Source organism: Nomascus leucogenys, chromosome 8 (genome assembly GCF_006542625.1).
Source record: "Nomascus leucogenys isolate Asia chromosome 8, Asia_NLE_v1, whole genome shotgun sequence".
Taxonomy (NCBI): Eukaryota; Metazoa; Chordata; class Mammalia; order Primates; family Hylobatidae; genus Nomascus; species Nomascus leucogenys.
This window is the reverse complement of record NC_044388.1, coordinates 107,629,411-107,912,686: the sequence shown is the minus strand read 5'-3', so window position 1 is coordinate 107,912,686 and position 283,276 is coordinate 107,629,411. Positions and strand designations below refer to the sequence as shown.

Sequence of the window (283,276 nt, the reverse complement as noted above, 5' to 3'; positions counted from 1 at the left end):
AGGCTCCACCCTTTCCTGGCTGTGTGACCTCGAGTAAGGCACTAAACATCTCTGAAGTTCACTTTCTCCTCAGGAAATGGTAAGTACAAGGCCTGCCTCGCACCCAACACCGCGAGGATGCTGTCTCCGTGTCTGCCTGATCCCAAGTCCCTCCCCAAGGTCTGGCACAAGTAGGATGCTTGCTACAGACTTGGTAAAGAGTGAAAGACAGTCCCAGCCAGACCATCCTCTTCACTGACAAGGAGGGTGGGGAAACTGAGGCACAGAAGGGTTGCTTAGGGTGACTTTGGTCATAAGAGGAGCACAGAGATGTAATGTCAGATTTTAGCCAGATGTTTGGGACAAGGTCCCCGTGGGGGCCTTGTTTTCACTCCCTTTTGACCCTCCAAAGCCCCCATATGTGCAGATTTCCCTACTTAAGAATGACACCAGAAATGCTGGCGTCAAAAATGAGAAACTGTAGGAAAGTACAAAGAAGGAAGAAAAATCACCTGAATCCCACCATCCCAAGGCACCTGCTGGTGATATTCCAGAGCACGCCTTCCCGCCGTCCTTCCAGGCACCTGTTCATGAATGGCTTTGTGGGTACAGTTTTACCTACACAAGATCACGCTCCGCATTGGGTTTTGGCCCAGTGTTGTTCAATGACAATGTGACTATGTGTTGGGAATGTTTTGTTTTTTGTTTTTCATCAATAAAAATGCACCTGCAGCCGGGCACAGTGGCTCACACCTGTAATCCCAGCACTTTGGGAGGCCAAGGTGGGTGGACTTGAGCCCAGGAGTTTGAGACCAGCCTGAGCAACATGATGAAACCCCATCTCCACAAAAAATTAGCTAGGCATGGTGATGTGTGCCTGTAGTCCCAGCTATTCAGGAGGCTGAGGTGGGAGGAACACCTGGGCCAGGAGGTTGAGGCTGCAGTGAGCCAAGATTGTGCCATTGCACTCCAGCCTTGGTGACAGAGTGAGACCTTGTCTCTAAATAAATACATTTTTGTAAATGCACCTCCAACATCATTTTTACTGGCTATGGAAGAATCCATTGTATGGGTGGATTCTAACGGAATCAATCAATCTCCAGTTGGGGTAGAGAGCTCACGACTGATGTTTTCTTCACTGGAAACAAGTGACTGGACAGGCAGACATCCAACTTCTCTGAACCATCCCTGGTGACAGGGGCTTGCTCTTCACAAAAGAGTCACATTCCAACTGCAGGCAGCTCCAGGGTTAGGAAATCCTTCCTGAGGTCGAGGCTGAATCTGCCTCCCAAGCCCTTCCTCACACTCGTGTTAATTCAATTCTGCACTGGGGGTGACGCACACTGTCTGTCCCTCAGCCTCGGTCTCCTGGTCTCCACCCCAAAACCAACCCTCACACCCATCTTATTTTTTTTTTTTGAGACAGAGTCTCACTCTGTCACGCAGGCTGGAGTGCAGTGACACAATCACAGCTCATTGCAGCCTCGACTTCCTGGGCTCAGGCAATTCTGCCAGCTTTGTCTCCCAAGTAGCTGGGACTACAGGTGCACATGCCACCACACCTGGCTAATTTTTTGTATTTTCGTTGTTGTTGTAAAGAGAGAGGGTTTCACCATGTTGCCCAGGCTGGTCTTGAACTCCTGGGCTCGAGTGTTCCTCCCACTTTGGCCTCCCAAAGTGCTAGTATTACAGGCATGAGCCACTGCACCCAGCCCGCACACCCTCCTTTTTGATCTCTTGGTTGGAGAGAGAGGTGCCTTCCCCACTGGCACAGGCAAGGCTCCCAGGGCCACAGCGGGGTAAGAGATTTGCAGATTTAGAAAGAAAGAACTTTGGCTTTAGAGCCAGACATTCCTAGGTTCAAAGTCCGGCTTCACCATTTCCTGGCTATGTGACCTGGGGAAGCCATTTGACCTCTCTGAGCCTCAGTTTCCTCATCTGTAAAATAGGTTTAATCACCAACCTCATGTCACAAAAATGTCAGGGGGGCTTCTTTGTAAACCACTTAGTTTAGGACAAGCTGATGATAAAGACTTAAATGGTAGAAAATGATACTCCAGACAGCAGGGAGATGCTCTCCATGAGGATCCAGGGGACAGGCCCAGTGAGGATCTGGGAGCCTCATGGAGACGAGATGTCCCAGCCCTGCCCCCTCTGCCCCCTGTCAAAGGCCTGTGACAAGCTCATCCCTCATGGAGGGGAGGGCTCCAGGACCAGGAGGGGCGGCTTGGCAAGGAGGGAGGGCTAAAGACTTAGAGAGCGATCAATACATTATTTAACAGCAAGAATGCAAATGAGGAAAAATTAATGAATGCGCTGTCTCAGCCCCTGCCTCCCCATCCCCCACTGTTCTTGACTTCGGATTGCTGACAAATTCTCTAGAAAATATCAAAACAGCCTCCGGCTGGAACCTGCCACAGTGATGCACCATTATCTATTATTGATGCAAACCTTGACAAGTTCTCTTTTTAAGGAAGGCAAGCATGAGAGAGAGCTGCTAATCTGTGTTTAAAGGGATAGACTGTCATTTCCCCTCCCCGGGGCTGCCGGGCCACTGGAGCGCCTGCAAACTGTAGCCCCTCTGCCTGCCCTGTCATTGTCGGTAGCAGGAGGGACCCAGTACTAACCATAACAGGGAGGGAGACTTGGAAAAAGCAACGGGAGGTCGGGGCCAGGGGAGTGGGGTGGTATTTTGTGCCTCTCACCAGCTTTCCCTTGAATGTGCTTCAGTTTCCCTCTTTGTGCTGTTTCCAAAGCCAGCTATTTTATGGCATAACCTGGGGGCAAGGTAGGAGTCATGTCCTGAAACCAAAGAGCTCTGACCCCTGCCTCAGTCATCTGAAGGGTTTTTAGGCCAGTGAAACTCTGTATGATGCTACAGTGGTGGATCTGTGTCATTAGACATCTGTCCAGATGCACAGGGTGCCCAACATCAGGAGAGAACGCTATGTAAACTGCAGACGCCAGGTGGCAACAATGTGTCAACAGAGGTTCATCCATTGTAACTGATGTCCCACTCTGATGGGGGATGTTGATAGAGGGGAGGCTGTGCAGGTGCAGGGGTATATGAGAAATCTCTGTACCTCTCACTCAGTTTTGCTGTGAACCTAGAACTGCTCTAAAAAATAAGGTCTGTTTTTCTAAAAATCCTTGAGGCCGGGCACAGCGGCTCATGCCTGTAATCCTAGCACTTTGGGAAACCAAGGCAGAAGCATAACTTGAGCCCAGGAGTTCAAGACCAGCCTGGGCAACATAGGGAGACCCACATCTCTACAAAAAAAATCCGAAAATTAGCCAGGCTTGGTGGCACACAGTTATGCTTCCAGATACTCGGGAGGCTGAGGTAGGAGGGGCATTTGAACCCAGGAGATCAAAGCTTCAGTGAGCTATGATTGCATCACTGCATCCCCAACCTGGGCAACAGAGTAAGATCCTGTCTCAAAAAAAAAAAAAAACTGCCCCAAAGTTCCTTCAGCTGATGCACGACTTCAGCAGTTTCAGGATACAAAGTCAGTGTACAAAAATCACCAGCATTCCTATATACCAGCGATAGCCAAGCCAAGAACCAAATCAGGCAGGCAATCCCATTCACAATCGCCACAAAAAGAATAAAATACTTAGGAATACAGCTAACCTGGGAGGTAAAAGATCTCTACAATGAGAATTACAAAACTCTGCTCCAAGAAATCATAGAAGACACAAGCAAATGGGAAAACAGCCTATGCTCCTGGGTAGGAAATAAATATTAAAATGGCCATACTGCCCAAAGCAATTTACAGATTCAATGCTATTCCTATCAAACTACCAATGACAGCATTCACAGAACTAGAAAAAAAACTACTTTAAAATTCATATGGAAGCAAAAAAGAGCCTGAACAGCCAAAGAAATCCTAAGCAAAAAGAGCAAAGCTGGAGGCAACACATTACCCAACTTCAAAGTATACTACGGAGCTACACTAACCAAACCAGCATGGTACCAATACAAAATCAGGCACATAGACCAATGGAGCAGAATAGAGAGCCCAGAAATAAGGCTGTACACTTAGGACTATCTGATCTTTGACAAAGCTGACAAAAACAAGCAATGGGGAAAAGACTCCCTATTCAATAAATGGTGCTTGGATAACTGGGTAGCCATATGCAGAAGATTGAAACTGGACCCCTTCCTTACACCATATACAAAAATCAAATCAAGTTGGAATAACCACTTAAATGTAAAACCCAAAACCGTGCAAACCCTGGAAGACAACCTAGGCAATACCATCCTGGACATAGGAATGAGCAAAGATTTCATGGCAAAGACATCAAAAGCAATCGCCACAAAAGCAAAAATTGGCAAGTAGGATCTAATTAAGCTTAAGAGCTTCTGCACAACAAAAGAAACGATCAACAGAGTAAACAGGCAACTCACAGAATGGGAAAAACTATTTGCCAACTATGTATCTGACAAAGGTCTGATATCCAACATCTATAAGGAACTTAAACAAATTTACAAGAGAAAAGAAACCCCACTAAAAAGTGGGCAAAGTAAGGTGTTTGGGAAACAGGGATACTTATTTCCTCGGCCTTCCTTGGCTGCCTACATGGATACCTAAGTCTCTTCCCTTTGGGATAGATCTCAAGCACATGCTGAAGAGCTGTCTTTCTTGACGTAGGCCAGAGGCATCGATGTGCAGCAGGTTTCTTTAGTCAACTATGACCTTCCCACCAACAGGGAAAACATATCCACAGAATCAGTCGAGGTGGATGGTTTGGCCATAAGGGTGTGGCTATTAACATGGTGACAGAAGAAAACAAGAGGACTCTTCAAAACATCGAGACTTTCTACAACACCTCCATTGAGGAAATTCCCCTCAATGTTCCTGACCTCATCTGAGGGGCTGTCCTGCTCCCTAACCCCAGCCAGGGTTCAATCTTGGAGGGCTGAGGAGCAGCAGGAGAGGGGAGGGAAAGGAGCCAAGGGATGGACGTCTCGTCATTTTTTTCTTTGAATAAATATCATTTTTTGAGGCAAAAGAAAAAAAAAAGTAGGCAAAGGACATGAACAGACACTTTCCAAAAGAAGACATACATGCAGCCAACAAGCATATGAAAAAAAGGCTCAGTATCACTGATCATTAGAAAAACGCAAATCAAAACCACTGAGATACCATCTCACACCGCTCAGAATGGCTATGATTAAAAAGTCAAAAAATAACAGACGCTGGTGAGGTTGTGGAGAAAAGGGAATCTTTATACACTGTTGGTGCTAATTAGTTCAACCCTTGTGGAAAACAGTGTGGCAATTCCTCAAAGAGCTAAAAACAGAACTACCATTCAACTCAGCAATCCTACTGCTGGATATATACCCAAAGGAATATAAGTCATTCTACCATAAAGACACATGCATGCAAACGTTCATTTCAGCAGTCTTCACAATAGCAAAGACATGGAACCAACTTGAATGCTTATCAGTGACAAACTGGATCAAGAAAATGTGGTACGTGGTTGGGCATGGTGACTCACACCTGTAATCTCAGCACTTTGGGAGGCTGAGGCAGGCGGATCACTTGAGGCCAGGAGTTCGAGACCAGCCTGGCCAACATGGTGAAACCCCGTCTCTACTAAAAAAAAAAAAAATACAAAAACGTAGCCAGGCATGGTTAGCGGGCACCTGTAATCCCAGCTACTTGGGAGGCTGAGGCAGGAGAATTCTTTGAACCCGGGAGGCGGAGGCTGCAGTGAGCCGAGATTGCGCTATTGTGACACTCCCTATTACCACACCCTCTTGTTTCTCTGCTTTACATGACCTGTCCACCCCCATAAAGGCATTCATGCTTGTGACCCCCGGGTTATATGCTCTCAAAAATTTCAGTTATGTGCACTGTGATCATCAGCTATAAACCAGCAATGAATCTGTGGTCTCTCATTTCTCAATGATGCCGTTTCTCTGAAGCACTTTTCATAACGGCTTTAAATTTAAGCAAGTTAGATTTGCTTAATGTCTAATTCCTTTGTCAAGGCAGGAGTCCCATGAGGGTGTGTGCCCCACACTAGATGGCCCAAGCTGGTTCTGCTGCTGCAGTTCTCACAGCCGCTTCTTATACACCCTGTATCCTGCTTCTGATCTCGCTGGCTCTGGTCAAGTTGTGCTGTTTACAAAGTCTCCTCTCACGGCTGGGTGCGGTGGCTCACACCTGTAATCCCAGCACTTTGGGAGGCCGAGGCGGGCGGATCACGAGGTCAGGAGATCGAGACTATCCTGGCTAACACAGTGAAACCCCGTCTCTACTAAAAATACAAAAAATTAGCCGGGCAAGGTGGTGGGCACCTGTAGTCCCAGCTACTCGGGAGGCTGAGGCAGGAGAATGGCGTGAACCCCGGGGGGTGGAGCCTGCAGTGAGCCAAGATCGCGCCACTGCACTCCAGCCTGGGCGACAGTGAGACTCTGTCTGAAAAAAAAAAAAAAAAAAAAAAAAAACAAAGTCTCCTCTCCACAAAGTCCCTCTTCACTGCTTCCAGCCTTCCAGGGGAGAAAAAAAGAAAACCCATGCTTCTTAGAAATGAGTCTCAAATGAGACTCAATGACTCATAGGGAGCTCTCCTATGGATCAAGTTCATGAACTTTCATGCAGGAGTTTCAAAACCTTGAAAGGCCTCCTTCCAAGAGTTGGGTTTTTTTTTTCTTTTGATTTGCCTGATGTGTTTTAGTTAGTTGCATTTCTTCTTTTTTTTTTTTAACTTTTATTTTAGGTTTGGGGGTACATATGAAGGTTTGTTACATAGGTAAACTCGTGTCACAGGGGTTTGTTGTACAAATTACTAAATCAACCAGATATGAAGCCCAGCACCCAACAATTATCTTTTCTGCTTCTCTCCCTCCGCCCACCCTCTACCCTCCAGTAGACCTCAGTGTCTGTTGTTCCCTTCTTTGTGTTCATGAGTTCTCATCATTTAACTCCCACTTATAAGTGAGAACATGTGGTATTTGGTTATCCTTAGTTTGCTAAGGATAGTAGCCTCCAGCTCCACCCATGTTCCCACAAAAGACATGTTCTTTTTTAATGGCTGCATCATATTCCGTGGTGTATATGTGCCATATTTTCTTTTTCTTTTCTTTTTTTTTTTTTTTTGGGCGGGGGCGCGGCGGAGTTTTGCTCTTGTCGCCCAGGCTGGAGTGGCACTATCACGGCTCACTGCAGCCTTGACCTCCCAGGCACTCAAGTGATCCTCTCACCTCAGCCTCCCAAGTAGCTGGGACTACAGGTGCGCACCACCATGCCCAGCTAATTTTTGCATTTCTCATAGAGACAGGGCTTCACCATGTTGCCCAGACTGCCCAGGTGCTGAGATCACAGCCATGAGCCACCACGCTCAGCTGATATTTCCCAATTTTCAAACACTATTAACTAATTCTTACTTTCTAAAACCGTGGCACAGGCCAAACTGTCTTCAGGCTGACTGCAACCTGAGAACCACAGTATGCAACCTCTCATCTTTGCTGATGAGGAAACTGAGGCCTGGAGAAGTTTGCCAATGTGTGTGATCAGCTGCCCAGCTCTGCGGCCTTTAAACAGTTTAGTACTTTTTCCAGATCAAGCAACAGGAGTTTGGGTCTGGGACGCATCATAAGAACATCAACCTGGGCTGGGCGCAGTGGCACACACCTGTAATCCCAGCACTTTGGGAGGCCAAGAGGGGGCTGATCACTTGAGGTCAGGAGTTCGAGGCCAGCCTGGCCAACATGTCGAAACCTGTCTCCACCAAAAATACAAAAATTAGCCGGGCATGGTGGCAAACGCCTGTAATCCCAGCTACTCGGGAGGCTGAAGCAGGAGAATCACTTGAACCTGGGATGGGGAGGTTGCAGTGAGCCGAGATTGTGCCATTGCACTCCAGCCTGGGCGACAGAGTGAGACTCCATCTCGGGAAAAAAAAAAAAAAAGAACACCAACCAGGTATGGGTCCTCACAACACATCTGGTTTATTCTCAGTCCTCTGCACACTCTGTCTTATGAGACTTTCACAAGAGTGCAACGGGGTGAGGATTGCTCTTCCCCTTTTATCAGTGAGGAAATGGAGGCTCAGAGGGGTCAAGCAGTTTCTCAGGGTCACACATCTGCAAAAGCAGCAGAGCCAGACTGAGGGCACCTATGAAGCCACGGGGTCCCATATCAGGATCCTACAGTGTATCACCTCACTATAAAATGGAAACCAAGGCCAGGCACAATGGCTCACGCCTGTAATACTAACACTGTGAGAGGCCAAGATGAGAGGATCCCTTAAACCTAGGAGTTCGGGACTAGCCTGGACAATGTAGCAAGACCTCATCTCTACAGAAAATTTAAAAATTAGCCAGGCATGGTGGTGCATGCCTGTGGTCCCAGCTCCTCAGGAGGTTGAGGTGGGAGGATTGCTTGAGCCCAGGAAGGTGTGACTGCAGTGAGTCATGATCGTGCCACTGCACTCCTGCCTGGGCAACAGAGTGAGACCCTGTCTCAAAAAAAAAAAAAAAAAAAGGAAAAGAAAGAGTGAGAGGCAAATCCAAAGTTGCATAGTTGTTCTATTTGTTTCCCATTGCTTCCCTAACAAATTCCCACAAACTCAGTAGCTTAAAATAACACAAATGTGTTACAGTTCTGGAGGTCAAAAGTCCTAAAATCGAGGTGTCGGCAAGACTGCATTCCTTCTGGAGCCTCTAGGGAGGAATCTGTTCCTTGCCTTCTACCACTTCTACAGGCCGCCTGCATTCCTTGTCTTGTGCCCCCTTCTTCCATCTCTGAAGCCAGCAGCATAGCCTCTTCCTGTCTCTCTCTTTCTAACCTCTGCTTCCATTGTCACACCTCCTTCTCTGGCTCTGACCTTTGTGATTCCATCGGGCTCACTCAGATAATCCAGGATCATCTCCCCACCTCAAAACCCTTGATTTAATCACATTCGCAAAGTCTCTTTTGCCACGTCAGGGAACACATTCGAAGATTCCAGGGATCAGGACAGGAACATCTTGGTGGGGAGCGTTGTTTTGTCTCCCACAACTGTCTTCCCTGCAAAGACTGTGCTTGTCACCAGTGAGTGTAGAGGGACAGGGAAAAGACCAATGACAGAAGGTTCCATAAGAAAGCTCAGACTTCACTGAGAGGATATGAGAAGCCCATGAAGGAAGCAAATTCCCCCTTTCACTCCCCAGGAACAGCTCAGAGAAAGCTGGGGGCAGAGGTACTGACACCCAATCAGACTGACCTCATGCCAGTGTCAGGGTGAGGCCCTTTTTTTTTTTTTTTTTTTTTTTCTGAGACAGAGTCTTATTCTGTCACCCAGGCTGGAGTGCAGTGGTGTAATCTGAGCTCACTGAAACCTCTGCCTTCCAGGTTCAAGCGACCCTCCTGCCTCAGCCTCCCAAGTAGCTGGGATTAGAGGCATGCACTACCACACCAGGCTAATTTTTGTATTTTTAGCAGAGATGGGGTTTCTGTATGTTAGCTAGGCTGGTCTTGACCTCCTGACCTCAAGTGAGCTACCTGCCTCAGCCACCCAAAGTGCTGGGATTACAGGCATGTGCCACCTTGCCTGGCTCCTTTGTCAACTTTTATCCCCTGCCAGCCTAATAAGGTCACTCCCTGGGAAGGAGTGCTGGGATCTAGAAACCAGCATTCCCTATTCGAACAGGCATCCCTGCATGAGGTCTAGGGAGCTGACACACCGCATCTATGTCTAGCTCCATGGCCCTGGAGAACTGCAAGAACTCCAGGGGCAGCAGGCACCCAAGACAAGTAGATCAGGCAACTACTCTGGGGCAGGCCCTGTGCCAGGCACCCAGATGCAGCTGGAAAAGAGGCAGATGGGGCCCATGCCCTTGTAGGACTGGCAGTTTGACAAGAGTTAGGTGTTAAGCACGTAATCATTTAATTGCAGGTATGAAAAGTGTTTGGAGGACATGGCATCTTTGAGAAAAGAGAGGCCTCATATGGTGCATTTTCTTTCCTTTTCTTGACACACGGTCTTGTTTTTTTATTCAAGCTGGAGTGCAGTGGCACGAACACAGCTCACAGCAGCCTCAACCTCCAGGGTGCAAGTGATCCTCTGGCTTCAGCCCCCACAAGTAGCTGGCACCATCACACTCCACTAATTTTTGTATTTTTTGTAGAGATGAGGTTTTGCCATGTTGCCCAGGCTGGTCTCAAACTTCTGGGCTCGAGCAATTCTCCTGCCTTGGCCTCCCAAAATGCTGGGAATACAGGCATGAGCCACTGTGCCCTGCCATATGGTGCATTTTCTAGATAACTGAAAGTACCTCCTTGAAGGAATGAAATATAAGTGGCTGGAAGAGGAAGAAGAGGGCGAAAAGTCAGGTCTCTCTGAAATGCACCTCTTGTGTTCTCAGTTATCAGTTTCATGGTGTAGCCTTTGACCTGATGCATTCCTGTTCTGGGCTGTGAGGTGCTTCTACTGCTTTGGGCTTTCTCTGTTTTTTTGCATGTATGTTGTTGTTGTTGTTTTCTTTTTTCTTCTTCTTTCTTTTTTTTTTTTTTTTTTTGAGACATAGTCTCTCTGTCTCCCAGGCTGGAGTGCAGTGGCACAATCTCAGCTCACTGCAACTACCGCCTCCCAGGTTCAAGCAATTTCCCTGCCTCAGCCTCCCAAGTAGCTGGGATTACAGGTGCACATCACCACGCCTGGCTAAGTTTTGTATTTTTAGTAGAGACAGGGTTTCACCATGTTGGACAGGCCGGTCTCGAACTCCTGACCTCAGTTGACTCACCCGCCTCAGCCTCCCAAAGTACTGTGATTATAGGCATGAGCCACTTCGCCTGACCTCTCTGTTTTTTGGTGTCACATCTCTTTCCTCACAGTCTGACCATTGGTACCACTTCTCCTGGGGGAAGGGACTTGGCTCTCAGAGTGTCACCTCTGCTGTTCCGCTACTGCACATCCTATGACTGGTCACCAGAAGGCCAGGTGGGAAACGTGTACAATCCCTCCCCGCTGGGGTGGATCAGGCCCAAGCTTCACCATGAACCCAGGCCTGGAGTCCCCGAGAGCCTGGGAGCTGTCCAGGGTCCTGCACCGCTTGAGGCCTGAGGTTCACATCCCGGCCTGTCCAATGGTGGATTGTGGGGCCCTGGGCAAGTCCTACCCTATTTCCGAGCCCCAGGCTCCCCATCTGAAAGATGGGCAGGACAGACCAGATGGTCTCCAGGGCTCCTGCTGGCTGCCTTCTTAGATCCTTTATATCCCAAAAGGATTGTCATGGGTCTTGGGCTCTTTTCTGGACTGGACAGACGACACTTGAAGGACAGGGGGTCAGCACCAAGTACAGATCTGGGCAGAGTGGATGTCCCACAAAAATATTGGCGTAAAGAGCCAGCAAGCCTGCTGCAGGGAGTGAGGGCCTCGCTGACATTCTCAAATGATGCCTGTGGTAAGGCTGGCACAGACCCAGTGGCTGAGGCCCAAGGCTGCAGGCACCCCACAGGGATGTGCCATCCTACCACTCCGTGGGGAACTGCAGGCATTCTGTCCTTGTTCAGGGCGGGGAGGGAGCTGGGGCTGGCTTGGGACACCAGGAATGGCTCCTTTGCTGAATTCTTATGAGGCCCCCATGGCTGAATGTTCTCATCTCTCAGGAGGTGGGCTGGGTGGGGCAGCCTTCAGGCTTGCATTTGGGAATCTACCATCCCTGGGTTCAAGTTCCACTCTCTCTCTTGCTAACCAGAGATTATGCCTTGGGAAAGTGGCATAGCCTCCTGTAGCCTCCACTTTCTCAACTGCACAAAGGGGCACCCACTTCGTGGGCTCATTGTGGTGCTAACAGATAATAGGACCCAGTGAAGTGCATACCATGCAGTAAGTATCCAACATGTAAGTGGTGGGTGTTAAAATTATTCAACTGATCAGTTAGTCTACTGGTTTCAAGGCTTGTCTTGGGGAAATCCCTTCTGAGAAGCAGGGAAGGGGCAGTGGTCCTAATGGTCTCTCAAGTCCCTTTCAAGCTCACACTCTGTGACCTACATGAGCTGTTGCCCTCCTGTCACTCCTCCTTCTAGCCCTAGGCTGTGGCCCTCCAGAAGGCCAGAGTCACTCTGCCTCTGGTTGCCCAGCAAACAGAAAGTCCTCTGTCAGAACAGACCAGCCAAGTGGGCAGAGTTCCTTACCGGGGCAGAGCTGCACTGGGGGCAGGTGTGCAATCTGGGGCAGGTGGGAAGATGGCAAGGACAGGTGATGCCACCCACACAGAAGGAGGAAGTGGCAGGGAGGCATCCACAGCCCCAAAAGTAGAGGTCATTCTTCCCCCCAGGCCAGAGGTCATCCCTCCCTCAAGGTCAGGGATGGGGCCCAACTTTCAGATGAGCCGGGAAAGCTCGCTGGATGGAAGAGCTCATGGAGAGTTTAAATTGAAGAGCCTGGCGTTTCTTCTGGAAAAAAAAAAACCCTCTCTCTGCATTGATTCCCTTTGAAAGGTATTTGGTTCAACACAGAGGAGGAGAAGGTTGGAGGAAACAGAAGCTGGGAAGGAGGAGTCACAGATGGGCTGTGACATGACATGCATGGGCAAGAGGCCTGGCTCCCGAAGTCTGCAGTGCCAGTGACCTGGCCCTGCCTTGGGTGGGGTTTGCCTCCTAAAAGGTAGCTGCATTCAAACAGAGCTGAGACCTCCCAGCCCACCCCAGGGTCTGGCCGGCCAGCCTGCCTTCTCCTGGCTGCCGTTCTGTCTGTCCTCTCTCCCCAGGAGAAGCCAGAGTGGTTGCAGTGACACAGCAAACAGCCTGGGCCCCAGGCAAGGAGCTTAGGGGCAGCCAGCTCTCTGCTGCCGGGAGTCTCCTGAGACCTCACAAACTGCCCCAGCTTCCCTCAGGCTCGGCCGGAGTGCTGGCTCAGCAAGGCTGGTGAGACCTGAGCTGTTGGGCAGGGTGCAGCTGCCAGCTCCCAGCCACTGCCCGACTCCTTTTCCAGTGCCCCTTCCACAACTGCCACCCCAGCTGCCCTGGGGCCCCCAAACCCTGGGGGAGGCAGCTTAATCTCTCTGTGTCTCAGGCCATCTGTAAAATGAGGGCTTTCATGAAGCCGCAGGGGTGGGAGTGGGGCCCTGGGGTGCTGCAGAGGAGGCTGTGCAGGCAAAGAGCCAGAGCCCTTGAGCAGGGGGACTTTGTAAGTTACCAGAGTGTCTTCCATTACCCAGGATCAAGAGGCAGCCAGGCCTCTGGACAGAGCAGAATCTGAGGCCTAGACATCAAACCCCTATGCTCCTGGCTTCTTCTTTTGCTGAACCCCCCTTGGAGGGGTTGCCCCATTCCCCTCTGTATTCTCCAAACCACGGGGAGAAGAATGGCCACTCACCAACCCCAGTTGGACCTACAGACCCTTCCTGGCCCCACCTGCAAGTACCTGGGAGAGTGAATGGATTGGTCCTCCTTGGTCATGTGCTCACCTCATCCAATCAGCTATGGGCACAGTCTGAACTCTTAGCTGAGAACCCCCACCCTCCGAGTGAGGAGAGGGGCGTTCCCAACACCCTTCATCCTGAGTAGGAAGTCACTCCCGCAGGTGTCCCAATAAGGGCCTGTGGCTATGGTCCGGGAGTCAGCAAGAACTGAGTGGGAGAGGGTGGGTGGACTAGCCCGGTTCAGCACCTTGGACAGGTCACTCCGATTTCTGATGTAGCAAAGGGACTCGTAGCCCCTGCCCGAGTGCCTTGCCTCACAGTGAGGCTGGCGAGGGGGCACCAAACAGCCAACCGTGGGACTCAAATCCTCAGACACCTAGACTTCATCCAGGGCTCCCTCCACTACATCAACGCCCCAGGAGCAGGCTCTTCTCCCAGGCTATCCAAGGAGGGACGGACGCGGGCATTCATATTATGAAGGCGTTCTAAAGTGTAGGTTTTATTATTATTCAGGTATGGTGAGGCTGACAGATCAAGGGACTGCCATTAGAAAGAAGGTTTGTTGGCCAGGCACGGTGGCTCAAGCCTGTAATCCCAGCACTTTGGGAGGCCGAGGCAGGCCGATCACGAGGTCAGGAGATCGAGACCATCCTGGCTAACAAGGTGAAACCCCATCTCTACTAAAAATACAAAAAAAAAAAAAAAATAGCTGGGCGTGGTGGTGGGTGCCTGTAGTCCCAGCTACTTGGGAGGCTGAGGCAGGAGAATGGTGTGAACCCAGGAGACGGAGCTTGCAGTAAGCCAAAATCAAGCCACTGCACTCCATTCTGGGTGACAGAGCAAGACTCTGTGAAAAAAAAAAAAAAAAAAAGGTTTGTTATACCCACGGATCCCAAGAGGAGGGGGCTCACCGTATCACACAGGGCCACACAGGGAAACACCGAGGTCAGTCAGGAGGCAGAGGGAGCCGGGGGAAAGGGTGGCCAAGAGCCTTTATTGTGGCTCCCATGGGAATGAGCAGGGTCGGAGTCGGCTCACTTGAATAATTTCAGGTTCTCTGGGGCATAGGGGGCCGTCCCTCGTTGTCTGGTAACTGGCCCTGGGGTGATTGGGGCAGGTAGGCAGTGGCCCAGAGTGTCAGAGTGAGGAAAAGGGGACCATTGGGGTGTGATCACCAGACTGCATGGTTTTCATATGAAAGGCGTGCTCCTAAGTGAGCCCTTTACTACCCCTGGGACTTGGCCCTGGGTGGGGGCAGTCCCTCCAGAGTCAGCAAGGCCCCAAGATGTCAAAGCAATGGAAATGCAGAATATAAAAGGCAGGATTCATACAGAGAGTGGATGTCTCAGCCAAACCCCTGGGCAGCAACTGACCCTCAGAGGCTCCCACTTGCCCAGCTGAGGAAGGGCGGTCCCCCAAGGAAGGGTGCTGGCATAGTGGTGAGTCAGCCCCAGGACCCACTCTGTCCCCCCAACAGGCTCTCCTCCAACTCTCCACCTGCAGAGAGCCTCCAGCCATGCCTTGTCTTCCTCATCAGAGAGACCTGGTCCAGCCAGTGCTGGGCGGGGCTCTGAGCACAGCCCACATGTCGGGGGCGGCTGCTGACATGGCACCATCTAGCCTGACCGTGGACTGCTGGCATGGGCCCAGGAGTCAGACTTGAGTTTGAGAACAGTCTCTGCTTCACAGTTGGGGGACCTCGGGAAATACCTAATCTCTTCAGACCCCAGAAAGAGCATTTATTCAACCTCTTCATTTTTCTCCTCTTTTGAAGCCCAGAGAGATGGAGACGTGCCCAAGGCTGCAGAGTTAATTTGTACTCAGTGTACAGAGAACGGGTTTCTGATTCCAGGGCCCCATGTCAGCTCCACCAGCCCAACCATTTTACCATCCGCCTTTGCCACTCCCCTCCCTAGCACCACTGGGCCCTAGCAACAGAGCAGGAGTGAGCAGAACCTTCCACAAGCCCTCACCCTGGCTTCCCAGCCGCTGCTGGCTTCGAAGCCGGTTTTTGTGACTTTGGAATATTGATTGTATTCCCTGCTGGCATGGCTGTTTGTTGGTCAGGCTTTTGTTTGGAAGAGTCCTCTTGCAGGCAGCCTGGGGTCACCTTCACATCCCGTCGGCCCTACCAGAGGATCTCCTGGCCACGGAGAAAGGCAGGGAAGAAAGGCAGGACCCTGGGGAGACCCCAATCGATGGGGGTTATTCTTCCAGTGCAGCGGCAGCCCTGCTTCCAGGCAGAGGTGGGGGAGGGCCTCCAAGTGCCTTTGTGCAGCTGTGATTCTGCTGGCCAGAAAAGAAGAGCTGGACCCCACAGAGGGCCGGAAGCCATTGCAGAGTTGAGCTGCAGCTTGGGCGGAGCTCAGAGATGCCGCAGGAGTTTCAGCACAAGCCAAGTTGGAGGAACAGAACAGGCGTGGGCCAGGGGTCTGCAGGCTGGGCATGCCGGCCTCATGGCTACACATCTGCTGTACATTGCCTCAGGATGACGCCAGGGCCTGCCACAGGGCCAAGTGGAGACTGCAAGCTCTGGAGCCAAGCACACCTGGGTTAAATCCTCAGGCAGGCTACTCCACCTCATGGTCTCAGTTATCATATCCATAAAGTGGGGATAATGAAAGTGCTGCCTCATAGGCAGACAGGAAGAAGCAATGAGATGATGAGTGTACCTGACTCACTGGAAGGGCCCACTGATCCATCGTCAGTGAGTCTTTTTTTTTTTTTTTTTTTTTTTGAGATAGGGTCTCACTCTGTCTTCCAAGCCAGGGTGCAGTTGGTGCAATCTCGGCTCACTACAACCTCCTTCTCCCAGGTTCAAGTGATTCTCCTATCTCACCCTCCCGAGTAGCTGGGACTACAGACACGCACCACCACATCCGGCTGATTTTCGTATTTTTTGGTAGAGACGGGGTTTCACCATGTTGTCCAGGCTGGTCTCAAACTCCTAACCTCAAGTGATCCACCCGCCTTGGCCTCCCAAAGTGCTGGGATTACAGGCGTGAGCCATGCCCCGCAAGTGATTACTCTTAAAGTAACACCTCCAGCCTTGTTTCCTGTTACCCTCTCACTTGCACTCTACATTCTAGCCTCCCTGAACTTCCCTCTGCTTCTGGAAGCTTCCATGCTCTTTCACTCCTCCAGGCTTGTGCACATGCTGTGGAATACTCCCCCAGCTCCTCTTTCCCCAGCTAAGTCTTCCCCAGCTTCTAGGTCTCAGTCTCAATGTCACCTCCTCCAGGAAGCACTCTCGGGTTAAGCGCTCTTGCTGCTTGCCCTGCAGCACCTGTGCTTTTTGCATCCCAGCAGTGCTCACAGGTGATTCTCCGTTTAACTATCTGTCCCTCCCACTGGGATATAGGCTTCCTGGGGTTGGGGCCCACATCTGTCTTGTGCACCCCTATATGTCTGGTATCCAATGCCTGAATGAATGAAGTTGCACATCATAAAGGAGTTAGCTTGGCCAGCAAGGAGGCTCCATCTCAGGCGTTAGGGGTTATTATTATCAAGTAGGGGCTAGTAGGTGATGAAATAATGAGGCTAAAAGTCCTCAGTGCCTGAGAGGCGGCAATGATGATTTGCCTGCTTGGAGTTTCGGGGGCAGGTGAGATATTCCCTGGGAAATATGGTCTTTCCCACGAGGCTCAAGAGGTTGTGTTGTGCATGGAAAAGATCACGCTTTTGAGCCTGGCAAACCAGATTCAAATTCTCACTCACTCACTTCCTCCTCCAAGCCTGATGGGCTCCCTTTGATAAAAAATACATACCACAGATGACTTTTAAGAGAATTAAATGTGATGCTCCAGTACCTAGCACAGGGTCTGGCACAGAGCAGGTGATCAATTTTTTAAAAGCAACAAATGTTAATTTTTAAAAACATACTACAAATCAAAAACATGCCTTACATCTTCTCCCTGACTGTTTTGGTCAATCTCCCACATGCAGTTCATAATTCCTTCCCCGTGACATTATCCTCAAAATAATATTTTCAATTTATAATTGATTGGATTTTTTTCCCCTTAGACAGACATCTTCAAGTTTGGGTCTAAAGGATACGATCAACTAAATTAACACTTAAATATAGATCAATCTAAATCTGGTGACTGATCACAGGGATTTAAGGTAATAAGATTTTTAGACTTTCCAGGCTCTGAAGAGGGCACTGCATTTTATAGCATTCTTCTGGGCTAAAAGGGATGGGAAAACTGCCTTGCTGCCAACCTCGAAGCCAGAGTCTCAACAAGGAAAAGGGTGCTGTTAGTGACCACACTGAGATGACAGCCATAAAGATAGTCCTGGCTAAAGGGGGCCCTCCTGGCAGCCAGTCTCAACTTGTCTTCCAGACCAGCTAGCCGAGAAACTCACACAGTCAGTGACTTTGTCCATTTCGTTCATAGCCTAAAATGGTGGCTGGGTCCACAGTAGGTGTTTCATAAACACTTGTTGAAGAAGTGAATGAGCTAGAGTTGGAATGCAAGATGAAACATTTTGCCAGTCCTGCTACAAGCAGTGGTGAGTTTTTCTTTAAAGTCATCATCACCTCTAATAAGCTCTATATTTCTTCACTTTGAGTTTCTCTATGTGTGCCTTTAAATATATTTATGGAAATGGGTGTTTTAAAAAGTTCTTCTTATTCTTGTTCTTCTAGCCAAAATGGGAGTGAGAGTAAGAACCCTTAAGGCATTTGTGGTATCTGAAAGAATTACCTAATTCTCCTGGCATTTTGGGAAACCTCCACCCCCTGCCCAGGATGCCCTCAGGCTGCCCCCTCTTCCCTATGAAGTGCTTCTCATCATTCAAAATATGAAACAGGCTGGGCTGCCTTTAATCCCAGCAGTTCGGGAGGCTGAGGCAGGCAGATCACTTGAGGTTAGGAGTTCAAGACCAGTCTGGCCAACATGATAAAACCCTGTCCCTACTAAAAAAATAAAAAATAAAATACAAAAATTAGCCAGATGTTGTAGCGTGCCCCTATAGTCCCAGCAACTCGGGAGGCTGAAGCATGAGAATCACTTGAACCCAGGAAGCAGAGGTTGCAATGAGCTGTGATCATGCCACTGCACTCCAACCCGGGTGACAGAGTGAGACTCTGTCTCAAAAAAAAAAAAAAAAAAAGAAACTGTGGATAGAAAATGAATCTCCAATGTCTATCTCCAGTTCTGACCTTCCCGGAAGACCCCACTGCTCCTGTCCATGTGACTTCTCTGGGTTTCCTTCCATTCTTGAATGAGCCCTGTGGCTCCCACCTTGAGGCCTTCCCTCCTGCCGTTCCCTTTCAGGCAATGCTCCGCCTCTTCCCCATCTGAGAAAGACGGAGCCTCCCACCAGCCCTCTCCAACACTGGAAGCCCTCTCCCTTCATAGGGAGCATCGCATCATGGGTGATATGTTCATTGACTTGTATTCCTAGCAGCTTTATTGAGGCGTAATTGACATCACATGTTTAAAGTGCACTATTTGATACTTTGGGACATATGTAGATACCCGTCAAACTATCACTAGGGTCAAGATAGTGAATATGCCTGTTAGGCAGTGAAATGAGATCTTCTGAACATTTATTTGTTGAGGCCCTGACCCCCAGTACCTCAGAATATGAGTGTATTTAGAGACAAGTTCTTTACAGAGGTAATTCATTTAAAATGAGGTAATTGGGTGGGCCTAGTCCAATAAGAACTGGTATCCTCATAAGAAGAGAAGATTTGGCTGGGTGCGGTGGCTCACCCCTGTAATTCCAGCACTCTGGGAGGCCGAGGCGGGTGGATCACCTGAGGTCAGGAGTTCGAGACCAGCCTGGCCAACATGGTGAAACCCCGCCTCTATTAAAAATACAAAACAATTAGCCGGGCATGGTGGCAGGTGCCTGTAATCCCAGCTACTTGGGAGGATGAGGCAGGAGAATCACTTGAACCCAGGAAGCAGAGGTTGCAGTGAGCCGAGATCACACCATTGCACTCTAACCTGGGCAACAAGAGAGAAAATCCATCTCAAAATAAATAAATAAATAAGTAAAAATTAAAAAATAAGAGAAGATTTGGACGCAGACACACAGAGGGAAGACGAGGGGAGGACGGCTGTCTACCAGCTGGGAGAGGCCTGGACAGAGCCTTCCCTCACGACCCTTGAAGGGAACCCATCCTGCCGCCGTCTCGGACTTCTGGCCTCCAGAACCGTGAGAAGGTGAATTTGTGTTGTTTGAGCCCCCAGTCTGTGGTCCTTTGTTATGGCAGACCTAGCAAACTAATACAACACCCATTTTCCCCCCAAATTTCCTCACGCCCTGTAGTACCCTGGAGGTTCTAACGTCTAGCCCCCAGTGTCCCCAGGCAACCACAGAGCCACTTTTCATCACTGTAGTTTAGTTCACATTTACTAGAATTTTATGTAATGAAACTCTCCAGGCCAGGCGTGGTGGCTCACACCTGTAATCCCAGCACTTTGGGAGGCCGAGGTGGGTCGATCATGAGGTCAGGAGATCGAGACCATCCTGGCTAACATGGTGAAACCCCATCTCTACTAAAAATACAAAAAAAAAAAAAAAATTAGCCAGACATGGTAGCATGCGCCTGTATTCCCAGCTACTCGGGAGGCTGAGGCAGGAGAATCACTTGAACCCGGGAGGCAGAAGTTGAAGTGGGCTGAGATCTCACCACCGCACTCTAGCCTGGGTGATAGAGTGAGACTCCATCTTGGAAAAAAAAAAAATTCTCCAATATGTACTATTTTTTTTTTTTCTTTTCTCAGCTCACTGCATCCTCTGCCTTCCTGGTTCAAGCAATTCTCCTGCCTCAGCCTCCCGAGTAGCTGGGATTACAGGTGCCCCCCACCACACCCAGCTAATTTTTGTACTTTTAGTAGAGACAGGGTTTCACCGTGTTGGCCATGGTTGGCCAGGCTGGTCTCGACCTCCTAACCTCAAGTGATCTGTCCTCATTCCAAAGTGCTGGAGATGTGAGCCACTGCACCCTGTCTACTCTTTTTTTTTTTTTTTTGGTCTGGCTTCTTTCACTGAACATAACATCATTATTCTGAGATTCCTCCATGTTATGTGTACCTGTTCAGTCCTTTTTTTTTTTTTTTTTTTTTTTTGCTAAGCGCTCTGCTAGGAAATAGATAAACCACAGGTTTTTTAATTGGGCATAGCCAAAAGCTGGGGAAAAAAATCCCCAAATATTCATCAACAGAGATAAATGGATATTTCCTTGCATGTAATCTTTCCTGCCTGGAATGAATACTCCATGAAAGCAGGGACTTTGCCTACAGCTGTATCCACGCATCCAGAGCCTGTGCCTGGCGCGTAGTAGGCACTCAGTAACATCAACTGGATTAATTATTTGATGCCCCTGCTGTGGAGAGGAACTGCCCCTAAGCCTGAAGCTGGACTGATCTCTTTCTCCCTGGCACACAGCCGCAGTTGGCACACCTGCAATGGCTCCATCTCCTTCTCAGGCCTTCACTACCCCCGCCATGGTTTGTCTTATTCTCCTCCTGTCCACCATTGTTCCCTCTCCCCCACATCCCTGCGGGGCCAATTCCTGTGCTGGACACAGGATTTATCCCTCGGGATAATTGCCTGGCAGTTCGTGCCCAGGAGGACTGATCACTGCACCCACGCTCTGCCCCTGTGGCTGCTCATCAAACCTTAGTGCACACTCTCATTTATTCAGCACTCACAGGACACCGGTGCGGACACGTTGCTGGACGTTGAGGATACCATGACACAGACAGACACAGAACTCACAGTCCAGCCAGGGAGGCCAAAATTAAATGAACATGATGTAATCACAGCCGGTTGCGGTGGCTCTCGCCTGTAATCCTAGCACTTTGGGAGGCCGAGGTGAGTAGATCATCTGAGGTCAGGAGTTCGAGACCAGCCTGGCCAACATGGTGAAACCCCATCTCTACTAAAAATACAAAAATTAGCTGGGCATGGTGTCATGCATCTATAGTCTCAGCTACTCAGGAGGCTGAGGCAGAATCACTTGAACTTGAGAGGTGGAGTTTGCAGTGAGCTGAGATCAAACCACTGTACTCCAGCCTGGGTGCTAGAGTGAGACTCTGTCTCAAAAAAAAAAAAAAAAAAAAAAGATGTAATCACCCACTTGGATCAAAGGTGCTGAAAAAGGGAATTAATGCCGGAACCTGGTTTCCTTTGGGGAATCTCTGAGGGATCCCAATAAGCAGAGACAGGGGTTGAAGAGGAGCTGAAAGGTGGGGGCTCCACATGTGAAGGGCTGGGGGCAGGAGGTCGGCCCAGCAGGAGCTGAAGGAGGGCTATGTGGCCAGAGTGTGGGGAGCATAGGTGGAGACACCCAGGAGGAAGGGGGGCTAGGCACAGCTGTGGGGGCCAGGGCAAGGGTACAGATTTTATTCTAAACTCTCTTCTCTCATTGTTCATGCTGCATTTCATGGCAGCACCCAAAGCTGAAGCTGATGTTGCTGTCAAGACACAATGTGTTTCTGAGCACTGGGAGCAGGAGTTACGGGGGGATGCTTAGTTTCCTTATCCCCTGCCCCTCCCCGATGTTGGCAATGTTACGAGGTCCATGTTAGGCAGAGAAGGAACATTCCTGGATTGATTGATTGATTAGCTGATGCTGATTGATCATCTCATTCTTATGCAGCAGAAGGGGATACATCATCCTCAAGGACACTGAGTCCTCTGGAAGATGTGGACATCTCCACCGGTGTTGTGTAGAAAGTGTTAGGCTCTCCTTCAGAGCAGGGCTGCAGATTAGGATGGAAGGTAGTTTATTTACAGGGAAAGTAGTGTCTCTTGCCGTACTACTTGATTCCCCAGCAGAATAGATGCTATTAAAAATGCTTTCAGATATGCTAGCACCAAAATTCACCCTATTTCCAATACACCTTGAAAACTGCATAAAATGTGGAGTTTATTAAAATAGAGTGGATTTGTCTCTACATTCAAAAGAAAAGGCTGGAAGCAGAGACCAGAAGATGGTGATGAAAAAGCGTGCATTTATACTTGATGCTCTTTTTCCTTGTTGTCACGGGAACAGCTCTTTTCTCTCTCACTTGTTAATAACAAATTCATTCCTCCCAGACCTGGGTGACCCATTCCCAGAATGCCACATGGTCTCCTAGTTGCCGTCTTCTTTGAGAAATGCCACAGATCTTGTCTAGGGAAGGACCAGATAGATAGTGGTAAAGGGTAGTCGCATGGAAAACTCCAGAGGGAAAAGCTAGAATGCTGATCCAGAAAGGCAACTGAGAGGGAAGGACAGGCACGAGTGAGGCCACAGAAACAGAGCTAAGCAGGGTAGGACGGAGACTTAGCAAAAAACCTGGGAATGCCAAAACTGGGATTGGAATGGCGAGTGCCTAAAACTTGAGAAAGATAATCTTTCAGATAGAAGAAGAGAAGGAGGAGGAAGGGGTAGGAGGAGAAGGAGGAAGAGGAGGGAAAAGAAGAGGAGGACAAGGAGGAGGAGGACGAGGAGGAGGAAGTCTGGACCCAGTAAGGTAAAGGTAAATTGAACTTACCAGCCAAAAATAAAAATAGGTTCAAGAAAGGTTTCATAAAATATTTAGAACTAGGAAGGGCCTCAGGAATTATCTAGTCTGGTGGTGTTAAACATTATTTCTGGTTAATTTCAGCATCAGAGCCAGGCATGGTGGCTCATGCCTGTGGTCCCAGCTACTTGGGAAGCTGAGGTGGGAGGAATGCTTGGGTCCGGGAGGTCGAGGTTACAGTGAGGTGTGATTGCACCACTGCACTCCAGCCTGGGCAACAGAGTGAGACCCTGTCTCAAAAAAATTAATTAAAAATAAAAATAAAATGTCACCATCAGGACTGTTTTCTTCAAAAGGAAATTGCAGACTGGGCACGGTGGCTCATGCCTGTGATCCCAACACTTTGGGAGGCCGAGGCGGGCAGATTACTTGAGGTCAGGAGTTTGAGACCAGCCTGGCCAACATGGTGAAACCCCGTCTCTACTAAAAATACAAAAGAAATTTTTTTTTTTTTTTTTGAGACAGAATTTCACTTTTGTTGCCCAGGCTGGAGTGCAATGGCGCGATCTTGGCTCACTGCAACCTCCGCCTACCAGGTTGAAGCGATTCTCCTGTCTCAGCCTCCTGAGTAGCTGGGATTACAGATGTGCACCACCACACCTGGCTAATTTTTGTATTTTTAGTAGAGATGGGGTTTCATCATATTGGTCAGGCTGGTCTCAAACTCCTGACCTCAGGTGATCCATCCAGCTCAGCCTCCCAAAGTGCTGGGATTACAGGCGTGAGCCACCGCGCCTGGCTGCAAAGCACTGATTTCTACCCCTCACACTACAGAGGAAGCAGCAGAGGCTGAGGGGGAGGAATGGAGCCCCAGGCCGGCCAACTCCATGCTCACTTCTCCTGGGGAGATGACAGCCACATATCTGCATGGTGCCTCAGGCCTTACCAATGGCCACTGACTGTTGTCAGGCGACTCTGTCCAGGTGCTCTGGCCAGACGGTGTGGGGATGGAGTCGGGGAGCCCCAGCCTGTCTGCCCATCTGTCTGGTGGGGATAATCACAGTACCCTCTGGGGTGGGCTGTGATCTGAAGACAGGAGAGAAGGACACACCCAGGGAGGGCAGGACAGTTGGGGACATACTTGGGGTGGAGACAGCACTGGATGCTGAAGCTCTCCCATCCCACCTGCCTTCACATCTTCAGAGGGTGGCTGTGAGAATTAAATGAGTGAAGGCTTTGGAAGCACCAGCCCAGCATCCGGCATGGAGTAAGTGCCCAATTGACCACAGTTATTATTATTATCACCATCATCATCATTATTATTTTATTATTTCAAGACAGGGTCTCGCTCTGTCGCCCAGGCTGGAGTGCAGTGGCATGATCACAGCTCACTGCAGCCTCGACCTCCCAGGCTCAAGGAATCCTCCAACCCCCTGTTGAGTAACTGGGATTACAGGCCCGAGCCACCACATCTGGCTGATTTTTGTATTTTTTGAGGAGATGGGGTCTGGTCTTGTTGCCCGGGCTGGTTTGAAACTCCTGGCTTCAAGTGATCCTCCCACCTCGGTCTCCCAAAGTTCTGGGATCACAGGCGTGGACCAGGAGACCTGGCCATCATTATTATTTTATTTTTTATTTTTATTTCTATTTTAGTTTTTAGCTCTGCAATGTTCTCAGCAATGGCCATCATCATTACTCTAACACTGTTATCGGTACTGAGCCTCGGGATAGGACCCCAGGGGGGTGGGGCATTATCATTACGGTGTTGCCATTTTACAGGTGCAGAAACTGAGGCACAGAGAGGCCGAATCATTTTCCCAACGTCCCAGAGCTCGTGAGTGACAGAAGCCAAGTGGTCTTTGGATTTCCTTCCGCGGGCTCAGCCCACCACAGCAGGGTGTGAGGCGAGGGGAACGTGGGCTCCCCACCACCCAGTTCGCAGCGGGGTCCGCCGCTGGCTCTCAGGTCCTCCCGGGTGGCTCCTGGGAGGCGCCGGGCAAGGCTGTCTTCTGTGGGACTGTGCCGCCCTCTGGTGGCGACACGGCAGGACTCCGCCGGCAGCCAGGCCCGCCAGAGGGCCGCGTGCCCGTGGACGCCACTGTCCCGTCTGAGCCCCTCCTCACCCTAGAGCTGCGGACACCCCACGTCGTCCACACGATAGCCCCTGCCCCGCCTGGAACAGATGGCAGCCACTGCTGGGGCAGCCTACAGGCCTAGCCAGGCACCGGGGCCAGGGTGAAACCTGTGCCGCCCTCCCAGTGGCTGGGTCAAGGGGCAACGCGGAATCCCCACTTAGGTGCCTTGGCCCAAGTGTGCAAGTGTGCGTGCGTGTGTGTGAGTGCGTGTGTGTGTGTGTGTGCGCGCGCTCCTGTGTCAGGATCATGTGAAGGCAGCATAAATAGGTGAGAAGGAAAACAGCAAGGCAGGATTCCAGTGCAAACTGTGTACCCTGTCACCTGCAAACTCAATGCTCCACTGAGCGGGGATTTAGGGAAATATTGGGACTCTTTCCTGGTGTATGTTTTGCAGCTACCAACATCATCATTGCACGTTTTTAAAGCCAAGGAAACACGCAGGAGTGTAAATTGGTACGACGACTCGGGAAATGTTTGGCTGCTGAAGTGAAATATACATGTGCCCTGAGACCCAGCTGCTCCATGCCTGGGTGTGCACACGGAAATCTGGACATACACACACACACACACACACACACACACTTTAAAAAGACAGGCACAGGGATGTTTATGGTTGCTGTATTAGTAATGACCCAAACCTGGAAGCAACCCAAATGCTCATCAATAGCAGAATGGGCCAGGCATAGTGGCTCATGCATGTAATCCCAGCCCTTCAGAAGGCCTAGGCGGGAGGATCACTTGAACCCAGGAGGTGGAGGCCGTACTGAAACTGAACCGAGATCACACCACTGCACTCCAGCCTGGATGACAGAGAAAGACCCTGTCTCCAAAAAAAAAAAAAAAAAAAAAAAAAAAAAAAAAGAGTAGATTGGATGAACAAATTGTGGTAGTCATATATAGTTCATATAATGAAATATTATACTGCAGTGAAAAAGAACTACATGTTGGCCAGGCACAGTGGCTCATTCCTGTAATCCCAGCACTTTTGGAGACCAAGGTAGGAGAATCACTTGAGGCCAGGAGTTTGAGACCTGCCTGCAACCTAGTGACAGCCTGTCTCTACAAAAAAATAAAAATAAAAAAATTTTAATTAGCCAGATGTGATGGCATGCACCTGTGGTCCCAGCTAGTCAGGAGGCCGAGGTGGGAGGATTGCTGGAGCCCAGGAGATCAAGGCTGCAGTGAGCTATGATTGCACCACTGCACTCCAACCTGGGCAACAGAACGAGATCCTGTCTCAAAAAAAAAAAAAAAAACAAAAAAACTACGGCAATAGCATAAGCAGATGTCAGACATAATATGGAGCAAAAGATGCTAGACCCAAACTTCCCACTTACATGAAGTTCAAAACCAGGTCTAAGGGCCAGATGTGGCTCACATCTGTAAGCCCAGCATCTTGGGAGGCCAAAGCAGGCAGATTACCTGAGGTTGGGAATTTGAGACCATCCTGGCTAACATGGTGAAACCGCGTCTCTACTAAAAATACAAAAAATTAGCCGGGCTTGGTGGCAGGTGCCTGTAGGCCCAGCTACTCGGGAGGCTGAGGCAGGAGAATGGCATGAACCCGGGAGGCAGAGCTTGCAGCGAGCCGAGATTGCACCACTGCACTCCAGCCTGGGCGACAGAGCAAGACTCTGTCTCAAAAAAAAAAAAAAAAATCAAAGAAAAACTTTAAAAACAACCTAGAAATAAAAACCCAGAGACAATGAAGGAAGGGGAGGGGTGCCAGGCTCATTGCTGGCGGCAGCTCTGAGCGGAGGGGACTTAGGGCTGTGATCAGGTGGACTTAGATTGCTTAGGGTCTCACTGAGATAATGCTGGTGAAGTACAGGCACAGAGAAGTCCCAGGCATACTGGCTTCTGCTCATTGTTTTCAAAACCCCAGAGGGTCCTCCTAGACATCTTCCTTTTATGAAACATACTTAATTTCCTAGTTCAAAGCTAAAGAATAAGATTGTAGCTTCCCCCTCCTCCCTTCTTTTTCCTTGTCTGTATTTTTGCATTTTTCTACAATAAATGTGTTATAACTTCTGTGATATGAAAAAAAGCAATAAGAGCTATTTTAATTAAAGGAAAAAAGCTGTGTGTGCAGATTCTGATTTGTGGAGTTTGCAGAAAGGCAGACTCTAAGACCATTAAGGTTATTTGAGTCAGGGAAAGGGTGGGGGGTTTGGAGTCTTTTGGCCAAAACTGCCTCTGCCTGCTTCTCCCGTCTAGGAGGTAGCAGCCTTTTTATTGATACAAATGCAAGAGCAGCTGCCTCCATGAATCATCAGATTGCGCCCTCCCTTAATTGCTTACTCAACTAAGTGCTTTGCAGACTTTCCCTTCTCAGCTTCGTAACAAGTTAGAAGGCAGGTACTACTATCAATTTCATTTAGAAGAGGAAGCAACTGAAGCATGGCGTGGTCCACGCCACACAGCTAGTAAATGTCTGGCTTATAGTGGCTTTGGTGACAGTGGCTTAAATGGCTGGCCCTGGGTGGCAGTCAGGAGCTCCACTGTCCAGTCCTGACCCTTCTCTTGCCTGGATGTTCTGCAGACCCCCACCTCCACCTGGCTCATCCTTCCTGGAAGCTGTAGTAGAAGCATGTATTCCCTGTCTTACAAGGTCAATCACCATTATTATCCCCATTTTACTCTCAAAAGCACAGGTTTAAGAGCATTTAAATAACTTGCCCCAAATCCCCTAACCCATAAGGGACAGTGCAGCAAGTTACAACCAGAACTTTCTGGCCCAGAACACAGCTCCCCACCATGGAGCTCGTGCTCCATCTGGCATTGACTGTTCAATTTTTTTCGTTCTAAGCTGGGCATGTTCGACTGTGAAAATCAACTTTTTTCCTCCCTAGGAAATAAGAGGTTACAGAGTTCATTTTTCAGAGCAGTGGAAGTGAAGATAGAAAGGATTTAAAGAAGGCTTCTTTTAGGTGAAGATTAAAGGAAATATAGCAAAACTAGGCATGGTTGATCTTTTAAAGTGTATGGCGTTGTCCTTTCACTGTTTAAAAAAAAATAGTCTGTGCGATGAGGTGACGTATTTGCCTTTTAGAAATTCAGTAAATAAGGAAGCTATGCCTTTGTTTGCCATTCTGACTCCCTGGTTTGTGTGTAATACTACAGAGAAAGGTTTCTCCAGGATTTTTATTGGTGGTACCCTTTCTTAATTTAAAGTCTGGATTCGTGGGGAAGAAAAGTATTAATAGCTTGTTAGAGTCAGAAGATAAATCGCTCAGGTGAAGTGTAAATTGATACAATCTTTTTTTTTTTTTTTGAGACTGAGTCTCGCTCTGTCACCCAGGCTGGAGTGCAGTGGCACAATCTCGGCTCACTGCAAGCTCCGCCTCCCGGGTTCACGCCATTCTCCTGCCTCAGCCTCTCGGAGTAGCTGGGACTACAGGCGCCCAGCCACCACGCCAGGCTAATTTTTTGTATTTTTAGTAGAGACGGGGTTTCACCGTGGTCTCGATCTCCTGACCTCGTGATCCGCCCGCCTCGGCCTCCCAAAGTGCTGGGATTTCACATGTGAGCCACCGCGCCCGGCCAAATTGATACAATCTTTATAGAGGACAATATGGCCACATGTATCAACATATCAGCATTTCACACATACATATTTCTCCACCCAGAAATCTCACTTCTAGCGAAGATATATACAAGGATGCTCATAATAACACAGTTTGTAATGGTGAAAATTAGGAACAACCTAAACATCTAACAATATGGAATTGATCCAATAAAATATGGCACAGCCACCCAGAAAAATATAGCACAGCTTTTAGAAGCAAGGATGGAGAGACTGAGCACAGTGGTTGCTCCCAGGGAGGGGAAGAAATGTACTTTTCGTCATCTAAATTGTTTTGTGATTTTTTTAAAATAAGTTTTACTTTGAGATAATTGTAGATTCACATGCAATTGTAAGAAATAATACAGAGAGATCTCTGGTACCTTTTACCCAATGATGACAGCTTGCAAGACAATCGAAAGCTATCTCCACCAGGCTATTGACATTGATAGTCAAGATCCAAAACATTCGATCACCACAACTATCCTCCCTGGTTTCCTTTTCTAGCCACCCCACTTCTCTCCCACTCCCGCCCCCTCTTTAGCTGCTGGCAACCACAATCTGTTTCCCGTTTCTACAATTTTGTCATTTCAAGAATTATATATAAATGGAAAAATACAATATATTACCTTTACGGGATGACTCTTTTCACTCAGTATAATTCTCTGAAGATTCATCAGATTGTTTCATGTATCAATAGATCATAGTTCGTTCCTTTTTATTGCCTTTTTTTTTTTTTTTTTTTTTGAGACAGGATCTCACTCTGTCACCTAGGCTGGAGTGCAGTGGCAAGATCTCGGCTCACTGCAACCTCCGCCTCCTGGGCTCAGGTGATCCTCCCACCTCAGCGTCCCGAGAGCTGGGACTCCAGATGCATGCCACCACACCTGGCTAATTTTTTCTTTTCTTTTTTTTTTTTTTTTTTTTTTTAGTAGAGACAGGATTTTGCCATGTTGTCTAGGCTGGTCTTGAACTCTCCTGGGCTCAAGTGATCCACCTGCCTCGGCCTTCAGAGTGCTGGGATTACACACATGAGCCACTTTATTGCATTCTTTTTGCATCATTGTCAACAAATTAGCTGGGCATACTCATAGAGCTCTCTTTCTGGTTCTCTATTCATGTGCATGTACTATCTATCAAAAATTAATTTAAAAACTATATTGATGATATACAGCTATACTTATTCATATGAAAAAATGCCAACATATTGAGTAGAAAAAATATTACAAGAGGGATATTTGGTATATTCTAATTTTTATAAAACTTTTTTTTTTTTTTGAGATGGAGTCTCGCTCTGTCATCTAGGCTGGAGTGCAGTGGCGCCATCTCCACTCACTAGAACCCCCACTTCCTGGGTTCAAGCAATTCTCCTGCCTCAGCCTCTCAAGTAGCTGGGATTACAGGTGTGTGCCATCATGCCTGGCTAATTTTGTTTTTTGTATTTTTAGTAGAGATGGGGTTTCACCATGTTGGCCAGGCTGGTCTCGATCTCCTGACCTCAGGTGATCCGCCCTCCTCGGGCTCCCAAAGTGCTGGGATTACAGGTGTGAGCCCACCGCGCCTGGCCAAACCCTTTTTTTTTTTTTTTTTTTAAGAATGTGCTTTGTGTATATACATGGGGTCCACTCATAGCAAAGAACTTGAAATAGCATTTTACAAGCTGCAACCCCAGCGGTTCCCCTGGAAGATTCCGAGGGGCTCACTATTTGGACAAAGCTGAACTCTGTGCCTTTACTTTGCTGATGTGTGATGCTCAATGAGAAGAATGCGGCTCTTCCCGGGATCTTTTGACTAAGGGATTCCCCCTGTTTTCCCCCTAAGGAGCATTTCTCAGGGCTAGTGTTCCAGGGAGAGTACTCTGGGAAACTGGTCGGAAAGCCTCTCTGCCAAAATGTTAACAGTGGTTATCACAGAACTGTGGGATTCGGAGTGGTTTTTACTTTCTCCTTCTAACATTTTCTGTTAACCAAAAAAAATCAATAACAATATTATTCAGTACAAAAACTAAAAAGGACCAGGTGCGATGGCCCATGCCTGTAATCCCAGCACTTTGGGAGGCCAACCCAGGTGGATGGCTTGAATCCAGGAGTTCGAGACCAGCCTGGGCAACATGGTGAAACCTTGTCTCTACAAAAAATACAAAAATTAGCCAGGCGTGGCGACTTGCACCTGTAGACAGGAGGATCACTTGAGCCCCAGAGTTCAAGTCCAGCCTGGGCAATATAGCAAGACCCCATCTCTAAAAAACAAACAAACAAAGAACTAACACAGTAACAAGTATTACTGTGACAAGGTGAGGGTGGTGCGGGGGGGGCAGCAGCCACAAGGTGCCAGTGGCATAGGAGCAGGAAAAAAAAGCCCAAGAAAGAATCTCCAGGAGGAAGGGAGAAGCAGAAAACACACAGCACCTGCAGTTCATTCACAGGAGGGGGAGCGAGGAGGTGGGGAACCGGAAGCCACGCAGAGCCACCAGGTGATAGCAAAGGCTGACATCACAGCACTCAGTAAGACCTCACTGTACTGCAGCAGGGCCCTGGGGAGGAAGAGCCGGTCCTAATGCCACTCACATTGGGGCTGGTGGGTGAGGAAGAGGGGATGTGAAGTCACCTGTAAGGCTGGTGGTGGTTATATCCTGGAGACTTTGAAGAGTCGATTTTTTATTAAGTCAGCGTGTAGAAGAGACCTTGCTAGTTATATCCACGACCACTCTTTTTTTTTTTTTTTTTTTTTTTTTTGAGACAGGGTCTTGCTGTCTCCCAGGCTGGAGTACAGTGGCGCAATCATGGCTCATTGCAGCCTCGACTTCCTGGGCTCAGATGATCCTCCCACCACAGCTTCCCAAGTAGCTGGGACTACAGGCACACGCCACCACATCTGGCTAGTTTTTTGTATTTTTAGTAGAGATGGGGTTTCACCATGTTGCCCAGGCTGGTCTCGAACTCCTGGGCTCAAGCAATCCTCCTGCCTTGGCCTCCCAAAGTGCTGGGATTACAGGCGTGAGCCACTGTGCCCAGTCCACTCTTTTGTGAATTTCTCATTTATTTATTTATACCCTCCTTGTTCTGGGAGAAGAAAAACAATTAAGCATGTCTCACAAGTGCTCATAAAAATACGACAAGAGAGTATAAAATTAAAAGCAGTTGGCAGAAGAGAGGAGAACAAGGCTGGGTGCCAACCGGAGCCAGCAACCAGGCGTCTTCTCCGCCCCTCCTCGCTATCCAGGTGAGCAAGAGGCCTTGTTGTTCTGGAATTCCCAGTGGCGGGGGCAGGGGGAGGAACAAAGCAGCAGCTGGAGTCAGCAGGCAGCCCCCCACCCCCACCCCCCTGGGCCAGGTGCGTCCAGAGCAGGCTCCCACAAGCATGGAGTGAATGCATATTTAACACTGAAAAGTCCAGACGGCCCCAGGCTTCCATTGATGGCTCTCAGGCTGAGGAATCGCTGTTGAGACAAAGCTGAGATTTCCCAGCATTGAGATTTGTGTGATTTAAGGGACCAGGGTTCTGGGGGGAGGAGACATTGCAGAGGTAAAAAGCCAGTCCTCGGCCAGGTGCGGTGGCTCACGCCTGTTATCCCAGCACTTTGGGAGGCCGAGGTGGGAGGATCATGAGGTCAGGAGTTTGAGACCAGCCTGGCCAACATGGTGAAACCCCATCTCTACTAAAAATACAAAAAATTAGCCAGGCGTGATGGCCGTTGCCTGTAATCCCAGCTACTTGGGAGGCTGAGGCAGGAGAATCACTTGAACCCAGGAGGCGGAGGTTGCAGTGAGCCGAGATCGCACCACTGCACTCCAGCCTGGGCGACAGTGTGAGACTCTATCTCAAAAAACAAAACAAAACAAAAGCCAGTCCTCAGAAGTCGGCTTTCCCTCACATCCATTAGGATGGCTATTATAAAACAGCATAAAATAGGCTGGGTGCAGTGGCTCACGCCTGTAACCCCAGCACTTCGGGAGGCTGAGGTGGGTAGATCACTGGAGGTCAGGAGTTTGAGACCAGTCTGGCCAACATGGTGAAACCCCGTCTCTACTAAAAATACAAAAAATAGCTGGGCATGGTGGCACATGCCTGTAGTCCCAGCTACTCAGGAGGCTGAAGCAGGAGAATCATTTGAACCTAGGAGGCGAAGGTTGTAGTGAGCTGAGATCGCGCCACTGCACTCCAGCCTGGGCAACAGGGCAAGACTCCGTCTCAGAAAAAAAAAAAAAAAAAAAAGCAGAAAATAAAGTGTTGATGAAGATGTGGAGAAAATGAAATACTGATGCACTGTTGATGGAAATGTAAATTGATGCAGCCACTGAGAAAACAGTACTGTGGTTTCTCAAATAATTTAAAATAGAATAATCTGCCAGATTTGGTGGCTCATGCCTGTAATCTCATCACTTTGGGAGGCCGAGGTGGAAGGATCACCTGAGCCCAGGAGGCTGAGACCCAGCCTGGGCAATATACTCTAGCCTGGGCAACATAGTGAAATTTTTAAATTTAAAAAATTTTAAAGTTAGCTGGGTATAGTGGCATGTGCCTATAGTCAGTCCTAGCTACTCAGGAGGCTGAGACAGGAGGATCACTTGAGCCTAGGAGGCTGAGGTTACAGTGAGCCAGGATCATGCCACTGCATTCCAGCCTGAGCAACAGAGTGAGACCCTGCCTCGATACATTAATTAATTAAGGTCGGGCACAGTGGCTCACACCTGTAATCCCAGCACTTTGGGAGGCCAAGATGGGTGGACCACCTGAGGTCAGGAGTTCAAGACCAGCCTGACCAACATGGCGAAACCCCATCTCCACTAAATACAAAAAATTAGCCAGACGTGGTGGTGCCTGTAATCCCAGCTACTTGGGAGGCTGAGGCAGCAGAATCACTTGAACCTGGTAAGCGGAGGTTGTGGTGAGCTGAGATCGTGCCATTGCACTCCAGTCTGGGCAACAAGAGTGAAACTCCGTCTCAAAAAACAAATTAATTAATTAAAAATAGAATTATCGGCCGGGCGCGGTGGCTCACGCTTGTAATCCCAGCACTTTGGGAGGCCGAAGCGGGCGGATCATGAGGTCAGGAGATCGAGACCACGGCGAGACCCTGTCTCTACTAAAAATACAAAAAATTAGCCGGGCGTGGTGGCGGGCGCCTGTAGTCCCAGCTACTCGAGAGGCTGAGGCAGGAGAATGGCGTGAACCCGGGAGGCAGAGCTTGCAGTGAGCCGAGATTGCGCCACTGCATTCCAGCCTGAGTGACAGAGCAAGACTCCATCTCAAAAAAAAAAAAAAAAAATAGAATTATCATATGTTCCAGTAATTCTACTTCTGTGTATATACCCAAAAGAATTGAAAGTAAAGTTTCAAAGAAATATTTATACACCCATATTCATAACAGCATTATTTACAGTAGCCAAAAGCTGAGTGTCCACTGATGGACAAATAGATAAACAAAATGTGGTCCATTCATCCATACAAAGGAATATTATTCAGCCTTGAAAAGGGAGTGACATTGTGACCCATACTGCAACACAGGAGAACCTTGAGGATGTGTGTTAAGTGAAATAAGCCAGTCACGAAAGGACAAATACTGGATGATTCCACTGATACAAGGTGCCAGAATAGTCAAATTGGTAGACACAGGATATAGAATGTAGGTTGCCAGGAGCTGGGGAAGGGGAAAATGGGGAGTCAGTGTTTCATGGGGACAGAGTTGCAGTTTAAGATGATGAAAACATTCTGGAGATGGATGATGGTGATAGTTGCGTAACGATGTGAGTGTGCGTAATGCCACTGGACTGCACACTTAAAAATGGCTAAGATAGCCGGGCCCAGTGGCACGTGCCTGTAATCCCAGCTATTCTGGAGGCTGAGCCGGGAGGATCACTTGAGCCCACGAGTTTGAGGCTGCAGTGAGCCATGATCACACCACTGGGTAATAGAGGGAGACCCTACCTCTTCAAAAAAACAAAGTGTTAAGGTAGTAAATTTTACGTTATGTGTATTTTACCACAATGTAAATTTTTTATTATTAAAAAAAGTAGTTGATTTTCAAAAGGACACCTCAGCCGGGCACGGTGTCTCACGCCTGTAATCCCAGCACTTTGGGAGGCCGAGGCGGGCGGATCACGAGGTCAGGAGATCGAGACCATCCTGGCTAACACGGTGAAACCCCATTTCTACTAAAAATACAAAAAATTAGCTGGGCGTGGTGGCAGGTGCCTGTAGTCCCAGCTACTCGGGAGGCTGAGGCAGAAGAATGGCGTGAACCCGGGAGGCGGAGGTTACAGTGAGCCGAGACTGCACCACTGCACTCCAGCCTGGGCAACAGAGCGAGACTCCATCTCAAGTAAACAAACAAACAAACAAACAAAAAAAAAAAAAACGATGCCTCAGGCTGAGAACTGTGGGCCTAGCAGCTGTCACAGGGAGTGTGAGTGGGAGGGGAAGCCTGGGCTTCCAGGAATACTACACCCCTGAAACAGGGATGTCCAAGAAGACACTTGTTTTGTTTTGTTTTGTTTCTGAGACAGGGTCTTGCTCTGTCACCCAGGCTGGAGTGCAGTGGCATGATCAGCGCTTACTGCAGCCTTGACCTTCTGTGCTCATGTGACCCTCCTGCCTCAGCTTCCCAAGTAGCTAGGACTACAGGTATATGCCACTACACTTAGCTAATTTTTAAACTTTGCTGTAGGACGAGATCTCTCCATGTTGCCCAGGTTGGTCTCAAACTCCCAGGCTGAAATGACCCTCTCACTTCAGCCTCCCAAAGTGCTGGGTTTCCATGGTGAGCCACACCCCCCAGCCAGAAGGCACTTTTCTGCTAGCAAGCGCCTTGTCTCTCAGCTTGCTAAAAAGACTCAAGATCTTCCTGATCCAAATAGCTCCTGCCCCTGATAAACAAAGAGTGGAGAATTTACGGATTCACTCAACTTGTATTCACTGAGCACCTACTATGTACCAGGCCCTGTGCACAAATGTGCATAAGACGGACACTGTCCTTGTGTATCTTATGCTATGCTGGGGGAGATGCTCAACCCAAGAAATTCTAGGCCAGGCTCAGTGGATCACGCCTGTAATCCCAGCACTTTGGGAAGCCGAGGCAGGTGGGTCACCTGAGGTCAGGAGTTCGAGACACGCCTGGCCAACATGGTGAAACCCCGCCTCTACTAAAAATACAAAAATTAGCCAGGCATGGTGGCGCTTACCTGTGGTCCCAGCTACCCAAAAGCCTGAGGCAGGAGAATTGCTTGAACCAGGGAGGCGGAGGTTGCAGCGAGCCAAGATTGCACCACTGCACTCCAGCCTGGGCGACAGCGAGACTCTGTCTCAAAAAAAAAAAAAGAAAAGAAAAGAAATTATAAAATTGACATATGACCAAAAAAGGACACACCTGAATGATTCCATTATGTCACATTCTAAAAGATGCAAACTCATCTACAGTGACAGAAAACGCTGCTGTGGTTGTCTGGGGCTGGTGGTGGAAGAAGGTTTAGGGACCCAGGGGCACAAGGAGAGCCTTGGAGGAATGAAAATGTTCTGCATCTTGACTGACAGCGGCGATTTCATGGGTGTAGATGTCCGTCAAAATGCATCACGTTGTATACTTTCAATGGATGCCGTTTATTGGGCATGAATTAGACTCTGCTTGATAAAATATTGTTTTGGTCGAGTGATGAGCTAAAGTGATAGGTTTCTCATTCTTTCTTTTTTCCTCCAATGCTGCTCCTTCTGCATAAAGTGATAGGACTCTCAAAGGTTACCTTTAAAGTGAGCCCTACAGGAGGGACCATCTGGACAATGATGGAAGATGGGAAGGTGGTGGGGGTGGGCCCAGCACAGAGAGCTCTACTGGTTAAGCACGACCAGGGGGAAGAGCGTGAACCTCGTGAGATTGGTGGGAAAGAGGAGACTGAAGACCACCATAGGACTGGGCTCTGTGCTGTGAAGATGGGGAGTATCTGAAAGGTTTCTTTGTTTTTTTTCCCCGAGATGGACTGTCGCCCAGGCTGGAATGCAGTGGCACGATCTCGGCTCACTACAACCTCTGCCTCCCAGGTTCAAGCAATTCTCCTGCCTCAGCCTTCCGAGTAGCTGGGATTACAGGCGCCCGCCACCACACCAGGCTAATTTTTTTTGTTTTTAGTAAAGATGGGATTTGACTGTATTGGTCAGGCTGGTCTTGAACTCCTGACCTTATGATCCACCCGCCTCGGCCTCCCAAAGTGCTGGGATTACAGGCGGGAGCCACCGTGCCCGGCCCTGAAGGCATTTTAACCTGGAGAGTGATACCACTGCTGGTTTAGCATGAAGACTCCTCTGGCCACAATTTGGAGAAGAAATTGTGAGAAGAAGGGAGGTGGAGCCCCATTAGGAGCGACTCAGGCGGAAGATCACGAGGACTGACACGCAAGGAGAGTGGAGGTGGGGCTGGAGGGCAGACCAACGGTTTGAGCTGTTGGTGACAGTGGATCCCAAGCCCAGGCTTCTGAATTGAGTAACCTGTGGAAGGGGGTGACATTTCCTGAGAGAAAACCCTGGAGGAGAACCCTTCCCAGGTTTGAACGATTCTTGTGCCTCAGACTCCCAAGTAGCTGGGATTACAGGCATGAGACACCACACCTGGCTAATTTTTGTATTAAATATTTTTAGTAGAGATGGGGTTTCGTCATGTTGGCTAAGCTGGTCTCGAACTCCTGACCTGAAGTGATCTGCCTGCCTCAGCCTCCCAAAGTGCTGGGACTACAGGAGTAAGCCACCACCCCCAGCCCCAAAAAAAACTTTTTAAAAAATTAACTGGGTGCAATGGCACACTCAGCTACTCCGGAGGCTGAGATGGGAGGATTGCTTGGGCCCAGGAGTTTAATATAAGTATCCATCAAGAAGAGAATGAGAGGCTGGTGGCAGTGGCTCATGCCTGTAATCCCAGCACTTTGGGAGGCCAAGCCAGGCAGATCGCTTGAGGTCAGGAGTTCGAGACCAGCCTGGCCAACATGGTGAAACCCCGTCTCTACTAAAAATACAAAAATTAGCTGGGCGTGCACGCCAGTAATCCCAACTACTGGGGAGACTGAGGCAGGAGAACCGCTTGAACCTGGGAGGCAGAGGTTGCAGTGAGCTCAGATCACACCACTGCACTCCAGCCTGGGCTCTAGAGTGAGACTTAGTCTCAAAAAAAAAAAAAAAAAAAAAAAAAAAGAGAGAATGATTAAATACATTTTTATGCATTCATACACTTGAATGACTTAAAATATCCAACAGGCTTATACGTACTAGTATGAAAGATGTTCAATATATTAATATACTTAATGAAAAATGCAAGTCGTAGATTGCATTGGCAGGATAGGTGAACTGCTATACCAAATCCAGTAAAGCTACATTTCTTTCTGATGTCACAGCCCAAAGCAGGTCCACTGGGAGGGGGCGGCTCTACTCCAGACAGTCATTCAGGGACTTAGGCTCCTTCTATCTCCACACATCATCAAAGCCGAAAGAGAAAGGAAAATGTCAACCATCAGGTGCTGGAGAATTATGGGTGGGGCACGGAAGTGGCAATCATTATTTTACCCTCATCTATTGTTCAGAGCACCTGGCCACACCTAACTGGGAGACGAGTCCAGCTGTGTGCCCCAAAAATAGGTTTGGTGAGCATTTAGCCAGCCTCTGTCTCGCTAACTGATGTATACCATTTAAACTCACTCATACAAAACACCGTAAATGTGTGCATGGGGTTGGGGACAGCGGCTGACACCTGTAATCCCAGCACTTTGGAAGGCTGAGGAAAGAAGATCACCTTGAGCCCAGGAGTTTGAGACCAGCCTAGTCAACATCGTGAGACCCCCTCTCTGCAAAAAATTTACAAATCAGCCAGGCATGGTGGCGCACACCTGTAACCCCAGCTACTCAAGAGGCTGAGGTAGGAGGATCGCTTGAGCCTAGAAGGTCAAGGCTGTGGTGAGCCAAGATCACACCACTGCACTCCAGCCTGGGAGACAGAGTAAGACCCTGTCTCAAAGGAAAAAAAAAAGCGTACATGGATATATTTTTAATAGAGAAAAATCTGGAAAGGTGTACATTAAACTGTTAACTCTTATGAGTGAAAGTGGGACTTCCAGTTTTTATTTTATATATGTGTTTGATTTTATTTTTAATTTTTATTTTATTTATTTATTTTTTGAGACAAAGTCTTGCTCTGTTGCCCAGGCTGGAGTGCAGTGGCGCAATCTCGACTCACTGCAAGCTCCACCTCCCAGGTTCACGCCATTCTCCTGCCTCAGCCTCTCGAGTAGCTGGGACTACAGGCGCCCGCCACCACGCCCGGCTAATTTTTTGTATTTTTAGTAGAGACGGGGTTTCACCGTGTTAGCCAGGATGGTCTCAATCTCCTGACCTCGTGATCCGCCCGCCTCAGCCTCCCAAAATGCTGGGATTACAGACATGAGCCACCGCGCCCGGCCTGATTTTATTTTTTAAATAATGAGCACATATTTCCTGTGAGATTTAACAATTTAAAGAATTATAAAATGATAGTACATTGCTCTTTAGATTTTAAGCAAATGGAGTTTACAATTCTAGACGTTCACTAGGGGGCAGAAGAGATGTGTGTGCGTGTGTGAGCTCTCTGTTTGCTTGTCACTGTTTACCAGGTTTACCAGGTTACTGGCACAATTTCCCCATTCATCAGGTCATCTGTAAGGTTTACAGACTTGTTTAAGGAAATGACAGCAGCCAGGCCTCTCACACTAGTAGACATCAGCTGTGGGCCCAATAATCTCATATTTTCACCAATTTTTGATTACTGTGGTAAAATACACATTACATAAAATTTGCCATCTGAGTCTTTTTTTTTGGTAGAGATGGGATCCCACTATATTGCCCAGGCTGGTCTCGAACTTCTGGGCTCAAAGGATCCTCTTGCCTCAGCCTCCTAAGTAGCTGGGACTACAGGTATGCCATGCCCAGGTTACCTTAGTCTTTTTTTTTTTTTTTTTTTTTTTTGAGACAGAGTCTTGCTCTGTCACCAGGCTGGAGTGCAGTGGCACGATCTCAGCTCACTGCAACCTCCAACTCTTGGGTTCAAGCAATTCTCCTGCCTCAGCCTCCGAGTAGCTGGGACTACAGGTGCACACCACCATGCTCAGCTAATTTTTGTATTTTTAGCAGAGACAGGTTTTCACCTTGTTGGCCAGGATGGTCTCGATCTGACCTCGTGATCTGCCCGCCTTGGCCTCCCAAAGTGCTGGGATTACAGGCGTGAGCCACCGCGTCCGGCCCACCTTAGTCATTTTTAAGTGTATAGTTCTGTAGTATTAAGTGCACTCATGTTGTGCAATCATTACCACCATCCATCTCTAGAACTCTTCATATCTTGTAAGATTGAAAGTCTGTACCTATTAACCAGTCACTCACCATACTCGCATACCCCCAGCCTTGGACAACTACCGTGTTACTTTCTGTCTCTATGAATTTGACTATTCCATTTTAACCTGATCCTCAAGGCTATGTGGTTGCCTTATGGGTCATTATCAAAAGTGTGTCTGTTTCATACCAGCCTTTGAGTACACAGAGATCTAAGAGGTCTTCTAATTGGCCTGAATCCCTACTTGTGAGAAAAAAGGCCAAAACTACCATGCAGCTCATCTGCTGCCTGTTCTGATGGAGTCAGCCTGAAAGATCCCACATTTAGATAGTGGAGTGGTGACCCAGACATCTGTCCTGGCCTTTCTAAGGATCTCTGTGGACATCTCTTCAATTTCATGGACATGGACACCAGAACAGGATTCAGCTGTTTGGAGGCTCAAGGCATGGGGGAATGTGGGAGCCTCATAATCTCCGTAACAAATAATGAGCAAAATCTCCATAGAAACATAGCATCGTCTGGGCGCAGTGGCTCACGCCTGTAATCCCAGCACCCTGGAAGGCCGAGGTGGGTGGATCACCTGACGTCAGGAGTTTGAGACCAACCTGGCCAACATGGCGAAACCCCATCTCTACTAAAAATACAAAAATTAGCCAGGCACAGTGGCACACCTGTAATCTCAGCCACTTGGAAGGCTGAGGCAGGAGAATCACTTGAACCCGGGAGGCAGAGGTTGCAGTGAGTTGAGATTGCACCACTGCACTCCAGCCTGGGCGACAGAATTAGACTTTGTCTCAAACAAACAAACAAATAAACCAAAAAATGACGTCATTGACCCTATTTAAAGCCACTGAAACATTTGCCTTCTGTTTGGACTCGCCTGATGCTCCAAATTGAAATGAATACCTGCACACTCAGAAAGCATGTTAGGCACCCCCGGCTGGAGCATTCCTCATAGCTGGTTTCCTGGAAGAGTTGGTTGAGACTTGAAAGCTCTGCCCCAAACACCCCTGAAGCTCTTGGAGACCAGTATGTAGGTCTCCAAGACCTTATTTATCTTTGTTTTTCTCATAAGGCCCAGTTCTCTAAAGATATACAATCTATGTGGATTGAATTGAATTGAACCCAAGATCAAGCATATATGTAAAACACTGTGGGGAGGAGGTATAAAGAGAAGTTTGAGTAGAGAATTTGTAGCACAGGGGTTAAAACATGAGCTCTGAGCAGGCTGACCTGTGTGAGTTCCTGCCCCACCACTTACTAGAAATGTGTCTTCGTGTCTCCCACTAAGCCACGAGCCATAGAGGATGCAGGCGTACGCCCACGCTAAGCCATCCTTTGCTGAGAACTGGACCCACAAGTGTAGACTCTAGCAGTTGTGTTTGTACCATGTAACCCTGTTGTGAGCCCGATTCTGTCACTGTTCGGGGCGCCACTATGTAACCCGCACGGACCTAGGGGGACTGAACAAAGGGGGCGAACGCGGGAATAAAAGACAAGAGACAAAAGAGTATATTTGGAAGAAGGGGTCAGGGAGCACCTTGCCTCTAGTGGACAAGGGCTCTGAGCTTTACACAGCCCTCTGTATTTATCAGGCAAAAGAGGTAGTGAGAAGGGGGGTGGAAGAAGGGGTCAGCTGCTCGGTCCCGAGTAGGCTTGTAAGACTGCATTCCTCCAACAACAGGCTCTAGATGTCACAGGAGATAGCCTTGGCTCCAGGCAGTGATTGCCTCCAGCAAACCTTCTGTCGGCAGGAGCAGTCACGAGCTTGTTCACATCTTGCATTCATGATAAACAGTTTGCTGTTTGACCATATAGACTCCAGTGGAATACTGAGTTGGTCACATCCCTCAGGCCTTCAGCTCCCTGCATAACCCCACCCCCCTGGCCAGACCCAATTGGGCCAGGGGTGGACCACTGACCCCAGCCGGGCCAATCAGCTCCTTTCTCCTGGAACTTGGGTTTGGATTGAGCATCCTTAGCGGGTCTGGTCTCATGGCTGAGCTGGGGGAGGAAGCGGCCTCAGGGTGTGTGGGAAAGTGAGTGATTGTTATGTGCAGTTCAGTTGCTGGCGAGGTGTTGAATTTCCTACCCTTTGGTTCTACCTATGAGACATTCATTTTTTTTCCAATAAATTCCCCTTTACCAACATTAAGTAGGTATCTACAACACGTGACCAAACACTCTCTTATCTAGACCCCGCCCTCCTAGGATTCGTGTAAGGATTGAGGCAGTGACTGAGCAGGGCCCAGCCACAGGCAGCCCTCAGGAAGCATCAGCCCTCATTCCCATTACTCCTGTTAGTAATGGTTTCACCTCCTCCTCTGATCTACAATGGTGATGTAATGAAGCCATACTCTCTGTCCACAGGGAACGGACAGTGGTGTCTGGGAGTTCAGGCAGGTGCATGCTAACAGATCCCACCAATCCAAGCTGAGGTGGGCCCCTGGCCACCAGCCTCACTCTGGCTGTTTTCTACCCAAGTCTCGTGGAATTCTTGTTGTCTGAATACCTGAGCGTTGTCTACAAACGCAAGAAGAGGATGTGGCACTTTTGCAAGGGGCCCGTCTAAAATAGTCTCTGTGTGCAGGCTCAGAGCCACCTATTTCTTCCATCTTCCACCATGGAGTCTGGAGAGCTGCTAGGGTAGAGTGGTCACCTGTCTCACCCCATCCTTCCCTGGAATGTTGGGAGAAGGCCTGACAGCACCCATCCGAGTGTTGACTGAGCCCCTTCCCTCGGCTGGAGTTGGTGCTGCCACAGTACAAGAGCCCGGCATGACCCCTTGTATTAATAGGGCTTTATTTTCTGTTATCTTACAATTGATTTTGTTTTCAGACACAGGTCTCACTCTATTGCCCAGGCTGGAATGCAGTAGCTATTCGTAGGTGTGATCATAGCACCCGACAGGCTTGAACTCCTAGGCTCAAGTGATTCTCTTGCTTCAGCTTCCTGAGATGCTAGGCTATTCCACAGCCTCTGCTCCCAAGCCTTCTCACAATTGGCACAATTCCTAGGCTGGCCAAGTCACATATTCTACCCCATTCCTGCAGTCATTGGATTGGGGATAGACATGTGGCTCCAACTGAGCTAATCAGACTCTGCCATGGGGCTCTCTTTGAAACAATGAGGAAAGAGATCCTCTTTGTCCATTGGGGTTGTTAAGCAGGCAAGTGATAGGCCCAGGACTGCTGGTGCCCAGCTTCACCCTTTGCTACCTTGTAGAGAGAGATGGCCTGAGAAGGGAACCAACATAGAAGACCAATGGCCTTGTTCCAGAGCCTGGGTTAGCTGTGTTTGGACCTAATTGTATACCCGGTTTACTAATTATGATCTTCAAAAAATGCCCTTCTTGCTCTAACCAAAAGCAAAGCTAGGTTTCTGAGAGTGAAATCAAGTTTCCTAACCAGTACAGGAGGATGGCCCTGTTAGGGCGTGTCAGGGAAGCATTCTCCGTAGAAGTGACAGTGAAACTGAGAAGCAAAAGATGACTGGGACCAGCCACATGGAGAGGAGGGGAGAGAACATTCTAGACAGCAGGGGCAGCTCATGAGAAGGTTCCAAGTCAGCAAGAACTGGGCTTTGGGAATCCGTTTGCTTCATTACCTTGTGTGTGTTCTACTACAGCTATAAACATCTTTGATGAATAGCCTTTATTAAATAAGTTCTGTGACCCTGATTTACCATAATGTCCATTTGCAAAGTACTTTGTTGTTTGCAAATCTCTTGTCATTGGATATGTCATAATTCATTAAATATATTTGTGTTCTCACAAACCCCTGACTGCACCTAGTATTCATGCAGTCTAATTTTCTACTTTTCAACCAGGATTTTGGATTTAAAATATTGGCTCTTCTCAGGTCAGAAGCCTAGAAAGGTTGGGGGCAGCATTGAGAGTGTTTTGGAGGTGGGCCTGGGGCCAGGGGCCAGTTTTGCCTGGTGAGGCATCTGCCAAGAGGGCTGAACAGGGCCACCCTGGATCAGAGCATCCATTCATCAGCTGGAAGAGGGAAATGAATTTGTCAATCTTTGGATTTGCCTTTGACCCCTAGAGGGCTGCAACTGATGAAATGATGACGGGAAATTTGGCTGCCATCTATGAAACCAGCTCCTTTTTTTTTTTTTTTTTTTTAAAGACAGAGTCTCACTCTGTCACCCAGGCTGGAGTGCAGTGGCGCGATCTTGGCTCCCTGCAACCTCCGCCTCCCAGGTTCAAGTGATTCTCGTGCTTCAGCCTCCTGAGTAGCTGGGACTACCAGCACGCACCACCATGCCTGGCTATTTTTTGTATTTTTAGTAGCGACGGGGTTTCACCATGTTGGCCAGGCTGGTCTCGAACTCCTGAACTCAGGTGATCCACCCGCCTCGGCCTCCCAAAGTGCTGAGATTACAGGTGTGAGCCACCACACCTGGCCTGACCAGCTCTTAGTTGTGGAATCGGTGACCCTTTAGACTGTCCAGGGAGATGGGAATAAGAATCTCTCACAACATTAACTCTTTTTTCCTCCTCCCTGCACCTCCCCCAAATCCTGTCCCCATCACTAGGTTATTTAATTTACTTATTTTTGGGGAAACAGAAGGGAAAAGTAGCCCAGGTGGTGTGTGCTACTTCTTTGTATTCCATCTTGGACCAACAACAGCAAGCAGGCAGCAGATTGCCCCACATGGGAACATCAGTTGTGTTACTAATTTGTTGTTATTTACTACTTGTATTATAGGATTTAACTTTGACTTCCCGGCTAAGTTGTGAACTCTTTGGAGGGAAGCACCAATCATGCCCATTTTTGTAGGGCTCATAGCACCCAAAATAGTGCTTAGCCTTAGTAGATCCTTTGATTCTTAAATGACTTTTCTTTTTTTCCTATTTTTTTTTTTTTTTTAGCCAGGGCCTTTCTCTGTCACTCAGGCTGGAGTGCAGTGGTGTGAACGTGACTCCCTGAAACCTCTGCCTCCAGGGCTCAAGTGATTCTCCCACATCAGCCTCTCAAGTAACTGGGACTACAGGCAGGTGCCACCGTGCCTGGCTAATTTTTGTATTTTTAGTAGAGGCAGAGTTTCACACACTGCCCAGGCTGGTCTCGAACTCCTGGGCTCAAGTCATCCACGAACCTCAGCCTCCCAAAGTGCTGTGATTACAGCCGTGAGCCACTGTGCCCAACCACGACTTTTTTTTTTTTTTTTTTTTTTTTGAGACGGAGTCTGGCTCTGACGCCACCAGGCTGGAGTGCAGTGGCATGATCTTGGCTCACTGCAACCTCCGCGTCCTGGGTGCAAGCGATTCTCCTGCCTCAGCCTCCCAAGTAGCTGGGACTACAGGCGCGTGCCACCACACCCACCTAATTTTTGTATTTTTAGTAGAGATGGGGTTTCACCATGTTGGCCAGGATGGTCTCGATCTCTTGACCTTGTGATCCACCTGCCTCGGCCTCCCAAAGTGCTGGGATTACAGGCGTGAGCCACCACACCCGGCCAAGACTTTTAATGAACTCATTTCCACACTAGAAAAGTTCCACAGCTGAGCCCCAGGGTGCCCTTCTGGGTGTCAAATAAGCAGGGCAGGCAGGGTGTGCTGTGTCCCTGCGGGAGTTGGGCCCAGGCCAGCATGGAGGCTCTAGGCCTCAGGGGACATTTAGGCCTGAGTAGGGCCAACCCCAGCCCGGGACAGGTGGCTCTCGCTGGCAGGGTGACAGAGTCCCACATGCGGGGCTGGGATGGGGAATGAATCCTCCGCCTTGGCATGGACCTTGGGCCAGCAGAGGGCTTTCATGCCAGAGTGGAGTCATTCCCGGGCTGGAGCCTCTGGGCTGGCAGGAGGTGCTATGAGGCCACTCCCAGGCCCTGGCGTGGGGTCTCCAATTGAGAAGGGGGTGCGGGCAGGGTGCAGTGGCTCACACCTGTAATCCCAGCACTTTGGGAGGCCAAGGTGGGTGGATCATGAGGTCAGAAGATCGAGACCAGGCTGGCCAACATGGCGAAACCCCGTTTCTACTAAAAATACAAAAATTAGCTGGGCATGGTGGCATGTGCCTGTAATCCCAGCTACTCAGGAGGCTGAGGCAGGAGAATTGCTTGAACCCGGGAGGCAGAGGTTGCAGTGAGTCGAGATCGTGCCACTGCTCTCCAGCCTGGCGACAGAGTGAGACTCGGTCTCAAAAACAAAAAACAAAACAAAAAAAGGGGGGTGCTGCATCTCTGGTTTGGGGGGGGTCAGGACAGGCTCCCAGCCAGCAGAGCTTGTTGACTCCTGGTGAGAGTGAGTTCTAGGCCCTGGTGTGGAGCCTCTGGCCCACAGGGGATGCTGGGTCCGGGATGATACTAGGGTGGGGTGGGCGTCAGTTCCACGACCTGGGGTGGAAAATCTGACCCAGGAGGGTTCTCTGTGTCTCCGGTGAGGGGGCAGGCCAGGCTCTTGGGCAACCGAGGACCCTGGGTTGGAGCTGTCAGTCCCAGGTCTGGACCCGGTGACTCTGGTCCCACAGCAGAGGAATGCGGAGTCGGCCCCAGGCCCCAGGCCCCAGGCCCCAGACCCCAGACCCCAGGCCCCAGGCCCCGGCGTGGAGACTCCGGCTCGGCAGGGGGCGCTGCGTCTCGCGCGTCGCGCGGGAGGCTCGGGCGGCTCCGGGCCCACAGGGGGCGCTGTGGCGGCGCGGCGGGCGCCCGGCAGGTGGCGCTGTGGCCGTGGCCGCGGCCGAGGCCCGGCGGGCGGGCGGGCGGGCGGCGGCGCTGCGCTGCGGCCGGCTCGCGGGCCGGGGGAGCGGCGGCGGGCGCGCGGGAGGCGGAGCGGCGGCGGCGGCGGGCGCGGCGGGAGCGGCTGGGCCCGGGCGGGCTGGAGCGCGGTCGCCGAGCGCAGGGCCGCGGCCGCGCAGAGCCCGCCATGCCGGCGCGGGTCTGAGGCGTGGCGAGCCAGGGCCGAGGCGAGCGGCGGGCGCGCCGCCCTTGTCGCCCCGCGGCGGCCCGGCCCGGGCCCGATGAGCGGCGGCCTCGGCCTCCGGCGCAGCCCGGAAATGTCCGGCAAGATAGAGAAAGCAGGTGAGGCGCGGGCGTGGGGCGGCTCCCTCCGGCCGGGCCCGGCCCGGCGGCTCCGCCGCTACCCGGGCCGAGCGCGGGTCGCCCGGGATGTGCGGCCCTGCGTGCGCCGGGGCGGGGTGAAGCCACCGAGGCCTCGCCGGGGCGCCTGGCAGCCTCTTCTCCAGGCCCATTCCCTGCCGGGTGCGGGGGGAAGCGGCCGCTGCGCGGGCGCCAGGGGCCGGGCCGGGCGGGGCCCCTGCAACCCGGGGTCGGGCGCGCTAGCCGCTCCGCGGTCCCCGGGAACTTCCGAAAATGGCTTGAGCCCCAGGCAGGGGAAGAACAGCCCGGGCCGCGTGCTGCTGCGGCTGCAGCGCTCGGTGCCCGGCCTGGGCTCGGCGCTGTGAAGGTGAACCGAGCTGAGCTGTAAAATGTGTCATTTCTAACGAGCTTCGAGTTTAAATTTAACCAGGAGCGTCCACTTCGGTTGCTTCAAAGGAAGCAGGCTGGATGAGTGGGGGCATTTTGAGGAGGCAGTCAAGTTTCCCCTCCCCACCCCGATCAAGCTCAGCCCTGCAAGGAGGGCAGGTGGGGGGCCGGTGGGTTGGCGTAGATGATAAATCTTGGTGCAGACCTCGTCTCTTTGTGTGTTCCTAGAAATCTGGGGGAGTTACCTTCCGAGTCCCTGGGTTTGCCTGTCCTGGAAATAGAGTCTCCAAAGATTCAATGACTGTCGAGCCTGTGGGGCCCCGGGCTTCATTAGCCTGCAGCACCTTGCAGGGCAAATGCTAATCCTTGGGTCTAAGGTGAAGTGGGTGGCTGTTCCTGGGCTCCTGTACTGGGAGTATGCCCTGTGGTCATAACCCAGGTACCAGGTTAGCTTGGCGGCTGAATTAAGGAAAGCAGATTTTTAGGGAGCTGCAAAGGAGGGCTGTGGCTTTGATTGTGGAAGTTGCTTATGTTTCCTGGGTTGAATCTGGGATATTTCTGTGGGGTGCACCCCTGCAGCGGACCTACAAGGCAATATGACTTTTGCAGGCTGTGGTTGAAGCACAGAAGGACATTTTTGTAGGCTTTATTGAGGGCTTACTATCTATCTAACTCTTAGCACCTAAAATGCATTGCTTCTTACATTTTTGAAGCTAGTCTGTGAGAAAGAATATGGTCCCAGTTTTACAGGCTCAGAGAGGTTCAGTGAGTTCCGGCTGTCCAGCCAGCAAGAGGGGGGCAGGCCCCTAGGATATTCATACCCGGCGCTCTGACCAGAAGCCAGGGTGCTTTTCTCAGGGGCAGGGCGCTGGGTTTCAGGTGCCATTTCTTGAGTATTTTTCTCACTGAATTTGAGCCCCCACAGCCTTGCCCAGTGACCATGAGTCGCCATCCTGTACACCTGCTGCTCCAGAAATAACTTGGGTTCATCTGCGCAGCATTTCTCAGGAACTTCTTGTATAGTGTCTTGTCAGAATGGTACTGTTGGGAAACTTGGATAATTTATTTTAAAAAGAACAGTCACTGAGTTCTTTGATTATAAGAATATTCTATGTTTATTGTCAAAACTTGGAAATCACAGAAAAGTAAAATGAACCGGATTGAAAATCATCTGTCAGCCAGGTACAGTGGCTCACGCTTGTAATCCCTGCATTTTGGGAGGCCAAGGCAGGAGGATCACTTGACCCCAGGAGTTTGAAACAAGCCCGGGCAAAATGGCGAGACGTCATCGCTACTTTAAAAAAAAAATTTTTTTTTTTTTTTTTTTTGAGATGGAGTCTCGCTCTGTCGCCCAGGTTGGAGTGCAGTGGTGCGATCTCGGCTCACTGCAAGCTCCGCCTCCTGGGTTCACGCCATTCTCCTGCCTCAGCCTCCCAAGTAGCTGGGACTACAGGCGCCTGCCACCACGCCCGGCTAATTTTTTTGTATTTTTAACAGAGACAGGGTTTCACCGTGTTAGCCAGGATGGTCTTGATCTCCTGACCTCGTGATCTGCCCACCTTGGCCTCCCAAAGTGTTGGGATTACATGCATGAGCCACCGCGCTGGGCCTCTTTTTTTAAAAAAAGGAAAAAGTTACCTGTCATCCCATGAGCTGCTTTCCACAGCCCAAACCGCTGGGAATGAAATGACTCTTCATTTGACTTCTCTGCTATTTGGGAGAAAGACCTGAGGCCAGTTCATTTCAGCATAGGTTGTCCTTGGGCCTTTTCTGGGCACTGCCTTCTGCTAGGGGGTTGTAGATGCAAGTGCCCGCTCCCAGAGAAGCTTGTCTGACCTAGCACGGTTCCTAAGCTACCCAGGCTGCCAGACTGAGCGACCGTGCTGCCATGGGCACAGGTGAGAGAGGGGCGTCATGAGTGCGGGAATGAGGAAGACTTTGGAGGGGACAGTGTTTGTGCTAGGCTCTGAAGAGAGGGCTGAGATATACACCTGGTAGAGACAGGGAGAAAGAGGAGAGAGGGGAAGGGGCGGACCAGGAGATGCGGAAAGTGTGGGAGGAAGATGCATTTTGTGAGAAGCAGAAAAAGTAAGAGAGTTCTGAGATTGGCAAGACCGGGGTCAGGACCTCGCCTGCAGATTGGGGATCACAGACGTGGAGCTGGCTGGAGGTCCAGCCTCCTTGCAGAAGGTCTTTTGCTGCGGTTCGTAGGAATCATAGCGAAAGATTACAACAACTGCCAAGGAAGACTGGGATGCTCCTGGAGTGAGGATGACCTATTCTGGTGGTCTCTGCTGGTTATTCTCAGTGAACTTCCCTTTGCATTTAGACGAGATTTTGTTAGATTTCTGTTGGAGTTTTTTTAATGGACTTCCCACTATTCAGTTTCCAGAGGAGTATTTGATTCAGAGGGGAGGCCCTTAGGTGAAGTGGCGGCAGAGCTTGACACCCGGCAAACAATTGTTGTAATTGGAGTTTTGCTGTTTTCTGTTATCTCAAAGCAACAGAAATGTTACTTAAGTATGTTCATAATCTCCTCTCCCTGAAAGTAGAAGAACCAGCGTTTTTAGTTCTCAGTGCTTAAGGCATCCAAGGTTTTTTGGGTAAACAGGAAACCCCTTCACATCCCGTATAGTGTGCAGCGCTGGCCTGTTCCTCATCCCACCCCCTTGCCTTGCCTGATAGCTCCTTGGTGTGCAGGACTCTCCTTAACCCCTGGGGGAGATCTTTTGAGTCATTGCTGCTCTTTGGGACATTTTCTTTCTCATGCAGCAGTGCCTGGCTGGGGCAGGGCCTTGAGGGGTTTACCCATACCTATGTATATCCTCAGAGGACACACAAGGTCATAGGCCTCACCTTTGGGGGTCCCAAGTGCCATGGGGAATCAAGACAGTCTGGGCCAGAGGGTGGCACAGGGACAACTTGCTGGGCTGGTGGGGCCTGTCAAGTGAGGCCTGGTGGAGAAGGGTTGAATTTGGAGGGCCAGGAACAAGCTGGGATGCAGGGGAGGCTTTCTAAACTCTACAGTGCTTCCAGAGATGACGAGGAGGTGGGGAGTAGAAGAGAGCCGAACAGATTAGGGAGCTCCCAGGGTGAGCTTGTGGGCAGGCCTGCAGAGGAGAAGAGGCTCTTTCCTAGGAGCTCAGAGGGACTTGTTCTGGAAGACTGATGGGAGATGTATGCAACTGTTTAGAGGCTGCTTTGGAGAACAAATGAACATGGTTCTGGTTGTGCAAGCAGTTACTGTGGTTCTGTTTGCTCATGTGTCTTCCAATAAAGACACTGAGCGAGGAGAGTTGATACCCTCGTGTTTCTGGAGCTTAAGCGCAGACTGGCAGCTGCGGGCTGGATTCAGTCCACAGGTATGCTGGACTGGATCCGCACGTGTTCTTGAGGAAAAAAACAAAAGAATTGATGGTCAATATTGAAAAATCAGGAAGTCACTCAAAAATCTCAAAAGCCTGGTTCCTGATTCCCTTGAAAAATGAGAATCTCTGGTAACTCTGAGCCCTTGTTCCTGCCTACAAGGCAGCTGTGGGCGGGAGTCAGGTGGCGGCCACTCCCACGGAACCCCTCACCACTCCCACAGCCAGCCACACCTCCGACAGCCCACTTGGACTTTTGACAATTGCGTTTGCATCCCCTCCTTGGGGAAATGATTCACGTTTGTTTTTATCTGGACTTTGAAACCTTTGCCCCATCCCTTCATTGACTCATTACTCCATCCCTCATTCATCAGGGATTGAGCACCGGCTCCATCAGGCTCTGTACCAGGCTCTGGGGACTTAGTGGTGAACTCAGCAGATGTCGTGCTGCCTGCCCTGAATACAGGCATCCTCTGTGTGTCACAGGGTGAGCAGGAAGGTGGCAAGAGATCAGACTTGTAGTGGGGAGGGATGGTCAGGAAACTCCTGTGCTCCTGTGACAAAATGGGACTTAAGGTGAGAGGCAGAGGATGGGTCCACTTAGCTGGGCACAGGCAGTGGGGTAGGGGACCAGTCTCCTGGGATGGGAGCAGACCAAGGCCTCCTCAGCTGGAGGGAAGAAGGTCCTTGGACTGCATGTGTTAGTTTCAGTCACTCATTCCTTCCTTCCGTCCTTCAGTGGCTTCACTCATCGCCTACCTCACGGAGCAACCTCCTGAGGGCCTGGAGTTGTTCTAGTTCTAGGGACACAGCAAAGATCCCGGCCTCCTAGGCCATACCTTCTAACTGGGCCGGCCATAAGTTAAGCAGTTTTGTACATATGTTTTTAAAGTCCCTTTCCTTCCTCTCTGTGCTCCCAGCTAACCACAGGCTGGCTGGGAATTTCATCATTTACCAGACCCTCCTGCCAGCGCTGTAGCTCCCGTCACCTTGGAGCAGTTCACTGGGCCTGATAAAGTGGCCGCAGGCTTGCCCAGCACGCTTCCTGAAGACGGAATAAATAGGTGTCTCAACGCTCAGTGTGCTATGGTTTCAAATGTGCGAAGATGCTTTCATTGTAAATCGAAAAGAAATTTATAATGACTGCATTCATGGTCACATTTTTGTCATGATGTATTTTCTCAGAACAGATACTAAGAGTACAAGCCCTATGTTGTGGGGCTGCACATTTTTGTGGCCTGAGAAAGAGGTCCTCTTAGATTGGCAGTCATTGTATTTCGATCAATTTTAAACTCCTCAAATTTGTACTTCCTTTTTCCCCCATAGTTAGGAATTTTTGTGGTCAAAGTGTACTCAGTCAAGCAATGAGACATTTTGATGGCACCTGCTCTGCCTCCTTTCGCTCACCCGTTTTAACACTTACTGAGTGCCTCCTCGTTGGCAAACACCAAGTGATGCCTCGTGGCAGGGAGCCAGCAGGAACCTGTCCCTGGAGGCCACAGTCCACGGGTAGAATCAGAATGATCTTGAACATTTCTGCAATTTCCTATGGTTTTCAGAATGCATTTATAGACTACCTCATTTCATTCCATCCTCACAACAGCTCAGGGGGTGAGGGCAGGGCTGAGTATCCCTCTTTTGCCCCTAAGGGCGGCTAAGGCCCAGGGAAATTTGGTTGCTTGCCCAAGGTCATGCCCTAGAGAAGTGGAATGGGGAACCGGCCCCCTTTCTTGCCTTTACAGAGCACTGGTTAGAGCCTCCCTGGTCGCTGGGGACACAGTAGCTTTCTGTCTTAATTCTTCAGGCTTCTCAATCTCTTTTCTCATCTTTGAAAAAAAACCAGTGAAATTAAGGGAGGCTCACTACAGTCTTTAGACTGCGTCTGATACTCACAATACTAATCATACTAACAATGCTATAGACAGATAAGAAATAGCACTAACGCCAGCTAAATGTGTTTTCAGAAAAAATCAACCACAGCAACCCCAAATGTTTCCTGGTCTCCAGAGCAGCTGTTGGCAGAGGCGGTTTGAATGGGATTCCTTGTAGCCAAGAGACCTTATAGGAGGTCTGTAGAGATGAGTCATGTGTGAGCTTGCAGAAAAATATCTCCCAGAGTAGCCCGGATTGGAGATTGCCTTGAGTGCCAGGCTGGGTCTTACCTCAGGCCAGCTGAGCGTGTTCCCCATGGCCAGGATAAGATCACCCTCTGGAAAGAGGAGAGGCCTGACAACCCGCCGCCTGCCGCACCCCTCGGCCACCTCGCTGCCGGGACAGGTGTTCCTCTGACTCGTCACCCTTCTTGCCCCAAAGGCTGTTTTATGAGTAAATAGATAAAACTCCCCATTTGTGAATTATTAAGGGATCTGTCATCCAACAGGCCAGTCATCTTAGTTTCTGGTCATCTGTTTAAGAACGTCTGAGTTGTGTCCTTGGGTGATTCGTACCCTTTCCTGGGGCTTATTTTCCCCATCAGTGCCAGGAAGGAGCAGGACTCAGAAGGAGTGCTCCTCTGTTTGTGTTTTTAAGCTGCAGCCGCCACTGCCCCCGCTCCCCCACCGCCCCGCTTTTTAAAATTTTAAGTTCTGGAATACATACGCTGAACGTGCAGGTTTGTTACGTAGGTATACATGTGCCGTGGCGGTTTGCTGCACCTATCAACCCGTCATCTAGGTTTGAAGCCCCACATGCGTGACTGCAGGCCCTTTTTTGTACATAAGAAGGCCATTAGGTAACCACTAATGGGGAAGCCTCTTTGAATGCAGTCCTTCCTGCTTAGCCATGGCCGAGGCTCCTCCTTGGACCCTCCACCCCAAACACAATGTGAAAACCCACTTCCTGGATGCTCTCACAGCCGCTTCTACCAAAATCAACTTCCTCTGGGCTCTTTGTGCCTTCTCTTCCTCTAACAGATAGTAAATTCCATGGAAATGCCCTAGATCAATGCTTGAGTAGAATGATGTTTAACTCATTTAAAATCAGAGCCCCAGTTCCCTTTCTGCAAGTTAAAAAATCAACAAGTGAAATGTTAAACAGATGATTAGCTCCGCGAGGGAGTGTGCCTGTCTACCACTGCGGTGCCATTTCGGTGCCTCGAATGCAATAGGTGCTCAATAAATATTTACTAAAAGAGTGAGTGAATTTAGTTAATATTATCATAGAATGAATTTCAGTTTCTGGTTCCAAGTCTCAAATTATCTTTAGACGTAGCTTATTGTGGTTTCAAATAGCCAATTAGGATGTTTCTTGGTACATTAGTAGGACCAATATCTGATCAGTGATGTGCAGTTAGTTGGGGGTTCTGTGTTTTCCTGTAGTCCTCTGAACACTAATGATGTGGTTAGGATCAAATTCCCAGAACACTGTTGGGAGAACGCCAGGACACCATGAAGGCTGAGCCGCCACTCGGCTGTGATGCCGCATCCGTTGGTCATTGCACGTTCTTTGAGCTTCCACTTGTGGTGACTGCCTGGTTCTCTGGGATGTGCAGGAGCAAAGCGCTCTTAGGCAATGCTCGTTCTGCCCTGTGTTTACAAACCAAGGCATGTGCCAGCTCTGCTCAGCCTGACACCCATAATGAGCACCATCCCAGGAATCCCTGTCCCTACTTGTTATTTTTTTTTTTCAGTTGGCCTTTGAACGTGATTTAGGACTAGCTTCCTGCAGCATTACTCTCTTTTCCCAGGATGACTGTGCGGTGTGTGCTGTCTAGGGCTGGGGTGCAGGCTGTTGGTGAGCCTCTGGCACCCCCTTCCTTCTTTGTCAAGGGGCATGGGCAGTCTTTTCTTGCTACTTCCCCCTCCTCCGTGAGCTAAGGTATAGGGGGGAGGCTCATCTAAGTGTATTAGAAGTCTGCTGTCTGCTGGTCACAATTCCTCCTTCTCTCACTTTCTTCTCCCAGGCCATAGTTTGAAAGACAGGTGACAATTCTCTGAACCCACATCCCACCCTGCCGTCTGGGCTGCTGCTTCCCGGAACACCACGACTCCTGTAACAGCTTAGACCTCTGTCCCCATCAGTCCCTTAGCAGCAGCTTTCTCTTTGCTTTTCACTGGCTTGCTGGAACCACACAGTGACTTTACTGCATATTAAGTTTTGTGATCAGGTGATTCTGCAGTGCTTTTAAAGCGTAGAAATGGAGCACTGAGCACAGGATGCTGTGTGGTTTGCCCAGGGCTGGGTTCAGAGGGGCGGATTTCAGGCATTTACTCTATATAGCTTTTTAAAATTTGTGCCATTGGTGTGGACCTGACAGATGCGATTCCCAGCCACACACTGTATTGTTAAAAACGGAGCAGGAGTGTGACACTGACAGTAACTGAGAGAAGGAAGGACATAGAATGAGAAGAGAGGACAGCCGACATCCAGTGGAATGTGACCGTGTTAAATAGCCACTTAGCTGACCCCAAATGAGCAAAGAAACGAAACCCCTGGTTGGAAACAGTGGTTGTATTTATTTGCTGGTTATCACATGCGTCCATCCTCCTTCAAGTGATGGTTCTGAATAAATAGATGGATGATTGTTCATGAGTCATGGAATTGGCTACTCTCAACCCCTCCTTTCAATAATGAATACAAATAATAGTAGTAGCTGATGTTCATTAGGCCCTTACCATGTGCTGTACCAGGCTCGCCTCCGTGTATTTTACACTTGTGGTTGCATTTAATCCTTACAATAGGAGAAAGGTACTGTTAACTGTTCTCATTCTACAGAGGAGGAAACTAAGACACAGAGCTTTTCTTTGAGAGCTAAAAGAGTTAACATTTGCACATAGTCATATACTGAGTTGGGGCAAAGTTAGGACTAAAGCCCATCTGACTATTCCCCATGCATCTATATTTTCATTGATTCTGATATTATTCTCTTGGCTATGTGACTTGGGTGAAAATGAGCCATCACGTTTCCAGGGACCCCTCTGCCACAGAGGCAGCTGCTGCACTAACAGGACACCCCATCCTCCTGAGGGTTCCTTCGGAAGACAGCTCTCCTCCTGACTGTCCTGCTGGAGCTCACAGGGGGCTGCAGAAGCCTTGCTTCTGGCTGAGTGACCGTGGGCAAATTGCTTAATCTCTCTGAGCCTCAGGTGCCTTTGTTGTAATTTGGGAGGGTGGGTAAACCCACCCCAGAGCCCTTTCTAATGCTGATTCTTCTTCTTTTTTTTTTTTGAGATGGAGTCTCACTCTGCTGTTGCCCAGGCTGGAGTGCAGTGGGGTGATCTCAGCTCACTGCAACCTCCCCCTCCTAGTTTCAAGCAATTCTCCTGCCTCAGCCTCCCGAGTAGCTGGGATGACAGGCGCCTGCCATCACGCCTGGCTAATTTTTGTATTTTTAGTAGAGATGGGGTTTCACCATGTTGGCGAGGATGGTCTTGAACTCCTGACCTTGTGATCCGCCCGCCTCAGCCTCCAAAAGTGCTGGGATTACAGGCGTGAGCCACCGCCTGGCCCTAAGGCTGGTTCTTTGTGAGTCTAGACTGCAGTATGCGGGGTGGACTTATTGAGGGTTTTTTGTTGATGATTTTTAATGGCAGTAAATGTTGGACAGCACTTAACTAATAATCATCAAAATAGCTTTTGAAACATTTTTGTACACATTAGTTTCTTTGTTGTTTTGGGCTTTGTTAATTTGTTTCTTTCTTTTTTTTTTTTTTTTGAGCGGGAGTCTCACTCTTGCCCAGGCTGGAGTGCAGTGGTGCAGTCTCTGCTCACTGCAAGCTCCGCCTCCCGAGTTCACGCCATTCTCTTGCCGCAGCCTCCCGAGTAGCTGGGACTATAGGCGCCTGCCACCTCACCCAGCTAATTTTTTGTATTTTTAGTAGAGACGGGGTTTCACCATGTTAGCCAGGACGGTCTCGATCTCCTGACCTCGTGATCTGCCCGCCTCGGCCTCCCAAAGTGCTGGGATTACAGGCGTGAGCCACCGCGCCCGGCCAATTTGTTTCTTATCATAAGATATTGGAGTTGCCCAAGATTTTTCCCGGATGAGGATGATGGCAGCTCACATTTATTATTTCCTGTATGCCAGGAACGATGCTAGGAGCTTTAACCTTCAGATATGTGTGTGTGATTTAATTAATTCTGTTCTTATAAAGAGTCAGCAATGGCAGGTATTGTGACCATTTGACAGTTGAGGAAAGGGAGGCAGCAAGAGGGAAGTGACTCTCCAGGGGTGGGTTGTGTATTGCTGAGAACTGGAGTTTCACTTCTCTCCCCTTCCTGGGGTTTAGGGCTGACTTGGCGGCACCACCACTGCCTTGGGTTGGAATGTACTCTGGGGTTCCCCCTGGGGCTTTCCAGCCTCTCTGTAGGACTGTTAAGGTGGCACCACATCTGCCTACAGATTTATGAAGAAGCCCCTGGTTTCTCCATTATTGAAGTGGCTTAAAAAGTACATTTGCTGAAAATATTGCATGAGAATCTGCTTTGGAGAAACCTTTCACAGATGGCACAACAGTAGGAAGTGGCCCTTACGAGTTAAAGTAGTTCCATCCACCCACCCACCCAACACTGGCTGTCACTGAGTGTCAAGCAGCCTGCCAGGGGAGGAGAGGGTACTGAGAGGGCTGAGGCGTCAGTGTCCTTGGAGAACTGACAATCAGCCACCACCTGCATTGTGTACAGGAGACTTGATCGTGGCTCTCACACCCTCATCCATGTTAGAGGCAGCATGAGCCTGAGCTGAGAAGTGGGAGACCTGCCTCATGGCCCCTGGGCCTGCACCGATGCACTGGATCAGTGCCCCTCCCCAACCCTGTCTTTCCATCTGTGCAGTGAGCCAGTACAGAACAGTGTCTGAGAGCATGTGCTTCAGGTCCTCTAGCTGTGGCTGTAGATACTAGCCCTCCTGTGTCATTGTTGTGGGATCTTGGGCATGTCACTCTGTCTTGTCTAACTCTCAGTTCCTTATCTGTAAAATGGAGAAAATCCTAACAGTACCTACCTTACGGTATCGAGAGAGAATTAAACGAAATGATGTACATAAAGCGTTTAATCAGAGTCTGGACACATAAGAAGTGCTCGATAAACCTTAGCTTTTGTTCTTACTTCAGGTTGCCTTCTACTCTAAAGTGACCATTTCTTTAAAAATGGTAATCTGGTAACTAAAATTCAAACCTCAGCACTCACAGAGAAGGGGAGGTCCCTGGCTATTGAGGTATTTCCTTTTAGGCTGGTTTGTTCTTTCTCTTTCTCTCTCTAAGAAAGCTGAAGTCCAGGGAGTAGGTTTTTACAATTAAGTAATAAACTTTTGAAGTGATCACTCATAGGAAGAGTAGAGGGCAATTCATTTCAGCTACACGTATCCCAGTGCATGCAGGCAGACCTGGAGGCCCTGATGGTAATTTGAGTCTCTCTGGAAGGAATGGGCCTGTGCTTGCAGGCTGTGGTATATGTCACAGCCACAGCAGGGCTGATACACCAACAGATATATTTTTTTGCCCTGTCTCAAGGGACACCTCCCCAGTTTCTCCTTGCGGGGTGACTTTCGGGGATTAATTAAATCATCTTCGTTCAGCTCTGGAGGTGAAATGATCACAGTGTTGCGTTTGTGACAGTTAAAAACCACAAAGACATTCAAGGTCCTCGTGTACAAAGTAACTTACAAATTGCATTGAGCACTGCAAGAAGGGGGATTTCATACCCTTTATTCTTCTTTCTTGATTAACTTCACAGTAAAGATAAATTCAGAAATGCTGTTGTGGTGTTCTGAGTCTTCCTTAACCCCTGCTCCACTGGGAATTTCGGGTATGTGAAAGTAAATGTGTGTAGTCTCCTTGCAAATTTGTCAGTGTAGCTGGCATGAAGCACAGTGCTATTTGCAGAGAGACCAAAGCCCAGTCAACCCTTTTCACTTTCTGTAATCATTTGGTCCTGGAGCTACAGAACCTGTCAATTAGCATAACCACACTAATTTGTGCTTCTGCCTCAGCTTGTCAAGAGTGCCTTACAAATATTAATTCTCTGAGCTCATCGGAAAACCAAAGGCATAGATCAAAGCATGCTTTTCTGCACGATCTGTCCTTGTTTTTTTCTGTTCATGAGGAGCTTTCTCTATTAATTACCCTAAATATGCAAGGTTGTAGAATGAAGCTTTTATATTTGACAAGTAAGAATTGGGCTAGGGACCTGGATTACAGGGACTCGGGCTAGGGACTGCCCGTGCTGCAGGGGTGCCGAGTTTTCTGGCCTCAGCTTGGCAGGAGAAATGCACATACTGCTGAGGAAATTCTGTAGGTTAAAGTTATGGGGAGCGTGTGAGTCATGATCGCCAGAAATGCTTGGACCTGTGGCATCTTTGGGCGATGAAGAGGGAACCAGCTTAGCACTGCCACAGACACACCGTGTCCTCTGGAGCAAGCCAGGATTCCTTCCTGGGCCTCTGAACCCCACTCTATAATTTGAGGGCCTTGAACTGGAACAGAGGTTCCTGAGCTTTTTAAGATCATAGGTCTCCCAAGAGTCTGATGGAAAGTCTGTGGACCTTGTCCCCAGGGAGAAAGATTCATTATGTGTGGACATGTTTCTGCCAAGCTGTAAATTCCCACTACTATATAAGTGAGAATTTGCAAATACCCAGGGTCTTGGAAAGATCAAATAGAATTTTTGTTGTCTGAAACAACCAGGACTTAGTTCAGTCAGATCTGAGCCCTAGTAACAGTAATTATGCATTCCCAGAATTTGGTAAGGGTTCTGTGAAATGGGGCTTGTAAGCTGCTGGGTGGAATGCCTGCATGGATAAAAGGGGGAACTTTCCCCTTATGGGTGAGGTTTAAAATTTATGTGTAGTAAAATTGATGTTTTGGGGATATACAGTTGTATTTTTTGTTTTTCATTTGTGATGGGGTCACACTGTCACCCAGGCTAGAGTGCAGTGGTACCATCATGGCTCACAGCAGCCTCGACCTCCTGAACTCAAGGAGTCTCCATTTCAGCCTCTTGAGTAGCTGGGACTACAGGTGCATACCACCACACCCTTTTCATTTCAAAAAATTTTTTTTGTAGAGACAGGTCTCCCTATGTTTGCCAGGCTAGTGGGGTATAAAGTTTTGTGCGTTTTATAACACGTGTAGATTTGCATAACCACTACCATATTCAGAATACAGGCCAATTCCATCACCCTGGGTGAAAAAGCCTTCTTGCCGCCCCTTTGCAGTCATACCCTTCTCCCACCCTGGCAGCAAGGATCTGCTTTCTTTCTTTTTTTTTTTTTTTCTTGAGACTGAGTCTCGCTCTGTCCCCCAGGCTGGAGTACAGCAGTGCCGTCTCGGCTCACTGCAACCTCTGCCTCCTGGGCTCAGGTGATTCTCCTGCTTCAGCCTCTCGAGTAGCTGGGATTATAGGCATCCACCACCGCGTCTGGCTAATTTTTGTATTTTTAGTAGGGACGGGTTTCACCAGGCTGGCCAGGCTGTTCTCGAATGCGTGGCCTCAAGTGACCTGCCCGCCTCAGCCTCCCAAAGTGGTGGGATTACAGGTGTGAGCCACTGTGCCTGGCCAGCATTGATCTGCTTTTTATCTATATCTATAGATTTGCATTTTCCAGAATACTATGTAAATACAACCATAAAGTGTGTGATCGGCCTTTTACTCTGTACTGACTTTGAGACACATCAAGTTGTCCTTTTTATCACTGGTTCATTCCTTTTTATTGCTGAATAGTATTCTATTGCATTAACATAATAACTGCTTATCTGCATGAGAATTTGACCTTGGCTAACTGTCTGTTTGCTAAAAATAGACAAAGATGGCACAGGACCAACAAAAAACAACCCAATTTTGGCCAGGCGCGGTGGCTCACGCCTGTAATCCCAGCACTTTGGGAGGCCGAGGCGAGTGGATCATGAGGTCAGGAGATCGAGACCATCCTGGCTAACGTGGTGAAACCCCGTCTCTACTAAAGAATACAAAAAATTAGCCAGGCGTGGTGGCACGCGCCTGTAGTCCCAGCTACTCGGGAGGCTGAGGCAGGAGAATGGCAAGAATCCGGGAAGTGGAGCTTGCAGTGAGCCGAGATCGCGCCACTGCACTCCAGCCTGGGTGACAGAGTGAGACTCCGTCTCAAAAAAAAAAAACAAAAAACAACAACAACAAAAAATCCAATTTTTAAATGGGCAAAGGACTTGAGTAGGCATTTCTCCAAAGGAGATATACAAATGGCTAATAAACACGTCAAAATGTGCTCGACATCACTGATCGTTAGGGAAGTGCAAATCAAAATTACTGACAGAGCTGGGTGCAGTGGTGCGTGCCTGTAGCCCCAGCTACTCAGAAGGCTGAAGTGGGAGCATTGCTTTAGCCCACAAGGTCAAGACTACAGTGAGCTCTGAAGCGCTGCTGCACTCTGGCCTGGGTGACAGAGTGAGACCCCAAAAAAGAAAATTAGCCAGGCACGGTGGTGCAAGCCTGTAGTCCCAGCTACTTAGGAGGCTGAAGCAGGGGGATTGCTTGAGCCCAGGAGTTCTGGGCTGTAGTGCACCATGCCTACCTGGTGTCTGTACTAAGTTCAGCATCAATATGGTAACCTCTGGGACTACCATGTTGCTTAACGAGGGATGAACTGGCACAGAGTAGAAGTGGAGCAGGTCAAAACTCCTGTGCTTATCAGCACTGGGATCACACCTGTGAACAGCCACTGCACTACAGCCTGGGTAAAATAGTGAGACCCCCATCTCATTCATTCATACATACATATATATATATGTACATACATACATACCTAAGTACATACCTACCTACCACAGGGAGATACCAGCTCACACCCATGAGGATGGCTGTTTTCAAAAACACAGAAAATAGAGCTTGCAGATAGCTGAACAGGTGGCACACCTGGGGAGGGTGTGGAGGCTCTGTGCCCCTTCTCACAGGCCCTGCCCAGTGCGGCTCTTCATCTCTGTCCTTTGTAATACCCTTTATGATAAATGGGTAAGCACAAGGCAGATGGAATTAACAGACTGTGGCTGTTGTTTTTAAACAGGGTTTGCCAATATCTGTGTGTCTCTCTGCAACAAGGGAGAGCAGAGTCACAAGATCTTTAGGAGGGCCCTTGACATTGCCTGTGGCACATTTCGTATTGCCTGAAGTCAGAACTCACTTCATCCATCAGAGTTGCTATCGGTTTTCTTTCTAAGTCCCTTAATCATCTTTAGCCTTCCTTGGATTTACCAGGCCGTGGATGCTGAAAATAACAATCCTGGTGTTTTAGGACAGGAGTGGACTTTTTTTTTTTTTTTTTTTTGAGACAGAGTCTTGCTCAGTTGCCCAGGCTGGAGGGCAGTGGCGTGACCTCGGCTCACTGCAAGCTCCGCCCCCCAGGATTCACGCCATTCTGCCTCAGCCTCCCGAGTAGCTGGGACTACAGGCGCCCGCCACCACACCTGGCTAATTTTTTGTATTTTTACTAGAGACGGGGTTACACTGTGTTAGCCAGGATGGTCTCTATCTCTTGACCTCGTGATCCACCTGCCTCGGCCTCCCGAAGTGCTAGGATTACAGGCGTGAGCCACCGCGCCCTGCTGAGTGGACTTTTTTCCCATGAACCCTATGGGCAGTCTGCTATTTCGTATGTGTATATGGCCTTCCTGAAAGCATGTCTGAAAATTGAATGTCAAACCTGTGTCCTAACAATACACTGTCAGCCAGACACTCACACAGTCCGATGAGTTACCTGAGTAAGGACGAAAATCTACAGCTTTGGCATGGCCACTCAACCTCTGTCTTCTCTCGGCAGTAGTATTTTATGAAACCTGTGTTTTTCACTGGTATCAACTATTCCATTTTCTCGTTTTCACTACTTTTTATAAAATTTGATGGCAAAATATAATAAAGCAGTCAAACTCTTTCCACAGCAACAATCACTGCCACCACAACTAAAACACCCCACAGAAAATAAGTGTTGTGGAGGATGTGGGGGAATCTGAACACTTGTGCACTGTTGGCAGGACTGTAAAATGGTGCAGCCACTGTGGAAAACAGTATGGCAGCTCACCAAAAAACTAAAAATAGAATTACCACATGATCCAGCAAAGTATATACCTATGGGTGTATACGCAAAAGAAGGGAAAGCAGGGACTCGAGACATTTGTGCACCATCTCTGTAGCAGCATCATTCACAACAGCCAAAAGACGGAAGTGACCCAGGTGTCCATTGATGGGTGAATGGATAAAGAAAACGTGGGCTATTCATACATGGAATATTATTCAGCCTTAAAAAGGAAGGACGTTCTGACATATGTTCCAATGTGGATGAACCTTGAGGACATTATGCTAAGTAAAATAAGCTAGTCACAAAAAGACAAGTACCATATGATTCCACTAGACCGTGAGGTGCCTACACTAGACAAAATTATAGCAACCGAAAGGCCTGAGGTGGCTGCCAGGAGCTGGATGGAGGGAGGAATGGAGACTGTTTCAGTTTTGCAAGGTAGAAAAGTTCTGGAGATGGCTGCTGGTGGTGGTGGCATATTATGAATGTTACCTATTACCACTGAAGTGTACACTTTAAAATGATTAAGATGGCAAATGTTATGTGTACTTTACCACAGTTTTTTCAATGTTTATATAATTACATAATTTAATCTTAAATATCTTTTTAAATTATTTATTTATTTATTTATTTGAGACAGAGTCTCTGTCACCCAGGCTGAAGTGCAATGGTGTGATCTCGGCTCACTGCAGCCTCCGTCTGCTGGGTTCAAGTGATTCTCCTGCCTCAGCCTCCTGAGTAGCTGGGGCTACAGGCATGTACCACCACACCTGGCTAATTGTTATATTTTTAGTAGAGACGGGGTTTCACTATGTTGGCCAGGCTGGTCTCAAACTCCTGACGTCAAGTGATCTGCCAGCCTCAGCCTCGCAAAGTGCTGAGATTACAGGCGTGAGCCACTATGCCTGCCCCCCACCCTGTTGTTTTTGTTTGTTTGTTTGTTTGTTTGATTTGTTTTTTAAATAGAGATAGGGTTTTGCTCTATTACCCAGGCTGGAGTGCAGTGGTGTGATCATGGCTCACTGCAGCCTCAAACTCCTGGGCTCAAGGAATCCTCCCGCCTCAGCCTCCCAAAGTGTTGGGGTTACAGGTGGGAGCCTCCGCGCCCAGCCCATGAAGCTTTTAATCCAGGGCAGATCCTGCACCTCTGGATGGGGACCCAGTCATCTTGGACCTGTGCCTTTCAGCTGTACTGGGCCCCTGCTGTCCCCTGGCAAACTCCCATTCCCATCAGGGGCCGATGGAAGTCCCTGGGAGCCTAAATGTCTAGTTGAGTTCTAGCCCCTGGTGGTGATGTAGCTTGGCGTGTAGTTAGTGCTTGGCTCATGTCGGCTGTTAGTAAGGACTCTCAAGCTCTGCAGTGGCTTCCCTCCGAGGCCTCTGCCTGGATCCATCAGCGGCACTTACTCTCTCTGAGTTGACAACACAGATGGCACTTACTCCAGAGCTGTTTGGCAGGATTCCAGGCTATCGCCACATTCTTGAGAAGGTATCACTGGCTTGGGGGAGGGGAAAAGAGAGGATGATCTAGGCAAAAGCAAGATCAAGGCCCTCTCCAAGAATTTTCCAGCCTGGCAGGCCCTGTTAGGTGGCATGGTGCCGCTGTGTGAGTGGGAGCGCCACCTGGAGATGGCCACAATGGGGTCTCTGTTCCCACGAGTATCATTAACACGTCTCTCTATGAATCTGGGTGATAACCAATTACCTTGGGGTTTTTTTTGACACTGAGACACCAACACATGTAAGACATGTAAGACGTTATCGATTTAATGTTTCTCAGGAAACAAAGGAGAAAATACATTAGCAGATGGATTATAAAACGCACCTTGATTTCAAAAGTGAAGCTGTGAAAAACTACAGTATCCAAGGGAGATTGATTTTGGGACCCCCAGCGGATACCAAAATCCACAGATGCTCAAGTCCCTGATACAAAATGGAATAGTACTTGCAGATAACCTGTGCACATCCTCCCGTGTGCTTTAAATTATCTCTAGATTACTTACAATACCTAATACAGTGGAAATGCTATATAAACAGGTGCTATACCATCTTACTTAGGGAATATTGACAAGAAAAAAGTCTGTACGTGTTTCAGTTACAGACACAACCATCCATTTTTTTTTTCCTGAGTATTTTCAATCCTTGGTTGGTTGAATCCACAGATGCAGAACCCATGGCTACTGAGGGCCAACTGTGTATGACTTAGAATCAGGGAGATACAGTATAAGCCACTGACCCATCTTCGAGCTGATTTCTTCGGCGCCTGTTCCGTACAGTTGGTGGCAATAGATGCCTGGAACACCGATAAAGAAGTCAGGTCTCATGCCCTCGTGGAGCTTGCTGTGACTGGGTCCAAGTGCACCCCTCCAAACGAGACTTCGCCTTAGACTGAAGGGTTGGACTCTGGATTTTTGCTTGTCAGTGCACCTCTCTTCTAGCCTCTCAGTTAGATATCCGGACACCAGAGGAAAACTACCCTGAGGATCACCGTGCTGACAGAGCGCGTGACAGATGGAGGGATGATCACACTTCCTGGCTTCTGCCTGCTGTCCTGGCATCGTTATTAACAGAGCCCTCCCTACCCCCTTCGAAGTGTCCTGATTTGGATGAGAAAACACTGAGGGAGTAATCATTGACATCTATCGCGTTTCAGAAATTCGCACTGGAGAGGGTCTGAGTTTGCAGTGAGAGAACTGCTTCAGGTCCACAGCCTGTTCTAACGCAGGTCAAGTCCATGGAGTCTGTGGGAGGGTCGGTGGGATTGTCTGGGGCTCCGTTCTCCCATGGGCATCCGCTACTTGGCATGTTCCAGTCACTCCTAGAAGCATCAAAATCTGGGATGGTTTGGTTCAAGAAACATAAACATGTACATATAACAACCAGAGCGCATTATCTGAAGGTAAAAATCACATCAAATCTCAAATTATTATTCTTTGGAATGGATAAAAAGGATATTATTATTTTTGTCAATTTAAGTTTTATAGAGAAAGTTGGAAAAATAATTATATAGGGACACTAGTCTTGGTTAACTTGGACAGAGATTTTTTTTTCTGTTGCTATGGAAAAGGTACAGGCATAGGATTTTTCTAAGAAGTTTCATTTTTTATGCAAGTGATATACTGTGGGAGGAGGTTAAAGGAAACAGCCAGAAAGACAGGTAAGAAGCTTGTTGTTTGTGACAAATTGATAACTTGCAGCCTGTGATGTTGGCAGGTGTTGCTGACAGGGTCACCTGGGGCCAGGTGGTCACTGTCCTGAGGACCTGCCGGGTACCCAGAATGCTGCCTGCCTGTTCGTTGGCTCTCAAACATTAGCACCTGGAGGTTTCTGGGCTCTGGCGCCTGGTTTCTGATTCAGTAGGTCTGTGGTTGGGCTGAGAATGGGCATTTCTAGCAAGTTCCCTGGGTGACACTGCTGGTGGAGGTGGGGGGTATCTTTGGAACCACCACTCAAAGTCTGGAGAGGAATTGGAAGGGTCATAGGGACTTACCTATAAGATAGAAGGTTGCCCTTTTAATAATAATGATGATGATGAAATAACAAAGAATTTCTGTGCAGTAATGCCAGGAGCTGTGCTACGTGTATTTAATCCTCCCAAAAGCACTGGAAGGAGGTGACAGTGGCCTTATTTTACAGATGAGAAAACTGAGGCCCAAGTCTGGGCACGGTGGCTCACGCCTGTAATCCCAGCACTTTCGGAGGCCGAGGTGGGCGGATCACCTGAGGTCAGGAGTTTGAAACCAGCCTGGCCAACATGATGAAACCCTGTCTCTACTAAAAATACAAAAATTAGCTGGGTGTGGCGGCCCATCCCTGTAGGCCCAGCTAATCGGGAGGCTCAGGCAGGAGAATCACTTGAACCCGGAAGGGGGAGGTTGCAGTGAGCTGAGATCGTGCCACTGTACTTCAGCCTGGGTGACAGTGAGACTCTTGTCTCAAAAAAAGAAGAAAAAAGAAAAGAAGAAACTATAGCTGTGTGGGCAATAGTCAGATGAACTATTCCCCTAATTTTGCCCCAACTCAGTGTATGACTATGTACAAATCTTAACTCTTTCAGATCTCAAAGAAAAGCTCTGTGTCTTAGTTTCATCCTCTGTAGAATGAGAACAGTCACGGTATCTTTCTCTTATCATGAGGATTTAATGCAACCACAAGAGTAAAATACACAGAAAGGAACCTGGTACTGCATGGGCTAAGTGCCTAATGAACATCAGCTACTACTGTCTCTCTCTGGGCGACAGGGCGAGACTGTCTCAAAAAAAAAAAGAGCCCCAAAGGGTTTATGTGACTTGTCCAGCTGGGTTGAAGAGCTAGGTTGAAGCTGCTGCCCAGTTTTGAAACAAACCCTTATAAAATGGAGAAGTAGCTTAATAATAGCCCCAAAAAGACATCACAGACTGAAGACTTTTCTAGTAGTATAAGTACACATGAACAAGAAAATGGTGACACTTCTGCTTCCAGTTCATGCTTCTTGTCAGCAGTATTGCGAGGGAAAAACAAGTGATCTAATGAGCCCTGAAAGAGATGGCCAGAAGCTGAGCAGTTGGGAAGAAAACTCTTTGGTGAATCTCACTCTGAATGTATATTGTGCCTTGGGATATTAGCTGATTAATCTGGATGACACATTAGTCATGATAAGCAAGACATTTACAAACTAAGCATCCAGAATGTGAAAACTAAAATTCTGCCAAGCACTGTGGCATGTGCCTGTAGTTCCAGCTACTCTGGTGGCTGAGGTGGGAGGATCACTTGAACCCAGGAGTTCAAGTCCAGCCTAGGCAACACGGTGAGACCCTGTCTCACACACACACAAAAAAGCCACAATCTCTAAAATTTAAATTATATCTGAAGTCACGCAGTACTCACGTGAGTAATTTTACAGCATCAAGTCTACGTGCTCTGTAAAGGGTTTCATCTCAGCCTTCTGTTTTGGGCTCTTCTCTCTCCTGCATTCTCTATTTGGGAACAGGCAGCCTAGTCCCATGGCACTAAGCCAGCTAGCTAAACACTGGTCCTTCTCAAACACATGTTTCCAGCCCCTCTTTAGGACATTATGCACCTGAACCAGAACTCTTGGTTCTCCCCTTCACTCTCTGCCTGGTGACTCACCTTGGGTTCCCCTATCACAGTAAATAATGCCATTTTTGACCTGATTGTTCAGGCTTAGAAATCTTGGTTTGGTTGAGGAAACAATGAGGGTGTCCTTGCCTCCTCTCTCCCGGCGCACATCCAGTCCCTCAGTAAGCCCCTGCAATTTACTCCAATAAATCCTGACTGGTCCCTCTTAGTACCTCCTCTGCTGATCCCTTACTCCAGGCCACCGCCGTTTCTCCCTGGACTGCCCCATGCCTTCCTAACTGGCTTCTTGGTTTCTTCTCTTAACTCACAGCCATTCATTCTGCATTCCACAGCCAGAGTGTGAACTGGGTCACATAGATCCTCTTTATGATTGCCTGGGGCTTCCCCACACATGTGAAGGGATCCGAGGTCCTCGATGTGGCCTGTGTGCACCCTGGACTCTGGCCCTTAACTCACTCCCTGACACGCCTCTCCCTGTCGCTGTGTCCCGGCCACACTGGCTTGTGCTCTTCTTCCAGGTGTTCCTTTCCCTCAGAGCCTTGGCACTTGCCGTTCTCTTACTGGAACGTTCATTCCTCAGATATTGTAGGGCACCTGCTGAGAAGCCATGGACAAGAGCCGCAGTTTAAAGTCTGCTGGTGCCACTATTTGCTGATCGTGTGATCTTGGGAAAAGTTGCTCACCCATCTCCTTTTAAAAATCAGTTTCTCATTGATAAGATGGATCCTATGGTAGGGTTGTGGTGAGTTCATGCTGGGGAGTACTGGATTGGAAGAACTGGGCAAACATGAGTTCCTCTTCCTGTGTCCTTTGCTCCCTAGCTCCCTCACATCTTTGTTCAGATGCCACCCAGAGAGGTCAGCCCTAACCACTGGGCCCAGAATAGCAGATAGGGTGCCCATCACTTTCTGTCCCTCACTCTCTGCTCTTTTTCCCCTTTAAATGTAGCCTTTTTTTTTTTTTTTTTTTTTTTTTGAGACAGTCTCACTCTGTTGCCCAGGCTGGAGTGCAGTGGTGCAGTCTTGGCTCACTGCAACCTCCTGGGTTCAAGCGATTCTCCTGCCTCAGCCTCTGCAGTAGCTGGGATTACAGGCATGCATCACCATGCCTGGCTAATATCTTGTGTTTTTAATAGAGACAGGGACCACGTTGCCAAGACTGATCTTGAACTCCTGAGCTCAGGCAGTCTGCCTGCCTTGGCCTCCCAGAGTGCTAGGATTACAGGCGTGAGCTACCGCACCTGGCCTATTTGCTTCTTTTTTATGATTTTTTCCCGCATTGGGAGGTAAGCTCCCTGTCGGCTACTATTTCACCAGAGCTCAGAATGGTGCCTGGCACATAGCTGACGCTCACTAATTTTTGTTCAATGGATAGTGAGTACCCATTGTGTATGGACTCCAGACCTCTTAAGGGAGACGGGTGCGTTTTTACAAGCTTAAGCACAGCCAGAGTGCAGGCTGTGACTGTGTTCACACTCATGCAGCTCAGTGCAGAGGGCCATCAGCAGTGAGTGGCTCTGTCAAGTTTATCTGGAGGCGGGGAGTTGTAAAGGGCAGAGGCACCACAGCCTAGAGGCTGAGGTCAGCGGGCTGGCCGGGAGAGGGGCCGGAGTCTTCCCCAGCGTGGGCATTATCTCTTCCAATACTGCCGTGGTCCAAGTGAAGCAGAGGCTGTGGGACCCTCAACACTGGTCTTTGAGAGTCCACTGGATGTTGGCTGTGAGGTTTCTTTTGACTCGCTGGAGAGGAAGGACAGGAGCTACAGTGCAAGCAGGCAGGTGCAGGGCTATGCACAGTGTCCAGTCTCCGTGTGAGGAAGTGGGAGATGAAGGTGGGAAAGGTAATTTGGGGCCAGACTCCAAAAGGCCTTGAATGCCAATCCATGTGCTTAGGACTTCTACCTTTAGTATTACAGGAAGCATCAAGGGGTTTTTATTTTTTATTTTATCTTTTTGAGACAGGGTCTGCCTCTGTCACCCAGGCTGGAGTGCAATGGTGTGATCTTGGCTCACTGCAACCTCTGCCTCACAGGCTCAAGCCATTCTCTCACCTTAGCCCCCCAAGTAGCTGTGACTACAGACACACATACCACCATACTTAGCTAATTATGTTTTCCCTCTTTTTGTAGAGACAGGGTTTTGCCATGTTGCCCAGGCAGGTCTCAAACTCCTGGGCTCAAGTGATCTACCCACCTCTGCCTCCCAAAGTGCTGGGATTACAGGCATGAGCCATAGTGCCTGGCCACATCAGGGGTTTAAGAAGCGTTCTCCTTACATATTTAGACTTTCCCCCAAGTCTTCCAAATTTCTCCCTTTCCCGTACTGAGGGCTACGTTTAGTTCCTGGCCAAGTCCTGACTTTGTAAAGAACAACAAGTAAACAGCTTCTTCAGAAGGCCGGATGCTGAGCCCTGATTGCCCTTCAGTGAACCAGCCTCATCCATGAAGCTCCTTTAAAAGCCAGAAACTGTCACATTGCTGGGGTCCTTGAAATCCGAAGCAAGGGACAGGTTCTGAGCCCCTGTGTTTTGCAGATTAGGTTGCACAAGGATGGGCTGGTGACTTTGCAGTTCGTTTCTGTAGAGTGTCCTTCTAGGCCTGCCTGGATAGAGAAACAAAGCAGCCTCGTGTGGGATCCAGCAGCAGTGGCCAGTGGGATGGGAGCCAGCATATGTAGTTGTTGACACATCCCCTGCAGAAGTGGGTCGGTGGGCTAGCTGTGGGAGAGCACTGCAATGGGAGTCGGTGACTTGGGGCCTCTGGCCTCCTGTGAAAGGCCTTTTTTCTCTGGACCTCAGTTTCTCCATTTTATTGTAATGAGTTGGGCTAGATCAGTAGTTCTTAACCTCTTTTTTTTTTTTGAGAGGGAGTCTCACTGTGTCACCAGGCTGGAGTGCAGTGGTGCAATCTCCGCTCACTGCAACCTCCACCTCCTGGGTTCAAGTGATTCTTCTGCCTCAGCCTCCTGAGTAGCTTGGGAGTACAGGTGCTCACCACCATGCTCAGCTAATTTTTGTATTTTCAGTCGAGACGGGGTTTCACCATCTTGGCCAGGATGGTCTCTATCTCCTGACCTTGTGATCCGCCCGCCTTGGCCTCCCAAAGTGCTGGGATCCTAAGTACAGACGTGAGCCACCGTGCCCGGCCATTCTTAACCTCTTGAAACTCCTTAAGACTTTGGTGAAAGCCATAGACCTCTCTTCCCAGAAAAATGAACACGTGGTTTGCCAACACCTTAGGAACCCTCAAAGCCCATGAGACAAAGCCCTGGATCTATAAGGCCCTGTCCCATCTGACCCCCGGCCTTCCCCTGGGCGCATACCTCCAGCTACACAGGGCTTTCATACATGCTGCCCCTTTGCCTGGTCCAGCTCTGCTCATGGTTCAAGTCTCACCTTTCCCTGACTTCCAGATTAGATTAGGTCGCCCTGCTAGACATGCGTCCCCACCCTGAATTTAGCACTGATCACCGGGATAACTAAGTGATTCTTCGTGCATGTTATCTGACCCTCCCCAAGCTCCGTGTTGGTATTTGTTGAGTAAATCTCTGAGGCCCCTCCAGCTATGACATTCTGAGACTGATCTATAAGTTCGCAGATGTGTCATAAGAGAGTCCCTGAGCTTGTATTTCCTATGACATTCGACACGTGGTGGCCTTTGCCTTCGATGATTTCCTCCAGGCCTGGACAGGAAAGTTACTTCAAAGCAGTCTAGGCCAGACTCGGTGGCTCATGCCTATAATCCCAGCACTTTGGGAGGCCGAGGCTTGAGGATCACCTGAGGCCATGAGTTTGAGACCAGCCTGGCAACCAAGCAAGATGCTATCTCTATAAAAAATAATTTTAATAATTAGCCAGCCATGGTGGCAAGTGCGTGTAGTCCCAGCTAGTCAGGAGGCTGAGACAGGAGGATTGCTTGAGCCCAGCAGTTGGAGGCTGCAGTGAGCTATGATTGCACCACTGCACTCCAACCTGGACGACAGAGGGAGACTCTGTCTCAAAAAAAAAAAAAAAAATGGCCGAGTCTAGAGGACCCCAGAAGACAGAAGAGTGGCTCCCAGACTTTCTGCCTCAGTGCTCTGCTGGGCCTGACCTCCAGGCTGGTCATCGCCTTTGTTTATATTCTGGGCTGAGCTGGAACTCGCACTTGGAACATTCCCACAGTGCTTGGCGCTTCCTCGTATTGTTGTATTTTTCTCCAGGAGGGAAGTGACCAACATCAGACTTTCCTCCCAGCAGACAAATTCCATACACAAAGCTTTGTGTCAGCTACCGGGTACCCGCCTGAGAGCCCAGCCTCTGTTTCTTTGGTTCTAGGGGCGGTGAATGTGCACATTACAGGGATCCACAAGCCCTTCGCTTCTGAGCCATTTCTATCTTAAAAAAAAAAAAAATCTCCTTCAAGAAGTGAGCACCGCCTTGCAGGATCCTGACTCAGAGTTTGTCTGGAGCCAACAGCGTCTTGCGTGTAGGGACAGGCACTCCTTAAAATGTTTCCTACTTCAGAGGCCACAATATTACCCCTCTGGCTTATGTCATGTTCCACAATCAAAATATCATTCCTCCTGGAGTCCAGCTACTCGGGAGGCTGAGGCAGGAGGATCACTTGAGCCCAGGAGTTCGAGGCCACCTGGGCAATATAGGGAGACCCTGTCTCTTAAAAAAAAAAAAATTCCTGAGGTACAGATGTTTGTAAGATAAATTTTATTTTAATTATACTAAGAGAACGAATTATTTACTAGAATATTGCAGTGGATCTTACTCTGATATGGGGGAGAAAATCCCTAGTGAGGGTAAATAATCTTTTTCAATGTATCTAAAGCTTGGAGATTTATAGGTAATAATAATAAAAACTGACAGTAGCTATTCTCATTGTCTGCTGTGTACCAACAAATTTTAAACATCTTTATTTTAGTCTAGTTTTTTAGAGATGGGGTCTCGCTCTGTGGCCCAGACTGGAGTGCAGTGGTGTGATCACAAATCACTGCAGTCTTGACCTCCTGGGCTCAAATGATTCTCCTGCCTCAACCTCCCACCTCAGCCTCCCAAGTCTAAATTCTTATTTAACCTTTAAACCACCCATGAAGTAGATAGCATAATGGTACACATGAACGTATGGGAAAATACAAGGTGTGGAGAGGTTTAGTTTCTATCCCAAAGTTGCTCAGCTAGGAAGTGCCCACATAGATTCAAACCAGGCCCGCTGGCCTTCAAAGCCAATTCCTTCACACTGGCCTCCTGCCTCCTCTGGTCATGAGGAAATGGGTAGCAGAGGTTTTCCTAGCCAAGGATAGATTTGGGGGCTGGATCCAGCCCTCCAACTAAATGCCTAGCCTTGATCCCTGCCCCTCTCTGAGGAATCTGTGAAATGGGGAAGGGACTCACTGGAGCAGATGATCTTGTGGATCTCCTTGGGTTTTACAGAGATTTGGGGCTTGGAGTAGTCATACCTGAAGGAGTGACCTTGATAACACATGGCCAGGTCGAGTCTGACTGAAGGCAGTTCGTACAACCACAGCGTTCTCGGCGTATTTGTGCAAGGCTTGGAAACTCATCACAGTGGCTGTGCAGTCAGCCTTCTGCTTCTGGTAACAGTTCACTTTTGATTCTTCCCATTTGTGAAGAATCAAAAAAATTTTGTGTTGTCTCCCTGAAATGTGGACTGGAGATGGGTCGCTTGCCCATCTTGGATTGCAAGCATATTGGTCTTTGGGGATGGCTGTATGTTTTTTTTGTTTGTTTGTTTGCTTAGTCTGGGACACTGCAGAGGGGACAACTGTAAAAGATGCTTTCTGAGCTGGGGATTAGAGAGGAATTCTTAAGATCGGGTTATTCTGTTGCTCTCCCCCTCCCCCTACCCCTGAACAGTTCACATTGGAGTTATTTTGGGGGAGCCATGATTGAGAAGTGGTTGGACCACAGGGTCCTCATTTCAAAGCTGTTCTCTCAGGGAAATGTCCAGTTTATTCTAAAGGTTCATCAGTAAATTAGTTGTTTGGAACCTAGGATGCGTTTTTTCATGGAAACACCATTACGAATATGTTGGCCCCCAGCTGAGAAACGAGAGAGAGCACACCTGAGCCCAGGTTCTGCAACTGTGACCCATTGTTGTCTGTGTGCACAGGCGCCAGGAGGAGCTGCCCCAGACGCGGCTCCTGACTTCAGGGGCTTCGCACTCCTGATAGGGAAGAAATTCCAGGGCCGGGAGTGGCCTGAGCTAAGGAGTGGGGAAGTGGAGGAAACAGCGTCCCAACCACCCACACTCTCTGATTCTTGCTAGGAGAGGAGAGTTTGTTTATGGATTAGAAACTCTGGTTAACGCATTCCAGGGGGTGGGGACAATCAGTGTGTGTATGTTGGGGATAATTCTCATTGGTTTATTCTGTCACCTATCCACCCATTTATTCAACAGAGAGTTATTAAGCACCTACTGTGTGCCAGGTATTCTGCTGTGCAACTGTTAGGTTTCACTGGACCCCTCTCGTGTGGTGGGGGTTCCCTGTGCTTTATTCCAGTTTGTGGCTGCAGTTTATTCTGGGGAGGAGCGTGCGGGCTCTGTGAGGGAAACGGGGAGCCTCTGCACACATGCTCTTTCCTGCCACCTCATTGGAGAGGGTGCGACAGACACATGCCATTTGCTTTGCCAAGTTTGGACTCTCAGGCCGTGATTTTGCAAAAATCATCTCTGTATTGGTAGATCAATTATGAGGCCTTAAGATCTTGTAGAGATTTGGATTTTGGTTTTTGTCTGTTTTGCATAAATTGGAAAGATTATTTCCCCTTCCTTCAGAAAGGAAGGGCCTGGTGTAACACAGTGGCCCACTGTGCCCAGAAACTAACAGATCATTAAGTGCCTCTTAAACTTGGTCTCTCTGGTTCTGTGGGTCTTTTTTGGAATGTTGTCTCTAATTTTACTCCAGTTCTATACTTGCTCCCATTTTGTACCATCCAACTCTGTAAAATAAATTTATTTTGGTGCTTTTGACTAAATTGACCGAAGCCAGACCTCTGCCACCTAAGCTAATATATTTTCAGTCTACAATTATAAAAGTGATGAAGGGCCGGGCGTGGTGTTCACGCCTGTGATCCCAGCACTTTGGGAGGCCGACGTAGGCAGATCACTTGAGGTGAGGAGTTTGAGACCAGCCTGGCCAACGTGGCAAACCCCCCATCTCGACTAAAAATACACAAATTAGCTGGGCGTGGTGGCGTACACCTGAAATCCAGCTATTCAGGAGGCTGAGGCAAGAAAATCACTTGGGCTCAGGAAGCAGAGGTTGCAGTGAGCTGAGATTGCGCCACTGCACTCCTGCCTGGGTGACAGAGTGATACTCTGTCTCAAAAAAAAAAAGTGATAATAGGCAGAGTGCAGTGGCTCACACCTGTAATCCCAGGACTTTGGGAGGCTGAGGCAGGAGGTTCACTTGAGGCCAGGAGTTTGAGACCAACCTGAGCAACATAGGGAGACCCTGTCTCTACAAAAAAATTTAGAAATTAGCCAGGCGAGGTGGCATGCACCTGTAGTCCTAGCTTCTTTGGAGGCTGAGGCAGGAGGATTGCTTGGGCCGGGGAGGTTGAGGTTGCAGTGAGCCATGATTGCGCCACTCAGCCTGGGTGACAGAGCAAGACCCTGACTCCAAAAAAAAAAACACGTTAAATATTCACCAAGGACTTCCTGAGTGTCAGGCAGCATGCTAGGTACTTCACAAATGTTCTCTTTTATTTGATTCTTATTACAGCTGAGGAGGTGAGACTGGAATTATGCCCAGTTAACAGATAAGGAAACTGAGGCTGCTGTGCTCAATTGGCAAAGCCAAGGGGAAGAGCTAGGATTTGCACCCAGGCTGGAGTGCAGTGGCGTGATCTCGGCTTACTGCAGCCTCCACCTCCCAGGTTCAAGTGATTCTTCTGCCTCAGCCTCCTAAGTAGCTGGGATTACAGCTTCGTGCCACCATGCCCGGCTGATTTTTATATTGTTAGTAGTGACAGGGTTTCACCATGTTGGCCAGTCTGGTTTTGAACTCCTGGCCTGAAGTGATCCACACACCTCAGCCTCCCAAAGTGCTGGGATTACAGGCGTGAGCCACCTCGCCCGGCTCAGAGCCTGCATTCTTACCCATATTATGCTGTGGGGATTCTTCAGGAGCTTTTATAACCTCAAACTCTGGGACTGAAATAAGTGAAATCTTTTCATCCACCTCGACATTGTCTTCCTTTTTACCAAGAATATGCGATTGATTTCATTCCCTTCTTTTCTTCTAGAAAACCCTTTGTTCAGAATTGAGGTAGTGTAGCACTTTCTCCAGCAAAATTGTTCCCAAAGTGCAGTGGAAGTTTGGAGCTTGGGGTTATAAATTCTTAGCTGTGTTTGTCCCCAAGGTGTTTCCTTCTTTGGAGACTGAGGTGTAGCAGTGTTTTGATGTTTTGTTTCGTTTTGTGTTTCCCTTGGAAACACAGCATTAGTGAAATCAGCTTGTTTTCTCTGACAGTACTTGTCATGTGGTGCACACTGGTCTGAGCGTGGGACTCTGAAATACAAGGCGTGGCATAAGGGTCTGTATGAAAATGTTTCTCCTGGCATGCCCCAGAATGGTTCATTTATGACTTTCAGCATTTTGATCACCTGATTCCCCCTTTCTCCTGCAGAGAAAAGTGGTATTAAAAGTATTTGGACATAAAATTCATCTTTCGAGTCACTGTTGTGCTGATGAGTAATAAAGTGTCAAAAGGATGCCAAGGAAAGAGCTTCTTAATATAGACCATGCCTGAGAGGCACCGGTAGGGCGATAACAAGCCCTTTCTTCTGATTTCCTCCCTGGGGCCAAGGGGATTTTGAAAGGCAGAAGGCAAAGACTGTTCAGAATGAGATTCCTCAGGCTTCCCTTGTGAGGCTGCCTGGGCTCTGCCGCTGGGTGGTTTGGGATGTCCAAGAGATGATCCCCTTTCAGCCAGTGACTTGGTCCTCAGTTGCTGCTCCGGAAAGACGCCGGGGCTGGGAAGGGCCCTGTGTCCTCTGGCTTCAAAATGGGCAATGCTGTTGAAAAACAGAAGTCCTTGAAACGAAGTCATCTGTACCCCTGGAAACAAGGTAAGAAAGCCCTGGGCTTCCTTTCCAGGAAGAAGCAAGGAGGCAGTTTTCTCCAAGAGACTGGCCCAGCAGCAGAGCTGAAGTGCCTGGGGAATCGCCTTCCAGAGCAGAAAGCACAGGTAGTCCAACATGGTTTCAAGAAAATTCACAATTCTCCTGCGGAGTAAGATGTTCCTCTCTCAATATGATGGCTTGGTTTGGCTCAAGATGTTTCATTCGGTGCAGTATGTGTCTGTTGAAAATTTTTTATTTTTTTTTTGAGATGGAGTCTCGCGGTGTCGCCCAGGCTGGAGTGCAGTGGCACGATCTCAGCTCGCTGCAACCTCCGCCTCCCAGGTTCAAGCAGTTCTCTGCCTCAGCCTCCTGAGTTGCTGGGATTACAGGCACCCGCCACCACGCCCGGCTGATTTTTGTATTTTTAGTACAGATGGAGTTTCACCATCTTGGCCAGGCTGGTCTTGAACTCCTGACCTCATGACCCACCTGTCTCAGCTTCCCAATGTGCTGGGATTACAGGTGTGAGCCACTGCGCCTGGCCGAACATTTTTACTTTTTTAGAAATGTTCCAAGTCAGCCAGGCGCAGGGGCTCATGCCTGTAATCTCAGCACTTTGGGAGGCCAAGGCGGGCAGATCACTTGAGGTCAAGAGTTCGAGTCCAGCCTGGCCAACCTGGCGAAACCCCGTCTCTACTAATAATACAAAAATTAGCCAGGCGTGGTGGTGGGCACCTGTATTTCCAGCTACAGGCATAAGGCTGAGACAGGAGAATCGCTTAAACCCAGAATGTGGAGGTTACAATAGCCGAGATTACGCCACTGCACTCCAGCCTGGGTGACAGAGTGAAACTGTCTCAAAAAAAAAAAAAGAAGAAAGAAAGAAAAAGAAATATCCCGAGTCAAAGCTTTGATATCTAGGAGTTTGAGGCTTTTGTGATATTTTTGATTTAGAGAATGTTATTAACAGCTTTTAAATATATAGCACTTCCAAAAGTTCCAAAGTACTTTCAAGGTACTTTCTGTAAAATCTTACATTTATCCATCCTGGACACCCAGGAAGTGGGACAACAGCCTCTCCTAACACCTACTCTGTCTCTCTAGGGTTTGGGGTCATGTCAGCTGGAGGAGGAGGAAGTTGGCAGGGCCACAGAGCTGTGCAGTGGTACATTTGGAGCTCAAGGACCTTTAATAGTGTCTCAGTGCAGGACAGTCTGTTGACGCACTCAGCGGACTTTTATCATAGTTATTGACCCAGGAGGCCGGCCGGCTGGCAGGCATGCCAGAGATGACATATGCGAGACTTCACCAGGTCTTTGCCTCCTCTTGCCAGAAGAAGTTGCAGTAGCATTTGATCAGTAGCAAGACAGTTTGTTCACAACTGCATATATGGGTTTGTTTATGAAAAGAAAACAAATAACTGGAAGAAAATGCATGGAAATATTAAGAACAGTTGCTGTTTGTCAAATGATAGATCATTTTCTCTTAAAAAGAAAGTAGGTGGGATGCTAATTTACTGTCAGCCCTTCTGACTTTCCGTGAGTCATTCTTTTGTCTAACATGTTACTTTGGAAAGGGTACTCCTTAGCAATCCTTGATTGGATCCTGGTTTGAACAAAACAGCTATTAAAGACATTGGGGAACAGTTCGGGAAATTTAAATATGAACTCCATGGTGGATTATAATGAGGAACTGTTGCTCATGTGATTATATGTGAAACAGTGCTGAGTCATGTAGGAGTATGTGCTGTTTTGAATAGTCATGCTGAAGTTTTTAGGGGTGAAGAGTTATGCTGTCTATAATTTACTCTCTCAAATCATAATCACTCTGTGGTTTTTCCCTGTATACACGTTAATAAATATGTATGCCTTTTCTCCAGTTAAAAACAATACTGTAATCCCAGCACTTTGGGAGGCCGAGGCAGGCAGATCACATGAGGCCAGGAGTTCAAGACCAGCCTGGCCAACATGATAAAACCCCGTCTCTACTAAAAATACAAAAATTAGCCGGGTGTAGTGGTGCACATCTGTAATCCCAGCTACTCGGGAGGCTGAGGCTCAAGAACTGCTTGAGCCCAGGAGGCGGAGGTTGTAGTGAGCTGAGGTCGTGCCACTGCACTCCAGCCTGGGCAACAGAGAGAGACTCTGTCTCAAAAAAGAAAAAATCAAAATAAAAAAATAAACTGGTTCAGCAAAATATACTGTATAAATAAATGGGGATCTAAGATAAGCAAAATGGGATAAGCTTAACAAGTGTTAGAGTCCAGGTCATCGATATATGAGGTTTGTTACACTTTCTTTCATGTATTTCTACACATTAAAATAAAGAACCAGTTCTGACTGTGTCATAGTACAGTGTCTTCAGAATGGGCCTTAGCAGACACGGGTATTTACTGAAGCAGACCAAGATGCGGTACTCTTCTGAATCTGATCAGCACTGTGTGGGTTGGTGTCTCAAGCCAGCCAGGAGAAAATCAGCATTGATCCAACTACTTAAAAGCACCACTTTTAGAATAGAAATTGAATATATTTACTTACGTTTGGATTGTCTCTAGTTCTCCTTAGAAAACCATGAGTTAAAATGTCTGAAGATTTTCATTGGAAGCAGCTGGGTATACAGACAGAAAGGTTTGATGTTTTATTTTGTGGTTTTGTTTAGTTGTGTTCAGTAATTTAAATGAGAAGAGTGGTAGGACCACTGTTGGTAGTAGGGATTTCAAGATCCACAGTGAATTGGAGATTAAAGAAAAGAAGAGAGCAATTCATGGTTTTAAAGCCTTCACAGGTCCCATTGACCAGGAACACATCTTTGGCGCATAGGGTTTTGTTTGTTTGGGCTGATAGACCCAGGGACTGCAGTCCAAAGTCCATCTCAGAAGGAAAAGCCATTTTTCATATCGCATCATGTCCTGCTGAGGAGCCGAAGTAACAGGGATAGGGAGTGGTCCTTCACAGTTTGTTTGTCTTGAGAGGTTGCTTACGTTTTGGAAATGGGATTATAAAACAGTGTTTACGAACTGGAATTAAAGATTCCCAGGCATACTGGGTGCGGTGGCTCACACTTGTAATCCCAGCACTTTGGGAGGCCAAGGCAGGCCGATCACTTGAGTTCAGGAGTTCGAAACCAAGACCAGCCTGGGCAGCATGGCGAAACCCCATCTCTACCAAAAATACAAAAAATTAACCAGGCATGGTGGCGCGCGCAAGTAGTCGCAGCTACTCAGGAGGCTGAGGTGGGAGGATTGCTTGAACCTAGGAGGCGGAGGTTGCAGTGAGTCGAGATTGCACCATTGCACTCCAGCCTGGGTGACAGAGCAAAACCCCTGTTTCAAAAAAAAAGAAGAATGTCAGGGCACCACCATGACCCTGATCTGCAGCCCACATTCAATGTGGTTGTGAAATCTTGGTGGGTGGATGATGGCCCCAGGTTCCAGGGCAAAGTGGTCTGTGTCTAGTTTAGGAACAAGTGAATGGGAATCCCGGGCATATCGTTATGTGGATTTGCTACAGGCAGTTGGGACAGACCAGGTGGCCCCTGATTTCTGCCTGGATTCCCCTGTGTTAGGAGCTCCGGAGAATAAGACTTTAACCAGAGCCAAAGATGATCATGATTAGGAAGGGCAGGCCCAGAGTGCATTCCAAAGGCAAATTTAAAGGAAACTGTTATCTGCTCTTTAGATCATTTACGTGTGTTTCCATGTCCTACACCTGGGGAGTTGAAAAGCCGCAGAGGCAGAACACCAGTGTGAAAGACATGAGTCTCACAGCCTCCACCTGCTGTCACCCTACAGAACATTTGATGCCGCTAGAGAAGCTTCTCTAGTGATTTGAGACAAGGTGGGACACATACCCGATGAGGGGACCATTATACTGTCTGACTTACGGTTCTGGTTTTTATTTTTTGATGGCTCTCAGGACCAACCCCAAACAAGAAAATGTTTTTTACATGGCCAGGCGCGGTGGCTCACGCTTGTAATCCCAGCACTTTGGGAGGCCAAGGCGGGCGGATCACGAGGTCAGGAGATCGAGACCACGGTGAAACCCCGTCTCTACTAAAAAAATACAAAAAATTAGCCGGGCGTGGTGGCGGGCGCCTGTAGTCCCAGCTACTTGGAGAGGCTGAGGCAGGAGAATGGCGTGAACCCGGGAGGCAGAGCTTGCAGTGAGCCGAGATTGCACCACTGCACTCCAGCCTGGGCGACAGAGCGAGACTCCGTCTCAAAAAAAAAAAAAAAAAGAAAATGTTTTTTATAATAATGGATGCTTCTCGTGGTCGAGAAATCTGACTCATTTGTATTACCGCAGTGAGTTCCTGCATGCCCCAAACAGAAAAAAATAAGATGGGAAGTGGGACGAGGCAGTGGCTCAAGTGTGATCCTGAGAGTTCCAGCCAGAGCTGTGGCCCAGCCTGCTCTCTGACCTTGAACAGATGCATTTTCTAATGCCAAATGCCCTCGCTTTCCTTGTCTACAGTGGCCTGTTCCAAATGACTGTATCTTACTGTGTTATTTAATTTACATCCATGGTTTTTTTTTATTATTATTGATCTGTTTACCACTTGATTGTAAACCACCTGAGGGTGGACAGTCGCAGGGTTCATTGTTTTGTCCCCAGCACTTGCACGATGCCTGGCGCATGTGCCCTCCGTGAATGCTCCCTGGCTGCAGTTTCCCTGCTGGTATAAAGAAGGGTAGGCTTATGCAGGGCAGGGTTTTTCCTGGTGCACGGTGCACAGTGGACGTGCAATAAATAGTAGTTACCAGTGTCAGCAGGTGTATTTGGGACTTGGAAGGTGGCAGGTGGTTATTTGGGACCTGGAAATGTTCATTCTTAGCCTTTAACTGCCCAAAGTAGTAACATTGGAGAATGAAAATAGGTACACCTTCCTCTATCCCACAGCAATTCTGAGTTTACAAACAGTAAATGTATTGATTGTTCAATTGCAAATATTACTTCACAAAAGCCCCTCTTAAAGAGTCAACATTTAGTTGTTGATTCATACAGCTGGAGGAAACTGAAATTTAGAGCTAAATTGAACTTCTCTGAAATAGGCTTGTAATCCTGCCCTCCCAGAGGTAGGCAGGCAGGCAGGCACCCTGCCTGACTGGCTCCTTTCCTTCTTTCCTTTCCCTTCATTCCTTCCTTTCCTCTCTTTTTTTTCCCTCTCTTTCGAAATAATTTGAAGAGTTGCTTACAGTGTTCATTTTGGCTCTTGGGAGTATAGCACTGACAGAAGTTTCCTTGGGAATTAAAAATTGCAGCAGTAATTGCAAATTGAATTGTTATCTCCTTCAAAAATCCCAGCAGCTCCAGGCCATACCAGCCTGGTAAATGGAAATGTTAATGATTTGCATGTTTGTACACAGTGTGGGTGTGAGCGAATGAAATTAACACCCTTAGTAGAAGAGCTGAGTATAAAAAGCTTCAGCCCACAGGCCTTGGCAGATTGTGGGATTTGCTGTGCTGGAAGCAGATTGGCAGGCCCAGGTGGGGCTGGGGGTGGCAGGGGGTGAGTTAAGGATTTGCCTCAGTTTTGAATGCCAGTGGTTGCTCTGCCACAGGGGCAAATTTAGAAATGTTTGGATTCCAGCCAGCAAAGGTGTTTAGACTTGCCTCTGCACACTAGATAGCAAAGTAGCATCTGGGGCAGCTGGATGCCCGTTTGCCAGCTAATTAATATTGATCCGGAATGCACAAGGGCTGGGTGCTGCAATAACCACTGGCTCAGTGCCTTCTAGCTAATAAGTAAGGCAAGACAAATTACTTCACATTTCCAGGCCTATTTCTTGATCTCTAAATGAGATTAATAATAATGCATACTTTGAAGGACTACCGTGAGCACTAAATGAGATAATTCGCATAAAGGGGTTATAGCCCTTAGCATACAGTGAGCATTTAATGAATAATAGTGATTCTTGTTATGCATTGCCTAGTAAAGAGAAGCCCTGGATTTACCAGATCCATGGACATGGGTTATCTGCCTGGCTTCATCCCAATCCCAGTGGCTGTGAGTTTGGGTAATTCTCCACCTGTTTCCGTCTCTCAGCTTAAGGTATCACATGGCTGATGGTCTTGAAGGACCCCTTGCAGGCTGTGCATCAATGACCATCAGCAGTGGTCACTGCCCTTCATATGTGCCAGCTCCTGGAGCGTTCAGTACCTGCTTAGACAGCATCGGTTTGGCTGAGCTGAGGGATCACAGGAGTGCTTTTTATGGTGTTGAATTTCTTTGAAAATTTCTTTAGAACTCTGGAGCCCAGGTGCCAGGATAGAGTCTTTGTTCTCCCACTTTCTAGTTGGCTGACCTTCAGCAAGTTACTTAATGTCTGGGCCTCAATTTCCTCATCTGCAAATAGTCCCCACTTCATAGGGTGTTGTGAGGATGAAGGAGTCTGTCCATGCAAAGTGCTTAGGACAGTGCCTGGCGTGCAGTCAGTATCCAGTCAGTTTATTGTTGTTATTACTTTTAGCTCACATACAGAGAAGTTGCATTTAATTTTGGTTGAAATGATGTTACATTATTAAAGAAAAACATTGGGACAAACGGACAAAATGCAAACAAGAAAATGCATGTTGAGTGGCTAAGCCTAAAAGACATAAAAGACCGGGCATTATGGCTCACACCCATGATCCCTGCACTTTGGAAGGCTGAGGTAGGAGGATCACTTGAGCTCAGGAGTTCAAGACCAGCCTGGACAACACAGTGAGACCCTGTCTACAAAAAATTTTAAAAAATAAAATTAACTGGGCACGGTGGCACGCATGCAGTGGCATGATCATGACTCACTACAGCCTCTGCCTCCTGGGCTCAGGTGATCCTCCTTGCACTTCAGCCTGGGTGAACTGAGACCCTGTCTTAAAATGAATGAATGAGTGAATGACCTAAAACATAGTGAGGCGGCAAAAGTGTTAGTCGGTGCCATTATTCTTTTTCAGAGCGGCTGCACATGATGCATATTTTTCATAGAATTGTCATCATGTGCAAATAATTTTGCTTTTTTTCTTTTAATTTTATGCTTCTATGTGGTCTTAATAACTGCTATGACTGTGACATTCCATCATGTTACTGTTCCATAACTTAAGAAATCATTCACCTGCTGTTGAATATCGAAATTATTTCCACTTTTTACAGGTCAGGCAGCAGTAAGTAGCTTCATTAATATAGTTTTGTGATTCTGTTGGATGATGTCCTTAGGATAAGTTCCCAGTGTAAAGTTCCCAAGCCAGGAACATAGAAATAGCTTTAAGGATCTTGCCTTGTTTTCCAAAAGTGATGCATTTTCATGAGTGATGTATAAATTTACCAGTTACTCACAAGCACATCAGCATTGAATATTATTTTGAAATCATTCCTCTTGTAAAACTTAAACTACACTTACAAACGCCATTTTGATGAATTATCTGATGGCACGGGACTCAGAGAAAGGGTATGGGAAGTTCAAAAGCCATTATCAGTGTTAAGAATCCATTTTGTTATAAAATTCTAATTTCCAACAGTCATTTGCTTTGGGCTTGACTCAATCTCATTCAAGTGCTGAGTTTCATAGAAAAGAGACATGAGGCTTTATTTAAGCGTACCCAATTACCATCACAACTTTTTGTCTTCTGCCTCCCAGAGAGCAATGATTATTAAATACTTGAGTTTCTTCACATGAAAGAGACAGAGTGAGCCCAGAAGTGTTATTAACATTGTTAATGTAATGCTTACTGTTAGGCAGCGTGACTAATGACCCAGCAATCCCTCTTCGCTGCTTCTGTAGAGAGCTAACCATTTCCCTAACTGCATATGGATGACAAGAGCATCAATTCAGTTGTTAGGAAAATAGATACATTAAACAGTTTGCTGGGAGGGCAGTTTGAATCAACTAGTGCAGAGTGTCAGGGTGTTGGAGTGAATAGAATGGACAAGACCATTGGTTCATCAGTGAGGTTAGAGGCCATATTGGGATACAGTCATAAACTGGTTCAGGGTAGGAGAGAAAGGTAAACAAAAGATTATTTAACATGACTTTGGAATCACAGACGTCTTGAGCTAGAAGAGAAGAGTAAAAAATCTCAAATTATTCCCTAATTTTGCCAATGAAGAAATTGAGGCTTCTGGAAGTGAAGTAACTTGTCTGACGCCCTGCAGCTAGAGTGTGGCTTTGTGTCTCCTAAGTTAGGATAGCAATATAACAGTGATATAATAAGGCATGTGATAATATAAAACCATACAACATATTGTGTATGTTATGATTTTATATTTACATGTTACAGAATATTCAATACATTGTATATGCAATCCATTATGTATTGTATCGTATATAACATGATGCAATAATATATGTAACAATAATACAATTATAACATATTGGGATACAGTATTACAATAATGCCAGTGTCTTCCTATTTGCCAGGCATGGCACTGAAAGGTCTGTGTATATTAGGAGCTTCCATTTGGGATAGGTTGACATGTAGCTAAAGTGTCCTAGAAATCAGTTTTTTCTTAAGTGAAAGATCAGATGTTGGAAAGGGAAACCCTAAGTGTGACAGAATTTTTCTCATGAGAAGTGTGGGTGTAGTTTTGGGTGTGGGTAAGAAAAGGGAAGGAAACTTCATTCTGTCATCAGATACCTCCAAATTTAGAATAATATCTATCCGTAGCCATTGGTTTTCGGATATGCTTTACCCTGGGAACGTGTGTAAAATACATTTCCGTGTTTGGCTATTTCTTTCCCAGTTGCATAGAGGGTGTCACCATTATTTTAGATAATAGCCATGGCCAGTGGCCACTTTAATCACTTTTCCAGTCACTTTTTGCTGATTGCTTCTAAGGCACTTGATTTCAGATATCACTTTTTGCTGAAATACCTGGGTAACTGTTTCAGGGGGCCTTGTGGACTACCGAGGAGTTTGCCCCCAGGGGTTGGTAAACTTCTAAAAGTGCCAAGTCGTGAATATTTTATGCTTTGCAGGCCCAAGAAGCAAAATTAAGACTATTATGTAGATAGCCATAAAACCATTTAAAGTGAAATCATTTAAAAATATGAAAACCATTCTTCACTCGCAGGCTACAAACAAGCAGCCTCCTGTTTGACTGGGGTTGCTCAGCGAGCCTTCTGGCTTCTCCTGCACACACACATTCAGGTCTCCATCTATGCAAATGGAGACGACCTTCTTCTTCTCACCACTGTAATAAGGAGAAAACAGACAGTGGAAGGTTTGTAGAACCTCATGATTGACTATAGAGGCTTTCAGCATTTTTCCTTTACCATTAAATGGGACACTGTACTAAAAAAAATTCTATTGTTTCTATATTTGTTCATTTATTGATTGGATGTTCATTCATCCAACAAATGTTTATTGAACAGGTCCTATGTCTCCACTGTTCCAGGCACGGGGGATACCTAATGAGGAAAATAAGACATCTCTGCCCTCTGGAGTTTTTAGTTTACATATGAACAAGTATAATATGTAGGCTTTTGGATGACAGGTATCACATAGAGGAGCCAGGGAAGGAGACAGGATGGCCAGGGGGAAGAGGGTTGTTAGTTTTACATGTGATGGAAAGGGAGAGTGATCAGAAATAAGGAGCAGAAGCCTGTGTGTTGCAGATGTCTGGGCAGGCGTGCTCCGGAAAAGGAAGAGGTGGCGCAGAGGTCCTGACCTGGGAATGTGTGACTAGGGCGGAGGCTGGAGACCCATGGCAGATGAAGCCAGGCCTTGAGATGACCGTAAGGACTTGGAAGGGAGAGCCAGTGGGATTTACTGAGGGGCTGACTATGGGGTGCAAGAGAGAAAGAGGAGTCTAGGACGACCCCAGTGGTTTTGGCCTGAGCATCGGAAGGTTGACTTTCGAAGCAGGAGACACAGATTGTGGGGGACGATTGGGACTGTGTGGGTACAGAGTGAGTTTGAGGTGCCTGTCAGAGATCTTCAAGGAGGTGGCCATTAGGCCATTAAAATCTGGAGTATAAAAATCTGGAGTTCAGAAAAGAAGTGTAGGCTTTTTTGAGAGTTGTTGACATAAAGATGGTGTTTAAAGCTATAAGACTGGGTGAGATACCAGCAAGTAAGTCAGAGAAGAGCAGGGGCCAAAGCCTGAGCCCCAGAGCACTCCAGCATTAGGAGGTGGAGGAGATGAGGGAGCACCAGCAGAAACCTCGAAAGACCTTCCAGGAAGGTAGGGGGAAAGCAGGAAACTGGTGTTCAGAAGCCAACTGCAGAAAGTATTCCTGAGGAGGAGGCAGAGAGGGGGCTGCGGTGACACATGATGCTGACTGGGTCAAGTCACGTGAGGACCAAGACTTGGCCTTGGCATTCAGTAACGTATGGTCACTGGAGACCTTGACAAGAGGCATCAGTGGAGCCAGGCGTGGTGCCTCACGCCTGTAATCCCAGCACTTTGGGAGGCCGAGGCGGGCAGATCACCTGAGGTCGGGAGTTTGAGACCAGCTTGACCAACATGGAGAAACCCCGTCTTTAGTAAAGATACAAAATTAGCCAGGCGTGGTGGCGCATGCCTGTAATCCCAGCTATTCGGGAGGCTGAGGCAGGAGAATCACTTGAACCTGGGAGGCAGAGGTTGCAGTGAGCCAAGATCACGCCATTGCACTCCAGCCTGGGCAACAAGAGTGAAACTCCACCTCAAAAAAAAAAAAGTGTCAGTGGAGTGTTGAGTGTGCAAGTGTCAAAGAACGAGCAGAGGAGAATTGGCCACAGGGAGCATGGGCGTTCTTGGAGTTTTGCTGAAAGCGGGAGTGAAGACACAAGGTGGTAGTTGTTAAGGGTATTGGGGTCAAAGGAAAGTTTTTTCATAAAGGGTGAAATAATGGCAAGGTTGAATGCTGATGAGAATGACCTGGTAGAGATGGAAACATCGCTCAAGACCAGGAGAATTGCCGGACAAGAGAGAAGTCCTGATTATCAGCTGTGGTGCATTGAGTATTACGGTCACTGCTGACAAATCACCCCGCTATTTAGGGAGCTTAAATAACAACTGGGCACCTAGTTTACACTTCTGCAGCTGGCATTTCAGGCTGGACTGCTGGGCTCCTGGTCTTGCCTAGGGTTCCTCAAGTGTCTACAATCAGCTACTGGGAGGGCTTATCCCTGGGCCTCCAGCAGGCTAGCCCAGGGTCCCTCCCCTGGTGGGGTTGCTCACCTGGTCAGGGACGGGGGGCAGCCCTGAGGCCCCAGGTCAGAAGCCGCAGTTACCTCCACTTTATTTCATTGGCTAGAGCAGGCCACAGGCCAGCCCAGATTCAAGGGGAAGGGAGAGAGAGACCTGCCCCCTCCCTCTACCCGCCCTTCTAACAGGAGAGTGCAAAGTCATCTTGCCAAGCTGTGGGTATGAGGAGCAGGGAATCGTTTGGCCATTACTGCAAACAATTTGTCACAGCCGTCTGTGAGCTAAGCATGTTGCTTTCAATCGTCACAAGAGTTCTTTGGGGTAGGTAGTATGATTTTGATTTTACAGATGAGAAAACCAGGTCACTGAGCATCCAGTAACTTGCTCAAGATCATGCAGCTAGTAAGTGGCAGAATTGGGACCTAAACTGGTCTTTGACGTCAAAGCCTGTTTCTTCCGTAGTCTTCCTTCCTCCAGGTGTCTGTTTGCAAGGGCAGACTAGAGGGCCCCTCCTCCCTTTGCTTGTTAGGCATGGGAATAATATTTTTGTGGATGGTGATTATCTCATAATCAGGGTGGACTGAGGGAGGTGATCATCTTGTTGTGGCTTGCATGTTTACTGTGCGGGGATTGGACAGCTGTATTTATGAGGATCCCATTGAGGTCACAGTGTGTGTTATTGACACAGATTCATGTCTCTGCTCTCAGCTGGTCCCTCAGTGCCCTTTGACAGTCTTTGCCCTTGTCCTTGGTCAGCTGACTCTCCTGTCCAGATAGTCACACATGTTCCCCTTCACGCCCCACTTTGTTCCAGGCCTCTGACTTCCTCTGTCTGCCTTTACCCTGGCCCCTCTCTTTCTGGCCCTGACACAGTTACACTCAGCCTCTAGTCCAGGTTCCCTCTGCCCAGGTCCTCTTCCCTCCAGAACTTGTCATAATCGACTGTCTTTTCAACCAACTGGACTTCAGACTTTCCAAGAGCAGAATCCAAAATGTGGGAACATTTGAATTCGCATCAGATAACTTTGTCTCTGCCACTGGTTGTATAGTCTTGAGCAAGTCCCGTACCCTCAGGTGCACAAATCTGGGAAGAGTGGACACTTTGAGCCATCTCCAAGGCCATTCAGGGAGAGTGAGATCTCTTTATGTCCGCCAAGGAAACCCTTGGCCTAGAGCTCAGTTCTGTTGCAGTGGCTGCAGTGTGTCCTGGGTGTATACCTGATAGCCCTGCATTTTGCTGCAGGAGCTGCAGCCTTCTCTCTGCCCTCTCCTAATTCAAGTGTCAAAACCTTGTTGGCCCCAGAGCTAGAGCAGCTGCCAGCCACTTTGCTCATTTAGGAAAGCAGGAGGCAGGTCCTGTGCTGAGTCCACAATCTCAGCAAAGACCTCAGTCAAAATGTTTTCAAGCTCTCTTTGGATAGAGGGAGCAGAGCAATGAGTAATTAGGTTCAATCACCCATTTCAAGTCTCTGTGATCTTGCTTACATAGGGAGGCCGGAGCTGGGCCCTTCTTGGAGTCCCTGGGTTGGGATCCCAGCCAGCTGAGTGTGAGGAAGGGAGGGAGGGAGCGAGAAGGGATGGAGGAGAAGCCTGGGCCAGCAGAGGGCTGCTGTCTCTGCTGCGCTTTCAGCAAGCTGATCTCAGGCATGACATTCAGGATACAGAGTTGCTCTTTATTTTTTTATGTAGTTTGCTAAGAGAAAATAGCCCCGCTACTTATGTATCAGTGTAATCTAGGGGAAATTACTTAATTTCCGTCGGCCTCAATTTGCTCATCTGTAAAATGAAGGCAACTAGTTTACACCTGCCTCAGCATACGAGGTGTGAATGCGAGAATACTTGACAATACTTGGCATAGAGTTAGCCCTCGATAAATGTCAGCTGTTATTGTTATTATAGAACCTTCACATTTTGTTGTGTTTATATTGTAAATCATTGGTTAAAGATATTTTTATTGTCATGATAGCTCCATACTTTCAAGATGCGTCCTTGTAGTATTTCTTATCCATTTAGTCATTCATTCACTGAGTTTGTATTTATCAGACACCTACTTATGGACAAGGAACTGTTGATTATTATCTTTCTGTTCAGGTTATGATAAGCTGTTCATTTCTTAGCGCTTGCCACTATAATATTCAGAGCTACAGTTCGCTGAGCACCTGTTTCAATAGAGTTGCTCACTTGGGAGGTAGATTCTAAAGTCAGAGCATAAAGAGAACATGGCACAGAGGAAGAATTAGCCTTGAAAGATCCCTTAAATCATCTGTAAAGTACAGTGTACATCGGAAGTCATCAGACTTTTTCTGTAAAGACCATATAGTAAATATTTTAAGCTTTGCAGGCCACCTGTGGTCTCTGTCACATATGCTTCTTTATTTTCCTTTTTATAGCCCTTTAAGATGTAAAAACCTTTTGTTAGCTCTGGGCCCTTAAAAAATAGGTCTTTGTCTACATGAACAGACTGTGGTATGTCTTCTCCAGGATGGCCCAGGGGTCCCCGCCTCCTGGTATTCACACTCAGGTGTCATCCCTCCCTCTCCGGATCAGGGCTGGTCCTGTGACCAGTAGAATACAGCAGAAGTCATACAAGATGTTGTAGCTTCTGCCAGCCTATCTCTCTTGGATCCCCTGCTCTGGGGAGACACCAGCTGTCCTGTGGTGAGGCAAGGCCACAGGTGAGGGTCTGTAGCTCTGGCCAGCAGCCCGCAGGGAAGGGAAGCAGCTCTTCCAGCCCCAGTCAGGCCTCAGGTGACTGCAGCTTCATGAGACATCTTCCTGAGCCAGAACTATCCAGCTTGTGTCAGCCACTCTGCCTTTCAGGTCATTATAAAATCTACAGCAGGGAACGGGGTGCGGTGAGGCGTTCTAAAGAATGCCTGCTTGCCTGCAGAGTTACATTGATTTTTTGTTAAATGTCTGCTGGTTACACTTGTCAACAAATCTGTTTATGGAGAGGATGAGATGGGAACATGTCATTCATGGGTGTTCTCATTATCATGCATTTCTTGGAGTTTCCATCATTCCAGCCAGAGAGAGAACATTTACCATTCAGCAGATGGCTGCATATGGACAGTTAAGTTTCCTGAGGGAGTGATGTCCCTCTTCTGGGTGAGCCAGACATTGAGGTACACCACTCAGTCCTGGCAGCAGCCCCCACCAAGGTCAGGATTGGCGGCTAAACGTCTAGCTTGATCCAACTCGCTCTTGATGCCCCTGCTTCCACTGATACCCAGTGTGGCCTCTGCTGTAACACAGCAGTGCGCTTGCAATCTGGAGAGAGCTTTGCTTCCACACTGAATAGCTTCAGATGGCTTTGCTCTTTTTCGATTATGCCAAGAGGCCCTTCTACACTAAATGGCTCATCCATGGGTAGCTACCATTGACCTCTGTCGTGTGGCCTGTTTTGGGAAGACAAGCTGGGTCAATTGGTTCTGCCTCAGGAATTTGAAACCAGACACGGAGAGGCATTCTAATCATTGGCGGGGATTTGAGCTAAAGAATCTACAGAATTGGAACCAGGCAGTCCCTGTGTGCTTCCAAATTATGAGAGAGTGGTAACTCAGAAGAAGCACGTTCATGCATTTATCTAATGAACATTAATTAGGCACGTGCTGCATGCCAGGCATTGTTTTAGCCACTTGGGTTACAGATCTCCTCATGAAACCTATATTCCTACTAGGTGAAAATACACAATAGACAATCAACATTATCTGTTAGTGAGGTGCATGTAAAGAAAGTATGTGAACAATGAGAACACATGGACACAGGAAGGGGAACATCACACACGGGGGCCTGTTGTGGGGTGGGGGGAGGGGGGAGGGATAGTATTAGGAGATATTCCTAATGTTAAATGACGAGTTAATGGGTGCAGCACACCAACATGGCACATGTATACAAATGTAACTAACCTGCACGTTGTGCACATGGACCCTAAAACTTAAAGTATAACAACAACAAAAAAAGTGTGAAGGTGATGAGTGCTGTAGGAAGGAGGATAAGGGGGCATCAGGAATTCCAGGGATCGTAGGGTCAGGTTGCAGAGCTAAAGAGAGTGTCCGGGGTGGCCTCATTGAAAGGTGAGATCTGCGTCAAGTCTTGAGAAGGTGAGGGAGTTGGCCAAGCAGATAACTTGGGCACAGGCATGCCAGGCAGGGGGACCTGGTAGGTATTGAAGGAACAGCATGAGGCTAGTGTGACTGGAGCAGAGTGAGCGAGAGCATGCCAGCCTTGGGGGTCATTGCAAGATTACATTTCTGTTTCATTTTAACAAACCTTTGAGCACCTACTCTGTGTCAAGTAGTATCTGGCACAAAGCTTTTCAAACCTGGGTTCCCCATCTGAACCACACAACACAGAACTCTGTGACTATTTGTTCAGCTGTTCAGCTCTCCCAGGAGTGGGACACAGCTGATGCTTTCTGGATGCTTAGGAGAGAAGTTCATTCAGTACATCCAATGCATGCCCTAGGGTATTAGGCCTCATTCTCTGCTGGAACCCTGACTGAAAAAGGCAGAATTCCTCTGCCCCCAGCCCCTGCCCTGTAATTACAGACTAGTAAATACTATGAAAGATCAGAGCTAGGATGTGAAGGGTAAATCAGAGTTAACTAGGTGAAATGTGAGGTGGGCCCTTGGGGAGGGAGAGGATACTGTCTAGGTGAGAAAACAGTGGGCAGAGACCTGAGGCAGAGGTGGGAGAGGGAGTGAGATGGATTTTGTAGGGCCTGTCAAAGCCTTGAGTTTAAGAGCACTTAAACTCAAGCTCAAGCTAAATCGCCATTAAGTGTTTGAAGAGAGAGAGAGAGAGAGAGAGAGTGTGGTGTGTGTGTGTGTGTGTGTGTGTGTCAGAGAGAGAGAGAGAGAGAGAGAAACTGATTGAGAGGATATGAGATTTGTGCTTTGAAAAATTGATGAGATTGCCCTGGCTGCAGTGGGAGAAAGCCTTGGAAAGGCAAGAATGGAATTCTTAAGCTGCCTTGTATTTGCAGGCAGATGAGGGTGGTGGCAGTGGGACAGATTCCCTGGATATAATGGAAACTCCAAGAGGACTTGGGAATGGATGGGATCTGGGGTTTGAAAAGATATTGTCAAAAGACAACGTTACAACAAATGTAAAGACCTGAATTGGCTTTTACTTGTGATTCCAGAATTGAGCAACACTTGAATAGAATTGAGTGTTCTGATGGGCCAAGCCAGAAGAGGTTGGTTTTATAGAAAGAAAAGGACTGAGGAAAGCAGAAACAGAAAATAAAAAGCGGATTGGTTGTTTCAGAGTTACTTTTCTTATAAAGGTTAAAGCAGAGGGGACTTTCTTGTCATGCCAGCTACAACTGGCCTGTTTGGGGATTTGGCTATTCTCTCTCTCTCCTGATTTCTCGGAAGGTCAGATAAAAATCTTATTTTGGCTTAGTGGTATGGAACTTGAGCGCGAGTGACGCCATTTTGGTTTGGTCTATTGGGCTTATTGCAGGAGCTCAGTTCAAACCAATGACCTCCTATAAATTTAATTTAACAATTTCTCCCCTTTTGTCATGCTCTCACCTAGGAGACAGTGTGACCAAAACTTAGGGCATCAGCACTACTCCATCATCATTATTTTGGGGTTTGAATCTTAACACGTCATTCATGGGTGTCCTCATTATCACGCATTTCTTGGAGTTTCCATTATTCCAGCCAGAGAGAGAACATTTACCATTCAGCAGATGGCTGCATGTGCACATTTAAGACTTAGAGAGGATACAGTGCACCAGGGAGACTACTGTTGTGGCTAATGGCTATGAGGATGATAATACCAAGAGTTTGGAGTATGCCCCTTAGCCAGGGTCCCCATGAACCAAACCAACTGAAATCATTTAGATCAAATAATGAGCCAGATGGGGAATCTACCTGTTTTAGCCAAGCAGCGTGTTTGTTCGGTTTATCCATGTGCAACAAGAAGCATTAGCAACTGTGCAGATTATTTCCTGTTCAACTAGAAGGTAGCATTTCTGTTACCTACCATCCCATGACTAGGTTTGGCATGACAGATCCGTTTGTTCATCAGGTCTCTGTAGAAGCTACTGATTGTGCAATTCTGGTGATATAGCATTATCCTGCCAAGTGAAAAAGGTAGGCATAAGCAAGGAAAAATCAAGAGGAGTCAGAGCCTCATTATGATAAAGAATCTTGTTCTGATGTCTTGGGAAAAGCTGTCCACACCATGAAGTTGTCAGCTTGTCCTGGTTTGCAGTTTGACTGTCTGTGATTATAACATCCGGTGTTTGGGTGAACTCTCTGTGGCCCACATATCAGGTATGAGACCTGTCCCTTGTAATACACATGGAGTTGTCAAGCTCCAGCTTGTAGGGCTTCTGGGACAGAGCAGTTCTTGTGCATATTTGGAGAGTTGTAGCCAGATGTTTCCAAACAGGAAAGTAGAAGAATTCTGGATCCAGTCCAGTCTACAAATAGTAAAAACTCAAAAACAATGAACAGGGCTACAATCTAATAACAGGTGTACTATAGTTTTTCTTCTGAAACATAGTTTTTCTCTCTACAGTCACCCTCATTTCTACTAAAGATAGTCAAAGTGAGGTGAATTTTGTTGCAAAATGAGCTTAGTCTCGTCAAACTTGGCCTGATTATTTACACAACTGCAGTAATGCTAGTGATTGATCACAAAGTTTGCTTTGCTGGAACTTTGGAAAAGAAATCTCAGATTGGACTTTTAAAGGACTCTCAAAGCTAGGAAGCCAAACTGATATTTCCAACTATATTCTGTTATGAGAGCAGACTCATATTGAACTTAATGGAAATAACTATATTAGCACAAAGATAAGAAGAGTCACAAATAATTTCTGAATTCTGGAGAGATTAGGTAGGGAAAAAACATAAATATTTCGTTTTTGTTCATAAGAGTATAACTTTACCAAATTGCTGAAAGCTAATATAAGGAAAAAGGTGTTTTTTTTAATCTGAGAAATAAAACACCAGCAATATGTCAAATTAAAAACCATAAAACTCACAATTGTTATTTATCATTTTATTCTGTCTCATGTAATTAATTTTTGTTCTGCTTGATCTTGGTCAGTAGTTTCACAAGCCCATCAGTTTCTTTATTAGAGTTCTGGAAATGTTTAGCCAGTCCAATGGTATGATCTTTAAAGTTATCAGAGACCTCTTCTTGTCAAAGTCCTTTCCATCCTTTCCATGAATCGCCTTGAAAACACAACATTTTAGGATTATAGTTGCTTGCAAAAAGCATTGAGAAAAGCATCAGAATAAAGCAATTAACTGTGGATAACAAGACTTAAAGTGACCATGATTAGAGATCTGATGAGAGTTCATTATAATAATGATTCAGTTGACAAGGAAATCTGGCTGTTTCTGTGGCATATAACAAGTTAACATGATAACTAAAATTATGACTGACAGCATATCAGATGATCAGATAAGCCTAACTGGAGTAATGTCTCTCTTTTTCACGGTGAGAGACCCATCCTTTGATGTTTTCTGGGGGCCCAACTGAGAAACCTCAAAGTGAAGTTGAGGTCAGAGAGACTTAATCTAAAATTGATTTTGGGAAGTTTGTCAAAAATATCAACAGGTTTAAAACAATTAAAATAGTATCACATGTCATTGTGGAAATAATAGTTGTTCATTTAACCAGTGATAAGAAAAAGACTTCAGAAGGCAAATACAGTAAGTTACATAGTTGTCAGCAAAAACTTAGCTCTTTTAATATTGAGAGGACTCACATTTCTTAAGTAATCAAAGGCCTAATAAAAGAAAATGCAAAGCACAAGAAATTGTCTTGATAAAACACAAAATCTTTATTTCCTAGGCCAATTATCTAGAAGGAAAGAAAAACCTTTCACGATTTCTTATTAAGAGTAAACCAATACTCCAAGAAAGCATTGAGAAAAGCATCAAAATAAAACAATTAACTGTAGATAACAAGACTTAAAATGACCGTGATAACCTCGTGTTAAGAGAGAACCAAATTCTATTTTGCATTAGCATCTTTTTATTTTATTTATTTATTTTTTTGAGACAGGGTCTCACTTTGTCACCTAGGCTGGAGTGCAGTGGCACAATCTCGGCTCACTGTAGCCTCCACCTCCCAGGGTCCCACCTCTGCCTTCTGAGTAGCTGGGACAGCAGGTGTATGTCACCATGCCTGACTAATTTTGTATCCTTTTTTTGGTAGAGGTGAGGTTTTGTCATGTTGCTCAGGCTGTTCTCCACATCCTAGGCTATAGCGATCTGCCCTCATTGGCCTCCCAAAGTGCTGGGGTTACAGACATTAGCCATCATGCCTGGCCCATCAGTGTGCTTTTGATATTAATGCTCAATTTTTAGAAAAAAAAATTTTAGAAAAAAATTGGACATTATAAATAATTTCCTTTTAATTTTAACTTGATCAAACATAAAATTCCTTTCACAAGATTCATCTTCCACAAACCTTTTACCATTTCCTGATCGATTCCATTTTGTCCTCTAATGTTCCTCTTTCTCATTTTGGAAGAACCATCACTCTACTGTAGAAAGAAAAAATTACTTTCTTTTTCCCTTAACAAAGTCTCATACTTTATAACTTCCTATTTAAAAAGTATCTTATTTCCCTCACATACAGAGTTATTTCCTTCTAGTTTTAATGGTCATCTATTAATTAGACTTTTTAACTCTTGGTAACCTTAATTTCTAGTGAAAACTAGGGAGTGAGCAAATTTAAATGGTTTTATATCAGCATTTTGTACATGAGCACCATTTCTTAATTTTTAGGAACATGTGCCCTAATAGTTTTTCTCATGTTTATTAACACACTCACAAGGCCTACATTTATTTAATTTATGCCATATAAAAACAAGATGCTAAAATACATATACTTTACATTTGTATTCAGATATTAATGTTTCAGTATTTTAACTTATTTAGAAACAACTCAGACATTTCATAACTATTACTTAATTTAACATAACTTGACTTTAAGGTTTCAAGTTACTGGCCAGGCGCGGTGGCTCACGCCTGTAATCCTAGCACTTTGGGAGGCCAAGGCGGTGGGATTGCCTGAGCTCAGGAGTTGGAGACCAGCCTGGACAACACAGTGAAACCCCATCTCTACTAAAATACAAAAATTAGCTGGGCATGGCGGTGGGCACCTGTAGTCCCAGCTACTTGGGAGGCTGAGGCAGGAGAAGCGCTTGAACCCAGGAGGCAGAGGTTGCAGTGAGCCGAGGTCACAGCACTGCACTCCAGCCCGGGCAACAGAGCAAGACTCCGTCTCTGAAAAAAAAAAAAAAAAAAAAAAAAAAAAAAAAAGATTTCAAGTTACTGAAAAGGATTTTTGAAACTATGATTTAATTCGTCTATAAACCTTTATCCCCTTTACATTCACCTAATTTAGTCATTCTTAATATTTATGCTTGAAATGCTTCTTAAAACTAATCAGTGAAGGAGTTCAGGAAATGCCGTTCCAGAATACGTCGCATTAGTATATTGATCACTTCCAGCTGCATGTACTTGAAATACAACAAATGCAGGGAGAGGCATTCTCTGAACCCCTACCTGCCCAAAGACAGATTCTCAGAAGAACTCAGCTGTCATCAGTCCCTCCTCTGCCCCATCATCTTACGTTATTTTATTTTTGTTGACAAACAAGACAGGTATAAAAAAATCACAGAATCAAAGAAACAGAAGTTAATCATGATTCTTTATATTTCAAACCATTAATCTTTCCATTTTCTGTTCCATCACCCTAAGCAGTCGTTAGCCAGACAACCCTAAATCTGTCCTTCCAAAAAGATGACTCTTGGATGAAACGAATTTAAAAACATCTCAAAGGCATAAAATTAAACACCATTATTTGTCAAGACAAAGAAAGGGGTGAAGTGGGAAGCCCAGTTAAGACACAGTGGTCCAAGATGAGGCTTACTGTGTTTGTTTGTTTTTTTTTTATTTTTATTTTGAGACAGAGTTTCGTTCTATGGCCCAGGCTGGAGTGCAGTGGCACGATCTTGGCTCACTGCAACCTCCACCTCCCGGGTTCGAGTGATTCTCCTGCCTCAGCCTCCTGCGTAGCTGGGATTAAACCACACCCGGCTAATTTTTTGTATTTTTGGTAGAGACAAAATTTTGCCATGTTGCCCAGGCTAGTCATGAACTCCTGGCCTCAGGTGATCTGGCCTCCCAAAGTGTTGGGATTACAGGGGTGAGCCACCACACCCAGCCACAGGCTTGTTATTTAGATTTGAGTCTTGCCTTCTTCATTGTAGTAGTTTCTAGTGATTCAGGGTGCAGAGAGGCAGAGCCCTTACGAAATGGAGATTTCCTTTATAGATGTAAATTGCTTACAGGTTTCAAAGTAGCCAGCTGAGTGCCAGAAATGTAGGCCCTGTACATTTTATTTAGCAGTATAAAGTGAGTCAAGGATGCTACCAGGTTCCTGGCTTATGTTAATGGGTAGTTAACATCCACTGAGATAAGAAATACAGGACACTTGTTGCTGTTTATTTGGTTTATGTATAAACAGTGAATTGTGGTTCTTTTAGGGCTTTTCCATTTTTATTCAACACCAGAGTGTAAACCATTGACTGGAGGTGTTCACAGACTCAGAATAATTGACTTCAGTTCTTCCTGAAGTTCTTAACTTGTGGCATTTGGGGGCTTTTAAAGGGAGTGACTTGGGGGGACAATTCTCCACCTTGAGAGAGGTCTCCCTTTCGTCTGGCACGGCATCTCCAACACATCGCCTCTAAGCACCTCTGCCCAGGCAGGTAACTGTGCACGAACTAACCTTGGAAAGGTCAAGAGACCTGGCTGTGGCTCATTTTTCTTTCTTTTCTTGGGTACTTGGGCTCCTAATGAAAGTGCTTCTCATTCAGAGGTTCTGGGAAGCCTCCATCCATGAGCAACTCACATGATTTACAGAAGAACTGCTATGCTGTGTATCTTCACGTGGGTAACACACTTGTTCCTCACAGCCCACAGAGTTTTGTTATTAAACTATTGGGACCCATGTGATGGTGGAGTATCAAGATTGACAGGTTAATTTCCCATTTATATAGAACATTATATGAAAATTGATTTTTTTAAGGCATGGCGGTGGAGGATCCTGGGATGTGTGGCATGGAGAGAGAGAAGATTAGGCATTTAGTGTGTGTCAGCTACATTTAAACTTGTCCTCCTTGGCACCAACCTAGGGGCTGCTCTGAGTTCTAAAGGAATCACAGGAGGCTGGTTGTACAAGTGGCTGCAGTGCCTCCATGCGTTTCCTTTGCCTCTTCCCATTAAAAGCCAAGGACCACCTTACTCTTGAGGCATTTTAAAAAACAAAATCTAAGAAAAACATGCTCAGTTGAGAACAGACTTTTGGGGAGGAGTGAATGGGAATTCTGTGCAAGGCCAGGTGCGGTGGCTCACGCCTGTAATCTCAGCACTGTGGGAGGCTGAGGCAGGCGGATCACTTGAGGCCAGGAGTTTGAGACCAGCCTGGCCAAGATGGTGAAACCCTGTCTCTACTAAAAATACAAAAAAAAATTAGCGAGGGGTGGTGGTGCCCGCTTGTAGTCCCAGCTGCTTGGGAGGCTGAGGCAGGAGATTTGCTTGAACCTGGAAAGTGGAGATTGCTGTGAGCTGAGATCGTGCCGCTGCATTCAGGCCTGGAGGACAGGGCAAGACTCTGTCTCAAAAAAAAAAAAGAAACTGTATGCAAGTTACTTGATTGGCCACTCAGAAAGATTACTGATTGATTATGAATTGAGTCTGTTGTCCAGGCTTGCATCCTCAAATTTTCCAGTATTGTCAAGAAGGCAGAGGCTGGTGTTGATTTGATTTAACATAACATTTGACTTAACATAATGGATCCTACTGGTAATTTTATTTTAGTATCTTTGCGTGGTTTTGAACCTCAACACCTCGGCAGTCAACTTATTTTAGATCTTCTATTTCATCAGAACTCCATCATAGTTCAACTAAATAATTATAGTATGACGATGTAGTTACATTTAAGTACTGTGAATGTAAAACATTTGGGGCTGAGAAAACATACACTGAAACCCGGTTTCTTACTTCATCAGCAGATGTTAATGAGGACTGTCTTAAGTCTCCGGCACTGTGCTGGGCACTGAGCAATATAGAGGCTTTGCCTGCCTTTTCCAGGAGGCATCCTCTCACTGCTGGGTGGAAAACAAAGGCAGTAGATGTAACCTACAACACAGAGAGGTGAATGCTATGCAGAAAGCTCTGGCCTCGTTACCCAGTCTAGGAGGTCAAGGAAGTCTGTGGGAGAAAAAAATTATTCAAACAGAGAGGGAACCCAGCATCTTGTGGACGGCCTGGATGGTGACTTTGTGTTGATTTCAGGCTGGTTGGGCAGCTCCTTGTTTGGCTGCCCAGTTGTGTAGTGGAGCTGCATTCCGTACAGGCAGGGGGTTGGGTCTGAAAAGTCCACACAGCACCAATTGCCCATAGTCAAAATCACACAGAGAATCCTTGTCGGAGACCCACAAAGCCAGTTGTCTTCAGCGTTGGAACAGAATGCTGTTTCTTAAAAGCGGAGATGGCAAATGGGCCAAATCCAGTTGGTGGTCTGTTTTTGTAAATAAAGTTTTGTTGGAACACAGCCATACCCATTTAGTTACACATTGTTGGTGCTGCTTTCTTACCAAAATGGCAGAATTGAATATTTGCAACAGATTGTATGGCCCACGAAGTCCAGTGTTTTGAATGTTGCTCTTCAAGGAAAGTTTGCTGCCCTCTGCTTTGGAGCAAATGAAGGAATTTGTTTTATATTCAGGTACTATGTTGTAAAAAGAAAATTGTTACCTTTAAACACCAGAATCGTATCAGTGAGGTGAGATATTCACACCCCAGAACGCATGAAGGAACTGAAGAAGCAGTCACCTCACCTCTCCATCTGACCCTCACCTGGCATCATATGCTCTCTGACTAAATTGGAGAGTGATTTGCCTAAAATGTGTCTCCTTCTTCCTTTCCCTGCCCTGTCTCTCTGTTTGTCCAAATGCACGTAGCCGAATTTGCCTGAGTTTTCTCCATACCCCACTATATGCCCCTCTGCCAAGACCAGCTTGGTGAGGAGACCCTAAGCCAGCGGCGCTAGAGGAATTAAAGACACACACACAGAAATATAGAGGTGTGAAGTGGGAAATCAGGGGTCTCACAGCCTTCAGAGCTGACAGCCCCGAACAGAGATTTACCCACGTATTTATTAACAGCAAGCCAGTCATTAGCATTGTTTCTATAGATATTAAATTAACTAGAAGTATCCCTTATGGGAAACAAAGTGATGGGCCAAATTAAAGGAATAGGTTGGGCTAGTTAACTGTAGCAGGAGCATGTCCTTAAGGCACAGATCGCTCATGCTATTGTTTGTGGCTTAAGAATGCCTTCAAGCGGTTTATCGCCCTGGGCAGGCCAGGTGTTCCTTGCCCTCATTCCCGTAAACCCACAACCTTCCAGCGTGGGCATTATGGCCATCGTGAAAACGTCACAGTGCTGCAGAGATTCTGTTTATGGCCAGATTTTGGGGGGGCCTACTCCCAGCATGTCCCCCTTCTTTGATTTGCAAATCGATAAAAGCAAGGGCAGCTTTGTCACGGTGAGCTACTTCTCGCAGGAGTCAGGATCCACATCTGCAGACTATACAAAGACAACACAGATTAAAATCACAATCATCATTGAAATCACAGAGCTTCCAAGTGTTTTTATCCATTTTAATGGGTTACTATATAAATATGTCCAATAAGTATAATTGTTCTCTGTGTCAGCCCTTGTTGAAGGAATACTCACGGCAGTGGTGATAACCTCTGTCATAGCTACCATTAAATTACTTGTTGTGACTGGTTGTCCCGCTTTCCTCAGGTTTTCTTCCACCATATGTGACAGCTTCTTGATCTGTCCCCAGGTGGGTGGCTGTGTTTGACGGGTGTTGCTCGTGACAGTTGGGGTCCTTCAGCCTCAGTCTCGACATGGCTGCAACTGAGGAGTCCTCGGGATCCTCCCGGAATCTCTTCCTCAGCATCTGGCTCATGATAAGGTTTCAGGTGTCTTGATGGTATCCAAATCGGCTGTTGATTTTGGCCTGGAGAAATACAAGCGTAACCTCTACCCCAAGTTATTATTTTACCTATTTCCCAACTTTTTGTTATTGGATCTCTCCACTAAATCAGTTGTTCTGCTTCTGTCTTTGCAGCTGTTCTGTAGATGCTGTTCAGCTGCTGATAACATCTGGCCTTTGGGCAGGCTCAAAAAATTTAAAGTTAATAATGCTAGATTCAGTTGTATCTGAGGTGTTCCATAATCTCTATTTCCCCCTTTCTGTTTTTGCAACTGCTGTTTTAGGGAAAGATTCATTCTTTCCACTATGGCTTGTCCCTGAGAATTGTATGGGATACCAGTGATGTGTTTAATATTCCACATAGAGAAAAATATAGCTAGAGCTTGGCTAGGATAGCCTGGGGCATTATTTGTTTTAATAGAAGCTGGAATGCCCATCACCACAAAACACTGCAAAAGATGACGTTTAACACAGGCAGAAGACTCTCCTATTTGGCATGTAGCCCAGACAAAGTGAGAAAAGGTGTCCACACATACATGTACATAAGCTAGTCTCCCAAACGAGGGAACACGGGTGACATCCATTTGCCAAAGAGAGATTCCAGTCCTCGAGGATTAGCTCCTCCTGTGAAAGCTGAGGAATGCACCATTTGGCAAGTTGGGCATCACTGGATAATAGCTTTAGCTTCTTTCCAGGTGATGCTGTATCTGCGTTTGAGACCAGAGGCATTAACGTGGGTTGAATTGTGAAAGTGTCTAGCATTAGATATTTCATTAGCAGCTAGGCGATCGGCCATTTGATTCCCTTCAGTCAAAGGTCCTGGAAGAGGTGTATGAGCCCTAATGTGAGTGATGTAAAAAGGGTGCATTCTACTTCTAACTGCTGTTTGCAATTGGGTCAATAAAGTTGTCAGTTGTTCATCTGTATGAAATCATAACTGAGCATTTTCAATTAACTGTATGGAATGAACCACGTGTGAAGAATCAGAAATCACATTAATAGGCATATCAAAAGCAGTCAATACCTCAATTACAGCTACAAGCTCCGCTTTTTGAGCTGAAGTATAGGGCGTCTGGAAAACTTTACTTTTTGATCCAGAATAAAGCTTTACCATTACTAGACCCATCTGTAAAACAATGAAAATGCTTAGCAGGCTGCAGGTTGTTTACTGCAGGAATTGTAAATGCAAACTGTTCACAGTGTTGCTCAGCTAAAGGGATAGTAAAGAAACAGTCTTTTACATCTATGACTATTAAAAAAGGCCAATTTTTTGGAATTATAGCAGGAGAAGGCAATCCTGGCTGTAGTGCCCCCATAGGTTGGATAACTGAATTGATGGCTCTTAAGTCAGTTAACATTCTCCATTTACCTGATTTTTTCTTAATTACGAAAACTAGAGAATTCCAAGGGGAAAACGTTGGAGGTATGTGCCCATTTTCTAGTTGTTCAGTAACTAATTTCTCTAAAGCCTCCAGTTTCTCTTTACTTAGCGGCCATTGTTCTATCCAAATTGGCTTGTCTGTTAACCATTTTAAAGGTATAGGTTCTGGAGGCTTAACAATGGCCGCCATCAAAAATTATTTCCTAATCTTTGGCGGGAACTTTGTTTTTCCACTTGAAACGGTTGTTTCAAAGCTTGCAAATCTTTTTCTAGTCCCATACCAGGGACATGCCCCAATTCATGCATTGTTTGTTGACTTTGAGGGCTGTATAATTGTTCTGGAATTAGAACTTGTGCTCCCATTGTTGTCATAAATCTCTCCCCCATAAATTTATAGGTATAGAAGTTATAATTGGTTGGATAGCCCCAGGTCGTCCATCGGGCCCTTCACAGTGCAAAATATAACTACTTTGATATACTTCAGGGGCTTTACCAACTCCAGCTATGTTAAATTGAGCAGGTTGAATTGGCCACACGGACAGCCAGTGCTGTAGAGAAATGATTGAAATGTCCACTCCTGTATCTACCAAACCTTTAAATTTCTTTCCCTGAATAGTTATTTCACAGGTAGGATGTTTATCAGTAATTTGATTTACCCAAAAAGCTGCTTTGCCTTGTTTATTTGTGCTTCCAAATCCTCCTTTTCGTTTAATTTCACTTTTCCCCATCCCCCCATACGGCACAATCAGGGGCTGTGCTATGCGCTCTCCTGGCTCTGCTTTCCAGGGAACAGAAGTAGATACAACAATTTGAATTTCCACATTGTAATCTGAATCAATGACTCCTGTATGTATTTGCACCCCTTTTAAACTTAAAACTAGACCTTCCTAAAAGTAATCCTATTGTCCCCGCTGGCAAGGGTCCACAGACTCCTGTTGGAACCTTTTGCAGGGGTTCCCCAGGCAGAAGGCTCACAGCTTTTGTGCAGCATAAATCTACTGCAGCATTACTGGCTGTGGCGGGGGACGGACATTGTATGGGGGGTGAGGGAATGGCGTGAGCTGGAAATGCCCCAGTTTAGAATGGGGCCCGGGATGGGCCCCTCATGGCGTTTTCCAAAATTGGGTTCCTTTCTTTATCAAACTTAGAGTGACACTAATTAGCCCAATGTTTTCCTTTTTTACATTTTGGACATATTTCAGGCTCAGCAGTTTTCTTTTTTTCCCTATCTGGCGTCCTGACTCACTTATTTTTTCTACATTCTTTTTTAGTATGACCATGCTTCCCACAGTTAAAACAAGCTGCAGGAAATGGAGTATTTCCTTTATCCACTCTAAGTCCTGCCACTGCCTGTGCTAGCAGAGTAGCTTTATGCAGATTACCTCCGATACCATCACAGGCCATGATATAATCAACTAAATGCACTTTCCCTCTGATAGGTCGCAGAGCAGCCTGGCAATCGGGATTAGCATTGTTGAAAGCTAATAACTGCAACACTATATCCTGAGCAGCCAAATCTGCAATCATCTTTTTAAGAGACTCCTGTAACCAAGCTATAAAGTCACCATATGGTTCTTTGGGTCCCTGTTTTATAGCACTAAAGGAAGGGTATTGTTCTCCACTTGAAGTGATTTTTTTCCCAAGCTCTAATGCACACTCTTCTAAGCTGTTCTATGGCATCATCCTGCATGACCAGTTGTGCATCTAAACCAGCCCAGCCGCCAACCCCTAAAAGTTGGTCCGCAGTTATATTAATTTGAGGTTCGGCCTGAGCATTGCGAGCAGCCTGAATGGAAGCTTCATCTGCCCACCAAGTTTTAAATTGTAAGAACTGAGCAGGAGTTAGACAAGCTCGAGTAAGAGCATCCCAGTCAGTAGGAATCATCCGAATGGAAACAGCAACATTCTTTAACAGTCCCATTGCAAAAGGAGAACCTGGGGCCGGGCGCGGTGGCTCACGCTTGTAATCCCAGCACTTTGGGAGGCCGAGGCGGGCAGATCTCGAGGTCAGGAGATCGAGACCACGGTGAAACCCCATCTCTACTAAAAATACAAAAAATTAGCCGGGCGTGGTGGCGGGCGCCTGTAGTCCCAGCTACTCGGAGAGGCTGAGGCAGGAGAATGGCGTGAACCCGGGAGGCGGAGCTTGCAGTGAGCCGAGATTGCGCCACTGCACTCCAGCCTGGGCGACAGAGCGAGACTCCGTCTCAAAAAAAAAAAAAAAACAAAAGAAAAAAAAAAAAGGAGAACCTGGTCCATACTGATTTATAGCTTGTTTAAATTCTTTGAGTAATTTAAAATGAAAAGGCTCAAATGTAGCTATAATATTTCCCCGTTGATCGGGGGGTGTATTCTAACGGGGAACTGCCAAGCCTCTAAATCACTCTCTCGTCTAGCTTGCTGAATTCCTGCCTGAATAGAACTAAGAGTGGTCGCTCGAGGTGCTGCTGGAACAGTCACTGGGGCAACTACTTTTCGCCCAGTGTCCTCCGGAAAAGAAAGATCTGGAGGATCATTTTCTTCACAATAATAATGAGGGGGTGCAGAAGGGTAGGGATGAACCTCTCCCTCCTTTGCCACTTTAGCTTTAGCTGGTAAATAAACATGCTCTATAACCTCTTCTGTTACTTAGCTATACTCTCCTTCCTCCTTATCATCGGTGTGAAAAAGTTCCAAGGTGGGACGAACCACACCCCCACACTTGTCCCATTGTTACCCTGACGCTTCTGAGCTCCCCTTCTTACTCAACCACGGAGATGGCTTTAAGAGTACTTGGGTGTCCTCCAGCTAGTTCCACGTTCTCCAGCCGTCGCTCTGGCGACCCCTCCACCTGGATTCGAGCCCCCACGATGGACGCCACTTGCCAAGACCAGCTCGGTCGGGGAGACCCTAACCCAGCCAGCGGCGCTAGAGGAATTAAGGACACACACACAGAAATATAGAGGTATGAAGTGGGAAATCAGGGGTCTCACAGCCTTCAGAGCTGAGAAACCCGAACAGAGATTTACCCAGTGTTTATTAACAGCAAGCCAGTCATTAGCATTGTTTCTATAGATATTAAATTAAGTAAAAGTATCCCTTATGGGAAACAAAGGGATGGGCCGAATTAAAGGAATAGGTTGGGCTAGTTAACTGTAGCAGGAGCATGTCCTTAAGGCACAGATCGCTCATGCTATTGTTTGTGGCTTAAGAATGCCTTCATGCAGTTTTCCGCCCTGGGCGGGCCAGGTGTTCCTTGCCCTCATTCCTGTAAACCCACAACCTTCAATCGTGGGCATTTTATGGCCATCATGAAAATGTCACAGTGCTGCAGAGATTCTGTTTATGGCCGGTTTTGGGGCCAGTTTATGGCCAGATTTTGGGGGGCCTGCTCCCAACACTCCTCTCCTCCTTCAATTGCGGTGGACAGGCTGATGAAAAAAGAGCAGAGCCAGGCTTAATAATGTAGATAAGGCACTTCTGCCAACGGAAAGCTAAAATGATGTCTAGTGATTCAGTAGAAAAAAGTGGTAAGAGAATGAGTTGTCATTGTGGCACACAGTTAAGCATATTGAACCCCAATATAACTAACTCTACACTGGATTCACATTGGAACTGACTGCAGTCTCAAGAAGACATTGTCCTTATTGTCCATCAATGAGCACTGTTAATCAAAATTTGGGGATGGGAGTTAGTTTTAGTTGCGTTTAGTTATAAATGTGCTTTGATTTTATAGTTGTAAAGGAGCTAGATGCATATGGCATACAGACTTTAAGGTGACCCCTAAGATTCTTGCCTCCTGGAATTGACGCCTTTGTCTCATTGTCTCACCTGGAGTTGGATGTGGCCTGTGACTCGCTTCCCGCTTCTAACTGCTCTTGCCAGCTGACTCCCTCTGGGGCCATTCTTCCTGGCTAGCTTTGAGGAAGAGGCCCCTGTGGCAGGGAGCTGAAGGTGGCCTCCTGCCTACATCCAGCAAGAAGCTGGGGACCTTAGTCCTACATCTGCAAAGAAATCAGTTCTTCTGCCCACACCCCGAGTGGGCAGCTTGAATGAAGACCCTTTCCTGGCGGAGTCCCCGCTGTGTAGTACCCTCATGGCAGCCTTGCAGGGACCGAGCTAAACTGTGCGTGGACCTGGACCCCTGACCCACAGAAGCTGGGAGAGGATAAATGTGTGTTGGAAGCCACTAAGTTTGTGTACTTCATTATGCGGCAATACGAAACATTTCAGGACTTACACAAGTTGTTACTGGTACTTATTTAATGTTATAAAAATCCGAGCCAAGTCAGATCACTTTAGGATGGGAACATCTGAATCACAGCCTTGGTGAGCTTCTAATCCACTGTTCCCTTTTTCTTCCCATCAGGCAAAGCCAAAAGGGGCTCCTGAGGTTCCTTTTTGTAGCACTGACAGGTTTCCTTGGTCATAGTGGAAGAGAGGGGCACCCCACATCATTTGGGCCAGTGTTCTTTTATAGAAGGACACATTGAGGACAGGGGCTGGCCCCTTGGGCTTGTCTTCCCTGAGGTCAGCTGCAGCTTCCAAGGAGGTAGCATCTTTAGACATTTATAATCTATCCTTTATACAGCTGCGTGTGGCCCTCCCTTGTCAATATTGAGTTCGCCGTTGGTATTTCCTTGTGTGAGTTTCCAGCACCCTGGGGCCATGTTTGCCCTAGGATTCTCCTCATCATTTCCCTCCACGCCCAGTCACTGCTGCCACTTAGCCTTTGCTTCTCCGGGCTGAGGAATTCCTGCATTTTTGATCTGTCCTGCTCCTGCTGGCCTGTTTTGTCTAGCTACTGCCCTTCAAAACCATATCGTTTCACTCATAAAAAGCAGGGGGAAATGGTCAAACCAAACCCTCCAGCCTCCCCTGTGCAGTCCTGGCTCCTGTTTGATTGTTGGTTCTCTGAAGAAAGATGCTCTGAGGAGGAAGAGGGCTGCCTGTGCCCCCGGCACCCCCCCATCATGGAGGCTGGCCTCCTGGTGTGTTGTTTGATTGGGTGTGCTTTTGTACCCCTGAGGTCCTGCTAGTACCTGCAGTGCTGACAGTCCCTGTGGGCACGGGTGTGTGTCATGCCTTAGTCATCAGCACTTAACTGCTCTGAGCTGCAAATGTTGGGCCTCAGAGCTCGGTGTTGATGTGACCACCATCTCACTTCTGCCAAAAATAGATGGGGAGGAACATATTTCTGTTAAGTTCTTGAGGGTTACAGCTGGATTAAGTTAGAGCTCCTGAAAACAGCACACACTGGCTTATACTAGTGGTTTAGATTCTCTAAGAAATGTGTATTGATATAAAGTTATTGGACTATTGATTTTTTATAGAGTGAAAATATTAAATTGTTGTTTGAAGAACACCATAGATCTTGTAAAAGCAAAGTTGAAGACCAGATTCAAAGTTACTTTACATTCTTCTTGAAATTCCTTCTAGAATATTGTGCTAGGAAAAGTCCCTCTTCTGTTGAGTTTATGTACTTTCTTTTAATGGACAAAACCCATCTTATTTACCTTTTTACCTTTGCCACTAGGAAACTTAGAGCCAAACGAATACAACTCAGTTGCAGTAAATCTTGAGTTCTAAGCTTCTGACTCTGTTTGCTTTTAAAGTGTCTCATTTGCTGTGTGCTTAGTGTTGCCTAAATAAATACCTACCATTAGGGGAGGAATTGCTTTGTTACTTTGCACATTAGCTCTGTGGTTTGCGTTGACCTCGATTTTAAGCAGAAACAGCTGTGAGTATGTTATAGTAATTATTAGGTGAGTTGTTTTAACTAGTGCAGACAAGAGCTTGTTGACCTGTGCTCTGGGTGAGAACTCTGATTTCTGCTTCTACTCAAAAGGGTCAAATCCCATGATGTAGTTTTGACTTAGGAGAATGTAGTTCTGGCCTGGAGTGAATCTTTGTGGGATTGATGCAGACCAAGACTCGTGTTAACGCCGAGCTTTGCAGCAGCTGGCCGCTTGTTTGTCTTCTGAGCCTGTTTCATTTGCCTTCCCTGGTCTGCTTGAGCAGAGGAGAGAGGAAGAAAAGCTGTTGGCAGATGTTTTTAGCAAGACCCTTAAGCGTAAGGGAGGAAGCTAATTTTAGTCCTGTTTTTAATATTATGGTAGTTTGGTTGCGTCTTTCCTCCTAGGGTAGAGCATTTTAGCTTTTGTTTTTGCTTTTGCATTTCCTGTGTATATGTCCTGAAGCAAAATGGGCTGCTAAAAATGTCACTTGGTGTTTGTTATTTTGTGCCTAGAATAACATTCAAGACCCGTGAGCACTGTGAGTCACTAAAATAGTTTTAGGGAAAGGAATGTTGTCTGTGTTACTCTTTTCTATATTTCCTTCTAGAAGTTTTCCAGTTGACTTCCTGTGCTTATGTTAATTGGACATCCATAATCTCTTTCTTTCATCAACAGCAGTACAGTAACATTGTATTTGTTAGCACATTGCTTCTCTACTTGCATGCAGAGCTCTTTAATTTTAAAAGTACAGTAAGTTTTGGAAGAATATCATGGCTAAAGAGGCAAGTTGCTGGAAAATACAGTCGTGCTGCTTACTCAGTAAACAACCAGCCAACAGGCTGCGTGCATGCACGTTCATTGTGATGAGAACTTAAACACAAAGCAGACGTGTGTGTTCCCCTGGTGTCCCCAGTTCCTAGCACATAGTAGAAACTTTGTAAATATTTGTTGGGGAATGAAGTCAGTAGCGCTACAAGTAGGAGGCCGTAAGGAAGGATGGTTTCTAAAACAAAAAGGGACGTCAGCTAGGCCAGTGGTCTTCCAACTTAGTGTGTGTCAGAATCACCTGGAGAGCTTGTTAAAACAGACTGCTGGGCCTACCCCCAGTGTCTGCCTCTGTAGGTGTGGCGTGGGCCCAAGAATTTGCATTTCTAAGAAGTCTCTTGGTGAGGCTGCCGTCATTGTTGGTTCAGGACCACACTTTGAGAACCGCTGACTAGGCTAATGCCTGTGGATGAGAAAAGAGGCTTAGAGAAATTGTGTTTTGCCTAATTGACAAAACCAATTAGTGGCTGAACCAACACAGAAGGCCAGGTTTGTCCTCTCACTTCCTAACTTGAGGACAGAGAAATATATTCTGATATTCCTAACTGGCAGTCTGCCATGGTAGTGACCACATGCCCATTTCTTTCTCGGGATTTCGTCCCAGCCTGACAACCTTGGGACAGAACAAGAGGACAGGAGGTGTCATTCCACGTATGTGTTAGCTGCACCAGCCACTCTTTGTGGCATCTGCTGCCCATCAAAGGACGTGGTTGGTCTGGGAGCCAAGTTAAGTTTTCTCATTGTTTGGCAGTTGTGTCCCCAGATTTTCTTGCCCATCTTGGAGATCTTAGCACAGCCGGGGTGCTTGGGGCTCAGCTGCCTTGAAGGGGAGTCAGTCCCCCACACAGGTGATTCCCATGTCCCATGGTGGGCACTGAGATTGGGGTGAGGGGAGCACACTTGAGGGACCCTTCACTTCCTCACAGCCCTTGCCCCTTTCCTCAGGGTGCGCTGGGAAGAACCCCCAGCGGCTGCCCGTGCCCACCTCAGAAGCTGTTCAGTTTGGGCAGAAGGAGGTTATTGTGGCCGCCTCCTGTCCACGGTTTTCTTTTACATCCCTTCCATTGCACTGTTGGTGCCCACCTCCCCATTCTAAAAGACATGGCCACTGGCTCCACTTAAGGAAGGCACTTTATCATCATGGTTAAGACTGTGAGGCCAGCCTATAGTCCCAGCGCTTGAGAGGCCAAGGTGGAAGGATCCCTTGAGCCCAGGAGTTCAAGGCTGTAGTGAGCTACGACCATGCCACTACACTCCGGCCTGGGCCACAGAGCGAGATTAAAAAAAAAAAAAAAAAAAAAGACTGTGAGTTTGTTGTCAAACTGAGCAGTTCGAGTTCAGGCTGTTTCCCAATCATGCTGTGACCTTGCACCTAGTTCTTTTTCTCTGAGCTTTAGTCTCTTCATCTGCAAAATGGCAATTAATGTCGGCCTGTCAGGGCTGGCATATATTAAGTGCTCAGTAAATTACAGGCTATCTTTTGAGGAGCAAGAGGTAGACTAGCTCCTGACTAACCCTTGCCTTAAATTCCTCTTCTCTACCTTCATTCCCTGGGGGCTTTCCTGGTACAGGGGCAGGATAATGGTGTGTGCTTACTTTGGATTTTGCCTTGTGGCAATTTGCTGTAAGACAAGGTTGGGGAATTCATTTTTATCTAAATAACAGGACCACCAGCACATTGGTAATTCATCTCTTAGTGGAAGGTGGCTTGTGGGTGTTTGGCTTCTCAGCCTGTTGGGGACCATTTTTAGATTTCTGAATTAATCCTTTCTCATGGCTGGTGAAGAAAAAACACATCGTGAACCCTGTGGACGGCACGTCCCAGCACCCGCAGGAAGCTGCCGGGCTCCCTGCTCCCGCAGAGCCCTCCTCCGCAGCCTCACCCAGCCCCTGGCTCTTGCCCTCCCTGAGTCAGGTCCCCTGTTCAGCTGACCCTGCTGGGCTGGGGCCTTCCAGATGTGCTCATCCCTCTGCTGGGAGCATTTTCCCCTCGGTCCATGCCTCATCCCCACGAGAAATACAGTGCAAATCCAGCCAAGTGCAGCAAATCTCACCAGCTTCTTTTTAAGCCAGTTTCCTCTTGGTGGCAAGCACAGTTGCTACCACCCCCCACCACCCTCTGTGGAAAGGGCTATGACGCGCACCTTCTCTCCGCTCCCTCCCTCCCAGCTGCTCCCTCCCTCCCAGCTGCTCCCTCCCTCCCAGCTGCTCCCTCCCTCCCAGCTGCTCCCTCCCTCCCAGCTGCTCCTCCACAACCCCTCCAGTGTCCCTGCACATCCCAGGAGTCTGCTTCTGGGGACCAAGGTTTAAGCATTCACCTTGGGGAGGCCACCCCACCCCTCTCTCCAGACTTGGTTAGGAGTCTTTGGCCTCGCTTGTGTAGCACTTGTCCCCTGACCCCAGTAGCGATGCTTCAGGTCTGCCCTCCCCGCACCTCCACGGGGTTTCTTGTTCTCTGAGGAGTAGGGGACAGGACAGAGGCTTTTCCTCAGCAGGCAGCCAGCTCAGATTGGAGTTTGCTTCTAGGGATCCCTCTTCAGGTTGGGATGGTGGGAAGGCCGTCTGAACTGGAGCAGGTGGGCTGTGTCAGGGAGGCGGTCACCAGACTGGACTCTACCCAGCGGTTCCCATCTCCACGGGCCCACCACCCAAGCAGCCAGAGCCCCAGCCCTAGCCGCCCAAAACGATGCAGGGGAACGGTCTTCTCCTGAGCCGAGTGTGGAGACCTAGATTTCCTTGCACCTAAGGGAGAGGGACCACAGTGGTGGCTTCTCACGCCTTGGGGAACTGGACCAGGGCCCGTTCATAACACAGAGGTCTGAGCTCTTTTCAAGTCAGGCTGACTGCTTTGGGTAAGAGGGCAGAATTTTAAAGCAAAACCGTGCTCTGCAAGCCGCCTATTTGAGCATTTTCAGACTGGTCTTACGTAGTTGGTTCATTGCCCTCAGAAATGAATGTTGAAAGCGGCAAGCCCCGTTTGAAGCACCCCGGATTTTAACAAGCTTCAGGACACATAGTTCTGTGCTAATATTTTTGTTTTGATGAAAAATTTAAAAACACTGCTCTCAACCCCCACCACAAAGAACATGAAAATATTATTATAAAGAAACTAGATATATCCCAATCCCTGCTCTACGGTGGTGCTTCAATTTGTAAAGCGAAAGTTAGAATCAAAAATGCTTTCAAAGGTGGCTTCGAACAATGTTCATAACTATCTGCCCCCATCATTCTGCTTTTTACAGAGTTTAGAGACCCATTTATAGATTCAGTCCACGGATTGTCATGCATTTGCAAACATGTCTACTAGCTCTCCGAGTTCCATATTTTTATTATCAAGGGACCCTTAGATCTGAGGACATGGGGACTGGCAGACACCAGCTGCAGAATGAAACCGTCTTTTAGGAAACAGAGGCCACGATGAGTACCTGATGGGCCCCGTCTACCTGGTGGAAAATGAAGCGGCATGTTTTTCTTCATGGTCACTTGGTGGCTCTTGGCAATTTCTGACTCAACACCATTGGACTTTCTGCTGGTCCCTCCTTTCCTCTCTGTTGGGTGGGGCAGCGGGGCGGGGGGGGGCATTTGTAGACCTGCACAGATGGAGTTGATAGGAATGTCCTGCTTTCTAACCATCTGCAGAAGACCTGTGCTTTGGGTCACAGGGTCCTCAGCAAATTCCTTTCCCTTCCAATTGATTTACAATTGGTTCCAATTGGTTTACCTGTTTAGAAAATTCTAAGTCCATCTTAAATGTAAAAGGTGGTTATCATCTCAGAATGTGCTCAAAGAACTTTAAAGATACTGCTTTCCACTGAGGACACAGTTGTCTACAGGGCAGGGTCAGCAGTGGAGTTGGGACGCCAACCTCTAGCTTTTGGGCCTGCTCCTAGCACGCCAAGTGGCATGGTGGCTTTTCATCCAGCCCTGATTTGGGACACACTGATGTTTCAGCCCCTGCCTCTTAGGAATTCTGATTTGAAAATCACCCTATCTACTCTGTACTCCTATGAGAGAAACTAAAAGATTTTGTTCAGATTTGCTTTCTTCTGATTGCAAATAGGAACATGTATTTTTTTTGGGTGCACTTTTTCAGACCAGACGCCATGTTACTCTGACCCACCTCCCTCCTCTCCTGAGAATCACTGACTTAGTGCAGTTATTTGAGGGCAAAAAGCACATTTTTTCCCAGCACAAAGTAGGTGCTAAACAAAGTCTACAGCCAAATATAAACAAGCAAGCTCTGAAGCAGAAGGAAGAGCAGGGCTCAGTGGTGGCTTTGGCCCCCTGATTCTTAGGTCTGTCACTCCACATACGCAGTAGGGCTTCAGGAGATACTGGCTGACTGGTGCTCTGAGCCTTGAGCCTTTTACTAGAAGAGCCTGATTCAGCTAAATTTCCTTGGTAGGGGTGACTGCTTAGTTAGAATTTGGTGGCTGGAACTGGTGGTCACCCCCTCTTACCCTACATGGGCCTTTTCCAGGTTCAGCATTTACAGATTTGTTTCCCAACCAGGAGGGGCTTATCCTGAGGAATGTTCTGATCTGAGATGAGATTAGAACTTCCCCCTGCTGTCGAAGTCAAAGGGTCCCATCTGCCTGTCACTTCCCTTGTGCCCTGGGCTCTGCTGGGCTTGCCATCAGCCCCTCCCTGTCTTTGGCCCAAGATGTGGAAAATCTTAATAGCTCAACCAGTTACCTCAGACCTTTGTCTTCTGAAGCAGTGCTTCTTACACTCCAGCACTGCAGGGCCACCTGTTGAAGCCCAGTGTCCTGGGTCCCTTCCCCAGAGATCCCAGTTCATCAGATTCATTAGGTTTGCACCAGGGCTAAAGAGCTGGCATCCAGACCCCCTCCCATGTGACACTGATGCCGTCATCTGATGCCCAGCCCCTTTTCAGCTGAACGAAGGATGAAGACACAATGTTGTCCTAAAATTGATTCAGTGAAATAGCAACTAGTGAAAAAGTAAGATAGAATTTAAATCTTTAGATTTTTGACATATTTTGTGTACTTGGTTGTAATATAAAATACGTTTCTTACCAGGGTCAAAAAGCTTATTAGCCTCTGCCTTAGCTACTTCTCCCTCTCTGAAATGCTCACCTGTGCCTTTGCACCTGTGCATTGTCCTTAATTCAGGCTCAGGAGGGGAAGCCAACCAAGTGTTTTAGCAACTTTTGGCTACGGGCTAGGTTTGCGGTCTTGACCACCATACATGACCCCTAACCTACAGCAGCACCTATTGACCCAGTGAGGGGGTTTCTCCACCCCACACTCCAGGGCGAAGGGTCTTCAGATGTTTCAAGTTGGTTGTGATTAAGTTTCATGAAACGATATTACCCTTAATACATGCGTGGCCTCTGAGATTTTCTGTTTCATGTTTTCATCTATGACATTGATTTTGGGAAGTGCTAAATGGGTTGTGCATCGTAAACGTCAGCATTGGGAGTAATCCACAGATCCACCCCTCAAGTGGCCAGGACCAGTTCCCACAACTCTCCAGGGCACCTGTTCTCCCCCAGCTCAACTGCCCTGCACTTTCCACAGCCAGATCCTGCACTGTCTGCCAGTCTTGGTTCCAGGGCCTCCGTTAATGAACTTTTCCTGCATCTCTCACAAAGTGGACCCCGACATGTCCCCAGCATTTGAATCATCCCACAGTGTGCCATAGCCCTGGGTTGGTGGCTTGACTTCCTTGTCAGTTTATAGACCACCTGAGTGCAGAGCCTGCATTCCTGTGCCCCCAGAACCTCTGTGGCAGCAAAGGCCCCGTGTCGTCGGGCTGCTTGGAAGCGCTCAGCCACGTTGCAACCCCAGTTTTGCGGGGGGGACCCAGAACTGGGACTTGGTTTTTAACTTTGTTTCAAAGGGAAGGTGTGTTCTGATTCCAACAACTGACTTGGAAAAGACAGATCTCTGCTTTGCCTTTCCACCGTGTGGCCCGTGCCTCCTCCCTGGCGGGCTGAGATGTAGGCTTCAGACAGACGGCAGGAGGCTGCCTCCTGTGGAGGATGTGGGCCTTGAAAATAGAACTGCAATTCCAGGAGACTTAAAGGATACAGCTGCTGAGGGAGAGCAATGAAAAATGAGATTCCCTCTTGAAAAACGATCACTGTTTCCTGCTCTGAGGATTCTAGAGTAAAGCAACTGAGTTTTTGAAGTTGGGTTGCCCCTGGTTTTTCCTAGGGGCACTCCCCGGACAGTGTGGGGTTTAGAGAGTGTTAAATGAGAGAGGTAATTTGGAGGGAGTTAGAGGAATGCTATTTGGCTGAGTCCAAGATCCAGGGAAGGGGGATGGCTGTCTTTTAAAAACACTCGGTTGAGGAGCCTCTTTAATCAGTATGGCGAGTTTTGTAACTGATCACAGACTGCTAAGGCATAAAGGCAGTGAGAAAGGGAGGACTTTCTGACTTAGGGAGATCCCCTTCTCCGCTTTCTTGCCAAATGTTGGCAATTCCAGGCATCACTGAAATGTATGTTCTTCCCCAACCCATTATTTTTGGGGTTGTTTAAAAATAGTGTCTTGGTTGCACCCATAATCCCACCTCCCAAGTCAGAGAGCCAGTGTATAACTTTGGCCTCTTCCTTGAGGCCGGGAGACTGTCCCGAGGTTTTGCGCTGAGAGTATTTTTAGCTCAGGTGCTAGCATAGCCGGGAGGTCTTTGATGTGCGTCTGCTGTGAACCAGCCATCTTGGTCCTGGGCTTTTCCAGAAGGGTGTAATTCACTTTTACAAGCAGTCCTGGCCAGAAAGTCTTTTCTTCTCCTCTTACAGTGACTTACTCCCCTGGTGATCAAGGTTGTGAACACACTTAATAAACAGCTTATTTGCTAGTCTTTGGCTTCAAAAGGGGGAGGAGGAGCCTACACCAAGATTGTGGCATCTGCGTCGGAAGCCAGTGTGGGGACAGGATGGTGGTGATCCTAGCCAAGCCCAGCGTCCCACGCTGAGTGGGTGCTGACTTAAGTGGAACACTGACCCAGAGGAAATAAGAAAAGTCCTCCAGGGCCAAGAACAGACGTGAGCCCTCCTTCCTCTCAACTTGAATTCTGCTTTGTTTGAACCATGCTTAGGGTACTTACTCACTCCTCTCTCTACTAAATTAGGAGACCGTGTGGCTGGTGTGTGAAGCAGAACTGATTCAAATCCAGGTCTCTCACTTACTCCTCAGCCTCACTCTCCTTGTCTGTGGCATGAAGACAGTGGTACCTGTATTGGAGGGTCACTTCGAGGCTTCAGTGAGATGAGGCCTGTTGAGTGCCTGCGGTGGTGCTGGGTGCTTGCTGCAGAAGAAGTGGTCCTAGTCATTGCTGTGTGGCCATTGTCATCGCTGCCAGCTCCACGTGGGCAGGGCCTTGTGTTACTGAGCACCTGATACAACTCCCTGTCCATAGTGGGGGCCAATACATTTGACTGGAAATGAAGTGGATTGAATTTTAGGCTCTAAACCAATGAAATTCTGGCTGTGCTTAAACCAGCAGGACTTCCGATTTTCCCAGAACCTCAAGGGCCCTCAGGAGCCTCCCATGGGGGTTAGGCCAATAACTCTGAAGTAAGAGTCAGCTGGTATCAGTAGCACCGGGGTGGGCTCTTCTATCCCAGCCCTCTGCCCGCTTGGGTGTCATGTCAGAACATGAGGAGGAGAAAGGGCTGAGGGAGGCGAGTTGATGCTTTCTCCGCCAGTTCGGAGGAAGGAGCCTGAACTGCCCTCGTTTGGGAGCAGGGGTGCCTGGGTGGTGAACTGGGCCTCCTCCTGACCCCGGCACCTTGCAAGTGCTCGGCGTGTAAATGTTTATGGAGTGAAGGGGTGGATGAGTGAGGATGCCACGCAGTGTCTGACCTGCACTGTCCAGTGCAGCCTGCTTCCCTAAGGTGACAGGGAGGGACTTTTGAGGTGACTCCTGTCCCTTCACTGTCTTCTTTCTCTGCCCATGTGCTCCTTCTGCAGTGTCCCAAGCTGCTAGGGATTGTGGCTGCCAGCTCCTTCCCCTGTTGTCTGGGAGATAAATACATGAATGTGTGCTCACTGACGAATGAAAATGCTGTTTTTCCTCTGAAGGCCCAGAGGGTGGCCTGACAAACTGTGAGTTCTCGGAGTCTCTGAGCAGGGCTAGCACAGCAGAGGTGGGGGCCATCTGCTGCCGCCTCCTGCCTGCAGGCCCATGGGGCTCCATCACCACGACCCAGCCCCAGTTAGACAGGCCTTCCTGCCCCCAGACTGGCTGCTTTGCTGGTGGCACCGCGCTGGAGAGCAGGAGGCTGCGGCCCCGGCAGAGCACTGTTGGAGTGCTGAGATGGCATGCTGCCTCCACCTGCCCCTCCTAGGCTGGCAGCCATCCTAACAGGCAGGTTCCTCCCAGCCACGGAGGTTGCCCCAAACAACTCTACCTAAAAGACAAAGGCTGGGGGAGGGCTCTGCCTCCAGATGATGAGATGTGCCCTGGCCTCTGCTCTGTGGTTTACTCAGAATAAACTGTTATTTTACCATCACTCTTTTTTTCATTTTGCCTCTGAAAATAAAGCTGAGAAATGACTCATTCACATCTCAGGAAGCCTATGAAGTCTGTGGTTTTAATCTCTAGGTCAATGCCTAACAGTAATGGAAAAGAAATGCTTCCTTGGGAGTAGGCCACCGTGGGGACAGGCCGCCTTGAGTGGTTCAGGACACCTGCTAGGGCTGCAGTCACCTTGTCTGTGAAAATGGGAGGGGAGGGGAGGTTTAAACTTAACCCTGTGACCTTGGCCAAGGTCCATGACTCCCGTGTGACTTGGTCTCCTCATCTGTTTAGTGGTAATAAGAATACCTCCCCTCTGATGTTAGCATGAGGACCAGGCATATGCCAAGAGCTCCGCACATATTAGAAGCCCCACTCCTGGCTTCTAAGGGGATTTCTTAAATTGTAAGTTTTTTAAAAAATCTAAATTTTAACATCTAATTAAAAAATTTCTGAGGGGAAGTTTAAAAACAGCCGCTGCTGATTTAACCACTTGATCGGGCTCCAAGAGGGAAGCCGCTCTGAGTCTCAGAGGCTTCCCTTCCATCCCCTCGAGCGGCGTCTGTGGTTTATGAGAGGAGCGAGTCTGGGAATTCTCGTCAGGTCTCTGGCAGGTAGGGGAGGGGCTCCCAGGACATCATCTCCATGCTTTGTTCACACGGAAAAGTTTACCTGATGGGGGCTGTGGGTTCTGTTTAAATCCTGGGAGATGCTTAAGTTATTGGAATTTTTCTCTATTTTTAAAGCCAGTTGTGTTAAGAAATAACAGCTGTCCACTAAAGATGGTGGCATTTATCCCAAAAAGTAGTATATTTTTTAACTGTCTGGTGGCCACAGATGACATTTATGAATGTTGACTAAGTGCCAGGACTGGGCTGAGTGACTGACTGTATGTGCAGTACTGTATGACATCCTCCCAGCGGCCCAGTGAGGTAAAGATCACTACTCCCATTTTACAGCAGAGAAAAGCAAGCCCCAGGGAGGCCAGCTGACTCAGCATCACAGAAGATGACGGCCTTTCTCTTCCATCTGAGATGTGGGTGGGACGGGAATACGTGGGTAGGCTGCCTTAGGCCAGGCGTGTAGAGATGAGTGCCACTTCTGTTTGCCCCATGTCATAGCCATAGGACATGGCGGCAGTTCCCCTTTGAATGACCGTGGTCCCTGCCTTCAGAGAAAATCAGTCTGGAATGTTGGGAAGCTATGATGGTAGAGATTTCCTCTCTTGAAACAATAGAAGACTGCCTCTTTTTCCATGCATTCCATCACCAGACCTTGCACAGTGACATTTCTTGAGGCCATCACCCAGCAATCTTTGTCCCTGTACCAGGTACTGTGGAGGAGGAAATGGGGCAGTACCTCCGTGTAGGAAGAGGGTGTGGGAGGGCTGCATAGCCTGGGACTCCAGTGCTGCCCTGAGCCCTGCCCAAGGCGAGCAGGAAGCTGCCTGTGACTCGGTCTCCTCATCTGTTGAGTGGTAATAAGAATGCCTTGGCCAGGCGCAGTGGCCCACACTTGTAATCCCAGCGCTTTGGGGAGGCCGAGACGGGCAGATCACTGGAGGTCAGGAGTTTGATACCAGCCTGACCAACATGTTGAAATCCCGTCTGTACTAAAAATACAAAACTTAGCCAGGCGTGGTGGCAGGCACCTATAATCCCAGCTACTAGGAAGGCCAAGGCAGGAGAATCACTTGAACCCGTGAGGTGGAGATCGCAGTGAGCCGAGTTCGTGCCACTGCACTCCGACTGGGTGACAGAGTGAGACTCTCCAAAAAAAAGAATGCCTTGAAGGCGAGCAGGAAGTGCCACCCTCAAGACCTCAGCACTCCACCCTGAAGCAGGCAGATCCAACCAGGCCAAGGCTCTTTGCTTCATGTGCCAGCCGTCCCATCACAGGAGGTGAGGGCACAGGCTGTGCGTCTAGTCCAGCAGCACTGGAAATGTGGCCAATGCCATCTGAGATGTGCTGAAGTAAAAAATCCACAGCAGATTAATATGAAAGAAAAAGAAGGTAAATAGCTCATTAATCATTTTTATATTACGTGTTGTAATAATACTTTAGATAAATTGGGTTAATTAAAAAATATTTTGAAGACTGGGCACAGTGGCTCATGCCTGTAATCTCAGCACTTAGGGAGGCTGAGATGGGCAGATAACTTGAGATCAGGAGTTCGAGACCAGCCTGGCCAACGTGGTGAAACCCTGTCTCTACTAAAAATTCAAAAATTAGCCAGGCGTGGTAGCAGGCACCTGTAGTCCCCGCTACTCGGGAGGCTAAGGCAGAAGAATCACTTGAACCCAAGAAGTGGAGTTTGCAGTGAGCTAAGATCTTGCCACTGCACTCCAGCCTGGGGGACAAGGTAAGTGAGACTCTGTCTCCCAAAAAAAAAAAAAAATTTTTTTTTTAATTACATATGTGGTTCACACTATATTTCTATTGGATAGTACTGGTCCAGAGAGTCCATTAGAACCTAGAGGAGGAGGGTGAACAGTATAATCTTTCTTGTCTATTCCCTGGAGGTAGCTTGAACAACAGATGTTCTAGTAACCCAGGCTGAAGCGTCCCACCAAAGAAAGTTCCTGAGTGAGTTGTCTCTGACTCGTGTGCTAGAACTACTTAGAGAATGATATTAAAAATCCATATAAACCATCTTATCTACATCTCTAATCTGATATTACCGTCTGGTGTAGACTGAATGCCATAGCTGTTGGTTGTTACAGGGTTCATTCATTGATTCTTTTATCTGTTTGCTAACAAGCACTTATTTATTTTATGATGTGCCAGTTATTGGGCTAAGTGCCAGATTCCAAAATGAATGAGATTTGATTCTCTCATTGGGGTCTCAAAGGACTAGTAAGTAGAACCCTTCTCTGTCCCCTGAATTCTGAAAGTTGGAAAAGAAGACAGTAAGGTAGATAGATGGAGACCCAAATATCACCTTGATTTCTAAAGCCTTGCTTAAAGGATGCAGCTTGTTCTAAGAGCCCAGGGAGCTTCCCAGTATTGAGTCCCAGGATTAGACCAACATTACCCAACCACTCATAGTGGCTTTGCACTTGTCAGGCCTCCCCATCTGGTGGACATCGGAGAACAGGCTTACCATGGAGGGCTTACTCTCAGAGGTGGGGAGGGGGTTGGTTGGGGCGGCACATGGTTGGGTGCAAATCACACAGGGCCTCTCTGAGGGAGAAGAGATGCCATCAGAGGTTTTCAAACAGAAGGGTGACATAGCCAGACTTAGCTCTTATAAGGACTACTCTGATTGCAGAGTTGAGAATGGGGAGGGCAAGGAGCAGGGGACAGTTAGAAAGCCATCACGGTCGTCCATTTGAGGAATAAAGATGGCTCTGGCCAGGTTGACCGTGGTGCACATGGTGAGAAGTGGTGGATTCTGAATGTACCATTAAGGTAGAACTCACAGGATTTGCCAAAGGATTGCCGGATGGACTCAAGCAAAAGAGAAGAATCAAGGATTTTAACCTGAGCTGCTGGAAGTGTGAAATGTCCTGTTTACCAAGATGTGCTCAAAGCAGGTTTGGGAGGAAGCTTCAGAGATACAGTTTTAGACTTGTGTTTGAGCCACCTGTCAAATGTCCAAGGGAATCACCAAGAGCTTGTGTTGTGTAATGAGACCACCCAACAATGAAGTCATCTGGCCCTCTTCTGTATCTACACATGTCCGTGAGGGCCTCCACTGGTCTTCTAGCTTCCTGTACTGTGTATATGCCGACAGCTCCCGAATATATACCCCTAGCCTTCACCTGGCTCCTTCACTTCTCTTGAACTGCCTAATTCAGGCTCCTGTGGATGTCTAATACAGTATTTGTAAGAAGAGGAAATAAGGATGGATATACTACTTATTTTCTGTGTAAATGAGGGATAAACCAGAAGTTATGTAGTTTTTTAACTTCTGAACTATATAAATGTTTTACAAATTCAGAAAAAATCCTGAAATTGAGTATCAGTAAAAATAAACCTAACTGTATATTAAATGATAATATAACCCACACAGAAAAAAGAATTAGAATATCTTTTTGAACTCAGTACTTGCTGTATGCCCGTCACAGGATATATTCTAAGGACTAAAAGAATTGCTAAAAAATCTTGAACTTTTACCTTTAGTAGTTGTTAATGATATTCGTGTAGCAATTCTGAAGAAATTTTGTGTTTATTGTAGGATAAGGCAAATGAGTAGATTGATGATGTTAGAAACCAGGGTTCTCACTGTTGTGGAAGGGAGCTGCAAATATGGAATCAAGGAAGGAGGAAGAACCCAGTGGTGTTGGCTTGCAGTAAGAAATAACAGTATTAACTTATGATTTAAAATATATATATATATATATACACATACTCATATTGAATTATATATATGTACATTAAATATATGTACATATTTCTCTCCTAGCTTTGTCCACTGAAAGGACATAGAACAGTGACATCCCAGTGGCAAAGAGCACATCTAATGCCCAGATCTTGGTTTCTAAATACCACTCCCCACCAAAAGGAGCTAGGGTACATTAAAGAAATGGCAGATTCCAAGCTGATTTCCTTTAGAAATGGGGTAGGGAAGGTACAGGGTGATTCTGGAGCTTCTTTTGCATCAAAAACCAAAGAAGTGTTCAAAGATTGATGGGGGCTCCCTCTGGCCAAGTTTGGAAGTTTGAACATCAAAGGGCATGATTATAATGGATTATAACACGCTGAATAATAAGTGAACACCCAGGTCCATAGTGATACCAAAAAAAGTAAGGGGTGGGGGCCTATTACTTATAAAGGAATGCCAGCCAACAAATATCGAGGAATAATTCATAATCACCAATGTGTAACCACCAGTAAAATAAAGATTCACAGAAGGATCATCAGTGGATGCCAAACTATGCAGTGAAAATTTGTTAGAGAACAAGATGCTTAAAATCTCAAATTGCAATACAGATTACTTTTTAGTTACAAAGGAGAAACTATATCATCGCAGTGGAGAAATTTGGCAGATACCACCTTAACCAAGTGATCGAACTTAGCATTATCAATAACTGATCAATAATACAGTAGAAAGCACATACCACCCAGAAACTGTGTTTACCAAACATGTATTACCTGAATCTCATGACAGGGAACAGGCAGATCCAACTTACAGGGGACCTCCTCCAAGACAACTGGCAGGCACTTTTCAAAATATATCAATGTCCAAAAGCCAGTCCCCTCCCTTCTGCCTCCAGACTAGATAAGGGAAATTGGAGAGGCATGACAACCAGATGCAATGTATGCTCCTTAATTGGATCTTGGATTTAAAAAAAAAAAAAAAAAAGCTATAGAGAATCTGATTAGAGAAATTTGCTTATGGAGCAAATACTATGTCAGTGTTAAATATCTTGGGTATGATAATGTTATTATGTTATTTATGCAGGAGAATGTCCTTGTTCCTAGGAGAGAGACAGCTGGTAGTATTTAGAGATGTGTTATAATGTGTGCAACTTTCAGTTGCTTTGATGAAAAATAAATTTGCATGTGTGTTTCTGTGATAGTGAGAGAAAGAAAAGGGATGGAAAGCGAGCATGGCGGAATGTTAACGGTTGGTGAATCTAGGTGAAGGGTATGTGGATGTTTGCTTCATAATATTCTTTCAGCACATCAATAGATTTGATTTTTTTTTTTTTTTTCCAAAATACAACGTTGGAACCAGGCGTGAAGGCTCACACCTGTAATCTCAGCACTTTGGGAGACTGAGGCAAGAGGATCACTTGAGCCCAGGAGCTCGAGACCGGCCTAGGCAACATAGTGAGACCCCATCTCTACAAAACGAACAAAACTTAACCAGGGCTGGGCGTGGTGGCTAGCACTTTGGGAGGCCGAGACAGGCAGATCACTTGAGGTCAGGAATTTGAGACCAGGTTCGCCAAAATGGTGAAACCATGTCTCTACTAAAAATACAAAAAAAATTAGCCAAGCATGGTGATGCGTGCTTGTAATCCCAGCTACTCAAGAGGCTGAGGCAGGAGAATCACTTGAACCAGGAAGGCAGTGAGCTGAGATCGTGCCACTGCACTCCAGCCTTGGTGACAGAGTGAGACTCCATGTCAAAAAAAAAAAAAAAAAAAAAAAAAATTAGCCAGGCATAGTGGCGCATGCCTGTAGTCCCACCTCCTCAGGAGGATAACATGAGACCCAGAGGTCATAGCTACAGTGAGCTGGGATCACACCACTGTACTCCAGCCTGGGCAACAGAGCAAGACCCTGTCTCAAAAAATAAAATGTTGGGGGAAAATGAAGAATAAGAGGAAAGGAACTGCAGACAGCATATAGGCAAGTCTTTCAAGTGGTTTTGCAATTTAGAGAAACAAACGTGGGAGTAGCTGGAGGAGAAGGTGGGCTTAAGGACTTGAGTTTTTTTAAGATGGGGGAGATCTACCATGTGTATGTGCAGACGTGAAGTGACACACAGCAGAAGGAAACCTGGTGGTGGGGAGAGGAGAGAATGGCTGGTGCAGTGTATGAGCAGGCCGGGTGGGTGGGGCCTCACCGCTGATGTAAGGCACAGATGAGATGCCTAAAAAGTCAGTGAATGAGTTTTGGCTTTAATTCTTAGGCGAACCTCATGAGATAGATACTATTATTAAAAGTACATTGATTCAATCTTGGTTAAACATAAAACATTATAAGATTCAATTGTATTTATATTAAGTTCCTAGAATTTTTCATACAATAAGGGAGAAGAGATTGGAAAATGTTTATTTACTGGTGATTTAAGATCCTAAGAATGTATACATTTATGTAGGTGTTATCTTTTATTATTTTTAAAAAGATGAAACAAAAGTTTCCTGAGATATTCACAGGCTCTTCCTGAGATAGTCAATTCAGAGTTCTTAGGGAAGATATTCATTCTGGAATATTCATGGGTAAATACATTTGTTTGTTTTAGGGAATGGAATTTCCTTAAGTTGTAAATGAACTTTGCAGTTGTTAATCTGACCCATATAAAAATCATGTGGGCTCTTTTTCAGAAGAATCTTAGACCTTTGTATCTAGTTTATTTCACCTTTTTATTGGAATATACTATACATCAGAAAGTATATACGCATACCTTATGTAGATAGCTTGCAGGATTTTCACAAGTTGAACACACTTGTGCAACCAACCCCCAGATCAAGAAACAGGCCATAACCGTCACCTCAGAAGCCCACTGCTTCATGTCGCCTGCCAGTTAACCACCCCCCAGTCCCCGAGCATAACCACTATCTTGAATCCCCAAATAATAGATTAAATTTGTCTGTTTTGCATTTATATAAATGGAATCGTATAAAACGTACTCTTTTCAATCTGGCCTCTCTCTACACTCGTGAGAACCATCCATGTCATGGGTGTCGATTGCATGGTATTCCACTGTGCGACGGTGCCACGGTTCACCCGTCCTGCTGTCGACAGGCATTCACCGAGCGCTGCTGTGATATTCTGGTACATGTCTGATGGTGACCTCACACAGGCATCCTTTGGAGTGGAGTTATTGGGCTGGAGAGGAAGGATGTGTTCAGCCATAGTGGGTGGCTGTCAGTCAGCAGGGTAGAGAGTCCCCCTTCTCTTCATCCTCACCGATAGTGTTCCCTGTTTTTTCTTTTTATCTGTTCAGGCATGTTTGTTGTGGTAGCTCTGTGGTTTTAATGTACTGCTTCCTGATGACAAATTGAGCACCTTGTTATATGTTTATTGGCCATTTGAATGTTGCCTTTTGTGATTCTGAATCTCTTTGTAATGCTTACCAGTTATGCAAATAAAATGAAAAGGGTGGTTCTGTCAGATCTTAACCCAAATCCAAGGTAAAGCCTGGTTTCCTGCATAGGCGAGAAGGCCCCGGGACCCAGAATCCCTCCTCACCCCTTCTGCCGCCATCCAGGGCCCCACTCTGGGGCAGGCAGTGCTGGCTGCGTTCAGCTCAGTACGGGACAGTTTGACTATGTCGCATCCAGCTTCCCATACCCGTCCTTTGTGACCGAACAACTCCATCCCTAGGAGTCTGTCTCACCATACAAGGGCGCAGACAGGCCAGCTTGAGGGTGTTCATCAACGCAGCATTGTTTGAAGAGCAGAAGTTAGAATGTATTCATTCGGGGGCCTGACTGCATAAATACACTGTGGTTGCCATCCAGCAGAGCATCATGCAGCCATTAACTGCACTCACATTGGAAAATGCCCACAATGGCTTGTTATCTAAAAAAAAAAAAAAAAAAAAAAAAGTGAAAAAAATAGTTCTGCTGTATGTGGAGTTATGAGAAATGTTTACCTTCTACGTTATATATTTTTACAGTGCTTGGATTTTTATAATGAGATTGTTTGAAAATTGTTTAAAAGATAGGCTTAATATTCCCATTAGCAGCGTCGTAGTTATCCAGTAGACTTCCTGAACAATTGGGTAGTAGGAATGGATTTTCATGACAAAAGAGTCTTTGGAATTGCAAAACTTCAAATATTGTTTTCCCTCTGTTTTAACAGGACTAGTTGTATATTAAGTAAGACAGAGGATCTTTTGATGTGAAAGTTGTTAGAAAAATATAACTCCAGGCCGGGCGCAGTGCCTCATGCCTGTAATCCCAACACTTTGGGAGGCCGAGGTGGGCGGATCATGAAATCAGGAGATCGAGACCGTCCTGGCTAACACAGTAAAACCCCGTCTCTACTAAAAATACAAAAAATTAGCCGGGCGTGGTGGCGGGCGCCTGTAGTCCCAGCTACTCAGGAGGCTGAGGCAGGAGAATGGCTTGAACCCGGGAGGGCGGAGCTTGCAGTGAGCCGAGATCGCGCCACTGCACTCCAGCCTGGGCGACAGAGTGAGACTCCATATCAAAAAAAAAAAAAGAAAAATATAACTCCAGGTTGCTTTTGGCTCGACTAGACTGGGGTTATTTTTAGCTTTTGCCTTTTTAAGTGTTGGCAGAGACCTGACGAGGTTATCACATGACAATAATAGCTGCCATGTACTAAGTATTTGCTATATATCAGGTGCTTGGCTACATGCTTTACTCACGGGTCACATTTAATCCCCACAATTACCTGAGGAGGAGCTAGGTCTGTGGCTATGGCTTTCCTCTAGGTGAGGAACCAGAGGCTCGGGTAAAAAGTTTGCCCAGGTTAGTGGCCGAGCTCAAGTTAAAACAAAGACACACAGGCCTGGCGTGATGGCTCACGCCTGTAGTCCCAGCACTTTGGGAGGCTGGGATAGGAGGATCCCTTGAGCCCAGGAGTTCGAGACCAACCTAGGCAACATGGCGAAACCCCGTCTCCACCAAAAATACAAAAATTAGCCAGTCTCGTAACCTGGTCTCAAGATAAAATAAATAAATAGGTTTAAAAAAAAAAAAGCCACAGACTTCAGCTGTGCTGCCTCCTGTGCCCACAGCCCTCTGTCTCCATCTTTACCTTGCAGTCCACAAAATCCTAGACAAGTGAAAAGACTTTTAAAAAATGTGAAATCCTCATCTTTAAAAAAGCCCTTCCTAATGTCCTCAATCACGCCTCCACTCCATTTGTCCTTTTTATGCATTTGGAAAATGGGGAATGTGGATTAAATAAGTGATCTCTAAATCCTTCCCAGTGCTCGACTTCTGAGCCCAGTAGAAGACAGGGAATGAGGAATTAGCAGCCACAGCGTTTCTCAAGATTGGCTGCCTCGAAGTTGTCCACCTTGCCCTTGACTTTGTGATCCTGCGTGGTTGATGTTTAGAGACTCCCCGCCATCCCTGGTGAGAGATTAAGCTGAGACAGAAACCACTGCTAAGTTGGGATCCCAGCTGCTGCTGCAAGTGACACAGAAAGAAGGCCAGTTGATAGCCACATTTGTCAGCAACAGGCTGAGACCATTGTTAAGCCTGGCCGAGGGGCAAGTTAAAAATTTAAGACTGAAATATTGGCATCTGGCAGACCACTTGAAGAAATTGGGTTGGCTTTGATGTCTTTCTGTTCTGCTTGGTTTTCTGTTGAGACATGATTCTGTGAGCAGGCTACATCCTCTCCTCCGGCCCATCCTCTTTCTCTCTCGGTAGAGAAGGACATTCATCCGACAGCCAGATCTGTAGCCTGCGATGGTTGCCCAAGAAAGTGGCTGCTGTTGGTAACATCACAGTCATTTATACAGAAATTGTTTGTGAGCTCATATAAGCCACCCTTCCTCTGGAAGGAATGACTAGCAGATTAGTCATTGGGAGTCTCTGACCTTGGGGTAAATGTCACATGGAGCAAGAGTCTGAGGCTTTCTGTTCTTAAGTTCAGGTGAACTTGAAGTTGCTGTCACAGATTGGATAGATCACAATAAAATACACCAGTATTGGCATTTCCAGATGAAGGAGGACTTTTGTGTCCTTTCTTAGACATGGCCATGTGGGAAAGTGTGCATGTCTGGCAACCCCAGGTGCCGGGAGGAATATGGAGCAACTAGGACTCTCCTAACCTTGCTAGTGGGACTGTAAAGTGGCATAGCCACTGGGGAGAATCATTTTGCAATATCTGTAAGAATCAATGTGGCATATACCCTAAAATCCAGCCGTTCTGCTCTTAGAGGACTGTTGGCATGTGTTCCAGGAGACATGTATGAGCAGCATTGTTTATTAAAGCAAAAATGCTGGAAGTGACCCAGCGTCCACTGACAGGAGAGCAGATAAATAAAGCTGGGATTATGGAATCTACGGAATTTCTCAGCATTGAAAACGAAATCACTGATACACCCCAGCATGCCTGAGTGTCAGGCCTGCTATTGAGTAAAAAAGCAAGAGCGTGAGAATCTTTACAGTATGCCATCACTTAGTTAACGTTCACAAACTTATAAGTTAAACTGTATATGTCGATATAAACTGTCCTGAAAAGTAAGGGATGATAAGTCTGAAAGTCAGAGTCGGGCTGCCTGTAGGGAAGAGGTGTGGCTGCAGAGGAGCACGTGGCAGCACCAGTGGAATCCATCCGCTTCTCGAGCTGCACCATCCAGTGTGCCAGTCACCAGCCCAGGGGCTGTTTACACAGTTAACTCACAGTTCAGTGCCTCAGCCACAATCAGGCCTCAGTAGCCACTAGTGCCTGTCGTGTTAGACAGTTCAAGTACCGGCCGCCTCCATCACTGCAGAAGGTTCTGTTTGCTAGGCCAGATGGTGGGTGTCTGGATTTGATTCATTCCCTATAACTTATGTGTATATATATTTGTATGAAATCTTTTAATTTTTTGTTTTAACTTCAGTTCTAGAAAATTACTAAAAAGACGCATATACAAAATCTACAGTGTAACTTCCTAAGTGTGAAAAGCAGTGGAATAGCAAGAGAGTGGTTGGTGGCACTGCCTGCGACGCAGCAGTCATGTGGGAACACTCCCTTCACGTCGCCCTCCACCTCGGATGATTGACGTGCATGAGAAAGGGGCAGGGAGAGTGCGTCTGTCTGTCTGTCTGTCTGTCTGCCTGCCTGTCTGGAGCTGTTGGCAAGATTGCCCTAACAGCAGTGTTCATGCGAGGGCACCTGTCGTTTCCTCCCCAACCTGCTGTTGCAAGGCATTATAGTACCTCCTCAGCACTCAAAGGCATAGTGTGAATGACCTTGAGAATCACCTGAAGCCTGTGCTGCTAACCCAAGGTTTCAAGAAGAATATGACAAACATAGTGTCCTAGTTAGTGCTGTCCTCGATTTCCAGCATTGAGAAGGTTGGTTGTCATTTGAAAGAATCTCTTCTCTCTGCCTGATTTATGGCTTCTTGTGCTAGAGCTGGCTGTTCTGAGGCAGATACCCTGAGGAGGGGGATTTATTGGTAGGCATTCCACTGTCTTTAGGTGCTGACATGGTTTCCCAGCTGTGCCCAAGGCAGACGAGAATTGTGAGTGCAATAATAAACCTCTTGAGTTCCGTCAACAGCTCATAGGCAGAGGTGCCCTTAGTTGGTCCGTGCCCTTGCGTGAACCTGAGAGGGTTTTTTGGTGATCGACCTCTACACCTCACTTGTCTACCCCAGTTCCGCCCTGGTCATGACGGCGCAGTTGTGAATCTTGCCATCTCCTTAGCCCCATGCCTGCCTGAACAGCAACTCAGGGCAGTAGACGGTGGAGAAAGCGGAAGTTGGCTCACCCAGCCTGAAGATCTTTGACCGCCAGAGAACCCACACATCCTGCCCAGACTTCCCCATTTGTGTCTGCTTTCCCTGCTTCAGTCCTACTTACCAGGGTAGAAGTCGCATGGATTAGGAAACTGCTCTGACAGCCCATCTGACTTGGGAACCTGCCTGGTAAGGGAAGAGGCTGTGTCTTTTAGGGACACTGTGGGGCCGCCATCAGAAGACATGGGGTAAGGACAGCAATAGGATCCGTATGCAGGGAGGCAGGTAAACCAAAGAAGGAAATAGACTAATAGGCTAAAGGCCAGATTGAGACTTCTGGTTCAGTGCCAAAGGAAGAGAAGAGTGGGCATTTATAAGGTCCTCATTTACTTAGGATAGTGAGTTAAATGTTCAGTGTTGCAGAATAACTGGATGAAGTTCTGGAAGCAGCTGGGAAATAAGAATTTGGAATCGATTGACCTTGCTATGCATCCAAGCTCCTTGTGTTGAGCAGGTGCCGTGTGCCAGGCATCTTGTGAAACACCTTATTGCATTATCCACAGTAAATATCTCATTTAATCTACATCACATCAGCCATCTCAAGAAATACAATGTTATCTCACTCATTTTCCAGACAAAATGAGGGAAAGATTTAGAGAGATAATGTGTAAGTATTTGAATGCAAGCATTCTGACTCCAGTGCACACCCCCCTTTTAAAAATTTTTTTGGCCAGGCGCGGTGGCTCACACCTGTAATCCCAGCACTTCGGGAGGCCAAGGCAGGTGGATCATGAGGTCAGGAGATTGAGACCATCCTGGCTAACACAGTGAAACCCCGCATCTACTAAAAATACAAAAAAATTAGCCGGGCGTGGTGGCAGGCACCCAGGCTGGAGTGCAGTGGTGCAATCTTGCACTGCAAGCTCCGCCTCCCGGGCTCACGCCATTCTCCTGCCTCAGCCTCCCGAGTAGCTGGGACTATAGGCACGTACCACCAGGCCTGGCTAACAGTGCACACCCTCTTAAGCATCACATGAAGGATTAGACTGTTCACATCCATGTTGAAGTATAAAGAAGGAAGTATAAACTGTAAATGGGATCCACCCTGCTTGGGTTGGGAGAGAGAAGAGGCAGGACAGAAGGGAGTGGGAGAAGTCACACCATCCCAGTTCACTTGAATGCGAGGGATGACTGCTGACATATGAGGGCTGGTGTTGAGAGCCTCCTGACCCTGTTGAGCTGTTCCAGGTGAGCTAGCCAGGTGCAGCAGCTTCCTGTTGACTTGTGTCCCCATCTGGGGACTAAGAAGGGCTTTCTGCAGCTCTGGCCATCACACAGCTGTGAAGCTGTTTGGTTTGACCATATGTGAATGCAGGTCAGGCCCTGGCTTTTCTCTTTGGTCCAGAGCGCAGTGGGTGCCTAGGTAATTTGCAAAGGGTAGATAGTTTATCTGATCCTGCCTGGCCACCTGGAAGGTCTTTAGCAAGGGAATTGAACTTTGGCCTTGTTAAGTCACATGCAGCAATGGTAGACAGAGTGAGAGCTGTGTAGTGCAAGGTGCCATGCTGTTTATTTGGAGGGTTGTTTTGTTTGGTTTTCTGTTTCGTTTTGTTGTGCTAAATTGCTGGAAAAACTTGACAGAGGGGGTGCTTTTTATTTTTAAAACTACAGGTATTTATTTTTCCATTGCGTAGGACAGTGTTTTATTGCTTAATTTTCAGTCAATTTCAAGTATTTTCTGCTGTTACTGAAAGAAGCAGTCTTCTTCCTGGGATATTTTTGTTGTTGGTTGGTTTCTTCATTTGTTGAATGTATGTTTACTGATTACCTTCTATGCGCCAACTACCACGTCAGCACTGGGAAAACAAGCATGAACAAGACAGGTACAGTCCTCAGGAAACTTGTCCCCCAAGCCTTTATTTTTTTGAGACAGGGTCTCGCTCTGTTGCCCAGGCTGGAGTGCAGTGCTCACTGTAGCCTCTAACTCCTGGACTCAAGCAGTCCTCCCACCTCAGCCTCCTGAGTAGCTGGGACTACAGGTGTGCACCACCATGCCCAGCTAATATTTTGTAGGTAGAGACGAAGTCTCACTCTTTTGCCTAGGCTCCAACTCCTGGGCTTAAGTGATCCTCCCGCCCCAGCCTCTCAAAGTGCTGGAATTACAGGCATGAACCACCACGCCCAGCCAAACTTGCATTCTTGTGAGGAGACAGGTTTAAATAAATCGATTAATAAGATGTTTTCAGACACTGGAACCGGTTGTAATAATGCTGAGATAAAGGAAGACTGCCAGTGGGCTTTTTTTTAAAAATAGTTTTATTGTTATATTATTCACATATCATACAATTCATTCAAAAAGGGTACAGTTCTTTTTTTTTCTAGTAATTCCCTGGGCTATACAACCATCACCATATTCTAATTTTAGAATACTTTTGTACACTAGGAGAAAAAACTCCATACTGATTATAGCAGCCCCTCTCCATCTCTCTGCCCCGTCTAGTCTTAGGCAACCACCAATCTACTTTCTGTCTCTATGGATTTGCCTATTCTGGACATTTCAAATGAATGGAATCATACAATATATGGTCTTCTGTAGCTGGCTGCTTTAGCTTAGATAATGTTTTCAAGGTTCAACTGTGTTGGAGCTGATCCGTACTTAATTTATTTTTACTGCCAAATAATATTCCATTGTATGGATATAATACATTTTATTTAGTCATTCACAAACGTGGACATTTGAGTTTTTCCCACCTTTGGCTATTATCAATAATGTTGCTGTGAGCTTTCCTTTGACTTACCTGTACAAGTCACATGGATTTAGGCTTTCATTTCTCTCGCAAATCTGCCCAGGAGTGGAATTTCTGGGTCACATGTCAACTCTGTGATCTTGTGAGAAACTCCTAACATTTTCCAAAGCAGAGAAACCATGTTACATTCCTACCAGCAATGTGTAGGGCGTTCAGTTTCTCCAGTCCTCACCAACACTTGGAACTGTCTTTTTTATTAGACCTAGTGTGCGTGAAGCTTTACCTTTTCCTTAGTGGCTAATTATGTTGACCGTCTTTCCATGTGCTTATTGCCAATTTGTGTATCTTCTTTGGAGAATGTCTGCTCAAATTCTTTGCCCATTTTACATTGGGTTATATGCCTTTTATTCTAGAGCTGTAAGAATTTTTTAATGTTTTCTGTATACAAGTCCCTTATCAGGTATAGCTGGCCCTCCATATCCATGGGTTCTGCAGCCTCTGATTCAGTCATGGTCAAAAATATGCAGGGAAAAGCAATAAAAATAGCAGTGTAATAATGCAAATTTTAAAATAAAGTATAACTATTTACATAACACTTACATTGTATTTGGTATCGTAAGTAATCTATAGATGATTTGAAGCATGTGGAGGATGTGTGTGGGTCATACACAAATATTCCACTGTTTTATATAAGGGACTTGAGCATCATGGATTTTGATCCCCGAAGGGGATCCTGGAACCAAGCCCCTGATGATGCTAAGGGACAGCTGCATATGATTTTCAAATAGAGTCATGCTCTGCATAACGACATTTCAGTTAGTGACAGACCACATTATAACATATATAAGGCAGACCACATTATAATCTTATGGTCCCATAAGATTATCATAGAGCTGAAAAATTCCTGTCGCCTCGCCTTATGTAGCCATCATTACATCCAGCGCAATACATTACTCACATGTTTGTGGTGATGCTGGTGTAAATATATAGCACATCTGGTTATGTACAGTACGTAGTACTTGGTAATGATAATAAATGACTATGTTACTGGTTTATGGATTTACTCTACTTTTTATCATTATTTGAAAGTATGCTTCTGCTTACTAAAAACAAAAAAGTTAACTGTAAAACAGCCTCAGGCAGATCCTTCAGGAGGTGTTATAAAAGAAGGCATTGTTATCATAGGAGATGACAGCTCCATGCATTTTATTACTCTGAAGACCTTCCAGTGGGGCAAGATGGGGAGGTGGAAGATGGTGATACTGATGATCCTGCCCCTGAAGACCTAGGCTGATTAATGTGTGTCTATCTTTGTCTTTAATGAAAAGTTTTAAAAGTAAAAAAATAATAATAATTTTTTAAATAGAAAAAAGCTTAAAGAATAAGAATATAAAAAAAGAAAATATTTTTGTCAACCTGGGCAACATAGTGAGACCTTATCGCTACAAAAAGTTTAAAAATGAGCCAGACATTGTAGCACTTGCCTGTAGTCCTAGCCACTCAAGAGGCTGAGGCAGGATGGTGTCTGCGCCCAGGAATTCCAGGCTACGGTGAGCTGTGATCACACCACTGCACTCTAGTCTTAGCAAAAGAGTGAGACCCCGTCTCAAAAAAAAAAAAAGAATAAAAATGTTTTTTTTTAATTAAAAGTTTATAAAGTAAAAAAGTTACAGTAAGCTAAGGTTAACTTCCTGAAGAAAGAACATTTTAAAAATAAATTTAGTGAAGGTTAAATGTGCCATGGTTATGAAGTTTACCCTGGTGTACAGGAGTGTCCTAGACCTTCACATTTACTCCCTGATATACTCAGAGCAACTTGTAGGCCTGCAGCCTCCATTCGTGATAGTGCCTTTCACAGGTGGAATTTTTAATCTTTTATACCATTTACCATACCTTTTCTACATTTAGATATGGTTGGATACACAAATACCATTGTATTACAGTTGCCTGCAGTACTCAGTACAATACCATGCTGTACAGGTGTGTAGCCTCGGAGCAATGGGCTATTCCATATAGCCTAGGTGTGTAGTAGGCTATTCCATCTAGGTTCATTTGAGTATTCTCTGACGTTTGCACAACGAAGTTGCCTAATGATGCATTTTTCAGAACTTATTCTTGTCCTTGAGCAACACATGACTGTATTTTCTTTCATCCTGTGGGTTTGTTCACTTTCCTAGTAGTAGTATTTGCAGTGCAAAAGTTGTTAGTTTTGATGAAGTCCAATTTTCTATTTTTTTATTTTGTAACTTTGTGCTTTTGGTTTTGTATCTAAGAAAACGTGGTCAAATTCAAGGTCACAAAAACTCCTGTTTTTTTCCGAGAGGTTTACTCTGAGAGTTGTAACTCTTACATTTAGGTCTGATCCAGTTCAGTGTCAAATAGGAGTGGCGAGAACAGATGTCCTAGTCTTAATTCCTGATCTTTGGGGCAAGTCATTTAGTCTTTCACCAGGGCCCAGAGGGTTTTGAACACCTTACTTCTAGTTCAGTCACCGCTGCCAACTCCAGAGCCTTGCACATGTCACTTGTTGCAGTTTCCTAAAGAATGAAGAGGTTGATTCGAAAGGGCCTTCCTTTCCAGTTCTCACATCTTACACATCTGTGATTTGACTGGGTGTTCTTTCTTCTTAGCCAGTTCCCTTGGATGTTAGTTAGATCATCACACAAACTCTGTAAGGACACTTAGGAATATTTGCAAGTTCTTTTTCCATATTTATTTGGACTGCCTTTGATTTCCACAATTCCTTGATGAAAATTGCAAAAATTGAAGCATGTAAGCAGAAATGTTTTGTAGTGGATCCATACGTCCTTTCCTTTGAAACTCTCAACAGCCAAGAAAAAAGATGGGTTTGGGGACATTGCTCATTTCCACAAAAGGTCAATGAACCGTCGCCTCTTCCCACTTGCATCTAACAGTCAGTACCCTCTTTGTTTTCAGACTCTCAGCGTTCTCATCTCTCTTCCTTCACCATGAAGCTGATGGACAAATTCCACTCACCCAAAATCAAGAGAACGCCATCAAAGAAGGGAAAACCAGCTGAGGTGTCCGTAAAGATTCCAGAGAAGCCTGTGAACAAAGTAAGCTGACTCTAGGTGTTTCTCCTGGCCTCACCTGCTTCCAGCAGTATGAGTTTGTGCGATTTGTATGTTCCCTCCCTGGGGATTGAGCTTTCAGTGCATCATACCTACTTCGTAGCATTCCATGGACGGGACCTTTGGTGTCCTTGTAAAATAAGAACCATTAGGATGGTGAGTGTTTGCCATGTTAGCCAAGCTCAATTGGCTAAGACAGTTCTCCTTTTCCAGCTGTGCCATCCTCTGGGCATTTAAAACAGCTCAGCACGTCATGTCCACACCCCAGGCTGCTGCCTCCCTGCCCTGCAGTTCCCTACGTTGCCTTGGCGCACACTCAAACACAGGGAACTTTGTGATGTCCAGAACATCCATCATTTGGCTTTAGGGCCTGTGCTCTGAAACATGCAAACCCCTTGAGACCCAGCCAAAGATGTCCTCAAGAGTTAGTGGCCTCAGCAGGGCCGGTCAAGCCAGATATGTTGAAACAGCTATTGACTTTCATCAACCCCTCCCTTCAGCCTCAAACAGCCATTTCAAACTCTGTAGGAATCCAGGTTTCCTCTCTTCCAGGAGGCAACAGACAGATTTCTACCAGAGGGCTACCCTCTCCCCTTGGATCTGGAGCAGCAGGCAGTAGAATTTATGTCCACCAGTGCTGTGGCTTCCAGGTCTCAAAGGCAGAAGGTCAGTGTAAAATTAAGAACAATTGGGTTTGCCTTGCCTTCTACTGCAGAATCCTGGTCCATGGTTTTGGGGATGGAAAAAAACTCTATTGCACTATTATTATGTTCAACTGGGTGGTGACCGTGGGCTGAATTGTTCAGGAAAGAGTCCAAGGGACCTTGGATAAAAGTGAGAGTTTATGCAGGGTCCCATGATCTTTGGAGAGAGTTTTGTGGCAAAAGCTCAGGGATTCTTTCTGGGGTTGGTTTGGGTGTGCTGCTTGGGTCCAACGGGTTCCGGGGGATGTGGGCGAGTCTCATCTCTCAAGACCAGCTGTTCCTTGAATTGCTAAGATGATCTGAATAGTTTAGAAGGGAAAAGGCTTCTGAAGCCTTCGAGTGCTTTCTTACCCATCTCACAAGGCTGGTGGAGTGCAGTGAGACCGCCGCATAACCAAGTGCTCTCAGAGCCACAGACACCTGTGTCCCTAACATTTATGGAGCCTTTTCTTGGCCCAGTGCTGAGTGCTTTACACATGTCCTCTTACTTATCTTCATAGCAACCCTGATGTGTGAAAACTTATTTTGCCGAAAAGGAAACTGGATCTATAGAAATATTAAGCATTTAGCCAAAGTCACACAGCAAAAAGGTGGCAAAGTCAAGATTTGAATGCAGGCTGTCTGATGTCAGAGTCTGAATTCTCGAGATGCTATATTTCCTCTTTATGAAAGACAGAATTTCTAATATCTCGCGAATTTAAATATTAATCCTGACTCATTACATAAAAATAACACTAGGCTGGGCACAGTGGTTCACGCCTATAATCCCAGCACTTTGGGAGGCTGAGGCAGGTGGATCACCTGAGGTCACAAGTTCAAGACCAGCCTGGCCAACATGACAAAACTCTGTCTCTACTAAAAATACAAAAAAAAAAAAAATTAGCCAGGCATAGTGGCAGGCGCCTGTAATCCCAGCTACTTGGGAGGCTGAGGCAGGAGAATCACTTGAACCCGGGCGACAGAGGTTGCAGTGAGCCGAGATCGTGCCACTGCATTCCAGCCTAGGTAACAGAGTGAGACTCTGTCTCCAAAAAATAAATAAATAAAATAAAACTAAACTTAGCAATGTAAAATAAAATAAACTCTGTAGACAGATATTCTTAATCCTTTAGTGATTATCCAAAGTATAATTTCTATGTAGCAGAACTACTGTCACAGCCATCCGTTTAATGCAGCTGGTAAACACTAGCCTGTTATTTAAATACATCATTCTTGAATTTTGCAATTCATCTATTTTTGGGTTTTATGTTGACCAGCAGCATATCTTAAAATTTTAGTTAAAAGTGGAGGAAAATAAAGGTTTTAAATCTAAAAGTCTTTTGTTGAAAAGTAGTTTTTCCCACCCCCTCTTTTAACAAAAGGTGACTGACAAGCAAGAGGGAAACAGTCAGTGTTTGCCAGATTGATCTAAATTCCAGATTGAAGAAGAGTAATACAGTAGATTTGGTCTGTGCCACAGTTATTTTTTATTACAATCTGTTTAGTAACCTCTTGTAGCCGAATGTAGTATTAACTGCAAGTAGAGTGTAATTGTCATCCAACACTAGTCCAGGCAGTCAGAGTAAAATGATTCACTTACGAACAACGTTATCCTGCTAGTGAACTCTGATATGAAACTGTTCGGCCACTCACTTCCTGGGATTTCCCCCCTTTTTGTTGTTGTTATTTTTGTTGTTTTTTTGTTTGTTTTGAGATAAAAGTCTCACTCTGTCGCCCAGGCTGGAGTGCAATGGAGCAATCTCAGCTCACTGCAATCTCCGCCTCCTAGGCTCAAGCAATTCTCCCGCCTCGGCCACCTGAGTAGCCGGGACGACAGGTGTCCTCTACCACACCTGGCTAATTTTTGTATTTTTAGTAGAGACGGGGTTTTGCCATGTTGGCCAGGCTGGTCTCAAACTCCTGACCTCAAGTGATCTGCCCGCCTCATCCTCTCAGAGTGCTGGGATTACAGGCATGGGCTACCGCACCCAGCTGGGATTTTCCCCTTTATTCATTTTTCCAAGAGAGGTCATGGAGAAAAATTCAGTGCTAAAGTACCCCTCATTTAGTGGGGTGCCTGTAAACCCCAGGGGCCATTTGGCAATGTCTGGAGACATTTTTGGTTGTTGCCATAGGAAGGCAAAGCAGATGTGATTGGCTCCTAGTGGGTAGGGGTTGGGAAGCTGCTAAACATCCTACAATACACAGGACAGCCCTACACACAACAAAGAATCCTCTGCCCCAAAATGTCAGTAGTGCCAAGGCTGAGAAACCTGTTCTGTAGCAAGAAGTGATCTTCACCCAAGAAGGAATGTTACCCCTTTTTCATCATTGCCCATTAGGAAGGGCTGGATGACTGTGTTCTATCCCAAGCCACCTGTGTGGGACAAGTAAATGTGAACCTGTTGCTTCGTGGAGGCCCATGGACAGAACCAGAAGCATTGAGAAACCTGCCAGAGTATGTGGACTTAGAGGATTATGTCCAAGAAACCTTGCAGTGGGTCTGTCATCTGCTGCCCTCGTTGGTTATTCATTAGCTCTCTTACCACTTAGGGAGTGATTACGTACATTCTTATTTTACTTCAGGTCATATGCATGGCTTTCCCTGCTCAGATACGAGGGAAATGGAAGTGCAGGGAGATGAAAGTACAGATTCAGATTCGCTACCACTTCCCGAGGGCTCCTCCTCGCCCCAGCCCTGTCCTGGGTGGTTTCAGACATGCTGTCTTATTTACTCCTCACCATAATTGTGTGGGGAAGCTTTTATTGTTCCCACTGTGCAGACAGTGTTGGCCCTGGTACACATTTTCTTGATCAAAATCTGTTTTTCTCACTATATTCTGTTGTCTTCCCAGACTGATTCCACATTAGCAGTCTCTTGCATCTTCTTAGTGAATTTAAAAATTCAAAGTACATTGCGAGGAACTTCTAAACTTTTTTGCAATCTTTTAACAAGTCTATCAGTGAGCTGCAGAGTGTTAAAGTGGTAGAGGAAATTTAGCCATATACTGGGTGGCCAAAACTATAATTACAATGAGCAGTGAGCAGGGGGTCCTGGGAGGTGTGAGTGCCCAGTGCCCCATCTCTGAGGGCATTTGGACAGAGGTTAGATCCGAGGGCTCTTGGGTGGATTCCTGAAAGCCTTTCCCCTTCAGCTCTTCCAGGGAGATGCTGCTGCCGGACAGCCTGGTGGCAGGTGGTGATTTGGTGCTCTCATTGTAACCAATGTCTGTGTTAGACATGTCTTCTTACTAGGCCTTACTGTTCTGGGCTAATAGAGAGGAATAATGTTGTATTGCCATTTTTTTTTAATCCTGCAATTCTAGTTTTTTATTATACTGATTGTGACTTGCCCTCCCCCTCACTCCCCGGCTTTACCCACATTTTCAGGGTACACTGTCCTATAGTGTGGAAATGAGGCTTGTGTTGCTGTGGAGAGGGGAGGCACCCGGGCTGCAGATGGGACAAGGAGTGACAGAGCAAGTTGGGGTGTCCTGGCTGCGGCACGGCTGTGGGGAGAGAAGTATCTGGAGAGGAGGGCCAGTTTTCCTCACCCTCTTCCCTGCCATCTCCCGTGGCAGCACATGGCTGTGGAGCCACAGCCTGGGCGTCAGGAATGAATATGGCCCACGGGGCAGGAAAGGCGATGGGGGTTTTATGTCCACCTCTGCCATCTGGGTCTTAGTTTACTCGTTTGTTAAATGAGATCTTTAGACCAGGGGATCTCAAGTAAACTCTAACTTCAGCACATTTCTGATCTGGGCTTTATTCTCCTCTCCATCTCTCCAGGCTCTGAACTCAGACAGACCAAGTTCAAATTCCATATCTGTCACTACAGCTGTGTGGCCTTGGGCAAGTTGCTTAACCTCCCCCACATCCCACTAAGCCTCAGTTTCCCCACCTGTGAAATAATAGTATCCACTTCACAGGGTGGTTATAACCTTTAAACAAAATAGCCTATATAAAATCCATAGCACAGTGGGTGCCTCCATGTCCCCAATGAGTGGCAGCTACGATCTGGCCTCTTTCTTCCCTTTCAGATGTTCCCATCCTAGGCCCTCTTTCTCTGCTTTATTACTGGCAGGTATATGGTCTCTGGTGTTGGTATTGTGCCTGTTAAATGTTGTGAACCACTTCATATGCATTCTCATTCAGTCCCCTACAGTCACCTCTTTAGTTACACGGGGCAGATTTATTCTCCCCACTTTGTGGGTGACAAGCCCGAAGCCTAGCAGTTGGCCTTGTCTCTAAGCCATCCACAGACACGGACAGCCTCATTTAGTTTCCAGGCTTATGTGGACCAATGATGGCAACCCATCCCCCACAGCAGGAGGGGTGCGCAGGTGAACGCACCTGCCGTCGGGTTATGCAGCGAGGCAGCTTCAGCAAAGCCAAGGCATGGAGTCCCCAGTCCGAGCCAGTGCTGGATGTGGGTGTGTGGCTGTGAACTCTCACTGCCGGCTGCATTCACAAGGATCCCCAGCTTGACAGCTGAAAGGCTGGAGAATGCACAACACCCAGAGGCCATTAATTCTGGGAGTAGAATCTGAGTTCACGGAGGCAGCCTGGCTGTGCTACGTTGTTGGCTCCTTTAGGAGGAGCCCAGGGCAGCCTGACTCTTAAACAGCTGATTTGATCTCTCTGCAATGACAGAAAGACTCTGCTCTGAAGTGCCTTGCCACTTTCGAGTGCCTCCCATCTTCAGATTAGCCACTTTCTCCCTATGTGACCTGATGACACATTTTCTTAAAATGTTTCCTGTTCCTCAGCAAGTTTCATCATTGCTGGTCTCTAACACTTTCTGATGTGCTAAGGTGGCAGTGTCACTGTCATGGTCATCTTCTTGCCTGGTTGACCGTGACTTTAGGCACATCTGAGGTCTGTCGGCACCGCGACTCCTTCACACTCAGGTTCCTCCCTGCCCCGGGCAGATGACATGAAGCAGAAAGCTCTTGTCCACGAGGTGGAAAAGCAAGCGCCCAGCCTCTTGGAAACAGACCATAAACAAATCTGTCAGGTAGTGAAAAGAGAAAAATAAAGCCAGGGTGCAGGACCCAGGGATGGGGATGAGGAAGGGGCACTTCCCCCACCACCGGAGAATTGTGTCTTCTAGTCTGCAGGACACCTTCTGGGAAAGACTCAATGAAAGCAATGACTGGGTCATTTGTACGTTGTCTGACTGAAGTAGCCATTTATATATTTTTCTTTTGACATTCCCATGAAATAAAAGCCTCTACTATTGAACATTTTTATGTTTAAAATGGTATTCTGCACCTTTTTTTAAAGTTTATTTTATTTTTTTAATTGAGACGGTGTCTCACTATGTTGCCCAGGCTGGTCCTGACTCCTGGGCTGAAGTGATCTGCCCACCTTGGCCTCCCAAAGTGCTGGGGATTATAGGTGTGAGCCACCTCACCTGGCCAATCTGCACTATTTTAGAAGAAAAGAGCTAGTGTTCAGAATCATAAGCACTCTTTGTTAATTTCTGCCATTTGTTTGTATATTTATATTGTTTAAATCACCTTTTTCTAGAAATTATCTTCTTGCCCTCAGTTGTTTTTATTTACATGCTGTAGACCTCTGCGATCCTGCAGGTGGCTGTTTGCCTCATACACACCCCTCTTAATTTGCACTAGACATGTAATCGACTACTTGAGTACACTGTCCATTTTGGGATTTATCCATTCTGTAGACTACTCTTTTTTTTTGAAGGACAGCCGCCCAAACCAGAACAGGTTCAGAAACTCCATTTCTGTAGATGACTCTTAGCCTCCTTCCCCTGCCAGCCAGCTGAGACCTGGATCATTGACATCAGGACAAGTAGAGGGGAAGTTGGAGAGAAGAACAAAAGGGGTGTGTAGACCCACCGACTGGATCCAAGGCCTCCCACGGTCAGGGAGAAAAGCTTGGGGTTTTGGCTTAAACACTGCAAAGTGCAGGGCTCTGTATTTTCCCTTTGTCTCAGGTGGGCTTCTCTCAGGAGCAGAGGGACCATGAATGCTGCTAGCGACCACTGCATGAGTCATGATTGAATCTTGAGAATCACAGTCATCTGCTCTGGCTTCTCTGCCTTTTCTCCCCAGATTTCCTGCCCCTTCTAGCCCTGGGAGCTTCCAGGCCCTTTAGGAATAGCATATCATTTCCTTGAGTGGGGGCTTCAGTGGGGTGAACAATCTGGGAACCTAGTGAGGAATCCTGAGGGAATGGGTTTCAGCCCCTCGTGCCCCGGACCAGTCTTACAGTCCCTCAGATCTTTGAAACAAAAGCCTGGAGTTTCTTGATGTGATTTACAGGATACAGATGTACCATGGGCCTTGACTGTTGCTTCTCCAAGTCATCAGCAAATTAGTCCTTGCTCTAGTTAACGGGGTTAGTGGTGGTCTGTCAGTGTGGCTGATGAGGACAGACAGGAGGATAAGTGGTTTTCAAGACCTCAGGGTCTGGAAAGGGAATTCAGAAATTTCAGAATGAGCTTTCTTGGTCCAAGCCCCCTTCTTCCTTCAGCTCTACCCTCTGTCTCCTGATTACAATCCTTAGAAAAATGATCTGGCTTGGTTTCTGTAGCAAGAGCCTTTCCATTCCTATCGATCTCAAGCTGGTTTAAAGAAAATGTTCCTTTATTTTTTCAAAATAGCTCCCTTTAATCTCTCTCCTCCTCCTTATGCCTAACGTCTCCTTTCAGAACCTGAGCTGGCTGGAGGAGAAAGAGAAGGAAGTTGTCAGTGCCCTGCGCTACTTTAAGACCATTGTGGACAAAATGGCAATTGATAAGAAGGTACTGGAGATGCTTCCAGGGTCAGCCAGCAAGGTGCTGGAGGCCATCTTACCCCTGGTGCAGAACGACCCTCGAATTCAGCACAGGTGAGTGGCTCTGAAGTCCTTGGCTGTGTCAGAACAATGGAAGCCTTAGAGGCATCTTGGTTTGGTGGCACTGGAAACTCAAGGTTCCTAGGAACAGTCAGGAAAAGGACTCCATCACCCCTCATCCTTCCCCTGACCATTCCCCCCACAACTATCCCGTGATGCCATCTCAGAGTTGAGGTCCCTATTACTCCTGAAGCCCGGGACACATCTCTGCCATCCCTAGGGATGTGGCCACAGTGTAAGTTTGTGGTCATTGCAGCCCTTAACTGCGTCAAGCCAGGACACCTCCCAGACAGGGAGCCTGGATTCACTGGGGGTGTGGGAGGAGCCTGTTTTGAATGAAACTTTTTGAGTTTCATTATCTGTCAGCTGGAAGCTACTGTTTCCAGTCATCACCAGAGGCCCAGACTGAAGAGCACCAGCAGGGCCTCCATCTGCATGAGTCTCTGCACAGGCTTCACTGTCAGGGGCTAGATTGCAGGCTCACAAGCTAAGAGGTTTTTAGTACCTTAGACCTTGGGGGTTACACAGCAGCCTGGAGGCCGCACGGGGAGGCAAAGAAGCACAAGCTGGGAGAGAGAGAAGGGACCCTATGGACCAGGCCGCTATTGGGGTTATTGGGTCCAGGGCGGGCCTTATCCAAACAGGCCTCCTGCAGGGAGCTTTAATTGGTAGGTTTAAAGCAAGCAGGCACGCGTTCAGGAGGTGCAGCCTGTGACTAAGAGGTGGTTACTTTAAGTTCTCAGGCAAATGGTCTGTTTAAAGGATCAGTAGGTAAGCCAGGAGCTAGCCTGCTGGCGGGCAAAGATGCCTGTAAGTTTCTGTCTCTGACCACCAGCTAGAGCCAGTCGGGTAGGATGTAGTATTAGGAACCTTGTCAAGGGTTGGTGAGCCCTACTTCTGGTATGAGAAAGCTAAACATATTTTAAAACAGATGCTGAGGCAACATAAAATTACAAGCACTCCCTGCAGGGGACATGGAGTCAGCCTTTGCCCCAAGAAGCTTTTGTTGGGTAATACTTTTATTGCTGGAGTGCATTTTCCTCTTAAAGGTTAGCTAGCAGCTTGTCCTGTATTCATTGTTAAATGTAAAAAGAAAAACAGTACCAAATGTAATCTGAAATGAAAGCCTAGCAGGAGCTTTTTCTTAAGAGGCTGGCACATGTTTTGTTTTTCTTCCATGGTACCTGTTCAGGATAAATGCTTCTGTGTCGCAATTCCGCAAGATGACTTAGTGTTCATTTAGCCCCATGAGGCTAAGCTTTTATGAACTGCTTTCAGAACTTGGCAATGAAGTTCGTAGTTTTCTTCTTCTGGGGGATAAAGCAAATAGTGTCTTTATTTACAAGAAACTCTCTGCCCTGGGGCTTCCGCCCTGGAGTTTCAGCTGACCCGTGGAGATTGTGGTCTTCTGGCCAGAAGCTCGCTGGCACTGGTTGGTGATGGGGAGGAAGCAGGGCATGCTTGTCTTCACTCTGTCGTTCCCAGAGTCAGTCCAGCTCCGGCTCTTAGAAGGGTTCGGTGCTGGGTTCCTGGGATCGAATGTGCTGACATCATGCCACAGTCAGATGTATGGATGCCTTTTTAGAACATGTTCTTGTGGACCTAGTCTCATGTGGTAGTCTCTGCCTTGGAAGAGTTAAAGCCTAGTTGAAACAAATCAGCTCCCTCTGTTCTGTGATAAAGCACTTATTTTATGGTACAGAGAGGAAGCTCTGTTGGAGTTTGAAGAAGGAAGAGTTACAGGGGTGTTGGAGTTGATCGGATGAAGCTTCTTGACTGAGTAGTTCCTGGAGCCCGACCTGAGGGAGAGCAGCGGTTAGATTGGCAGTGGGGGCAGGAGAACAAGAGCAAAGGAACTGAGGCCACTGGGCCTGGTGTGTCCCGGGGAGGGGAGGGCAGCGACTCGGACAGTCATGGGCAGAGGGTATACGTCCTAGAGCGTGGACGAGAGGGGAACAGTGGGAAGAGGGGACTGATCACTTCACCCTGCACCCTCAGGTGCTAAGCCTCTTTGGGAGAGTCCAGGCTAGCGTCACCTGGACCCTCACACCCAGAGTGTATTGCTGCTAGGAGTGTTGTTTCCCGGAGCCAGGGCTCTGCTTGGAGGTCACTTGCAAACCCTGGTTAAGAATTGATCAAGTCACATGGTAATGGCTGGGGGTATTTTTTTGTCTATTGAGGAGTGGCTCTTAATTGACATTGAATGTCTATAACCATTTCCTAGAGGAGAAAATGGGAAGTGCCTGGGTGTGGCTGTAAGGACCCATGAAATATGGTTTGTTTTCTGGTAGTCCTTTGACTAATCCCATTAAGGGGTTTTCCTTCTGAAATTCTTCCAGGCTAGTGGAGGTGGTTTTTTGGTCTCCCGCAGTGATTGGAAATACCTCCTCAGATGCTCCTTTTAGATGCTTTGCATTATCTCTTTCCTCCCTAAGTGCAGTTTGCGAGCTGGAAGGTCCTTTCTCGTTTCTTCTGCGGGGCGGGGCGGAGGGCGGGGGGTCCTTGCAAACAGGCCCTTTGCCACCCTCACCTCGGCTCCTGGGACAGTGATAGGCTGGCCTCCAACAAGCAGCTGGCTCTTATCATGAGCTGTGAATGGAGGACTCCCGAGTGAGTCACACTCGTCACATGCGGAGGGCTTTGCTCCATTGTGAAACTGAGCCAGGAGCTGGGCCTCACATGGCGTTTTTATAGTCCTCAACTTTCCTTCCTTTCTTATGTCTTAGCCCGTTGACACAGGAGTATTCTGCTTCTAAGCTAATGATGGGAAGGCTGGACATAATCCAGCACCTTCCGGGAAACGTTAGCATCCAATGCAGGTAGAAAGGAAGTAGTGAATAAAAGTGTTTCCCCTCTTTCACCAGCAGTGTGACTGTGAGATGCTTTCTCCAGTGGAATCCTCCCACAGCACATCAGGGGAAGGCAGCAGGCTTCTTTCAAGAGGCCTCACCTGGCCTTGCCAGGAAGCAGAGCCAGGTCCAGCCCAGCCATTAGAAGCACATTCCCCTGCAGGATCAGATCAGCTCTGGTCCAACCCCAGGAGAGACTGCAGGGTCTTTGTTTTCCCCTCTCCATCCTCTTTCCTAAGAGAATAGTTCCAACAACAAATACTTTTCATCCATATCATCTTCTAAAATAGCCCAATCCTGGCTTTCTCAGGGCTCCTTTGGGAATTTTGTTTGTTTGTTTCTAATGGACTTGAAAAGTTTGCTTTCATTCCTGCCGACCTTTTCCTCCTGTTGGAACATGCAGCGTGGAATGCCTGGCTAAATGGAAACTTTAGATCCTTGCAAAAATTGTTTCCTCCTTACCTGATTCTGAAGAGCTTCTCATTAAAGCACTGTTTGGTTCACATTTTTGTTTTAAATAGCTTTGTTTTTAGAACCTGTTTTAATCATATCTTACAATATTATATATTTTCCTCAAAGTTATATCTTTGGCTCCTAAATGTCTGCATCATTTTGGGTGGTTTTTTTTTTTGGAGTAGAGGAGGTTGCAGCACATAAATTTTCTATATTGTTGCTCTTCCTCTGTGATAATTGTTTGAAATGGAAAAATAACCCTTTCCACAATTCCTAAGGAAAATTATCTTTAGTTATTTAAAAATATGTGAAAGATATAAAAATTCTCCATTCGGCTGCAACTCTACAATCATTGAGGCACTCAGGGCTTCTGTTTGTGGGCGCTGACATCACAGTGTAGCTGGCAGCGTGGTCTCACACACACACACACGCACACTCACCTGCGTTCCCACCCTCACATCCCCACCACCATCACAGGCCCCGTCACCCCTGATTTGCTATTCTCAAAATAAGTCTTCATTCGTGCGCTCCTGACGTCTGTCTCATGGTTATAGTGCAGAAGATGAAGCTGGCCCCGTGACAGAGGAATTCTAATAAACTGCAGACCTGTTTTGAGCTCATGACTGTTAAAATTCTGCAAACCTGTCGGCTCCTTGTGGCACATCTAAAATAGATTTGATTCTAATTGCTAACAATCAGTATACACTGCTTGGACCTGGTCTAGTGATTAGCAGCTAGAAGGAGGGGAAGATGGGGCACTCCTTGAGAGATGTGATCAGAATCTTGTAGAAGGATGTGAAGTTTGAAAAAGCATCTTAACTGTCGTAGTGGAATTTTTGTAATGTTACATTTGGGAAATGAAAAAAATTTTGAAACACAGATTAGAATATAAAGCTCCACAAAATCTTTATGGGATGTAATGAAAAAGGCTCATGGGAGAAGTTTGCTTATTAAAAGGCAGTATGGATTTTGCACAAAGAAAGATGGAGAAACACACCCTCGTCACCAAGAAGCTGGCTCTGTATTAAGTGATGGTCATGCTTTAGATTTTCTTTTTTTCCATTCTTCTCTTCCCTGTAGCTCAGCCCTCTCTTCCTGCTATAGCCGAGTGTACCAAAGTCTCGCCAACCTCATTCGCTGGTCTGACCAAGTGATGCTGGAAGGTGTGAACTCAGAAGACAAGGAGATGGTGACGACTGTGAAGGGGGTCATCAAGGCTGTGCTGGATGGAGTGAAGGTACCGGTGCAGGTTCCAGACAGTCCCAGTCAGGGACTTAGAGCAGCCTGCTTGCTGGTGCTTGTCACATAAGAGCTTGCTCCTAACCTTCAAACATTAGAATGTCTTTCCGCGTCTCTGGTGTTGGTGCGCTCTATCCCGTAACTACTTACTTCTCTCAGGACTGGTGCAAATGGCTCTTATGGAAAAGCTGTCCAGAGCAGTCAGCCCTTACTGAGCATTGCATTAAATCTTAGTGAGTCTTCATAGCATCGTGCTGTCTGAGCATGCTTGTCAGCTGGACAAAATGCAATGGAGATCATTTTCACAATGACTTTAAGCAAAGCTCCCAGCATGTCATATCAGTGCTACCTTTTCATGTTCTGGGAACTTCTAGGATTCTTGGTAGAAAAGCAGGAGTGAGTAAGAAATGGAACTTTCTATATTTACTTGGTATCCGTGATGCGGTCTGTGTATTTGCTATCCAGAGAAGTCAGAAACAGCATAAGAAATTATGAATCCTAGTTAAGATGGGAAGCAAAGGCCATAGAAGGTCTGGAATTGGGGTTAGGGGAACAAATCCTAATAGAGAAAATAAGTCCTAGCGGATGGGAAGCAAGACAGAATGTTGGACATGAACCAGGTAAGGGCCTTTGGGTCAGGGCCAGGGCTGCAGGCAGCAGGACAGTGGAAACCCCGCTGTTACGTGAGGCCATATAATGTAGTAGAAAGGGGGCCAGCCTTAGCACCTGGCTAGATTTGAATCCCACGTTCACCACTTGCTAGTAGTCTATGAACTTGAACAATTTACTCAACTGCTCTGCACCTTAAGTAACTCTTTTATAAAGTAGGTATAATAATAGCATCGTGCATCGCAGGATTATAGGAAAGATTACACTGGTCAATATACATAATGCTTCTAGAACAGCACCTGGCGCATACAGAGCAGTCAGGCCTTAGCTGCTATTTATTATTAATTATGTGGTGCTAGATGCATGCTTTGTAAACAGATCTCTTGGCTTGAAAAACCTGTGTCCCTCTCCATTCTGGACCCCTCAATCCAAAATTATAGCTGAGGTATTTACCCCAGGTCAAAAAAAATTCCTTCCCACTCAACCAGGCTAACAAATTCCTGAAAGCTGCCTCCTTGGCTTAACATTCCCCAGCAGCTCTGGAGAGTAGAATAAGGACCCCCAAAGGGCTTAAATTACAGAGAGAGGCTGAGAAAGCATTGCTCAGCATTGCAAATTGCTCCAGAATGAAATGTGTGTTTGCCAGGACATCTGGGTGGCCGTCTACCCCCGGCAGTATTTAAGGGGAGGCTGACGTGTCTGCTGGGGCCATGGAGTTCATGTAAAAGGGGCTTGCCTAGATGGCATCAATATTTTCCTCTGAATTCTCCCATGTTCTCCTTTTTTTTTTTTCTTTGAGATGGAATGTCACTCTGTCACCCAGGCTGGAGTGCAGTGGTGCGATCTCTGCTCACTGCAATCTCTGCCTCCTGGGTTCAAGTGATTCTCCTGCCTCAGCCTCCCGAGATGCTGGGATTACAGGTGTGAGCCACCACACCCAGCTAATTTTATATTTTTAGTAGAGATGGGGTTTCGCCATGTTGGCCAGGCTGGTCTCAAACTCCTGACCTCAGGTGATCTGCCCGCCTCGACCTCCCAAAATGTTGGGATTACAGGTGTGAGCCACTGCGCCCAGCCTCCCCATGTTACCTTCATTCCAAAAAGTTACTAGTATCTGCTTAGGGCAGCGAGACTCAAGGATGTAGCCCAGGGTAGCTGTTGTGATCAGAGCTGATGGCCCTTTCCAGGATTTGGAGGACAGGCATGTACATTATCATATCTGGTCCTCACAGTAGCACATTGGGTTCAGCAGAGCAGAATGGGACGTGGCCTGGGCTTTATCAGCAGCCCCGAGTCACTCTGGCTCACCCACCCCTGCTGTTCCTGTCTAGGCTTCTGAAAATGCTATTACCGAAAATTGTTATTTTTCAGGTAATATTGTTAAGGTTTCCTTCTGTCAAATTGATTCTGATGAGATGTTCACAAGTTAGAGCAGCCAAAACAGAGGAGAGTGAGTTTCCACTCATAAAGCTTTGTGGCACTCCCAAGTACGTTTCTTCTATGGAGTCATTACAGCACCACTTCATTAGTAGAAAGGCATGTCTGAAAGAAAAATTTCCTTGATTTTTCAAAGTGACTGGGACAAAAAAAAGGAGAGAGAAACCTATAGGTTATGAACTTGTCAGTGTCAGAGCAAATAACTTTTCCACAATTGCTTTAAAAATATTTTAGCCAGAACAAAGATTATCTAGGTGAGAAGCTTTACAAATTCAGTTTTGTTTCATTTATTCAAGAAGCATTTAGTGAGAACCTTCTATGTGCCAGGCAGTGAGAGATAATTGGAAATATGAGCAAAGCTGGCACAGACCCTGCCTTATGGCGCTTACAGTCTAAGGGGGGCAGGACCGCAAACACAAAGGCACACCCATGTGGTATAGCGCTGCCAAGGGAGATGGCACAGGGTGCGATGAAAGGGTATGATGACCTTCCTTTCTCAGGGTGGTCAGAGACGCTTCCCCAAGGAACAGACAGGCCAGCATCTGGAGGATGGACAGGAGCTGCCTGTGGCTGGTAGCTTTTCATGCTGGAGTCATTACAGGCAGTGAGAGTGATCGAGACACTATGACGTTGGCATTTGTTGTTATTGTCTAATAGTAATAACAGCTAACATTTATGGGGTGCTTTTTGTACATTGTCCTCACTTAATACTCATGACAACCCTCCATAATAGGCATAAATGGCTGCCCCTTGCCCCTTTCACAGGTGTGGAGACTCAGGCTCAGGTGGAGCAGTAGTCTGGCAAGGCTGTGATTCCCACCCCCAACCTGCTGCCTCCTCCCCGGCACCTGTGCACCATGTCACCCTGAGCTGCCTCCCATGGGAGGACAGGATTCTCTGCACTCCCACCTCCAAGCTAGCTGGCTTCCAGCCTCTCTCACCGTCCCTTTCAGGCCTGGGACACCTTAAAAGCCCATGCCCTGGTGGCGTGAGAGAGCCTCCCCCAGCTGGGAGGGACTGGAGCTGTGCAGAAGGGAAATGCACTCATGAGGATGTTGTCAGCCCACTTGGAGGAGGGGCGTTGGACGTTCTTTACACTGACTCACCATTGTTTACGTAATTCATTCAGTTGTTCAAGGGAGTCTTTCCTCTTTTTTTTTTTTTTTCAAATGATTGAACATATGTTGTAAAACAGGATTACTTTGGTTTTGTCCCTGAATGCCTAGTAGCATTTATCATTTAAACCTCCACATAAATGCCACTTGTTCAAGCTGTATAACCTTGGGCAAGTTACTTCCCTGAGTTTCAAGTAGGTTTTAAAATATTTACCCTGAAGATTTGAGGAAATTCAGTAAGATAAAGTATATAAAGTACCTGGTAAGAACTAGGTGACCAGGAGGCAGTGGGGAAACAGTGTTACCTGGAGAAGTGTTCATTTATAATGGCTCACAGTGACCATTTTTGACAGTGATTATGGCTCTTTTCCAGGTAGTCTTATCATCTCAGGTAAAAAATAGACCCCTGTCCCCTCATCTGGCTCTGGGGCTGCTTTTCCACCGGGAGCCTGTAGCTCAGAGCTGATTATGGCTCTTGAAGGGAGGAAATCTGAGGAATTTAAAGACCCTCAATGTTTTTCTCTGAGAACCACACCCAGCCTAGCACCTGGATGCTGGGGGGCCGAGCCACTCGAGGTCAAAGAGGTATCCCAGCATGACCTTTTGAAATCAGTACCCCACCTCTTCCCAACTTCACCAGTTAATTTCCTCTGTTACTTGAGCACCAGAGCTGTATTTTGACTTGTCAACGCTTATTTAAGCCCTTCCCTCTCTGTGATCATTTTCTTTTTCTTTCTTTCTTTTTTTTTTTTTTTGAGACGGATTCTCACTCTTGTTGCCCAGGCTGGAGTGCAGTGGCATGATCTGGGCTCACTGCAACCTCCGCCTCCTGGGTTCAAGTGATTCTCCTGCCTCAGCCTCCCAAGTAGCTGGGATTACAGGCACGTACCACCACGCCCAGCTAATTTTTGTATCTTTAGTAGAGACAAGGTTTCACCATGTTGGCCAGGCTGGTCTCGAACTCCTGACCTCCAGTGATCCGCCCACCTAGGCCTCCCAAAGTGCTGGGATGACAGGCGTGAACCACCGCGCCCAGCCTATGATCATTTTCAATATGAATAAAATGAACATGGAAATAAAGTATTACATATTTGGAGAGCTACTTTTCCAAATACCGTTTTTGACTTTTGAAAACTGATTTTCAGTGACCAGTCGGCAGTTTCCAGTCACTGCTTTAGACATAGACTCTAGAGTAGTCTCTTCCAGTCTTTTTTTTTTTTTTTTTTTGTTCTAAGACAGTCTCACTCTATTGCCCAGGCTGGAGTGCAACAACGGCACAGTCTTGCTCACTGCGACCTCCGCCCTCTGGATTCAAGCGATCCTCCAGCCTCAGCCTCCTGAGTAGCTGGGACCGCAGCTGCATGCCACCACGTCCAACTAATTTTTGTAGAGGCAGATTTTTACCATGTTGTCCAGGCTGGTTTTGAACTCCTGGGCTCAAGTGATTCACTCGCCTCAGCCTCCCAAAGTTCTAGGATTACAGGCATGAGCAACCACATCTGGCGTTTTTCAGTCTTTTCTAACTTGTGCCTCAGGACAATTGAAAAGTCTGACCTCCCTTTCAAAAAATTCTACCTTCAGTAGGAGGTGTTGGGCTCATGCCAAATTATAAATGGTCAACTTTCAATGAGATTAGGGTGTTAGCACAGTAGCCAGATATGTGCACATTTTAAGGTTTCTCTTCTGTGATAGTTAAGGCAAGTCAAGACTAAAGACCTTCTGTCTAGGCAGGGAGATAGGTGGTAAATTTAAAAAGCAGCCCGCCCCTTTTATACTCTTTTCAAGCCTAGGCCATGCGAGCTAGTGTAGGGAGCGTCATTGGGATCATGACGTCATCGGGATCATGACGTCATCTTTGAATTTGGGCGCATGCCTGCACATGTGTGCCTGTCATTCCAGGATTGTTTTGCCATTGTTCATTAGCTGAGTTCACAGCTGCCTCTCCAGAAAGATGACGATCTAATTATAATTGCTCATGAATCAATGAAGAATCGAGAATGTTTTCCTGTATCAACAGACGCAGACAACACAGACTTCTCTCTATTCCTTTTGCCCTGCTTGTGAAGAAGAGTGAATCTGAAAGTGGGGCATCCAGGGCACTGTATTCTGGTGCTCTTTAACTCCCTCTAAGGCCGTGATGCTCTTCTTTGGGGTCTGGTGTTGTGCTTTTAGGAAGAGCTACCTCTCCCACCGTCCTCCCTCCTCCAGGCGATAGGGTGCAAGGGAGCTGCCTCTGTTCTAACTGCTCTCTTCACTGATTGTGTAGTCTCTCCTCCTCCATCTTGTCCTGTTTGTAATCACCAGCTAGATGGCTGTTCCTTAAATATTAACTTCTAAATTGTGCTAACATGCAAGTATTAAGGTTCTCCTTTCTTGCCAGTACTTGGCTCTTAGAGATTTTGCTTCTCCACATTTCTTCAAGAATAGACATCTGAATGGGGTAACAACTGTCACAGATTAGGGTAACACTGAACCTGCATCTATGGATATGCCTGGCTGGGCGTGGTGGCTCACACCTGTAATCCCAGCACTTTGGGAGGCCAAAGTAGGAGGATCACTTGAGCCCAAGAGTTTGATATATGCATTTAGTTTTGGGGGCGGGGGGGTTGCTTAATTATTATTTCAGAAGTAATATATGTTCATTTCAGAAAATTTAGAAAATAGAAAAAGAACAAGATAAAAGTGTGTTTCATAGCCATATTTTTTGTGTTACATATATTCTTGATTTGGCTTTGTTTACAAAACGTGCAATATAAACCAGCATATCACCTAGAACTGTTTTTCCACTCAGTGTATTACAGTATCTTTCCATGATACAGTGCATATTCTTGTGACTTTGTTTTTAATAACAATGTAATGGTCAGCCCATTGTCTGGTTCTATCATGACTTATGTAATCAGTACATATTATCAAATATTTAATTGTGGGATGTTGCACTATTCAAAATGACCACATTAATGATACATAATCTTATGTATATTCTGTGATGACCATCTTTTGTGGTTTAATTTTTGCACACATTCCTGACATTTTTCTTGGACAGGATTCTTTTTTTAAGAGACGAAGTCTCAATCTCTCACCTCAGCTGGAGTGTGATTACAGTTCACTGCTCCTCGAACCCCTGGGCTCAAGCCATCCTTCTGCCTCAGCCTTCCAGAGTGCTAGGATTATAGGCATGAGCCACTGCACCTGGTGCAAAATTCTCTTAATGCAAATATTTAAGGCTTTTGATATATACTGATAAGTCATCCCTCTGGAGAGGCTGTCTGAAGTGGTGCTCCCACCTACCATGTCTGGAAGTTTCTATTTTATTACCATCTAAGATGGTGAATGTCTTATGATTACTGACCATTGGTATCTGTAAATTTCTTGTTTGATATTTTTTTCGGTATGTTCACCTTCTAGTTTTTGTGTTTTCGAAAGAACCCTTGCGCTGGGAAGGATGGTAACTGACTCTTTGCCTTATTTGCAGCATACGCTGCCATTTTTGTGTGTGGTGCTTTTTGAGTCTGAAGAGGCTTGGCAGCCGCTGGTTCAGCATCTCTGGTTACTGTGTTGCCCACTGGCATCTGCTGCCACCTCCTCTATAACTTGGAAACAGCTTCCTGCTGGAAGCCCCTCATCACACACATGCAGGCCCTGGCCAGGCCAGAAGTCCATCGACAGGAAGGTGGAGGGAGAAGCTGTGGTGCATCCACACGTGAGAACACTGCCGGCAGCGAGCAGCAGGCGCCTCGCACACACGAAGCACAGCCCTTGACGCTGAGCTCAGGGGACGGAGCAGGCAAAGATATGCGGACAGGAAGTGGATTGGCAGCTGCCAGCGGCTGGGGGTCGAGGGGAATGCAGAGTTTCCTTTTGGGGTGATGAGAAGTCCTAAAATTGATTGTGTTGATGGTCACACAACTCTGTGAACAGACTAAAAACCACTGAATCGTACACTTTAAATGGGTGAATTTAATGGCGTATGAGTTATATATCCGTAAAGCTGTTTTTAAAAAGAAGGTTGACACAAAAGTGTATGTATGATATGGTTCCATTTATATCAAGTTCTAGGACAGGCATAAGTAATCTATGATAATAGAAGTTAAAAAACGGTTGGGGCAGGGCAGATTGGCTGAAGACGGTGATGGAAATGTTCTTTGTGTTTTTAGTGGCGCTTACTTGAGTATACGCAGTTGTCAAAACTCATCAAACTGGGAGAAAATGCATTCTAATTTAAAAAAAAAAAACACATGGGCCCTTAATGTCTTCCCTTTTTTTTTCTTTTGCTATGATTTGAAAAAGGCTATTTTTCTTTTCTGTTTTTCTCAGTTAATGGTTCTAAAGTGATTTCTTTGCTGGGTTATCTCCCCTTAACTCCCTCTCCATTGACAAGGATCCCAGCCAGCCCCCACCCACCCCCACCAGCTAGCAGCTCCACCACACCTGTGGCCAGCTCGCCTTGGGAAACCACCCAGTGCCATCATCATGCATATGATCTAATGGCTTTAGAGAACTAGGAACAGAGTTATTCCCCAACAAACTGACTGGGAATCTGTTCGGCCAAGTGTTTTAATTTGTGTGATAAACAATCATTTTGAGAGTCTGGGGTTTGCCATTTCCCCTTCCAAGAGGAAGTGCCTTTATGCATTTGAAACTTCTTGACATGCCATGAAGGTATTTTTGGAGGGCAGGGGACATTTGGGAAGTCATGCAGATTACCTAAGGCAAGTGTTACTTGCGTTTATGGTGCGTGGGGAATCTATAGGCACAGAAATGAGACCCAGCAGCAGAGGACAGACAGCACCTGCCTGCCTTCTGGTGGAAACTCAGTGACGGGAGCTTTGCTCACTGCCTTTTTCTTGTGGGGTAGGAGCTGGTCAGGCTCACCATCGAGAAGCAGGGACGTCCATCTCCGACGAGCCCCGTGAAGCCCAGTTCCCCTGCCGGCAAGCCTGATGGGTAGGTGCTGACTAACCCTCCTGTCGCGGGGGTCACGCTCAGTGGCAAAGGCTGCACTTGACAAGGATAGGGCCCAGTGGGTGGGCAGCATGAGGGTGGGCTGCTGGAAGCCCATATTCCTTTTTCAGTGGTTAGCAGTGTGTATATATTTCACACAGGCTTGAAGTATTGCCCCATCTCAAGTTTACCCTTCAGCATGACTGTTTCTAAGGATCTTCTGTGAGCGCATCCAGTGACACATACCAGTGCTTTTCCTGGGCAGCTTCGTTTCATAGTGACAAAGAACTTTTAAGGGCTCGGGTTTGGGGGCTTTGACTTGAGAGCACTCTTGCTTGATCAAGAGTAAACTGAGGATGACATGGATGGTTGTAAGGGTTTATATTCATCTCTACTCCAAGCTCCTGGTAAAAATATAAAACATAAATTTGGAGCTTTTTTTTGTTTTTGAGACAGAGTCTCTGTTGCTCAGGCTGGAGTGCAGTGGTACGATCTGGGCTCATTGCAACCTCCTCCTCTCAGGTTAGAGCAATTCTCCTGCCTCAGCCTTTCAAGTAGTTGGGACTACAGGTGCACGCCACCACACCCAGCTAATTTTTGTATTTTTAGTAGAGACAGGGTTTCACCATGTTGGCCAAGCTGGTCTCAAACTCCTAACCTCAAGTGATCTGCCCGCCTTGGCCTCCCAAAGTGCTGGGATTATAGGTGTGAGCCACTGTGCCCGGCCTGGAGCATTTTAGAGAGCCCTTAGATCATCTTCAGATGAGGAAATTGAGGTGCAAAGTTGGGGGCACAGCCAAGCTCCAGTAGCTCATTAGCAACCAAACCAGAACCCCAGGGTTCTATATCCAGGGAGCCTGCTCCTCAGCCCCACCTCACCCACCATGTTCTTCCTGGTCACATCCTCACCTTCTCAGGGCCTGTGTGTGCTCTGTCCCGTCTTTGACCTTCTGTAACCCTAAGTTCTTCCCAATTCTCCAGCCCAGCAGAGCTCCCCCTGACAGACCGCGAGGTAGAGATCCTAAACAAGACGACTGGGATGTCACAGTCAACTGAGCTCCTCCCAGATGCCACGGATGAAGAGGTTGCGCCCCCCAAGCCTCCTCTGCCTGGCATTCGGGTGGTTGATAATAGGTAATTACCTTCCTATTTGTCCAGTGCCTCCCATGGCAGAATGAGCAAGAAAGGGAGGAAGACAGGGCTCGGGCCCTTTCCCTTCAGCGCTGAGGGCTTGGCCCCCCTTGGGAGGCTGACTCTGGAGCTGTCCCCACCCCACCAGCCGTCCCTGGCCACCCTGAGCTCTCCTGAAGGCCTCCTTGTGTCCTCAGCCCAGGGAGACATGGTATGATTTATTATGAAAGAAAAAGAAAGGGTTGTTCTTTTTTGTTCATTTGGTATTTACAGGTTTTATTTTGGCAGAGGGGAGTAGGCAGGAGTTGAAGTGTGAACATTGGGTGTGGAGGGTCTAGTAATCAAAGAACCCCACATCCTGTACCCCAGTATCACACTGAAGAGCTTTGGTGAGTGTGGTTTGGTCTGCCTGGACGTTTTGGTCTGTTTCAGTCCTCCACCAGCATTGCCACCCAAGAAAAGACAGTCGGCGCCGTCCCCTACCCGAGTGGCTGTGGTGGCCCCCATGAGCCGAGCCACCAGTGGCTCCAGTTTGCCTGTTGGAATCAATAGGCAGGTAATGCAGCCCCTGTTCCCTGCATGGGAAGGCAGGGAGGGGGTGGGGGGCTCAGGGATGTGGCTCCTGAAGCTGAAAGAAACCCGTGGTCTTCAGGCGCTGGTGTTTGTCACATCGAGGGTGTGAGACTCTCTCTCCAGGACACGGTCCAAGTTCCCATATGGGGATAAGGGTCAGGGCAGGGAAGCCAGAGCCAAAGGGCATCTCCTGGGGATAGGTGAGCCCAGCCCCAGGGCCCTCCCTGGCCACACCCCCCACAAACTCCAGATGGCTGCTTCTCAGCTGTATGTGTCCTTTGACTGCTGACGTCAGAGGTGGTTTCTGAGTTTGCCTGGCAGTATTTCCTTCTTTAAGTAAATGCACCGGTTGTCTCACCCCTGGTCTCTGCCACCGTTTCTCAGAAGTAACTTGGCTTTGTTTTTCTTTTTCCACTTGAGGATTTTGACGTTGACTGTTATGCACAGAGGCGACTGTCAGGAGGCAGCCACTCGTATGGTGGAGAGTCACCCCGCCTCTCCCCCTGCAGCAGCATAGGCAAGCTCAGCAAGTCAGATGAGCAGCTGTCCTCTCTGGACAGGGACAGTGGGCAGTGCTCCCGGAACACAAGCTGTGAAACACTAGGTGAGCCGCCAGTATCCTCCTGTTCCATCCTGTCTCAGTGGCTTCTCTGGGGCCATACAGTCCTGGGTGGGAGTCCCAGGTCATGCGATCATTGACTACGTGGCTTTGGCCAACTTGTTTAAAATCTGAGCCTCAGCATCCTCATCTGCAAAATAAGGATAACAGTATCTGCCTCCCAAGGAAGTTGAGCGTGTAAATGAAATCACAATGTAAAACCACAGCCTAGATATTCAAGCAGTGACTGTTGTTAGTTCATCTGTCAGTGAGTAATTTGACTCTCTTTACCAAAATTAAGAGCCATTTGTGTTGAGAGCTTTAAACGAAGGGGTGGGGGTCCTGACAACACTTGACAGAGGCTGAAGGGGAGGGAGCTGCGTGAGCCAGCCTTCTCGTTAGTCAGCGTTGAATGTGTACTGTGCGGGCCCCTCTGAGTCTGCTGGGCAGGGGGCTTAGAGAGCAGGAAGCTGTTCGTATCCTGTGAACTAGATATTTTCACTTCTGAGAATGTATCCTAGGAGCATAATCAGTGATTAATAGCAAGATTTCATTGGTAGGAAATCAGATGAATTATGGTACATTCATTTGCTGAAATAATCTGTAGCTATTAAAAATCACTCATATTGATAACTAGAAAAAGTACAGGACCATTTATGTAATATTCTCAGTTGCTTTTTTTTTTTTTTTTTTTTTGAGACAGAGCTTCACTCTGTCACCCAGGCTGGAGTGCAGTGACACGATCTGGGCTCACTGCAACCTCCGCCTCCCGGGTTCAAGTGATTCTCCTGCCTCAGCCTCCCAAGTAGCTGGGATTACAGGTGTGTGCCACCACACCTGGCTAATTTTTTTGTATTTTTAGTAGAGACGGGGTTTCACCATGTTGGCCAGGCTGGTCTTGAACTCCTGACCTCAGGTGATCTTTCCATTCCCAAAGTGGGCCACCGCGCCCAGCCAATTTTTGTATTTTTAGTAGAGACGGGGTTTTGCCACATTGGCCAGGCTGATCTTGAACTCCTGGCCTCAACTGATTGGCCCGCCTCGGCCTCGCAAAGTGCTGAGATTACAGGCGTGGGTCACCACGCGGCCCTCAGTTGGGCTTTTTCAAAAAGGAATCCTTATAGGCAAAAAAGACATTTAAGGAAATACTTCAAAATGTAAATAGAAAGTACAGTTAGATTATGGGATTGTGGGTGATTTTTATTTTCTTGATGTAATTTGCCATGGTTTCCGTAATGGTTGTGTATTTTTTTTTTTTTAAGTAAGAAGTGTAAAAAATAAAGTATAGCAAACAGCCATATTCCTATCTGGTTTGCTTTTATAATCAGTGAGAAGAATGAAGAATATAACATGTAAATATAAAATAAACCCCGGAGACAGGTCTTTGTCACACACCCATGAGCGAGCCGGCGAGAGGCGGGCAGGGGGAGCTGGCTGCTCCTGCAGGGCCTGTGGCTAACGAGTCTTTTTTCCCTGTTGTAACTGCAGACCACTATGATCCCGACTATGAATTCCTCCAGCAAGACCTCTCTAACGCAGACCAGATACCTCAGCAGACGGCCTGGAACCTTAGCCCGTTGCCAGAGTCTTTGGGGGAGTCTGGGTCTCCATTTCTTGGCCCTCCTTTCCAGCTGCCTCTTGGCGGCCATCCCCAGCCGGACGGACCTCTGGCCCCAGGGCAGCAGACAGATACGCCGCCTGCTCTCCCCGAGAAGAAGCGCAGGAGCGCAGCCTCCCAGACGGCGGACAGCTCTGGCTGCAGGGTGTCCTACGAGCGGCATCCCTCGCAGTATGACAACATCTCTGGGGAGGACCTACAGAGCACAGCCCCGATCCCATCCGTCCCCTACGCGCCCTTTGCTGCTATTCTGCCCTTTCAGCATGGAGGTTCCTCAGCCCCTGTCGAATTTGTGGGTGATTTTACTGCTCCTGAATCAACGAGTGACCCAGAAAAACCACCTCCTCTACCAGAGAAGAAAAACAAACACAGTAAGCTTTTGTTGCACTGTTGTCAGGAAGTGCATTTTATAACCTGAAATGGCAGTATGTTTTATTTCAACATTAGACCAGAATCAAATCAGTGGCCTCATTATTTCATAAAAGATAGGCCAGCCAGGTATGTGGACACTTCTGGGAGCCAGGTTTTGTCATTACACGTGATCATTTTTAAAGCCTGACCAGCTGACCTCTTCTTTACAGTTTCTATACAATCTCAGGTCGGGTCTCCATGTAGCCCGAGGGATTCTCCTCTTTAGATGGCAGCAGTTGACCTTCTGGTCTGATCACAGTGACAGAGGGGAAGGAGTGTCCTGGCATGCAGGACAGCATTGCAGCAACAGCATTGCGTAGAGTGAGGTGGATATGTGAATTTCAGCAGAACTTGCCTAGTTTCCACAGAGTGATTGTCTAAGGATCCCTGTCTAGAGCACACTGTCTCTGTTCATGCTCCCAGAATGACTTGGGAGCTGAGGTTGCCGGCAGGAGTAATTGAGGACACTTCTCAGACCCGACATTTTAATATATGATGTTATTGGAGCCCAGGGGTGGAGCTGAAGTTTTAAATATTTTCCAACTGTAAGTCTGCCATAAAAGTAATAAGGAGAGTTCTCCTGGAAATTCGGTTTTCTTCTAGCTCCCCTAACTGCTCCACACTTCTGGAAGTTGCCTGGCCCCCTCTGTCCCCACCCTCTCCTTGCTTCACTAGCATAGTTCTGCTTCGATTTTCTTGGCAGCACAGCTGTCACCGTTTCAATGTGTGTGGTCACATCAGCCACACAGCCCCAGGCTTCCCTGGCCTCAGTTGACACATCCAGCAGAGAACTTCTATGACCTAGAAATGGAATCTCTACTCCAAATTCCCAAATGAGAGCTTCTGAGCCCAGCTTAGAGCTGGGCCCCATTCTCAAAGAAGGGAAGACCTGGCTTGGTTCAATCCAGCAAGGATCACCCTGAGGGCTCGCTGCGTGGTCCACAGAAGGCGGCGGCTGCGATGATGTCATGTATCCCCAGCTCCTCAGTGGGTGTTGCCCAGCATGTGTGATGGCCTCAGCGGTGTGGTCCCCCAGCTAGAGGGAGAGCTGGCTCTGTGGGACTAATGATGTCATCCCCATCTGTCTTGTATATTCGCTCATCAGAAACCAGGGCTCCCGCAGAGGGGTGTGCAATGGCAATGCCAGAAGCATTTCCTTCTCTTCCTCTCCCTCTGCTTGGACAAGTGTTTAAAGAGCTGTTGGCCTCCCCCTCCACCCCTGTTATCTTGGGCTACGTGCCATTCAGGTTCACCCCCTTTCCTTCCCTAGGGGAGGGGTCCTCTGAGCTCAGACACTGGGCAGGATGGCATCCTTGCAGACTGCAGCAGATGCCAGAAAGCCTTACCCTTCCAGCTCCTAGAACAAGTGTGGGCGGCGGTCCTCATGCAGGGTCTGTAGAGGGGAGAAGGAAAGGGAGGGGTAGCCATCGTTTCCTTTCAAACAGTCTCAAGTGGCTGAAAATCCCTATTAATTTAGGCCACCATTTTGAGGCTTTAACCCATTCATCAGTGTCTCCAGCACTGGAGCCTGCAAACCTTTAAAAACCTCCTGAGCTGCAGCCATGGTGTGCCCTGAGCTAAAGCTTCACATGCCCTATCGAAGGTAGTCCTGACAGCCACCTGCAAGGCAGCCTCTATTAGCTCCAGTTTCATAGGTAGAGAAACTGGAGCTCAGAAGAACTGAGTATTGCCCAAGATCAACAAGCAAGTGGGGCACAGATCTGGGACTGAGAGCCCGGCCTGAGTTGTACAAGCCTGTTACACTTCCTCCTAAGCTGAGGAGGAAGAGATTCAGCCCTCCTTCCTTGAGATCCCATCCAGTTTACAGTATTGACCCCTGTGCAGGGGGTGGTCTTCTCCGTACCCTGTGAAAGAGCCCCAAACTTAGGCACCCTGAGCCTCAGTCCTTGTCCCCAGTCTGCTGTTCACTCCCTGAGGGCACCCTCAGGTGACTCTGTGGAAAATGCCTCAAAATTGCTTTGAGGGAAAGAAGGAAAGAATCATCACCCTGGCTGAGTGGCTAACGCTGGCCTGAGTTCACGCACTCTCAGTCCCAATGTCATGACATGTCCTCATCATTTGGGATGCACTGACATCATGAGGGTCCCCACCCCCTCTTGCCAGGGGCAGCCCCATGAGTCCCTTGTGCCAGATGAGGCTTGTGATCACTCTCTGGCACCTGAAATCCCCACAGTCCCAGGCCCTGAGCACTGGCGGCTGAACCTTCCCAGCAATGCTGGCTGTGTTAGGAGCAAGACCCCTAAAATCAGCCTCTGGGCTGCTTTTGAAATGGATGGGGTCCTCCTCATTTCTAGAAGGCTGGGAGCATCACTGCGGTTCTCTGCTTGGCTAGCAGGTTTCTACAAGGACTTCAACATCAAGAGTTCAGAAAGACCTCTGAAGAGATCACAGTTTTACAGAAAAGTCAGGCAGAGGTGGTTGTGTTTAGTCTTTTTCTTTTTTCCATAGCTCACTGCAACCTTGAACTCCTGGGTTCAAGGGATCCCCCCACCTCAGCCTCTTGAATAGCTGGGACCATAGGCACATAACCACCATTGCTAATGTTTTTCTTTTCTTTTTTCTTTTTAGAGATGAGGGTCTCACTATGTTGCCCAGGCTGGTGTTGAACTAGCCTCAAGTGACCCTCCTCCCTCAGCCTCCCAAAGCACTGGGATTATAGGCATGAGCCACTGCGCCCGGCAGTATTTAGTCTTTTTAGGGAGCAGTTTGTGGGTGCTTGGGATCACCTTCCTAGGCTTGCCTCTTCCTCTGGAGCCTGGTGACATTGGTTGTGCAGCATTAAAGAGGAAGTGTGGGGCTGGGCACGGTGGCTCACGCCTGTAATCCCAGCACTTTGGGAGGACGAGCCAGGTGGATTACCTGAGGTCAGGAGTTCGAGACCAGCCAGACAAAGATGGCAAAACCCCATCTCTACTAAAAATACAAAAATTAGCTGGACACAGTGGTGCATGCCTATAATCCCAGCTACTCGGTAGACTGAGGCAGGAGGATCGCTTGAACCCATGAGGTGGAGGTTGCAGTGAGCCGAGATCGCACCACTGCACTCCAGCCTGGGCAACAGGAGTGAAACTCTGTCTCAAAAAAAAAAAAAGAAAGTGTGAGACAAGCTCAAGGGGCTGTGAGCTGCCCTTTCAGTAGCAGCAGCTGACCTCAGGGGGGAACCATCTCTTCCTGTGCATCTTTTACAACCAAGTTCTGCTCGGTGCTTGTTGGAGCTAGTAAGAAATTCTTACATATTCTTTTAAATAAAGAAGGTGACTTTGAACACTTGCCTTCAGTGATACTCCTGGAGAGAGAGCATTTCCTCTATCCCTGGACCCCCAGTGTGGCTCAGGGAAGAAATAAACTCTCTACCTCTGTGACTGTCTTCCTCAGCTCAGTGTCTGGCCTTCCTTGATTTGTTGACTAGTTGAGGTTTGCAGAGAAGCCTCTGGCTTTGTGCTTATTTGAAGGTACAAAATTTAGCACTGCAGAGCCACCACTTTTTCTTGGCATCTGAATCTCAACTCCACCTGGCAGGTGCTCGTGGCACTTGCGACATGCCTCGAGGGGAAAGTGCCTGCTCAGGAGGTGGCTGAGATTTGCCATCCCTGCACCCACCACGTGCCCTCACCTTAGTCCCCAGTTCACATTAGGGTTCCCCCGTTGGTGTTGCGCATCTGCTGGTCTGGACGTGTCTCCTCCGTTAGCGCATCAGACAGAGTGTGATTTCACTGCCCGAAAAGTTCTCTGCGCTCCGCCTGTTCGTCCCTCCCTGAGGTGCTTTCAGTGGAAAGTCCCCTAGCTGCTGTGGGAAGAATGGGGGGAGGGGTTCCCTGACATGGCCTCCCCTGGCCTTGCTGCAGCTCTCTCCCTCCGTTTCACAGTGCTGGCCTACATGCAGTTGCTGGAGGACTACTCGGAGCCGCAGCCCTCTATGTTCTACCAGACGCCTCAGAACGAGCACATCTACCAGCAGAAGAACAAACTCCTCATGGAGGTATACGGCTTCAGCGACTCCTTCAGTGGGGTGGACTCTGTGCAGGAGCTGGCCCCGCCGCCCGCCCTACCCCCCAAGCAGCGGCAGCTGGTGAGTGACACCTTCCCTTGTGACTAGAACTTCCGATCCTAGCAAGTCTCTAGGAACCAAAATGACCCTCCTCGGGGGCAAGGTTAACCCTCCTCCCTGCTGTGGCAGGGCCCTGGTTTTGGGTGTGGTGTGGAAGGCACCATCTCCCACACAGATGCTTTTACTTCCTCCTTAGATGCTCACCAGCACCCCAGTGCCCACTCTACCACCTCCCCACCCTGGGGTGCAGGGACCTTTCTTTTCCACAGCAGCCCCATGCAGCAGGGACAGGCTTGTACTCAGGGTGTTTGCTCTCTCTGCTGACAGTCTCTTGTATTTTTTTCTTTCTTCTTTGGCTTCAACATAGACCTCCCAGAAAGGAGGGACTCAATCAAAGCACAGGACATGGTCTGTGCACAGCCATCTGTGGACTTGATTGGCATAATGGGCCTAACTGTGTAGAGTGACTTACAACCCAGCCTTGGCCGGGGAGGGCCCAAGGAAAACAAGTGCCATTGAAGTGGAGGATGGCTTTAAACAGAGCCACTCTGTTTCAGACATGGCACCTTCCTCTTCTAGAAAACACTCCTGTGCTAAGGACTCCTGTGCATGTAAGGAAGCACGGGTCAGCACACAAGGCAAGCTGTTCCACCGTGGGCACCCCATGAGGCTCTGGAACTGCCCAGGCACTGGGAGGGTGGGCAGATCGGGGGTGCCTATGGCATCCCTCCAAACTTTCTCCCTTTGCTGCCAGTTAATGAACATGGAGGGCCCTAGTCAGGTTTGAGGATCTGAGCCTCTTGTCCAGCCATGCTCCCCAGGAAGAGGAAGCTCCCCAGCAGGGAGCTCCAGGCTTGTTCAGAGCTGCCTGGGCTGCTGTGCTCGTGTGCTGGCCAGTCTGGTGGCTTTTACCAGGAGGCGACTGGTGTGCACTGGGCCATCTTTTATCCATTGCGAGAGGACGTGAGGGGCCGTCTGATTCTTCTGGGAGGCAGCTGCAGACTGGAGGACAAATGTCCCTGGATTACTCAATATAATCACCTGGGGCTCAGCCCAGTCCCAGGAGTCCCTGAGCCTTCCTATACTCAGTGGGCTCTGGTTAACCAACAAGCTGTTTTGTTTCCACTCAAAAACCACACTCAGCCCCTTCAGAGGTGGCCATGTCCAGTAGAGGAAAGGCCAAGCTTGGAGTTGGGAGTCCTGAATTCCAGTCCTGCCACTTGTGTCACACATGCCGTTTTCAGGGTCTCAGATCCTCACCTGCCCTGCCCACCCCACAGACACAATTGAGAATATGAATCTCAATTGCTCTGAAGATGTTTCAAAAAGGGTCCCACCATGGAAACATAAATGCCTAATTTAGAGACCCCTTGCTTAAAATGTTTGGTTAGAACCGTTGCCGAGAGCCAGGAGTGGTGGCGGCACCTGCCTGTATTCCCAGCTACTTGGGAGGCTGAGGTGGAGGATCACTTGATCCCAGTAGTTGAAGACCAGACCAGCCTGGACAACATAGTGAGACCCTGTCTAAAAAAAAAAAGCCATTGCGGAGCCAGATTTTTTGAAAATATTTTTGGCCCATTTGCCATCCTTGGGCATCTTCTCCATACTGTGGAGTCCACAGGCTTCTGAATATTCGGGGAGACACCCCTAGTGAGCACGTGGAATCAGAACCTGTTCTACCACGCTGCAGGGCAGTGGTGAGCTCAGCCCCCGGAGGCCTGTTAGGAACATCTGTGTTGAACACCTCCCCAGGTAAGCACCAGGGCTCTCATCTGGCTCTACGTGGTCCCTGCCACAGCTCCTGGCATCCCCGTTATAAGTAAATTGAGGCTGACAGAGCCATCGAACCTGAATCCAAGCCCACAGCTAGAAACAGAAGACCCGGGAGCCACACCCAATCCTAATGACAGCCCAGGCATACCACCTGACAGGTCCTGCCAGCTGCTGGTCACACCCTCTCTCAAATGCAGATGCAGGAAGTGTTTCCACACTTCACAGACAAAAATGGTGCTCATTACACACACCTATTGGCCCACGTACAGTGTGGTAAGCAAGATTCCAGGTGCTTCACACGTATCATCCCATTTCATCCTCCCAACAGCCCTGTACAGGAGGCGCCAGGGTTATCCCCATTTTACAGACGGAAAACCTGAGGCACGGAGACCTTTAGGTAGTGCCCAAGGCCAAACAGGTGAGAAATGTCAGGGTCCAGACTCAAACCTAGGCAGCCGGAGCCCCATCTGAGTTCTGAAGACATGTGAATGACACATGGATCCACTAGCCACAGAGGAGCAGCTCCAAGCCCAGAGTCAGCCCAGTTCTGTGTGGCTCCAGCCCCCTCGTCCTCCTTCCACCCAACCTGCTTCCAGTGGACACAATTTTTAGGATCTAGTGTAAGGAAGTGAAGGAGGGTGGCTTTTCATGCAGATAGCCTTCGGCAGCTGGTTTTAGTCCCTGAACTGGGCCCAGAAGCCATCCCTCTCCAGAACGTCTGTTGGAGGATGTGGAGAGCAACATCCAGGGCCTTTCCCTGCACGGACCTGATTGTTCTCTGCTTCTCTCCCTCCTTCCCTGCCTTCTCTCTCCTCCCCTCTGTCCAGCAGGCCTCCTGTGCTGCTTCTTCCTTCTCCTCTGTCTCCTACTGTGTCCAGCAAACTAAAGTGGCCTTCACCCCCGAGGACGGCAGTGCCGCTCAGGGCCTCAGTGTGTCCGTCTCTAACTCCTTTCTCAGCCGGCACGGCAGCTTGCCCGTGCCCTCGGTGAGTTGCTCTCTGCTGTTCTTTACTTGGAAACGCGTGAACAAGGCCTTTCCTTGGTAGCGTGTGCCTCAGCCGTGTGTTCTGCTGCCCATCACGGCCCCTGCCCTTCTGCGGGTCCCTACACATAGGTGGGAAGGCTATGAATGGTTGGTTCTCTGGGGCCTTAAAGACCATGAGGCATCCAGGTGAGGCAGGGGCAAGCATGGGAAATGTGAGTGGCCATCTTGGGAGCATCACCAGTCTGGCATAAACTGACAGAGACATTTTAGCCTTTTTATCCCAATCTCCCTTTGGACCTTGGATCAGTCCTCTGTGTTCCAGGATTAAAAAGGAATATAGCCAGGTGTGGTGTCACTCACCTGTAGTCCCCACTCCTCAGGAGGCTGAGACAGGAGGATCACCTGAACTCCAGAGTTCAAGTCCAGCCTGGGCAACATGGTGAAACCCTGTCTCAAAATAAATAGATAAGATAGATGAGATGGGTGAGTAGATGGGTGGTACTATTCCTCACGTAGAAAGCCAGGTCGAGGAGAGCAGGCTTCACTAGCACATGATAGTTTGACTCTAAGGGATGTATTAGTTTGCTTTTGCTGCATAACAAACCACTCAAAACTTGGTGGCTTAAAATAATAGTGACCATTTGTCACTGCTTAGGACATGGAGTAGCAGGATGGGTGTGCTGCTATGGCCCAGGCTTGGCCAATTTTGGCTGAACTCACTGACATCCCTGGGACCTGAGCTGGGACAATGGGGCTGATTTGGTTGTGACCCATGTAGTCTGTCACCTCCATCAGGCTGGCCTGGGCTTGTTCACATGACAGCTGGCGGGCTTCCAAAAAAAACAAATGGAAGCATTCAAGGCCCCTCAGGGCCTAAGCTCAGAAGTAGTGTGATGCCCGTGCCATTGCATTTGCTCAGTTAAATTACAAGGCCAGCCCAGATTCAGGGAGCAAGAAAGTTGCTTCTGCCTCTTGATGGTAGTTGCTGCTAAGTCATGTTGCACGGGGTGTGGGTCCAGGAAGGGAATGGGCTGCAGTCATTTGTGTAAACAGCTTACTGCTGAAGCCTAGGGGCTGACACTGAAGAGGGGAGTCTTTCACTGGCATCTGCGCATGTCCAGGAACCAAAATGGCCACCATTCTCCCTTTCGTCTGTTAAAATGAAACTTAGCACAGGGGAAAGAACTCTAGAACAATTTCGAGTCCCACTTGAAAGAAGTTTGGCCTTGGGCAGTGCAGTTCTCCCCCCATGGCCCCCCACCAAAGATGCTTCAGCGTCTCTCCTTTGGGACTGGATTTTACTTGCCTCGTATTTTGTAATTGTGAGGATTAAGTAAAATTATATGAAATGGCTAGGTATGTGGTAAGCTTAGAAAGCTTATTGCTGTTCTTGCTCTCATTGTCTTAGTAATAAGAGTTCTGGATTCTAGTCTTGTTCTGCTTCTGACTTTACACATGAGAGTTAACCTGTTTGGCCTTTTTTTCCCCTCTGTAAATGATGAGTTTGGACCGAGTGACTTTTAAAGACTTATCCAAACTCAGGTTCCCAGTTTGGTCTTGTCTGGTTTCCATCTGTGCCCAGGGTGGGCAGTCCAATGCCCAGTGCCTTCCAGTGCCCACGATGGTCCTGCCTGTCTGAGGACCTTGGAGTGCATTCTCCCACTGGGTACTGAGGCCTCACGCCTTAGAGCCCCCAGCAGCCCTACTCATGCTGGGAAGATGCGCTCCCCTCACCCTGCTCTGGCCACACACAAGCCCCTGGTTTCCTCAGAGGTACCTCTGGCAAGCTCCTTTCACAAATCTTACGAAACTTGGCCTTTAGACAGTCCGAGCTCTTGACTGAGCTAGGTTTTTGTTTTTGTTTTCTTTCCCCTTAGAGTTTCCACAATATCCCTTTTGAGCTGTTAGGGTTAGAGGACTGTGAATGAACTGGACTGTTTGCCACAAAATTAAATTCGAGGGCATTTTAATTAAGTTTGGTTATGAGTACGTCATAGTTTTTATTCCTGGGACATACAAGAGCCTTAAGACATCTTGTGTCTAAAACACTGCATTCTTAGCAACAAGTCCACCAAGGAGCCTGGGGGAAGGACCTTATAAGGTGCCTTATGTCATTAAAAGGAGAATACCTCAGGAACCATTAGTAATGGCCAGGTTTGGGACATTCAACACCCAGTATGCCGAAACCTCAGAGAAGGGATTTAGTACAGTGCCAACATTCTTCATATATCCTTTGGTTAAATTGTAAGATGAGCCCCAGACATAGGGCTTTGGATTACTATCAGAGCGGCCCTTTATTCCTGAATTTCTTCATTCATTGCTCCTGGGCCTGTGTCATTTGTCCAGCATGGAACTATGAATGAGTGCCCCTTGGAAACACAGCAGTTGTCAGATCTGAAGACACCTCACATGGTTCTTGGCACAGTGGACGATTATTTCCACTAAAAGATTCTAACCATTGAAAACCTCTTGCCAAGGGAATTTGTAGGGCACTAAACCTGTGTGGAACAATTTAAATGGAAGTGGATACTGAGAAGTATTCTCATTCACTCCTCCCCTGATACCAGGGATAGGTTTAATTCAACAAGCTCAGGACATCAACTTTTCCGGGCCAGGTTGCAAAAGACATGCAGTTGAGGAGGATGGCCCCGAGCAAAGCAGGGCTGCAGGTCAGCAGCAGAGGAAGACAGGCACGAAGCCTGCGCAGAACCAAAGAACATCTGCACACATACTAATTAATTTGGGGTCTGAGTACGTCATGGTTTTTGGTTTTTTGTTTTTGTTTTTGAGATGGAGTCTTGCTCTGTTGCCCAGACTGGAGTTCAGTGGCACGGTCTCAGCTCACTGCAACCTCCGCCTCCCAGGTTCAAGCGATTCTCCTGCCTCAGCCTCCGGAGTAGCTGGGATTACAGCTGCCCGCCACAACGCCCAGCTAATTTTTTGTATTTTTAGTAGAGATGGGGTTTCACCATGTTGGCCAGGCTGGTCTCAAACTCCTGACCTCAGGTGATCTGCCTGCCTCGGCCTCCCAAAGTGCTGGGATTACAGGCGTGAGCCACTGCTCCTGGTCATGTCATGGTTTTTATCCCTGGAATATATGGGAGTCTTAAGATACCTTGTATGTAAAATACAAGTTCACACCACATTAAGGCACGTGTGAGGAATGACATGAGAGCTGTAGGCATAGAAACCTTGTGGGTGGTGGAGCAAGGACAGGGTCGTGGGGGCTGGGGGTGGAGCTTGAACTGTGACTTGAAGGACACTCGGGATTTTTAGGAGCTAAAGGACAGGGAAAGCAAGTCAGGATGTTCCAAACAGAAGGACCTGCCAGAGGCATGGAGGCCAGGAAGCCCAGCATCCATTCGGGAAGGTCATCTCAAATGTAAGCACTTAGAATAAGGTCATGAGGGGAATGGTGACAGCCAGCCCTCCCGTCTCCCCAGAACCTCCACTCCAGGAAAAGCCAGTCCTCCCCACCCACAGGCTCTGCTGGGCCTGGACTCGACTGTTTGCTGGGCTTCTCTCTCACTAGCACCGCCCATGAGTTGGTCCCAGGGGGTCCCTCCTACTATCCCCTGCACAGGCTTCAGACTGAGAGATGCAGAATCTCTCAGTAACCATTAGGGCTGCCCTTGCCCTGCCAATGCTGCAGGGTTGCCATTGGAAAAAACACCTTCCTCCGGCTGGGCGCGGTGGCTCACGCCTGTAATCCCAGCACTTTGGGAGGCCAAGGCGGGCAGATCACGAGGTCAGGAAATCGAGACCGCCCCGGCTAAGACGGTGAAACCCCGGCTGTACTGAAAATACAAAAAAATTAGCCAGGCGTGGTGGCGGGCGCCTGTAGTCCCAGCTACTCGGGAGGCTGAGGCAGGAGAATGGTGTGAACCCGGGAGGCGGAGCTTGCAGAGAGCCGAGATCGAGCCACTGCACTCCAGCTGGGCAACAAAGCGAGACTCCGTCTCAAAAAAGAAAAAACACCTTCCTCCATACCCCACACTACTTTCTTGTACGTTCTTTCTTTGCTAACTGAAAGTTATGGGTATTTACTCTCACTAAGAGATCTATTTGGGTGCTAGAAATCTGTTGAAATATTTCTTTACCATCTTGGCTTCCAGAATGAATCTGGATAATTAAAACTGCTAGCAGACCCAAGTTGTGAGTAGAAGTTACATTGAAATGCCTGTAATACCTGTCATCTGTTTAAAAAAAAAAAAAAAAAAAAAAAAACTTCAGGCTAAGAGAGTTTGGTGTGTATCATCTTGAGGACTTTAATTTTTTTAAAAGGGTCTGCAGAGCAGCTGGCATCCCGTTCTTGGGCAAAACAGTCATTTTCTGAGATGGGCCCAGGTTTCTGTGCATCAGCACATGTGCTGTCAACAGAAGGCTTGAGCTTCATGCAGACGCTCGGTCCCCATGCCATGGTGTCCCCTCACTGGGAAATGCCAGGCCCAGCTCCTCGGGACCCGTCGCAGGCTCCTTCACTCTGCCCATGCATCTGCCTCTCACTCGCTCGCTCTTTCTCTCCTTCCCTACCCCCAACCTTCTGGCCACAAACCATCCCCAAGGATGAGCCATCACAGAAACCGTGGGTACACTGACGGGCCTAAAGGCCAAGCAGGAAAGGGGAGAGATAGAGAGAGAAGGAGAGAAGAAGGGAGGAGAGGAAGAGGAAAACGGAATGGCCCACAGGAGGGAAGTGGAAGACTGTGGGGCTCTCGGCACCCGTTGGAAAAAATAAGTTCCTGCCATCCTGACCTTTGTCCCTTGTTCCTCCCTGATGCCATCTTGTCTCATTGGCTTTTTGTCCTGGTCAGAGCTAGATCACATTGAGAGAGAAAGAGCAGGGAGCATCTGTGGGCAGAACCCAGTAGCCGGGGGTGGGAGAGGGGTTTCTCAAGGCAGCCCCTCCCGGGGAGTGGGGGGTGTTGGTGCACAGGCCGGTCTGACCCTCCCTTTGCACAGTCCGCATGGAGTGCTCCTCTTTGGGGAAAAGGACTGTGCCGCTGTCCCCGTGTTGTGAAGCCCCCTTGAGGCCTCTCCCTCCCACTGGTGCATGTTCCTCCTCGGCCTGGCATAGCTCACATAGTACGTAGGTGCTTCAGGTTATTTCACACCATTGACTCCTAGACTCTCCTCCATTCTTGGGGGTTTAGCAGCACAATATAGTCTACAAGTCTATACCCTTAAGGGTCTACCAGTCCCTGCCCTTAGGGGTGTAGTCTACCAGTCTGTGCCCTTAGGGTTAGTGTCTACCAGTCCATACCCTTAAGGGTCACATCTACCAGTCTGTGCCCTTAGGGGTAGAGTCTACAAGTTCATACCCTTTGAGGCAGAATCTACAAGTCCAAGGTTGAGTCTCCGCGGATCTCTAGCTGTTTGAGCGCAGGCTTCTCCTCACCAGACCCTGGGCTCCCTGAGGTCAGAAATTAGTCCCCGTGCCTGGCACATAGCAGATGGGCAGGCAGTGCCCATTCATTCTCGTCCTGCCCCTCTTCTCCCCATCCCACCATGTCTTGCTGATACTGCACAGGGCATTAGCCTTGAGCGGGTCCGCTTCTCTCCAGCCCGTGGCCACTCACTTCCTCCCCACCCCCACATCTCACCTGGATGCACTGCAGCTCCTGACTGGCCTTCCTGCCTCTGCAGTCGGAGGCCCTCCCTGCCTCTCAACCCTGCAGCTAGACTATAGTGTCACCACATCCCTGCAGAACCAGGACCAGCTTCCCTGGCTCTTCGGAAGCCCTCACACTGCTTCTCCCCACCTTACCATGAGCCTGTCCCCTGCACACCTCCACTGCCTTCCTTTCATCCCTTCCCAATATACGAGTTTCTCCTTCCTGCCCAACCCTGTCTTCTCCCACACTGTGTTTTCTCCTTACTTGCTGTATGAACCTGAGCACACCGCCCCGCCCCAATGCCCTGGGCCCCGCTTTCCTCATCTGTGCAATGGGAGCACAAGGTTGTTACAAGGATGAAAAGCACACATGTAGTACGTGACGCACAACCAGCATTTCATGGAAAGGGAGCTATTAGCATCAGATCTGTTGCCACATGGGGGAGGCTGCTGCTTTCCTATGTCATACTCCAGTTCGTCTTCTCAGGATTGCATGTCCCCTGAGGAGAGGGGATGGGCTATGAACTGGCAGCTTTGGTGCAGCCTAGCCTCTAGCTCCCATGTAACAGATGCATTGGTCCCAGGCTCTGGCCGAGAATCCATTTTCTTCCTCATTTTCCTTCCCTACTGACCTGAGGCTCTGGCTGCTGTGTCTGGCTCGAGAGTTTCCCAGGTAGTTCCTGTCTGCAGTTTGGCTCCTGCAGTGCGTTCCCCCTGTGCTTTTCCACTCTTCCTAAAAGACCCAGTGCTGCTCTGAAGTGTGAAGGCTGGATTAGATCCTACTCAGCTTGACCCGGTCTTGTGGAAGGAGGTACATGCAGACCAGAGCCCCTTCCAGGTCGCTGCGACCCTCCGGGGATAATGTAGAGCCACCTGTAGAGAGCCACCTATAGAGAAAGGCCCAGCTCTGGAGGAGATGGCGTTACCTCCTGAGCCCAGGAGCGAGCCTGCCTTGCTTTACTGTGGGCAGTAGGGACTGTGCCCATCTCGAGAGCAGGACTGGTCACAGCCCTATCAGCAGGAACAGAGCTGAGAGTGCCTCGCATTGGGGGCTTTCAAAAGCAACCACTCTGATGCAGAGCTGTTTCCACCCCCTGGTTCTAGACTTTGAGAATCTTTATTGTTTACAGCCTGGCATTTTGGCTGATCGGTGCCCCTTGACCAGCTTCAGGCACAGTAGTGTCACTGTAGCACCTGGCCGTGGTTGTACTTCTGACTCCATCCATGACAGGCAAACTGTCATGTGAGAGTTCAGTCAGGGTGGTGGGGAAAATCACAGAGGAGAAGTTTTAAGATAAAGCTATAGGAAATAGACACAAACCTTCTTGGAAGGCTGGTACCAAAAGGATCCCCATTCCTTGTAAAGGTCGTGCACTGACAGGCACCCTGAGGGCCAGTTCCACGTCCAGTGCCTCTTGCCTTTACTTCCACGTCAGGCTACCATTTCCCTATCGAGGGCCTTCCTTCCTACTCTGTGATCAAATGGTTCTCTGCAGTTCTAGAGATGGAGAAGCCAGGAGGGAGAAGCTGAGCCATTTGTTCCAAGTTAAGCTAGAGCCAGGGTTGGAATCCAGATCCCCATCATGAAAAATACAGTGTTAGGTTAACATTTTTTAACTGCTTAATTGCCAAATAAATCTTGAGATCTCGTAAGGCTGGGTCAAAAGAAAAATGCGTAGGCTGGATGTCGAGAGGCGTGTATTTGTCCTTCATGTTCTGACATGTTACAAAGTGTAGCTACAGGCTCTAAATAGAGTTCTAAGAATAAGTATAAATTAGAGCCCCTGTCAGGCTGTTGAAATGCAAACTGAGTAAAAATAGTTGTCAGACTTCTAGAACTGAATTTGAATCATTTTTCAATCTGTACTAAATCTTTCTATAAAGGGTTGATGCTATTCAGATCAACACTTAGTGAATTACAGAGCATCCTAGAATGTATTGGAGGTTTTGCAAGAGTGTAATTTGCCATGAAGCCATTGGCCAAAACGTAGTATTTTCGAGGGAGATATTGTGATTCCAGTCGCAAAAATATGTCACATGAGAAGGAACTTAATAAGGAACTTTTACATTCACCCATCTTCTCCCAAGCAACACATTTTTGTTCGTTTACATCCTTTTTTCATAGGATATTCAAGTGGTTTTTAAAAATAAGCTCCACTAAGAAGTTTATTTGAAAAGGGAGAAGATATTTTTTGGACCCAACATAATGCTAATGTTGCCTTTCTTTGGTGAGAAGAATGCCATCTTGTCATTCACACAGTGTGACCCACAGGACTGCCTTCTTACCAGGATCAAAGACAAAACGGTCTGTGGCAGATCTCAGTTCAGGTGCATGTGGCATTGGCCTCAGAACCTACCACTTGGCTTTGGAACTCATCTTTTGACATTATGTAAGGTATAGTTATTGTTATAAATTAACAGAGGGGCATCAAAGAAGAGGAGTTGCCCCTGGGCCTAAGGTAGACCCTACTGTGTAAACCAATAGTGAATTGGGACTGTAAGGAAAGAGAAGACAAAGCCAGAGGTCTCCCTAATAGTTTGCCAAATGGAGTAACAAGGAGTGTTACCAAGCACCTTTCCTGGGGCAGGAGGGTGTCCTGGGAGTGGTCATACCCCATTTCTATAAGAATCATATCAGATAAGCTTTTCTCCTCAGGCAATCATGTGGGTGTCGTCAGCAGTTAAAAGCTCAATTTGCTTCCAGAATAGATAAATTGGGGCCCACACTTTGAGGCTCACAGTCCCCTCGTTGAAGGACATAGGTGCTCTGAGCCCAGCGCCAGTGCTGAGCTGTGGCTCCCATTGATTCTCCGCTGAGGAAGGAAGCCCAGACCACACTAGAAAAGCAGCTTCCCCTGAATGTGTTTTCTCACAAATGAGGGATAAAAATTTAAGCCCGAAAACCAGCTGTCCAATAGCTTATCTGTTTTGCTAAGTAGCATCCAAAAACTCTGAAGTCATAAGCCTTGCTTGAGCCAAGATTATGCAGTAATGACCAATTTCTGGCAACTTCTCTTCCCAAACACTTCACCATGCCAGTGAATCCATTCATTTACATGACCACATTTCCCTGTAACTGGTAGAGCTGACAATTCTCCAGGGCTTGGAGCTCAAGTCACTGTGGAGCAACCATTCTGATCAAGGTCCCTCGGCCTGTGTCCCTAACCCTCAGCCGCTGATGAGCAGACAGCCTCCTCTGGCACGCGGTCTTCCTGATCAGCAGAGGAATTAAGTGGAGTGGCTGTTACTTTGAGGACTCAGAATTGTTCCTTTAAAGATCTGCTTTCCTGCTGGGCACGATGGCTCACGCCTATAATCGCAGCACTTTGGGAGGCTAAGGTGGGAGGATCACTTGAGCCCAGGAGTTCAAGACCAGCCTGAGCAACACAGCAAGACCCTATCTCTACAAAATCCAAAAAATTAGTTGTACCTGGTGACACATGCCTATATTCCCCCGTATTTGAGAGGCTGAGGCAGGAGAATCAGTTGAGCCCAGGAGGTTGAGGCTACAGTGAGCCATGACCGCATCACTGCACTCCAACCTGGGTGACAGAGCGAGACCCTGTCTCAAAAAAAGAAAGGAAGAAAAAGATATTTCCTGCTTTCTTGCTAAGGCAACACAGAGCCCATCCCTAGTCCTTTTTCTATGCCAGGACTATAATAGAGAGAAGGTGTCACCAAAAACTGGTCCCTTTTCTAAGTATTTTACTTGTGAGAAAAAAACAAAACTGGTGCCTGGCCAGCTTCAGGCAGCTTTGCCTTTTAATGAATTGGCCACACGCTCACATATGAGGTCATCAGCCTCTAGCATCGTTTCGACTCCAGGACCCAGTGGCTTTCAGGGGTGTGTTTCCAAAGGAGCTGGTTGCTGATTCCACCTTTTCCCTGCCTGTCCTGCTGCACTTTGGCCAGTGCACCCCTCTCTGCATCCTGGCTTATGGATCAAGTCTCAGCTCACTGGGCTTTGCATGCCTGGTGTCACAAAGCACTCAGCTAAGGAACTCTCTGCAGAGTTGATGAGGCTGTACCCTGCAGAGCTGTGGGACTGCATGGTTAGGGCCTGTCTCGCCCAGGATACACCTCAGTATTTCAGAAAACATGAACTGATTGTGATATCAGCCATCCCCACGCCACCTCTTGCCAGCTGTGTTATTAGGCACGTGGTCTCCCCTCCCAGCCTCAGTATTTTCATCAGTAATAAGAACAGTAAGGCACTATGTGTAGGTTAATTGAGATGATCCGTGCAACGCTTCATCTGCCTAGCAGGAAGCATGCGGTAGGAGTAGTTGTTCTCGTCCTTGTGAGGCAGTCCCTGCTGTGTTTCGACTGGCTATGTGACCAGGGCTGACATTGGGGGCCAGGCACCCCCTCTCCTAACTGGCACCCCTAGATCTTCTGCAGAAGTTTGCAAGTCTCAGGCAGCCCTTCCCATTCTAAAATCCTCAGCCCAAACAGTCTTATTCTGGCTATAAATAAAAGTTCCTGATGCAGAGAGCAGCAGCTCGTCAGAAGCAAAGCCGGGCACGAGCCAGATCCTAAAATAAACTCCAGGCTGTGATGAGGCGGCGTTTCTGTGGAATGGCCCGCCATGCCTTTCTCCCTGCCCCTGTGGGTAAGTGTGATCATAAGGGGCTGGAAGTATTGCTCTGAGGAATCGGTAGAGATGGGGGCCTCTTGTAAATTGTGTGACCATGAGCCCTGATGCAGCTCCTAGCATCTGCAGAGCCCAGGGAGCACAGCAAGGGCTTCATGGTGATCAGAAGGTTTTCCCTGTGTCTCCCTGCCCCGTGAAGGTACCTTTCCAGTTTGGCTCTTGTCCCAGCACGACTGCATAGCTTGAATACCAGAACGTGAGCTCACAGCTGCATAGGGAGGGGCAGAGCAGGCCAGGCCCCTTTGTCCAAGAGAGGCTGACTCTCCTTGCTTTCTCCTTGGTAGCTGCCCCCTCCTTGGCAGCCCACACCCCTGGTCGTTTCCCTGAGCCTCCCTCCCCAGTGTCTGGACCTGAACTCATGCAGTGGGTGAAGTTTGTCTCTTACCCATCCACACTCAAAACTGAGACACTGCTGTGAGTCAGGCAATATTCCAGACACCTTAATTAATAATACAGTGCCTAGACTATGTATTAGGTGCCTACTAAAATACATAATAGCAAATATGTATTAGGCCCCTACTGAATGCCCCAGTGCTGTTATTTAGGGAAGTTCCTGGATTGTTTGGAGGGCAGGAGAGGATGGCTGCTGCTGGCCGAGAGGTCATCCACACCAGCACCACGCGGAGGACTTGCGTGTAGTTCTCTGTGTCTCGCGGAACGTCCGCAGAAACCTTATGGGAGAGGGGCTATTGTTTTCATCCCCGTTTTAAAGATGAACAGCTTGAGCTGAGGCTCAAGAACTTCAGTCACTTGTACTGGGTACACAAGCAGAGATGCCATGAGGGGCAACTGGAGACCATGCAGTCAGCAGCTGCCCTGTGCCGTCTCCCAGAAGAGGCACCACGCTGTGGGAGTCTGCCCCTCACCTTGTTGAATTAAAACCGGCTAAACACACCATGTGATTGGTTAGGAAGACACTTCTCCAACTTGGTACAATTTGTGATGACACGAAAGCCATTTGTGTATGTGTAAATCAGGTGCTGAGTTATTGCAGGGCACGTGGAAGCACAAAGTGACTTTACATGGGGGCGCCGATGAGGTTGTTTCAAGACTCCAGAAGGAGTTGGCGTGGAACATGACTCCTTAAACTAGGCGGCAGCAAGGCAAGGTGAGGGGGATCTGTTTAGCAAATCTTGTGGCAGCGTCTGGGCGTTGGGAACAAACATCTGGCGGATCTGAGAACTGGGGCTGCAAAAGATTGAGCCACTCCCTGAAACAGTCATGCAAGGGTTCCTTGAAGGCAGCCCCCCAGGAGCACGCCGTCCCACCCCTCAGCCAGTGCATCCCTCTCGCTGTCTTCTCTGTGGACCTTCCCAGCCAGCGAGGGAGCCTTGCTGTGTGCAGGCATCCTCCAGAGATTGATGGAAAACCCAGAAAGCCAAGCCCTTCACCCCACTGCCATCCCAGGAAGGCCCAGAGTGAGCTCCCAGGCCTGCAGCGTCATCCTGGGTAATTGCTGTGAAACGTTGAAGTGTTAGGTGGAGCCTGCTGTGAGGGCGTAAGTGAGGGCGGCAAGCCAGGGTGTACCAAGCAAGGCGTCTGCCCCCCGAGCTCCTGAAAGGATATGAAGGGAACTTCACTTGTACAGGTACCTGAGTGTTCAGTGCTGGTCACATGTATGACACTTCCACTGATTTATTTGACCATGGCCGAGGGTTGGCCTTGAGTTTGTAGGTTAGATGGGAAAGCAGATGTGTAAGTGGTAGTGAGTGCTTAGGGCAGATGTCATGGATCTGGTGTGAGATCACAGGAGTGAGATGAGGGAGGAGCTTGAAACTCTGGTCAGTGCAGCCAGGAAGGGGCCACGGCTGTACACACAGGTGGAAACGAGAGGGTTGCGTTGTCCCTCGAGTTACAGTAGCTCTTTGTACAGGTTAAAGGGTAGCTTTGCCAAACTGCTTAAGGGCCAGGCATGGTGGCTAATCCCTGTAATCCCAGCACTTTGGGAGACTGAGGCAGGCAGATCACTTGAGCTCAGGAGTTCAAGACCAGCCTGGGCAACATAGAAAGACCCTGTTTCTACAAAAAAATCCAAAGTGAGCCAGGTGTGGTGACATACACCTGTGGTCCCAGCTACTCAGGAGCCCGAGGTGGGAGGATTGCTTAAGCCCAGGAGGTCGAGGCTGCAGTGAGCCTGGGTGACAGAGTGAGACCCTGTCTTAAAAGAGAAAACAAAAAACTACTTAAGGATGAGTGGCTTTGACCTCTTGTTAGTTTAAAACTTCATTTTTCTTCCTCTTCTTCCCCTTTTCCATGGGTTCTGAAAATCCCCAGCCATGGCAAACACAGAGAGTGTTTGAGCGAGTGGCACGCACATTTGCACTGGGCTTGACTTTCCTCACGTCCCAGCCTCTGTAGTGGGCCAGTGAGCCCGGCAAGGTCTTTGTTTTGTTTAATTTTGTGACTCATTCATTCACCCATATCTGCAAGGACTTTGGACATGGCCACCCCCACAGCGCTCTCCCAGCTCCCCGTGATGGTAGCAGCATGGTGGCAGGCCTTTGTAGGACACGAAGACATCACATCATTAGGTTCTCTCCACGTGGTGGCTGCTGACCAGTGGTCCTGGAACACCTTTGTCCCTCCTTCAGCAGCAGAGCCCCAGCCTGGGGTGCTCACTGGACCCCAGAAGCCATGGGATTTGCTGTCACTTCTCAGCACAGTGTCTTTCCTCTCTGATGAGCATCTGTGGGCGTATAGCCTTGTGGCTACAAGGTGGCATCAAAGCTGTTGTAAGATCACATTTGTTTTTATTTGAGATAGGGCCTTGCTTTGTCACCCAGCCTGGAGTACAGTGACTCGATCTTGCCTCACTGCAACCTCTGCCTCCTGGGCTCAAGTGATCCTCCCATCTCAGCCTCCAGAGCAGCTAGAACCGCAGGCACTCACCACCACCCCCAGCTCATTTTTGTATTTTTTTGTAGAGATGGGGTTTTGCCATGTTGCCCAGGCTGGCCTCAAACTCCTGGGCTCAAGCAATCCACCTGCCTTGGCCTCCCAAAGTGCTGAGACTGCAGGTGTGAGCCACCATGCCCAGCCTACTTCATTTGTTAAAAAAAAAGAAAAAGAAAAAAAAAAAATGGGGTAGGAAGAGAAATGGACTCAGACATCGTTAGCATTTCCATAGCGCAGCTTGCCAGCCACGCTTAAGGTTTGTGCCGCTCCTTTCCAAAAGCATTCAAGGTGGATTTCAATGTTTAAAAGTTGCAGTGTTTGACTCCTAAGGAATAAAACCTGAGAGATTCATCCAGAAATTCAAAATGAGTAATTACAGTGACACTGAGTTTGGTCATGAGGTTCCTGAGCAGGCAAGACAGCAACGGGCCACGAAGGATTTATTTTCTGTCCCAGCCAAGCATGTGGCCACTCGAGCCGTTCTCTGTGTCATGCTCTTTAGACAGCCCTGAGGACAGCGCTGTTCACTCTCCAGTCTCAGGGCCCTTCTCAAGGAAGGAGGTGCTGGGTGTGGGTATCACAGTGGCCTGAGGACTGGGGGTTGCTTGGCATGATTGGTGGCCCCTGTTAGAGTTACTGTGAACGGCCTGTCACTGCTCAGCTACTGCCGATCTAATTACTTTTTCTCTTTTCTGTTTTCTTCCTGTATTCTCGTTTTTGTTTGTTCTCCACCTGGATTCTGTAGTATAAGTCTGTGTTTAGGTCCTACTCCCAGGATTTCGTGCCTCACCACCAAGCTTCCGTTCCGCCTTTCCTTCCGCCTACCTCCTCTTCCTCTCCACATTTCCCACCTGCCCACCAGTCTCAGAGCTCTGACTTAGCCGTGCCAACCATGGCCGGTCCACCTCCCAGCACCGTGGACGGGCCTCTCTCGGCTTCTCAGGAGAGCAGCTTTCATGGGAATGCTGTCTGCCTTCCTTCCGAAACCTCTTTCACTGACTCGGTGAGAACTCAGCGCGCACACACACACACACACACACCCCTGCACATGGGTCTGCACGTTTTTTAAAAAGTGGTTTCACTGTTCCTAAAAGACACTGCCTCCCCTTTACTAGCAGTTGGGGGCTGCCAGCGCGCACCTGCTGGCAGCATGGCTGAGCTGACAGCTACCGAGGGTCACAAGGTGCAATGGGAGCCCATCTGTTTCCAGAACAGAACTGACTCTTCTATACAAAGTTCTATCAAACTAGGAATCTGATTTTCCACAAATGGATTAGTGGCCATTTAGAGAGGAAGTTATCAGACGCCTAAGATACAAAATGCTACTAGCTTTCCATTTAGTTGTCTGTTTTTAGGGAAAGGTAAAAACCCGTTTGCAAGTGTGGAGATGACAGATTCGGGACAAGTATCTGTTCGGTTGCATGTGGTGCCGATGACAGAAGCCTGGTTTCTAGCCTGTTAAACTACCTGTAGCGCTTCGTCCAACTCAGAGAAATGCTGCCTTGCAGATTGAAGCAGACAAGTACATGGGGCAGAGGAAGTGCAGGCAGCGGACCCCACTCCCCAATATGTGGGATTGTCTTGATGTGTTGCTTCTCTCCCTCCATAATCATTTCCCGCCACACTGGGGACCCCTGCCATCTCCACTACAGTGGGGCCGTCTCTCCAGGATGATTTAGCCCCGGACACACCATTGGAGAAGCAGCAGCAGGAGACTTGGGTCTCCTCTAGCACAGTGGCAAGAGGTGGCAAAAGCAGCTTTGCTCTCTGCACCTGGGGAAACCAGAGTGCAGGCCGTGGTGTCCCCTGGCCAGCTGTGAGGGCTGGCTGGAGGGCCTGGCCCATGTGTCTTTCCTCTCGTCCTGTCTCCCCCAGAGTGAAAACGCCAGTGAGGAAGCTGGTGAGGGTGAATATGTCAATCTGTATTCCTCTGGCCAGAGCAGCGAGGAGCTGGCTCCCTCTCGAGGAGTAAGTAACCTCGGGCGGCCTCCTGCATGTGGCCTAGCCTGGCGGGGCTTGGGCCCTGCCCTCCCGAGGCCGCTTCCCCCACACCTGCTTCTGTTGGGCTGAGCCCCCTCGTAGTCACCAGCAGACTGGGCTCCTGCAGGCTGCTGGGAGCCAGCTCAGACCTTGGGAGAGGACGTGGCTTCCAGGTGGAGGTCTGCCCTTTGCTCCTGCTTCAGTGTGGTGGCACTCCTCAGAGCCTGGCCAGATGGGTCTTCCAGAAATCTCTGGGAGCAGCATGGCACGGGCCCCTGCTCTGTATCCGGTGCTCTCTATGGGGTTCCTTCCTCCCTCATCTTCTGGTGTTGGCTTCATCTTCTGTCCCTCATGCAGAGGGAGGGACTCTTCTCCCCACAGGGCCTTTCAGACCTCATCTCCCTCCCCAGCATGTCCCATTGCTCCAACGCTAACTGCTTCCGAGGAAGCGGGTGAGTCTGGCCTGTAGCCCCTGCCATGACTATGCACACCCCATCCTGAGGGAGCCACAAGGTACCCAACGTCAGCACCCTCGTGATGCTGCTGCCCCAGCTCCCGACCGTCGCGGTACAGCAGTTCTATTGAGCAATCCACTTTCCACATTTTGCTTCAGCCAAACATGAGCAAGTTCAAAAGCTTCAGAAATTGCTCTCCCCACGAGCCCAGGTGGGACAAGTTCCTTGAAGGGAAGCCCATGAGGGCTGGAAGACTCCCAGTGATCCACCCCAGGGCGGGGGCCCTACCCATGAAGAGCTTGGTCACACCCGTTCAGGTGGTTCTCTCAGCAGGGTCCCCACAGGGGTTCAGAGGCCCACCCAGAGCCAGCCCTGTTTCACACATTAGCAGGTTGTAGAACATTGAAGAGTGTTCACTCCAGTGGGATTTGACCCTGTCCGTGGGGGGCTGTCTCCTCTGCTGACATGTGCATCTGGCACCCCCCAGCTCAGCCTCCCCATGGTGAAGTCCATGTGCAGGGAGAGGCCAGCTTCGCACGGCTCTTTCCCTCCACCGTGATGCTTCCAGGGCTCACTGGCTCCTTGCCTTGAAGCACTCTTTCTGTATTTGTCCTGCCCCAGTTCTCCTTGAGGCTTGGCAGCAGACCGGGGATGTTGGGGGGCCATGTTGTCACTGAGTAGGGCCAGCCCAGGGACCCAGGAGGAAGTGAGTCTGCCGGAGGAAGAGGGGACTGGCACCCCAGGGCCTGAGAGCTGGCCCTTTGGGGACTGAACCCGGTTGAGCACTGCAGCCCTGAGGACTTTTAAATCAGCAGAGTTTGGTTCACGACAGCAGGGCCTAGTGGTTAAGGGCACAGGCTTTGCAGGTAGATAGCCCTGGGTTCAAATCCAAGCTCTGCTGTTTATGAGCTATGTGGTCTTGAGCAGGGTCCTTGACTTCTGGCCTCTGTTTCTGTGCATGGAGTGGGGACGATGGTGTTAGCTCACTGACAAAGTCAAATGAGGAGAAGCGGGCAGAGCCTAGAGCCCAGTGCCTGGCTGTGCTCGGGGAGAGTGGCTATGACAGTCTTCTTTGAGGAGGTGGTTGAGGTGGCTTTCCCTAGGTTGGCAGCTTACAGATGTTACAAATAGTGGCACCTTTCACTTTCTCCAAAGGCCACATGCTAGTCTCGAGGGCTTGTGTTTCCTGTGATTGACAGCATTCATCGTTAATTTCTTCACATCTCAGATTGCTCCATAGGAACTTGCACTCCACAGCCACTTGCAGGCAGGAATGCTGGGAAGACAGAGCAGCCCCGCAGAGGGCCCCTGTCCAGAACTCAGCACCCACTCCTCTTTCCAGGAACCACCGGCTGGGAAAGACGGACATCCCAGAGATCCCTCAGCGGTCAGCGGCGTCCCTGGGAAGGACAGCAGAGACGGCAGTGAGAGGTAGGAAGTGGACCCAGAGGAGCTGGGTCCCCCGAGAGCAGTGTGCCCACTCATGAGGCCTGCCTGAGCGGCCCCTCCCAGCTGGCCCCTAGGCCTGAGAGTATTTCAAGTTGAAACTCTTCCTCCTTTCCTTATTTCCTTTTTTTGTTTTTTAGAGACAGGGTATTGATCTGTCACCCAGACTGGAGTGCAGTGGCACAATCGCAGCTCACTATAACCTTGAACCCCCCGGGCTCAAGCGATCCTCCCACCTCAGCCTCCCAGATAGGTGGGACTACAGGCATGCAGGACCACGCCCAGCTGATTGTTTTAGTTTTTTGTAGAGATGAGGTCTCGCTATGTTGCCTAGGATGGTCATCAACTCCTGGCTTCAAGCGATCCTCCCACATCAGCCTCCCAAAGTGCTGGGCTTACAGGCATGAGCCACTGTACCTGGCCCTCTTCCCTTTTTTCTGATTCTCAAATAATACAAGCTCAGGAAGGAAACTGTTGAAAAGCATAGAAAACTGCAAGAAAGCAAGAAAAATCACTAATAACCCCACCCTGCAAAGGCCTTCACATGTAGTTTGCCATTACTTCTTGATTGTTTGCACCTATATTATCTGCCTTACAAATTACCCACGATAGCCTTGTCTTTTCTTTTTCAAATCCCAGGCCAACCTTCCTTGGTCTTGGCCTCTTTCAAGTTGATAGGGAGTGTAAAAGACACCCCCTCCACCTACAAACTTGTTATCAGGGGCATTTCTAGACATATGTGTGCATGTGGTGTTGCTAACAAAAATGTCTTGTATATCTTAATTTTTTGCAGCCAAGATCAGGAGCTGTTCATTGCATTTAGTCGTTACAGCTCTTTAATGTCTTATAACTTTTTTTTTTTTTTTTTTTTTTTTTTTTTTTTTTTTTTGAGACGGAGTCTCGCTCTGTCACCCAGGCTAGAGTGCAGTGGCGTGATCTCAGCTCACTTCAACTTCCGCCTCCTGGGCTCAAGCAATTCTCCTGCATCAGCCTCCCGAGTAGCTGGGACTACAGGCATGTGCCACCATGCCCGGCTTATTTATTTATTTATTTATTTTGTATTTTTAGTAGAGACGGGGTTTCACCATGTTAGCCAGGATGGTCTCGATCTCCTGACCTCATGATCCGCCTGCCCCAGCCTCCCAAAGTGCTGGGATTACAGGCGTGAGCCACCATGCCCGGCCACATTTTTCAATATTAGCACAAACCAAACCTGACCAAGTGTAGAAATATGTAGTAAATTTCCCCAGTATGCACCTGTGAAATATGATGTGTAGGATCTGCAAATGGGCACTCCCACCTGCAACTTCACATTGACTTCCCCTTCTCTGTGAAATGTTCCACGTGTTCAAGCTTTTCGTCCCTCCTTAGGTCAAGCTTTAGCCACCTCTGGGGTCTTTGGTGACCTTAGAGCAAGGGAGTGCCTACTTGTCATTATCAGGGCTCAGCATGAATGGTTGAAGAGGCAGTTAATAAAAACAGCAAAAGAAAGAAAAAAAAATAGAAAGCATTGCATAGGGACCCGTTGAAGAGGGCCACCTGCCCAGCCCGCCTCCTGGCCACTCTTGTGCTCTCTGACTTGTCTCTCTGACTTGTCTGCCCAGACTGAGGTTTCCCCAGGTGTGAAGCCAGGAATGGTGTAGTTTCTAGGTTAATACCTGGGGCAGAGTGTGTGGGCCAAGCAAATGCAGCTCCTGGGTGTGCCACCAGCTTCACTGGACCCCAAAGTATTGTCTTCAGAGTTCCAGATGGTTCTCGTGAAAGAGAAGGATGAACACTTTGACTGCTCAGAAATAATTATGGGATGTTGTCCCTCTATCAAGGCCAAACCACAGGCTGAAATTGACAAGACGTGGAGCAGGGATCTTCTCAAGACTGGGCAGGGCCCACACTGACCCATCCATATTCTTTTACTGAAGGCACATTTTTTTTTTTTTCCTTGAGACAGAGTCTCACTCCGTCACCTAGGCTGGAGTGCAGTGGTGTGATCTCGGCTCACTGCAACCTCCACCTCCTGGATTCAAGTGATTCTCCTGCCTCAGCCTCCAAGTAGCTGGGTTACAGGCGAGCACCACCATACCCAGCTAGTTTTTGTATTTTTAGTAGAGACGGGGTTTCACCATGTTGTCCAGGCTGGTCTCGAACTCCTGACTTCAAGTGAATCACCCGCCTTGGCCTCCCAAAGTGCTGGAATTACAGGCGTGAGCCACCACGTCCGGCCTAAAGTCACATATTTTTACATCTCAGATACCTGGGGTTAAAATGTGACCTATGACCACAAGATGGGCCAGAATCAAACAGAGGAACGTGGAGGAAAATGCCAGGGGAAAGCCAGGCATATCTGCAGGCCCAGCTTCCACTCTCCCGAGAACACCCTAAGCTGGGAGACTCATCTTGGACACCCCCGGCTGTCCCACCTTCCCCTTCGTGGGAAATGTTCTCTCCCATCCTTCAGCCGGCAACTTAGGCTCAGTGCTGCAAGCCTCGGCTCACCCATCCCATTCCAGAAGCCTCCCGACCTTTAGACGAGGCCAGACCCCCCGGTTGTGCTCATGGTACCCTTCTGGGCTTCCCCTTTCTCTGTGCTACCATGACCACTTGTTTTAAAATTCTGTCTCAAAAAAAAAAAAAAAAAAAAAAACTGGGCACGGTGGCTCATGCCTATAATCTTAACACTTTGAGAGGCCAAAGCAGGAGAATCACATGAGTCAGGAGATCAAGACCAGCCTGAGCAACATAGTGAGGCCTCATCCCTACAATGAACAATATCCAGGCATGGTGGCTTGTGCCTGTAGTCCTCGCTACTTGGGAGACTAAGGTGGGAGGATGGCTTGAGCCCAGGAGGTCAGGGCTGCAGTGAGCCAAGATCGCACCACTGCACTCCAGCCTGGGCTACAGAGGGAGACCCTGTCTCAAAAAAAAACAAATAAATGGCTGGGCATGATGGCTCACACCTATAATCCCAGCACTTTGGGAGGCCAAAGTGGGCAGATCACGAGGTCAGGAGTTCGAGACCAGCCTGACCAACATGGTGAAACCCTGTCTCTACTAAAAATACAAAAATTAGCAGGACATAGTGGCATGTGCCTGTAATCCCAGCTACTGTAGGAGGCTGAGGCAGGAGAATCCCTTGAACCCAGGAAGTGGAGGTTGTAATGAGCCAAGATTGTGACTGCACTCCAGCCTGGGCGACAGAGCGAGACTCCATCTCAAAAATAAATAAATAAATAAATAAATTCTGTCTCCTGCTCGACTGAACCCTCAGGGACAAGAGGCTGTGTCTGCTTGGTTCACAGCTCTTTCTTAGTGCCAAGCAAAGGGTCCTGTGGCAAGTTGGTCCTTGGAGAAGACTTGGGGAGCAGCCTCAAGAGCAATGCGGCTTTCTCTCCCATTCTGCTTGCCCCTTTGCTCCTCCTCTCCCTAAATGCTGACTGTGCGGTGGGCCTTGGCAGAGAGTGCCTGAGACCATCACTCAAACAGCTTAATGGAACCTTTTTATTTTCCCAGCGGAATCACTTCCGTGTACAGATGGGACATCTGGAGGCAGCAGCGACTGTCCTGTGGCCACACAGCCAGTCAGTAGCAGAGCCAAGGATCCAGTCCATAGTGACGTAGCTGCCATCGGGGCAGGCATGTTCCGGGAGCGGTTTCGAGCCGTGCACACCGGCACTGCCTTGGCCTCCAGGCATCGGGAGCTGAGCCGGTTTGACACTTGCAACACAAACCACTTCTCCCAGCAGGGCCCCAAAGTCACCAGATGCTCTGGAGTCGGCTCAGTCGGAGGAGGAAGTGGACGAGCTGTCCCTCATCGACCACAACGAAATTATGTCCAGGCTGACGCTCAAGCAGGAGGTAAGGGCTTCCCGAGCTGGGGCTTTGCAGCCTGGCCCCACAGAGGAGAGCAGGTGGGGCAGAGGAGAATGTGATCTTGTCATAAGCGGAACAACCCTAGGAGGCTTAGAGACCAAGTCTTTCAGTGCCCCTGCTGAGCCTCTGGGCTGTGGGCTCTGGAGGGGTAGACTCCAGGGGAAGTGTGCCCTCTTCTTCTGGTGCTTATAGAAAGTGATCTTACACAGGTCCAGTTCTGCAGTCTGTCTAGCTAAAGATGCCAGAACTCCTGAGGGTGTGGAGATGGAACCCATGTAAATGCTCTGCAGACAGAGCCTGCGTGTGGTCGGCCCTCACTAACGGGAAACTTTTTCTGTTGTTGAAAAAATAGCCCCACTGTAGCTTCAGCCTGGGAGACAGAGGCAGAGGGATGGCTTGAGTCCAGGAGTTCAAGACCAGCCTGGGCAAAATAGCAAGACCCATCTCTAAAAAAAAAAAGAAAAGAAAATTCAGGCCTGGACACTGTGGATTCCCTGGTCCTGTGCCTTTCCTGTGGAACCTCGTTGGTGAAAACAGGGCCCAAACCTGTGACAGTAGAGAGGAAACAGGACAGAGAGTGCCCTGCCTCTCCCTCCTGCCGTGCAGTGCTAGAAGTGCAAAGGAACAGCTTCATAAAGCAGCCTTGGCCCGCACCAGGAGGCAACTGTTTTGGGGCTTCGATTTGATGACACATGGACAAAAGGGTAGATACTGCCCTTTGCACACTCCTAGGCAAGGATGTGCTGGCTCTGGCCATGGCAGGGAGCAGCCCAGGAATGTGTCTGCGCCTTGGGCTGTCACACGCAGGCAGGGCTGGTGGGGGTGCTCACACAGCTGGGCTCCTCTGCAGAGAGATCCTTGCCATATATTTCTTCCTTAAAATCAGGCCAGAGGCATAGTTCCTACTCCTAGAGGTAAACCCAAGACAATCTCAGGTCTCTGGAGTCAGGAGGTAAAATACCAAAGCCTAAAAACAAAAAGGTGGGCGAGTCCCGGAGTGTGTACCACAGCTGAGAGGGCTGGTTCCGTCTGTCCAGCATTACAGAGCAAGGAGCATAGAGGGCCAGGGGCAGAAACAGGCCTGGGGGTTTGTCCTGGACCTCCGTTCCTGGCCCTAGTCACAGCTCTTTTTGGCTATACGCTGGGTGGCCTCTGTTTGCCCACGTGGAAGCAAGACTTGCTTCTTAACAGGTAGGTGGGTTGATGGCAGGTGTGCAGCGTCAGAAGTCATTGAATATCTCTGTCTGTAATGCTTTGCTGTCCTCTAAGGAAGGGCCCCATGGAAGAACCTGTGCCAATGCAAGTAACTTCTACTTCTACCTGGGGAGACGAATTTAGATTTAGGGCAGCTTGCTGCAGTTTTGGGGAACATGAAGATGCTTAGAAATAGCCCTGCTGCCTCCACAGGCGTCTTGGGCAAGGCTGGGGACTGTCTTGCCCCCAGGGGGCCCTACCTCACCTCTGACTTCTGGTTTGGTGAGCAGGGAAGGATGGAAGGTGCTGTGTCCCCTGGCCCAAGTTGTGTGCTCACAACAGTGACATTTCCTGGTGCCTTGGTGCCAGGGCAGCTCCCAGGCCATCCAGCTCCCAGACACAGTCCAGTTTGTGCCTGTCAGCAATCACAAGGTGAGTCTGGAGGGTGCCCCTGGCATTGCAGCGCAGCCACACTGCTCCTGGGCCGAGGAGCACAGAAGGAGAGGGGACTTGGAGTCCCTGCAGTGCGTTGTCTTTGTCATCTCAGTCCTGCCTGTTTCTTCCTGACTGATTCTCTGAAGGGCGCGCTCTGCCTCATACCTTCCTTGGCTGCGTTCATTGCAGGGCGATGACGGGCCGGACGTCCGCGGAGGATCTGGGGACATCTTATTGGTCCATGCCACTGAGACTGACCGGAAAGGTAGGGTGCCCTCACCGCAGCGGCCTTTGTGTCAGCGAGCTCACTAGATTGGGGCTGGTCCTGCCCCGGGTGCCACTCGGCCTCCCACCACTATCCTGTCCCCTCCTGGCAGCCAGCCCTGAGCAGGTCTGATCAGCAGTCCCGGTGCGCCTGAGTCGGAGCAGGGAGAGCCCACCTTGGGGGACAAGTGGATCATGTTCAACTCCAGGCGTGCGTGGCATCTGTCCTCTACTGGTACAAGGTAGTGACCCCAGGGGCTCCAGAGTCCTTGAGGGGCTCAGCGCATAGTAAGCGCGCCACAGACAGCGCCTTGAGTGATGGCATGTCACCCAGTAGTACTCAACTTAAGATAACATGCAGGTACCTTTTGATTCCTTTCCTGACTGCTGAGTCACTCTATTGTTCCAGACCATTAGACCGGACTTCACTCACATACTCCACAAGGAAATTCTTGAAAGTTTGTCCTGTCCAGGAACCTTCAGTTCTGTAGCAGTGGCCTCAGTTTCACAGCACACAGCTGCCCCACCCCACCATGCATTCAGTGTGCTGATTGAGAGGGCTGGAAAAGCAGGGACCACCCCCTAATCCCTAAAACGTCCTGTTGGGTGGACTCTGCTAGCGAAAGAGCTGTCATTCCCCGTCATGTTCTGGAAAGGAGGTGCCAGTGACCTGATGGGGCACGGCCGCAGCACCCTTCACTGCCTGCCCTCAAGGGGCCAGCACCACCCGACCGGCCAGTCTCTCCACACACTGCTTCTCTTTTTACATTTAAAAAAATGATTTAAAAGGTGATGTCAGAGCAATGGTGAAGTAAATTGTGGAGGGAATGAAAACACCCCACCTTGAAATCCTAGCCCAACCCGTTTCATTTCTGTAAAGGACTCTGTGCCTGTGTTTCCTCAGCACGTTTCCCAAAACATGTGACCCACAATGACTCGGAGAATTTCCGAATTATGGAAGTAGTACTAAAAAATATTTACATTGCAGAAAATTAGAGAAAAAGAAAAGATGGCTCCCACAAACTCACCGCAGCCACTGTTCTGCCCTCCCCTTCACTGTTCCCTCACCCTTTGTTCTGACCAGGGCAGGGCCCAGACCTGGCGATGCTGCATTCTAGCCCCAGCTGTGCCATGACAGGCTCGGAGGGCCCCTGGGCAGTCCCTGGGCTTCTCGGCCTGAGCCGACTCCACTTGTTGCAGGGGTGAACAGTGCCTGTTGTTGTGTGGATTATGTGAGGGAGTGTGAAACCTGCCCCGCATGTCAGCGGTGCTGGGGGCGTGATCAGCAGCATCCTGAGTGCCGAGTGCAGCCCTTGCTTGGCTTCTCTGTAGTGAATCCCCCTCCCTGCCTGACACAGGGGAGCTCCATCCTCAGCCGGGCATAGGAGCGACTTTCATTTCCTTTTTGTCCACAGCGAGGGGCTGAAATGGGAGCTGGCTTCAGACCTCGGCTCCAAAGGGTGAACTCCACTGTCCTGTCGGGTACAGCCAGCTGTGGCAAGGCTGGAGGGGTCCCCGAGACAGGACAGCCAAGAGGCTTCTGGCTTTTGCTGGCTGGACCTGCTGAGAGGAGGCTCTGTGCTGGTGGGAGCTTTGCCTGATTTTATTAGCAGAAGGGTTGGAGGCTCCCCAGAACCAAAGTTGTACCTAGGAAGTATGACTGAGGCAGAAGCCACAGCTCCACTGGGAGGGTGAAGCACCTTGCGGCAGGTAACAAAGCAAGGTCCTTGGGCAGGTGCATCCTGCAAGCCAGAGACTGCACCAGTAGCACAAGCAGCCGGGAGCCCCGTGGCTGAGGCCGGTGGAGCCCAGCCTGCCGAGCAGGGCTTGGCAGGGAGAGGCCACGTGGGGGTGCTTTGTGGTTGCGCGGCCCAGCTCTCAGGTGTCAGGACCTGCATGGGAGAAGGTCAGGTCAGCCTCGGCCTCAGGCCTCAGCTCAGATCCTGTCTGTCCCTTGGCAACTGTGTGCCAGGCCTGTCACGTAGCCCTGGAGCTTCCAATTCCTCAGGAGGAAAATGAGGGACAATTTCAGGCCTTTTAGGGCTGTCACAAGGACCAGGTGAGCCAGGGCGCACAGAGTGCTCAGGGCCGCACCGAGAGTCCTGTGATCACTAGAGGGGTGGCACAGCACTGCCCGTCCCAGAAGCCAGGCGCTGTCCCATCTGCCATAATCCAGGGCACGGCAGATGGGGGAGGGCTCTGGAATTGGGCAGACATGGGCACAGACCCGGCCACATTGCTTGTGGGTGGTGTGGCCTCGTGCCTGGGCTCCTCCTCTCTCGGCGGGGTACCAGGACTCTCTGTCCTTGTGGGATTGCTCTGCGCATTGAAGGATGTGGCATATGTTCAGGGCGTGGCCCAGTGCTCACCACCGAGTCCCACGAAGTTGTCATGGCTACTGGCAATGATGCGCCTGCAAAGGCCAGTTGACTTGGGCCCATCCTTCCAGAAGCAGGTATGGGTCTATGCTGGTGCCTTCTCTGCTTCCTTCCCCAAACACTCTTTGAACAAAAATCCAAGCTTGACAGTGAACTGGGTGGGTGTGGGGGCCCAGGAATGAGCCTGAGCATGGTGCAGATAGGCCCTGCTGTGATTCCCAGCCCAGAGCCTCCCTCACCTGCTGACCCCACCCCACGCAGCCCCCAGTGCAAGAGCAGGCGTGGGTTTTCCTCTCTTGTTTGATGCAGGAGGGGATGGGGCAAGGGTGGGGGCAGGAGCCAAGCCAGCATAACTCAGCTGGAGACGTAGGTTCCTCAAGGTTCCTCTACCCAGCAGCTCGGGAATGAGTGATAAGGTGGGAGCAGGTGGTCTGTGCCCAGAGCACAAGATTTAAGCAGTGCGTGTTTGCACCCAGCCTCACAGTGAGGAGCACAGCTGCGGAGCCTCCTTGGGCCTCACACCTCAGCAGGCATGGGGGGTGGCTGCAGGGAGTGAGTCTGGCTGCCTGTTGGCTCAGGCAGTGTCCTACATTTTAAAATTCCACTTTTTTCTGTAATATCAGAGACAGCACAGTTGAGAAGGTGTCACCACAGCAAATAAATAGGGCTGTTGTAATTCCGGAAAGTCTGGGAGTCCCTGACTGGTACCAGCCCCCTCTGAGAGGAGGCAGTCATGGAGAGGTGAGGGGTAGGCTGGAGCTTCCAGCCCACACCTGCCCAGTGGCTGGCACCATGCCCCTCCTCGGTACCCGGCCCAGGCTGTGCCTCTTCAGCCTATCCCTTAGGACCCAAAACATGGAATTTCCCCAGATTTTTGTGATTGGACCCTACCATCTAAAAGTACTGACCAGGCGCGGTGGCTCACGCCTATAATCCCAGCACTTTGGGAGGCCAAGCTGGGTGAATCACTTGAGGCCAAGAGTTTGAGACTAGCCTGGCCAACATGGTGAAACCTTGTCTCTACTAAAAACAAAAATCAGCCAGGTGTGGTGGTGCGTGCCTGTGGTCCCAGCTACTCGGGAGGCTTGAGGCAGGAGAATCACTTGAACCCAGGAGGCAGAGGTTGCAGTGAACCAAGATCGCACCACTGCACTCCAGCCTGAGTGATAGAGTGAGAGACCCTGTCTCAAAAATAATAATAATAATAATAATAATAATTTAAAAATAAAAGTAATGCCTAGGATTTTGTTTCAGGATCCTGCTGACGAGTTTGAACAGATGATTTTCTTTGTGCCCATGATGGCTAAGACCCTCTGAAGCATCAAGCCTTAGGACAGGCAGAGCCTCTCAGAGTCTAATCCACGGCTGGCTCCTACCTGGAACAGGCATGCTGCCGGGTTTTGATGCCTAGGGCAGGCATCACTCATCAGCCTAAGTGCCCTTTTCCGCTGGGACCAGAGTTGGCCTCAGCTCCCACAGCACGGTTCTCCGGGCAGCACCATCATCGGTAGAAAGTGCCCATGAGATAAAACCCATTCCTGTTTCCCCTCTCTGATCTGCCGTTTCCTTTGAGAGATCGACAGAGAGGACGTGTGACTTCTCTGGGACATGCAGGCGGAGGCACCAGAGTGGATTCCCAGGCCCTCGGCTCCCTCGCCCATCCCACTCCCCGTGCCATCTCCCCTGCCTCTCTCAGAGCAAGGACTCAAATCCACCCTGGCTCCCACTCCCAGCACTCTGCGCCCAGACAAGCAGCTTGCATTGCTTTTCCCTCTAGATTTGGTGTTGTACTGCGAGGCATTCCTGACCACCTACAGGACCTTCATCTCCCCAGAGGAGCTCATCAAGAAGCTGCAGTACAGATATCCTTTCCTTCCTGACCGACGGCCCCTGCACCATGGGCATTTTGGAGAGAGAGGGGCCCTCTTGCCCCTCGGCCCTCATGGGGGAAGCCGAGCAGCATGTTGGGTGGCAGTATGATTGAAGTGGGGACACAGGAGCCCCACGGACCGAGGTTCCCACCTCTACCCTCCTGCATTCCAGCTTTGAGCTCAGGCAAGTTCCTCATCTCTAAAAGGGCTGAGTGAAATGATGTGAGGAGGCTGGAACATAGTCTGGGATTGTGTGTCTGGTAGCAGTTGTGTTCACTGGATGATTCTAAAAAAGAATTAGACATGCCCCAGATGCCCCTGCAGAGACCCCCATGATCGGCTCCGGCAGCTTCTCAGAGCTGAGCCCCAGGGTGTTGGGCACGAAGGGTACCAAGACCCAAATAGACAGCTCAGGAGTCAGCACAGTCACCTCCCCCGGAGCGGACCCTGCGACTGCCACATCCACAACTGGAATGGGCTCCTGTCCCCAGATCTACCCCATGGTCCCACCCTCAGTAAATGTCACCCTCTGCAGTAGTGGCTGAGGAGGACCCCAGGGGCTTGGAAGGACCCACTTGTGTGACCTGTTGCCTCTTCAAGTCCGAACCTGCCCACCCTAAGAGGCTGACCTGCAGCTGCTGCTCCAGGAGGGCAGCCTGGGTCAGCTGCTCCTCAGCCACCTCTTTGCACATAGCCCACGGCTGCCATCTGCTGGGCAGCCGCCACCACCTGGGGTAGGAAGTCCTGAGTCCTCCCGTGCCCCCGCTCCTTCCTGTGTGCCCTGAGCCTTCACTGCTCCACTCAGGGCCTTCTGCAGACCTCCTGGCCTCCCATTCTCCCCTCATGTTGACCTTTAGAATCCCTGATCTATCAAGACAAACGTGGACATCTTCCATTGGCGGAGCCTCAGGTCCCCAGCAAGTTCTGTCACTCAGAGCACCTGCTCACAGGCCTGACTCAGCGAATGGCTGTCACTCACACATGTCGAGGACTTGCTGGTCAGGCGAGATGTGCTTTACACATGTGCTTTCACCTAGCTCTATGACCATTTTTTAATACGTGTGTGTGGGTGTGTATAAAATTACCATGTTATACATGGGGCCACTGGTCTATAACTTCCTATTGTGTAATTGAGGAAACCGAGGCCCAGAGACGTGAAGGACCTGACCCATGTGGCTGCTTGGTGGGAGAGCAGCCACACGCCGCTTGCCCCCCTGCTGCCTGCGCCCAGGCTCTCAGCCTCTGCCCGGCTCAGCCATCGTGGAAATATTGCAGCATCAAGGTCTGGGCCTGGTTGGCTGGCGGCCCCTGTGCAGTGGGCCAAGCCACTGTCCCTGGTACGTTGCTCTGTCCTGAGCCTCATGACTTGGAAGGTCGTGGATCGCTAGAGAGCAGGCAGGAGGGTGTCAGAGAGGTCTGGGGAGTCGATGGCGAGCACAACAGCCAGGCAGGAAACCCTGACCACAAAGCAGAGCCCGACCTCAGGGCATGAGCCAGAGCTGGTCGGGTGCTTGAAGGGCTGCCCTGGAGACAGGGAGCCAATGTGGAGCATGCTGCCGCTCTGGGAAGAGAGACTCGGCCCAGTGTCACAGAGGTGAGAGCTCCCCTGCAGAGCCCAGGGAGGCAGCTTCAGGATGGAAACTCACAGAAAGACTGGAGGGAGATACTTCTGGCCTACGCACCTGCCCAGGGACCTGGGGTTTTGAGGGTGTTTGGTTTGGGCCCACCGTTCTCTGCCTAAGGTTCAGCAAGGCACTCTACATATCTGTAATCTCACGGGCACCTCGGGGTGAACCCGATGGAAAGGCGGGTCTGGACAGTGCAGCGGAGATGGCATGGCAGGAAGGAGAGGGCAGCAGCCGGGGGCATCCCTGGGGTCAGACGCCTGTGCTCAAATCCTGGCTTTACAGTTGTTCCACTGCGCTAGTCCCGTGCCTTCGTTTCTGGATGCCAGTGCTTTACCTGCAGGGAGATGGGCACATTGTGAGCGCTCAGCGAGTGGTCACCAGGAGACAGTCCTCCACTCCCACCATCCCCAGCCAGCCACATGGCTATTTCTTTAACCCGTGCTCCACATACGAGAAATTCTCTCCCTTTGCCGACACATTCAAGAAGCGCGTCAGCAAGAACACTTTCTTCGTGCTGGTACGGGTGGTGGATGAGCTCTGGTGAGTGCTTCACCGTTGGGGTCCTGGGGGCCAGTGGGGAGGCAAGGGCTCCATTCCACCTGCTTCTCCTGCCCACCGGCTCTGCGCAGAGCTGGCTCTTGCCTGCTTTATCTTGGTCCTTTGAGAGAATGGCCTGTCCCCGATAGACCAGGGTGAGGTGGGTGAGGTGTTTCTCCACCCTGTGCCCAGGCCCTGGATTTCCTCATGAGGTCCCTCCTGGACCCTCAGGAGAGAGCCCGTCCCACGCACCTGCTCCCATGGTATCTTAGGTCCAGTCTCCGGCAGGCCGTGCTCTCAGCCGCCAGCCATGGTGGAGGCTGTGTGGAGGCTGGAATGGGAGAGGCCACCTCTCCCTCGCTCCTCAGCGTTTCCATGGCTGGCCATCTGACGGCATGGCACTTGCCATATCTGTTCCGCTAACAAATCTCCATCAGGTGGACTGCCTTCCTCCTGCTGGGGGAGATGACCATGGTAAGTGGCTGCGTGGCTGGGAAATGGCCACATGTGGACAGTGCTCAGCAGGGCAAGTTGGGGAGCATGTAGTCTGAGAGGCCGGGAAGTCTTGGTGTCTCATTGCCCAATGGGAGCAGCAGCTCCCCAGGGTGGGATTTGTGTGGGACTTGTCCCTGCAGCCCAGGCCCCAGCAGAGTCGCTGGCGCTTGTCCAGCGCCAATAGATGGCTGTTGAGTGTGTGGCAGGTGCTTGTGACCATCCCAACACCTCCAAGAACACAGGCAGCCATCCCAGTCTCTTGTCTCCTGCTCTCTTCCCATGAGAAGTTTCCCAGCCCAGCTCTGTGCCAGTCACAGCCTGTGCCCTTTGTGTGTCTCAAGGCAAAGACAGACTCTGCCTGGGCCTTGCGTTCCTGCTCCTCACCTTGTGCTCTTTGGTCCTTCAGCCTGGTGGAGTTGACAGAAGAGATCCTGAAGCTGCTGATGGAACTGGTCTTCCGCCTGGTGTGCAACGGGGAGCTGAGCCTGGCCCGTGTGCTCCGGAAGAACATCTTGGACAAGGTGGACCAGAAGAAGCTACTCAGGTGTGCCACCTCCGGCCAGCCCCTGGCGGCCCGGGGGGTAGCAGCCAGGTGAGAAGCCCACCTCTCCAGCCCTGCCTCTTCCCCAGGAGCCATGCCTTTCTCAGTTTACCCTCCGTCCCTGCCAGCCCCACAGCACCATCCTGGTTCTGCACAGGCCTTTTGATGAGGTGCCTCAGGAACAGCCCCGTGGATCCCTGGGGGCTGGGCCTCTTCTCCAGGAAGCACATATTGGGTGGTGATCCCTTTGTGACCAGGAAGTGGGCAGCAGGGCATGGGGCTTCACAGGACAGGGCAGGAGTGCACACACCCTGGGCTGTGGTCAGTTCTGGGTTGTCCCAGCATGAACATGGCAGTGGTTGATGCTAGTCTGTGGCCCGTCCCCTCGACACCGACGGTGAGTGTCATTTGCAGCTATACGTGTCTGTTGAGTAGTGGGCTCCTTCCAGTGAGCGCATAGCCTTCGTTTCTTTGGCACCATCTCTGTTCTTGCTGGCCACCTGGAAGTGGGCTCCAGCTGTGAGCGAGCTTTCTTGGCATCTCAACTGTCCATGAGCTCACGAGGGAAACTCAGGCTCCTGATTCCAGAAGCTGCTGGACACACCCAGCAGAAGCAGGAGAGAAAGGCAGTGTCATCCTGGAGAGAGGCAGGAGGCCAACAGGGCCCCAGGGAGCCTTTTGGGGCTTCCCCGCCCCATAGCCTCCGCACTCCTGCTGGGCAGAGAGGCTCTCCTGCTCTGATGCCTGCAGCCCGGGCCTGCTCAGCCCTCCCCACCCCTGACAGCTCTTCTCACACCTCTGTCTTCCAGGCCGGGGACCTTGCACGACTTTCACAGCCATGAGATAGCGGAGCAGCTGACGCTGCTGGATGCTGAGCTCTTCTATAAAATAGAGGTAACAGGCTGCTCCTGCCAGGGGAAGCCACACTGGTTATCCCTGAATGAGAGAAACCCCCATCACGGGAAAGCTGGGGCTCCACCTCCATCTGCCTTCTTTCCTTTTGTAGATTCCTGAGGTTTTGCTTTGGGCAAAAGAGCAGAATGAGGAGAAGAGCCCCAACTTGACCCAGTTCACGGAGCACTTCAACAACATGTCCTACTGGTAAGAGGGGCCCAGCGCCAAGCCCTGTTGCGCTGGATGGTGGCACGTCTGGGTGGGCTCTGCGTTTTCCTTTGCAGGGAGCTTGAATGGTAGGAGAAGGAGCTGCCTCTATCTGTTAAGCTCCTGGGGGGCCCTGTGAGCACTGACCATGAATGGCAGGCAGAGGACAGGGGCAGGCAGAGGACGGACAGGGGCAGGCAGAGGACGGGCAGGGACAGGACGGGGCTTGCTGGAAGTGGCCACCTGGTCGAGGAGGCTCAGCAGGGAAGAGTGCCAGGGTCAAGGAGCGATGTCCGCCATAGGTGGTGTTGGGAAGGGCGTCGAGTTTGCCCTCCTGCCCTGGTCACTGCCAGGCGATCTCAAGCTGATGCTCACACTGACTCTGCCTGACAGAACAGTTAGCAAAGGAGTGGGCTCTATAACGTTAATGTTTGCATTTAGTCTTTAATTCTTGTGTGTGTGTGTTTGAGATGGAGTCTCGCTCTGTCGCCCAGGCTGGAGTGCAATGGTGCGATCTCGGCTCACTGCAAGCTCTGGCTCCCCTCAAGCTCCGCCTCCCAGGTTCACGCCATTCTCCTGCCTCAGCCTCCACAGTAGCTGGGATTACAGGCGCCTGCCACCACGCCCAGCTAATTTTTTGTATTTTTAGTAGAGACAGGGTTTCACTGTGTTAGCCAGGATGGTCTCAATCTCCTGACCTTGTGATCTGCCCACCTCAGCCTCCCAAAGTGCTGGGATTACAGGCGTGAGCCACCGCTCCCAGCCTAGTCTTTAATTCTTAAATCAAAATGAATCCCAGTAGTGTGTTTATAAACCAGAGCTCTTGTCTCTTCAAGAGGCGACAAAGCCCCCATAGCAGCTCAGCATCAGGCAGGACCCCCCAGAGCTCAGCAGCTGTGCCACCCCCACCCACCCACTGTTGCCTCCAGGAGAATGTCTGATGTGTTTTAAAGGCCCCGAGATCGTCTCCCCTTTGCCTACCTTCCTCCCCACAGAAGCACTCCGTCCTGGGGAAAGCATGTTTAACTGTGGCAATCCAGGGTAGGGTTTTGCCCAACAGGATGTGGTTTCTAAGGCAGACGGAAGCTGCACACAAGGCCCCAAGCCTGGCTTCTGACACCAGCCTCTGGCTGGTTGCAAGAAGCTCAGGGGCACACTCCACAGGGCCTGGCTGCACAAAGGTGCGAGTGCAGTGGCTCACATCTGTAATCCCAGGACTTTGGGAGTCCGAGGCAGGAGGATCACTTGAGCACAGGAGGTCGAGACCAGCCTGGACAACATAGAGACCCCCCTGTCTACAAAAAATTAAAATTAGCCAGGTGCAGTGGTGCACACCTATAGTCCCAGCTACTTGGGAAGCTGGGGCAGAAGGATCAGTTGAGGCCAGGAGTTCAAGACTACAGTCAGATATACTCACAGCACTGGGTGACAGATCAAGACCCTGTCTCTTAAATAAAAAAAAAAAAAAAAAAAAAAAAGAACCAGCAGCGCAAAGTGTGGCACCTCCTCCAAGTGACCCTGGTAGTGGTCCCTGTGAACCACAGGAAATTGTGGCCAGCATGACATCCCTGCTGCATTTATTGCACAGATGAGACTGGCCTTTGGCTTTGGTCTCGGCTTTGGTTGCTACTAAGGTTCTTAGAGGTTCCTTCCCTCGTGGCTGCCAAAGGTGACCTCTTACCTCACGTGCTAGCAGGTCTCCCTGAGCCAGTCGGGCACCGCACAAGGAATTTGCCCAGCCCCCTGGTACTTGGGGTCCATCCTTGTCAGGAAAGACTCTGCTTTCATCCTCCTGTGCTCCACCTGCAGATTTGAAGCCCCCTTTGGGCCTTCACCAGATTTCCTTATGGTCACCAGATTTATTCTCACCAGATTTCGTTGTGCCTCTGTCCCAGGATGTTATGAGCTCCTGGAGAGCAGAAACGAGGTCTATGCCTGGGGCAGGCTGCAGGTACTCAGTAGGGGTGGGCTCATGGCCACTGACATGGGGGTCATACAGGTCCTGTCTCCACCAGGACCCTTGGGGCCTGCAGGGACCTGTCAGCTCAGCTGTTTCTTTTTCCCTTGGTCCATGCAGGGTCCGGTCCATAATCATGTTACAAGAAAAGGCCCAGGACAGGGAACGGCTGCTCTTGAAGTTCATCAAAATCATGAAGGTAATGGTGGCCAAGTCCTCCCCAGGCCCCCATCATCAGTCCCTGCTTGGGGAGCCCGGGACCCGCCTGCCCTCCTGCCTCACAGCACCGCCCCTCTCTCTGCAGCACTTGCGGAAGCTGAATAACTTCAACTCCTACTTGGCCATCCTCTCTGCCCTGGACTCGGCGCCCATCCGCAGGCTGGAGTGGCAGAAGCAGACTTCGGAGGTGAGTGGCCTTGGGGCGTGGGTGGGAGGGTGGCTGGTAAGGGGGGCCGCCCAGCCCTCAGGCGACCAGCTGTGGCAGAAAGTGCTCCCACTGGAGCAAACGCTGGGCCTAGGCCCCTGCTCTGCCACTGACATGCTGTGTGGCCAGAACAGCTGCCCTCCCACCTTCGTGTCTCTGATCCCCAATCTTCAGGCCCCAGGGAGCTTCGAGGTTGGTTCTGGGGTGGTCACGTCCTGGTGTTCTGCTGCCACCCAGCAGGCCCATCCCCAGGTTCCCGCCTCCCCCGCCCCCGCCCACCCTCAGCCCATTCTTCTGAAGGGTCTGCATCGGGCCGGGTGCTGCGGTAGGTGCTGGGGACGCACTGTGAACAGCCCAACATGATGTTGGGTGAGTTTCTGCTGGATAAGCACTAAAAGAAGAAGGGTGGGCAGGTGGACCAGCCCAGAGGAAGTGTCACTCATGCTACCATCTGTAGAGGAGGAGGAGTTTCCTGGGAAGGGAAGAAAATCAAAGGGGACAAAGGAGTGCACAGCCAGGAGCAGGTGGGGGTCGGCACCTCCAGGGACAGGAGGAGGCCAGGAGACCACATCCCGGGAGAAGGGGACCAGCTCTAGGTCATGAGAGCCTCAGGAGCCTGGTGAGGAGTTAGACCTTTATCCTGTGTAGGGAAATAATTCTGCAAATGGGGGCAAAACCCATGGCTTTGAGTGTCAGCCAGGCCACCCAGGGGTCATGTCAGGGACCCAAGTTCAGCCAGGCCACCCAGGGATTGTGTCAGGGACCTGAGTGTGACCAGACCACCCAGAGGTCATGTCAGGGACCCGAGGGTCAGCCAGGCCACCTGGGGGTCGTGTCAGGAACCCGAGTGTGACCCAGGCCACCCAGGGGTCATGTCAGAGACCCAGGTGTCAGCCAGGCCACCCAGGGTCTTCTTATTCAAGCCCATGTTCAGGGATGGTTGTAAGCTAGTGTATGGGGAGAGCTGGGAAATTCTCACGGCCTCTCTGCATGGGGGGTCCTGAGGAGGCAGCACTTCAGGGAGAGGCACCTAACAGGAGAAGAGGCAGGAGAGGGGCCTTCTGAGCGGGGCAGGGCTGGCTGAGTCTACTAGGTGGGAGCCCCCCGCCCCTGCAGGAGAGAAGCCGCCCAGCCCTGGGGAGGGTGAGGTCACATGCTATCTCTAGTTGGTCCTCCCTGAGTACAGGGCAGAGCAAAGGCAGCTCTGAGCCAGGAGTGACGCCACTCAGTGTGTGCCTGGGAAGCTCCTCTGGCTGCACTGCCGAGCAGGGCCAGGCAGGAGCCCATCTTCCGGGACATCGTACACACGCAAGCGCTGGCTGCCCAGGCACAATGAGTACCGTGGGGTGTTTCTCCACAAAACGGCCTGAAGTCCCCCTGTGACCAGGGGTTGGGATGACACTCGGAAAGGACAGAATCCCTGCTGGCCAGGGCCAGGACCACCCCTGGCTGGGTGTTTGTGCATAGTGGGACCTGTGGAGTTGGGCAGAGGGTGGTTGACCCTCCAGTTAGTGAGGAGGACCAGGGCTCTGCCCCAGCATTGCCCCAGCACTCGCTCACCCCTGTCCGGTCCGGTCCTGTCCTGTCCTGTCCTGTCCTGCCAGGGCCTGGCCGAGTACTGCACACTGATCGACAGCTCGTCCTCCTTCCGAGCCTACCGGGCCGCCCTCTCAGAGGTGGAACCGCCGTGCATCCCGTACCTGTGAGTAGCAGCCCCTCCAGGCCCCCAGCCCCGCCTGGGTTTGCCTCCATTGCTCTGGGGAAGATCTGTCAGGTGCCGGCAGAGAAATCCTAATTTAAGAGTTTCTAATGGAGACATTTGTACTTCGGTTTTACTTAAGGTTCTTATAATACAGTTATAATACATAATATACAATACATATATATAATATATAATGCTTCTTATAATACAGTTTAAACAGAAAAGAAGGGCTCAGGTGAAGAATACGGGTTCTCCTTCCCCAGCCCCCAGCCCCACTCTCATTTCCTTCTGTAGCCTGCCAGTGAGCATGTGCAGCCATGCTTGTGACAGATGTATGGCCCCTCTCCCCACACACGGCATCACACAGTATTCCAGTGTCCTCACACGTGGCTGCGCATTAGAACAACCTGAGGATGCACAGCCACCGAGGAACCTTGAGAGCCTTGGTGTAAAGAAGTTCAGAAAGTGCTTCCTGAATGTGGACCATGGGCGAGAGGAAATATGTGTTTCATAGAAAAGGGACATAGCGGAACAACCAAAGCCAAACAAGTGTCGGTTGCAGGACTTACGAGAGCCTTTAGTATATACTGGTAGACACTGAGAATCTCCGAGAGACCAAAAACGCAGCAGCCTCCCAAGGCTGAGTGTTCAATGGCACATCCTATAGGGTTACTGCAGGGCTGCCCTCGAGGCCTCAACCCTCAGAGATACAAATCCCCAGCCTTTCTGCTCTGAGCTCTTAACAGTCTTTCCCACCGTGGCTCCACATCTGCTCCCTCAAGCTTGAGTTCTCCCTGAGTGGAGGAACTGCCACCGTCCTTCTCATCTGGCCTTAAGTCCTCTGCAGTCAGAAGCACCTATTAAGTTACTACACCTTGTTTGTTTCTTTGTTTGTTTCTTTGTGATGGAGTCTCACTCTGTCACCCAGGCTGGTATGCAGTGGCATGATCTTGGCTCACTGCAACCTCTGCCTCCTGAGTTAAGCAATTCTCCCACCTCAGCCTCCTGAGTAGTAGCTGGGATTACAGGCATGCGCAACTACGCCTGGCTAATTTTTTTTTTTTTTTGTATTTTTTTAGTAGAGACGGGGTTTCACCATGTTGGCCAGGCTAGTCTCGAACTCTTGACCTCAGGTGATCCACCTGCCTTGGCCTCCCAAAGTGCTGGGATTACAGGCATGAGTCACCACACCTGGCCTGTTTCTTTGTTTGTTTAATAAAGGCGGAGTCTCTGTCACCCAGGCTGGAGTGCAGTGGTGCAATCATAGCTCACTGCAGCCTTGAACTCCTGGGCTCAAGGAATCCTCCCACATCGGTCTCCTTAGTAGCTGGGATTACAGGCGCACACCACCATACCCAGCTAATTTTTGTATGTTTTGTAGGGACGAGGTCTTGCTATGTTGCCCAGGCTGATTTCAAACTCTTTTTTTTTTTTTTTTTTTTTTTTTGAGACAGAGTTATGTTCTTGTTACCCAGGCTGGAGTGCAGTGGCACAATCTTGGCTCACTGCAACCTCCACCTCCCAGGTTCAAGTGATTCTCCTGCCTCAGCCTCCCGAGTTGGGATTACAGGCATGCACCACCATGCCTGGCTACTTTTTGTATTTTTAGTAGAGACAGGGTTTCGCCATGTTGGCCAGGTTGATCTCAAACTCCTGACCTCAGGTGATCCTCCTACCTTGGCCTCCCAAAGTGCTGGGATTACAGGTGTGAGCCACCACACCCAGCCTAGCTGTTCTCAAACTCTTGAGCTCAATCCTCCTGCCTCGGCCTCCTATAGTACTGGGATTATAGGTGTGAGCCATTGCACCCAGCCCGCCACACCTCTTAATAAAAGGAGATCTCTGCCCCTGCCCCCTGGTTTGTGTTTTGTTTTTTTTGTTTTTTTTGGTTTTTTTACTGCTCATTTGTTAATGTTACTTTAGCAGCCCACAGCTTTGCCCGTGTGGGTTGAGCCATGGCAGCCACGTCACCCTTAGGGTCCTCATCAGCATACTGGCTTCTGAGGTCCCCAGCAGGTGCTTGTGGAGCCAGAGGCCAGAGGCTGAGGTGGGAGTTTGTTCTGGGAAAGAGACATCCCAGAGTGGCTCTTTGGTTTGCTCTGGGGTTTGGAAGCTGCTCACTGTGAGTCCTAGCACCCGACACATGACTCTAGCCCTTGCTGCTTCCAAACCCTGTAGCAGTAACAGGCTGCCTAACCCATCCTCCCAGGGGGCTGATCCTGCAGGACCTGACCTTCGTTCACCTGGGAAACCCAGACTACATCGACGGGAAAGTGAACTTCTCCAAGCGGTGGCAGCAGTTCAACATCCTTGACAGCATGCGGTGCTTCCAGCAGGCGTGAGTGCCGCCGCCCCAGGGGTGCTGGGTAGAGCTGAGCCCCAGGCCACACGCAAGGAGAGACAGCCCGGGACACCGAGGGGAGGGGGAGCCACAGAGGACCCAGGGACCTGCCACTGCTGAGATATAGTCCGGGCCCTTCAGTTTCTGCCAGGCTGACTTGAGAGCATGCCCACCAGGCTCCATGCCAGGCCTAGCCTGGCCCTGGGCCTGGACCCCATGACAGCACAGCTCGTCATCCCATTTTACACACCAGAAGCTGGTGCCCACCTTGCTGTGAGAAGGGCCTGACAAACCCTGGCCTGCCTGACTCTGAGGCACCAGAGCTCCCCCAGGGCGGGCCCTGGCATGCATTGTTGGGGGCAGTAGGGTCACCTGGGGCCCCTTCCCTGTGAGCAGCCCAGCCTCAGGGCCCTGTTTGTGCTCCACGTGCTGGTGGCACCATCTCTGAGTGCTGGTGTCCCCTCTGTCACATTGGTTAACGGTAGCCCCTGCAGCATCCGTTTCCTGCGAGGCTGTGGGGATGATCCCCGAGGCACCTTCCAGGAGGGTGGCGCCATCAGGCCGTCCAGCCCACACAGGTGCTCACTGACTGCTCCCCATCCCCTGCACCAGGCACTATGACATCCGGAGGAACGACGACATTATAAACTTCTTCAATGACTTCAGTGACCACCTGGCTGAGGAGGCCCTATGGGAACTCTCTCTGAAAATTAAACCCAGGAACATAACAAGGAGAAAAACAGACCGGGAAGAGAAGACCTAGGAGCAGACGCCGGGATCGAGGAGAATGCTCAAGGGGCGCGGAGGGCAGCTCCCAGACCGGAGAGGACCTTGGACCTGTTAGGCGCATGGCAGGAGTCCCGGCCTCGGAGCCACGAGGCTGGCCAGGCCTCAGCGGGGCCGGGCGGGAGCTGGAGCCTGCCAGCCGCTTCCTGCCTCCTTCCTCTGTGGGAGCAGACCCATGGGCCTCAGGGCAGCCAGCAGGCAGGTCTTGTTGCCAATCTGCAAACCGGTGGTTTTCTGGTTTGGTTTTGTTTTCTGCTTTTACTTGCATCTCTCCCCTCTTGACCTTCCACCCACTCCCCTCCAGGGAGAGAGCAGCAGAGACCTCATCAACAGACCAAGGAAGTGGTGGGTGCTCCCCCTCCCTAAGTTCCAGGGTCCCTGAATCTTCTGAAATCTCAAATGAGTGGAGGCCTTCCTGGGTGGGCTGTCCTCCAGGGGCCCTGGAATGGGGGCAAGCAGCTGGGTGGGCAGAATGCAGAGTAGACTCGGGGGAAGATCCTTTCACTTTCCGCTTCTGCTTCTGATGCATGGAGGATGATGTGAGCTTTTCAGCAGGCCCGGAAAGGTACGCAGGTGACGCCTTAGCAGCCCCGCAGCTGGTGCTCTGCCCCGCGGTACTGGCGCCATCAGGGCCTCCCTTGCCTGCCTGAGAGCAGCAGCAGTCTCTGTCATCCCGTTGCCCCTTACCCCCCACCCCAGGCCACTGGGCCCCTCCCACACCACCTGGGGAGCTGAGAAGAGGAGGCTGGAGTAAGGGAGGACTTGATCATCCAAGAAATACTTTTTATTGCTGGGAGTCTTCTGAACCTCACCAAACTGAGGCCAGAGCTGAGCTCCTGGGGGAGTTAATTCAGAGGGGAGAGGCCAGCACCTCCCTCCTCCATCGCTCGCTGTGTGCCTTAAACTCCCATCTCCTGTCCCTCCCCATCCCCTGGCTTCCCCTCCTTCCTTGCCTCATCCTGGGCCGGCCAGTGGGGCTCCTCCTCTGGCTCTTCAGACCTTTCAGCCAGTGCTGTCAGTGCCTCTGGGAGGGAAGGGCATCCCTGAGGCACCCGAGTGGGCCCTCGGGGTGCAGGGAGGCAGAAGCCTGGCCACAGAGGAGCCTCCTAAGGCAGCAGCTGCAGCAGGCGCGCCCTCTCCCCACTCTCCCCACACCAGAGCGGCTTCCAGAGCAGATGCTGTTTCCATCCTCCTCGTCAAAACCGTTCTCGCTGCTGAGCTTGACAATCTGGGCAAGGCTTGTGGGGCGCTTGGCAAACAGAATCTGCCCTGTGCCGCCTGGCTCCGTGGCCTCCAGCATGAGCCTGCAGGCAGGGCGCTGCGGGAACCCAGTCGTGCTGCCCCAGCCCATGCCTCCGGGTCTGCTGTGCATGAATGAGTGCTCACTTGTCCCGGGTTTAGGACGTGGTCAAGTGAACAGCAGGGTCTAACTGTGCTTACTTAGCCCAGTTCAAACAGAACAAAGGAAAAATATAGAAAGCAACATCTGTTGATCATTTAGGTTTTTTTTAAAACAGCCATGTCACTTTGAGTCCTTCATGGGTTTTTGAACAGCATTTATCAGAAGAAAATGTGGGCTTTTTCCCCTCTCCCGTGTTTTGTTTGTCCTGTAGATAGAGGGAGGAAAGCCGTGCAGTGGCAGGCGGGACCCCCTCTGGCGGTGGTCCTGCGGGGCCAGCGGGGACCTGTCACTTTATTATTTAAGGAGTGTGTGTGTAGAGTCGCTGGCTTATTAACAGTATTGTGTGTGGGTTGGGTTTTTAGTTTGTTCCTTCTTTTTGAAGTCCCTTCATTTCAATCCTTGCCTCTCTCTCCCCTTCCCTTGCCCAGCTCTGTTGAATGCTGCTGTGCGCGTGTGAGGGCCGCTCTGCACACAGGGCCCTTGGGTTGTGCGAACTGAAATTCTCCCTGTATTTGTGAGACTCGTAGGAGTCCCCCTCTGTAGCATAGGCAATGCCAGTGCCATGCTGCAGCCTCAGAAACCAGGCCTCTCACCCCAGCAGCAGGCGGAACCGTGTCTGTGGTCAGGTGCTGTCCACAGCTCTGTCTGCCTTGTTCTTGGGCTTGAGCCGGATAGAGGTGGGGTCTCTTCACCTTCCCCGAATTCAGAACAGACTCTGTGCCTGGCGCCAGTGTGCCCAAGCAACTCCCCAGGCCCTCGTTGGGAGCCCTTGGTGTTCTGAGCACTAGGGCCCAGGCAGCACATGAGCAGTGCCCAGGGGTTCCCTGTGTGAGGACAGCAAGGTGCGATGTATGTCTAACTTATTGATGGCAGGCATCCCCCTGCACCCCCTGCACCTGGCCCTGGTTATTGCTGAGCTCTGTGCTCAGTGCTGCGGCCTGGCCGTGGCTCGTCTGTTCCTTTGGGGGGGCCAGGCGGGTTGTGGGAATCAGTCTTCACAGACAGACATGAGCCAGGCGGAGGACTCGTTCCTTGCAGAGGTCAGTCCTCACCTGCAGGTGTCAGGGGGGCAAGGAGGGGCAGGCACACACCATGTCTGACCTGAACCCGATTCTGGGGAGCATCTTCCCGCTCCGGCCCCACGACCTCCACAGGGTTACATTGTAATATATATGCCCCAGCTAACCTGTCTGATGGTGGCATCTTCCTGCAGACATTTCAAACATGTAACTTTTATATTAAAAAAAAAAATAAACACAGATGAAAGCTGCCCAATGCCATGTCCGAGCCCAGCTGCATGTGTGCAACTACAGTGACAGTCCAGCCTGCTCCAGGCTGGCCTTGCTACCTCTTTTCTGAGACCCCTCTCGCAGGCGGGGCTCCTGGGAGGCTGAGGGTCATTCAGCTCCATTCCTAGGCCTTGTGCCCTAGAAGCATTCAACTGGACGAAGAATTGCTCGTGCCCCAGAGGTCGGTTCATGCACAAGAGCCCCTCACCCCAGTGTCCTGGTGAAAAGGGCATTCCTCGGGTGGGATTTGGGGGCACAGGCTCTAGAACTGCTCCTCAGGGCCCAGAAGCACTGTCTTTATGGTGTGCCTTTTGCGGTGTGTCCTCTGCTGCCCAGGAGGCGGCACACAGAGGCTCGGGTCCAGCCCTGATGAGGAACAGCAGAGCCTCTGCACTTACAAGGGACGGAGTGAGGAGGCCCCAGGGATTCCAGTCCCTTCTCTGCCCTGAGGTGTGCTCTGTCCCCTCCATGCGGAGTAAGGCACAGGGCCCAATGGCTCCGGGAGGCCATTCACCATCTCCCTGTCTTCCTTGTCCTCCCAGAGCCACCCCCACGCCACGGCCCACCTGTGCCCCAGGGTTTCCACCCTAGCACCTGAGACCAAGCACCCCGGCATAGCCACCCAAGGATGGCGGGGATCAGGGCCAGCCCTCATATTCACCCTGGTTCCTAGTCCCCAGCTTTCAGCCCCACAGCGGCCCCTGGGGAAGCCCAGGATCTCTGCATCTCTCTCTAACTGGTCGTGCAGAGGTCGGACCTGGTGAGGAGGAGGCATCTCCCCTCATGCCCCCCAAAGGCAGCAGCTTAAGTCTGTCCCTTTAAAGGGAGGAGGCCAAGTATTCCTGGGCTGATCACAAGATCTGATAGAAGGGACCCCTCATCAGGCAGGCATCCAGCATCCCCTCAGCTGTTGGCTGCCTGTATGTCAGGCACCACCCTGAAGCCTCCATGAACCTCGTAGGTGATGGAAGCCCATGTTCTCTCTTTTGTTCCTTGTGTCCTCGGGCAGATTGCTCAGCCACTCATACCTCAGGCTCCTCATTATCTGCTTTTGTCCAGTTCGACCAATGAGCACACAGAGGCCCGAGAGAGACCAGTCCATTCCTGAGTCCTCCACTCCCATCTCCCTCTCCTGCCAGCAATGCCAGGAACCTGGTCTGGCCCCAACAACCCCAGTGAGCAGGAGGTGACGTGCCAAGTATGGACCTCAGGCCTCAGCCTTCCCACCAGGGCTGCGGGGCAGCAGCTGCTGTGACCCACCCTCGTCTTTGGTGACCGGCAGACTGCGAGATTCACTGAGGGAGCCGCCATAGTCACGGAGGAAACACCTTGGCTTCCACCCCACCCCCAGAGTGTCCCCGCCCAGGGCCTGAGAGTGTGCATGCTTAGCCAGTAACCCAGGAGGCTGAGATGCTTGCTCCAACCAAGAACTGGGGTCCCACCAAAGGTGTCTGAGCCGAGGGCCCCAAGCCTTCCACCTGCTCTGACCTCGCAGTCGGTCAACAATCTGGGTCCCGCCCCCAGTGGTGCAACGCTGGAGAATGGGGTATGATGGCTGACTGCTCATTGTTCCCCCGGTGGGATGAGAGGCAGGCCCCAGCATTCATTCAAACCTTTTTTTTTTTTTCATTCATTCACTAGGGGTGCATTATTTAGGAAGCAGTCAAGGTGTGGTTCGGGCCATCTGAGTCCCTCATTGGCTGCCAGCAGTCTGGGGGAATATGTCCTTGGCTGCAAAGGGCTGTGTCCTGACTCTGCAGCTGATAAGCAAAAGGACCCTGGGTAAGTGGTTTTCTTCTCTGCTTCCCAGTTTCCCCAGCTGGAAGTGGGGATAATAACAGCCTCTGCTTCCTAAGGTCTCACAAAGTTTCAATGAGTTAATACTTGGAACAGTGTCCGGTGAGCATTTTGGGGTACCAAGCACTTTGCAGACTTCTTTACCTCATTCACTTCTCTTAATCCAAAAATCACACAGGCTGGGTGCGGTGGCTCATGCCTGTAATCCCATCACTTTGGGAGGCCAAGTGAGGTCAGGAGTTTGAGGCCAGCCTGGCCAACATGATGAAACCCCATCTCTACTAAAAATACAAAAATTAGCCAGGTGTGGTGGCAGGCACCTATAGTCCCAGCTACTCAGGAGGCTAAGGCAGGAGAATGGCATGAACCCGGGAGGTGGAGTTTGCAGTGAGCCGAGATCGCACCACCACTCCAGCCTGGGCGAGAGAGCGAGACTCCTTCTAAAAAATCCCGGGTATGGTGGTGGGTGGTGAGTGCCTGTAATCCCAGCTACCCAGGAGGCTGAGACAGGAGAATCTCTTGAACATGGGAGGCAGAGGTTGCAAGGAGCTGAGATCGCACCACTGCACTCCAGCCTGGGTAACAGAGCGAGACTCTGTCTCAAAAAAAAAAAAAGAAAAAGAAAAAGGGGAAACACTAAACTTGTTTTATGAATGGAACATAACCTTGACATCGAATCAAAACAAGGACAGTACAAGATAATTACAAGTCCATCCGATGTATGAATACTGATACAAAACTTATAAAATCATCTTAGCAACCCCAAACTAGCATCACATAAAAATCAGTCCTTCCTGGCCTGGTTGGGCTTATCTCAAACATACAAGGATGGAATAATTTCAGTCGGTTAATGGATGTCACTGACCCCACGCTAGATGCTGCTGCTCCACACCTCTGGTTTGCATCTCCTTCCTGGGCACACAGGGGACTACACTTCCCAGCCCCCTGCCTGAGATCTGAGAGGCAGACACGTGTCACTGTGGGCTGGGTGTTTGAGGACTGTTGTGTAGCTCCATACTTACTCTTTCCCACCCGCCGTGCTCCTGGAGTCTGGGTGTTGAGATGGCAGAGCCCCAAGTTGGGGGAGCCTGGACAGGGACCACCCCACTCACCCACGCTGGGCTTGCTTGATGTGAATGAAAAATGAAGCCGTGGAGACATCAGGGTTTATTTTCACAGCATGGCCTCTCTTCTCCCGAATGTACCACGCTAACAAATTAAAGAGAGAAAGCCATAGAATCACCGCATTACTCACAGGACAGCCTTTGTTAAAAATGCAACATCCTTTTTTTGTTTGTTTCTGAGATGGGGTCTCGCTCTGTCACCCAGGCTGGAGTGCAGTGGCGCGATCTCGGCTCACTGCAAGCCCCGCCTCCCGGGTTCACACCATTCTCCTGCCTCAGCCTCCTGAGTAGCTGGGACTACAGGCGCCCACCACCGCGTCTGGCTAATTTTTTGTATTTTTAGTAGAGACGGGGTTTCACCGTGTTAGCCAGGATGGTCTCGATCTCCTGACCTCGTGACCCGCCCACCTTGGCCTCCCAAAGTGCTGGGATTACAGGCTTGAGCCACCGCACCTGGCCATTATTTTTATTATGAATAACAAAAATTCAGGGTTTCGCTTTTGTCTCCCAGGCTGGAGTGCATGGCATCTGCTCACTGCAACCTCGACCTCCCAGGCTCAAGTGATCCACCTCACCCTCCCAAGTAGCTGGGACTATAGGCACGCACTGCCACACCCAGCTAATTTTTTATTTTTTGTAGAGACCAGGTTTTACCATGTTGGCCAGGCTAGTCTTGAACTCCTGAGCTCAAGTGATCCACTCACCTCGGCTTCCCAAAGTGTAGGGATTACAGACGTGAGCCACTGCGGCCAGCCAAAAAAAAAACCCTTTTTGTTAACTAGAAATAGAAAGCCTCTTTAATCTGATAAAGGTTACTTTCCAAGATCGTATAGAGACATACTTAATTGTGAAATAGTCAAAGTGCTTCTTTTAAAATCAGAAACAAAAGAAAGATCCCACTAACTCCTTGTCTGTTCATTGTACTGGAGATCCTTGCCAATGTTGTAAGAAAAGTAACTGAGAGATGAACAAGAAAATCTATCAAGGTGGCTAGCTATACAGCCAGATAAAAAGTTCCATATATTCCTATATACAGTCAATCAGCAATCAGAAAATGTCATCCTTTTTTTGTTTGTTTTTTGAGGATTTGGGGTTGTTTTCTGTTTTGTTTTTGTTTCTGTTTTTTTAATGGTGTCTTGCTCTGTTGCCCAGGCTGGAGTGCAGTGATGTGACCATAGCTCACTGCAGTCTCAAACTTCTAGTCTCAAGCAATCCTCCCACCTCAGCCTCCCAAGGAACTCAGATTACAGGCACGTGCCACCACGCCCAGCTTCAAAAAATGTAATTCTTAAAGGACCCCATTTATACTAGCATCACAAGTGTTAAGGTCCTAGACCAGCAAAAGATGTGTGAAACCTTTATAGGAAAAGTGATAAGATTTTATTAAGAACTGTAAAAAATACCTTAATAAATTGAGAGATGTGAATATTTGTGGATAGGAAAATTAACTTTCTGGGAGTTTTTTGAGACAGGGTCTCAACTCCCATCACCCAGGCTGCAGTACAGTGGTGTGATCTTGGCTCACTGCAGCCTCATATTCCTGGGCTCAGGTGATCCTCCCCCCTCAGCCTCCTCAGTAGCTGGGACTACAGGTGCATGCCACCACCTTCAGCTAATTTTTTTTATTTTTATTTTTTAGTAGAGACGGGGTTTTGCCATGTTGCCCAAGCTGGTCTCGCACTCCTGGGCTCAAGCAATCCACCTGCCTTGGCCTCCCAAAGTGCTGGGATTACAGGCATGAGCCACCACTCCCAGCCAATTTTTGTAAAGATGTCACTTCTCCCCCAGATAATGTATAAATTCAAAACTATTCCAAAGGAAATCAAAGGAAGGACTTTATGTGGTCCTTGATGAAGTTAATTCTAACATGTGTTAAAGAATTACCACTCTAGTGATTCCACCCAGCCGTCCTGCTAGGAAAGCTTGATCAATTTTAAAAGCCTGCCTGCGGCCAGGCCAGGTGGCTCTCACCTGTAATCCCAGCACTTTGGGAGCCCAAAGTGGGTGGATCACTTAAGATCAGGAATTCAAGACTAGCCTGACCAACATGGTGAAACCCCATCTCTACTAAAAAAAAAAAAAATACAAAATTAACCAGGCGTGGTGGCGCATTCCTGTAATCCCAGCTACTTGGGAGGCTGAGGCAGGAGAATCGCTTCAACACGGGAGGCAGAGGTTGGAGTGAGCTGAGATCGCGCCATTGCACTCCAACCTGGGTGACAAGGGCGAAACTTCGTCTCAAAAAATAAAATAAAATAATAATGTAATATATATAATAAAACCCTGCCTAAAGTCATCAGAGAGCTAGGAGAGAAGGAGGAATTACTGGGCCAGGATTCAGGAAGAGACAGGAGGGAAGCCTGGCACCTGAGGCCATGTAATGTTAAGGGCGTCTGGCAATTCCAGATGACATGGCCCAGGAACTGAGCAGAACGTCAGACAAAAGGGTAGTTAAGGAAAAAAGGGGAGAGTCCAGAACTCACCAGGCTTTGAAATGAAACCTCAGGGAGCTACCCTGCAGGTGGAAGGTGACCCATGACAAGTATACCAACCCTCACAGGGACAGAGCCATCTCTAAATCGTCTCAGTCCCTGAAACTGGATTAAGATGATTCTGGACACCCAGCAACCCAGGCACTTGCCAGAAACAAAGGCAAAGAAACTGGAGAGGTTTGGTCGGGCACGGTGGCTCATGCCTGTAATCCCAGCACTTTGGGAGATCCCAGCACAAAGTCAGGAGATCGAGACCAGCCTGGCTAACATGGTGAAACCCCATCTCTACTAAAAATACAAAAAAATTAGCCGGGCATGGTGGCGGGCACCTGTAGTCCCAGCTACTCGGGAGGCTGAGGCAGGAGAATGGCAAGACAGGGAGGTGGAGCTTGTAGTGAGCCGAGATCGCGCCACTGCACTCCAGCCTGGGCAACAGAGTGAGACTCTGTCTCAAAAAAAAAAAAGAAAGAAAGAAACTGGAGAGGTTAACATCATCCTAGGTCTCTAGTTATTTCTTAATTTTTCACATACAGCAAAAAATAACTAGGGCACAAGCATTTCCTGCTAAAAAAAAAAAAAGAAGCATTTGACAGAATCAGTAGGCTGAAATTTGGAGTTCTTAAATGTGAGTGTGAATGCGCAATGCTTAACTCTTCTAGGAGTAACACAAGCCTGAGAAATTTGGCAAATAATTGGAAAATATAAACAGGACAAATGGAAATTCTAAACCAAAAAATACCTCATATGAAGAACTCAATGACTGTTTAAGAGCAAAATTAGTGAACTGGAGATAGGTTAGAAGCTGTGGGTGGGCCGGGCACGGTGGCTCACACCTGTAATCCCAACATTTTGAGAGGCCGAGGCAGGTGGATTACTTGAGGTCAGGAGTTCGAGACCAGCCTGGCCAACATGGTGAAACCCCATATCTACTAAAAATACAAAAATTAGCTGGATGTGATGGCGGGCACCTGTAATTCCAGCTACTTGGGAGGCTGAGGTAGGAGAATCGCTTAAAGTCCAAGAGGTGGAAGTTGCAGTGAGCCAAGATCACGCCACTGCACTCCAGCCTGGGAGACAGAGTGAGACTCCATCTCAAAAAAAAAAAAAAAAAAAAAGACGCTGTGGGTAGAATGCAGCATGAAGAGACACAGGATGGAGCAAACCAGGTAGGAGGAGACCCAGGGATGGAAGTCCTAAGGGTAAGTGGACCAGCAGAAAGGAAAAGGTCAGAGCAGAAGCAAGGAACGACTCATGTTTACATCAATCTTCACGGCAGGATTATTCACACTAGCCAAAAAGGGGAGAGGACCCAAGTGTCCATCAGCTGGTGAAACGATTAACAAAATGAGGTATTTCCATGCAGTAGAACACTTTAGCAATCCAGAGGAATGAGCTGACACATGCTGCAACATGGATGAGCCTTGAAAACATGGACATGGCCGGGCACAGTGGCTCACGCCTGTAATCCCAGCACTTTGAGAGGCCGAGGCAGGCAGATCACTTGAGGTCAGGAGTTCGAGACCAGCCTGGCCAACATGGTGAAACCCTGTCTTTACTAAAAATACAAAAATTAGCCGGACGTGTTCGCTTAACCTAGAAGGTGGAGGTTGCAGTAAGCCAAGATCGTGCCACTGCACAGAGCGAGACTCCGACTCAAAAAAAAAAGAAACATGGAGGCCGGGTGCGGTGGCTCACGCCTGTAATCCCAGCACTTTGGGAGGCCGAGGCGAATGGATCACAAGGTAAAGAGATCAAGACCATCCTGGCCAACATGGTGAAACCCCATCTCTACTAAAAATACAAAAAATTAGCCGGGCATGGTGGCGGGTGCCTGTAGTCCCAGCTACTTGGGAGGCTGAGGCAGGAGAATCACTCGAACCTGGGAGGTGGAGGTTGTACTTAGCCAAGATGGCACCACTGCACTCCAGCTGGCGACAGAGCAAGACTCCATCTCAAAAAAAAAAAAAAAAAAGAAAGAAAAACATGGACATGAAGCCAGATGCAAAGGGTGTGTTATCACATGATTCCATTTATATGAAGTGTCCAGAAAAAGCAAATTTATAGATACAGAGAGCAGATTCATGGTTGTCTGGAAGTGGAAACAGAGACGGACTACGAAAAGGGCATGAGGGGCCGGGCGCGGTGGCTTACGCCTGTAACCTCAGCACTTTGGGAGCCCAAGGCAGGTGGATCACCTGAAGTCAGGAGTTTGAGACTTGCCTGGCCAATATGGTGAAACCCCATCTCTATTAAAAATACAAAAATTACGCAGTGGCTCATGCCTGTAATCCCAGCACATTGGGAGGCTGAGGTGAGCGGATCACTTGAGGTCAGGAGTACTAGATCAGCCTGGCAAACAAAGGAAAACCCTGTCTCTACTAAAATACAAAAATCAGCTGGGTGTGGTGGCGGGCGCCTTGTAGTCCCAGCTGCTCAGGAGGCTGAGGAAGGAGAATTGCTTGATCCCAGGAGGTGGAGGTTGCAGTATGCCGAGATCACACCACTGCAGTCCAGCTTGGGCAACAGAGCAAGACTCCCTCTCGGGAAAAAAAATATATATACAAAAATTAGCCCAGTGTGTGCCACACCGGGCTGTAATTCCAGCAATTCGGGAGGCCGACGCATAAGAATCGCTTAAACCTGGGAGGTGGAGGTTTCAGTGAGCCAAGATCGCGCCACTGCACTCCAGCCTGGGTGACAGAGCAAGACTCTGTCTCAAAAGGGGTACATGAACGGTCTTTGGGGATGATGGAAGCTTAAATATTGGATCACGGTGCTGGTTGCACAATTCTGCAAATTTAAAATAACTGAATCATATACTTAAATGAGTAAATTTTATGATATGTAGATTATACTTCAATAAAGCTGTTGTTTTAAAAAGTTTTCCTAAACCAACTGGCCAGTTATGTCACCGCTTCTCATGTCCAAGTCCACCCTTCGTTACCTGCTCTGCAGTGAAGAGGTCTCTTGCAGCGAGCACATTAAGTTCTGTCAGTAGAGACGCTGGAGAGACACTGCTAGAGGAAAGCCCTGGCCTTTTGTCCTTGCTCTGGCTCAATGGCTGCTAGAGGCATGTGTGGAGACCTGCCCCTACCGCACACCTGTCACTTCAGCCCCAGTGGTGTTACGGTGGCCACCTTGCTGTGGCCCTCCAGGCATGGGTAATGCACACCTCACCCTTGTGCCACCCTGCTGGCCAGCAGGTTCCCAACGCCCCAACTCCCAACGCATGCCCACCTACCAGCCTCAGCCTACCTGCACCTCAAAGGGACTTGCCCAGCCCAGTGAGCCAGCTCTGGCCCCGGGGCCCAGTGAGCTGCACTCACACCTTCTCCGGTGACTTCTCAATCCCAGCCATGGGGATTGGGCCCTTCTAAGTTTTTTCTTCTTGGGTACTCACCTTTAGCCCTAGGGCATTCTTTAGCACTCACAGTTTCTCTTCTCTTCGGGTTATTCTTTATATTAATCTTTTCCTGTCCAAATTACTCTCTATGTCTCCTGATCAGTCCTTGACTGGAAGCATCAAGCCTTGGATTCCAGAAGCCTCATGAACCTCCAGGCAGGATAATAAATAAGAAGAATACACCAAAGCACAGCATGATGAAGCTTTTGAAAACCAAAGAGACGGCCGGGCATGGTGGCTCACGCTTGTAATCCCAGCACTTTGGGAGGCCAAGGCGGGCGGATCACGAGGTCAGGAGATTGAGACCACGGTGAAACCCCGTCTCTACTAAAAATACAAAAAATTAGCCGGGCGTGGTGGTGGGCGCCTGTAGTCCCAGCTACTCAGGAGGCTGAGGCAGGAGAATGGCGTGAACCCGGGAGGCAGAGCTTGCAGTGAGCCGAGATCACGCCACTGCACTCCAACCTGGGCAAAAGAGCGAGACTCCGTCTCAAAAAAAAAAGAATGCAGGCAAAATCAAGATACTGTGAGATGAACAAAAACAGAAAACTCACCACTGGCAGACCCACACTAAGCAAAGACTCAACTGTCTCAGACAGAAGGGAAATGATCCCAAATGGAAGATCACACTTGCAGGAGAGAATGAAAGAGCAACAAAAAGAGTAAACAGGTGGATAAATGAACACTTGCTATGTAGGACAGCCATGAAAATGTCTTGTCTGGGCATGGTGGCTCATGCCTGTAATCCAACACTGGGAGGCTGAGGCAGGTGGATTGCTTGAGCCCAGGAGTTCAAGACCAGCCTGGGCAAGCAACATGGCAAAACCCCATCTCTACAAAAACGACAAAAATTAGCCAGGTGTAGTGGTGAGTGCCAGTGGTCCCAGCTACCCGGGAGGCTGAGGTAGGTAGGAGGATCGCCCAAACCTGGGAATTCCAGGCTGCAGTGAGTTGTGATCGCCACCACTGCACTCCAGCCCAGGCAACAAAGTGAGACCCTGTCTCTAAATAAATAAATAAAAATTAAGTTACAAGTACAGAAAAGTTGAAAGTAATATTTTGGAAAAAGATATACTCTGCAAATATGGCCCACCAAAAAAAAAAAAAAACCCGAGGCATAGCTATATTAATATCAGAAAAAACAGACTTCAAGGCAAAAGGCATTGCTAGAGTTACAAAGGAAACACTTTGTAAAGATATAAATTACACCGAAAAGATTTGACAATTTCTAAATTTGTATACACCTCATTACATGGCCTCAAAATATGTAAAGCAAAAGCTGACAGTACTACAAGGAGAAATGGATAAATCTATGCTTCTAGTGGGAAGTGCTAACACACCTCTCCCAAACATTTGAGGAATAGAGAACATCAAATCTTGACCGTGCGGAGTGGCTCATGCCTGTAATCCCAGCACTTGGGGAGGCCAAGGCAGGTGAATCACAAGGTCAGGAGTTCCAGACCAGCCTGGCCAGCATGGTGAAACCCCGTCTCTACTAAAAATACAAAAAATTAGCTGGGTGTGGTGGCAGGCACCTGTAATCCCAGCTACTGGGGAGGCTGAGGCAGGAGAATCGCTTGAACCCAGGAGGTGGAGGTTGCAGTGAGCCAAGATGGCGCCACCGCACTCTAGCCCAGGAAACAGAGTGAGACTCCATCTCAAAAAAAAAAAAAGGAAAAGAAAAGAAAATGTCAGATCTTATACAACACTTCCAAAAACGAAAATGAGAAACATTTTCAACTCTTGTGATGAGACCAACATAACTATGATACCGAAACCATAACAAGAATGAAAATTACAGTCCAGTTTCACTCATGAACACAATGCAAAAATCCTAAACAAAATTTTAGCAAAGTGAAATACAGAAAGTATAATAATACATCCTCATCAAGATGAAGTTATTCCAGGAATGAAAAGCTATTTTAACATTTGAAAATTAGTATGGTAACATAAGTTACCATATTAATGGATGAAATCTGATCATTTTCTCAGTATACATGAAAATAAAATTTAATATCCATGCATAATTTTTTAAAACTCTTTGCAAACTAGGAATAGAAGGGTACTTAACCTGAAAAAAAAATCTGTTTTTTTTCACAGGATGAAATGTTGAAAGCCTTAATTTTGAGACTGGGAAAATGACAAGGTTGCCTGCTGTCAGCACTCCTATTCGGCATTATAATAGGGGTCCCGGCTAGTGCAATAAGGCAAGAAAAATACCCAAGGTGGGTAAGAATTGAAAAGGAAGACAACTCATTATATATATATAACATTATGTATATAGAAAACCCAACAGAATCTACAGATAAATTATCAGAATTAAGAAGTGAATTTGGGGCCGGGGACCGTGGCTCACACCTGTAATCCCAGCACTTTGGGAGGCTGAGGCGGGAGGATCACATGAAGTCAGGAGTTTGAGACCAGCCTGGTCAACATGGCGAAACCCCATCTCTACTAAAAATACAAAAAATTAGCCGGGCATGGTGCAGGCACCTGTAATCCCAGCTACTCAGGAGGCTGAGGCAGGAGAATCGCTTGAGCCTGGAAGGTGGAGGTTGCAGTGAGCAGAGATTGCACCATTGCACTCCAGCCTGGGTGACAGAGCGAGACTCCATCTCAAAAAAAAAACAAAATTGAGAACTTTTCATCAGATGACACCATTAAGAATGAAAAGCAAGGGAGGCCGAGGCCAGAGAATCACTTGAACCTGGGAGGTGGAGGTTACAGTGAGCAGAGATCACGCCATTGCACTCCAACCTGGGCGACGAGAGCGAGACTGTCTCAAAAAAAAAAAAAAAAAAAAAAAAAAAAAAAAAAAGTGAAAAGGGAAGCTACCAAGTGAGAAAGGATGTTTGCAATACTGTATCTAACATAGGACTCATCCCAAATACATACAGAACTGCTCTAAAACAAAGACAGTCAAACATAAACATGGGCACAAAACTTGAACAGGCACCTTGTAAAAAGAGATATCCAAATAGCTGATAAACATGATAAAAGGCTAGGCCAGGTGCAGTGGCTCACACCTGTAATCCTAGCATTTTGGGAGACCAAGACAGGAGGATTGTTTGAGGCCAGGAGTTCAAGACCAGCCTGGGCAACATAGACTCTGTCTCTATAAAAAAATTTAAAAATCAGCCAGATGTAGCAGTGCACACCTGTGGTTGCAGCTACTTGGGAGGCCAAAGCAGGACGATTGCTTAGGCCCAGGAATTCCAGGTTGCAGTGAGCTGTGAACATGCCACTGCACTCCGGCCTGGGGTAATGGAGTGAGACCCTTGTCTGTATTTAAAAAAAAAAAAAACCATGATAAAAGCCTACGTATTATTAGTCATCAGAGAGATGTAAATTAAAACCAAACTGAAATACTACTACACACATACCAGAAGAGGTAAAATGTAAAAGACTGACAAATCCCAGGGGCTGATGAGGACGGGGAGCTGCTGGAACTCTCATTCATTGCTGGTGGGAGTTCAAAATGATGCAACCACTTTGGAATATAGTTTGGCAGCATCTCGTTGACTTTTAATGTTAATATACTCACAACCTATGCTCAAAAAAACCTTTTTTCACCACTCACTCAACCACCTCTGAATGATTCTAAGAAATATTTTCACATCTCTTAAATCAGGGTGCACTCTAATTTAATGGCAGTTTTTTCTCAGTTGCACTCAACATTTCAGATTTGCAGGAGCTACCTCTCCTTCGTGGCGCTTTAGAATAGTTTGCAGCTACATTATCTGCTAAATGTCTGTCTCCCATGTTGGACTGCTAGCTCCAGGAAAGCAGACCCTTCCTTCTTCATGACTATGAATCCTAAAACTAGAATTTCTGAGTCAAAAGCCGTGCATATTTTTTGTTATTTTTTAAATTCACAATACATCCTATTTTAAAATTCAGCAATGCATTGCACAAACCCTCCTCATCACATTCTGTCCCCAAAGGCAGCCACTATCAGCAATTTGGGATAAATCCTTCAGACTCTATTCTTTGCATACATATGTCCATAGTTATATGCCCATGCATACGTGACAGGAACATTTTATATATATATATATATATATATATATATATATATGCAAATCAATAGTGATAAGCAGTTAAAAGTGCAAAAATTTTAAATTCCTCTCACATACCTACTCTTTTTTTTTTTTTTTTTTTTGAGACATGCTCTTGCTCTGTCACCCAGGCTGGAATGCAGTGGCATGATCACAGCTCACTGCAGCCTCGACATCAGGCTCAAGCAATCCTCCCACTCTAGTCTCCCAAGTAGCTGAGACTACAGGCCCATGCCATAATACCTGCCTTTTTTTTTTTTTTTTTTTTTTTTTCTGTAGAGATGATGTCGCCATGTTGCCCAGGCTGGTCTCCTGGACTCAAGCACTCCTCCCACCTTGGCCTCCCAAAGTGCTAGGATTATAGGTGTGAGCCACCATGCCTGGTCCATACATACATTAGTAATAGATACCATCAGTCTCCTTTCCACAAAGATTATGGCAATACATATCCACTAGTAATAAATGTGAGAGTCAGCAGTCCCTCTGCAACTCTAGATGTGTCCACTTTTCTAATTCTTTCACAATCCAGTGGGTAAAAATCATATCTCATGATTGAAATCTGCATGTTCCTAATATATAGGACTCAAATAAATCAATCTTTCCCTCTATGGTTTTCTAGATTTTAAGAGGCCTCCTGTTTCCATACTGCCCCAGCACCCTGAAGTTACAAACATATTTTCCTAAGCTTTATTATGATTAGAGCTTAATTTTATACTTAGCTCTTTAATCCATCTTGAATTTATTTTTGCACACAATATTAGAATAATTGTTTTTTCCAACCAGATAGCAACTCTGCTTGTTAGGAACCTTCTTTTACTCACTCAATTAAAATGCCATTTTAAGCAAGTGTTAACTTTCCACATATACTTGTAATGTTTTCTAGATTTTCAATAATTTTTCACTGATTTAACTCTGTGGCAATGCCATGCCATTTTGATTATTATAGCTTTATGGTAAGTTTTAATATCTGGTGAAGAAAGTCCCCTCTCATTCAACTTAAAAAAAAAAAGATTAGCAATCTTTGCATATTTTTCCTTCCAAATTAATTTTAAAATAATTTTTGTCATTGATTTAAAGCTTGGTTTTCTTGCCAGAATTGTATTAAATCTATCTAAAATATCTATAAAAAAGAGATATTTGTATATTACATCTTCTACCAGGATATTTTGTTGTTTATTTTTGGTCTTTTGATATTTTTTATTTTATTTTTTATGTATTCTGAAATGGAGTCTCACACAGTCAGCCAGGCTGAAGTGCAGTGGCACGATCTCAGCTTACTGCAACCCCTGCCTCCAAAGTTCAAGCGATTCCCCTGCCTCAGCCTCCCAAGTAGCTGGGATTACAGGTGTGCACCACCATGCTTGGCTAATTTTCATATTCTCAGTAGAGATGTTTCATCATGTTGGTCAGGCTGGTCTTGAACTCCTGACCTCAGGTGATCCGCCTGCCTCAGCCTCCCAAAGTGCTGGGATTACAGGTATGAGCCACCATACCTGGCCTTTTGGTAGTTTTTAAAAATAATTTTCTTAATTTGGTTTCCAGATCTTTTGTTAAGTTATTCCTAAATTTTACTGTTGTTATCACTATTATAAGTTGAATTTTAAATTTTTCCAAGTGTACCTGGTTATTACTATTGCTTTTGTATATTTATTTTTTATCCAACCACTTTATTGAGTTATCTTACTAGTTCCATGTTTTTAATTGACTCTTGGATAGTCTAGCTAGGTAATAATTTTTTGTCTGTTCTAGTTTTCATACTACAAATTTCACTTTTTTATTTTTTGCATTAGCTGGAACTTCACAACAATGTCAAATAATAGATACACCAGGGGGCATCCATGTCATGATCCTGGTTTTAATGCCTTTTAGTAGTTTTGATAATTTCCCACTTTGCTATTGGTTTGAGTACCAGCTTCAGCATCACTGGGAAGATGCAGAACCTCGGGCCCTGCTTACTGAGCGAAAATCCAGAGTCTCCAGGCTGCTCATGACTTAACTTCCTCATGCCTGCCTCTCCAGCTTTCTGGAGGAAGGACTGGGCTGGGCTAGGCCATTCTCCTGTTTCAGTCCCTGGTGCCAGGGTTGTAAGCAGCACACCGAGGCTGCTCTGAAACCAACTGATTTAGCTTGAGCTATCAATCTCATGTGGCTCAGCTGGGGGTCCCCTTCCTCCTCTGTCTGCAATGGTTTTTTGTTTTTGAGGCAGAGTCTCACTCTGTCACCCAGGCTGGAGTGCAGTGGCACAATCTCAGCTCACTGCAACCTCTGCCTCCTGGATTCAAGCAATTCTCCTGCCTCGGCCTCCTGAGTAGCTAGGATTACAGGCGCCTGCCACCACGCTCGGCTAATTTTTGTGTTTTTAGTAGACAGGGCTTCGCCATGTTGGCCAGGTTGGTCTTGAACTCCTGACCTCAGATGATCCACCCACCTCGGCCTCCCAAAGTGCTGGGATTACAGGTGCGAGCCATCTCGCCTGGTCTCTGCAATGGTTTTGAATCTTGTTAAAATGCAGGTTCATTCTTGGGACCACAGCTAATGGGACTGGGGTGCCAGGAATCTGATGCCAGAGTCATAGGTACAGTTCTACAGGCTGGCCGAGGGATCTTGGTGCAAGTGCTCCCCAGTCAGGGTGGTCCTCGTCAAATGAGGACCCAGCTGATCCTCTGTCATTGGGTAGTTCTTGCCAGCACTACCTCTATGCCAACAGTATCTCAGAGAGGGGTGGGTAGGGTGCGCTGGAGCCCAGCTGTGGACAGATGTTGCCGTTGGCCCTGGAAGAGAGCCAGGAAGTGTCCCCAAAGTAGCAGTGTGAAGCTCTGCATGGGGTGTCACTTCTGTTGATTGACCAGACACAGTGGCCCTGGTTTCTGGATGTAGAGTCAGCATGAAGGACCCTGTCTCCTGGGATGGGGAAGGGATAGGGGAACAACCAGCCAGAAGTCACCAGGCTCCAGTCTCCCGCAGGGAAAGGTAATACTGGCATCCTGATCACCTAAGCTGGGCTGGAGGTTGGGCGGGGGACAGAGGTTGCAGTGTCCTTCCAGATGGCTCTGAAGACAGTGAAGGCTTTGGTCCCTACGATGGCCTCCCAAGAGCACAGATGAAGGCAAGAGGAGTCCCAGGATGGCCTTGAGAGGAGGCACCTAGGAAACGGGCGTCTGGTGGGCTCCTGTCCCACGGCTGGGACCCAGCTGGGCTCTGGAGACACCTTGGATTAGGACACTGACTGAGGCTCCAGTGGGTCACCTGTGGAGGCTGAGGAAGCTGAGGCCCAGCCACAAGGCAGTTGAGTGTTGCCAAGCCTGCCCTCTTCTGGCCCCCAGATTCCCTCTGCAGGCAAGAGCTGGTCACCGGCAGGGATCTGAGTCCAAAGAAAGGGTCCCAGCCAGTTATCCCTGGATATCCCGGCATCCGGCATCCCCGCAGGAGCCACAGCCTCAGGGAAGGTAGAGTGCCACCACCACGTAGATGACCCAGCTGGTACACACGAAGACCCCGAAGAGCAGGCTGAAGAGCACCAGCGAGCGGGCCTTCCGCGAGGCCTCCTCGGCCTGGGCCAGATCACCCCTGCCCACGGCTGCACGGGTCTGCAACGAGACAGGGCAGGAGGGGGCGGTGGGAGTGAACAGGGAGCCCCCACTCCCTCCCAGTGCGATTGAGGGCTAGGCCCAGTTCCACAAACTGAGAAACTGACACGCTGCAAAGATCAGGGACCTGCCAGGCCCACAGCTCGAAAGGGGGCAGGAGTGATGGCAGCGGCGGCCACCAGCCATTGGGGCGCTTGTCACGCTCAGCACTGACAGATGCCCTCAGCTTCAACCTCTACCATCCTCGCAGCAGAGGTAGTCAGAGAAGTTAAATGACCTATCCAGGGGCACAACACTAATGGTGGAGCCAGAATTCACAAGCAGGCAGCAGCCTCTCAAGTCCCACCTCCAAGTTATCCTGAGAGCTGCCTTCTGCTTATGGCTGGGGGCTTGAACAGCAGAGTCAAGCCAGGGCTGAGTCCAGGTCAGCCTTGAGCATAGGCCCCCAGAGGCTTGCCTGCTTTTGTTTGTTTTTTTCTTGAGACAGAGTCTTGCTCCGTCTCACAGGCCGGAGTGCAGTGGTGTGATCTCAGCTCACTGCAGCCTCTGCCTCCTGGGTTCAAGCGATTCTCCTGTCTCAGCCTCCTGAGTAGCTGGGATTAAGGTGCCCGCCTCCATGCCTGGCTGATTTTTGTATTTTTAGTAGAGATGGGGTTTCACCATATTGGTCAGGCTGATCTCGAACTCCTGACCTCAGGTGATCCACACACCTGGGCCTCCCAAAATGCTGGGATTACAGTTGTGAGCCATCACGCCCAGCCCTGCTTCTGTCTCTATTAGAGTGTCATCACATTGGCATCTTTGAATCCCAAGGGCCTAATAAATAGATGAATGGATAGAGGGATGGGTGGGGTGGGTGGGTGGATGGATGGATGGATGGATGGATAGATGGATGGATGGAGAGTAGAGAGATGATGGGTGGTAGGCGGGTGTATGGATGAGTAGATGGATGAATAGAGGGATGGATGGATGGATGGATGGATGGATGGATGGATGGATGGATGGATAGGGATTGGTGGGTGGGTGAGTAGGCAGATGGATGAATAGTGGGGTGAATGAATGGAAGATGGTATATGGATAGTAGATGGATGATGGATGGATGGAGGCTAGAGAGATGGTGGATGGGCCAGGCACGGTGGTTCACGCCTGTAATCCCAGCACTTTGGGAGGCCAAGGTAGGTGGATCACCTGAGATCAGGAATTTGAGACCAGCCTGGCCAACATGGCGAAACCCCATCTCTACTAAAAATACAAAAAATTAGCCGGGTGTGGTGGTGGGCGCATGTAATCCCAGCTACTCGGGAGGCTGAGGCAGGAGAATCGCTTGAACCTGGAGGGTGGAGGTTGCAGTGAGCTGAGATCATGCCATTGCACTCCAGCCTGGCAACAGAGCAAGACTCTGTATCAAAAAAAAAGAAAAGAAAAAAAAGGAGAGAGAGAGAGGGTGGATGGGTGGGTGGATGGATAAACGAGTGGGTGAATAGATGCGTAGCTAGAGAGATGGAGTGGATGGATAAATGAAATGAGCATAGGAATGAATGAGCAGATTGTACCCCCTTTAAAACACAAGCCTCGGCTGGGTGCAGTGGCTCACGCCTGTAATCCCAGCACTTTGGGAGGCCGAGACGGGCGGATCACGAGGTCAGGAGATCGAGACCATCTTGGCTAACACGGTGAAACCCCGTTTCTACTAAAAATACAAAATATTAGCCGGGCGTGTTGGTGGGCGCCTGTAGTCCCAGCTACACGGGAGGCTGAGGCAGGAGAATGGTGTGAACCTGGGAGGCGGAGCTTGCAGTGAGCTGAGATAGCACCACTGCACTCCAACCTGGGGGAAGAGAGCGAGACTCCGTCTCAAAAAAAAAAAAAAAAAAAAAAAAAAAACACACACAAGCCTCCACTAGAATGGGCAGCACATTGGGCTTTATCAGTCATTCACACCTTTACCGTGAATTGTTTTGGCCAAACATTCCACAGCACATTTTGAGTAGTTGGGGGCAGAGACAGGAGGGGCAAGGACCCCACAAACAACTAGGCTCTGACTTCCCAATTCCCACCCCCCTCCAGAGAGACAGACACCAGAGACCGTGTTGCTGGAAGAGGGGCACCAGTGACTGCGTGCTAGGAAAGGCTGTGCCCAGGGCCGCCCCCGCACCTACCTCGTGGGAGTAGACGATGGCGATGAGGCCGGTGAGCAGACAGCAGAAGAGGGTCACCAGCACTGACTCCATCATGTAGTCCTTTGGCAGGGGCCTGTGCTCAACCGTGGCAGGGCCTGGCACGCCAGCCATCGGGCCATTGTACTGTGGGGGCAGAGCCACAGTGGTGAGGGAGCTGGCCCAGCCTCTGGACAACAGAGTGAGTGAGAAGCCCAGCCAGGCCATGCAAGTTCTCTCACTCAGTCCCCCAAGTCCCCACCCATTGAGGCTGCAATTCACGGAGGGGTTGGGTCAGGGTGCCCTTCTGCCCTCTCCCTCTTGCACCCCTGGCCACTCAGCCACGCTGAGCCCTCAGTCCTGCCCTCTACCATTGGCTCAGTCCAGGCTCCAGCCTCTGTGAGACCTCTATCGTCCTCACTGGGCTCGCCACCCCTCCCTGGGGGACCTCCAATCTTTCCCCCACAGGCAGCCCAGGGTTTTTGTTTGTTTTTATTTTTATTTTTATTTTGGAGGCAGAAGCTTGCTCTGTCACTCAGCCCGGAGTGCAATGGTGTGATCTCAGCTCACTGCAGCCTCAACCTCCCTGGCTCAAGCAATCCTCCTGCCTAGCCTCAAGAATAGCTGGGGCTACAGGCGCGCACCACCATGCCCGGCTAATTTTTTTACGTTTAGTAGAGATGAGGGCTCACTATGTTGCCTAGGCTGGTCTGTAACTCCTAAGCCCAAGCCATCTGCCTGTCTTGGCCTCCCGAAGTGCTGGGATTACAGGTATGAGGCACCGTGCCGGGACTGTTTTGTTTTTAAAGAAAATCTAATCAAGTCACCTCCTGCCCAAAGTTTCTGGGGTCCCTCACCACGGGTCCCACCATCCTCCCCTCCCTACCAAGCCAAACAAGCCTCCACCATCCCCAGGTGGCCCAGTCTCGGCCCCTCCACGCCTGTGCGGTGCCTTCTGTCCAGGGTGCCCGTCGTTCTCTTTGCCTTAGCCCTCCTATTTATCCTCCAAAACCCCGCTCAAATGCCTCCACCTCCAGGGAGCCTCCCGGACTCGCCCGCCCCCAGGCCAAGGTGGCGCTTCCTCCTCTGCAAGGACAGAAGTGACCTCTCGGCCTCCGCACGGGCGCCCCCGACCACGCGCAGACAGCACGGAAGCGAGCGCGCCCAGGGCGGCGGCCACTCACCACGGGGAAGGGGAAGGCGGCCCCGGCGGGCGGCGAGAAGAGCGCGGGCGGCGTGGGCGCGGCCGGGTAGAGCTGGGCGGGCGGCGGGAAGAGTGCAGACGGCGCGGGCTGCAGGACCACGGGCACCTGCGGGAAGGGCGGGTACAGCAGCGGCGCGGCCTTGGGGTCCGGCGGCGCGTAGGGCGGGGGCTCCCCAACGAAGCCGATGTGTGGGGCGCCGCCGGCCACCGCCTTGGAAACCGGCCCGGCCTCGCCCGCCGCCTGGGCCGGGGCGTCCTCTAGGGCGGGGTCACTGCCCCCCGAGGCCCCGTCCTGGCTGGGCGCCCCGTCCTCGTCCAGGGTCCGCGGGCGGCGCGGGAGCTGCGGGAGCGCGGGCTGCACGGGCATCTGGGGATCCTCGGGGGCGGCGGGCTTCGCGGGGCTCCGGGGGTCCTCGGGGGTGACGGGGCTGCCGCCCCCTTTCGTGTCGGACCCTAGAAAGAAATGGCAGCCGTCGTGAGCAAGAGGCCGCCGGGCTAGGTGGGACGTTGCTGGTCGCGAAGTTCCCACGAACCAAGCTCCCAGCCCTCTGCAGCTGGGCCTCATAGGATCTTGACGCAAAGGGACTAGAAAACAGGCCCAGAGGGGCCACCTGCCTTGGTGGAGTCACACAGACTGAGCCACCCATCTAGGTGAGAACCCAGGCTGCCGACCCCGCCCCTCCATGCGCTGCCCCACCCCCTTTCCTTGGCAGATGGCCTCTATTGGGAGGTAGTTTCGGCCCTAACTAAGGCCTTTATGCAAAGTTAATTGGACCAGAAAAGGAGAATCAACCCAGGGAAGCCCCTGATTGGCTATCTTGAGATACACCTCCAATGAAGGGGGCGCCTACCTGAGGAGATGAGCTGAACCAATTAGATTCTTGGCTTGGAGTTGTAGGGGAGGGGTGAAGTGCCCAGGAGCTGCCAAACTGTAGCTAGAGTAACATGGTGAAGCCAGGAGGTCACTAAGGGCCATATGCACACTGAGGCACCGAGAGAATGGACACCAGAACATACAGGGCCCAGCAGCTTGAAGCCAGGTCTCAGAGCCTCATGGCTGCCCAGCTGCCTTGCTCCCGACCCAGGCCCTGGCCTTCAGCACCCAAAGATAGGTCCTGGTAGTGCCTGGTCAGGTCCCAACAAATTCTTAAGGTCCTTTGCACCTCCTGAGAGCATCCCGACCAGCTGAGCACCAGAGGGCCTCAGGCAAGGGTACAAGGAAGGCCCTGGAAGAGAATCGCAGAGTGGGCTCCCCTGACCTAGGTGGGCATTCAGGCCTCACAGCAGAATTGGGCAGCCCAGAGCCAGGGGTCTGGCTTTGGAGGTCCATTTCCTAAGTGTCCTTAAGGGTTATGGGAGGCAGAGGGATGAGTGAAACAGACATCACACAGACATCTCAGTGGGGGTGGGTGAACCCTTCCTGAAGTCCCCCACGGGTGGAGGCAGGAATCCTTGCCAGAGCAATCCCAATGGCAGGGAATGCTGAGCCCCTGGGCGCGTCCTGCCTCAACCCCCTCCCAGCAGCCAGGGGCTCACTCATGGCCCCCGCACCCCATACACTTGCCATGCTGTTTATACCTCCACACCTTTACCTGTGATGTTCCCTCTGTTTATCCACCCCTTGGATCTGGGCTTGACCATGTGACTTGCTTTGCACAATGGGACATTTTGTAAGCAGAAGTTTTAAAAACTTTTCTCTCCAGGTTAACAGGGGCTGGGGCTGAGGAGTTAGTGTTTCATGGGTGTCGAGTTTCTGTTTGGGAAGATTGAAAAGCGTTCCAGAGACGGATGGTGGTGATGCCTGCACAACAATGTGAGTGTTCTTAATGCCACTGAATCGCACACTTAGAAGTGGTTCAAATGGTAAATTGTATGTTATACGTATTTAGCACCATTTTTTAAAAGTCTGTCTCACCAGCTGATGACAACTGAAAAGTCTAGACAAAATACAAAAAGGAACCATCTGAGGTCACTGAAAGACAAACAAAAGCAGGCAGGTTGTGGAGTGGAGTCAAAACTTAGAGAATGGCCAGGTGCCGTGGCTCACGCCTATAATCCCAGCACTTTGGGAGGCTGAGGCAGGTGGATCGTCTGAGCTCAGGAGTTTGAGACCACCCAGGGCAACATGATGAAACCCCGTCTCTGCTAAAAATACAAAAAAAAAAAAAAATTAACCAAGTGTGGTGGCGCATGCATCTAGTCCCAGCTACTTGGGAGGCCGAGGCAGGGGAATTGCTCAAGCCCCAGAGGTGGAGGTTGCAGTGAGCCGAAATCGCGCCACTGCACTATACAGCTTGGGCTACAGAGTGAGACTCTGTCTCAAAAAAAAAAAAACCTTAGAGAAATGAGCCAGGCACGGTGGCTCATGCCTGGGAGGCCAAGGCGAGCAGATCAATTGAGGTCAGGAGTTTGAGACCAGCCTGGCCAATATGGGGAAACCCCATCTCTCTATTAAAAATACAAAAAAATTAGCTGGGCGTGGTGGTGGGCGCCTGTAATCTCAGCTATTCAGGAGGCTGAGGCAAGAGAATTGCTTGAACCTAGGAGGCAGAGGTTGCAGTAAGCCGAGATTGCGCCACTGCACTCCAGCCTGGGCAACAGTGAGACTCCATCTCAAAAAACAAAACAAAACAAAACAAAAAACTTAGAGAAATGGACTTCGAAGGGGTGAGTTTCCTGCTTTTCCCCTCTCATTGCCCTTGCAGCTCAGAGCACCAGCACCGGACCCGCACTGGAGCAGCAGAACAGGAGACTAAAAGTCCAGTAGAAACCCTGGCATTCCGACCAGACGGACCACGAAAGGAAAGGGCTCCCCACTCTCTGCAGAGTGGGAAGATGGAGGCAGACCTAGAAGAGACAGAGCTGGAGAAAGGGGGTCCCTGATTATGTGGGTGACCTGGGGTGACCACCATATCACTGTCTGCCCAGGACTTTCTCGGATTTACTGCTGAGAGTCTCACATCCTGGGAAACTCCTTAGTCCCAAACAAACTGGGATGGTTGGACTCCCTAGAATGAATTCACACAAGTCTTGGGCTCCCCCCGAACTGCATGTGCAGGAGACAAACCCAGACCAGCCTAACAAAAACTCTGAAAACTGACCCAAGTTTGGAAATGCCACTCATAGAAGATGAAACAGAATTTCTGGCCTGAAACTGAGCAGGCTGACTGCCTCCTGAAACCAAACAAACCCACCTTCTCCGGGGAATTGTAACAGGACTAAGAATCTACACAACACACTATTCACAATGTCCAGTACACAATCCAAGATCGTTCGCCATACAGTGGCCAATGCTCAAAGGAAAAGACGCTCAGCAGATGCCAACCCTGAGAGGACCCGATACTGGAATTTTCAGAAAAAGCAGCCATTACAACTGTGCTCCATGAGGTCAAGGTAAACACACTTGGCCAGACGCTGTGGCCTCCTCACAGGAGGGTGCAGTGAGCTGTGATTGAAACACTGCACTCCAGCCTGGGCTACAGAGTGAGACCTTGTCCTCCCCAAAAGGGAGAAGTGGCATGTGACAAACTTTCCGTGCCTCCATTTCCTCATCTGTAAAGTGAAGATAAATCACAGTAATAATCATTTTTAGAGAGGCGAACATGGCTGGGTGCGGTGGCACATGCCTGTAATCCCAGCACTTTGGGAGGCCGAGGCGGGTGGGTCACTTGAGGTCAGGAGTTCCAGACCAGCCTGGCCAACACAGTGACATCTCGTCTCTACTAAAAATACAAAAATTAGTCAGGTGTGGTGGCGGGTTTCACTCGCGTCCGTGTGAAGAGACCACCAAACAAGCTTTCTGTGAGCAATAAAGCTTTTTAATCACCTGGGTGCAGGCGGGCTGAGTCCAAAAAGAGAGTCAGCAAAGGGAGATAAGTGTGGGGCCATTTTATAGGATTTGCGTAGGTAAAGGAAAATTACAGTCAAAGGGGGTTGTTCTCTGGCGGGCAGGGGTGGGGGTTACAAGGTGCTCAGTGGGGGAGCTTTTGAGCCAGGATGAGCCAGGAAAAGGAATTTCACAAGGTAATGTCATCAGTTAAGGCAGGAACAGGCCATTTTCACTTTTTTGTGGTGGAATGTCATCAGTTAAGGCAGGAACTGGCCATCTGGATATGTACGTGCAGGTCACAGGGGATATGATGGCTTAGCTTTGTCTCAGAGCGCTGACATTCCTGTCTTCTTATATTAATTAAAAAAAGAAAACAAAATAATGTTGAAGTGTTGGGGCGGCGAAAATTTTTTGGGGGTGGTATGAAGAGATAATGGGTGATGTTTCTCAGGGCTGCTTCAAGCGAGATTAGGGGTGGCATGGGAACCTAGAGTGGGAGAGATTAAGCTGAAGGAAGATTTTGTGGTAAGAGGCGATATTGTGTGGTTGTTAGAAGGAGCATTTGTCGTATAGAATGATTGGTGATGGCCTGGATGCGGTTTTGTATGAATTGAAAAACTAAACGCAGGCCGGGCGAGGTGGCTCACGCCTGTAATCCCAGCATTTTGGGAGGCCAAGGCGGGCAGATCACGAGGTCAGGAGATCAAGATCATCCTGGCTAACATGGTGTAACCCTGTCACTACTAAAAATACAAAAAATTAGCCGGGCGTGGTGGCGGGCGCCTGTAGTCCCAGCTACTCGGGAGGCTGAGGCAGGAGAATGGCATGAACCTGGGAGGCGGAGCTTGCAGTGAGCTGAGATCGCACCACTGCACTCCACCCTGGGAAACAGAGCGAGACTCCAGCTCAAAAAAAAAAAAAAAAAAAAAGAACAACTAAAGGGAAGACACAAGGTCCGAATAAGAGAAGGAGAAAAACAGGTATTAAAGGACTAAGAATTGGGAGGACCCAGGACATCCAATGAGAGAGTGCCCAAGGAGGTTCAGCATAGCCCTGCCAGAAAAGATTAGAGAGTGAGTTGAGCATAGTTTGTGATTTTGAGGGCCTCTAAAAGTATTAAAGCAGTGGCAGCTGCTGCACGCAGACATGAGGGATAGGCTAAAACAGTAAGGTCAAGTTGTTTGACCTTACCAACCGCATCCAGGCCATCACCAGTCATTCTATACAACAAATGCTCCTTCTAACAACCGCACAATATCGCCTCTTACCACAAAATCGTCCTTCAGCTTAATCTCTCCCACTCTAGGTTCCCACGCCACCCCTAATCTCGCTTGAAGGCTACAGGGTGCAGTCCCGACTCTTGTATAAGAATTCTGACTGCAATAACCATGCCTAGGAAGGAAAGGAGTTGTTTTGTAGAAGGGATTGGGGTTTGCGAGATTAGCTGGACACGATCAGCAGGAAGAGCACGTGTGTTTTCATGAGAATTATGCCGAGATAGGTAACAGATGAGGAAGAAATTTGGGCTTGACTGAAGTAATGGGGGCTGTCTGTGAAGCCTTGTGGCAGTACAGCCCAGGTAATTTGCTAAGCCTGATGGGTGTCAGGGTCAGTCCAAGTGAAAGCGAAGAGAGGCTGGGATGAAGGGTGCAAAGGAACAGTAAAGAAAGCATGTTTGAGATCCAGAACAGAATAATGGGTTGTGGAGGGAGGTATTGAGGATAGGAGAGTATATGGGTTTGGCATCACGGGGTGGATAGGCAAAACAATTTGATTGATAAGGCGCAGATCCTGAACTAGCCTGTAAGGCTTGCCTGGTTTTTGGACAGGTAAAATGGGGGAATTGTAAAGGGAGTTTATAGGCTTTAGAAGCCCATGCTGTAACAGGCGAGTGATAACAGGCTTTAATCCTTTTAAAGGGTGCTGTGGGATGGGATATTGGCATTGAGCAGGTAAGGGTGATTAAGTTTTAATAGGATGGTAAAGGGTGCATGATATACTTGTGGATTAAGGTGGGGAGATACAAGAGGGAGACGTAAAGGAGGCTTTGGGTTGGGAAGAAGGGCAGCAATGAGATGTGGCTGTAGTCAAGGAATAGTCAGGGAAGCAGATAATTTAGTTGAAATGCAGATAATTTGGTTAAAATGTCTCAGCCTAATAAGGGAACTGGGCATGTGGGGATAACTAAAAAAGAGTGCATAAAAGAATGTTGTCCAAGTTGGCACCAGAGTTGGGGAGTTTTAAGAGGTTTAGAAGCCTGGCCGTCAATACTTACAACAGTTATGGAGGCAAAGGAAATAGGCCCTTGAAAAGAAGGTAATGTGGAGTGGGTAGCCTTCGTATTGATTAAGAAGGGGACGGACTTACCCTCCACTGTGAGAGTTACCCAAAGCTCAGCATCCGTGATGGTCTAGGGGGCTTCTGAGGCGATCGGGCAGCGTCAGTCTTCAGCCACTAAGCCGAGAAGATGTAGGAAGGAGTCAGTGAGAGAGCCTTGGGCCAGAGTTCCAGGGGCTCTGGGAGTGGCTGCCAGGTGAATTGAACAGTCCAATTTTCAGTGGGGTCCCGCACAGATGGGACATGGCTTAGGAGGAATCCCGGGCTGGGGGCATTCCTTGGCCCAGTGGCCAGATTTCCAACACTTGTAGCAAGCTCCTGGGGGAAGAGGTTCTAGAGGAATGCCTGGCAGCTGCAGTTCAGGTGTTTGAAGTTCTTGTGTGTGCTGGAGATGTGGCTGGGGTTTATCTCACAGTGGAGGCAAGGAATTGCAACTCAGAAATACATTGCTACTTGGCTGCCTCTACTCTATTATTGTACACCTTGAAGGTGAGGCTAATTAAGTCCTGTTGTGGGGTTTGAGGGCCGGAATTTAATTTTGGGGGGTTTATTTAATGTCGGGAGCAGATTGGGTAATAAAATGTATATTGAGAATAAGACGGCCTTTTGACCTTTTAGGGTCTAGGGCTGTAAAGCTTCTCAGGGTTGCTGCCAAATAGCCATTAACTGGGCTGGGTTTTTCATATTTGATGAAAAAGAGCCTAAATGCTAACTGATTTGGGAGAGGTCGGATAAAGAAAAAGGAGCATTAACCTTGACTATGCCTTTAGCTTCAGCCACCTTTTTAAGAGGGAATTGCTGGGCAGGTGGGGGAGGGCTAGTTGCGGAATGAAACTGTAAGCCGGACCAGGTGTGAGGAAGGGAGGTGATAAAAGGATTATAGGGTGGGGGAATGGAGGCTGAGGAAGAATTTGGACCTGGCTCAGCCTGGCACGGAGCAGCCTGGGGAGGAGGGGAGAGGTCAGATGGGTCTGTAGAAAAGGAAGATTCAAAAGAGTCAGCGACGCCTGGGGTTGGGACTGAGGGGACAGGCAGGAGGGAAAGAAGGAAGATTTGGGACAAGTTGCACTGGGAACAGAGACTAGGGAGGGACCGATGTGTAAAAGAATGCCTGGATGTCAGGCACCTCAGACCAGTTGCCCATTTTACGACAAGAATTATCTAGATCTTGTAGGATGGAAAAATCGAAAGTGCCATTTTCTGGCTATTTGGAACCATGGTCGAGTTTGTATTGGGGTCAAGCGGTGTTGCAGAAGAAAATAAGACACTTAGATTTTAGGTCAGGCGAGAGTTAAAGAGGTTTTAAGTTCTTGAGAACACAGGCTAAGGGAGAAGAGGGAGGAATAGAGGGTGGAAGGTTGCCCATAGGGAAGGAGGCAAGTTTAAAGATTAGGGTAGAGACCCGGAGAGAAGGGGTGGGGGATGCTTGCCCCCCAGGAAAGTGGAGAAGGGGTGGGGGGTGCTTGCCCCCCAGGAAAGTGGAGAGAAGAGAGGGTAGAGACACGGAGAGAATGGGTTGGGTGAGCAGCCCTGGCTGCAATGTGGGTGAGCAGCCAAAGCAGGCATCCCCGCAATTGACTTGCCACCAAGGGAATGTGGGTGAATGACCAAGGCAAGCATCCCCGTGGAGATCAGATACCAGTGGATTGTGGGTGAATAAATCAGGCAGGCATCCCCACAATGATTAAACACCAAGGGAAGGCTGTCTTCCCGAGTCCGTGACCGGTGCCAGAGTTTTGGGTCCACGGATAAAACGCATCTCCTTTGTCTCTACCAGAAAAGGAAAGGAACTGAAATTAAGAGAAGGGAGAGATTGAAGTGTGGCGCCAAGATTGAAAGGAGAACGAGGTTGAGGGATAGTGAGAGAAGTTGGAGAAGAGAGTAAAGAGAGGCTGCTTACTCTTAAAATTGGTGAGATGTTTCTTGGGCTGGTTGGTCTGAGGACTCGAGGTCGTAGGTGGATCTTTCTCACGGAGCAAAGAGCAGGAGGACAGGGGATTGATCTCCCAAGGGAAGTCCCCCGATCCGAGTCACGGCGCCAAATTTCACTCGCGTCCGTGTGAAGAGACCACCAAACAGGCTTTGTGTGAGCAATAAAGCTTTTTAATCACCTGGGTGCAGGCGGGCCGAGTCCGAAAAGAGTCAGCGAAAGGAGATAGGGGTGGGGCCGTTTATAGGATTTGCGTAGGTAAAGGAAAATTACAGTCAAAGGGGGTTGTTCTCTGGTGGGCAGGGGTGGTGGGGGGGGGGTCACAAGGTGCTCAGTGAGGGAGCTTTTGAGCCAGGATGAGCCAGGAAAAGGAATTTCACAAGGTAACGTCATCAGTTAAGGCAGGAACAGGCCATTTTCACTTCTTTTGTGGTGGAATGTCATCAGTTAAGGCAAGAACCGGCCATCTGGATGTGTAGGTGCAGGTCACAGGGGATATGATGGCTTAGCTTGGGCTCAGAGGCCTGACATTGGGCCTGTAATCCTAGCTACTTGGGAGGGAGAATCCCTTGAACCTGGGAGAAGGAGGCTGCAGTGAGCCGAGATTGTGCCACTGCACTCCAGCCTGGGCAATAGAGAGAGACTCAGTCTCAAAAAAAAGAAAAAAAAAAATAGACGAACATGAGGCCAGGCTCTGCTCTGAGAGCTTCTCCTTCCGTAACCCGGGTCATCTCCGGCGCGCTTTTGTTTTTGTGCTCGCCATTTTACTAATGAGGGAACCGAGGCTCCCAGCAGGAAACGTGGGTCTCAGCGAGTCAGCTCTCCACTCTAAACAGGTCTCTCCGGGATGCTGTCCCTGCCCCAGCTATCATAACAAAAACCGCAGTTTCCCTGGATCCCGCCAGGGCAAATACCTGGCCCGATGGCGCGGAGATAGGGCCCAGAGTAAATAAATCTGCTGGCGGCGCTGCCTGGCGGGGGCCTCGGGTGGGTTCTCAGGTTCTCAGGCTCTTGACACAGGAGCCTCCGCCAGGCATTCCAGCTGGGAAGGGGGGTCCGGGCTCCCCGCGGGGCAAGTGCTCGAGGGTCTGGGGAGAGTCCTGGAGGGCGGGGCGAGGGGGGAGGGGTCAGTGCTCCAGCATCTCCCGGAGCTGCTTGCAGATGGGACTGGGGGCGCCCCATCCCCGGGCTCTCGAGATCAGCCACGCTGGGGGATGCGGGGGCGGGGAGTGCGCGAGACTCTGCAGGGGTCCCACTGCCACCGCACCACTGCCTCCTGCCAGCCAGAGACTCCCCAGGGCAAGGACGAGGTCTGGGTTCCCTGCCCCCCGCCCCTTCCAGCGCCTGGCGCCTCGGGGTGGGCGACGTCGAGTTGGTAGCAGCCTTGGCCGGATCCCACCCGTTTCCACGCCTCTCTCCAGCTCTGCCCCCACCCCACCTCTCTCGGTCCCTGTCCCCAGCTCTCCGTCCCCGAATTAGCCCGTGGGGTCTCTTCCCGGGTCGTGCTCCCCACTGCAGGCTCTGTCTCCACCCCGCCCTGGCCAGGGTCGCCCCCTCCCCTGCTGCAAGGACTTCAGCCTGGCCGGGGCGGTGAGCGGAACTGCCAGAGGCGGGACACAGGGCGGGAGGGGGCAAAATGCGCAGAGAATGAACCGCCTCGGCCCCCTCCCTGGCTTGCCCGCAGGGGCACCCCCAGAGCTCCCGAACTTTCCACAGCAGCTTCCTGGCCCTCCCCACCCTGGCTCCAGATGGGGTGTCCTGGGCCGGGCATTCTCCCCCATCTTGCTGCCACAGGTCTCTGGGGCACCACAGCCCCTGGCCTGTGCCGGCCCCACCGATCCCTGACCCTCCAGAACGTGGCCCGCAGATATCTACCCCCTAAACCCCCTCCAGCACCGGCCCCACGAGCACCTGCCCCTCCAGCAGCCGCCCCTCTGGTATCTACCCCTTACACCCCCTCCAGCACCCGCTCCGCCAGCACCTGCATCGCCAGTACCTTTCCCGCCAGCACCTGCCCCTCCGCCACCTGCCCCTCCAGCTCCTGCCTCCATGGTCCGAGCCGCGGCGGCTGCAAGGGCCGCGCGGCTCCCTGGCCCGGCGCCTCCCGTCGGGCCGGCTCGGCTTGCGCCGCGGGCTCGGGTTTCCTGGTGCCTGCCGCGCGGCCGGTTAATAATTGACCGCCTTGTTTGCCCACGGCTGGGTCAACAGTCGCTCCCTGGCGCCCTGCGCTCGGCCGGACCTGCCTCCCTGCCTGCCTGGGTAGAACGGGCTTGGCGGAGACTCCGCGGCGCTGTGCAGGGCTGGAGGGGTTGGGGTAGGAGGGGAGCCAGTCAGGCCGGACTAGAGAAGGCAGGGTGGCACACGAGAGTGCCCGCAAGGCCAGCGAGTCAGCATGAGACAAAGAGGAGTGGTGGGGAGCTGGGCAACTGGACACCACAGCTGGACGGATGTGAACTGCACAGCCGAGAGTCATGGTGTCTGTAGCTTTCTTTTAGTTTTCCAGCAAGAGAAGCCAGAAACGTAGATTTTTATGTGAAATCTCTCTTTTCTGTTTTTGTTTTGTTTTAAGGCAGAGTCTCCCTCTTTTGCCCTGGGTGGAGTTCAGTGGCGCCATCTCAGCTCACTGGAACCTCTGCCTCCCCAGTTCAAGCGATTCTCCTGCCTCAGCCTCCTGAGTAACTGGGATTAGAGGCCCCTGCCACCATGCCCTGCTAATTTTTTTTTTTTTTTTTTGTATTTTTAGTAGAGACAGGGTTTCACCATGTTATCCAGGATGGTCTCGATCTCCTGACCTCGTGATCTGCCTGCCTGGGCCTCCCAAAGTGTGGGGATTACAGGCATGAGCCACTGCTCCCAGCCGAAATATCTTGACTTTTAAAAACCATTTGTGTGGGACTTCTGTTCTCTGAAATGTGCCAGACTGGAGAATCTGAGGCAGGTCCCAATCCAACCACGTGGAAATGCTAGAGACAGGACACCAGCATGCCCGGCAGCCTTTTATGTTCATAGCTGAGCTCCCAGGTAGCCAAGAGAATCCTCAGGGATCAGCAATGAAGAGGGAGGGACAGATACGCCCAGGAAGTGTGCAGCAGCCCTGGGGGCTTTGGTCTCAGAGTCTAGAGCTTGATTTTTCCATCCAGATGTGGACAGGAGGTGAAGCCTTGGGTCTGGGAAGCAGGGAGTTGGGATGAAGAGAAATGAACAGAAAACAAAATCTGCCTGTAGCCCAAAGGGGTGACAAGGAAGCTGGTGTGACCCAGCCTGGATTCTGGAAATAAAATCTCCCTGGGAGTTGTAGCCCTGGGCCTGTTCCTCACATGAATATGGGGTTCAAATTCAGCCTATCTGCTAGTCTAGATGCCCCTACACTAAAATTGTCATTAAAACAAAATTGGCTCTAGGAAAGAGTTCTGGTCCAAAGCAAATGTAAAACTACTCTGGTGGGACATGAACCCCATCCAAGCTGGCAAGAGGCCCAGCATGGTGGCTCACGCCTGTAATCTCAGTACTTTGGGAGGCCAAGGTGGGTGTATTGCTTGAGCCCAAAAGTTCAAGATCAGCCTAACCAACATGACGAAACCCTGTCTCTACAAAAAATACAAATATTAACCAGGTGTGGTGACACACACTTGTAATCCCAGCTACTTGGTTGGCTGAGGCACGAGAACTGCTTGAACCCAGGAGGCAGAGGTTGCAGTGAGCTGAGACCGTGCCACTGCATTCCAGCTTGGGTGACACAGCAAGACTCTGTCTCAAAAAAAAAAGAATTCAAGAAAATTTCCCAGAACTAAAGGACGCAAGTGTTCAGACGGAAAGAGGTCACTGAGGGCCCAACATACTGGGGAGAATACCCTCCAAAGGGATGTGATTGTGAAATTGCAAGATTCTAGCAGCAAAGAAATATTCTGTAAATGTCCATAAGAAACAAAGTCAGTTTTATCCACCAGATCAAGAATCAGAATGAAATGGAATTATCAATGGAAATATTGAGGCCGAGTGTGATGGCGCAACCATCAACATGGCAATCTCAGCACTTTGGGAGGCTGAGGCAAGATAATTGCTTGAGTCCAAGAGTTCCAGACCAGCCTGGACCACTTAGTGAGACCACATCTCTACAAAAAGTTTAAAAAAAAAAAATTAACCAGATGTGGTGGTGTGCCTGTGGGTCCCAGCTAGGCAGGAGGCTGAGGTGGGAAGATTACTTGAACTGGGAAAGTCAAGGCTGCAGTGAACTGTTATCACACCACTACACTCCAGCCTGGGTGACAGAGTGAGACCGTGTCTCAAAAATAAAAGAAAGAAAAAGGAAAAAGAGAAGAATTACAGCAGACATCTTGTTTGAAACTATGCTAGCCAGAACACAATGAGTGACGTCTTTGAAGTGACAAAAAAACAAAAACAAAAAAAACTGTCAACTCAGAATTCTATACCCAGTAAAAGTCTCATTAAAAAAACAAGAGTTAAAAAAACCTCTTTAGGCCGGGCGTGGTGGCTCACACCTGTAATCCCAGCACTGTGGGAGGCCAAGGTGGGCAGATCACAAGGTCAGGAGACGGAGACCATCCTGGCTAACACGGTGAAACCCCGTCCCTACTAAAAATACAAAAAATTAACCAGGCGAGGTGGCGGGTGCCTGTAGTCCCAGCTACACGGGAGGCTGAGGCAGGAGAATGGCGTGAACCTGGGGGGGTGGAGCCTGCAGTGAGCCGAGATTGCGCCACTGCACTCCAGCCTGGGCGACAGTGAGACTCCATCTCAAAAAAAAAAACAAAAAACAAAAAACAAAAAAAAAACCTCTTTAAAAATAAAAGAAAAACATTTTAAATTTGCGGTATCAAGCCATGAAAAGACATGAAAGGACCTTAAATGCATATTGCTAAGTGAAAGAAGCCAGTCTGAAAAGGCTGCGTATTGTATGATTCCAACTAGATGATGTTCTGGGAAAGCAAAACTATGGAAGATCAATGGTGAACAGTGCTTAGGGAGAGGAAGAGATGAATAGCAGAGAGGATTTTTAAGGCAGTGAAACTACTCTGTATAATACTATAGGCTGAGCGTAGTGGCTCATGCCTGTAATCCCAGCACTTTGGGAGGCCGAGGTGGGCGGATCACTTGAGGTCAGGAGTTTGAGACCAGCCTGGTCAACATGGCAAAACCCCATCTCTACTAAAAATACAAAAATTAGCCAGACGTGGTGGCAGGTGCCTGTAATTCCAGCTACTCAGGAGGCTGAGGCAGGAGAATCGCTTGAATCCTGGAGGTGGAGGTTGCAGTGAGACGAGATCATGCCACCACACTCCAGCCTGGGCAACAGAGTGAGACTCCATCTCAAAAACAATAATAATAATAATAATATCATGGTGAATACATGTTATTATAAATTTTTCCAAATGCATAGAATGTACACCAAGAGTGAGCTCTAATGTAGTGACAGACACTGGTGATAATGGTGTGTCCATATAGGTTCACTGATTGCAACAAATGTACCACTCTGGTGTGCGGTGTTGAAAATGGGGGAGACGGTGCATGTGGGGGTGGCAGGGAGTATATGGGAAAATCTTTGCACCTTCAGCTCAATTTTTCTGTGAATCTAAAACTGCTCTAAAAAGATAAAGTCCATTACAATTCTTTTTTTAAAAGAAAAATAATTTCTCATCCAAAACAAACAAAAACAACAGAGGGAGTTCATTCAGGCAGAAGAAATAAAAAAACTAAAGCAAAGGCCAGGTGCGGTGGCTCACGCCTGTAACTGCAGCACTTTGGGAGCTCAAGGCAGGCAGATCATTTGAGGTCAGGAGTTCAAAACCAGCCTGGCCAACATGGTGAAACCCCATCTCTTCTAAAAATAAAAAAAAAATTAAAAATTAGCCAGGCATGTTAGTGGGTGCCTGTAATCCCAGCTACTTGGGAGGCTGAGGCAGGAGAATTGCTCAAACTCGGGAGGCAGAAGTTGCAGTGGGCTGAGATCATGCCACTGTACTCCCGCCTGGGTGACAGAGCAAAACTCCATCTCAAAAAAAAAAAAAAACAAAACAAAAAAAACCACAAAACGCTAAAGCAAAAATAGTAGGGATTTATTTGTGTTCATAGAATACTAAAAAATAAATTAGGCTAGGCACAGTGGCTCATGCCTGTAATCCCAACACTTTGGGAGGCTGAGGCGGGTGGATTGCTTGAACTCAGGAGTTCAAGACCAGTCTGGGCAACATGGCAAAACCCTGCCTCTAAAAAAATACAAAAATTAGCTGGGCATGGTGGTGTGTGCCTATAGTCCCAGCTACTCAGGAGGCTGAGGTGGGAGGATCCCCTGAGCGTGGCAGGCAGAGGCTGCAGTGAGCTGAGATCACACTGAGCCACTGCATTCCAGCCAGGGAGACAGAGTGAGACCCTGTTCAAAAAATTAATTAATTCATTAATTATGTGACACAATAGAACAAGTGATGGGAGGGGTTGGCGCTGCACTGCTGTAAAGCTCTTACACTATGCACCAGCAATATAACATTATTTGAAGATAAACAGATTAATTAAATACATATGTTGTAAACCCTAGGTCAATCACTAGATTTTTATTGAAAAGATCTCAATAAGAACGTAATAGAGGAGATAAATGGAACCATGAACAATTTTCAATTAACCCATGAGGAAGCAGAAAAAGAGGAAACATCAGTTCAAGCACAGATAGAACAAATAGAAGAGAGCATGACTGGGGCTATGGTGAGGCCAGTGAGGTCCTGAGATGCAAAATGTAAGGGGTACTCACTTTCAGGACCACATATGTGCAGAATTCAGCACTCGTATGAATCCGAGAGTTTACAGCCAAGAATCCTGGCAGACAGCACTGGAGTCAGGTGGTCAAGGTGAGCACTACCAGGAATAACTGTAGAGATGGGCTCGGTGTCTATGTTACCCAGGCTGGTCTTGACTCCTGGGCTCCAGTGATCCACCCACCTTGGCTACTCAAAGTGCTGGGATTACAGGTGTAAGCTATTGCATCCAGCCTCTACAAAAGATTTTTATTTTTTTATTGAGACGGAGTCTAGCTGTGTCCCCCAGGCTGGAGTACAGTGGCACGATCTCAGCTCACTGCAAGCTCTGCCTCCCGGGTTCACGCCATTCTCCTGCCTCAGCCTCCCGTGTAGCTAGGACTCCGGGTGCCCGCGACCACGCCTGGCTAATTTTTTTGTATTTTTAGTAGAGATGGGGTTTCACCCTGTCAGCCAGGATGGTCTCAATCTCCTGACCTCATGATCCGCCCGCCTCGGCCTCCCAAAGTGCTGGGATTACAGGCGTGAGCCACCGGGCCTGGCCCCTGAGGAAATGGATTTCTGTTGTCAAAGCCACTCGGCCTGTGGCACTTTGTGACGGCAGCAGGAGCAGATTCATCATCGCCCCGTAGCCCTTGCACAGGCCCCTCCGCGGTTCACATTTTGCACTCTTTGCTTGGCATTTGTGTGCTCTCTGTTCATACACAGACACAGACGCACACATGCGTGCACGTATACTTAATTTTTTTCTGAATGTTTGAGAATAAATAGCATATATCATGGTGATTTACCCCTAAATAACTGTGTGCATTTCCTAAAAATAAGGATATTTTCTTACATAACCTCAGCACAGTTACCGAATTCAGTGAAGTGAACACTGGTGCAATAAGATACACTCTAATCCAAGGGTCTCCAACCCTTTAGATGCCACGGACCCGTACCGCGGTCTGCATAGCAGGAGGTGAGTGGTGAGCAAGAGAGCGAAGCTTTGCCTGTATTTACAGCCGCTCCCCATCGCTCACATTACTGCCTGAGCTCTGACTCCTATAAATACATGTGCAGTTCAGCAGCAGCATTAGATTCTCACAGGACTGTGAACCCTGTTGTGAACTGCGCATGCCAGGGATCTAGCTTGTGTGCTCCTTATGAGAATCTAATGCCTGATGATCTGTCACTTTCTCCTATCACCCCCAGATGGGACCACCCAGTTGCAGGAAAACAAGCTCGGGGCTCTCACTGATTCTACATCAAGGTGAGTTGTATAATTTCATTATATATGACAATGTAATCACAACAGAGATAAAGTGCACAATAAATCTAATACACTTGAACCATCCCAGAACCGCCCCCCACCCCTACCCAGTCTGTGGAAAAACTGTCTTCCATGTCGCTGGTGCCAAAAAGGTTGGGGGCCGCTGCTCTAATCTACTGTCTGTATTACCGTTTTGTCAAATGTCAAGAATGTCTTTTCTTTCCTAGCATATTGGTTGCTATCCTAGGATTCTGTGTTGCATTTAGCTGTCAGATCTTCAAACACTTTAATAGACTATATATATATATAGTCTATATATATATATAACAATATATATAGATAACAATAACAAAACAACTATATATACAGTTGTTGTTGTTATTGTTTTGTTTTTTGTTGTTGTTGTTTTTTGAGATGGAGTTTCACTCTTGTTGCCCAGGCTGTAGTGCAGTGGTGCGATCCCGGCTCACTGCAATCTCTACCTCCTGGCTTCAAACGATTCTCCTGCCTACCCTCCCCTCCCGCGCCGAGTGGCTGGGATTTCAGGCGTGCGCCATGACACCCAGCTAATGTTTGTTTTTTTAGAACAGACAGGGTTTCACCATGTTGGCCAGGCTGGTCTCGGACTCCTGACCTCAAGTGATCTACCTGCCTTGGCCTCCCAAAGTGCTGGGATTACAGGCATGAGTCACCACACCTGAACGATAGACTTATTTTTAAATCCTTTTCAAATGGTGTCATCTGTATCTTCTCAGATGTGATTTCATCACTAGTCAACACCTGTCGACTGTTCTGCAAGGGGGCAGATTTCCTCATCTTTGTAATTTTTGTGAGTTCATCGTCAGCAGGTGTTGTCTTCTAAAAGCAGCCTGCACGTGCCTTGTTGGTGCCCTGGAATATCAGAGTTTTGCATTTGTCTCTGTGAGGGGTTCCTATGTGTGCACCAGTTGCAGCTGGCTTTTTTTTTTTTTTTTCCGTTTCTTAAGACAAAGTCTCTGTTACCTGGGTTGGAGTGCAGTGATGCCATCATAGCTTACTGCAGCCTTGAACTCCTGGGCTTGAGCAACCCTCTCACCTCAGCCTCCCTAGTAACTGGGACTGTAAGTATGTGCCACCACCATCACACCTAGCTGGTTGTTTGTTTGTTTGTTTGTTGTTTTTTGTTTTGTTTTGTAAAGGCAGGGCCTCACTGGCCAGGTGCAGTGGCTCACACCTGTAATCCCAGCACTTTGGGAGGCCAAGGCAGGCAGATCACCTGAGGTCAGGAGTTCGAGACCAGCCTGGCCAACATGGCAAAACCCTGTCTCTACTAAAAATACAAAAATTAGCCAGGCATGGTAGAGCACACCTGTAATCCCAGCTACTTGGGAGGCTGGGGCAGAAGAATCGCTTGAACCCGGGAGGCGGAGGTTGCAGTGAGCTGAGATTGCACCACTGCACTCCAGCCTTGGTGACAGAGTGACACTCCATCTCGAAAAAAAAAAAAAAAGAAAAAAGAAAAAAAAGAAAAGACAGGGTCTCACTATCTTGCCCAGGCTGGTCTTGAACTCTGGGCCTCAAGCAATCCTCCCACCTCGGCCTCCCAAAGTGCTGGGATCACAGATATGCGCCACCATGCCTGGTCTGAACCATTTTTATGTCAATTTGTTAGCTTAGAGTTTCTGTCCCATGTGGATGGCCCAGGCGTAGCACAGGCCCCTGGTTCCACATTCTTAGATATGACTCCGTTTACCCAGAGTTCGAGTGCTGCACTGGTTTCTCTAGTTTCACAAAAGGACAGCTCCTCTCGGGCTCCAGCTGTCTGCAGAGGGCCAGCTCCAGAACCTCTTGCTGTGTGTGAAGCTGTGGCTTTGACTCCCACCCCTAAGACATACCTGGTCCTGGACCCTTTATGGGCAACTTAGCTTCAAACCACTGGCTATGGGACCTTCTTCATTCCAAGAGCCTGGCTGTCATGTTTCCCCATCTTGTCTTTGAACAGGGAGATGGTGCACTTCTGTGTGTGTGTATGTGTGAATATGTGCGTTGGCTTCCTACACCCGCTGGCTCAGCCAACTTGACTGAAGTCTCTTGCAGCTGCAAGCCTTGGGCAAGCCATATAAGCTCTCTGTTCCTCAATTTACCCATCAGGAAAATGGGATCACAATGGTACCCATATCACAGGGTGGTTGTGAGGCTTTAATGCCATTTAAGATATGCAACCGGCCAGGCGTGGTGGCTCACGCCTGTAATCCCAGCACTCTGGGAAGCCGAGGTGGGCGGATCACCTGAGCTCAGGAGTTTGAGACCAGCCTGGCCAACATGGTGAAACCCCGTCTCTACTAAAAATACAATATTAGCCGGGCGTGGTGGCAGGCGCCTGTAATCCCAGCTATTCAGGAGGCTGAGGCAGGAGAATCACTTGAACCCGGGAGGTGGAGGTTGCAGTGAGCCAAGATCACACCACTGCACTCCAGCCTGGGAGACAAAGTGAGATTCCGTCTCAAACAACAACAACAACAACAAAAAACCCACCACCAAACCTTGTTTAACCTCTCGTTCCATTATCTAGAACAGCCATGTCAGACCAGAAGGGCACACCCCAGAACTCAAAACCATGCTTTTTCCTGGGTGAGGAGTAAGGGGTGGTTCTAGTTTTGGTTGTGTGTTTGTGTGTATACATTTTCTGCAATCAACAGGAGTCACTTTTATGATTACAGGGAAAAGGGCAATCAATACTTAAAACGGCGGGCACCTGCTTAACTCTTTAAGCGCTGAGAGCCAGCTAGTGTTCAGTAAAAGCTTCAGGACGTGCTTGGCATGAGCTGACATTTTTGAAGGGGTTAGGATGGCTTGAAGGAGGAGGGAGGAAGGCAGCCATGGAGAGCGGTGCGTGTGTTTGAGGGGGCAGGGGGAGCAGTTTTAGATTCACAGAAAAATTGAGCAGAAGGTGCAGAGATTTCCTATATACTCCCCACTCTCCCACATGGACAGCCTCCCCGATTTTCAACACCCCACACCAGAGTGCAAGTAAGAGAGCGAATCCACAGAGCAGACAGTGGTCACTCTTAGGGGTACTGCCTCGCCTGGCTCTGGGAAACCCAAACTCCGAGGGCTCCAAGCCTCCACTCAACTCTCCACCTACCCCACCCCCCAATTCAGCAACAACACTTTTTTTTTGAGACGGAGTTTCGCTCTTGTTGCCCAGGCTGCAGTACAATGGCACGATCTCTGGCTCACCGCAACCTCCGCCTCCTGGGTTCAAGCAATTCTCCTGCCTCAGCCTCCTGAGCAGCTGGGATTACAGGCATGTGCCACCACACCCGGCTAATTTCGTATTTTTAGTAGAGACAGGGTTTCTCCATGTTGGTCAGGGTGGTCTCGAACTCCCAACCTCTGGTGATCCACCTGCCTCGGCCTCCCAAAGTGCTGGGATTACAGGTGTGAGCCACCGTGCCCGGCTTTTTTTTTTTTTTTTTTTTTTTTTTTTGGAGACAGGGTCTGGCTGTGTTACCCAGGCTAGAGTGCAGTGGCGCAATTTCTGCTCACTGCAACCTCTGCCCCCTAAGCTCAAGCAATCCTCCCACCTCAGCCTCCCCAGTAGCTAGGACCACAGGCCACCACACTCAGCTAGTTTTTAATTTTTTTTTTTTCAGACAGAGTCTCGCTCTGTCGCTGAGGCTGGAGTGCGGTGGTGTGATCTCAGCTCACTGCAACCTCGACCTCCTGGGTTCAAGTGATTCTCCTGCCTCAGCCTCCTGAGTAGCTGTGATTACAGGCGCATGCCACCATGCCCGGCTATTTTTTTTTTTTTTTTCACAGAGTCTCACTCTGTCACTGGGCTGGAGTGCAGTGGTGCCAATCTTGACTCACTGCAACCTCTGCCTCCCAAGTTCAAGTTATTCTCCTGCCTCAGCCTCCTGAGCAGCTGGGATTGCAGGCGCCCACCACTGCACCCAGCTAATTTTTTGTATTTTTAGTAGAGACGGGGTTTCACTATGTTGGCCAGGCTGGTCTTGAACTCCTGACCTCGTGATTCGCCCACCTCGGCCTCCCAAAGTGCTGGGATTACAGGCGTGAGCCACCGCGCCCGGCCAATTTTTGTATTTTTAGTAGAGATAGAGTTTCACCATGTTGGCCAGGCTGGTCTCAAACTCCTGACCTCAGGTGATCTTCCCGCTTCAGCCTCCCAAAGTGTTGGGGTTACAGGCATGAGTCACTGCGCCTGGCCTAATTTTTAAATTTTTTACAGAGATAGAGTCTTGCTATATTTCCCAGGCTGATCTCGAACTCCTGAGCTCAAGCGATTCTTCCGCCTCGGCCTCCCAAAGTGCTGGGATCACAGGTATGAGCCACTGTGCCCACTAACACCACATTTCTTGTGCACAGCAGAGACTTCGCTATGTGGGCAGCCACAGCCCTGCCCTCTTGGCACTTTGAGGCTCAGGGCAGCTGTCAAGCAGGCGACTGCAGAACCATCTGCTGTACTGCCTCTGTGTTAGTAGCTTCCCAGGGGAGCCAGGGCCATTGGGAACGAAGAAGTTGGCCTGGCTCATCCAGGGACAGCTGGGAGCTTCACTGGGGAACTGGTGTGGGGAAGAGTCAGTGACAGGGTTGGGATGGGAGGGTCCCTGCAGACAGGCAGGCGTCCTGACCAGGGCTGGGTGGGCCTGAGGAGGCAAGCGCAGGCTGGGAGGCAGGAGCAGCCCTGAAGACTCCTTGGTCCTGTTGTCTCCATCTCCGTGACCCCTAGTGTGTCTTGTGCAGGGCCAGGCCTCTGCACATGTCCATAAAGATAAAACCACCCCTCCAGCGCACCAGGAATTCCTTCCATCCACTCAGGTTTTTGTTTTTGGTTTTTTTTTTTTTTTTTTTTTTTTTTCTGAAACAAAGTCTCGCTCTGCCGCCCAGGCTGGAGTGCAGTGGCACAATCTCGGCTCCCTACAACCTCTGCCTCTCGGATTCAAGTGATTCTCCTGCCTCAGCCTCCCAAGTTAACTGGGACTACAGGCACGTGCCACCACACCTGGCTAATTTTTTGTATTTTTAGTAGAGATGGGGTTTCACCGTGGTAGCCAGGATGGTCTTCATCTCTTGACCTCGTGATCCACCCGCCTTGGCTTCCCAAAGTGTTGGGATTACAGGTGTGAGCCACCACACCCAGCCTCACTCATGCTTCTTTTTTTTTTTTTAAACCGAGTCTTGCTCTATTGCCCAGGCCGGAGTGCAATGGCGCGATCTTGCCTCACTGCAACCTCTGCCTCCCGGGTTCAAGCAATTCTCCTGCCTCAGCCTCCTGAGTAACTAGGATTACAGGCACGCACCACCACATCCGGCTAATTTTTGTATTTTTAGTAGAGATAGGGGTTTCACCATGTTGGCCAGGCTGGTCTCGAACTCCTGACCTCAAGGGATCTGCCCGCCTCGGCCTCCCAAAGTGCTGGGATTACAGGCATGAGCCACTGCACCCGGCTGATTCACGCTTCTTTAAGGACACTCTTCGGCCGGGCGCAGCGGCTCACACCTGTAATCCCAGCACTTTGGGAGGCCAAGGCGGGTGAATAGGAGTTCGAGAGCAGCCTGGGCAACATGGCGAAACCCTGTCTCTATACTAAAAATACAAAAATTAATCGGGCCTGGTGACAGGCGCCTGTAGTCCCAGCTACTCAGGGAGGCTGAGGCAGGACAATTGCTTGAACCCAGGAGGCGGAGGTTGCGGTAAGCCAAGATTATGCCACTGCACTCTGGCCTGGGCGACAGAGCAAGATTCTGTCTCAAAACAAACAAAAAAACCCATAAAAGTCACTCTTCTTCACAATATGGGGAGGTGGGGACCAGCTAGAGGTTTGGGGCTGGCCCTCTGCTTGGTGGTGGTTGGGATGGTCCCATAGGGGAGCCACTGTGGCCCAGAGGCCTGAGCCGTGTGGGCCCGGGCCTTATTTCCTGGACTGTGGGCTTCCTGGGTGCTGGGCCTGCTCCCAGGGAGTGGCTCCTCCCCGAACCGTCCCTTTGCCTTGGGAGTGGAACCACGCAATAGCCTGACTGGCCCTGGCAGCCCATGCCTTGTGGCCAGTCACCAGAGAGGGCACATGAGACCCAGGCCAGGGGTATCAGGGACAGCCCCTGTTCAGACTCTGCTAGTTTCCCCGCCTTTCACTACGTGACTGGACCACAGGGGAAGAAATGGCAAGAAACTGTGTCTAACTCTCCCTTGATACAAATTCAAAGCTGGCTTGGGGGATGGCCACCTTTGGGGCACACACCTGGACAGATCTAAGCCAGCAGCGTGGCTGTTTGCTGGGCACTGTTCTGTGCCTGGGGCTTAATTTACAGTAGTACGGCTGAATGACCACGAGGAGAGGCAAAGCCATCGCAAGACTGATCGCATTTCCTGAGAGAAGGGGCAACCGTGCCATGCAGGACCTGTAGAGAACCCCAGGTTTGGTCAGGAGGCAGAAGCAGGGGCGAGGGGAGAGCCCAGACCTGAGGCTTTCTTGGGGTTTCCATGGGAAAGGCGTGGCAGGGCAGGGAAAGAGTTTAAAATTGGCTAGTTTGAGTAATTCTAGCAGGCTCTGGGCTGCAGAGTGGCCTCCCGTCACCTGATACCTGGCCCTGGGTGATTTGGGGCAGGGAGAATCTTGTCTTACAGGGCGAGAATTAGATAAGGAGGTGGCTGGGGCTGTAGACTTGGGGTTGTCTGTTTTATCTGTTTTTTGTTTTTTTTTTTTTGAGACAGAGTCTCACTGTTTCCCCCAGGCTGGAGTGCAGTGGCCCGATCTTGGCTCACTGCAACCTCCGCCTCCCAGGTTCAAGCGATTCTCCTGCCTCAGCCTCCCTAGTAGCTGGGACTACAGGCGCGTGCCACCACGCCCAGCTGATTTTTTGTATTTTTAGTAGAGACAGGGTTTCATCGTGTTAGCCAGGATGGTCTCAATCTCCTGACCTCGTGATCCACCCGCCTCAGCCTCCCAAAGTGCTGGGATTACAGGCGTGAGCCACTGCGCCCGGCTGGAAATCCACAATTTCAATGGATCAGAATTTGCCTGTAACTTTCTCTGTGCCAGGCACGGAGCGGGGCGGGGGGTGGGGCGGCAGGGGTGGAACCCGGCACACGGGCCTCTGCCTCCTTGGCGCGCTGTAGGCGCGAGGCTAAAGTCGTCAGGCAACAGCCCCCGCCACGTTCCAGGGCGCCCCGACGGCTCCAGCAGCGGGTGGGGTGGGAGGCGTCCGGACAGTCCGGAGGCCCCGATGGCCAAGAGGAGCCTGGGCTGGAGGGGGCCAGGCCCGGGGGCGGGCCCGGGACTGGGGCAGAGGCAGCGCGAGGCAGAGACAAGCACTCGGACGAAGGCGCAGCCCCAGCCCCGGGGTGCGGAATGGGCACCTTCCGGGCCACTTGAGTCTGATACCTTGCAGCCGGCTCGAAGGCGGGGCGCAGCAGTCCCTGCCAGCCAGCTTTCGGCGCGACGGCACGCGGGCGCCCCGGGTGTGCGGGCTTCAGGCCCTGCACTCTCACGCATGCGCGGACCCCAGGCGTGGACTACAACTCCCGGGGTTCCCCACGCGCCTCCCGGAAGTGATAGCCCGGGTCGCCTCCGACCTCGGCGCTGGGCTGGCGCGTCGGGCCTGGGGAAGGGGCTGGCGCGTCGGGCTTGGGGGAGGGGCGGGCGCGGGGACCCGATGCGCGGAAGCGGAGGCCTAGATGGCTTCGGCGGGAGGCGAAGACTGCGAGAGCCCCGCGCCGGAGGCCGACCGTCCGCACCAGCGGCCCTTCCTGATAGGGGTGAGCGGCGGCACTGCCAGCGGGAAGGTAAGGGGCCGGGCGGGCCGGAGTCTCGCCTCTCGCTGGTGCCTACGGGCAGCCCGGTCCGGGAGGACCGGGAGGAGACCACAGCCCCGGCCGAGGGGCCCCCCTCCCAGGCCCGGTCCGGGAGGACCGAGAGGAGACCACAGCCCCGGCCGAGGGGCCCCCTCCCAGGCAGGGGCAGGGCGCGGGAGCGAAGGGGCTGCGGGCCGCGATGTGCCGGGGCGGGCTGGGGCGGGCGACGGGTTGGGGCGCTGGGCCTCGGGGCTCCCCCACAACCTCTCCGCCGGCCGGGTCCCTCGGAGCCCCAAGTCCGTGCTAACCCCGTTGGGCCCCCGCGGCCCTCCCGCTGAGACCATCCACACCTGTTGGTGTCCTCCCGCCTTCCCAGCATCCCCTCTAGGGGGCGGGTGGGTCCGTGTCTCCAGAAGCCGGCCCCGTGCCTGTCACAGGACGAGCGGTTCCAGGCAGGAATCCCGCTTCTGTGTCTCCAGTCGACCGTGTGTGAGAAGATCATGGAGTTGCTGGGACAGAACGAGGTGGAGCAGCGGCAGCGGAAGGTGGTCATCCTGAGCCAGGACAGGTTCTACAAGGTCCTGACGGCAGAGCAGAAGGCCAAGGCCTTAAAAGGACAGTACAATTTTGACCACCCAGGTAAATCGAGAGCCCAACGGTGTGGGGAGGGCAGACCCCATTCTGGGCGGCCGCTAACCAGCTGCGCTTGGGCCCAGGGTTGGATGGATGCAGACCCTCTTGGGCTGTTCCCCCCAACTCGTCATGCAGCCTGCAGTGGAGTTGGCTGCACAGTGAAGTCAGGGGAACTTTGCCAAGTTCTCTGGGCCCTGGGTGTGCCCCCAGGAGGGTGGTTGGAGCCAGTCAGGAAGCCTGTTGCACTGTGGGGAGCCCTGCCTTGCCCTGCCCTGCCACAACTGTGATCCTGGAGAAATCCTCCCATCTTCCCTTCCCACGTTGGTGCCTTTAGGGCCCTCCACACACATCTCTGCCCACTGTGGCCCTTCATTTCCCTCCCCTGCTTTGGGGCAAAGTCCTCAGAGAGGCCAGTGTGGGAGGCGGTGGGTAAACTAGTGCTGGTGGCCTGCAGCTCCGGGCCAGGTAAACGGGCAGATGCGGCAGGGAGACACTTGCCACTACTAGAAGATTCCACCCTGGCTGGCTGGCATGGTCAACCTTTTCCCAAGGACTTGTGGGAAGAAGGCCTGCAAAGCTGCAGTTAACTAACTAACTAACCAGTTAGTCCCAGAAAGAGACTGTTAGTTAGCAGTTAACTAACTAACTAGTTAGTCCCAGAAAGAGAGAGAAGCAGAGGCCCAGCCTACCCACCTCCCAGGAAGAGCTGATCAGAAAACCCCTGTGTTCTGGCATCCCAGTGGCACAGAGCTTGGGCAGTGGCACAGCCTGAGAACAGCAAGGACAGGGTCATCCTGTAGTCTGCAGGGCTGCAGAGGGCGCTGTTGCTACCAAACATACACTGTACGGCAGTGTCCTAGTCTACCTGTGCTAGGGTCCTCAGTGTCCCCAGCACCCAGCTGTGCTGACCCCAGAGCAGAGACGGTTCCCTGCTGTCCGCTGCACGAGGGCATCCGCCTGTCTTGCCTTTGTCTCCAACCCTGCAGATGCCTTTGATAATGATTTGATGCACAGGACTCTGAAGAACATTGTGGAGGGCAAAACTGTGGAGGTGCCGACCTATGATTTTGTGACGCACTCAAGGTAAGCAGCTGGTTCTAGGGAGGGCCAAGGAGAGGGGCCAGCTAGGACATCCCCTCTGGGGCTCACACAGACCTGCCTGGTGGCAGGCCTCGCCCCAGTTGGTTTGTGTGGGTCCCCCACCCCCTCCCCCAGAGTCAGTGTCCCTGGAACGGAAGCTGACTGTGTATGTGGCCCGGAGACCCCGTGTCTGCAGCAGAGCCCCTTTCCCCGTGCCCCCCTCAGGTTACCAGACACCACGGTGGTCTACCCTGCGGACGTGGTTCTGTTTGAGGGCATCTTGGTGTTCTACAGCCAGGAGATCCGGGACATGTTCCACCTGCGCCTCTTCGTGGACACCGACTCCGACGTCAGGCTGTCTCGAAGAGGTAAGGCGGCTGCCGGCCTCCCTGCCTGCCTGGCCGAGGCTGGCAGCAGGTCCTGAGGTCTGATGCGCGCCTGCCTCTTGCCGCCGCAGTTCTCCGGGACGTGCGCCGAGGGAGGGACCTGGAGCAGATTCTGACGCAGTACACCACCTTCGTGAAGCCGGCCTTCGAGGAGTTCTGCCTGCCGGTACCTGCGCTCGCTGTCCTTTCACAAGGACACGTGGGACCCACTACTGTGAGAGGGCTGAGTGCTGGGTGACAGTGATCTGACTGAAAAAAGGGAGAAGAATTTGGCTCATTATGGCCACATACCCTGGGAGTAGTTCTTAGCTCTAAAAACATTCTCTGTGCCTGCTCCTCCCTTTGCCTAAAAAAGCCCCGTATCTCCCCCACATCCACACTGGCCGCTTCCTCCCTGCCTCAGGCCCTTGCCCAGCGTCCCCGTTCAACACTGAAAACCCTCTGCACCCAGCGCCAGCCTCTCTGCCTGCTTCCTTTTTCCGGGGCACTTATCATCATCTGACACATCCTGGGTGCTTATTCCCCGCAGAGTGGGGAACCCCAGGAGCAATTTAGTCTGTTCACTGCTAAGACTGGGATCTGGCCCTGAGAAGGTGCTTCAGAGCTGCTCTTCCACGGTCTGTGTCCCCAGGCTGCTCCGGGCCAGTGCTCTGAAATCTTGGAGCGAGTGCTGTGCCCCGATCCCAGCTGGCTCGCAGAGAGCGGGAACTCCCCACTGCGCACCCACCTGTCTTTTCTCCATTTCTCCATCTTGTGTTTCTGGCTTGATGGGACTTGTGGCTCTACTTACATTGGAGTGTTTTGCACAGGAACATTTTGCCTGTTAAGGTAAAAATGCAGCACAAAGGAACTGAAGCCAAGGTTCCTGCCTTTGATAACGTAGGACAATAAGTTCTATCTGCTGCTTTTTTTTTTTTTTTTTGGAAATAGAGTCTCTTTTTGTTGTCTAGGCTGGAGTGCAATGGCGTGATCTTGGCTCACCCCAAACTCCACCTCCCAAGTTTAAGCAATTCTCCTGTCTCACCCTTCCGAGTAGCTGGGATTACAGGCATACACCACCACACCCAGCTAATTTTTGTATTTTTAGTGGAGATGGGGTTTTGCCATGTTGCCCAGGCTGGTCTCGAACTCCTGGCCTCAAGTGACCCACCCACTTCGGCCTCCCAAAATCCTGGGATTGAGCCACTGTGCCTGGCCTTTTTTTAAATTTGATTTTTAATGAGGCAGAGTCTCGTTCTGTTGCCCAGGCTGGAGTACAGTAGTGCAATCACAGCTCACTGCAGCCTTGACCTCCTAAGCTCAAGTGATCCTTCCACCTCAGCAACCCGAGTAGCTGGGCCCACAGGCATGCACCACCATGCTCGGTTAATTTTTAAATTTTTTGTAGAGATGGGATCTCCCTATGTTGCCCAGGCTGGTCTCCATCTCCTGGGATCTAGTGGTCCTCCCACCTCAGCTTCCCAAAGTGCTGAGATTACAGGTGTGAGCCACGATGCCTGGCCTATCTGCCGCTATATAAAGAAATTTCTAAAATAAAATTTTAAAAGTAAAGTAAACTTGTTTTAGTCTCTCATTCACAGAAAGATATTTGGCAAAAAGTAGGTGATTTGCAGTAAAACTCTGGATATCAAATCTGACTCAGCGACCTGAATAGAGGAAGTGCTGTCACCTGCTATGTCCTGGGCCCAAGCCCCAGAGATGTTTTTGGTTTGTTTGTTTGCTTGCTAGTTGTTTGAGACAGGGTCTCCCTCTGCCACCCAGGCCCAAGTGCAGTGGTGAGATCTTATTTCACTGCAGCCTCCACCTTCCACTCTCAAGTGATCCTCCCACCTCAGGCTCCTGTGTAGCCAGAGACTACAGGCACGCACCACCACGCCTGGCTAATTTTTCCTCTTTTTTTTTTTTTTTTTTTTTTTTTTTGCAGAGACGGGGTTTTGCCATGTTGGCTGGGCTGGTCTCAAGCTCCTGGCCTCAAGCAGTCCACCCACCTCAGCCTCCCAAAGTGCTGGGATCACCGGCGTGAGCCACCGCACCCGGTCCCAGCCCCACCCAGAGCCGTTCTTGAGCCTCCTTTTCCTTCACCTTCATGTTGAGTGGCTTGTGCAGTCCTCTGCCTGGACCCCGTAGGTATTTCCCAACTGTATTCAGGCCCATCCTTGCTGGCAGTTAAGACCCCTGTCAGCTCTCCTGGACTCCTCCAGCTCGTCAGACGATCAGACCAGAATGGAAAGCAGCCCTTGCCCTTGCGCTCATGCTTTCATGAGATGGGGCTCCACCAACTGCAGATACAGCTGTCCCCAGGACTCGGTCCCTGTCTGCCTCTTGCAGCTCGTCTCTTCTGCCACCTCCTTGACCCAAATCCACATGCCAGCAGCACCCGCCCTTCCAAGTTCTGTCCTTCGGCCCAGACCCTGCCCTCCCTCTTGCCTCAGCTTTGTCTGATTCAGGCGTGTTCTCCAGGCCGCTCCCCCTTCCCTAAAGCCACCCCCCCCGACCCCCACCATCTGGCTGCGGGCCCTCCCCAGCAGCCCTGCATTTCCTGATATATCTCCATCCTTGTCCTTCCTCAGCAGCAGAGCTTCTGACAGGGAATGAGAGCGTTGAACCAGTGAGTGGTTGGATGAGGGAGTAAGGTACCATCGGCGTCTCTGCCTGCAGTAATTATGCATGGCGGCAGCCGTCCTATTGCTGTGCCAGGGTATTTGCAGAAGCTTCATAATTCCAGAGGAACAATGTCACACTTTGTAGAAGTGCCACACTTAGCTTGGCCCAGTGAATTGAGTCGTTAGTGTAGCCAGCTGTCTCCTGTAATGGAGTGGGAACACTGGAAGGGGGCTGTCTCCTGTGATGGAATGGGGACACTGAAAGAGGCACTTTCTTTTGGCTGCCTCAGCTCCACTTTCTGCCTCACTTCTTGGATCATGGCCTCTCACACCTGGCTGGCTGATGACTGAGTCTGTGTCCCCCATTTGCCGATGACACCAGCACCTCAGCACCCCAGGGCTGCCCCTCCTGCTGTCGCATCTGTTTCTGAGCATCTTAAAATCACCTTTGAAGGAAAAGTCCTCACAGGAATCCCCCCCTTGTGCCTTACAGACAAAGAAGTATGCCGACGTGATCATCCCGCGAGGAGTGGACAATATGGGTAAGAAGCTGGCCTGCTGGGCTGTTCCCCCGCCCCTCCCAGAGCTTGAGGCAGGGACAGTTCCACCAGCGTGCAGTTACTGAGCACTCCCCTGCGCACGAGGCCTGCCAGTGTTAATCTGTGGCACAGGGTTAAAATATGCTTAAAAATATATGTAGCTGGGCGTGGTGGCTCACACCGGTAATCCTACCACTTTGGGAGGCTGAGGCAGGGGGATCACTGGAGCCCAGGAGTTCAACAGCCTGGGGAACATAGCAAAACCCCATCTCTACAAAAAATAAAATTATTTGAGCATGGTGGCATGCGCCTCTGGTCCCAGCCACTCGGGAGGCTGAGGTGGGAGGATTGCTTGAGCCTGGGTTGAGGCTGCTGTGAGCTGTGATTGGGCCACTGCACTCCAGCCTGGGCAGTAAAGTAAGAACCTGTTTCTTGAAACATATATATATATATATATATTCAAATCTGTTAGCAGAAAGTACTTTAAGCAGACTCTAACATAAATTCCTGGAAGACCAAGCTAAGAAGTCTTATTTTGCTGTGTCCTGATGCATGTTTCTGTCTGCTGAGATTTGACTCGATGCCCTGTGCACGCAGGCCTGTGCCTCAGGGCAGAGGTTGGGCACTCACTCCTGGCCAAGTGCTGGGGGGAGGGGCGGTCTCTACGGAGGGTGGACACGGCTAACCCGCTGTTTGTCTGTCTCTTGGCGCAGTTGCCATCAACCTGATCGTGCAGCACATCCAGGACATTCTGAATGGTGACATCTGCAAATGGCACCGAGGAGGGTCCAATGGGCGGAGCTACAAGCGGACCTTTTCTGAGCCAGGGGACCACCCTGGGATGCTGACCTCTGGCAAACGGTCACACTTGGAGTCCAGCAGCAGACCCCACTGAGGGGCTGCCGAGCTTCGGGGTAGGTCTCCCGCCCGGCATGTACCCACACCCACTGCTTCCTCTCAGCGCACCCAGGGGGGTGTTAGCAGCGAGTCCCTCCTCACTCAGGAGTGGAAACTCGGATGTGTCACTCAGACTCAACTTGCTGGGACACTGACAGGCGTTCCTGAGGTTTTCAGCCACTTCCTCAGGCTCATTGCGGTTTGAAGAGCTCTCTAGGTCACTGAGAAATGCCACAGAATGTGCAGGACGCCTGGGAGGCTTCTGTGAGGAACGTGAGGCACATTATTGGGGAAATTGAGGAGACAGCCTGGACACTGTGGCTGGCCTGATGTTTTCTTGACAGTGAACCCACAGGGGGGAGAGAGTTTTTTCCAATCTGATCTGGTTCTTACACACACACGTAACTCAAAAGTTTTGTGAACAAGTACTTTCCTTTTTTACATGTTACATGTCCTCATGTTTTCTGTTTTGTTCTGTTTCATAACACAAGGCTGGTTGTAGCCCACAAACCTAATTTCATGCCCCAGTGGTCCAGCGTGGCCTACACGGATATGGGGAGCCACTGAGGGATGTTTTCCCTCCTTGCTTGTGCCTTAAAGGCAGAGAAGCGAGGCAGATGCCCCGGGAGCACCCAGCATCACACCCAGGCTTGTGCGGGGCCGGGCTGGGAGCCCGTGCAGCAGGGCAGAAGGCAGCGGGGGCCAGGTCTGTCCCGGCTGAAAACCAGTGTCCACGCACAGTCCTGGGTGGGGTCGGGCCCTCACTGACCCTCACAGGAGCCCCCAAGGTGCTGTCTAGACAGGCTGTCCCACCCCAGGGTGGCTAGTGGCCATATGCAGGGAATGGTGCCTCTGGCTGTGGCACACACTAGATCACCCAGGTCCCAGCAGACATGGCAGGCCAAAGTCAGCGAGCCTCCTTTGTGCTATGTGGAGCTCAAGGCCTCACGTGTAAACACCCATGTCTGGGTTGCCTGGGGTGCTCCTCCCTCTCGCATGGTGGCTGTCTCTGGAAAGCATCTCTTGCCACTGCCACGGGTAGCCCCAGCCCCCGTCTGCCCAGGCTCACCCACAGTAGTGATGCAGACATGACGTGGGTGAAGGGGGCTGAGCCCTGTGGCTGGGTTCTGACAACTGTAACGGTTTTGTCGAGCTTAGGCCCCTTTGGAGGGAGAATCAATAAATAACACCAACTACAAATGCCAGTTCGTTCCTTTTTTAATTACATTTAAAAAGGCAAAGTAAAGGCATGGAGCTGTATGGATGACACACCTTGACCACTGACGAGGAAGAGTTCACTCAGCCACGTCTCAGTGGAGTCTCAGGGGAGGGTTTCCACACAGCACAGTGCTGAGGGCCTGTCTTGACGCTGTCATAGAGAATGACATGCAAGCCCCAGCCCGGCTCGTGGTTCAGGTGGCCCTCCAACACTGACCTGTCCCAGGACACCACCAGGCTCGCTGAGGACAGGGCTGGGACTTGGTCAGGTTGCTGGGTGTTCATGGAGGAGGATCGGGTCTGCCAGATCAAACTCCACCCTGCAGCGGTCAGCAAGGACCAGGGCCCGGTCTGCGGAGGCTGTCACCTGCTCCACTGCTGGCCCCGGGTTCCGGCTTTTCTTTGTCAATGACTCCTACGCTGGCCTCTGAAATACTCCCTGTGTCTTAGTTCAGGGGTGAAGACACGGAGGGAGTATCTTCATTGTCAAGAAAAAATTAACTTTCCAGAAAAGGAGGTGCTCATTGGAGAGCTTTTCCAAAACGAGACCCCCATGCGTTCCAGGAGAGGCCCTGCTGAGCCCAGCCTGTGTCCCCCCAGCGTGGGGCCCACCCTGCTCATTAAGTGCATTGACCAAGACCCTTCAACCTCGTCCCGACCCCAGCACGGGTGTTCTTTGCCACGCTCTTGTTCTAGTGTTTTCGGATCAAGATGTCCCAGCTGTCTTTCCAGCGAAGGGCCTTGAGTTCATGTGGCAAGAGCGACTTGTCCCCGTAGGTGAGTGGGCGCAGCGTGTTGGACACGTGGCATGCAGAGGAGTACCAGGCCACCACCAGGGCGCTGAAGACGCTCCTCTGGAGCTGGGACCTGCAGAGGTCAGAGCAGCATGGGGGAGGGTGGCTGACCACTGCAGCTTCCCTGCCCGGCACCCTCTTGGCATCTGCTGTCCACACGGTCACCCCCGAGGCCTGGGGTTCTGCCTTCAGGTTTGTGTGTCTTGTCTCCTGCCACCCATGACCATCTCCCACCTGGATGCACTGAGAGGGGCCCCCTGACGACTCCTCAGGCCTCCACAGTGGCTGGGCCACCTCCACACAGATGCCAGAGGACTGGTCCCAAATCCACGGTCCTCCCTTGTGTGGCTTCCTGAGACTGGGAGGCCCTCGCCCTCTGCTCCAACCTCCAAACACACTCTGGTTTAGAAGCTTTCTTGGGTTCTCTCCGCCACACCACACAACCTGACCATAACCAGCTGCTGTTTCTGACACCCCGAGGCTCCCGGGCCTTGCTCCCCGCTCCCGAATCCTCCAGGCCACCCACATCTCTTCATCCCTTACCCGTCTCCCCACCCACTCCACTTTCATCTCTGTCAGCTGTGACTTCTCCCTCTGGGTTCCTGCAGTGCCTCATCTGGGCGTCTCTTTAGAACCTCACCCATTCCCCGGAGGGGCCAAGAGGATGTCAGTGTAACGTGAAATGGGTGAGGTTGGCTGCACCCCATGTGTTTGCTGCACATGGGCTTCCCAGCAGAGGGCTGCTGCCTGGTCCAGCCACTGTCTCCACAGCCCCCGTACCTGCACAGGTGGTCGCTGATGTGCTGCAGGACCGCAGGGAGCAGAAGGATTTGGAAGGTGAGTGCAGGCAGGTAGTGGTAGAGGAAGAGTGTCTTCTCCATCAGGAAGAACGGGAGGTAGTTCACGGCCCAGCCACCCGCACACAGCGCCCCAGCCAGCACCCAGCGCAGCCAGGCATCTAGAGGAAAGGGTTCAAGCTACACCGACTGCTGCTCCCACAGGCCGGATTTTCTCTCTCTCTCTCGCTTTTTGAGAGAGACAGGGGTCCTACTATGCTGTCCAGGCTGGTTTTGAACTCCTGGCCTCAGGTGACTCCCTCATTTTGGCCTCCCAAAGTGCTGGGATTACAAGTGTGAGCCACCGCGCCCAGCCTGGCTGCCTGTGTTATCCAGCCATTTCCAGCGCATATGGGCAACATGGGACCAAGGGGGCAATTCCTGCCCAATACACTGCACTAGACTGGAGACGCCTCTAATGCAACATGGGAACTTAACATTTTGTCTCTTGGGAGACAAACATAATTTAAGGTTCCACAATACAGAAACAAAGAGGCCGCCTTAAGGGGTAGGTTCCTATGATGTCAGTTTGTCACCTGAGGCGTGAACACTCAGCAGGAGGGGAAGGAAGAGACATAAAAATGAGCTGTGGGCCGGGCGCGGTGGCGCACACCTGTAATCCCAGCACTGTGGGAGGCCAAGGCAGGAGGATCGCTTAAGCCCAGGAGTTCAAGAACACCCTGGACAACACAGCAAGACCCCATTTCTATATTAAAAAGAAAAAAGCCATGTGGGGGATGTACTAATCCTGAGGGAGGTCATGGACGCCTCTTCACCATCGGAGCCCATGTGCGAGGTGTACTAACCCTGAGGGAGGTCATGGATGCCTCTTCACCATCGGAGCCCATGTGCGAGGTGTACTAACCCTGAGGGAGGTCATGGATGCCTCTTCGCCGGCGGAGCAGGTACCACAAGGACAGCAGGGCGTAGATGGCCAGAGCGAGGCTGCCTGAAACCCAGATCACTATGTTTCCAAGTAGATGGATCTGAGCCTAAGGGAACACGGGTGATGCTGTTAGCCACCTGCCCTCTGCTCAGTGAGGGAAGAGAAGAGAACACAGGAAAGGAATTCAGATGCACGCACTACTTCAGCAGAGTGAAAAAACACCAGGCACAGCCTAGCATCCACTAGGCCTTACTACTACTGTGGACAGGTCTGCTCCTACTCAGACCTTTCATTAAAGCACTGATGCCAGCCGGGCGTGGTGGCGCATGCCTGTAATCCCAGCACTTTGGGAAGCTGAGGTGGGCAGATCACCTGAAGTCAGGAGTTTGAGACCAGCCTGCCCAACGTGGTGAAACCCCATCTCTATTAAAAAGTATAAAAATTAGCTGGGCATTGTGGTGGGCACCTGTAATACCAGCTACTTGGAAGCTGAGGCAGGAGAATTGCTTGAACCTGGGAGGCGGAGGTTGCAGTGAGCCAAGATCCCACCACTGTACTCCAGCCTGGCTGACAGAGCAAGACTCCGTCTCTCTCTCTCTCTCTCTCACACACACACACACACACACACACAGCGCTGATGCTCTCAATTTTGTAATTGGAAACTGAAAATTGGGAGCAGATGACTCCGCTTTGTAACGGCAGCGCTGTCCACAGAGGAGAATGCAAAGTGCGCTCGGAGCTCGGGGTGGGGCGGCCTCTGGGCCTGCGCCTCTGCCTTCAGTGCACGTGCTGAGCCGACCTACTCGCCTCTGAGGGAGGAGGAAAAAGGTGGGCATTTCCAGCGTCTGCCCATCCAGTGAATATTTATGGGGCACTGACTGTGTGCCCGGCCTACCAATGCTTTCACTCTGCCGGGTGGAGAGAGACAGCACACACATCAACAAAGCACTGGCAAGCTCCACCACCAGGTGCCATGCGGAAAATTGAACGGGAATATCTGAAAACCACTTTCGCCAGGAAAAGGGGAACAATGTGTCTCCACAAAAGCAATCAAGCCGGGTTTCCTTCAACAGGCACGCATGCCACACCCCTACTCCTGGCTCCAGGTTGCCAAAGCGTTTAGAGAAAACCAAGTCACAGGCCTTTGTCAGGAAAACCTTTGGAGAAACCCAGCACTTTCTAGGGTACAGTGGCTGCTCTTAATGCCAGGAATTCTCAAGAAACTGAATGAATCTATGACTGTCAGCTGTCAGCATCGCTCGCTTACGCTGGTCCTGGGGTGCAGCCAGTAGGCGATATTGGTGTCCAGGGTGACCCACTCCAGTGGGCTGGAGCTGTACTTGTGTTCCAAGTCATCGCTTCTCAGCGCCAGCATCCTCCACTGGAACAAAGCAGAGGCCTCTGAGATTGAGGATGGGGGATGCCTCCCGCTGTGCGTGGATTTGGTCAAAGGAGTACACTGCTGCCCCTTGCACGTGGACTGTCCCACCTCAAGTTCATTCAGATCATGCATCAGAGGCAGCATGATCAGAACCTGGATTCCAGCCCTGGCTGTGGCCTTGGGAGGGTCGCCCCACCCTATGTGCTCCAGTCACCTCCTCTGTAGACGAAGTGATTGGGCTGAATGCTCTCTAAGGTCACATTCAGATTTGTGACCCTGAGTTTCTGATTGTGACTTCTCTTGGGCTCTGTTGAGTGTGGCCCATTTCGCCACCTGGTGGCCTTAAGACACCCTGGCAATGTTGCAGAACCTCCTGGGTTCCTATTATTCCTGACCACAGGGCCACAAGGTGTGGGCCAGGGGTGTCACACACAGTCCCTTACACTGGAGAGAGGAGACACTCATTCTGTCGTGAGACTGTGGCTCCAGCGTCAAAGCCTGACTCTGGTTTGAGACCTGTGCAGCCCCCAGGCCTCCCTGCTGAGGAATCAATGCTCAGCGAGCTAGGCCAGCTTCTCCTGGCCGCTCCTCACCTGCAGCTCCGAGAATCTCGCCATGAAGCTGAGGTTCCTGCTGACGTCCACCTGCGCAGGTGAGTGCAGCTCCCGTTCCCGCTCCCTCTGCTCCTGGCCTGGCAGAACAGACAAGGGCATAACAGATAGAAGCAGCACAAGGTCAAGAGCTCAGAGCAGAAGCTGTCAGCGCAGCAAAAAGCTGGCTTCCTGCCTTTCCAACAAAGACCCCTCATTGAACCGCATCATTCCACTTAGCTTTCTCCACCACACCCAAGACTACCCAGTCAAATGAGGCGATTTCGACCCTGAGAAAGCTCCACTTGCACGGGGATAAACCGGTTGCGTTCCAGCAACACCTCGGAAGAAGCGTCTTGAGTTGTTACCGCAGCAGCTGAGTGCAGGGTGCAGGGAGGGAGATGATGTGCCACCGAGCATGCAGAATGTGCTGTCACCTTCCCACCAGAATGAGAACTCTGGGGTGTTATCAAATATCAAGCAGCTGGAAGTGCGTTCCCGGAGCGGCGGAAGCCACGCCGCGGACTCACTCGCGCCATATCGGTGCTCCTCCACGTTCCACACTGTGCTCCCATGGTAGCCCCGGGACAGCTTCTCCCCGACGACCTCCAGCTGCCGATACCCCCAGTCAGGGAGGTGAGCCCCGCTCAGCTGGTGACACCGCGGGAGAGAAAAGGGCGTGATGGGAAGGCCGTGGCTCCCATGTCCACTCGGGTTGGGTGGGAAACCCCTGCCCGGGTCACGCTGTCAGCAGGTGCCCCTTGTGGGAGTTTCACGTTGGGATTCCATCCTGAGAAGTTAAAAAAGCCGCCCTCCCTCAGTGTAAAAGGAAGCCATGACTCGAATCAAGCGTTCTGCCTGCAGAGAGGCGGTGAAGCCTGAGGGGCTTGGGGAACAGACTGGAGCCCACAGCTCAGGACAGGCCGAGCCAAGGACAGTGTCCTTACCTTTAAGACAGCGGAAGTGTTCACATGCACAAAGCGGACCTCTGAGAGGATGGTCTTCCAGACGTCTGTGTCGGATCCTCTGTTCACAATTTCCTGGAAAAAGAGATCTCAAGGATTATTTCATTCCTTTTCAAATTTCCTTCAATGTAAAAATAAAGACCTGTCACCAAACGATGATACTGACTTGAGCCTGAGATAAAGGGACAAGCCCCCAAGTGAGGGGAGCTATAAAGGGCTGGTGCTGGCCTTCCTTCCCAATGCCCAACAGCACCCCGGGCTGCTCCAAGGGTCGCTGGGGAAGCGCGCCCTCCTCCTTGCCAAGGCTGTACAAGAGGCCTCCTCACAGAAAATACAAAGCCTGATGTTCTCCGTGCCTCTCTGCAAAGCCTATTCATAGAGAGGGCTCAGAGCCCTGGCCAAAAAGTGAGCAAGTCTCAGTCCCTATCTGGCAGAACTCACAGACGGCTCAGATGAAGGCCAGACACTGTCCCTGCGAGACACAGCTTAGAGATTTCCTCGCATCGCGTAATAAAAAAGACAAATAACATCTGAAAGACCCTTTGCCTTGTCACAGCCTGATATACCGGAGCCTCACAATGACCCCATGACATCACATGACTGTCATTTTCCCATTTTACTGTCACAACCAGAGAACCCAAGAAGCTAGGCAGGAGCAGGCATGAGGAGGCCTGGCCGGGGTCCACGCTGCAGGCCGGGCACGCACACCTCATGCATGCTCCTCCTTCCTTGTTCTGTGAACTTCAGACACCTGAAATGTGGGCTCCTGGTGCCAAAGGGGCCATCAGAAAGGACAGAGAAGGGTGCCCGTCAGAAGGGGCAGGTGCACAGCACTCACGTCAGGGAAGGACTACGGGGGGTAGGGGGGGATGGAAATGCAGAACGCACACAGGTATGCAGAGCACAGAGACGGCAAGTGGGGCAGAGGGGCGCACTCTGCACAAAAATGGAACAGCCAACCAGGAGCAGTGGCTCACATTTGTCATCCCAGCGACTCTGGGAGGCTGAGGTAAGAGGATGGCTTGAGCCCGGCCTGGACAACATAGCAAGACCCCATCTCTACAAAAAATTTTAAAAATCGGACTGTCCTGGAATAGAAAAAATATTTTAAAAATTAAGTATTCAAAATTAACGGGCCAGGCATGGTGGCTAACCTGTAATACCAGGAGGCAGAGGTGGGAGAATCACCTAAGCTTGGGAGGCCAACACTGCAGTAAGCCAAGATCATGCCACTACACTTCACTTAAGCCTGAGGGCTGGCCATGGGGACGTGGTGCTCACTCTATCGAGAAGCGAAACGGGGCGGGCCTGCGTAGGCAGAAAGTGCTGAAGCCAGTGGGAAGCTAGAAGGGGGGGGTGTGACCTCACTATAGAAATAAGCCCAGTGCCTTCACTGTGGTCATGGGGCTGGGCTGCATTTAGTACTCATGTCCTTAGATTCAGATGGCAACATGGTCCAGTAACAGGAGACTTTTTATGGAACCTTTCCTAGGAGACCCGATTCCGTAAGGGGAGCAGGTGGCCCTGGTCGCTTGAAGGAAAGGTGACCACAGACCCAGCGCCTCAGGAACATCCCCCGCACTCATGGCTGAGCCTGTCCCCAGGGAAATCCTGAGAAATGGAATTTCTCCTGGATCATGGTGGCAGAGGGGTGGCTGGAGCTCGTGTCCTGTGTTCAGGACCTGCTCCTGAGGCTGAACAGGTTGGGAGAACTTTCACCTAGCAAAGCCTCAAGTGCACCTGGCACCCAACATGGAGCAAACACAAAGCATTTAGAATCTGAGTGAACACAGGCCTCTGACACAGGAAACCACTAGTTTCCCCAGTTCCACCAAGGAAGATGCATCGGTTCCCTATGAAAACATCTGTGACTTTATGTATGAATAAAACTTATGTAACTTTACATCTGAATCAGAATTATTCTAAATATCCAACCTCAACTGGGTGAACTGAAAAAAAGGAAAAAGTGCTCCATGTCAGGAAGTGCTCCAGGTGAGGAAGTGTCCTGTGTTAGAGGAAGTGCTCCGTGGGAGGAAGTGCCCTGTGTGAGGAAGTGTCCTGTGTTAGAGGAAGTGCTCCGTGTGAGGAAGTGTCCTGTGTTAGAGGAAGTGCTCCGTGTGAGGAAGTGTCCTGTGTTAGAGGAAGTGCTCCGTGTGAGGAAGTGTCCTGTGTTAGAGGAAGTGCTCCGTGAGGAAGTGCTCCGTGTGAGGAAGTGTCCTGTGTTAGAGGAAGTGCTCCGTGAGGAAGTGCTCCGTGTGAGGAAGTGTCCTGTGTTAGAGGAAGTGCTCCGTGAGGAAGTGCTCCGTGGGAGGAAGTGCCCTGTGTGAGGAAGTGTCCTGTGTTAGAGGAAGTGCTCCGTGTGAGGAAGTGCTCCGTGTGAGGAAGTGCCCTGTGTGAGGAAGTGTCCTGTGTTAGAGGAAGTGCTCCGTGTGAGGAAGTGCTCCGTGTGAGGAAGTGTCCTGTGTTAGAGGAAGTGCTCCGTGTGAGGAAGTGCTCCGTGTGAGGAAGTGCCCTGTGTTAGAGGAAGTGTCCTGTGTTAGAGGAAGTGCTCCGTGTGAGGAAGTGCCCGTGTGAGGAAGTGCTCCGTGTGAGGAAGTGCTCCGTGTGAGGAAGTGCCCTGTGTGAGGAAGTGTCCTGTGTTAGAGGAAGTGTCCTGTGTTAGAGGAAGTGCTCCGTGTGAGGAAGTGCTCCGTGTGAGGAAGTGTCCTGTGTTAGAGGAAGTGCTCCGTGTGAGGAAGTGCTCCGTGTGAGGAAGTGCTCCGTGTGAGGAAGTGTCCTGTGTTAGAGGAAGTGCTCCGTGTGAGGAAGTGCTCCGGGTGAGGAAGTGCCTGGTGAGGAAGTGCTCCGGTGAGGAAGTGCTCCGTGTGAGGAAGTGCTCCGTGTGAGGAAGTGCTCCGGGTGAGGAAGTGCTCCGTGTGAGGAAGTGCTCCGGGTGAGGAAGTGCTCCTGTGTTAGAGGAAGTGCTCCGTGGTGAGGAAGTGCTCCGGTGGGGTGTGTGAGGAAGTGCTCCGTGTGAGGAAGTGCTCCATGTGAGGCAGTGTCCTGTGTTAGAGGAAGTGCTCCGTGTGAGGAAGTGCTCATTACTGACGGCTGTGGCTGCTATAGCCGCAGCCTTACTCACCAGTCTCCAGAGGTTCTGGGCGGGCATGGAGATGTTATAGTCAATGTAGCAGGAGACCTCCTGTGAATGGGGACTCAGAGGGGCTGCAACATCATGCCTGGAAAACCAAGACCGAGATTTCAGAAGGAATTCCGTGACTCCTCTGGAAGGCAGTTACTAAATTTTTTTTTTTTTTTTTTTTTGAGATGGAGTCTCACTGTGTCCCCCAGGTTGGAGTGCAGTGGCGTGATCTCAGCTCACTGCAAGCTCCTCTTCCCAGGTTCACGCCATTCTCCTGCCTCAGCCTCCCGAGTAGCTGGGACTACAGATGCCCGCCAACACGCCCGGCTAATTTTTTGTATTTTTAGTAGAGACGGGGTTTCACCGTGTTAGCCAAGATGGTCTCGATCTCCTGACCTCGTGATCCGCCTGTCTCGGCCTCCCAAAGTGCTGGGATTACAGGCGTGAGCCACTGCGCCCAGTGGCAGTTACTAAATCTTTCAGGCGGGAAAAGGTTGCTTTTCAGAAACAAAGCCGGCTCAGCCATAAGGGGTGGCCCGGTCCCATGAGTTGCTGCTACTGAGGATGGAGATCTTGAGGCTCGGCGATGGGAGTGGACACTAAACAGGCAGAAGGCCCTGTGGGAACATTTCCAGGAGAAAAGGACACTCTGCTGTGGAACCTTCCACCTGTTAGATGAGCGAACCAAGTTTCAGAGGAAGGAACCGCGAGCTCAGGCCCCTGACCCGGTACTGCTGCGATGCCAGCTGGCAGTACCAATGCTACAACTTGCAGGGCTGAGCTGCCCGCCCCTGCGCCCAGCTGGCCTGGGGATGCAGCAGTTATGCTGGGAGAAAAGGCTATCAACCTCAATGTTGATGAACACCCACTTCTTTTTTTTTTTGGAGACGGAGTCTCACTCTGTCACCCAGGCTGGAGTGCAAATGGTGCGATCTCAGCTCACTGCAGCAACCTCTGCCTCCTGGGTTCAAGCGATTCTCCTGCCTCAGCCTCCTGTCTAGCTGGGATTACAAGCGCGTGCCACCACGCCTGGCTAATTTTTGTATTTTTAGTAGAGACGGGGTTTCACCATGTTGGCCCAGCTTGTCTCCAACTCCTGACCTCAAATGATCTGCCCGCCTTGGCCTCCCAAAGTGCTGGGATTACAGGCGTGAGCCACCGCGCCGGGTCAGGAACACCCACTTCCTCTTAATCCACACACTCAGTAACCATGTTGTACCGCACCTGGCACTGTCTAGGAGCAGCCACCCAGCTGTGAACAAGACGAGGCCCTCACAGCCCTCTGGGAAACAGCCATCATGCCAGTGGGCGAGCGTGCAGCTGCAGGAGTGCCACTAATAAATGGTGGGGGACAGCACCCAGGAGGCACTTTTTGATGCGGTGACATCCCAGCAGACCCCTACATAGAGTGGGCCTTGGGGGAGCCAAGTCCAGGAACATTCTCGCAGAGGGGGCAAGTGTGGAGGCCCCAAGAGGCCCGCAGGTGGTGGTTTCAGGGCTAGGGGGGAGCCAGGGTGGAGGGGGTGAAGCGTGTCAGGGTCACCAGGGGCCTTGGCAGGTGACTGGAGTCACTGAGCACAGAGGAACAACGCAAGTGGGCTGTGCGTGGTCCCCAGGCCGGACGGGCTGCTGCGAGGTAGAGAGGTCAGGCCCCAGGAGGTGGGAGTGGAGGGAGAAGGAAGGACCCCTACCCAGGGCTGGTTCTGAAGGTTGAGAAACCAGATCTCCCAGTGGAATCAACATGCAATGGGAGAGGAGAGGAAGGAGTCAGGTGATGCCTCAGCTACTGGGCCCTTTCCAGGGAGAACCAGAAGAGCCAGGGCCAGTGACCGCCCCTGTGGAGCTGGGAGTCGTGAAGAACTGGAGGTGAGCCCCGGGCAGCTGGGTGGAAGTCCAGGAGAGGTAGCCCCGGGACTGGGCCTGTGCAGAGGCAGCAAGGCCGGAGGGCCCTTGGAGACTGAGAGCAACAGAGGAAAAGGAGGCGGTGCAGAGAGCAGTCAGGGAGGAAGAAGGAGGGTGTGAGCAACTGTGCGCAGCACTGCGGGAAGGCAAGTCAGACAAGGACGAAGGACTGAGAGGGAAGAAGCCTTCATGGCTCCACTCGTGCCCGAACTTCCAGGCTTCTTGGACTCACTCATACTTTAAGCTTTATCACTTTATGGAGGTGCGCCCAAACTCCATTCTCTGCATAGAAAGCGGGTCAACATTCCCAGCCTGTCCTTGTACACTCATCCACGGGGCCCTGAGCTCTCCTAGGATGGGCTGTGCTAGGTGCTTCTGTCCAGTCCTCATGGAGCCTCTGCTTCCTCTTAACCCCGCTCCCTTCCGCGGCCAGGCCTGGGTCCCCTCCCGGCATCAAATGTAGGTCTAAGAGCTGCTACACATGCAGGTGAGGGGGAGACAGAGGGCAGCAGCCCAAGGCAGGGCTCACGTTTTGGTCTGAACAGAGAACCACAGAGGAAACCCACAGGTGCAGCACAGCAGACGGTGGGCACACTCACGTGTTCAGGGAGCGGGTGGTCATGCCGTGGACCAGCTGCACCATGTCCCCGTGCCTCACAGGTCTCGGAGGGCTGCTCACCACCAGCTGGTGCCTGGAAGACACAGTGCTGTCGGGACCACGCAGAGCCTGGTCCCCTCGAACTAACAGCTGTGCCGGAGGGGCACAGCTCTGAATTCTCATGGCTGAGACTGCCTCCCAACCCATGTGTGCCTCGCATGAGGTGAACACAGGAAACCAAAGCACAGACATTAATTGAGCTCTTTTCTGAAACCAAAGGTCATTTTCCAAATGTGATTCCACCCGCCGGCATCACACCTGCATTGCTCTGAATTTGTCTACAAACACTACAGTGACAAATGTACCATGACTGCCAAGGAATCCTTCTGAAGGGCATTCCACCAATCAAAGTGTATGAGGGGGCTGGGCGCACAGTGGCTCACGCCTGCAATCCCAGCACTTTGGGAGGCTGAGCTGGATGGACCACTTGAGGTCAGGAGTTCAAGACCAGCCTGGCCAACATAGTGAAACCCCATCTCTACTAAGAATACAAAAATTACCAGGATGTGGTTGTGGGCACCTGTAATCTTATCTACTTGGGAGGCTGAGGCAGGAGACTCGCTTGAACCCAGGAGGCGGAGGTTGTAGTGAGCCAAGATCGTACCACTGCACTCCAGCCTGGGCAACAGGGTGGTACTCTGTCCCCCACAAAAAAAAGAAGAAGAAAAAAAAAGCCCACTCGGGCTGCAGGTGCTGGAGTTGGGCAGGCAGCAATGGGAGGACACCATCGGGAGACGGTGACCGGGACAGCCAGAGACCTTGTTTAGGGGCAGAATCCACAGGACTGGATATGGGAATGAGAGCAAGGGGAATCTCTAGCTGGGGTGTGTGCAAGATGATGCTACTTTTGCAGGAGGGGGGGTTCTTGTTTTTATGAGGAAGGGACAGGGGCACAGGTCAGGGCATTGAGACTCACCTGGACACTCCTCAGAGCAGCTACTGAGCAGGCTGCTCCCTGAGGGTCTCATGATCTACTCCCCTGACCTTGGACTCAGCACTGAGCTGGCATTCAAGGCCATGACGGTGACTAGACGGTGAGGGAGGGAAAGAAGGGGGCCCAGGACTGCATCCCAGGGTCTCACCTGGCCAGGCCAGGAGGTGAGCTCTGCTCTGGAGTCGCAGGACCTGCACTCACCTCCTGGGATCCTTTACAATCCACCAGTTATTGACGTCTTTGAAGGGATAACAGGTCACCTGTTGCTGGTGGGAGCTGCCTCGGCCGTTGTCATATCTGTGTGAAGTCAACAAAGAGATGTATCTGGGCCAGGCGCGGTGGCTCATGCCTGTAATCAGAGCACTTTGGGAGGCTGAGGTAGGATAACTGCTTGAGCCTAGGAGTTTGAGACCAGCCTGGGCAACATAGTGAGACCCCGTCTCTATTTGTGAAAAAAAAGAAAAGAAAGGGAAAGAAATGTATCTGGAAGTGGGTCATCGATCGGGCCCACACGCCTTTCTCCTAAAGTTTCTGCAAAGGGAAGCAGATTTCAACAAATGCAACCTAGCAAGGGGTTTCAGGGAAAATGAAGATACCACAGATAAGGAGCCAAAATCAGATGACTTAGGCAGGCAGTGCTGAGGTCAGCCACAGCCACAGAGCTGGGGCCGACCCTGGGCCCTGCCACCTGCCAAGTCCCTCCAGCAACACCCGGGAACCACGAAGCTCACTGGGAATCAGCACCCGGGCTGCTCAACTTCTTTCTGTCCTGCAAACTTCCTCAAAGAAAGGGAAAGTTGCTACAATAAGCAAATCTATAAGCAAATAAAGCATTTAATTATCTTCAAAGTAAAACCATCGCTTTCCTTACATCATGGGGTAGGTGTCCTGGTGGGAATGAAGCCAGCAGGGCACAGGTTTCCCGAAGACGTTCCTCAGAGTGACCTGGGACCCGAAGGCCACCTCCAGAGGCTGACCCTGAGTGATCCGAGCTAGTCCTCCCTGAGACAGAAGCAGAAGGCTGATGAGTGAGAGACAGAAAGAAAAATGCCCTTAAGCCAGCCTTCCCGATGGCCACTCCTCCTTCTGGGGTGATGATCAGGCTAGTGGCCATTCTTTTAAGAGTGGTAATGACCTACCATTTAATCATGTCACGTTACATTATAGAACCATAATGAGCACTAAGTCTGATCAAATGCTGCCTCTGGGCCAGGCACTCAGTTCAGACTTCCACACGCACCCTATTTAGTCCTTACAAGCATCCAGTGAGGTAAGAGCAATGATGATGTCTAAGAGATGAGAAAACCAAGACTGGGGTGAGCCAGACAACTTGCTGCAACACACAGCACTGCAGCACCGGCCGCCAGGAGGCTTGGCTGACTTCAGGAACCACGGTCCTGACCGCCTCTACTGATACCTTCTACCACTGCTGCGAGGTTCACAAGAATGAAGGTCACAGTTGAGTGTGGTCCTTAAGGCGGGTGAAACTGCCCAGGGTTTGTAGGACTTGACTTTAAAATGCTCCCAGCTGCCGGGCATGGTGGCTCACGCCTGTAATCCCAGCACTTTGAGAGGCTGAGGCAGGTGGATCACTTGAGGTCAGGAGTTCCAGACCAGACTGACCAACATGGTGAAACCCGTCTCTACTAACAAAACAAAAAAATTAGCCGGGTGTGGTTGCAAGTGCTTGTAATCCCAGCTACTTGGGAGGCTGAGGTAGGAGAATCGCTTGAAGCCAGGAGGCGGAGTTTGGGTGACAGAGTAAGACTCCATCCCGCCGGCCAAAAAAAAAGAAATATGGATGTGGATTCTTCATTTTTTGATTCAAGTGCTAATGTTCACTTGATGTGTTTGTAAGAAAACTCTGGGTCCACTATCATCTTCCTTCTCCAGTGGCCACGACGCCCACTGCTTACCTACCTCTAAGCTGGCCTGGAAGGCACTGGACATGATTTGGTCGTGGGGCCCAGAGCGGAAGAGTAGAATCAAGTGGACGTAGAAGAACAGTAAGTACAGGACGACCGGGATGACCAGCAAAGCCACTGCTCGGGCGAGCAAGTGACAGAACACACAGACCTGCCAGAGATTCAAAGAAAAGTCATGTTCTACTGTGTGGAAAAGTGCACCCACTTCTAGACATTGTGAGCTTAGAAAAAGTTAGTGACAGAAACTCTGGCCTCCCATACAGAGGCACCTGCAGAGGCCTACAGGTGAGGCTGCCCAGGCCTGCCTGCTTCTGAAACATTGGGGATTTGAGTCTTTTCACCAAGTACCCCCTGTGACATCCCCATCTGCCCCGTACAGGCCGGCCTCATGCAGCACTGGACATCAGCACCTACATTGGACAAAGTCTGGTCTCCAATCAGGTGCCAGGCATGGACAGCTGCAACAGCCAGCATGAGCACGTACGTGAACACACCCATGTACTTGATGCTGCAAAGACATGATGGAAATGGAGTTAACACGAGACAGGAAAACACGAGGAGACGGAGGAGGACACTGCCCAAGACCAGAAGCTCAAACTCACCCCACTGCACAGGAACAAGCGACCCCTGTCAGTGTTAGCCAGATCCACCAGCTCAGACAAAAAGGGCTGGAATAAAAACAGAGCAGATGGAGATAGGAATAGTTCAGACACATTTCCAAAAGGCTAGAGAAGCTCCAAATTCTTTGGAGAAATCCTTCTGGGTCGGCTGGCCGTGCTGAGCCACAGGTGCAGTAAGAAAGAATTCCCATCTCCCAAAGAATCTGTCCCAGCAGAATTTTTTTTTTTTTGCCCAGAAAATTTTGTCCTGTTAGTTTAAATTATAGAAAAATGAAGATGTATTTATGAAGTCACAAGCCAAGGGCCAACCCCCAAAATACTAGAGGACCAAAAGATATCTAGCACTAGGCACAGAAGCTCACGCCTGTAATCCCAGCACTTTGGGAGGCCAAGACGGGTGGATCACCTGAGGTCAGGAGTTCGAGACCAGCCTGGCCAATATGGTGAAACCCTGTCTCTACTAAAAATACTACAATTAGCCAGGCACGGTGATGTGTGCTTGTAATCTCAGCTACTCAGGAGACTGAGGCTGGAGAATTGCTTGAACCTGGGAAGCAGAGGTTGCAGTGAGCCGAGATTGAGCCATTACACTCCAGCCTGGGTGACAGGGACTCTGTCTCAAAAAAAAAGATATTTAGCAAGCAACTCCTCAAAATGAAAAGGTACCATCTCACAAAACAAAACGAAACAAAAAAAGGTACAGGACCATCTCAGATCAACAAACCGCCCAGAATCTCTGTTCTCGTTAACTAGGAAGACACTCCATTTTCCATACCTGTGCTTTTGGCAGTTGAAGAACTTCAGGTAAGACAACACGGCCAATAGATTAAAAAATATTAACACTGATTCCAAAAGCATTAGCCTTGACTGAGTGATGAGAGCATTCTCTGTTTCAAAAAGGAAATACGTGTCAATTTTAAGGTAGCAAGGGAAAATGTATGAGGATGAAAAACATTCATGAAAAAAGGCATTACTTCAGAAGCGATACAACTGTGTGGGGCTGCTGTGAATGTTAAAACATTCTATAGACACAGGGCCTCATACTGTCATCACCCAATACACATCTCTTTTGATTTTCTACTGTCTCTTTCTTTTTCTTTTGAATCAGGGTCTTGCTCTGTTGCCCAGGCTGGAGTGCAGTGGCACCATCATGGCTCACTGCAGCTTTGACCACCAGGGCTCAAGGGATCCTCCTACCTCAGGCTCCTGAGTAGCTGGGACTATAGGCGCATGCCACCACACCTGGCTAATTTTATTTATTTATTTTTTTGAGACAGAGTCTTGCTCTGTCACCACGCTGGAGTGCAGTGGCGCAATCTCGGCTCACTGCAACCTCCGCCTCCCGGGTTCAAGCGATTCTCCTGCCTCAGCCTCCTGAGTAGCTGGGACAAAAGGTGGGCGCCACCATGCCCAGCTAATTTTTGTATTTTTAGTAGAGATGGGGTTTCACCATGTTGGCCAGGATGGTCTCCATCTCTTGACCTTGTGATCCACCCGCCTGTAATCCCAAAGTGCTGGGATTACAGGCGTGAGCCACCGTGCCCGGCTTATTTATTTTTTTTGAGATGGAGTCTCGCTCTGTTGCCTAGGCTGGAGTGCAGTGGCGCAGTCTTGGCTCACTGCAACCTCCATCTCCCAGGTTCAAGCAATTCTCCTGCATCAGCCTCCCAAGTAGCTGGGATTACAGGCACCTGCTGCCACGCCCAGCTAATTTTTTGTATTTTTCGTATTTTTAGATGGGGTTTCACCATGTTGGCCAGGCTGGTCTCAAACTCCTGACCTCGTGATCTGCCCGCCTCAGCCTCCCAAAGTGCTGGGATTACAGGTGTGAGCCACTGCACCCGACCCTTTTTTAATTTTTTGTACAGATGCAGTCTTACTATCTTGCCTAGGCTGGTCCTGAACTCCCGGACTCAAGTGAGCCACCTGCCTCAGCCTCCCAAAGTGCGGGGATTATAGGTGTGAGCCACTGTGCCCAGCCTAATCTAACTTTTCATCTGCTTTAATTTCATCTGTTCATAAACGTGAGCTTATCCTCTCTGAAGAGGATCCACTGACTCACGAGTCCATCTCAACTGGCCAAGGCCTGGGAGGTGATGGAACAAGGGGAAGTTATCATTTGGTCGCAAGATTGGTTGGAGATGGAGGTGCCCACATGTGCATGGACTTTGCAGCATCATCTGGGCAGTTTTCTACTGCCATACCCCGACTGCTGATAAGAATCTGATCCCACAATTCAGCAATCCCATAACCATGGGGTCAGCCTGGGAGCGGGTGACTTGCAGCATCAAATTTGGATGAACCAGATGCACTTTCTGGTGCAGCTTGCCCACCAAGCCCACGTGATCTTCTGGGCCAAAGGGTCAGTTCTTCCCTGCACGACAGCAAGAGCAGGCAGGGGCGTAGGTCTTACCGATAAGCATCAACAGAGCAGCTCCCATGGCGGCACAATGAGAAAAGCGGAGCTCCAACACTATCTGGTAGGCCATGGGGACCGACAAGGCCCCCGCGAGTGCTGGCAGCAGGCGCAGGGACCACACAGGCACGTTGCTACTATATTCTGGAAAAGCAACCACACTGCAGAGCTGACTACACTGTGCACACACCATCTCCATATACTGCAGCTGTGTTTTCATATAGCACCATCATGTTCACAGACTCTAAAATGCACATTTACAAAACTGGGGACCACATCCGCAGCAGAGTGCATAAACTATGGGTGAAGGCTTTGAAATTAGCTTTGCATAGTCACGGAACCCAATCTCACGAAGCACAGCAAGGACTAAGGATTCTAAAATTTACCGCCTTACTTATACATTTACTCTCCCTATTTTCTTTTCTTTTCTTTTTTTTTTTTGTGAGACGGAGTCTAGCTCTGTTGCCCAGGCTGGAGAGCAGTGGCGCGATCTCAGCTCACTGCAAGCTCCGCCTCCCAGGTTCACGCCATTCTCCTGCCTCAGCCTCCCGAGTAGCTGGGACTACAGGCGCCCGCCACCATGCCCGGCTAATTTTTTGTATTTTTAGTAGAGACGGGGTTTCACCGTGTTAGCCAGGATGGTCTCGATCTCCTGACCTCGTGATCCGCCCGCCTCGGCCTCCCAAAGTGCTGGGATTACAGGCGTGAGCCACTGCGCCCGGCCTACCCTCCCTATTTTCAAAAACATTGTGGCAATATACAAAATTTACATGTACAAAAGATAATTGCAATCAGATGCTATGTAATATGTGTACCAAAAACAAGGGCTAAAATAATGATTGTAACTAAACACTAAGATTTTAACCAGACTTTTCAAAAGTCTTTCATTTGTATCCAACCAATTTATTATTTTCTGGACTCAGATTAATAAGGCACGGTTTCTGCGGGACTAGGTATGAAAGGAAAAAAAAAAGCCACAGTTGTTAATCTTTACAAAAGTCACAATCTCTCCATTCTAACCTGTGCACATTAATAAAGGAAACGAAAATTATCTTTTACCTGCTCCAATTCTGTTCCACAAAAAATTGCCATCGAATCCTCCTAAATAACCTGGAACAGAAGATTAATCAGTAACTATCCCATTCAGCAAAGTTTCTAGAGTACTGTGGCAAGCAATAAACAAGATGCATCAATAATAAGACCTGGTTTCTGCCTGTAAGAAATGCACGGATAAGTTTTAAATGTATTTGAGGTCCTGAAGGGTAGGGGCTACTCTCCTAACTGATGACTCCTACCTCCCAAGGCCAGCACCATGTGGCCAAATGGTGGCCCACTGTCATCCAAGAAGAAGATTCGTTTCATGTAAAAAGAGACGTACTTCCCATAATATACTTCGTCAAAACTAGAAAAAAAACAAACTCATATTATATTCAATTAGAATCTTAACTGTAAACAAAAACTGTGAGGATAAATGTCTATGTGTTTCCAAATGACTTTGGGTGGGTGATCAGCAAAGGCTGGATCTTTTGCCCCAGTTGTTTCCCATCCCCAAATATTGAGACGCATACAGCATCACCCACCCACAGAGACACGGGGAATTCACCAAGCACAGCTGGCACTCAGCATGACTGTCCCATACAGATTCTGTCTCTCCCTTGTGTTTGATTGAGGTGGATACTATGAGCCAACCTGCTGAAAGACCTCCTGGGATGCAAGGCTAATCCTGCCTACCCACCCCCCACCCCCACCCCCACCCCCACCCCCACCAGCAGCACATGTCTGTGGCTAGCGATAACCCAATGAAATGGCTGCAAGTATGAAAGGAAAACGTGGGAATCAACTGCAATAACATGTTTTCAATCAGGGAGAGGTGAAGATAGCCAAGAAACTGCTGTCAATTTCTCAGGCATGATAATGCAACTGTGGTTATGTGATTTTTGCTTTTAAGAATCCTAAGCCAGGCACGGTGGCTCATGCCTGTAATCCCAGCACTTTGGGAGGCCGAGGTAGGTGGATCACAAGGTCAGGAGTTCGAGATCAGCTTGGTCAACATGGTGAAACCCCTTCTCTACTAAAAATACAAAAATGAGCCAGGCGTGGTGGCAGATGCCTGTAATCCCAGGTACTCGGGAGGCTGAGGTAGGAGAATCACGATCGCACCATTGCACTACAGCCTGGGCGACAGGGCGAGACTATGTCTCAAAAAGAAAAAAAAGAATCCTCATTTTTTACAGACATACCGCTGAATTATCTATGAATATAATGTCTAGGATTTGCTTCAAAGTAAAATCCACTGCAGGGAGGGGGCTGGCTGTGAACTGATAAGGTGAAGCTGGGTAATGAATATACTGGTGTGTGCGTCATTCATTATACTCGTCTCCCTGCTTTTGTATATGTTTGACGTTTTCCATAATAAAAAGTTAAAACAAAAAAGAACATGCAGCAGGGCGGAGTGGCTCACGCCTGTAATCCTAACATTTTGGGAGACCGAGGCGGGTGGATCATGAGGTCAGGAGTTCAATACCAGTCTGGCCAAGATGGTGAAATCCCATCTCTACTAAAAATACAAAAATTAGCTGGGTGTGGTGGCGGGCACCTGTAATCTCAGCTACTCGGGAGGCTGAGGCAGAGAATTGCTTGAACCCAGGAGGCAGAGGTTGCAGTGAGCCGAGATGGCACCACTGCACTCCAACCTGGGTGACAGAGCAAGACTCCGTCTCAAAAAAAAAAAACCACACACACACACACACACACACACATTAATCAGTTAATAAAGAGCCCTTCAATAATAACAGCAATCACTTCCCATTATGACAAAAACACATTCTAAAGAGTGCTCTCAACAGTGAAGACTCACTTCCAAATCCATCAATCCTCTGCCATCCAGACTTTAAAACTGTTACCTAAGGCTGGCAACCAGTTTTTCCTCTACTGCACCCCTTTAATGGGCCAAATTTCATCTGTTACAGACTCAGAAGGCAAGACCTAAAAGGTGTACTCTGCTGGGGCTGTCCTGGGGACAGACTGGTCTGTCCTCTCAGTGCCAAAAACATCTATCACCAAGAAGCCAGGATTTCACTCTCCCATTTATGCTATTCAGTAAGGGCGCCTCCTGTCACAAAGTACAATTCTAGATTCACCCTGGGAATGGAGTCATTTAGCTTACACCACAGCCCGCGGGTAGGTGAGTCGCCACAGCCGACTCAGTAACCCCATCCCAGTCAGGGCCACAAGGCTCAAATTGATGTCAGCCGTCACCACTACAGGGCGCTTCAAAAATCCCCACATCTTGTAGAAAAGCGGGCTCAGGCAGATGCCCTAGAAAAGAAGGGAGAAGCCGTGGTCAACGAGGGCTCACGAGAGGCTACAGAAGGAATCCCCAGCCACCCGGCTCCCAGACGCGCGTCGAGAGAACCACAGCACGGCCGGGCTGCTGAGAAAGGCCGAAGTTCCTGGAGCCTAGGTTCAGGTAGACATGTGGGGTGAGGGACACTAGCAGTGAACTCGGGTGGGAATTCAGGGGATCTCAGGACTGGACATTCACTCCTTTCAACAACTCATTCCACAAAACCTGTCGTGCACGTCTTGGGAGCGAGAACACTGCTAAGGAACGCCAGGGTTTCTCCCCTCCCTCCCCGACGACCAGGAGCCCACAGTGCGGCCACAGCTCCCTGACCCTGGGCAGCTCCTGGGTGCCATCTCAGCTGCTTACAGCCCAGGGACCCCAACCTGGCCGAGCCTCGGGGCCTCCTCATCTCTCCTCGAGGATGCATCTGCCCCCAGTGCCTCCCTGCCTTCTCTCCCAGCAGCACATCATCCCCCGGTGCTCCCTTTCTCGCCTGGAGGGTGCATTTGCACCCTGCGCCCCCACGTTCTCCTCCAGGCTTCATCTTCCCTTGAGCTCCGCTTCTCTTGAGGCTGCATCAGGCCTGGGATACCCTGTCTCACACCAAAGCCGCATCTGGCCGCTGGCGCCCCGCTGGTCTCCTCAGGCCCCATCTACCCTGGACGCGCACTTCCCTCCCTGAGCTGCAGCTGCCTTGAGCGCCTTCCTCCCAAAAGGTCCCATCCGTCCTGGGAGTGCCTCCTCTCCCCTTGCAGACCGCATCTCCGTGGCCGGCCTTTCTTCTCCACAGGCCGCACCTGTCCCGACCACCAACTCCCGAGGCTGCGTCGGCCCCAGCTCCGTCCCCACCCTGAGACTGCACCCGCAACACGCCCTTCCCCCCTAGGGCTGCACGCGCCACGGCGTTCTTACTTCGGGGCTCGGTCGCCCGAACCCCGCCCCCAGCTCCGGAAAGACTGGGACGCCCCCGGCCCCAGCCCGTCCGCAAGCCACGGACCCGCGTCCCGCACTGACGGACTCCCCCGAGTCCAGGCTGGGCTCTCGTCCCCGGTGTCCCCAAACGTACCTGCGTTTCTCCGAGTCCAGGCAGAGCCGCGCCCGGCTCCCGGCAACGCCTCGGAACCGTCCGACCGGGCCGACGGTTGAGGGTGAGGCCGCTCGGCACTCCGCACCACCCACCGCCCTGCTCAACGTTCGATTCACCGCGCCTGCGGGGCCCGACGGGCAGCAGCGCGCGTGCGCACTGGGCGAGGGTGACGCGCGTGCGCAGCGGGCGAGGGCGCCGGGCCCTGGGAAGCAGGTGTGAAACGCGGCGATCCTCGGGTGCTAGTGCTTTGTGTGCCAGGATTTTTGTGTACTCTAAGCAGACGTGCAGCTTTTAAAAAGCGCAGTGGGGTCCCACCCATCTTCTGCTCCTTGCTTTTTCACTCCATCTGGCGTGAAGATCTTAATTCTGCGTCTGCACAACGGCGTTCTGCCGGGCGCGCCAGTTTGCTCCGTTTTTTTTTTTTTTTGAGACGGAGTTTCGCTCTTGTGTTGCCCAGGCTGGAGTGCAATGGCGCGATCTCGGCTCACCGCAACCTCTGCTTCCCGGGTTCAAGCGATTCTCCTGCCTCAGCCTCCCGAGTAGCTGAGATTGAAGGCGCACGCCACCACGCCGGTTAATTTTTGTATTTTTAGTAGAGACAGGGTTTCACCATGTTGGCCAGGCTGCTCTCGAACTCGCGACCTGAAGTGATCCGCCCGCCTCGGCCTCCCAAAGTGCTGGGATTACAGGCGTGAGCCACCGCGTCCGGCCTTAATTTTTTTTTAAGAGACGGGGTCTTGCTCTGTCGCCCAGGCTGGAGTACAGTGGCAAGACCATGGCTTGCTGCAGCCTCGACCTCTCTGCCCCAAGCGATCCTCCCGCCTCGGCCTCCAGAGCAGCTGAGACCACAGGCGCGTGCCCCCACGCCCACTCCTAATTTTCTTGCCAAAAAACATCGATGCCACGAACCTGCTTGCACATACATCTAGCAGTGAAGTGGCTGAGGGTAAGTGCATTTAAAACGGACCTAGGGCCGGGGGCGGGGTGGCTCACGCCTGTAACCCCAGCACTTTGGGTGGCCGAGGTGGGAGGATCTGTGAGCCTGCTTGAGTCCAGGAGAGCCTGGGCAACACAGCGAGACCCCGTCTCTACAAAAAAATACAAAAACTAGCTGGGCCCGTTGGCGTCTGCCTGCAGTCCCAGCTACAAGGGAGGCTGAGGCAGGAGATCACTTGGGGCAGAGAGGTCGAGGCTGCAGTGAGCCTTGGTCTCACCACTGCATTCCAGCCTGGACTACAAAGTGAGACCCTGTCTCAAAACAAAAAACAAAACCAAAAAAACCTGGACATCAGTAGGGGCTGCAAGACCGTCAGAGGCTCCAGTGGGGGAATCTCCCCTAAACTCCGTGGCAGAAGACTGGAGGCTTCTTCCTCCCTTCCCAGGCCTCCTCCTCCTTATCCATCAGCCTCTCCAGCCCCCTCTGCTGAGGGTCAAGAGCCTTCCCAAAGGCCTGTTTTGGAGCAGACGTGGTACTTTTGGTTGGGTGAATGCACCCCTTCCCATGTTTTCCCTGGAACGGTCGGTACCCAGAGCAGGGTAACTGACAGCAACACAAGCAGGCTGATGGATCACTCTTCTCAGCCTCGCTCCTTCTTGATCTCCTGGTCTATTTGTATAAACATCTATACAGACCAAAAGGGCACACTGCAGGTTTAATAACCTTAATTATGGTTCTTGGCGGTCTGCAAGACTTTTTTTTCCATGTTGGTCAACATAGCATTAGATGACACCAGTTGAGAATTTAGTGGTTACTTCTTTATGGCTTACCCTTGAGGGGTTATGTGACTCACCCAAGATCCCACAGAGAGGGAAGGAGCTGGGGCTCACCTGGGTTTGTGGCCAGAGCCTGCAGGCAACTGTATTTACAGTGGGCAG

General features: G+C 49.5%; 4 protein-coding genes and 2 long non-coding RNA genes across 18 annotated transcripts; 4 read left to right on the top strand and 2 right to left on the bottom strand.

Moving 5' to 3' along the window:
• The first annotated feature begins 46,640 nt into the window (after positions 1–46,640).
• On the top strand, positions 46,641–211,092 carry RAPGEF1 (Rap guanine nucleotide exchange factor 1). Of its 7 annotated transcripts, XR_004031460.1 has the most exons (28): positions 46,641–46,870; positions 136,095–136,234; positions 136,802–136,915; positions 143,615–143,793; positions 148,182–148,338; positions 156,357–156,445; positions 157,424–157,576; positions 158,006–158,129; positions 158,567–158,750; positions 160,233–160,733; positions 164,661–164,863; positions 167,443–167,601; positions 181,509–181,766; positions 182,639–182,731; positions 184,541–184,629; positions 188,385–188,496; positions 190,330–190,405; positions 194,560–194,644; positions 196,729–196,821; positions 197,720–197,905; positions 198,664–198,748; positions 198,861–198,955; positions 201,033–201,111; positions 201,217–201,318; positions 202,941–203,038; positions 205,248–205,376; positions 205,992–206,510; positions 209,916–211,092. XR_004031460.1 is itself a non-coding variant. In XM_030818070.1 (27 exons), the coding sequence occupies exons 1-27, from the start codon at positions 46,810–46,812 to the stop codon at positions 206,140–206,142; spliced, it is 3,792 nt and encodes a 1,263-aa protein (XP_030673930.1). In that variant the 5' UTR covers positions 46,641–46,809; the 3' UTR covers positions 206,143–208,847. The 7 variants fall into 7 exon arrangements, 6 of the variants coding, with proteins under 6 accessions (XP_030673930.1, XP_030673929.1, XP_030673933.1 ...); XM_030818070.1 differs by lacking the exon at positions 209,916–211,092 and having other exon boundaries at positions 167,446–167,601; positions 205,992–208,847; XM_030818069.1 differs by lacking the exon at positions 209,916–211,092 and having other exon boundaries at positions 205,992–208,847.
• Positions 211,093–224,173: 13,081 nt separating this feature from the next.
• On the bottom strand, positions 224,174–238,910 carry PRRT1B (proline rich transmembrane protein 1B). Its single transcript, XM_030818075.1, has 4 exons — positions 238,785–238,910; positions 228,658–229,130; positions 227,477–227,620; positions 224,174–225,317 (listed from the first exon to the last, which is right to left on the bottom strand). The coding sequence occupies exons 1-4, from the start codon at positions 238,822–238,824 to the stop codon at positions 225,168–225,170; spliced, it is 807 nt and encodes a 268-aa protein (XP_030673935.1). The 5' UTR covers positions 238,825–238,910; the 3' UTR covers positions 224,174–225,167.
• On the top strand, positions 229,240–244,770 carry LOC115836395. 2 transcript variants are annotated; one of them, XR_004031462.1, is made up of 3 exons: positions 229,240–229,328; positions 230,381–230,490; positions 244,732–244,770. It is a non-coding gene; the product is annotated as an uncharacterized LOC115836395 (long non-coding RNA). The 2 variants fall into 2 exon arrangements; XR_004031463.1 differs by lacking the exon at positions 244,732–244,770 and adding an exon at positions 231,383–232,344.
• A 6,952-nt stretch (positions 244,771–251,722) lies between these two features.
• On the top strand, positions 251,723–261,426 carry UCK1 (uridine-cytidine kinase 1). Of its 4 annotated transcripts, XR_004031458.1 has the most exons (9): positions 251,726–252,575; positions 253,064–253,223; positions 254,204–254,300; positions 254,523–254,665; positions 254,755–254,849; positions 257,780–257,828; positions 258,539–258,986; positions 260,637–260,717; positions 261,343–261,426. XR_004031458.1 is itself a non-coding variant. In XM_030818067.1 (7 exons), the coding sequence occupies exons 1-7, from the start codon at positions 252,468–252,470 to the stop codon at positions 258,718–258,720; spliced, it is 834 nt and encodes a 277-aa protein (XP_030673927.1). In that variant the 5' UTR covers positions 251,726–252,467; the 3' UTR covers positions 258,721–259,918. The 4 variants fall into 4 exon arrangements, 3 of the variants coding, with proteins under 3 accessions (XP_030673928.1, XP_030673927.1, XP_012364444.2); XM_030818067.1 differs by lacking the exons at positions 260,637–260,717; positions 261,343–261,426 and having other exon boundaries at positions 258,539–259,918; XM_012508990.2 differs by lacking the exons at positions 260,637–260,717; positions 261,343–261,426 and having other exon boundaries at positions 252,407–252,548; positions 258,539–259,918.
• POMT1 (protein O-mannosyltransferase 1) lies at positions 259,923–281,787 on the bottom strand. 3 transcript variants are annotated; one of them, XM_003276776.4, is made up of 20 exons: positions 281,381–281,783; positions 280,135–280,286; positions 278,264–278,370; positions 278,028–278,078; positions 276,966–277,112; positions 275,328–275,439; positions 274,535–274,600; positions 274,347–274,440; positions 273,928–274,083; positions 272,879–273,009; positions 272,209–272,304; positions 271,015–271,107; positions 268,514–268,610; positions 265,375–265,467; positions 264,958–265,078; positions 264,431–264,528; positions 263,724–263,837; positions 262,436–262,562; positions 261,515–261,692; positions 259,923–260,807 (listed from the first exon to the last, which is right to left on the bottom strand). In XM_003276776.4, exons 2-20 carry the CDS (start codon positions 280,254–280,256, stop codon positions 260,633–260,635), a joined length of 2,178 nt encoding a protein of 725 aa, XP_003276824.2. In that variant the 5' UTR covers positions 280,257–280,286; positions 281,381–281,783; the 3' UTR covers positions 259,923–260,632. The 3 variants fall into 3 exon arrangements, with proteins under 3 accessions (XP_003276824.2, XP_030673925.1, XP_030673926.1); XM_030818065.1 differs by having other exon boundaries at positions 259,923–261,692; positions 281,381–281,784; XM_030818066.1 differs by lacking the exons at positions 259,923–260,807; positions 261,515–261,692 and adding an exon at positions 262,234–262,397 and having other exon boundaries at positions 262,457–262,562; positions 281,381–281,787.
• LOC115836392 lies at positions 261,485–267,295 on the top strand. Its single transcript, XR_004031459.1, has 2 exons — positions 261,485–261,571; positions 266,885–267,295. It is a non-coding gene; the product is annotated as an uncharacterized LOC115836392 (long non-coding RNA).
• Positions 281,788–283,276: the final 1,489 nt, after the last annotated feature.

Bases quoted from the DNA above. Each gene is read 5' to 3' on its own strand.
- PRRT1B (XM_030818075.1), bottom strand. From the start codon at position 238,824: ATGGAGGCAGGAGCTGGAGGGGCAGGTGGCGGAGGGGCAG. The intron at 227,621-228,657 runs GTGAGTGGCCGC...CTGCCCCCACAG, and splicing joins CCGCCTTCCCCTTCCCCGTG to TACAATGGCCCGATGGCTGG. The intron at 225,318-227,476 runs GTAGGTGCGGGG...GTCTCGTTGCAG, and splicing joins CCATCGTCTACTCCCACGAG to ACCCGTGCAGCCGTGGGCAG.
- UCK1 (XM_030818067.1), top strand. From the start codon at position 252,468: ATGGCTTCGGCGGGAGGCGAAGACTGCGAGAGCCCCGCGCCGGAGGCC. The intron at 252,576-253,063 runs GTAAGGGGCCGG...CTGTGTCTCCAG, and splicing joins GCGGCACTGCCAGCGGGAAG to TCGACCGTGTGTGAGAAGAT. The intron at 254,301-254,522 runs GTAAGCAGCTGG...TGCCCCCCTCAG, and splicing joins GATTTTGTGACGCACTCAAG to GTTACCAGACACCACGGTGG.
- RAPGEF1 (XM_030818069.1), top strand. From the start codon at position 46,810: ATGAGCGGCGGCCTCGGCCTCCGGCGCAGCCCGGAAATGTCCGGCAAG. The intron at 46,871-136,094 runs GTGAGGCGCGGG...CTTTGTTTTCAG, and splicing joins CGGCAAGATAGAGAAAGCAG to ACTCTCAGCGTTCTCATCTC. The intron at 148,339-156,356 runs GTACCGGTGCAG...CTTGTGGGGTAG, and splicing joins CTGTGCTGGATGGAGTGAAG to GAGCTGGTCAGGCTCACCAT.
- POMT1 (XM_030818065.1), bottom strand. From the start codon at position 280,256: ATGTGGGGATTTTTGAAGCGCCCTGTAGTGGTGACGGCTGACATCAAT. The intron at 277,113-278,027 runs GTAAAAGATAAT...TTGCTTTTCCAG, and splicing joins GTGGAACAGAATTGGAGCAG to AATATAGTAGCAACGTGCCT. The intron at 273,010-273,927 runs GTAGGTAAGCAG...CTTCTGTCTCAG, and splicing joins CCTTCCAGGCCAGCTTAGAG to GGAGGACTAGCTCGGATCAC.